Source organism: Zonotrichia leucophrys, chromosome 1 (assembly GCF_028769735.1).
Source record: "Zonotrichia leucophrys gambelii isolate GWCS_2022_RI chromosome 1, RI_Zleu_2.0, whole genome shotgun sequence".
NCBI classification, from domain to species: domain Eukaryota; kingdom Metazoa; phylum Chordata; class Aves; order Passeriformes; family Passerellidae; genus Zonotrichia; species Zonotrichia leucophrys.
Window position 1 is genome coordinate 22,660,524 of NC_088169.1, and position 288,358 is coordinate 22,948,881.

The window sequence follows — 288,358 nt, forward strand, 5'->3', positions numbered from 1 at the left end:
TGCAGAGTCTGTGTCTCAGAAAAAATGCAGTTGCAACCTAACTTCAGAGGTGTTTTGTGATTACAGTTAACTTCCTGGAGGAGAGCATATTTATCACAGACTGACTTGTCCCTCTAACACAGTACATTCAAAACAAAACTCAGACTGAAGTCAATCTGTTAATTACAGCAAAATAAAAACATTACAGAAGGAAGAAATTAATCAGGTAAAGATGTCTCAAAGTGATCATGCAATTACATTTTATAACTAATAGTGATAATAGATCAAAAAGAACAATTAATCTCTGGGTCATTTAGACACAACATTTGTAAATACATATCTGCACATTTTACAAAGGTGACCAACCTGTCTTCAGATATTTCTGAGTGTTATTCAGCATGAAATAGGTAAAAAAAAAAAAGCAAACAAACAAAAAGGAATAGAAGCTAGACTGTAGTTTCCTCTTTCTAAATGTTTTTTTAAAAAATAAAAGCTGTTATCTTGGATATCAGTCCTCAGATACTCTTTAAAAAAGCATTAGTTATGAAATCTGCACAACAGTTTGCAATCATGGAGATGTCCATCTGAGGCCCATGTAAGCTCAAGCCCACAGTGTTTTTATCACCCTTAAATTTGAATGAATTCAAAACATGAAAGGAAATGGATGCATTTTGTTGGCCATTTCTGTGCTTCCATTCATTAGACACCAGATACTGCTTTTGTAGGCAGAAGCATAACCATGAAGAAAAGAAATAGCTTTTACCCTATGTATGAACTCATCAACAATTTCTACTTGTAGGTTTTTCTATCTTTTCAGCCTATAATTTATCTTTATTGTCCTCTCACATCATTTCCTGCAGTGCTTTCCTGCTGGATGATTGTCAGAATCCCTTCTGGAAGGACATAACTCCAACTATGAGAAAACAGAGCAATTGTTCCTGCAGGCAATAAGAACCAGATGATGTCAGATTTCAGTCCTTCTATCTACCTCAGTCTTCAGGCTTTCTTCCAGCATTCTTGTGTCCTAACATATGCTATGTATTGTGTGCTAGGAACACAGTGTCACAAAGGCCTGCAGTCATTTAACCAGCTAGAAACTCTTCCAAGTGCTTTGCAGTGTGGGCACAAGTTAATGCCCAGGAAATTTCACAGGCCATGGGTTTTTCTCAAAAGGAGATTGAACCCTAACACTCTTCACTGTTAGGAAAGAAACCTTAGCCATAAGGATTGTTGATATACTTGTATTTATTATACAGAGATAATATGTGACAATTTAGAAAGAATAATGATAATCAAATTACTCTCTTTTAACATATTCTTATTATTATCATTATTGATATGATCTGTCAACAAATAAAAAATTAATAAGGATACAATGGAAGAGTAAAACCATTTCAACTGCTTTAGACAATGCAGGAAATAATGATGTGGACTTAGAAACAGAGAACTTCTAAAGGAGAGGATAAATATCCTTCAGAAATGTCATTCTCCTCTGCTACTCATCTTCACCTACCATCTTTACAAAGGTATCATGAGCAGAAAGATGATATCTAAAGTCTTCCCACAATAACACTTTGATGTCTTAGTCGGAGGAACACATGTGAGGATAGGAGCAGGTCATGCACTGCTTTCAAGATATGCTGTTTAATGCAAGATCAGGGGGCTAATTATTTTAGTATTATCTTCCATTATTCAGGCATGGCTAAGGCTCTGAACTCAGTATATAGATATTGCTAAGGGATAATACAAGGCAATTATGGCTGTAGCTTTCTGTCTCATAAACATAGCACAAAATCGTATTCAAGAGGGTGTTAATTATACAGAATTAAAGCCCATAATCACAGCAACAGGACTATCTAGAGCATGTGCTTTAAGTCTCAAGGGACCTGGTATAACCTTACATAATTCACAGGCAACTTGGAAGCACTTTAAGACAGCAATCTGCAAGTAATCCACCCTCCATGACTACCTAGGCCTTCAAAGTTCATGGAAAGAAAATTGGAGATGCCTGTTGTTTTAACAATATGCTATGGACCCACCTATACACAGATATCTTTCCACCCATGATTTTAGCAGGAGCTGTGACTTTCATCTGTATTTGAAGGTATCCTCTTGTCCTGGAAAAGAAAAAAAAAAGGAAGAAAGGGATTTAAGTATATTTTACATTCAAATGTAGGACATGGTTAAATGCCCTTTTTTTACATATCAGACCTACCCTGCAAAGTTTCTCAGCCAGCATTTTCCTTATGGCCTGCTGGTGCCAATACATTTTTCTATGCCAGTTCCAGTGGTTCATCTCATTCAGCATTGAATCATGGCATTGTTGCTGATACTGTTCTGTGTTTTTAACACATGTTATAGACCTTGTGTCTCAGCATAGCCAGTGAACTGGTAGGCCAAATGAGAACTCAATGGCTTGTCCTTGTTATGCAATTCAAAGTGCCTGAAAATCATTGACCTCAAAAGTGCAGGTACTCCTGCTAAGTTAGAAGTTCACAGGCACACAGTGGGATGCACAGCAACAGAAAATGTGGATGCTCTTTATCATTATCATATGAACATGTAAATATTCATGTTTGCCAAGTGACCTTAAAAGCTTCATGGATGCCCCAGGGGTGCTGGGAAGCTGAAGCTGTCTGTGGAGGCCAGAACTATTTTTGGGCCTGCATTGCATTGCACTGCCCAATGCTTGAGAGTGCTGACAAAAGCATTGGTTACACATATATTATTTTTAATGTTCCCACATATATTATTTTTAATGCAATTTCCCTACCACAAATGATGGGGTTTAGATCAACACTAAAAAACCAAACCAAACCAAAACAAATTGAACCAAACCAAATGAAATCAAACGTAAGTCAAAATAAACTAAACTAAACAAAAAAACAACAATAAAACCCAACCAGAAACAAAACAACCAAAACAACCAAAAGCCATTAAAAAATAACAGATAAATGTCTTGGACAGATTGCAGTGCAGATGCAATACTGTAATTCCAGTACTCAAGTTATTTAAATAACCTGTTTTTTCCATTGACAGAACTAGAGAAACTACCTTGGAATTGCTTCACTTTTGACAAAATATATTACTTTATGCAGACAGGGGTTTAATTAATTCTTGTTATTTTTGTTAGTTTTCCTTTAGTTCTAAGTTTCAGAATGCTATTTGTTCCATTCCATTTGAACAAAAGTGGAATGCCTCATCTTTTATTTTTACTTTCTCATACTTCCTTTCCCTCCGGGCCTTTTCATTAGATTCACACATAATTCAGGAAGTCATAATTTGGTTAATGCAATGCTTACACTATTTGATGAATAAACTTCAGACTGTAAATTTCATCTATCTGTAGTCATAACCTAAGGAACAATAAAAACTTGTCAGAGTGGTCACGTTCTGTTACAGGATACAGGCGAGTGTGATACACAGACTCCAAAGATTCATAGAAAATAGATTATTTGCATCTGGATACAAAATCTCATAATTCTTACTATATTGGTCTACATAATACCTACTTTCTACAGCAACATGTAGTTTCATGTAGAACTGTCCACAAGGATACCTTTATCCACTTTTAGGAAACTCCATCTGTGAGAATTTTGGATCTTTAAGCTGTAATTATGTTTTTCATTCCCACTGCCTCCATTTTTTTATATTATCTATTTAATTCTTGCAGGTAAGTAAAAGACTGTTTTCCTAAATCTCAAACAGCTCAAGAGATCAGTGCTAAAAGAATTTCTTCATCTGTATGATGCTGCATTGCAACTTGGAAATATCCATGAAAGAATAAGGTAAAGAATAGATGTCAGCTTCAGGCAGTTCTTGTTTTCCTACACCTAGCCACTCTTTTTGCTATGCTATTCTTGCTAAAGTAAAAATCATAGAAAGAAGAAACAAAAAGTTAATCATATCTTAATGGTAGATAAAACTTGGAAAGCTGTAGATAAGATAACTGGAAAGATGATGATTCTCTGGCATTGCTATGATCAGGCATTAAATGGCTTTTACTCTGCCCACTGAATATTTTGGGTTTTTTTAAATATAAATTACAATTTCTTTTTCTCTGGTAAATTGTCTGAATTGTGCACAAGCTATTTTGCTTATTCTATTTATAAACTGAGCCTTTTGTAATTTTTGATGATTCAGTTTTTTAATACCAGGTATAGATGCTAAATAAAGTTCCCTAGGAGAAATGAAACTACGGAGTTCATGTTTTATCATGCTTGGAATATTTACAGGAAGTCATGATTGTATTTAAAAAAATCACTTTTACTTGTAATTTTATTTTCAGGATATAAGAATCAATTAATATGCAAAGTTCTTTGTTGTATATGATGGGAGAAAGCTTATAAAGAGTATTTGCTTTGATTTTTTAGATACAAAAAAAGACATGAACAATAAATCCTAAGTCTTTTATTATCACATAATTTAAGTGCTTCTGACACAGATGTTTGTATTTATAATTGAAAATTTAATTTAGCTCCAGATTTCCCAAGAGAATGTACACAATATTCAGACACTTGGAAAAAGACAAGTTATGTTTTAAAGTAATTATAAAAGAGAACCATAAGCAATTAAAATATCCAAAACTTTGTTAAATTGTTTATGATTCTTTTAGACCTCTAATTGATTGCTGGCTCTCATTTAATGGTGCAACTTACTTACTAAGCAGAGGATTCCTTCTTTCATGTTGAATAAAGATTCTAAAATGATATAGCAAATATAATTTGACTACAATAGATTCAATTGCTCATATTGTACTTTTGCTTTATTTAATTTAGCATCTTAATCCTGTTAGAGAGTTCTAATCAATGCTGTTTCCTTTCGTATGGCATAGGCTTATTTCACTTTATGTTGAGGCCAGTAAAATCAACATTAAGCCTTCTGAATTGGAAACTACCTTTTCTAACTCTCATTTATATTCTTTCCATAAATATCTGGTCTTTTGTTCTTAAATTGGACCACAACAGAAGCAGTGTGCTCAGCAGGTCGAGGAAGGTGATTCTGCTTTCACGAGAGCCTGGCTGGAGCACTGCATCCAAGTCTGTGCTCCTCAGCACAGGAAAGATGTGGAGGTGAGCTCACAAGAGAGCCTTGAAAATTATTAGAGAATTGGAGAGCCTTTCCTCTGAAAAAAGGCTGAGCTGGGGTTGCTCAGCCTGGAGAAGAGAAGGCTCAGTGGACACCATGCTGCAGGCTTTTGATATTTACAGGGGACTTAAAAAAATTGGAAGAAGATTTTTTTTTTTTTTTACAGGGGCAAAGGTTTTAAACAGAAAGAGATGAGGGTTTTATGAGGTATAAGGAAGAGATTATTTTATGATGAGGATGATGATACACTGAATTAAGTTAAATAGAGAAACGGTGCCTACCCCATCCCTCAAAGTGTTCAAGGCCATGGGTCTTTGAGCAACATGGTTTAGTGAAAGACAGATATTTCTGCTCTTTGAAGGGGTGTTGGACTACAGGATCATTGAAGTCCCTTTCCAACTCAAACCATTCTATGATTTGATGATCTAGCTCATTACTTCCTTGGGATTGTGCACAAAAGGGCACAGAAACTCTTTTCACTTTCTCCTAATTAGTGAATTATAAACTAATATAAAGTTGATGTCATCTTTCACTTCTGTCTTGGTGACTTGCAGCAATCCTCAAAATGACATGTGTGTTTCAATCCTTATTAAATATCTTCCTGTGTGGCATACAACATTGTATGCCAATACTGAACAGCTGCAAAATGTCAAAGGACAATAATATACTTAAGTATAAAATTCACAATAGCTGCAAGTTACAAAGGCAAACTCTTACAAATAATTCTGTCATAAATTTTCAGTTAAAGGCAGATGAAGAGTTTAGTTATATTCATTATTCTTAACAATTTTCTCCAACTGCTGGACCAGGAACGTTATTATCTTTACCTCTATTTGACCTCCACATAGACCATTAAGGTACCTGTATAATTCATATTTCTTTTTCTAATAATTTAATAATTGTTATGCTAACATCACAGAAAGGAAAATTAAAGATGTTCTTTTGTTGATTTGTTGCTCTTGATTTTCATAATTCACAATCATTTACAATATAAGAACTTATGAACTCTCGTTCTTTTTAGATATTATTCACTCAACTTGCTTCAATTTTTTTTCCATTTCATGTATTTCTAAAGCAGTTGTTAATAAAACATGGACATAGCCCTGATGAAATGTAATCAGCATTAGCCACTTGGATTGAAGATCTACTTAACTTACTATACAGGAAAGCATATTTTTCCATTATGGTCTGAAGATACTCTGTTTCAGTTTTTTCTTTTGAAGGTAGGATTTCATAGCAAGACATTTTGAATATTCTCCCGCACTCAGATTCTCCTTGAATTTTGGTTTGAGCCCCATCGCCACAATGTCTCTTGGCAATATAGCCCATGGGCTGAAGAGCTGAGAAATAGTGTCCTCTGTGATTAGTGCTGAAACTAGTCAAAGGCTTTGAATATTAATATCAAGGTCATTAGGTATCATTGTAATCAAGTAAATCATCAGGAACTGAATAAAGCATTATTTTGAAATGTTTCCATAAGCTGTTTCTGTTCAATCACAGGTTATTATGTGCAGTAAGCCAAAGACATTGCATGGTTTATACAAATGATAAACTAAAGATATGTATTTCAATACAGAGTGAAATAAGTTGTAATCATTTTGAAGGAGGCGACTGGCCAGTGGCTGACCAGTGGATCACTTCTAATGAAAACCAGTAAATTGTCTAGGATAATCCAAGAGAGCAAAGGAAACATTTGTCATTTTATTACTATTCTCTTCTAATAGGGCCTTTTATTAAACTGAGAATCAGAGGAAGTAGATATTTGAAGAAAATGCTCTTTGATTGCTGATACTCAGTCAATGTGTAATTATGAAGGTTTTTATCTCAAAGATTCCTTCAACTCTTTCAAAGGTGCTTTCTAAGATTTTTCAGTTTAGGCTTTGAAAGATGAGGATTTTGAAAGTTCGCAGATCATACACTGATTGAAATAAATTGCAGAGTAGAGCTTCTATTACAGTTCTTCCAAAATATTATAATATACAAAATGAGAAAGAAAAACCAACAAACAACCATATATATATATAGAGAGAGAGAGAGTGAGAAGCAGACGGAGAGAGAAAATAGAGGTACTTTAGACCTAAGGAGGTTCTTGCAGGTCAAAACATTAGCCTGTTTTTCCAGGTATGTCTAGTGGTCTATTAATTGCTCACCCAAGTTTTGAATTGCTAATTAATTTTTTAATTACAGGCAATAAGAGTTAACTTTCAAGGTAAACTTATTAAGCCTGGATAAAATGAGGTCTTCCTGAGAAAAACCAGTGAATACATAAGAACATTCAGGAAGACCCTGAAGAATTGTAAAGAGTTTTAGCAGACCAGAGTTGAGAAAAATACATAAGAGTTGTGATATTTTTCAGCATATATAAAATAACTCTGTCACACACTTGCTGAAGTCAAGCAAGTCTTAGACATTTAAACCAGAAAATATCTTTAGTGCCCTCCCTTTCTGTGATAAATTTAAGATACTGCATTTTTTCATTCATAATACTGAAAATCTTCCTCATTTTCCTATTATGAACCCATGACTGGATCAATATATCTGCCAGGGCAAGAAATTTTAGGCGACACAAATTTCAGTAAATTTTATTTAACAGACATTAGTCTTTTTATGAGGGTGCTAATGAGTCAAACAACATTTTTTTAGTTGCCTGCAATTTTTGCATTACAGTTTCTGGAAGGAAAAAATGTAATTTTTTATTTGATGATACTTTAAATAAGGTTGGACCGGAAATGGAGAATAACTCCCACCTTTTGTTTGCCAAGGGCAGAATTTTAGCACTCTAAATGGCTGCTAGCAGTCATGCAGCTGATTTGGTAAAAAATGACAGTCTAATCACACACTTGACTGCATGCTGAACTTTTTTCTGACAGAACATTTGTCTCTGAACCAGGAACAAGGTGGCAAATGTACTACTGATGTCAGTGTCCTAAATACATTTTATATCTAATTTGTATCAAGGATACATTTCTGATTATGTCCTTAGTCCATCAACTGCAGTTGTACAATTGGTGCTTGTCCACCTTAATTAAATTTGGATTCTTTTAAATTTGATAAAATATCTTCTGATCTAACAACATTTAGTTCCAACCTGGGAGTAGTACTAGATACAACCCTTGCATGTGTGTATCACAATGCATAACCATGCATTCCCTAAAATATGTCTGCATGTACACATGGTGTATTGCTAATCAAACATTTTTTTAGGGAAGGAAAAAATTTTCAGTATAAAATTTCTCTTTGCTAGAATTTAATGGCAATATTCAGCATAATAACAAATTAATAAATGTCAGCATCCACAATATTAGATGCTTTTGGAGCCATAAACCCTCTGGTAAAATTCATAACCATTCTGATAATCTCTCCCTAATTTGAACCTTCAGAGTGCCCAATGACAACTGTCATGATTTAGGTATGCACTAACTGAAGCAGCGCCTTCCTTTCTTTAAAAAAATTTAAAATCTGCCTCATAATTTATTTCTTCCACTTCATGTATTTTAAAATTAGCAAAAGAGCACTTCCTGTAAAGTTTTTACACACATTGTTTTAGAAATTTCAACAATTCCCCATTTCTGAGAAGCCAACATCTACTCATGTCTTTTTTCCCTTTGTAAGACTATCAATTCCATCCTACATTCTCTTGGGACACAGAAATCCTACCTCAAAGCATGCATACAGGGTGGAACCCAATTGGCATGTCTATATTTTGTTCTTTTTTCCTATTCCAATATTATAGGTTGTTTTTCTTCTCCATCCCTCCCTCCCTCCCTTCCCCCCCCCCACCCTTCACCACCAACCCCCTTCACTACTGAGGATGCAGCTGTTGTAGTCAGTGCTCTGTATTGGCCTCTGAACTTTCCCAAGCAATCAAAGCTGATTTACACTCTGTCATGGTGCATAAATAGTCAGAGGTGCATTATTTTTTACTTAGTTAACAATGAATTTTACCTACTAATCATGTTTAGATATGGGTATCCTAAACCAGGGTGTGATATTTGCTCTGTTATTTCATTTTCATTATTCTTTTCCATATAAAGTAGGGCTTATTATGTATTATGAGCCAAGGTTGGCATGGTTGGACACTGGCCAAGCTCCAGGCACCCACAAAAGTCGCTCACTCAGCCTCCCCTGCCGCAGCTGGGCACAGGAGAGACAAAAATTTAATGAAGGCTTCATGAGCTAAGGACTGGGAGAAAACACTCCAAGGGCAAAACAGGCTCAGCTTAGAGGTACAAAGGGAATTTATTATTAACAAAATCAGAGGAGGTTAATGAGAAGTAAAATAAGCCCTTAAAACACCTTCTTCCCCCACCCCCAGCCTCTCTGTCCTTCCCACTGACAGTGCAGGGAGACAGGGTGTCGGGTTTTGGTCAGTTCATCACCAAGACTTTCTTCCCCTGTGAGACCGTGGGGTCCCTCCCATGGGAGACAATTCTCTGTGAACTTCTCCAGGGTGGGTCCACTCTCACGAGCAGCAGTCCTGCCACACCTGCTGCAATGTGAGTTCCCCCCACAGGCAAACAGTGCCCCAAAACTGCTGTGGTGTGGGTCACTCTTCCACAGGGTGCTGCCCTCCAAGGACAGGCTGCTCCAGCCTGGGACCAGGACTCCTGTCTCCCCCGGGTATCCCACTGGATCACAGCCTCCTCCAGGCACCCAACTGTTCTGGCATGGGCACCACCCCCATGGGCTGCAGGTGGATCTCTGCATCCCCTGCAGGGGCACAGCTGCTTCACCACAGCCTGCAGAGGAATCTCAGCTCACTTAGCTGTTCCTAAGATCGTCAAAAGGGAAAAAATTCTCTATAAGTTACCAACCAAGAGGAGGCAACAAAAAACCCAAATCCAGAATCCATTCCAGACTGAAGGGGGTTAGCACTTAAAAAGATTTAGGAATTACTGTGGGGGACAAGAGTGAAGTGCATTTTGGACTGAGTAAATCTTATTATGAAACGTTTAGGGGAAGGGATAAAGCCAGGGAAAAGGAGAGAACAAGGTGGATAAGGGAGCAACAAGTGTGGAAAAAGAGAGGGAAATGGGGATAAATTGGTTCTAGACAGTACAGTTGAGTGAGAAACCTGCATCTGGTTCAGTACACTTACTCTATCTCACTTTCTTATCAAATTCTAGCCTTACCTTTCTTCTGGGTGGCTGCCCTGTCCATTCTGAGTGTGTGTCAACACATGGGAAGCTTGACATAGAAAGTAAGAAGGAAGGTCTGAGCTCCAGTTGCTGGAGTAGGACCATGAAATACCCTTGCCTGGAAGAGGCAGGTATCAGGAGATAGAAGAGAGAGATACTGGGGGCTAGGTGTGAGATGAACTGTGTATCAAAGACCAACCCCTGGAGAAGTACATGTGTGTCTTAGAGTGGACTTCATTCCTGACCATTTGGAGAGGAAAAGTAAGACTGTAGCATTTATCCTGTTGCTGTTTGTACAGATGCCTGTAAAGATTCTGTTCTCTGCCTCTGTCAGCATTGTGGTCACCTGTGCTATATTGCAGTGTGTGTGTGTGTGTGTGTCAGGCTGGGCTCACCACTTTTGCTCTGTGGACCTGAGCACTACATCATGGAACTACAACATTTGGCCAAGGACCAGTGAACCTCCCCTTTCCCTCAGTCCCACTGTAGTTTGCAACCTCTAAGATTTTCAACAGCGTTGTGTGAATAATTATTATACATACAATATAAAACTTCCCTAGAAAAGTAAATTAAAACATAAATCGCTGTTTTGCCAGGCTAAATTCTTTCACAATGTTATTTAATATTTCAGTATTAATGTGTGTCATGGTTTGAGCCTGGCACAGAGCCAGTGCCCCCCATGAAAATGCCTCACCCTGGTGTCTGCTGTGAGATGTGACCAGGAATAAGCAAAACAGGCTCTAACTTAAACATAAAGAACACTTTATTACCTAAACTACAGGAAAATAGGGAAAGAAAAAAAAAAAATTGAAAACCTTACAAAAAAACTTTCCTCCTCCCCACTCCCTGACTTTCCCAATCCGATACATTCTCCAAAAAACACCAACTGCCCAGCCCTGGCACGACGCTTTAGTATACTCAAACTTCAGTTCATGAAGAGGAAAGGAGTCTTTCTCGTTCCATAGGCTTCTCGTGGAAACACACTGAAAACCTCGTGTGCTTCCCTGTCACTGCGGCACCGCCCGGAAAGTCCATTTGCCGCTTGTGACATCTTCCTTCCATGCTCAGTGCTCTCACCACCGAGACATGGCCAGAGCTGCTTTTAGGGTTGTCTTTCAAGGATGCCTTGTCTCACTCCAAAAAGGCACAGTCTCTGCTTTTGGGACATCTGTCCCCCCATATTTTTCCAACCCCCTGGGGCCGGGGGTCCTCACGAAGAACCTTCCTGGTTTTGAGGCACTGACTCCCCCTAAATGCAGTCTGTGTCACAGGAACAACTGAGTCCATAGCCACGAGAAAAGTCCAGCCAAAAGGCCACTCCAAATCATCTCTCCACATCCAATCATCTCCACATTCTTCGGGCCAGGTCTTTATCTTATCTCATCTCTTATCTCCCTTCTTATTCAGCTTCGAGGAGGATTAGCATTTTTGCAAGGCCCCAATCATGCAAGAAAGGGTTAAAAGTTTTCAGTCTCTGTCTGTCCTGGGACGAGATGATACTCCCACAGGTGCTGCTGCTGCGGCCGGCCGCTCTCCCTCCCGGAGGGGGGGGGGGGGCTGGCCGCCCGATGTCTCGATGTCTCTTGGGGCTCCGCACCCTTCCATCCTTGAAAGCCCCTCAACCCCCACCTCTGTCCAGGCCCCTGGCCTACCGCATGGCCGCCCCTCCCCCGCCCAGCAGCAGCGGGCTGGGCGGGGGAAGAGATCTGACCTCTTCGCCCGACGATGTCCCAAAGAGGAAGTGCCAGGGCAGTGCCTTGCTTTTAACCCCTGTGTATTCTCGGAGGTGTGTCCAAACCCCACCGGCTACACCAGGTGTCAGTATGAAACCCAAAACCTTCATTGGTTTGACCACAGCTCCCCAGAATTCCCACTCCTTCCTGGTCAAACCACGACAGTGTTAATTAAAGAGGAGGAAGAAATACTAAAAATCAGAAAATATTTTCAAATTACTGTCTTGTTTCAGTACTATTTTAGTCAACAGCAAAAATAGAGGTAATGTGTTACACTAACAGCATGGTTAGCAGTGGAGATTGGAAGAGGATAGGAAGGAGATACGAAAGTGAGAGTTAGCAAGGAAAACTCAAAACAGTAAGAGAGAGATAACAAAAAGAGAGATGTAAAACGTTAGAGTCTACAAAATTAACTATGATAGTGGAAAACACTACAGCAAACATATTCAAGAAGCTGCAGCAGAGTGTAAGACACCAAAAAAGCCCATGGAACTTTGGGTTTCAAATCAGGACAAACACAACAGCTGAAGCACCACAAAGAAAAGGGTGTTCCTCTCTGTCCTGAGGAAAACATCCAATGTACAGGATTGGGCAGCTCCACATACAAAATACTCCCAAGAAATTAAATTCAGAGGGTATAAACAAGAAATCTACAAAATTGACCACATATGATCTTTCTTTTATCAGTTATTCAGAACAGTATTTCTTCCATAACTGTACTGTCAAATATCTATTTCCCCTACACCTTTTTTATTCCCAAGACAGTGTTCTCATCACGTGTGAGGAAAGAAGAGGATTATTACAAAGTTAAAGAGTTTTGACTGCAAAATGTATGGTCTTGTTATTAGGTCACTCTAGATGTAAAAAGGTAGTTTTCCTTTCTCATCATATTTCTAAAGTACTGTAGTAAAAATATACCAGGTGTATTTTCTGTTATTATGATTGCTATATTCTACTATATGGACAAGGATTTTACAGTACACATAAGGGATAAAAATGATAGGAAGTGTCATAAGAAATTCCCTTAGATAATGTGTAGAGAATGTGGATGACCCATCCCTGGGAGTGTTCAAGGCCAGCTTGGATCAGGCTCTGGGTATTCTGGTCCCTGCCCATGGCAGGGGGTTTGAATTAGATGAATCTTTAGACTCTCTATAAATCTAAGACATTCTATGCTTCTGTGACAATAAAGAGGAAACAATAACATGGGGATTTGTGATGTTTGAAGGGAGTGTCAGTGGGATTATGCAAAGTTTAGGAGGAGGTATGTGTGGGAAGGGGATGGGGAGGAACAGAGGGACATGGGCTGTGTGTAGGAGGGTCTGGCTGTGTGCAGGCTCAGGCCAGCCATCAGGCTTGTCTGACCCAGCCCTGAGCCTCACCTCCCCAGGCTGGTCTGTCCTTCTTCAATCCTGCAGTACCTCTCTGTGCTCCTCCTCACTCGGTGCCCCTTGATGCTCTGTAGGGGTGAGAGGACAGCTGCTGGGCAAAGCGTGAGCGGATTTGAGGTCAGAGACCAGCATCAGTGAGGGTGCAGATACCCCACACAAGCGGCATCAGCAGCCCGCAGTGAGCACGGGGCGTGGGGGTCTCCACAGCACATCTGGAGCACACCCAGGCTGAGACACTGCCCGGTGCTGCTCTGGTGTGGTGGGGTGTCTGTACCACCTCAAAAACAGCTGGGGAGGGGGTGTCCATATGTGTCAGTCGCAGCAAAGTCCGTGCTAGATCTGCTGATGAGCAAGAGGTGCCAGATCTGGGTGTGAGCACCAGGCAGGCAGAGAATGAGCCACCTACAGAATCCCTCAGAAGAAAATCTGATGGTAGATGTTTCCTTATTATTAGTTGCATCTATTTTCACTACCTTTGAAAATTATCATTTGAAGGAGTAGGAGTAAAAAACTTAGTCTATGTAAAACATTTATTCTGGCACTTTAGGGAAATACATTCATCCCTTTGTTTTTCTTTATTACATGATTTATTAGGTTATATTCCAAATATTTTTAACACTAGTTGATTTCAAAAGCTTAAATACATTATTAATTTCAGTTTTTATTTCCTCAGGTAATTTTAGATATTTTAAAGTCAGTAACCATCTTAATTTATTCCCAAAGTCCCATCAGCTAGAATATTTTTCTGACATTATTTTATTCAAACACTAGCCTTTATGTAGGAATTGTTTAAATTTCTAGCCAAAACCAGACCAAACAAAAAAAATCCCCACAAAAACCAAACCAAAACAAACAAAAAAAACCAACAAAAAAACCCAAAGCAGGAGCCCAAGACCATTGAAGTTTATTCTAGAACAACTAGTAAAAATTTGCCCTATTTGCCAAGTTTTGGCAGCAATTACATCCTAATCTTGCATTGTTTGAGTAAATCCCTTGAATTTTTTGACTCGGCCTTTGCTCACATGAATCTATTCAACAGCTGAGGTACTGAGAATTATATTTTAGTAGATCATTAGAAATATCCTTATTTCAAATATCAATAAATAGAACTTTGATCTAATGACTTATTTCTTTGTGAAGTTTTCATATTTCAATAATGAAACATGTCCAAAGTCATATCTGTTTTCAGCCTGGCACAGATTCCAAAACCAGAACTCCACAGATGTAATTCCTTCTTATATTTCCTATTCTGACATTTGCTTCTACAAAGAACCACAATAGGAAACTAGAATATATATATATATATATATATATATATATATATATATATATTCTGAATCAAATATTTTTCTTACTGGATCAAAAGACTTGGGTGCTTTTTGTCCAGCTCTTATTTCTCCTCAGCCTATTCTTTCTGCAAAGGTTCACAGAGGTCTTGATTCCCACAACATGCTCACATGTAAATAACTGTGAGTATATTAGTAAAAATAAAGATCCTGTGCTTACCTACGATTTTCTTTGTCAATGTACTTGCTGTTTTGAGGAAAGAAATGGATGGCTTAGAATGCAAGATTTTGATCCAGACATGCATGAGATTTGAGATACAGGCAAGATTGCTATTGAATATTTTTTGACTAAAAAATAAGGTTCTGTCTTGTAGCTGGATTAAAAATCAAATTATTTATCTGTGCTTTCTGAATTTGTCTCAGAAATGAATCAAGATGAATGCATAGATATCCTGAATCTGGAACAGTAAAGAAAAACAAATTTATTTTAACACTCTTATGTCTGTGTCAATAAAACTGGTAAAGGCATCTGAAATAGTTTTGTAGTGAACTATGAGAACTGGGTTATTTAATTGCTGTCATTAGATTTCTAAAAAATTAGACAGCCACTCTAGACTTACTTAAAGACAACATCATGAACTAAAAATTTTTAAAGGAAAAAATCTCCAAGATTATGTGCACATTATATTTTATGATGAGAAGGATAGGTTCCTGAAAGTGGTAACTTCTTTCTACTGAGTATTTAGGCAGCCTACAATGATTAACATATATAAAGCATGTTTAGCCTCTCAGGTGAGGATTTCATTTTCAAAGGAAATTGTGGACATTTTAGCCTTTAGTATATTGTCCTAAACTCTTCATTTCAATTTCTGGGTTCTCTAGTGCTCACATTCTTTATTGACATGAGCTCTCTTGTGAATGGTTTTCTTATTCAAAACTGCTAAATTAAGCAACCAAAGCACAAAATTTTTATTGTTTTAAAAAAAACCCTTAGTATGAAATATATATACAATGTTATATTTAGCAGAATTTCCTACAGTAGAATTCTTTAAGTAGCATCTGTTCAGCCACCATATCAAGGAATAAATTGCTTCTCTCCTTCTCATTCTCGAAAATAACTTCAATAAAACTACTTCATTTCTTATGAACCTAGAGGTACGTAAAACTCATAATATATTTACATTTCATTCCATTCATGTAATTAAAATGTTAATAAAATCTCACTCAAAACAATCAGTCAGAGAAAGAAAGTGATTTAGTTTTCATGGAGCACTCTGTAAGCTGCTAATCTTCCATTTTAACAATAAAATAAAGAATATGCATTAGAAGCCTGAAATATAGATAGATTTATCTACCCACAGAAAACCAAAGCACCTCCTGATGTGCATTTTAATAAGCTTTCCTATATGGCCTTTTGTTTTCCTTCCTTCCTTTATTATAATATCACATTTTTGAGGTACAACCAAATATGATAATTAGTAACAATGCTATTGATAGCAGAAATACATAAAGAAAATAAATATTGAGCTGAATGAATTATGATTTTATGTGTTTTCTTTAACAAAAAGAAGAAGTGTGGAGAATTTACCAGACTGTTTTTCTTCTGGGCTTTTATTTTTTCTCCTGTCTGCTGACACTGGTGCTTGAGTAGTTAATCTCTGCTGCAATAAATCATAATTTAGTCTATTTATAAGAAAATGGTCTTTTGACCCTGCTTTTTAGTTGAACTTTATGATTCAATGTTCACTCATTTTCCATTGTAAAATTTGGGTACATAGAACAAAACAAATACTGTCTTTGTAAGCACATATAACTCTTTCTATGTAAATGTTATGCAGTGCTCCTGCTATTCTTAGCTTATTTTTCAGGGAAAATATGCTAAGAACCAACAAAGCGTGGACTGCTCTGAGAATGTGGACATGAAGACCTTCACATTTCTGACTCTCTAGATATAACTGAGATGGTACTTGAGAAAAAAAGTAGTTGATTTTTTTTTTCTGTATTGCCATTGTTTTCATGCTTATATTCTTGCATTGTACAATTTCTTTCTTCACCTTGAGAGTGGCAAAATAAAAACACAGCTTTTACAACAATTATTATCATCAAAAATTTCCAAACAAATTCGAAGAGAGAATTTTTTTCATAGGCTCACCAACAAAATTTGTAAGTTAGTCTTGTACAAGATTTGGGTTTTCTGTAAGTTTAGAAAGCAAAAAAACTTGATATATTCTAGAGCTTCTTGCAATTTACATGCTGGGTCCATGTCTATTTTTACTTTTTCTTAAGTTCTGCAAGAGTTCTTGTCACACCCAAAACAAATTATCCCTAAAGGCATGACAAAGGGTTGATTATTTGCTTTTCTACTTTTCCCTTTAAACATTTAAAGGAATTTTCTATGATCTGCTGTTCCTCATTTAGTACCTCTCCCTGTACAATAAAGTATTTAGTCCCCATCCAGTGGAAAATGGAAATGGGAATTCCCATTTTCCCGTGGAAGAAAAGGAGTCATCAAACCTCATCACATTCCATTTTCCTTACCAGTGACTGAAGACTGACATTCCTTGGCCAAGAATGACTGGACTTCATTTCACAGAATCTTGCAGGTTGTGAGTGACTGGTCACTAAGCACTGTCCTTGACTGCCACCCTTTAAAGATGAGAGATTTCCAGTGTCATTATCCATGGGACACTCTAGGTCCAATGAACTTTTACAGGCTTGTGTCTTGTGATATATGATTTGGAATTGTTTAAATACTCCTTATCTGGCAATAAATTAAGGCAGTTTCCCCCGGTCAAGTCTGTTTTGCCAGTGACAGTAACTGCTGAGTGATTTCCCCCCATCCTTACCTCACCCACCAGTCATTTGTTATATTTTCTCTCCCCTGTCCAGCTGAGGAGAGGAGTGATAGAGTGGCTTGGGTGGACACCTGGTGTCCAGCCAGGGTCAGCCCATCACAGATTACACATCCTTCAGCTTTAGCTTCTCTGTATTTGTCCTGAGGAAGCCTTCTGGATGTATGTGTTTCTTTCCTTCATCTTCTTACATCATCTAGAAGCTACCCTTAAATTTTGTTTATTTATGAACAGAAGGATAGGATAGGATTCCTCCATAGAAAAGTGATGAATTCTCTGCAGAACTAGGCACACAGCTATTTCTGTATAAGTACACAGAGTAAAACGTGGGAGGTTTTATTCTTATGTTTGGGAGGGGAAGGGGAGAGTTGAGTGGGACTGTTTGTCTGATTGTTTCCCCTCAGAACCAAACCCATACTGGTTTTTGTGGTTTTTTTTTAATAATATTAATTCATCATGTCTTCAAAACTGGTAATATCTCAATTTGTTTGAAGATTCAAAAAACAATATAGCCTAAAAAACAAACCTCAAATGTGTGAATCTTAAACCATTTAAATTTATTTTGAATCAATTTGTGCTTATGATACATTTTTTCTCTTATCCTTGATTATTACTGATAGATTTATTCAACTGGGCTTTGAAATTATTTGCCTAGAAAGATGTCATTTTGCTTTTTCTTTATGTGGTTTATCAGACACATGATTTATACTTCACTTGCTCTGATGATAGAAAGAAAGCTTTCGCATAACAGAAGTGATTGTACAGTGTTGCATTATTTTACTTGGGAAAAGGGATGTCATGACTGTTTATCAGCACACTCCCAGGAAACAGACTAACTTTTATGCCTCTCTTAAGGTTATCAATACTGTGGATGTGCAAGGATTTACAGTTGGCTTTAAATCTAAAAGTGCTTTATGTATCATAGCTAACCATCACTGTACCTATGGGAACAGGTTGATGATCTGGAGAAAATGGTTACCCATCTGAAAACATATTAATTAAGAAAAGGAAAGCCTTACAGTCAAAATTCACTAAGCTACAGTGTTCTGAAACTTATTTATTTTGTCTACTTTACATTTCCAAAACCTGTTCCTATTTAAAATCTAAAAAGAATAAACAAAACTTTGGATGACAATGGTTTTCAAACAGTATTAATGTGTTTTTCAGTCTTGCAGCTACCAGATTGTCCTGGGTAAGTTGGGCTGGAGCTGGGTGAAATAGGATATAAAATGATTGCAGGCTGGGAAATCACTGTCTGGAAAGAACCTGAATTCAAGAGACATTTTTATTCAGTAAAACAGCGGGATTCATTCTTGAGAATTTATGCTGTGCTGAACTGAAATGGCCTAAGAATTTTCCCAGTGGTTACCCTAATCTATGTTCCAGTAAATTCCACTCTCCAAGGGCTAATAAACTGCAGCCTCCTGGTATTACTTATTATAATAATTTAAAGTGTCAAGGTGTCTTGGTGTGAAGGACTCTATATCAAAAGATCATTAGTCTGCTTACATTCAGATAAAGAAGTATTGGTGTGCAATTCTCTTGACTAATAACTCAATATGTCTTCTGTGAAAAAGACTACATATTCTATGCAGGAAAGAAAAAGAAAAAACATGCCACCCTCAAAAAATTTAAAATTGACAAATGTTACTGCCATCAACTCCTTGACTCTTGTAAGCAAATTTTGTGGGCAGTTTTCCTAAAATATGTATGTAAAAACAATTAAATATGTGAACTATAACCTTCAATAACTGTATCCTGAAAGAACCTATTGTATGAATATCAATATGCTGCTCTTCCTTTACAATTTCAAAACAGGACAGATTCAGGCTTGAAATACAGTGAAGATTTTAAAAAATGACCCCCATTAACCATGGCAGGCATGCATTGTCATTGGTGCATTATCAGACTGTGCTGGAACCCCTACCAATGGTGAATTTAATATCACGAATAAATTTTTTTTTCTGACATATTCTCACTAAAGGAAGATTTAATTCAAAAAATTCTTTTTGCCTTTAATGTAGATCAGAAAATGACAGCAAACACAGGTAAATCACATATCAGCCAATAAAAAAATTACTGTAGTTATATCTCAGAACACAGTGCATGTTTCATTGTTAGAGTAAATGAAATGCCCGTTTGAAAATTTATACAGTAAACAGATACTTTAAAAAAATGTTTAACTTGCAATTATTCCACTGGTTTACAAGGGTCAAAAGATATGTGAAGAAAAAAGAAAAAATCTCATTATTTGTAAAAATGAGTTCCCTATCTCCAAACTATTATAAAAACATCTGTGTGTTATGGAGATGACTTTAAGGAAAAGAAAAGCAATGATAAAAACGAGGTCAGTGCACCCCATCAAAGTGATAATCTTCACATAATGACTGCAGCAACACATCATTATAATTTTAGGCATCGAGTGTTCAGAGTTCCCCATAGTCATTAGAAATTACAGTGTAATTGACTATTCCATATCTTTAGACAGATATTAGTCTGACTCTTCAATAAAATCTGCATAAATGATATTGCAAGAATATCCTAAGCCACATGTTGTGATTTTAAAAATTTAATCATAATTTATATAATAAAACATATGACCATTAATTATTCTTGTAAGAAATTATCAGTACAGGAAAATGGTGTATTGTTCAAACTACAAAAGAAGTAATTCTGTGTCTGGAAAGAATTACTCTCTGTGTTATTCAGGTGCTTGCTTTTCTGTTTTAAACATAAGCAATCAATGCGATTTGCCCTTTTTCAGAACCCCTTAAAGAACTCATTTTATAAGTGGCATCTGATAGAGGACAACATAAAAACCTATTACTTGCTACAGTTCACTTACAGATATTCTTCTGCCAAGCCATCATTTAAGAGTACAAAAAGAAACTATATGGAAGGTTTGTGTAAGACACTAGTGATAGTAGTCAGCTCCACTTGTGCATTTGAAAAGCTTCTTTCTAACAATTTTCCACTTAGCTCATTGATGCATTTATATTTTTACTGTTTCTGATACTAAGAATAAAATTTCATGTGAGATGGGCATGTGCATTAATATCCCTAATCCCACAGCCTCGCATCAGTGGTTGATACAAGGACATATTACACTGTGTCTGGGGTTGATTCAGAACAAGAGGGAGGTTTCAGTTCTGATTGCAGCTCAGAAACGTCATGGAGTGGTTGCTTTTCTCTTCCTTTTTACAAGATGGGTTCAACAGTTTTATGACTACTGCTTATGAATTTCGGGCCTGTATAATTATCTACAAGATTTGGCTTATGAGATAGTATAACTGAAAGGGAAATTAGACTTTGCAAATTATGAACATATATCATAAAACCTGGGTTTGTTCCAAAGCCTAATGTAACTTGTGGAAGATTTTCAGTTTATTACAATCAGCTTTGGATGAGGCCTTCTCCTGTACTAATCGTTGAACTAAAGAAAGCAGTGGAATTCAAAAACTTCAAAATCTCTTCTAAATTAAAATACTCTTTAGAAATATGGCCTGACATCTGTTGCCACAGACTAATTTCATTCTTCTTTCCCATTGCATGGGAAGATTTCTACCTCCTTTTCATCTCAAAAATATCAGCTTTGCTCTCTAAGAATTTGGTTGTACTTCCTGTATTTCTGTTTTCTTACACGGTAAGTTGGTGCCTCTCTGTCCACTATATACAGTGCTAGTTAGGATCCAAAATAAAGGAATCACCTCTACCTTGGTGGCACCATATGTGATGGATTGACCCTGGATGGATGTCAGGTGGTCACCAAAGCCACTATGTCACTCCCCTCCTCAGCTGGACAGGGGAGAGAAAATATAATGAAAGGCTCATGGGTCAAGATGAGGACAAGATAAGGACAGGAACTCGCTAGTTACTCTCATAGGCAAACCAGACTCAATTTGGGAAATCAGTTTAATTTAGTGTCCCTCAAATCAGAGTAGGGAAATTTAAAATAAAGCCAAATCTTAAAAACATCTTCCCCCGACCCATCCGTTACTGATGAATTCTCCAATTTCATCCCACCAGCAGTGCAGGGAGGCAGGAAATGGGGGCTGCAGTCAGTTTATCAAAAGTTGTCTTTGCTGCTCCTTCGTCTTCAGGGGAAGAACTGCTCACACTCTTTCCCTGCTCTGGTGTGGGAAAGCTCACATGAGGGAGTGGGAGGGATAATTATAATAATTATTATTATATCATAAACTCCAATCATTTCTCCAATGCCAGTCCTTCCCAGGGACTGCATTTTTCCACAAACTGTCCCAGCTTGTATCCCTTCCACAGGTTCACAAGTCCTTCCAGCAAACCTGCTCCAGCTCCTCTCTCCATAGATCCACCAGTTCTTCCAGGAGTCTGTTTCAGGGCAAAGTTGTACATGAAAATATAATTAAATAATTATATAATGTGGCATGGCGTGGTGTGGTGGTAATTGTTCAAATCCTGACTGGCACTACTATGTTAAACTACTAGGAGGTTTTGATGGCTCAGCTATCCAAATACTTGTGTAGAAGTCCAAATACTTGTCCATTGATCTAAAATCATTGCTTCTGATTGTTAAAAGCTATCTGCCTGCTTCTTTGAGAAAACTTCTACAATTCTGTGTTAATCTTTTGGGAAAACCATTGCCAGATATCATTCCATGAAGAATAAGTTTAAAGCTTTCTAGACAAAAGGCCTTTAAAATAACAATAGCAAAAGAAACCATGCTATATTCAGAAACATGTCCCTTGTGGTTAGCAGAATAAATCTGTGACACATCTAGATTTTGCAAAAGAAACTGTGAAGGCATGTTTTAAAATAGCATGTAGAAAATTACAGTAGTTTGAAAATAAGGTAGCAAGTTGTCTGGAGTCTCTACAGCTAGTGAGTATCAACTTTTTTTTCCAGGAAATAAATAATAAAAAGTAACTGTTAAACTGTTTTTCTTCCTTCCCTCTTGTGCTATATGATTCCCAAGGAGCATCCTGTTTATGTCAGAGAAAGTAAAGAGTACTAGGATCACTGGATAATAACCTCATTGAGATGACCAACATGAGGACATCAGTGTTCCTAAGTAGTCTATGGTAGTCAGGACCATGAAAAATTTACTTCAAAGAATTGGTAAGGGCAGAGTTTAATTCATGTATTGAATGAACAGCTCATCTCATTACTTCTTTTGCAATGTCAGTAGGGATGAGTTGCTTGCTCCTCAAGGTAATTTCTTCTTATAGTGAAGACTCTTCAGCCTCTGCTGTACCCCAGTCTCTTCACAGGCAGGCAACAGGCAGGAGGTTGTTCTGTAGCCAGAGCATCACTATCAGCTAGAAATCTTCCCTGGAGGCTGAAATCAACAAGTGGAAGACAAATAGTGGAACATTTTATTCCAAAGAAGGAGACAGCAGTGATTGATTCTAGTGGCATGACAAACCTTGAAATCTGTTGTTAATGACTACACCACAGTACTTTTTGAGGAATACTGTTAATCAAAGAGAGCTTATGAAGTTCTTTGCTTTCAAACAGTACAGGATAAAAAAAATGTCCTTCTTTCACTAGTGCTATTTGTTTTTTACCGTGTAATGCCTGCATGTTTACTTCTTAGTAATTTCCATGCTGAGCTATTGAAAGTATTTTTACTTTATTTGTGAATAAAAAGTTACTTACAAGTCTCTATTGATTAATGATCCTAATTTCCTCACAGACTTGCATTTTACAAAATTGAAAAAAGAAACTGCAACATGCAAGTCAAAATAGTGTGAAGTCCCATTTGATAGTATCATTAGAACATAACCTAAATTATATTTACTTATTCTGTAGCAAAAAAAAAGCTCAAAAAAGAAATACAGACTGCAGTAAAAAAAAGAAGGAAAAATGGATCTCACTAAATTTTTGGAGAGTAGGGATAAATACAGTTCACTCATTCAGCCCTGTCTTAATGTTCCTTTTTATAAGACACTCAAATACAATAGTTATGTTCACTCAAATAGAACTCACATAGACAGATCTGAACTTTTCTTGAAGGGGAAATGATTGATGATGTCTGCCACTACATGAAGGATGGGTAAGCCACTGTGAATGTTGTTTTATTGACAGTGCTTGAACCTTGACTGATCTCAGAGGAAAACAAGGGATATATAATGTCACTTCATCACAAAAGGAGCTTTCAAGACACTTCATAAGTGATTTGTAACAATGTGTTATCACATGAATTTTGGATGTTACTTAACTATTTTTTATTTATTGTATTCAAATGCAGATAACTTTAAAGAAGCATTAATTAACCTTTCATGTTGATTGCTTAGAAAACGAAACTCTTTTGAGAATAAACATGATATATGTTTTTTCACACTGAACTTTTGATGTGTGCTTTGCAACAGTGACCACTACCAGGATTCAATTGCTTATTATGTTGAAGTCCTTTGATACAATTCTGACAATATGACAAATGGATTGAAGTGAAAATAACTTTATCTTATTTTTAGATGAATATATACTTTACCAGTGGTACAAATGCTGCTGCAATCAAAAAAGAAACAAACAAACAAACAAAAACCAATTGTTTTTTAAGGTAACCATGCTGATTTTTGCAGTATTAATTTAGCTTCTAGTCTGGACCAAAAAGAACTGATAAGACAGTTTCTTTTTAGCAAAGATCTTGGCTGTACAAAATTAATTAGCATATTGTGGGACATCTGACAAAATCATACTTTAGTTCATGCCCTCCACCCAAGTTAAGTTTCATTTGAATCAAATCCTAAGCTGTTTCTATGTCTCATTCCAAGGTCTGATTATTTTTTTTTTTCGTGATTCATGCAGTGGACTCTAGCTGTCAAAGCTCATCTGTGCCCGAGCCAGCTGGCTGTGAACCAGAAGATGGTGTAGTTGACTGGCTGGTAGAGGAAGCAACCTTCCCAATGTTCTTGAGCTACATCATCTCACTCACCATCCAGACTCTCAACTGCATGTGCAAGGCCAGATAATGCTCCAAATGTAAAACAATACCTTGCACTTCTGAACCAGTAAACTTAACACAGAGACTTAAAAGTTCATCCAAAGAGCAAAAATTTATTTAGTCATATTATTTCTTTAAATTTTAATGGTTAGGATTTTTACTTTAGCCAGTCAGAATTACTTTGATGAGGAAATGTTTAGCATTTTGTCAAAAAGTAGTTTTTATTCCCTTATTTTGTAATTCTTTGCACCAATGTACATTGTTCCCCATTTATTTCAGGTATCTAAAAAGCAGACGTTTTTATTTAATAAGAATTTCGGCTTCAATTTTAAATGATGTGGTTTTAAGATTTTAGTCTTTTTATGCCACTAAAATGTAATCTGCAGACCAAAATGCTTCAATTTACTTTGCTTTACATTTGTTAAATCTGTACATCTAGATCCCCACATCACTCTTCCCCATCTAATCTGTGGCATAGTTTTGGCTCATGACAATGAGTTCAGTCCCAGAGGGTACCTAGAAGAGGTATTATTATAGACCAAATATTATTCTTTAATAGGTAGCATGGATGACAGGACCTTTTTTTTCCTTATCAGGAAGAATGGTGTGAGGCAGAATGAAGAGTGGTTTATGAAAACAGATGACTGGCTCATTTCTAGTAATGTAGATGTAACCTATAGGAGAAATTGGGACATTTAAAATTGGTTCATTTAAATAACATGTCACTAAACTTATTTTTACCATAACACAAGATAGTGACAGGTTCCACAGTGTGTGAGAATTATTTTGGTTTTTTTTCTTTGCTTTATGCTGTTTTTTTCTTATTTTTCCCCTCTTTGTCAGACCTATGCATTCAAACTGAGATTAGAAAATTGGTCTATTTTGTCTCTTTTTTCCTGGACTCTCATCTGTAATAAGGATTTTTGAACCACAATCAAATGTGATATCAACAAAAATAACACGTTCATGAAATGGAGGGAAATCCAATGTTCTCCATAGCTGAATTAGTACTTCAGTGTTTCTTGTTGTAAACACCTACTTTAGGCATAAAAGTGGTCATGATTTACCCACAGAATAACTGATACGTTAAATAACAATCTCCACATTGACAATCACTTTTCTGACTATAACCACAGTTTTAGCAGTCCATTCCAATGCTTCTTATGACAAAAAATTCACCTAGTAGATTGAGTTTAATAAGGCAAGAACATTCATTTTATTCTGAAAATATCACTTGCAGTGCCACCTGCATTCATAGTAAAGTGGTAACAGAATACTACCTTTGATACCCTTTCATTGTATTTCATAGTACATAAAATATCTCAGAGGCAGCAAAGATTCTGTCAGATTCTCAGACATCAGTATAGGTCACCAAAAAAAAAAAAAAACCCAGTTTATTAATACCCTTATGAAGAAGACACAGTTTTTACCTTTGTGCTTTCCTATCCCAGCCAAAGTCCCTGGATAGTGCTCATACCCAAGACTGAAGCAGGTGAGCAGCAACTCTGGGTGACCCAGAAAGCATCATAAGCAAAACATCAGGTGGCTAACTAACTTACAGAACTTTTAGTTTATGATACCTGTCCTGTTTATTATGTGACAAGGCATAAACCCTGACACAGACCATTTTCCCTGATATAAATGATCCTACAGTGACACAGTTTTGGCATCCTTAATATACTAACCCAGATTTAGAGCAAAGAGAATGGAAGAAGTGCAGCACCATATATAATTCGAGGCAGGGTGCATGGTGCTTGTGACAGTAGGATTGTTCCACAGAAAATTCCTATACCTGAGCAACAGCCAGAAGCACAGCTCCTCCACTGTGCCCTACATTCGGTGCAACCTATTTCTTCAGCTTGAATATGCACTGAAGGTTAGAAGAGTGCTGTTTAAAATTCATCATATTCTGAGAAGTTTTCCATGCTCTCAGCTTTCTAAAACACTGCAGGTTGCAAAGAAAATAATTCCATCTTATAAGTGGTTTTCTGCCTCATTTGATGCATGCAGAGTGTTAGAATGTTCACCTGAAAAACAGGTGCTTTTTAAAGTGGCTTGCTGTGAGTACTGATACATAGCATTGAAGGGTTACATTTTTGAAATGTCAACCCCAAATATGATAGAAGTTTATAGTGCTGATCTTAACTGAACATCTTGCAAGTCATGATTTATAAATTTGTCCTTTTTTGTCCCAAGTGCAAGAAAGGTTTTCAAATCCAAATTTTGAATTCAGGATTTATTAGCATGATTCAAAAGCGTAGAGTCAAAAATGCATTTTTCTGAATTAGAGAGCTAGATTTTAACTAGGAATTAAATTGAAAAAAAAAAGTCTAAATCAAATTCCTCTGTGGGTTTCAGCACAAGATTTTTTTTTTTTTTAACACAGGGAAAATATATTATTCAGACTTTTAGACCTGTCCATTTTGAGAACACAAATGAAAAAAAATCATCAGGAAGATATTGCAAAAATCTATGATATCCATTTCCCCTTTATCTGGCCTACTTCCAGGAATATTTGTCTTCATCTTTTCAGATATTTTACATGAGAACAATGTAGCACTGCAAACCCTGACAAGTTCTGAATCAGAGTGTTTAAGGGCTGTCTTTTATAAATTATATTTTAAAGACATTCACATCATAACCAGTTTTGCTGCTCAGAAACCTAAGAAAGTAAAATAACTCAAAAAGGATTAAAATTTCAAACTCTTCTTCTATATGGCATGGCCTTCTATTCTAATTAAATAATCAAGTTAAAGTAGTAAGAAGCTGCTATCTTAATTACGGCTTTCATTTTATCTTAATTCAGGAATACAAGGATGCTTTACTTCCGTTATTCTATCTGATACCTTGACAAAGCTCTGATGAAACTGTGTTTCTCTAAGCAGATTATACAGCAACTCAAATAGCACATTAGGAATTCATATTTTCTAAATGCATGTAGACAAACTCCCACATATACAGAAAAGCAGCATAAAGCCATGTCCTACTTAAATCTCCCTCTACTTTAATATATTTGAATAGGACTATATAATTATGCAGTTGTTAAATCTCAGTAATATCAAAATGAATTTACTAATATATATTTTCCCATTGTTGTAGTCAATGACTTAACTATTACCAGATAAATCAGTAGCCCTTCTCTATCCTATCTGAATACCAGCATTTTAAGAGGTTTTTTTCCCTGACTGTACGACTATATCTGGTATATAGTAATGCCTGCAACATTAAAAAAAAGATGCCTTTAAATGCTGCAAGATTTATTTGTTCTTATGATTTCCAGCCTATCTTGTCCTTTGATTTTGTCTCTCTACAAAGTATTCTGAATTCCTATGAGTAGAATTGTTAACATAGATGTATTGTATGTTAACATCTATGTATTTCAAATTTTAAGTCATAACGTCGCAGAATCATAGACTGGCTTACATAGGAAGGGACTTTCAAAAATAATCTAGTCCAAGCTCCATTCGATGGATAGGAACAACTTTGAACAGATTACATTGCTTAAGGCATTGTCCAACATGATTTTGGGCACTTCCAGGGATGAGGCATCCAAATCTTCTCTGGGTAACCTGTTTTAGTGTCTCCCAACAATCACTGTAAAAAATTTCATCCTTCCATCCAATATAATTTTTTTTTCCATTTTAACCAATTACTTTCTGTAGCTACAGGCCCTGGTAGAAATGCCCTCTTTATATTACTTATAACTTATATTTAAGTATTGAAAGTCTGCAGCCAGGTCTTCCTTCTGTTTTCCTGGATGAATAACCCCAGGTATCTGAGCCTGTCCATAGGAGAAGTGTTTAAGCCCTCTGATGATATTTTTGTCCTGCCTCTGGATTTTCTCCAACACATTAATGTCTTTCTTGTGCTGAGGATCCCAGAGCTGGACATAGTACTGCAGGCAGGGTCTCATAAGAGCAGCACAGAGAAGGAGAATCACCTCTCTTGACCTGGTGGCTACACCTTTTTTGATGCAGCATATGATTCCTAGGCTGCATGCACACATTGCAGGATCACTTCCAATTTTTTCATCCACAAGGATGGTGGACATCAAGTCCTTCTCCTCTGGACTGGTTCCAATCCATTCTTTCTCCAGTCTATACTGATCTTATAGATTGACATGGCCCAGGTGCAGGACCTTGCATTGGTCTTGTTGCTATTCATGAGATCCACACAGTCCCACCCCTCAAGCCTATTAAGGTCTGTCTTGATGGCATCCCTTCTTTCTAATATATCTACTGTACCATTCATCCGGGTTTTATCCAAAAACTTAATAAGAGCGCACTCAATCCCATTGGTCTGTGCCATCAGTGAAGATGTAAAATAGCTTTGGTGTCCATATGGACTCTTGAGGGACATCACTGATTCCTGGTTTTCACTGGAGCATTGAGTCATTCACTGTAACTCTTTGAATGTGACCATCCAGTCATTTCCTTATCCATCTAGCAGTATATCCATCAAACTCATAATCTCTCCAATTTAGCATCAAGAATGTGATGGGAGACCATGCCAAAGGCCTTAAAAAGTAACCAGGTAAATAACATGTTGATTTTTCCTTATCTACTGATGCAGTCACATCATAAGAAGGCCACCAGATTAGCCTGACAGCACAACTCCAGATTTGCCTTTGGTGAAGGTATGCCATATCTCTATGACGTAGAGATAGCTCTTCTCACTTCTCTGTCTTCCATATACTTCAATGTGACTTCCACAAGGGTCTGTACCAGAAAAGGAAGTTATTTGTGAGATTCTAGAGTTAGAGAAGTCTTGGTAGGAAAGGAGACAAATAAAGTAATGATAATTTGTTCTTAAGGTGTATGCTGATTAGAGACAACTCAGGCCATTTAACTAGTGTGTTGGTTTAAAACCCAGCTAGAAAATTAAACCCACTTAAGCCACTCCTTTTTCCACTCCCCATCTGTTCCAATGATGGAGGAACACTAGGAGATATTATAAGTTGAAATCACAATTTAATGAAAACTCCTAATAATCTCAACAATATTAATAAAAGAGTGTACAAAAGAGAATTTTACTCACTGTCCTAGATTGCAAGGCAATGTGTATTCTATTTGCCATTTGTTAGAGGCGTGGCAGTTATCTTCTGTTAATTGGGCAGTTTTCTTTACCTCTTCCACAAACCAATCCTCCCTCCAGCGAGACATCTGCTGTTAATGGGCCATTGAGCGTTGCTGCATGTCTGATAAAAAATACAGTATCCCATTGTTGGATGCTCTGCCCAGAGGGAGGAGCCAAGCATTGCTAACTGGATATAATCTGAGAAACTGGGACACCAGAACAGCTTTTCCACTGGATTCCCAGAGGAACAACTGCCTTTTCCAAAGGATCTTCAGAAGAAGACTGGAAGACTACACCCTTCTACAGAATCACTGCTTCAACAGAACCACATCTGCCACTCCAGGAGGACTGCAGCCACAATTCCAATTGGACTGCTACCAACACCCTGACCAACAGGGTATCAGGCTGTATTCTGACTCTGTCAGTGTTGTTTTGTATTACTGTTTGGTTTATTTTATTTTTTTATTTTCTTCCCCAATAAAGAGCTGTTATTCCTGCTCCCATATCTCTGCCTGAGAGCCCCCTTTAATTTCAAATGTATAACAAGTCAGAGGGAAGGGGTTTACAGTTTCCAGTTCAGGGGAGGCTCCTGCCTTCCTTAGCAGACACCTGTCTTTTCAAACTGAGACACCCACAAAAGGATATTCGCTACAAACAAACAAAACCACTTCTTAAAGACAGCATCCAGCGTGGATTCCCGACAAAGACAAAATGGCCACTGGCCCTCTACTATGGGCACATGGAATTCAGGAAAACTAAAACAATGCATCAGGAAGGCTCTCCTGGCTTAACTTCCTCCTCCCCCAGCCTGAAAACAACAGAAAGCAGGGACAAAACATAACCAGGAAAGCTAGTTCATCCAAATGAGGAGCTGTGCTGCCAAAATGGTGACTCTGTGTGGCCTGGGCCCCGCTGCAGGGGCTCTCTCCCCAGGGATTGGTGGTCCCAATCCCACACCCTCTCCAGAGCAAGCCCAGCAAATGCAAAAAAAAAAAAGGCAAACTTGTGGTTTCTGGCCTTGGCTTTTTAACCTCAAGTACCACTGGGGTAGGAGGTACTGAATACATAGTGCTAAAAGCTCCACCTCCTTGTCCCTGTACCCAGGGCAACTAGCAAAGAATAATGAATTTAATTTACTCATGTCATAGCAGCCAGAGAGACAATTAAGACAGAATTCCATTCCAATATCCACATATAGCATCCCTAAATATTGAAAGCAGACAATGTGTGGCCAAGTTTATGTCACAGAGAAAGGGTGGTTGCAATAGTAAGCCAAGAAAATTTCTTTAAATTTACTTTAGTCCCAACAAGAATACTGGTACCAATTGATTTGTATGAATAGCAATACAACCACTGAAAGCCGCCATGGATTTATTAGGAACTCTAACAAATCTTTTGAATAAAAGAAAAAAAGTAAATCTAGAATTTATCTGACAAAGCCCAGATGATTCTAGGCTGCTTACCAAGTCAATAAAGAGAACCAAGAACTTGGAGGGCAAAGTGTCCAGTTTTGTATGTCAAACTTCACAAAATATAAAGATGGTGCTAATTTGTTCTGCTTTACAGCAGATAGAATGATCATAGGTTTATAATATACAAACCTATGAGAATGATCACAGGTTTATAATATAGGGCTTATGAAAAGAAAATTAACTAATTATGTCTCTTTAGTTTACAGATGGACACAGAAGAAAAGAAAAAAATGAGATGACTATGTAAACATGCAAAAGTTAGTGTCATAAGCAAAGATAAGAGAACAAAAAACAAGAGGTTTACTTTAAAGTTGGGGAGATTTGTCTAATTTGAGAAAATCTTTGCAGAGAGAAGAGCAGTGGATTATTAAAATGGATTCCCCAAGGAAAGGTTCTCATAATTTATGAAGAGGCTGCATAAACTTCTGTCGTGTAACACATAGATATGTAAGTCATGTCCAGAAGCAGAAGTCCAAAGTGGGTGATTTTCTGATATGAGCCCTACTACTTCATGTTTCTGTTTCTCTATTACCTAATGATGAAGCCAAGTGTTCTGATAAAATGATGTATTAAATTAGATATATTCCAATCCATATTGAATTAGGCACGTATAGCTATAGAATGCTTTCGGTAGTGACACAGAGAGCTATTTATATTAAGCAAAATAAGCTACAGCCTGTGTCAAACTGAACTGAATATCCACTATCCAGCACTAATCTGATTTAGAAGTCTATTGCCTGCATTTTTGTCTCCCCCATCTCTCTTCATTCTATGAATTAAACCTTCAGTGTAAGAAAACATTTCTGATTAAATTTCTGTGAGAGAAATTTTGATTTAGACTGATCACTACTTCCTTTCTTAAAAATTTTACATTGGAAAGTTCCTAGCCATTTCTGTCCACAGGTTAGTATAATCAGATTCTGCTGTTTGAGTTTTCTAAGAATATTTTTGTTGTGCCCTTTTCTGAAGGAAAAAATTGCATATAAGAAGAAAAAAAAATATCCTGCTTATGACAAATGTCTATAAAATAATATTAATCTTTAAAAGTCTCTGAATTATTTAATAAATATGTCTCTACTCTTGAAATTATTAATGCATTCCTTAAGCCCTGTACTTTGTGTTCAGTAAGGCTAATCACACCTGTAATATTAAACTATGTAAAGTTTCCTTGAACTGAGATCTACTTGAACAGTTTTATGCCTAGAGGTAAAACACTGAAAGTTTCTTAATATTTTCTACTTACATGCCACTATTTCAATGAAGAGCTTGGATTTCTTACCACTGTGCCTTCCAGACATCTTTGAGTCTATTTGGACAACAAAAGGTAGACTCACTTGAAGACCACAGACATCTCACCTTTTTTTTTTTCTTTTCCCCTGGCATTTTCTTCCCTTTTATGAAATTTCCCACATAATTTAACAGATGGAGTGCCAATATTTAAGATCATAATATGATTATGACACTGTAAAGGTTTAAAAGGCAAATACTCATTCTTGAAAATGGTCAAAGGAAAAAATATAAATAAATAGTCTGCATGAGGTATGACATTTCCATGATCAAGGGCAATAAGTGTTAGACTTCTGCCCTGAATTAGCTGTAAAGAAGAAGATTTTTCATATGGCTTTCATATATTTTAATTAAAAAGAAAAAATGCATCAAGGTCTTTAAATCTGAAAAATCTGTTTCTGAATGTTTGACAAGTAACAACAATTATTTCTAATTTTAAGAAAAACCAAAATTTAACAGTGTTTTTGAGTAAAACTTATTATTATTTTATAGGCAAATGCCCGAATTTGCAGCTGCCATGAGAATATAAATTGAACAATAGCTGCAATATTCTCTTACATTAAAAACTGTTTACTTTGTCTGCTCTGATTGCTTCATATATATTCTACCACTTCCAAATTAGGGATGTTTGCTCCTCTTTTCCTGGGAATGTCTTTAGCATATTTTCAAAGTTTCCCTTTACAATATATATCTACTTGGAAGGTGGTAAGAACCTATAATTTTTTGTTCAAACGAAATTCTTCTACTTAAGTTGCACTATTAGGAGAAAAAACCCACACCTTGTACTTGCCACTGAGTTCTTTGATATTGGAATTATAAAGTGTAGAACCATAAGGTCTTGTAAAATTTAAGGTTGCATGGAGACTTTTACCTTTTCAGCAACAACCTATGAAAAGTTTTCTGATTTTTTTTAAAGCCAAAAGATATTAATAAACCTCAGAAAGTAAATAATATTACTTCCACTTTCTCTGTATGGAAAAAGTTTAGCCATTAATAAGTCATTCCTGAAAAGAGATCTTCAGAAGGGTGAAGTCTTTAGATTTTAACTAATATGAGTTTCCCTTGAAGGAAAAGAAGTAAAATAAGGTAGCTTTCTTTAATGATTAAAAATATTTTTGATCAATAGCAGTATCCAGGTAAGTTAATTACAAATTATATTTATTTACAATTTAATATATATATATACATATATATAGATATAGATACAATTTATTATAATTGCAATATATTATTATGTAAACATTTTAACAATTAAATGTGTAAATTAATTTATCTCTTCAAGTAACAAAGTAGGACAATTCAGAAACTGGTATTGCATTTCCATATAATTATTTTTAAGATGATATATTATTTTAGGAAACTTAGAATAACAATCACAAATTATTCAAGGTAGTCTAAAACATACATAGAACCAATTTAGTTTTCCTTTTTCAACACTAGTATAAATTATTTCGTACTTCAAAAAAACCCAAATAAATATATCTAATATTCATCATAATTTCTTAACAGGTATTCTGATTTTACCAGCAAAACAGGTAACTACAGGTAACATTACAGAGTTTGCACCTTGTAATTTCAGAAACCTTTTCTACTGCCATTCAAACTGAATTTTGACCATCAGAGGCTTGTCAGAGGGAGCTGGGGGGAGTGAGGAGAAAGTATTTAAATGACCTTACATTCAGCTGAGAACACAAATTCTTCAAGCTTTTATTCCAAACATTGCTACAGTTATCACCCACACAAACACAGCAAGACCATGGTGGAAGCAAGCCAGTGAATATGATATTCCCCACTCAAAGATAACACAGTGTTATTACCTTCAGAAACTTGTAAAGTAAAAGCCAGTCTCAAAATACCCACTGAAGAGAAATGTGCCATTTAGCCAAAATGGATGTGGCCAGGCTTTTCACCAACAAAGTCTCTCTGATCCCTTTCTTAAACAGAAAAGTCTTTCTAATAACCCTACCTGTAACTTTAAAAAATCATGGGCAGAAAAAGTTCAATTTGTCCCAAATTATTTCAGGATTCTCTTTTTTATAATAAAAACAAATCAGAAACTGCCATGGAAGTTCATTTCCAATACTGCAAATCTAGTGTTTTATTTTTGTTCCTAAAACGGATAGATATTCCTTCCTTATTTTATTGTTAGATTCCATGAATGCCTCAACTTTTCAACTGAAGAATTTTGTTTGGTTATAATTATACCCTTTTTCTGGTGTATTTCATTACCTTTTATTTTATTTTACATCTAGGAGGCACATATTTATGTCTGCTATGACCCTAAAGGCCATTTAGTTTTTAGGAGCTAGAGGTGGCACTGTCTCATCTGTCACTGGTGAGTATTTCAACTGTTGCTGAATTTTGCTCCTTCTGTTCCAGAAGCAAAGTAGCATATCCTTACCAAGCATCCTTGAAATAATGTGAGCACATTATTCAAAGCTTTTTTTTTTACAGATACTAAATGAATCATTTTGAATATTACCTAGCTGCATAATGAAAATGCTTAATTTTAATGGCTACCTATCTGTAGGTATCATAAAGTCTATAGTAAAACACACAGAGCCCATGACAGGTCTAAACTATCTCTAATTGCTACAAATGAACATGCTCTATTTTAGGGGATAGGAATTTTATTAAATACGGCTTAGATAAGCCTCAGCAAATTATTTATTGGGCAATAATCCTTAAAACGAATTTACTTCTGCTGTTGGTTGACCAGTCATAGCTATTTAACAAACCACTCATAATAAAATAAGCACAAGTATAAATGCTGCATAAACATCAACCAAGCCATTTTAAATTAACATAATCATCTGTTTCAAATACTTATTTTGATTCAGTGATTATAGCAATCCTTTTGTAAGAAAAGGAAGCCAGTCAGTGTTACTTGGTTTGGTTTTATTTTGTATATGTACTTGTAGGTTTGTGGGAAAAATACTGAGATAATAATAAGGTCATGCAATGAACTTTCAAATAAGAGATATTAATGGGTGCATATTTTTACCCAAAATATATATATGTTAAACCTAATTTTGGTTACTCTTCTGAAAAATATCTTGAAAGGAGGATGTTTTCTTGGCTTCCAAGATTTAGCTTTTTTCAACTTTCACATCATCACTGCAGACTGTGAATCCCCAGCAACTTCATTAATCTGATACAGAGCAGAATACTACTATATTAGCTATTTTCAGTTCCAGCCAATTAGAAAAATCACTGAATTTATGTCGCATGATAGAAAATGTCCAGATGATGAAATAATGTTTCTTAACACTTTTTGAAATCCTGAATTTTAACCATTTGGATGGATATTTTACAAAGATAAATTTGTTTCAAATTTAAATTTTCTTTTGGAATGTTATGCTAAAATTACTTTGTGGATCTGATGCTGATGTTAACAGCTTTCTTTATTTTGCCCTTGAATTTTGGAACAGGGATTTAGAATTTTTCAGTGGATTTTTCCCTTCAGAAATGCATGATGTTTTATCTTTTTGAGGTTTTGTCACCGTAAAATTCTCTAAAACTTAGTGCTTGCTCACATAATAATCTTTTGTGCTAAGAAAAATGAAGTAACTGACTTCCAGAAGAGAGCAAGGATAAACATATATAAGAAAGGTTGATCTTGACTTAAACATGGAATAAAATTCAGAATTTAGCTTCCCAATTGTTTCACAGTTCTTTGATTTTTTTTCAATCATCACTGTGAGAAGACTAATTGAGGAAAATAGGAAGCTAGTATTCACCAATTTTTGCAAGCAGGACAACTAAGAAATTGCAAAAGTGCATTTGATTTTAAAAAGAAGCAAGCAAACCACAAGAATCCACAAAACAACACCAGAAAATTCACAGACTACTAATTCAACAAATTCTGAATGAAGCTGAAGCTACATGTTTTTTTCCTGAAAGATTAGTTTATGTTTTTTAAAGGGACAAGGTGCTCTGACACAAACCAAAAACTTTTAAGAAGCACACTGACTACACTAGATTGGGTCATTCAGTCTTCTACAGTATATAGCAGATATTAATTTTGTAATCATAAGATGCCAAAAATATGTAAGCATATGTTTCCTCTGGTGCTTTAGTTTTCTTCAGACTTTCCACTATATATTTAATAAAGTTATCGGTCTACAGATACTGAGGAGAATTTAATGCATAAAATTGTAATACAAAGATGAGACAAAAAGTTTAGAGACATATCTTTCAAACCGAACAAAAACAAATAATAATAAACTCTTCATACATTTAGGTAAAAAGCAGAATGAGCATGGCAGTATGAAATGAGAAGGATAATCTAAGTACAATTCCGAAATAAAATTGAACAGTGTTGTCACAGGATACAAGCACTGTGACAAATGTGAAGAGGGAAAAGAAAAAAAAAATAGACTGACGATTACAGGTGAAGTAGAAGGAAAATAATGCCATGTGCTCAAAATATTAATATTAAATGGACATTATCCTGTCATGATTTTGAAAGTGAGAGCACTTGATTACTCAGGTTTCTGATAAAATGAATGAGTAGGAAACATTTTCTTGCAGAAACAATTATATATGTAAATGCACACAGGCATTTGCAGGATTTTACCTATCCAAGTGTTTTAAGAATTATATTGCTGTAACATGGCATATTTCTTTAAATTGACTGCTTTTCAAATGAAATTAACACAGAGGCATTAATCATGAACCTAGAGTTGAGGAAAATTTATTTGGAGGTGCACAAAACTCACTTGTTCATCTTGAAAATAGTAGCTTATTAACACGTAGAAACTTTGTATTCATGCATTCATTGTTTAGAGAAGATTCCAAGAGGTTTTGTGACTTGTGTTGTAAAGAGGTTCCTCAAGGATCACTTCAGAGTTGATCGTGTTTAATTATTTTGCCTAGCAAAATATCTAGGAGCACGTAGGTGGAATTTGCTAATGGCAAAATTGCAAGGAATCAAAAAGTAACATAATGTGGATAACTGGAAGGAAAGAAGAAATCTGCTTTGTGAGACTAAACAAATTTGGCTTCTGTGGCTTAATAAATGGAGGCTGAAAGAGATTCATTATCATCTGTGATGATAGGGAATCAGAAAACTTTGATGCAAGAAGGCATGAATTCAGATGGAGAGAGGTCAGAGCTCTCTCTTGTTATTGTTGGTTTATAAGATGTTGGAAATCTGAGACCAAAAATAGGAAATTATCAAAGATATTAACAGAGATTTTTCTTTCTGCTGAAATTATGCTACAACCCTCCCCTGAGGTGGAACAACTAAGGTTCTTGTTAATAAAAACCTTGAGGCAAATTACAGTGAAATGACTGGTGTAGAAGTATATAGATACATGGATATCTAGACATATAGATACATGTTGCAAAGTACAGCAGGTATACAGACATTTTGATAATTATCTACAGAAATATAGCAAAATAAAATTATAAAAATATACCTGAAGAAGGAGAAAGAAAGGATAAGCGTAGATACTGGAAAGATGTCACCATCCATGATATCTCATCAGTGATGAGACTCGATGGTTGCAATTTCAGTGTCCATTGGTCAGTGTCTTGATACTACGGGATAAAGCCCCTGTAACACAATGTTACTATGTGATTTAAATTCAAGTGGGAATGCCCAGACACCTCCCCTGGAGGAAGGTTTTACACTGCCTTATGCAATGCTGTGGATCATGCACAGTCTTCTGGTGGAAAGCCCCAGAAATGAGTCTGGGGTTGTTTTAAGGGTCTTTGATGGTTTGTGACTCCTTCTAAGACATGATGGCTATATGTTCTGCTTAGCTGAGCCAGTTAGGCCTTATAAGAAGGGATGATATCTTCAGACTTATGTAATATCCCTTTGGGAAGATGATAAAAACCACTATCCCACCTCACAGGATCTGCTTCTTATCAGCCTTTTCCCTTATCTGGCCCAAAAGACAGATTGTTGCTAACAAAGTTCAGTTTGTTGTGGTTATACTCTGGTGGTGGGTTCATATCCCCTGTTTTATGCAGATCAGAGTTTTGCCACCACACACCCAAAAACCCTCCTCCTCCCCTTCGCTGGTGGGGTGCAAACCTCAACTCAGCAAAATACCTCCTGCTTTTAAACCAGCAGATTATGTGAGTTGTTAACTGTAACATTTCAGTCTCACACACGCTATCACACTCAACACTCATGTCCTTTCCTGTTGTATTAAATAATGCATAGCCTTGCCATTATCCTTATGATTTATGGCATTGAAATTCAAAAGAGCTTCAAAGTGCCTTTAGTTCTGTATCAAATCATAGTTCATTATAGAATCACTATTTCTTCAGGTTGGAAAAGACCTTTAAGATCATCAAGTCCAACCATTAACACAGCCCAGCCAAGTCCAGCACTAAACAGACATTTTACCATTACAGATGTCCCTAAGTGTGACATCTATAGAGATTTTAAATTTTTCCAGGGATGATGTCTCAACCAGTAGTCTGGGAAGCCTGCTCCAATGTTTGACAACCCTTTCCATGATGAAAACTTCCTGATATCCAATCTAAACCTCAATGCCAGCAATGTGCACTCATTGGGTGCAGCTTGAGGCCATTTCCTCTCATCCTGTCAACTTGAGGCTTGTCAGAAGAGGCTGACCCTCACCTTGCTACAACAATTTCAGGCAGATGTAGACAGCAATAAATTTTCCCCTGGGCTTCCTTTTCTCCAGACTAAACAATCCCATCTCACTCCTTATAAGACTTGTGCTCCAGACCCTTCTCCAGCTTCCTTGCCCCCAGGAGCCCAGATGTGGCCACAGCACTCCAGATGTGGCCTCACCAGGGCTGAGCAGAGCGGGAGGTTCACCTCCCCTGACCAGCCAGCCATAATTTTTCCAATGAATCCCAGGATACTGCTTGTCCTTCTGGCCAAAAGGGCACACTGCTGGCCCATAATCAGCTTGTTGTCCACCAAGACTCCCACATCCTTCTCTGCAGAGCTGCTCTCTAGTAAATCAGCCTCCAACCTGTACTGCTACTTGGGATTACTTCTCCCCACCTGCTGTATGTCTTTCAGTGGTTTGTTTGCATGCATTTATTAAAAAAAATTTTAAAAAATATCCTTGCATAAGTATGGTTTGTGAATATACTACTAAGAAAATCCCTGCAAAGCTGTAGAATTAGAAATCTAAATCTTATGGTTAATTAATAATTAATTTATTTACATGTATTAGCTGAGGTCTCTCAGGATTTTATTTTGGAACATGCAGTACTTTTCACACTGAATAAAACTACCAAAACAGGCAAGAGAGGACCCTACCTCTAGAACTAGAACAGGTTTTTGTAACAAGCAAATCTGTTTCCTATTTATTTAATTCCACCATGAATTTAGAATCATCTATAAGGAGGTCAACAGAGTTTTTCTAATGTATGTTAGAGCACAAATAGAAAGTAGCTAGCTTTTCTAGCTGTTAGCACTATGTCTAGAGTGCAGAGCACTGAATTGTGTTTTGTTTCAGTCACATAGCTTGCCCATGAAGCATTCAGAAATCCAGGAGCAGGGCATGATCTCTGGCAGAACCATCTCTAGCACAAAAAGTGAGAAAACTCCCACCCATTTTTTTTAACCCCTTTTTCTTATTCTTAAGAGGCTAGACTTCTTGGTAGAGCATGTTCCCCCCTTCTGACTTGCTTTTAGGCTCAAGGAAAGAAAAAATTAATTTATTAAATTTATAATAACATTTCAAGTTAAAAGGGGAAATGTTGCAGTTATGCAAAACTACAATATATTTACCTAATTTAAAATAATAGTATGAAAAAGATATCATTAATTTGTTTTATGTTGACTTACTGTAATACTTATATGTATTTTATTTATGTTTACATTGATACTTACATATAACTTTGTTTTTAGTTTTTTCAAACCAAAGGTGATGGCATGAAAATATGTATCAAAAGAAAAAAACCAAAGTTTTAATTTTAAATTAGTATTATAATTCTTCACTTACTAATGACTATACAAGGTTTTATTCAGTTATTTACATGGAAGCTTCAGAAATCTTTTAATCTCTCTGCCCTGTTGATGCAAAGTTTCCAAAAATCTCATGCTCCTTCTTGGAATGCAAGATGGAAAGATGCTGCAGACATCTGAGCTGGCCACAGAATAGCCACATTCCTAGAACAGCCATCATGGTTGACCTGATCCATTAAGTATCCTTGAGAGACTGTGAAGAAGCTTATAATAATTATTCAGAATTACGGGTATATTGGATTAGGTCAGTAAAATCTAATGGACATTCACAAATATGATTAGTGAACAAGGGTTTCTAGATGCCTATGTTTATGCCTAAGTGCATATTCAGTCCTAAACAAAAGGTCATCAGGTCAGAAAAGTAAGGGCAGAAGTACATTTAGTTAATAAAGTTCTTCTCCTTTTGCCAGTAGAAGAAATTACTGGTTTTCATTGAATCAAGTAAAATCATGATTCGAAATTTTGTACAAAAATTACATGGGCATTAACTTCCTACTCAACATTAAAAAAACATCAAATTTCAGAGTGTAGGAAATCCAGTAGGAAAACAGTTCAAGTTCTTGTGGTGTGGAACTGGATAAATGAAAATTATTTAAAAGAAAATCTGACATTTCAATAGGTTAAAAATACAGAAGTGATCCTAAGATATTATAAATGTGAATAATTTATAGTAGCTATATTCTTTAAATGCTTCAAACAGTAATCAAAGATTGAGGGTGTATAAATATAGCAGAACTCTTGCTTGACTGAGTTTTGGTTGCTATCACCCATAGGGAATGTTTGATGAAACCATAAAGAAGCCACATAATTTGAGTTTTGTGATGTTTTATTAAATATGTGTAATTCAGAGTCCTTGTGTTAGCAAGCAACATTAAAAATGGCAACTGAAAAAAAAAAAATAAAACTTGGTTTGCCAGATCTGTGTATTTGCAGAAAACTGCAGTGAACCATTACCATAATGCAGATTTCTTGAAAACTCCTCACAGCAGAGAGTTAGTTTCTGAAAGATAATGGAATCATGTACAGGTTGATACCAAATGTGTGTTTCCATAATGTTTTAATTGAAGTTACTGCTGAAGTATGTGAGCTCTCCATTTTGTAATATTAAAAAAAAATACCATATTGTGCCTGTTTTGAATACTTTTCATAAGAAAAGATGATGTGTATTCTCAGTTAATTTCCACAGGGTATACAGAGTATGAAACACACTAATATGACCCTTTTGGTCAGTTTGAAAAATCTAATATTTTCTTGAGAGTGCGATAACCTCAAGTACATCTCTAAACCTTTTAAAGGTCTCTTGAATATAGGCATCAAGAAATTGAATTGATATTGCACGTTTAAAGTTGTGTGAAACAGAGGCAATTGGAAATGATTAAATTGTTTTGCTTCTAGATTGTAAGAGTAATTTTAGCTCTTTTTATGTATTGAAGCAACTGGAGATGATAACAAACAAAAATAGCAGTGGCTATCATTCACAGATTTGCACTGCCCAGCAAGACCTGATCAAAAGAGAAATTGTGATAGCTGTGAGTTCTCCTCCTAGCAAAAAAAAAAAAAATGGAGCTAGGAGCTTTTGGTAAATTAGGTGAAGAAGATATGCAGCAGAATTTCCAAGGTACCAAATATTCTGTAGAGATAAACTCAACAGCATGAATGAAGGGTGTCCACTTCTGATGATTGTTTATCTGGGGAAACAAGGTTCATGATTATGTTTTTTTTGCATGAGGCACTTTATCAGTTTACCCTATTAGATCAACCCTGCTAGATGCCAAATATTGCTAATCATTGTGAACCAAGAAGCAGCCATGTGCAGAGGGTAAGTTAAAATGGAAAATGACAGTGGATGTCTTCTGTGCGCACTATGCCATGCTAGCAGTGACATTAAACTGCTATGGCAGCAATTACCAAGTTTGAACTGTAAACTGCCATTAGCCAGAGATTGGTTTCCTTATCCTCCTATGTATACACCCTCTAGAGGAATAGCATCCTTAGGAGCCCTAGTAAGCACCTGTGTGAAAAAGAAAAAAATAAAGTTTTCAATATCTAGCTGACCTGAATTTCTGTTCATGAGCCTGACCCAGAGCACGTGTGTTTCATGGAGACCACCAGCTTCTCCTGCAACCAAGTGATTAAGGAATATAAGGTTCTTCTCTTTTCGCTCTTTCATACAGATAACTGCTTGATCTTCTCAAATATTGCCTTTCTCTGTTTCATGTACTATTTGGGAGAGAAAGGATAGTATTTTAAATGTTATATTTTAAAATCTTTTTGTTGGCAAGCAGCCAGATTTAAAGCCTCCTGGGTTTGCTTGGGGGCATAGTTGGAATGCTATCTCCATGTTCTCTTTTCTGGAGCCTTTAAAACTAGAATTGTTGACATAAGACATTAATTCAAAGAAAATCCTCTTTCTGTTTGGCTCATCAAGAATAAAACATATGGCATTAATAATAAAGTTCTGTAGAAACTCTGTTATTTGGTTTGTGAATCTGGTTATTGCCAGCAAAAATTAGGGAAAAATAAGTTTTGAATTTTTTAAAGAACAGTTTTCTTCTGAAACTTAGATAAAACATCTGATTTTTACTGAAGAAAGTCTAGTAGTTTATTTACTCTTACTTTGATAATTTTATATGATTTAGTATAGCTTGTTGGATAAAAGAAAATGTGCATGCTGTATCAGAGAGTGGCAAACTCTTTGAGCAAAACTTGGTAACGAACCAAATTCTTTATAATAACTTATAAAGCTCATCCCAAAATAGTTATAGAGAAGGAATTATTAACTGCTTATCTCACCTTTCAGTGAAAAAGAAGAAAAAATTGTGGGTCACTGCAGAAGGCTGAAAGCATGTGGCATTATTATCATGTACTCTACTAACTCCACGTAGCAGAAACATAAAAAGCTGCAGAATTTTCATCTTTTGGGGAGGGGGTGGGCAGGAAATTGAAGCTGGAGAGCAAATACCTGCAAAAAGCATGAAGACTGGGAATGAGGTTTCAGAATAGGAGTGAACTTTCAGAAGATGACTTGTATGCAGACTTCCCTTTAGTAGGATTACAGATAGCACAGAATAGGAAGGCAAAATCAATCTGATTCCCAAAGAAAGCCCTACATAAAAATTACTATTTGTTCCAAAAAGAAAAGAAAGAGGTTGCAGGGGAGGGGTGAAAAGGTGCTACTCCTATCAATATCTCAAAAATGGGCTTTTATTCTTGATTGTAACTCATGTTGATGTGAATAAAGAAAGCAAAAATCATCAGGGCAAAGATTTCAAGAAACAATCTACATCATTCAGCCTTCCTGTGCCTTGGAACATGGGCAGAATATTAAGAAGAAAAATGCTGTCATTAATAAGCTACAAGGAAGTACATGCATACAGAGTGCTTCTACATTCACTGTTCAAACAGGTGGATGGAAAGGCTTAAGTTGCAATAATAAGGATCAAAGAATCTGTCCGTAGATGTTGCTTAGGAAGCACAGTAATGAACAAAAGAGGAAGGAGAAGGGCATGGGAGGAGTGGTGGGGGTGATAGGGTTATTTTTTTAAGCTGTTACAGATTAATCAGTTATTTGAAAACATACCTGCTAATAACAGAGTGAAATGCCCAACTGGATCTGTGGTGTCCCTAAGCTAATTGTTATGAAAAATCATATGCATTTTGAGCCTGGAAGAATGCATATGATGAAATGGCATAAATCACACCACAGCAAGCCACCAAAGTCATCTGCTGTGAGCACATTTGGAGTTTATTAACTTGAACACGAGCTTCATTTGGTTCCTGTGACTGACTCTAGACACTAAGGAAAAATACTCTTAAGAAGTAAAAAACAAAAGTGCTTTTGGGCATAATTTGTTTGGAAGTACTTGGTTTGACAGTCTTAGGACCAGGAGCTATTTTATAGCCACATAAACACCTCAGCATGCCCTAAGAGGAAGAAAATGGAGCTGCCTTCTTTTTCTTCCTGATTATTCATATACCCAGGCAAATCATCACATTTTTAATAACATAGCTATCTGGAGAAAAATTTTGAAGATGTTTTTGAGATGAGTTCCCAGAAATAATTTTTTTTACTTTCTGAAGAAGTAAAACTATTGTTAAGCAACCCAAGCACTTTAGCTTTTGAAAGAAAAAATTATGCAACCTTAAATGTGTTCCCTATCTATATTACAGAAGGGATAGCCTTTTCCCCAGGGGAAACTCTTTTCATTTGCATGCAATTACTCTTATACTTGTTTATGTTGCATGTTTTAAATGTTCACTCTGAAATCTGTATCAGCAAGGAAATCATTCTGGATTCACTGAACAGACACTAGTAATCTCACACTGCTTGGAATATTGCCGTATCTGGCCAAAAATGTTGCAATTGGCAAGATATACATAACTTAATACCTTTTCAAGCAAAAAATTGCTATTGAATCTTCTGGCAGAGATTATAAGCCTCTTCTAATGGAAAATCTGATGCATTTCTTAAGTTTCTTCAATAGAGGCATTGATCTAGATTTAGGAGTTTGTAAGCACTATCATTTGCCCTGTTTTGGTATGCCACTTAATTTTCTTTGCATTCTTTTTCTTCAGTTCTCATAAGAGAAAATTCTCCTGAGAAAAGATGGCTTGGTATGGCTCTCTGCTGATGTCTGTACTTTTAGTAGCCTAAAAGGTGCTTTGACTGCATTAGCACAGCTAGTGACAGCTCAGGATCTTGGCTTGCTTTTTGCTGCTTTCAACAGAAGTCCAAGACTTTCTTCAAACTATCACTTTTCTTTTCTTATATTTCTTACAAGAATTTGATTTAATAAATTAGTTTATTTATCTATTTAAATATCTACTAAAACATTTAAATATCTACTACCTACATTCAGGACATGTCTAGTACTTTTGTGTTTGTACCATTGAGTACAGAGGGAGGCAAAAGAAGCATTTATTGTGAAAAGAAAAAAGTTTGGCTATTGAAGAAGATGTGTCTGTTTCACTCTTCTTTCATGAGCCCTGCTCAAATGAAGAGAAATAGATCCAAAAAGCCATTAATAATCATTCTGTGGACTTTACTGCATCCCAGCCAAGATGGCGAGGAAAGACATGCAGTGTAAGTAACTCAGAGTTGTTCAGATGTACTTGTTGAGCATTCATATATAGGAGAAATTAAAAGAGATACTGTGGTAGGGATTTAATGTTATTTTATGTAGTTGTTGGGGAATAAAACTCCCATGGGAAATATTTTACTTCTCTTCCTATTGGAGAAAAAAAACCACCCAGATTTTGTGGCTGCTATAAATGAAGTTTAGATAGACATTTTGTACTGAAAGGAGGGAGAACTGTATGAATAAAACAATGTTTTGCATGGACGTATTTTTAAGCTTCAATTTTTCAGATTAAGGAGGAATAGCAAGGAAAAATATTGTGGTCAGTAATGCTCATGTCATTCATTTAACACATTTAGGGAACAACCTTTACTTGAGAGCAAAGAAGAAGCAGCATATAGTAAAAATATATTGATTTCCTTTGGCCCTACTATATTGACATCTGGTATGCCTGCTTAAATAACCTCTTACATGTGTACATATTGTACCTATTACATATGTTGCACAGAAATTCAATAATGAAATTTTTGTGATCATTGTTTAGCATACATTATGATGAAATAAATTGTGCTTTAATGCATATTAATCTTATACTTCACATAATGAATTTCAAATATCTTAAGATATGAATATGTAACATTAATCTCATTCAAGTCTTAAAGTAGGAAGACTTGAATGAGATTTACCTGTCAGTTAGAGTTTCTATAGAGTTTCTATACTGGTTGTAGAACCAGCATGGGCTGGTTCTACAAAGAGTATAGAAAATCCTGCCTAGATACGATTGGGTTGTTTCTGGATTTTCTTTTCTACTAACAGTCTGCAAATAAGAAACATGACTCTATAGTAAAACAAGGTACTTTAAGAATGTCAGAGCATCCATTGCAGACTTTTAATTTATGGTCTATCAGTGGGTTGTAGGGAAACTTCAGACTTAAGCAGTATTTTAGTAATGAAACTATATTTCTTATGATTCTTTTTTATTTTCTCAGGACTATGCCAAGAGCTAGCAGAGGCTCTTTAAAGTCTCACTTTGTATCTGTTTAGATGAGAAACCTTATGGTCTCAATTGAAAGATGGAGGTAGTCCATTTTAATAAGGTTAGGCTATGTAAAAAGACAAAGTGCTGCAAATATAGAAGGAATTAGGAAAGAAAAAAGAATGCATATCAGAGATAGTTTCTGCTGTTTAAAATTGGAAAATATCTTTGTGAACATAACTGAAGTTTATACTATAATTTGTCTCTTTGCTACTGATAAGAACAGTGAAGTGATACTAAAAAAAGGGAACATCAAAATTTTTTTCCTTCACTTTTATTTCAAATATTTATTATGCAGTTCTTGGTAAGGTATAGCAGAAAGCACAATCTTCTTTCTTAATGCTGCTGTTATCAAATAAAAATTGTTTGTGATATATGTCATTATTCTTTTAGAATGAAAAGCAAATTAAACTATTGGGCATGTAAAAGTAACCTCTGAAAAAGAAATATAATTTTATCACAAGTTGTTTGAAAAGAGGAAGAATGAGTGGTGAATGGTTTCATCTAGACAGCCTGTCACTTAGACTAAAACAAAAAAGAAACCCCTGCTTCCCAAAACAACCAAACACAAATGGACACATCTTTTATTTTGCTATGCTTGAAATTGCTGTCCAAAAGGCAGTGCAGTGACTTCTGCTCTCAGCCGTGATCAGGGCATCAAAAAGTGTCATTGTGAGAAATTGGAAAAGCACACAAATTCCATCAATGACTGAGTGGACACACATAATACAGAACGTGCTTGTTACAGAAAAAAAGTTTGACACATTATTTGTAAGAAAAATGCAACCACCAGGCTGCCACCTGGTACCATGCTTTTTAGTTTTATCTTTTCTTTTCTTTTTTGTCATCTCTTCAGATGCTGTATAGCTTCTTGTCATCTAAATTTGAACAGCTCTAAACATTAAAAGGATTATATATATAGGTATCTATAAATATATATATAAAATATAGGCACACACAAGCTAACACACATGAAGAAGCGAGCTGTAAGTGTGCTGCTAAGACAACGGCTTGTGGGCTGTTCTAGTCTAACACTCTTGTTCATTTATTACTTGGAGAGTGCACTGTAGCAACTTTATTTACAAAGAATAATACATCAGGGACAGATAGTGGTACTGATAGTTGTTGCCAGATATTTAATTTACAGCATTAAGCCAAACCACAGTATAAGTTGTTCATGAATTCTAGGAAAATGGGTTTAGAACCACCTAAGAAAACCCAAGGGTTTTGAAATGGCATTTTTAAAGTACACATTATGCTAATATTTGTCTCTTATTTGTGTTGTACAACCAGAACATTTTTAGGTGTTACCTGATATCCTGTTACTTTTCATCATTCCTGTATTGAACATTCACTCCAAAATGATAAATATGCTTGCAGTACTGAACTTTTGTGATCATTACCTAAGTCAGATGTTATTTTTTTTAGACCGGATTGTAAAATACGTCTTTCTGAAGATTGAGAGTATAACAAAATGCTTGAAGCAATCAAATCCCTATTAGGAATAGTTTTCACTGCATTTCTACATCTTTTGACCTAACACTACTTTGTTCTGTAACCTCGACATAAGTATCTTTTTTACTAGTAGTACATCTGAGGTGTATCAGTACATTAAAACATGTACATCTCAGAAAAATGCTAGATGAAGGCACTTGTCACTCAATGGTGAAAGTTCTCCTGTAGATTAAAGCAGTACTTAAGGAGCATTGCTGGAACTCTCCAGTCATATACAATACAGCAGAAAGAATTACTAAGGTCTACTTTCTCTGCTGCCATTGCTCTAGTTACTAGTAAAAACAAAGTGATTATAGCATGATGAAAGTGTTCAAGAAATTTTTTTTAAGTTTTATAAAATTGCATGAAAATATGTTTTCCAATGAAAAAGGGAAGTCCTTAAAGAAAGCATTAGTGTGTTGTTAGCATGAATAATCTTTATCTGCCTTATTACAAAGAACTGTATTGCATGGAAATTGTAGAGGAGAATAACATAGCACACAAATGAGACAGATTTGGGCCTTCAGTCATATTTGCAGGACATCACAAGTATGACATATATGGTATGGGAAATTGATTAACATAATATTGTCATTATAGCCACTGTGCTCAGCTTCTAGATGGAAGATGAATTGGGCAGAGTTTGATGTTATTTGATATGTTTAGTGGAATGAGATTAATAGAAATACTTACCAAGGGAAGCACTATCCACTGAGTGTATTGTATCATATCCTTTACATTTTGATTCTGGATATCCTGCTTGTAATAAATTCAAATATCATCTTCATGGTCCTATTCAATTTATTCCTGCTTTCCATTGTTCTATGCACTTGGAAGGATCATGAAATTCCCTTGGTGGGCAACATGCAGTTTAACCTGTTAGATTTCTGATAGGGCAGAAGGATGCCCTTGGAGGGGCTTCTCCAAGGAATTTTCCTATGTTGTTAACACTGATCTTGCAGAAATGTTATTCTATCTGAAGAGAAGGACAGATTCTGACTGATTTGGCTAATATTTTATTTCCAAATTGATCCATTCAAGAGAATGTGATTACTAAAGATTCCTTTCAGAGTCAAATACCACTCATTGTAAATTACAGCATGGGAATTTGGCCTATGTCCTTAATATTTCTCCCATTTGATGGGAGGGAGGGCAAGACCATAAAAATGGCAAACCTGATCACACCAACAGTGATATTTCTTATGGGAAATACTTTCCACAGACAATAATATCTAAATGGTGAAACTAAGAATTCTGCTCTTTCCTACCCAAATGTTAGCATTTGATTCGGATATGATGTTTGCCATATTTTGATGTATAATGTCACTTACTATTCCTTAAAAAGATGCATAGTCTACCTTCAGGGCTATATTTCACTCACATCAGGTGTTATGTCTGGTGATTTCAAAAACAGTGAAACAAAAACTACCAGACAAAAAAACAGGAAAAAAAAAAAAAAACAAAACTAAGAAAAAAAAAGGATCTGCTGCTCTGTTGTTTGGTGTTGTTTTTAATTTTTTTTTTTAAATAATCATGCACTATTATTTTTTTTTCTGCAGTCAGATGTGTGAGAGAGCTATTTTTCCCATAGAAAAGCAGTGGAAGCTGAAACACACTGTGGGAGAAGGGAGTGCTAGCCATCACTCTTATCACTCAGTTGTTCTGTGACCTGAGGAACCCCCGTTCTGTACCTTTAATCTGCTGAATGAAAACCCTTTCACGGCAGATGACAGCTGTTGTGCGCTTCATGCTTGCACTTAAACAGCGAGAAATGCCACCCTTCCACTGCAGCTCCATGATCTGGTTATGGCCTTATTAAACAAAACACAACAAAGTGAAACAAACCAAAAAATGTTCCAAAAGCCTCGGAATGAACTGTCAGGAACTGATTATATTATAAAACAAAATTTTTCATGGAAACCAAATTCAACTGTACTGGGAACTTCCATCAGAAGATTAAGTGATCCCTGAAAAGATAAAATTGGAATTAATCTGGGGTGAGCTAGTCAGATGGTTAGGCAGTAGCTTATTACAGTTGTCAAATGACTAGAGATCAACATGTTGTGATGTCACCCTGGGAAATAGAGCAGAACATGCAGCTTTGGAAGTTTATTCCTTACAGTTTGTTCCTAAATTTGTTGATACTTGCTTTTAAATACTAGTTTTGAAATGGCATAATAGTTTCAGGACAGATGTAACTTTTCATTCCCCCCATATTTCATGTATGTAAATAAAATCCTGCATGTCAACTCAAATGGGAGTTCATTTTCCAGTAATACTCACTTATTCAAAACACAAGTTTCTGGAGACAATTACATTGAAACTCTGTAAAATTTGGGATATTCCCATTAGTAAGCAAAGAGACTTGAGTATTGAAGTTTCTGGACCCTTTTCAGGCATTATCTTTTTTTTTTCTTTACAGGTGTGTCAAATATCTGTCTAACAGATCTTAGTAGATCTAAACAGGAAAGCACAGACACCTGAGATAGAATAGGTCATCATCCTCCTTTTAAGTGTGCAACTGCCATTCTCAACCTTTTAATCTATGATTAGTCATCTAATTGTGCGTCCAAATTTAGTTGGTGCACTTTGCATGCATAATTAATTGATTTCCTGAAGATCTCTCCTAATTTTTAATTACTGCTGAAGCTAGCGTTAAATATGGAATGAGCCAGTCTGCACACCAATTTCCTTAGAAACGGGACGCAGACAGCTTGTGACAGGCATGAGTATTCGTGGAATACAGAAACTGGCTCCTGTCTAGGCTGGGATATGTTAACTTGACCACAGGTTCAAGTTAATTCACTTACTGTCTCACTGAGGCAAAGTCATTCAGTCTTAATTGGTAACAGAGGCATAGCTGAAATACTGGCATAGAAGAAAACTTATTACATTTAAAGGAACTCTTCTGAAGCTTTTGCCATTTACACCTGTAATTATATGAAAATGTAAAAGCATAATACTATGTGATAGAAATCCTTATCAAGCCTGATTTTGGTGCTGAAATCAGAAAATTTATGACAGTCTATCTGCCTGACTGTGGTGTGTATTTCCATACCTCATTAATTAGATTAAAATCTCTGCATGCAACAATTATCAGAGTAGCAATACCACTGAGACAAACAGGAGCTTTGTCCAAGTAAAGACTTAGGGATTTGGCCTACATCTTTTCTCTAATCCATGCTTCTTTGTGAATATGAAGATTTTTTCCTTAAGGTGTATATTCTAAACCTCCACAGTTCAGTTACCATACACTGAAAAATAGTACTAACACTAAACTAATGCTCTTGATGAAAAAACATTTCATTTTGCTAGCAAAAAGGTCACAAAATTATTGAAAATGTTCCCATTAGCAACACCATATTTCATCCCCCTTTCTTCATCATCTAGCAACAAATGGCTTTAGTAATAGCTTTTCTGCTGTGCTCCAATTTTCATCTAAAGTCTCCGTTTTGCTTCTTTAGAGCAAATCTTTCCGAACCAAAAATGGAGGTCCCAGATTTATTTTCCTTTTGTTCTTACTTGCCTTGTTAAGTTAAACTCTTAGTGAGTAAATTACCTGGAAGATGCTCCACTAGCCTTTTCCAAAGCAAAGGGGTCATGTTGGTCAAACAGGAAAAAACAGGCGACACATTTTACTTATACTTACTTGCATATTTACTATTTCTGTAACATTCAAAAGCACTTTAAAAAGTTGAACTGCATTAAACCTCTTGCATTGCAAAGGATGCATGTTCAAATTCCAAGGAAGAAAAATATGGAAAAGGAACAAGTAGTCCCATCCTCTACAGGAGAGGAGAGCTGTAGGTAAGGTTTAATACATGTGATTACCAAGTGATTTACGTATATTCTATATTTCCAAGACTGTACTGGGACTTTTCTGTTAGGCATTTTCTCACTATAATAAAACATCCATTTTATTTTATTGCCACTGTGTTGACAGATGTTTTCAGTAGGGTCATAAAGGGGCTAGAAAAATTTGTGTGCAACAGATCAATAAATGGACATGGAAAGGAGCAGCCTGCAGTGACCTATCTAGATTGTCAAATATAACAGATAGAAATTTTGGGTTGGTACAAAGCCAATGAAACACAGCAGGTGACCAAGGTCATATGTTTAAATGGGGCTTCCTCTTGCTACTGTCAGACATAAATGTTTGGCCACAGAGACTATCAGGCTGACTCAGTAAGACATTTCCTTATTTTATGTATAGCTTCTTCCTGTTAATATGCCCAACATCAATTCTTCTGTCTTAAGTAAGAAAATCGGATCTAGGTATTACATAAGGTATTAAAAGAATTTTCTTTGCTTCTTCTTTCATGAATGCACTACATATTTTTGTCACTTAAACTCATCAAATATTCATACTTTGATTTTTTTTAAAGAAACTGTGAAAATTTTTTAAACAGAAAGTTCAGTAATGACTGCAGGTTTTGCTTTGTTGTAGTTTTGGTTTTTATACCACATCAGGTCTTTGACTGAAAGAAAATCAGCATCTTTAAACTGAAAAATTACTCTGTTTTTTAGATGAATGCACCATCTTGATAAAGTTAATTTCTGTTCATAGAAATGTAGCCAGTAAATATTTCCTTCCACTCATCTCTTGCGCTGATGAACACTCCTTTCACTCAGTGCCTCATTGTACACCCTTCTGTCTTTAGAGAAAGTTATACCTGTAAACATTTAATTATGTTCTTGTAATAGAAGCCAAATTTTAAAAGAAACTGAAAGTTCCTTTGAGACACTTACGACTTCTTCAAACAATCAAATCTCTGTCCTCTCATGGAGCTTCAAAACTGCACCAACAAATATTAATACACTCTTCATTGATTCAACCTTTACTGAGGTGCACATTATTACACCTTCCTTTTAGATCTGTGTTTTCCTGATTACTTACTGTATTCAGCTACAATATTTATGCACTTGTTTATAATTTAGGAGAAAACATATGTAGGGTATTTTGTGTTCTTATAACTATATTGATGAAATTCATACCACATAGAAAAGCAGTATCTTGTACTGACAATCAGCAGTCTAGCACTACAGCCAAGAATATTTACTGGGTTATTAAGACCTGCAGTGCAATTCTAACTGACATAAGAGAAGACTGTTAATATATCTAGAGGATATAATAATAGTATCTTCATCTGCAGGGTGTGAAAGTTTTTCCACATGTATAATAGATACAGCTGTACTAATTTCATCATTGGCTTTGGATATTTGACTTCAACTGTGTACGAACAGGGACTTGTTCAGATGTTTTATGCAGCAGTGGGGTTTTGTGCTGCAGACAATAAAGTTTATCTTGCTGTCTTTTCTAACCTGCTCTCTTAAGTTCCAGACAAATTGTAGCATCATTTTTCACATGAAATATGTTCTACACCCAGTAGCATGGGGAATTTAGGTTGATGGGTTTATTTAGTTTTCAACTTGGTGCAGTTATGAGATTTGGGATGTCTCTATGATGACCAAAAAAGAGATACTGCACCACATTTTTGCATAGCTATCATTGCTCCAATTTTCATGTACTTAACCCTTGTTCTGAGTTTACAGAGAATCCTTTCGGACTGAGACCATGTCTGACTGTTGTTTCACCACGCAGTGTAAAAGTATGGAAATGTGATCTCTTTTAAGAGGCTTTTAGGGCTTTAGCAATATTTTTAGTTAAAAGTTTCTTTGTAGCGTCTTCTAATTTCTGTTTCTAGCACATAAATTCACTAGTGTAACATCATGAAATAGTTACTGAAGGAAAGTTTCAGAAATTAATTGCAAGATTTTCTTAACAGCTGCTGCTGGTAACACAACTCTGATTTTGCTAAATTAGGACAAAATTATATGTCCTGCTAATAATGCATCTCCAACCAGCTCTTTCCACATAGATTGGACCACCATTCATACCCTCTGGTTGTGACAGGGCAAGGAATAAGGAGACATTATTGGGTACATTCCATGTCTTACAGGGTTCTACAATGTATTTCAAAGATTTTTGAAGTCATAATCAGAAATCCTTCTAAAAGTTTCTGAAATTAGTTTGCTTATCCTCCTTGCTTAAACATACCATAAACAGTTTTCATGTCCTTAAGAAGAAATATTGTGTTGTACAACTGGGATGACAAGTTTTTGAATCCCTGAAATTTCATACTAGTTATAAAATATAATTCCAGAATGAAGAATAATAAGAATTATGCGGTAAATTAGTATTCAAAATAAAATTAAAAGCTGAAAGAAAAATACTGCTCTTGCTATAGTCACTCTTTGTGATCAATGGCAAACACATACCCACTGTTTGGAATTAAATTATTATAACTCTTAACCTCTTGTTTTTTCAAGACAATAAACATTAATAGGTTTTTTTGTCTGGTTGATTTTCTGCATTCAGTTCTTACCCTTACTCAGTAATAAAATTAATTGACACAGACACAATACTAAGATTCAGAATTGTTAGAAAATTTTATATTCAAAAATTGAAACAAAATTGGTGTAATTCTGAGTTGGTTTAAATGCCCTTACATAATCTTGCCTATCTATAATCGTATATAATTGCTTTTAAATACATGACAATATCTCACAAAAAACCTATTCAAAATATTATTTTTCTTTGAATTTCCTACCTTAATACAACTAAAATATTAGATATTTTCCTCATATGAGAAAGAACAATAAGAACAGTGACTGTGAGTGTCCATCATATTAATGATACATAAAATATGTAAACAAGTCTATGCATGTATGTGTATATGTATGCATATTTGTCCATATTGCTGCTTGTCCAACTCAGTAATAGACAGAACAAGTCCAAGTAATAGATAGAACACATTTACAGGGAGAATCTACTTGTTCTTAAGAGAGCATCCTAAGGACTTCATTTTTGAACTAGAAGCTTCTTATCATGACGTAATATAATTAGGTTCAGTTTTTTTCCAAATAATGTTTGCCATTACTTTTCACCCTATTCCATTCATTATTTCAAGCCAACCTGTGCTGAACCAACGTGACCAAGAGAGAATCATTTGCTCTAAAGAGCTAGCTTACAATGCAATGACTCACAAATTGAATATTATTTCAGGGGCATGACCTTAAACAAGTCATTTGACTTCAAAGAGATGTTTCTTTTTGAAGAACAGAAAAGATGTGTACTTAAGCTCATGTGTCATTGTGGTGGATTCGCACTGACTCAAGGCTGCTGGCAAATTTAGGTGAATATTTCTGAAATGGGAATCAGAAACATGCTATGAATTCTCTAGACCATTTGGCTAATTGAAAACTCAGCATTATCTTCTGATACAGCTGTAAAACAGAGAGAATGGAAATTGTCTTGTGTTTGCTTTTAATTTCTGCACATTCTAAACATTAGCAATGTCCTGTACACTCTGTGTAATTGGGAAATATTGCAGTAAATGAGATTCTTTCATCAGCCAAAAACATCTATATTTGTCAAACAACTTTTGAAAGCTTCTAAGTGTTATGAACAGAAGCATAAATATTTCAGAGGATTTTATTTTTAATATAGTGTGAATACTTCACACACACTCAGTTGTATATGCTGAATGATCCTGCAGAAAGAGTGCAACATTTTAACTTTGTAAAGAAATATAGTACATCACTCTGATAATGAGGAAGCAAAAAAAATGGAATTTTATCTTTTCACAGTGTTTTAGTGACATGTACTATGCTTTCATCTGAAATTCTAGGATTTTAAAAAGATTAAAATTCTCAATATCTACTTATTGAAAAGGTCATTCATATTTGCTTCAGGATTGAGAATTGATGATGAAATATATTTATTGGTTATCTCTAGACTCCAGGAGAATTAAGAAAAGGACAAAATCACAAAATTTCCCATGGGTATATCTGGGTGATGAAAGCCTGCAGTATCACAAATATATGTTGAATATAGTAAGTCATGAACATTTCTCTGTAATTTCCTTAACGTTAGGTATGATGGCCATTTAGCACACACAAAAAGTAAAGAAAGGGGAAAAAAAAAAAGAACCACTACAGTATGTTGCTACAGAAGAAGTCAGAGAAAAACAGTACTTTATAATTTTTAGTTATTCAATTTGTGACAGCAATTATCCACAGCAGTATCTACTGAATGGATCTGACCAATCTTCTTTTTCTTTTCCTCTGTCAATCCTCTATCTGAGCTTTTGGAAACTTCTGAGAAAGGAAGAGAATACAGCTGAAAATTAAAAGACTAAACTTTCTTTGCCTTAGAAATAATTATTCAATTACCTTGAACAGGTGAAATGAACGACCTATTGATCTGGGTACATATTTAGTTTCAGTATTACCAAATCCCTATCATAAATATGAGTTGATCATCATTGCTTTAAATTTTAATAAAATGAGTGATTCTCATATTGAAATTTTTTTCAAAGGGTTTGAAATATGCTGGTGGAAAGGAATTAATTATATCCAGAATGAATGATAGTGTATCGCAGATACCAATTTGTATATTCTTGTACTTTTTTAAATTTTGAGTGCACAGATCTATAATATTTTTGGCAGTCATAACAAAAGAACAAGTTACAACACATGAAATGTTAAAATCATTCTTGATTTAGGAGGAAGAAAGCCTTCTTTCTCAGTCCACATTCACAGGCCCACCAAAGCATGCACTGCTAAATGATCAAACATTCCAGTCATATTTAGGGAACAATTTGATGCATGCTAATGTCAAAGGGAATCTTTCCACTACTCTTTGCATTAGCTTGTTAGATCATAGAGTTTTTATGATAGGAATTGTCTTTTCATTTTTTAGGATAGGGATTGTCCTTTCATATAGACCACACAAAGCAAATAGGACCTCGATCTTGACTACTTAGTACAGTTATTTTTATCATAGAAAATAGTAGCAGATTTTCAATCCAATGTGGCCTATGTGAGGAAAAAGAAAATAAATAGCAGTCTCTTTAAAAATTTCCATTATTTCTTCCTCTTTTCAGTGCCAGGTAAAAACCCAATCTCTTTTTCATTAATTTGCCCTTGATACTGACTTTAATTGTGCCAATATCATTTTTACAGATAATTCTACATGATTTTGTCTGAAATATTCTTACTACTTTGCTAATATGATTCCTATTGGTTATTTTCTAACAAAGGTTTGAATGAAACATAGTACAAAGGCAGTTCAAATAAAAGTATTTTGCAATACTTCAGACTTTCAATTAATCCATAGGATTCCTATAGATTGGAGTCTGTTTACTGGCGAGTACCAAATGTTTACTCTCTTTTTTTTTCTTTTTCTTTTTTTCCCATACTCTGAGGAAGTATAACCTAACAAAAGAACATGCCTTTTGTCTGGGAGTCTGAATATTTTTAGGTCAATTGATTCACATATATTGCTTACTGTGTGTTATTAGGTTAGTCAGCTGCTGACAAATGTAGCACAGATTCTAAATAAGATTATTTTTATGTCACTATTTACAAATCTGAGTTTTCATCTGGGATTAGAGTGATTAGAAAGCACAAACCATTAAAAAAATCGTGAAGATGTGTCAGCTTGTGGCAAACCAGCAAATCTGTTATCATCTTCAGTTATTTTGTCTGTGTTTAGAACACAAAAGTTGCCTATGGCTGAAATTACTCAGTAGAGGCAAACAGTGGACACACATGGCATGTTCATACAATGCACAATGTTCAACGTGCAAATTAGATTTTGAGTGCTGGCTGGATCTGGCTGGCCTCTAGCACAGCCTTCGGGTTTGTGTCATCTGCACTGACAGACACAAATGCCCAAGGAGCTGCTCTGCCAGAAAGGAATACTCAGTGCCCACTGCTCAAGCCCCTTCCACCTCCAACACATCCTTTCAATGTCTGGCGTTGGCAAAATGTCAATGATTGCTTGCATTGGGATACTCCTGCCTGAAGACAAGATAACCTTCAATTCCCTTACATTGCTGGAGTGAAGCAAGCTGTATTTGTGAGGGGGAAAGCCTGGAATGATTCAAAGCATTTTTATGATAAGAATTTAATGTTCCTGCAGCAAATTGAGTCAAGTCCAAAGGGATCGATAAATGGGAGTTTTTTGGCTTATTCATTCACAGCCCGACGCATGCAGGTAAACTGCTGTAAACTTTTGTTAACAAAAAAACCCTGCCACTTATAAAAAGAATGCTACCCTTGGTTAACAGAAAAACAGTAAACTGAAAACTGAGGAGCAGATGTGCTACCCATTCTGTTGACCTTGCTATGATGTGGCAGCACCTCACAGAGTGGCAGGACCTGTAATAATCTCCTGAACAATCAGATCTTGTAAGACAGAACACTTAGAAATGACCTTCTGAATATACCTTAAGAGCTGCTAGAATTGCTCAAATGTATCAGCTCCCATCTGAAAACCTGATTCTTCCAAATCAAACTTGCAAGTAAACACACTTTTGAAAAAGAATTTTCTGTGACCTTATCAAGTCACACATCACTTCATGTAACTCAGATCTTCAACTTGATTATTTTATTAATTTTTTTATTATTCCTATAGAGGCCTAAAATCCCAGCTATGCTGGCTTCACTCTGCACATTAAATAGGACTAACAAAGTAGTCCACTGAGGGCTAGTTCCCTTAAACTATTTGATGATAATTCCAACTTCTAACACAGAGTATCTATACAGAATTACCATATTCACTGTGTTCTCCCAAACTGCAGAGGTCAACCCGTGTGTAAGCAACAGGAGTGACAGTGTCAATGCTAGATGTTGTTTTATATTTCAAGTGTAAGAAATTATTTATGTAAGTTATCATCTCTCTATATATCACTATCCAAAAGAGCAGGAGAAAAACCTTTTTAAAGTATTGAACCAAAAATTGCTCAAAATGTGGAGGAAAATTCATGCACACTCTGATAGCATTTGACACAGTGCAGCATTTCCTTCCTACCTTGCTAGCTTGACTGACTTAGTTGAAGTACAGAGAAAAACTTCAATTTTTTCCACCTTTGAAAAGTTCAGGGAATGAACTTTCAAAGGTGCAAAATATTTTGTAAGTTATGAAAAAAAATCATAGAAATCCACCACCTTCTCTGAGGTCTCTTGATTCCACTGAGTGATCAAGAGCTGCTAAGAGACAGCTGCTTTGTCCCTACAACAGGTATTGGGTGGCTGAGAACCAGAGGCTGTGAACGTGAGGCTCTCCCCGCTGTCCAGAGAGGGCTGCACCTACTCAGTCTTCTGGTCAGGCAGCCTGTAGCAGACTCTCCCTGTAATGCCACCTGTCCCTGCCCTTTCTTTAAACCTCATCCATGAGGTCTCAGTGAGATCCTCATCCATCCCCAGGCGCAGCCCCCTGAACTGCAGGAGGTCACTGACAGAGAGGGTGACACATCCTCCTTGTCCCCTTCCTGTCCTTCCTAAAGAGTATTCCTCCACACCAACAGCTCAGTCACAGGAACTATCCCACAGCGTTTCCATAATGCCAATAAGATTGAAGGTGTGGGCACATCTCTAACTCCCCTTTTTAATTCTCCATAGCTGCTTTTGTTTGCATAGAGGCATTTAAGGTGGGGTCCCAGTGAACCTGACTTACAGGCTGGAGTGGCTGGAATTTCTTTGTGCTGTTGGGTAAGACAAAGAAATCAGTCAACCTCCACTTTTCATTACTTGGCATGATTTTAACACAGCTTTACATCAAAGCAAGCAACAGACCCATAAAACTAATGTAACATATGGTTAAATAACTATGCCTAGTTACATTTATTACGTATAGGTATATTAGTCTTAAATATACTATATATATATATATATACACATAAACATACACATATATATACACACATATATACACACATATATATGTATATATATGTATATATATACACACATATATATATACACATATATTTAGATATATATATTTGGACACTGGCATCTTTGTACACCATCACAATACATACAAATATATATATATACACACACACACACATATATATGTATATATATACATATATATATATATATGTGTGTGTGTGTATACGTGTATTGTGATAATGTCCAAAGATATATACGTATATATATATATACATATGTATATATGTGAATATGTGTATTGTGATGGTGTCCAAAGATGCCAGTAAAAGCTAAGACCGGAGTGGAGATCAGAAAGAAATTATCTCTACCAGAGAGTTTATGTTCTAAATATCACACAAGAAGATGAAGGTTGAGAAGGATATGGCCTATAATTAAATGAACATGAAGATGACTGACACAGTTTTATTTCTTAATTGTGTTTGTTGTAACTTCTTTTCTCTAGATAACTCATCCTGAGGAATTATCTTACATAATTGCTGGAAATAATTAGCAGGAAAAAAATCCACAGCAGATGCTGCTTTGAAAGTTTTTGATAGATCCTGTTCAGGTCAGTGGAATATTTTGCCATTGAGTACTGTGATAGCACTAATGGAAGTCCACCTGAGCTCCAACTGATGATAATATTACCAGCAGACACACTGATAAATTAAAATGGGCACACCAGCGGCAGCAACCACTCCAGAAAAATCCTTAAAGCGAATTTCCTTTAATGGCTGGGAAGACAAATGGCTCACATTTTATCATTGGATTCCTCCTCTTTCAGAAAATTGCCAATAAACTTCCTGCTCTTTGCTCAAGATTTGGCAGTGTCTTGGATAAAACAAATTTAACCTTTTTACTAACTTCTATATGTTTGTTGATTTATGTCAGTTATTTGTCCAAATTCTTCTTACTCAGTCATAAACAATCTCATATCTTTTCATATCTGAAATTAAGATAATTTATTTTTTTTATTTGCTCACAAACTGAAGCAGTGTTTCTGAGGAAGTTGGACTTCTATAATATTGTTATTCAGAAGAGTTAGCCTGTACTGTAAGTACCTAAATTCATCGGGTACTTCCCATTTAGAGGTAGGACTTTCTCTCTGGTCCTTTCAGACTGACTCTGCATGAACAGCTTGCACCTGACTCTTCCTAAACTCAGCCCGAACACCAGAGCATTAGCTGTGGGCACACAAAGAAATGTTACCAAATTTCTGTGGCTTAATGACCCACATCCCAGTGGCTAAGCTTGTGTGTTCTGTTAGTACTCTGATTTTATTTTTCTTAGCAAACAGTACCAACAGACACAGTCTGAGACATTATTCCCCCACTTCAACTCTTTTTTGCTCTTTTTCTGCTGCAGAAGACCATCCTTTGCAGTCAGTGTGGCAGAATAAATATTCCTTTTCTCCTATAGATCAGTTTAACCTCTCCGCTGCTCATTTAGTCCACTCTGTTGCCTTATCACAAGTGGTTAACGCATATGCAAACTTTTCTTCTGCTAATTTAATTTCAGGGAATTATGGCCTCTGTCAGAGGTATGGCACTAAAGCTGGAGTTAGCTTCACTAGTGCTTGTCTATAAATGCCTTTAGCTCTTTCAATTACAAAGTAAAACACTGAAAATCTGCGTGAAGGAAATTGCCCCACATTTGGGATGGGCTAACAATGTTCTGATGAATAGGTGGCTCAGCTGACAGGCAGAAATTGAGAGCATTCTCACAGCTTGGGGTCCTCACACAGATCTGGTAAGTGGCTTGCTACTTGAAGCATTTAAAAGAATATTTATGTGTAGCCATATCTTCTTATAAAAACACTGTCAGAGACATTAATGCTTCCAGAATTGGCTGGTTACTATGTAGTAGCTCTTTTTGCTGAAGTATTCAGTGAGAGAAGTTTTGAGACTTGGATTTAATGCCTTCATCAGTCTGTGGACTTTCAAATATATATTCTTAATAGACTGCAGTACAATAGATGCTAGTTTGGGTGGAAAGCACTCTCCACATTCCAGCAGAAAATCTACCCTAGGTAACAAAAAACCCCAGTATAATTTTGCCTAGGAAAAGCATGAATAATACAACGCAGTGAGAAAAGCATTTGGAAATAGATATCACTACCTACTATTGGGATTGTGTTTTATGTAATTATCTTCAAATAGGAAAATCGTTCCAACACAACTGATCTTCTAATTGTCTCTTGTTGTAGTCCAAAGTCGAGATTTTCTAACAGCTTCTAAGAATGTTTTTTTTTCAGAAAACTTACTTGCTGTTTGAAGCTTGCAGCTCTAGTGTTCTTTTGAAGTCCACAGGTCTATGAGCAATGTCTTACAGACCACAAGTTGTCAAAGGAATTACCTGCAGAGCTATTATGTTTGGTTTTGAACATCCAGATCCTTAATATTGTGGCTGTAGATTAAAAGTTGTTGAAGAGAGCTGACTTGTGAATGAATGTGAGCTGTGACATATGCCTTAGGTATTTAGACACTGCATTTTATTTCTCTCTGCTTTAATTTAATTATATTTCTGCTCTCCTTCCTGCGCTATTCAAGTACAGTTAAAGATCCACATGTATACTGGTAAATTGGTATCTTATATGGCATTAGGCATATGGTTTTCTGTAATTCTTTAAATTATGCTATAAATAATTCTTTCTAATATTAATCAGTCTGCATTGCACTTTAAAACTTAAAAGGTTGCACTCCGCTTGTAAGAACTTACTCCAAGGTATTTTATGCCCATTTCTTATCTAAAAGACAACAGAAGCAGGGATGGATTATTAGCCTCTGGTTAGCATAATTTTTTGTATCAATGAATGTTACCGAACACATTTGTCAAGACCAAATCAAGATTTCCATGGGTATGTAGAGCAAACTTCACTTTTGTGTTTATGTAAATGGTACATGAAATTGTCCCAAAAGTATCAATCTGAATCAAAATCTGACAATACAAACCCCTAAAAATGGGATGATTGTATAGCACAAGGAATAATTAGACCTACTACTGAATGTTTTTGTCTGTTTGTCTGGGGTATAAGCTTTTTAAATGCTATTAATCGTATTGACTACCATAGCACTCAAGGAGCGTGATTACACCCCACCTGTACTATGCCTAATTCAGAAGATACATGGGTTCATCCTGCACAGGTACAGACCTAAATGGCAATAGGGATCTAGAGTGTGGGTGTGCAGAGGGATTTTCTTGACTCACTACAGCTAAAAATATCACCTCAGGCCTGTGCTGTGTTGATTAGATGCTCTGGTTTCTCCAAAAATTGCATGGGTACAGCAAGGTTTCAACTGTTCAGAACACACTGCAAAGAAATTCACTGGGTATCCTGTTTGCATATATCCAAACATGCAAAATGAAAATAACCATTAGATTCATCCCACAATTAAATTATCTTTTTCTGAATGGTATTTTGAACAATAAAGATACTACACTATAGAACTACTGGTATTGTGGTGCTGTTAGATATTGATCAGAAGTTTGACTCCTCAATTAGATCTGGCTTCAGATGAAAGCATGAACCTTATTTTGAGTGATCATCAATGGAAAGAGCGGGTTTGCAACAACAGGAGTCTGTTTCCAGTTCAGAAAAGCACATTGTTAGCTTAGGGACAACCTCCACAAAACAAATATTAGCTTTATTTTAATAAATTATTCATAATAATAAATAATAATTAAAAAAATATTATTCCCTTTTTCTTCTGGGAAAAAACCAGCAATGGTTAAGCATGTAAGATCTTATTAAGGATCTCAATGAAAAAGTTAAATAATTGCAGGAAAAGTTTGAAAATGTTATCTCCAGTGAAAAATATCAGTGACAACCAATTTTCTACAGATGTTAGGGAACATTCTTGTGAATCAATCTCTTTACAGAATAACTGTCTTAAAACTAAGAACATAGATCACACTTTAAGATGAGAGTTGCTTTTTTGTAACTCAAGAAAAAAAAATTTAAATCACAGTAACCAGGAGCATGAGTTCTCAGCTCACATAAAGGCCAAGTTCAAATGTACTCCTTTTAAAAACAAAAGTGAGTGTTTGGAGCAAAATACAAGGATGACTCATAGTCTAGAAAGCCTGCTTTGTAGTAAGAGACTAACAAAACAGAACCTAATTATCTCAACAATAAGGAGGTTAGAAGGCTGGCTAATCATGATCTGTAAAGTATGTAAGGTGAAAGAAGAAGAAGGTATGGAGCCAAAGTGAAATTCAGTTTTTTAAGACTACAAGCCAGGAATGGGACTTTGAGAGTAAGAGTAATTAAGTACTGATTAAATTTACTCAGATATGTAGAATCTGCACAATGAGAAATATTTACCCTTGAAAAAACCCCAAACCACCTTGTTCACTTTGGTTCAACAGTGAGTAAGAGTAAAAGGCTTCATAAAAAACAAAGCAATAGCAAAAAAAACCCCATAAAATTCCCCCAAAACCAAAAAGAAATCAAACTAACCCAAAAACCAAACTGTTAAAGCACTTGGGCCAAATGACACAAAATATCCCAATAGATAATTTTAATGGTATTTTTAAGCTTTATCTTTACACAAAGTGGACCAGAGTCCATCAACTGCTTCCCCTCCTCTAGAATTGAAATATTGTGTCTGTTAAAATCAATGTCTATACCTGCCCCATGTAGTTTGAGGTTGCATCACAGAAACTTTTTAGAACAAATTCCCGTATTTTGTTCTCTAAAACACATGAAATATATGATCTTAATGTGCTATTTTCTATGTCTGTGATATTTTGGGTTTGAACCTTTGTCAGAAGGAGAAAGTGACACAAAAATTTTGCAGTGAAAAACTGCAAGGAGAAAGCAATTTGAACGTAACTAAAAAGGCATGTATAATGACAAATACCATACCTTTGGGAAACTCTAGTGAATATTAGTTCTCTCAGTACACTACTCTGAAATTATCTCTGAAATTGGCCATGCAGGTGGGACTCTACAGTGTATTTTTTATTTACCTGGTATGTAGCAGAGCCAGTAGTGCAGTAAGCATTTAATTTTACTATAAATGAAAGATTTTGAATTTGAAAATATAGATGGGACTTTTCCGTGTTACAATTTTGTCACTCTGTGTAATTTTCTGTGAAAATAGTTATCAATCAAGTTTCTCTTTCATGAGCAAACCATAAGAGGATAAGCCACATTAGGAAACAAATTTCTTTCTTGAAATTTATTAAGCACCATTTTGGGGCTACTCAACTAGGAGACATTTATTATTTTTCCCAAATCTTAATTTTCTTGGTGTTCGTTTCAAACTAATCTCTGGATTTTTCTTGTTTACTTGGTGGACACGGTGAACTCATTCTATTTGCTTTCAATTTGTTTTATGTCCTGCAGTTTGGCATTCATTTCTTTTGCAGTTCTTATTTGCTTGGGGTCTCACAAAGGACTATGTCTGCTTCATGCTATCACCCTTGTACCCAGGAAGTGAACTCACCCAGTGACCTGAGTATGGGGCTCATTCTGGTCCACTGAAGATAAGCCTTTTGCACCATGAGGCTAGTGAAACATAACATTACAACTGCATAAAGTGTATTAAGACCATTCTGGCTCATCCTTGCACAAAAATAAATTGACACAGTGCAAACTGGAGTAAGAAGACCAAGCAGGAAATAGAGGGGGTAAGGAGTCAATTTCTGTTCATGCAATTGTAGAAACTTCTTGCCCTGCATTAGGTTAGTATTTTCACACACAGAACCAGCAGCTTTGAAAGAGACCTTCAGGATCATCTTCACAGAACCACAGAACATTCTGAGCTGCAAGGGACCCATAAGGATCATCAAACCCTATTGTCAGGTGAATGGCCTGTGCAGGGATTGAGACCTCAAACCTGGCATTATTATCACTCATCTCTAACCAACCAAGCCAATTGCAGGGCTATCCAGGCCCACCATGAACTAGCACCACCACTACACTGCCTAAACCACATCCCCAAGTGCCACATCTCAACACCTCTTAAATACCTCTGGAGACGGCGACTCCACCCTGGGCAACTTTCCCAATGACCAGCTAGTCTTTCAGTGATTTTTTCCCCCTAATATCTAATCTGAACCTCCCCTGGTACAACTTAAGACCATTCTTCTTGTCCTTTCACTTGAGATATGGCAGAAGAGACCAACTCTCGCTCCACTACAATCTTGTTTCAGGTAGAGAGCAATGAAGGTCTCCCCTGCCCTTCTTCTTCTCCAGACTAAATAACCCTACTCCCTCAGTCACTCCTCATAGAACATGTTTTCTAGACCCTTAACCAGCTTCGTTGTCCTTCTGTGGACACACTCCACCACCTCAATGACCTCTTTGAAGTGAGCAACCCAAAACTGAACACAGGATTCAAGGTGTGAACTGATCAGTTCTCAGTATGAGGGATAATCAATTCCCTAGTACTCCTGGCTGTATTCTGAGCAATTCTCAATACACTCTTCCCCAAGGCAGTAGCTGTGCATGGAGCTGTCATAACCAAAGGCTAGGACCCAGCACTTTACCTTATTGAACCTCATACAGCTGATCTTGGCCCATCCATCCATCTTGTCCAGATGCCTCTGCAGAGCCTTCTTACCCTTAAGCAGATCAACATTCCCACCTAACTTGGTGTCACCTACAAACTTACTGAGGATGCATACGATCCCATTATACAAATAATTGATAAAGATATTAAACATGTGTGGCCAAAATTATGAGCCCTGGGGAACACCACTAGTGACGAGCTGCCAGCCATATTTAGTTCCATTTAGTTAATTTTTAATATGAATTGTTTGGAATGAGTAAAAAAACCAAAGAAACAAAATTGAGATGCCCCCCTACACCTCCCTTTCCCTCCCCTCCTCTCTCCTCTCTATTTGGCAGCTAAGCCCCACACAGCCATTCCCTCATTCCCCACTCAGGATGGGGAGAGAGAATCATAAAGATGAAAGGGAGAAACTCGTGACTTGAGGTAAAGACAGTTTAATAGGTAAAGGGAAAGCTGCACATGCAAGCAAAGCAAAACAAGCAATTCACTCACCACTTCCCATGGGCAGGCAGGTGTTCAGTCAGCAAAGCCAGGCTTCATCACGCATAGTGGTGACTTTGGAAGACAAACACTCTTAATGTCCTCCCCTTCCTTTTTCTTTCCCCCCAATTTATTTGCTGAGCATGATGCCATACAATGTGGGAAATCCCTCTGGTGAGTTGGGATCAGCACATTGCTCTGTCCTCTCTCAACTCCTTGTGTACCCCCAGCCTGCTCCCTGGCAGGGTGGGATAAGGAGCAGAGAAGACCTTGATGCTGTGCAAGTGCTGCTCAGCAATAACTAAAACATCCCTGTGCTATCAACATTTTTTCCAGCACAAAACTAAATCATAGCCCTGTACTATGAACAAATTAACTCTTTCCCCGACAAAACCAGCAAAACAAGTAAAGCTGGGTTAATACTGGAATACAATGTGACCTTGTAGGAAGTGATGGTGTTGTATAGCAAGTGGAATTCTCCTCTCTGAATGAGTGCTCCTGGACTCCTGCTTGGAGTTAAAAATTGCTGCAGATGAGCCACAGATTCCAATTGTACATTTAGCTTTTGAAAGTTGCAAGAGGAGAAAAGTACATTCTGCTGTTCTGACCAAATGCCTTTTACTTATATACTTTGATCACAAATTTGTGCACAATCTATGGAAAGTTTAGTTTTATTGCCATGCTTTACAATATTTAAGTCATAGTAGCAAATATTAATTGCAAACATTACAGATGATCCTTTGGTAACCTGTAACAAATTGCCTCCTCATAGTACAACACAGGTGGAAGATCATTATTCAGATTAACTAGCACACACTTTAATATCCTCCAAATTAATCTTATAAAATGCGTGACATATTCATCAAAATAAAGACTGTCCTGCAAAATTTGGGACAGATGGCAGTGCAAGATGACATCTTTTCTAAATGTGTCAAAATATTCACTCATTCAAGAAATATGATTGGTTGCACATTGTGGGTACATTATTAAAATAACAAAAGCAGTAAAATTCACTTGCATGAACACCTGCTGCTAGAGTGACTTAATATAAGTAAGTCAAAACATAAAATTAAGTAATGTAAATATAATTACTTCACTGACAAATAAGTTAACAGTGGCTATTGCAATTCTTAAAACGTTTTAAGTGAGTGAATTACACCTGTATTTAGATTTACAACATTTAAAACCAAAACATACATTCCTAAGTGACACTTAAGGAAGTATCCTTCATTCCATATAGCAAAATATAAGAACAGACACACAACAGGCTTACTAGTTGTCTGCTAGATCAGATGGTATATATTCCTTTACCACTTGAAACAGCAGAGTATAGAAGTGATTGATAAGCCAAATATCACAGACAATTTAGATTTGAGAATTCAATGCACTATCTGTTCTCTACTGAGGATCTGACATGGGGGCAGAAACAAAGATTCTAGAAAAGAAGAGCTGCAGATTTTTTTTCTTCAGAATAGAAAAATCTCAAAAACCCTGCTTATGAAATCTAATACAACTCTTGTGGAAGGAAATCTCATAAAGGTATGAATATGATTTTGTTTCAAATGATGGCAAGATATTCAAGACCTCCTTATTTTGTTCTCTGCTCTGTCCTCAGTGAAATCAAGCAATGCTCACCTGTTCTTAATGTGAGGTCTTGCACTCTGGATGGTGCAAGTGCTGTTATTAAACTGGTTAAGTGAACATGCTGTAGAGTGAAACAAGGTGTACCTGTGGAGGCCTAAGAACATTTGCTACACCACCCTGCACCATCCTGGGAAAATATGGCAGAAATGAACCAGAGACCCTGTGTTGTAGCATGTGGCAACAACCACAGGGCCCCCACCTGACCATCACTTAGCTTAGTGCCTAGCTAACTAAAATATGAACATCAAATAACTGGTCTTATGAAAAAAAAAAAAAAAAAGGGAAATCTGTTTAAAATGATTGGGCACAGGGCAAATGACTGCTTTGCTGTTTTGTTTTTGGTTTTTTTTTTTTTGTTTTTTGTTTTTTGTTTTTTTTTTTTCTGGGGGCATGGGGAACAGGAACAAAATGCTTCATTGCTTGGTGTACAATTATACTGTCAGCTCCACGAAAACGCAGGTGGGTGAGTATGGTAACAACAGGCTGGCACTGTAGAAACTGCCACTGTAAAGGGTTAACAAAGACTGCACTTGCTGTACATGACCACGGAGCAGGGAGATCGGCAGTGTGAATTGTGTGATCCCCCCGAACACACACACACACACACACACAGGGATGGGGACACCTTCCCCGCTCGGTGTGCGCGGTGCCCACCTGTGCAGCCCGCGGTGCCCGGCGCGGCTCCGCGCGGGGATGCGCCGCTCCTCCGCGGGGGGCTGTGGATGGAGATGCGGTTTCTGTAGCGCTGGGCTGGCTGCGGGGAGCCATTGGCTGGCGGCTTTGTGAATTTCATTCAGTTTGGTCCAATAGCGGGAGGAGAGCGCCTGGTACAGCCTGGACCTCTCCCCCCCTCCTCTCTGCCCCCCCCATCTCCCTCTCTCTCCCAGCTCGCCTTGCCTTGCAGATCAGTCTCTCCGCGGCTCGGTCTTTCTGCATAGGCAATCACAGCTCCTACTTGCAGACTCAACTCTCCCTCTCGCACTGATTGCAATGAATTTTCTGCCTGAATGTAGGTCGCTTACAACCGAGAACACGAGTTTCCTTCAAATCCACTGTTGTTGTCTTTCTTCTTGTTATTTTTAATTTTTCCCCCCTTTCGTGGTCGTTGCATTCCTTTGGAGAAGCCAATCGCTTTGGATTCCAAAAAGGGGAGCAGGAACCGTATGTGAATAATCCTGGCTGCATGATAGCCCGAGAGGATTTCCTGAAAGATTCTGGCTGTGTAAAAAAGACCCCTATGCTTCTTCAGCTATCCCAGTGTTAAGGTAGGAGTACCGGATTTGCAGTTTTGAGTGTTCATTTTTTTTTTCCTATGTTTTTTTCTGTTCCCCCCCCCTTTTTTTTTTTTTTCTCGGCGAGGGTGGGGGAAGAGAGGGAGAGGTGTTGCAGTTGGTACTCTGGCAAAGGGCGAGCAGTTTGCTGCAGTCGTCTGTGCTTTTACTTTTCCCATCATGATAAAGCGATACTTTCTTTTTGACATTTCCACCATCATACGCGATCTTCTTGTCACATATGCATATTTATGCAAATTTATTTCTTTTTTACCCACTTCGGTCTCGTCCCTTATATCTCCCTTGCACCATAATTTGTTTGGAGGCATTTTGCTGCAATCAGCTATTTGGAAAGGCTCTGAGGTTCTGTGTGAGATGTTTACAAAGTAGCTTTGCTTTACAGGGAAATAAACAGAAGAGTGTGGAGGAGAGGAGGGAAAAATATCTGCAGTACAGGCAGAGAAAGAAAGAGCGAAGCCACAGTTTCTTGCAAGCGCGAAGAGGGGCAGGAGCGGTACCTCATGCTCTGTGCCTGTGGTTTTCAGGAAACACAAAACCAACACGTAGGGTTTTGGCTAACCACTTTCCTTGCCACCACCACAGCCAGGAAAAAGCAAAAAGGGACAGGGACGGGGACGCGCGGGGGGGACAAGGGAGGCGGCTGCTCAGAGGAAATCTTGGATCTTCTGGGATTAAGCGGTTCACCCGCTTTCGCTTAAGCTATTCCGTGGTGGGTTGCCTTTCTTCCCCCTTCCCCCCATTCCCCCCCCCCCCCCCCCCCCCGATTTCTTTTCTCCTTCTCCTCTCTTCCCTCTCTTCTTTTTCTTTCTTTATTTCCCTTCCGGGCACGGGTAAAATGCCCGCTTTTGTGATGGGCATGGGCTTCCGCACGTGATGGAGCGGGGACTGGCACTGGGGAGAGCCAGCGTGCGCGGACCGGTGGCGGGGGGGCGGGGGGGAAAGAAAAGGAGAAAAAAAAGAGACAAGCACCGCCACCGCTCACCCCCCCTACACGCACACTCCTCCCCAGCTCGGCAGTAAATCGGCTTCTCCGCAAAGCTGGGGCGGGGGCGGGCGAGGCGGGGGCTGGCGGCGCGAGGCGCCTCCGCGGCCGCCGCGCTTTGCCCCTTCCCCGCGGGAGAGGCCGCCGGCAGCCCCGCACCGCCCCGGGCAGCGGGGGCGGCCCCGCCGCAGCCGCCCTGACGGACGGGGCCCGAGCGGCCGCCGCTCCGCCCGCCCGCCCCCGCACGCATCTCGCGGGCGCGCAGGGTCGGGGCGGGCAGGGCGCGTCCCGCGCAGCCGCTGCGGAAGGGTGCGGGACGCGGGCAGCGGGCGCGGATCGAGGCGGGTGTCCCGCCGTCGTGCCCGGAGCGGGGCTAAGAATAGATGGCGTCGCGGCCGGGAAACTTGGCCGGTTCGGGCGCGCGGCGTGGGCGGGGGGCAGAGAAGTTTGCGGGGGCCGTGGCGGCAGAGGCGGGGCGCGGCCGCCAGGTGGCGGTGCGGGCCCTTGCAGCCGCGCGCCCGCCGCCCCCCGCGCCGCAGCGCCGCGCGCCCCGCCGCGGGGCCGTCCCGCGCGCGCCGGGCCCGGGCCTGGGGGCGCTCCTGGGGCCGGGGCGGGCCCGGAACCCCCTGAGGGAGGCACCGCCCGCGCCCGGCCCGCAGCCCGCAGCGACCGGCGGCACCTGAGCCGCGGGTCGGGGTGCCCGTGCCCCGTGTCCGTCTGCAGCCGCCGGGGGCTGCTGCCCGCCGTGGGGATGGCCGAAACGCACGGCCGAGTTCGGATGTTTGGTACTGGGGGAGAAAGCAACGCCGCCACCAAAACCCAAAATATACCCCCCAAAACCACCCTTGAAAACATCCCTTTAGCCTGATGTTTGATCAGTTGTGAAAGCAAGCACTGATAAAATCCCAGTTTGGTTTTAAATTAATAACGTTAAGGACATACATGCATGTGTTTAGGAGATTAGAATTCAGAGCTTAATTGGAGGAATTTACAGTTACACCAAAATGGAAATCCCTGCTGTTCTTCTCTTCCTAAAACATAAATACATCTGCTAATGCAGATCTCGTGTATTAAAGGGTAATATTTTTTCCCCATATCATGTGGAAAAAAATTTGTATTAGATATATAAATCCTCAGCACTAAAGAAATAAACTATTTGTCACCTTAAGGAGCAATTATTTCAACTAATTTCAATTCCTAGCTAAGAACACTGCTTTGCATTGTAAAAGTGAACCGGTTTAATACATCAAATGAACTCTGCATTTTGTTTTCATTTTACTTACTTTATATCCTATCTATTAATATCTGTGTAGGCTTCTGTATAGGTAGCCTTTATATGGATATGCATTAAGGCAGGAAATTCCAAGTATTTTTTGCTTATATTGCTGAGTAGAGGATTGCATGCATTGTCTTATGAATCATATTCCAATGAATCATTAAGGTTTGAGAACCATTAAAATATGTCACGCAGTTTCTGGTTACTCAAAACAGCAATGCCTATGGTGGCATGTAATTTTCTCAGAATAATAGAAAAAGAAATTTAATTTTGACATGATATTTATAATCATGAAATTATTAGTCTTTTGTATATAAATACTGCTATTATTACCCCTTCTCTCTTTTCTATTCATATGCCAGTGTATTGTATAGATCCAATTTTTTTTGGTGGGTGGTGTGCAAGTGCAACCTATTAAGCTGTACCAAATACTAAAACTGAAATTCACTTTGACATCCGAAACATCTTGGTCTTATATTCAATGAAAAATTAAAAAAACCAAATTCAAATTAGCTCTGAATTAGCTTGTTCCTCTTGAGATGCAAGCTAATTCAGAGCTAATTTGAATTTTTTTTTTTTTTTAATTTTTCATTGAATGTAATAGCCCTCAGTTTTGATCTCTACTGGAATACATTCATATAGATAAGAAAATACATTCTCCTTCTGCATTTCTGGAGGGAGTGATTACTCACCCACTATTGTTTTAAAATGCGGCGCTGTATCAATGTAGACTGTAAATTCAAAAATTCCCAATGTTTTTTTTCTTGATCAGCAAAGCAGAGTGATCAGTGTCATTTCTTTTAAAGTCATCACAATGCGAGCAAACAAAAGCAAGCCTCATAGCAGGAATGGAACAGGCCAACTGGATTAAATTAGGACAAGTGATAAAACTGGGAGGTTTACTGGAGATGCTGTGCTAGCCTGTATCTTTTGTAATCTTCCAAATACTTTATCTTTAGCTAATCCCATGTTCTTGGGCGGATCATTCACCTGAAAATGTTTACATTTGATAAAAATGTCAATCCTAATAGCATCCTTCAGCTGAAGACCTGCCATGCAGAGATGAAGGCAAGAGGCAGAAAGAAAACCTATTTAACTGAAGCTTTGTATTAAAAATATTATATAGAAACAAGGATCTGTTTGGCCTTTTTTTTTATTTTTTAAGAAAAGATTGATTCAAGCAGCACTCACTGATTGCTACATAGAGGTTTGCACGTTTGTTTTTGACAGGTTCTCAATACAGCCTCCTCTTGGCCTTTCAAGCACGCACACTGTTATTTGATGGCTGAATCACATAGTGTAAAGAACAGCTCCACCTGGGTAGGACAGGAATAAGCACCGTGCTATAACCAGCATATAATTTAGTCATTCTGTTGCTTGAAGACTTGTCATCAGGATTCAAGATCTCTTCTGCATGAGTAAATTGGTTAGTTTTGTGCACAGAATTACAAGGCTGGGAGTCTTTACAGTAATAAAAATCTAATAAAACGTAAACAAAAGCTCCAAAAATCAATGTAGATATCTCATGTCCAGCTGCAGCTATCCTCTGTCACAGTTCAACTCAGGTACTCTCAATAAATGTTTGTAAAGCATTTATGCTGTGAGCCATTTTGATCCTCACATCTGACAGGGTTATGTACTCGAATGTGTCACCTTTTAATAGTTCTCCACTTCTCATTGTATTTGTTTTACTAGTCCCCAGATTGGATTTGAAGGAAAAATAAAAAAGCACCAATAAAAAACCCCCAAACGCCAATGAGAAAAAGCACTTTTCTGTCTAGTGAAGGAAGAGCAAGTAACAAGTTTTATTGGGAATACTCTTGGAGAAATTTTAGCAATGAGATAAGACCTGATGGTAATAAACTTTTCTCAACTTGGATATAAGGGTAGAGAATAGAAAACTGAAAGATATAATTTACAGAGTGTCGGCAGTGGTTGAATTTAAAAAGTTGAAGGCTATTCTGGAAACATTTCCAGCAGCTCATCCCTCTTTAAGCTCATCCCCCCATGTAAACAAATGGGAATGAATTTTGACATTAAAAATAAGCTGTATATGAAACAGGGTTACTTTGTGGCTTGCATGCATAGCTGATACGAGAGTTTGAATAGAAGCAGCCCCTGTGGAACACTGGCTTATCCTGTGAGATCTGCAGTGGGGCTTTACCAGTGTCACAGCTAATTCAAACCGAATGCATTACCACATGCTGGAACAATCCCTTGCTAGGAATGCTCAGATTTGTACTGTAATAATCTAAAAATAAATTGTAGTCACTGATGTCACAATGTATGATTCTTTCAGCTGTCTTCTGCGCTGAGCCCACACACCACTCATTGTCATAGGATGTATTTCAGTAAGTGTGTACCACTGGCGAGCTTCAGTGGAGGGTTAAGATTTTCCATGCTTCTTGTCTATCTTCTGTTATTTATGTGCTAACTAAGATTTGCAAATTGATGGGGAGGCTGAGGTACTCTTACTGACTCTGCAGTTACTGTTACAATTTCATATATAGTATGAATATAAGTAGAAATTTGTATTTACTTGTGTATGAATTTATTTTGAAATTAATTAGAAATACTTTTGAGATTTAGTTACACAGATCATTAAGACTAAGCCCCTTCAATGTTTCACCATAAAAGATGACACATGAAATAATGCTGTCATGATTTGATGGTAGCAAACTTCCATCTAGCAGTATTTTTCAGATTTGCATCTGTTGAATGCAGCGTTCAAAACGAGATAGACCACTGCTTCTCTGTTCAGACAGTTCAGGGGGAAGACTTTTCCTTTGTCCTCCAGCTGGAGGTAGTCATTGCCAATTAGGAGAGGTCTAGGACAGCCAGGAATGAAAGAGGACAATCATGAATAGGATTTCTGACCCAAAGTGTTAATTGAAGTGGTCTAATGGCTTGATTATTTTGAAAATTGCTGTTACTGTAGTGTCTGTGTGGGCTGCAGTCCCAGTACAGGCCCAGAAGGAAGAGATTTTCAAGCTCTGTAGTAGGGTTGCTGTCAGGTTAATGGTCTTTCCAGGACTGACCGGTGATATTAGTCAGTGCCATCATGTGGTGATCTCGTGATATTGTTGTCAGACATAGCTGGGTTAGTGATCAAGCTTCTTGAAGTGTTAACATCACTTTGGACCCTTAGGGAGAAGATATGCAGTTCAATGCCAACAAGTCTTTCAAAAATCTGTTTAGAGAAATAGCATGGAGAGGGCTCAAATAAATTAGTTATATTTTCTGTAACTGGGTTTCTTCTACAGTTTTAAACTCTGGTAGAAAGTAAATGAACAGACTTCAGTAAATCTCCCGCTTGGTACATACTTTTGCTCCAAAACAAATTTTGCAGAAATTACCTCCAAATATCTATTTGTTCTATTCCAATAAACAATTACTACATTATGCATCACATTTTGACTTCTGATATAGAAAAGCCTTACTTCGTATCCATCCAAATGTTATAAAACCAGAACAAAGCTGATAGCCTCTTTTGGAATACATGTATTTTGAAGCAAAACAGATTTCTGTTGTTTATTCATATATCTTTGTTTTGTACTGATTTTTATGGTACTGATTTTAGACTTATGTTTTGCATAAATCTTATGCTTGGAAGTAGCCATGCCAGTTTTTCTCCTCTTAAATAAAGTTTTTTGCAGACAATACAAAGAACTCTGCAGTTAAAAAGAACAGGGGTTTACTCAACATTTATCAGTAGTTTAATTATACAACTAAGAATTCTTTCTCTGAAAATAAACGTTTTCTTCCCTCCAGCCTTTCTCTTTATTTCTTTACTTACTTTACTCCAACATATATATAATTTATCACTTATATACTACTCATCCATGAAATACCTCTTCTTAGTACTTGTTCATATACAGAACAAATTACCTTGAAATTGTATAACAAATATGTTTATTCTTTGATATATGATTCTACCTTTTCTGATCTATTGTGTCTTCCAGACATATCTTTTCAAATAAACAAAATTAATATATTCTTTTTGCAGAACACCATATAAGACATATGCTCTCTTATGTACAGTACATTTTTACTCATTTTCTTACTGGACATAGCATAAACCATTAACATTAAAAGACCTGTGCCGCAGGACCAAGATAAATGGACCATTGACAGATTAGTGTCATGCAATGAGGTCTGTTGGATTCAGTGTAAAGTTACCTGTTAAGTTCAAGAGGCTTTTGGTCAGATTTGAAAGAAAGTAGTAATTGAATAAAATGGTATGGAGTATTTCCATAGAGCTGGCAATATCATATATAATGCTTAAAATTTTTCTCACAACTTTCCATGAACTTCTGCTAATGAAGTTGCCTTCAAACCTTAGTTTGAAAAATAAAAGAAAGCATAGGCTATGAAAAATAATGCGTCTTCCCTTCCTTGAAGAGCTTGTTATAAGCATGGATGATTATGCACATTAAAAGAGTATGCTAGATGATACAGGACCATGTTTTCTCAACTCATGTTTTATTGGTGACTGTGTTTATAAAGACAAATGGTTATACAGACTTGGTTCCATCTGTGATTTCTTTCTGAAGTTTCTTGTATTTGCTTGTCAAAGGAACTGGGCGTGTGTTAGATGGAGTATTCACATCCAGTCTGTTCACCTTTCAATTCAGTTATCTCATTAGTTGTGGTGGTGCTCAAGTTCTTGCCAACTCTCCAAACTAGCATTTTAACACTGGCAAATAATTCTCCTGGATTATTGTTGCAATGTTTTTGGATCATAGATTTCAGTATCATTTTATAGGTGATTTGTGACAAAAAAGGGGGCAAAAATCCTCTCCTGGATATGTAAGAAGAGGTGAGGCCCATGTAAATCTTTGGTACATCTGCCATTGCAAAAAATCTCTGACATTTTTTAATTGGTAGAAATGTATCTCGGTTTCATGGGATGTCTTAGGCAAATAATGGAAAATTATAGCAACGACTAGAGGAAGTAGCTAGTGAGTTGGTGCTGTGTGAAATGTACTCTTCACCCAAGCTTTAGTGCAGAAGGTCCAATGCAGCTCTTCAGGGAAGCATTCATCAATCAGTGTTTCTTCTCAGTCAGACACGTGGTCACTGATTGGTATTCTATAGTTTCCCAATCCAAATATATCTCTACCAATAATGTAATTTGTATTATGTCTGCCTCCTGCATTTTATATGATCTACATGAAAGCAAATATAAGTTCTCGGTACACAATGGCATGAGGGGAAGTAGAACTTCCTGCAAATTATACACAGCTGGACAGATGAGCTGTGGTGCCTGAGGCTGTGAATTTGTATTAACACAGCCAGCAGTAGGTCTGCTTCCTGAATTAGAAATGTTCAGTGTGTGTAGTTTTCAAATGTGCAGGTGGTGAATTTGGGGACAGATGATGTAGATCCAGTGGTTTTTACAGATTAAATAATAGCAGTTGGCATAACTGGAAATTAGTCATGGAGCTGGATAAGAGCTAGCATGTTAATTTCATGCTCATTGTGATAATATTTCATTTAGTTCAGGTACAAAAGTTGCAATGCAGGTGGACTTACTGCTTAAATCTAAAGAGTCCAACACTTATTAAGAAAATACATTGCTTTGTTTAATCCTACATTTATTATGTCTTTCTTTTTGTCAAGATCTTGTAGTTAAGTGTGAATTACAGTTTTTGAAGACAAATGCTTCTTGTTTCTATTGGTTTGATGTCATCTTTACATAGAGATGTTTTGAATACCTCACATTAGGAATATAGAATGCAGGCCACCTGGCACTTATTTAAAAAAAACAAAAAGTCAATTAGAAGAGCCAGTAAGCTTTTTATACTGTTGTACTGTGAAAGGCATGCTACACTGATTTATCTGCCCTGATCTGGTACAGGGGTGTGATGTTACTGAAACACAGGGGATTAATGGTGTAGTTAGCATGTGCCATTACTCTTACACAAAGTTGTTATGGTCATAGAGAGGCATTGAAGCAGAGCAAAGGTTCCTCTCTAGAAGAGTTAGCTGACCATCTCTTATGCTGTAGAGTAGCAAATACATATTTATCCTTGTAACTTTCAATCTGTATTTTCTTTTTCCTGTTAGCTTTGGAAATAAGATGTGCTAGTGAATTTTCCTCTTGTCCAAATCTGTCTTGTCTATAAAAGTTGTAGCTTGAGAAAACTGAAATTAGAGCATGTAGTTAGAATATTTTATTTTCTCTTTCTTCTTTTTCTGCAAGTTTTAGTTGTTTTTGTTTGTTTTTCTTTTTCTGTAACTTTTTAATTTGCTTTCCCAGAGCCTGTGAAATGTTTTCCACTCATGACATAATAAAGGTGTAATACTGGTCAATATGATGACCAATACAGTGGAAACTCCATTAAATCTTGGGTGTTTTGCATTAGCAGTTCTCTTATGCTGAGTTTGAGTGTCTTTTTGTGAAGGATTTCTTGTTCTGGCAATGAAAATTACATTAGCTATGTAGAAGCCACATTAGCAATGCTGTAGAAAGGACAGGAAATGGGAGCAGTTGTTACAGTGCCAGTGTGTTGAATTCTCTTAGCTACTAAATACATAAGATTGGAAAGCTAAATAAGCTTTGCATTTTGTATATAAGGAAATGATCACTGGATAATAACACTTCACAGAAGCATCCTTCTGTGGTAGATTTCATTTTCTGTTTGCCCCTGGAGAATGGTCATTTGGTGAGGCTTAATACTTCATTGCTTCCTGAAACCAGTTAGAGCTAGTTTATTCAAGGGGAAACAAAATGTGTATATAGGAGAAGATATTGTTTGGAGCCTGAGACATCAATAAAGATGATGGAGAAATGGGAGTTCCATTTTGGGAGACAATTAATGGGTTTCTTAACAGCAGTGATAGCACTTGTAACACCACTTCTAGCTCTTAAGGCCTGAAAGCTAAGCATTAAGCATATTCATGTCTAAGATGAGGAGATTGCATATTCCAGTTCTTACTTTCTCTGTGAAAGATGAGGATGCTTCCTAAATGACCTAACCCCTCCCTCTCTTACTCATCATCCCCAGCATGTTGGGGTTTTTTTCCTTCTCTTGCCTATTTCTGCCTCAAGAGGCTCATCCTAGTCAGTCTGTTAACAAGCAGAGTTGCAGACAGATGACCGGTTTTAAAGGAAGGTTAACATGATCAACTTCCACAGAAAAAGAACATGATGGCACACAGGGGTAGTAGACACACAAGAGCATAGAATGTATAGTAGTAGGAGGAGTGGCAGTTCACATACTGTGTTCTGGAGAAATTAAACCAGCAGGATATAAATCAAGTTGGATTTACAACAGGAGCTGATGCTTCAGAACATGAGGGTTTGATTTAATTTGAGGGGGTACAATGTACCTTGACCTTACTGGTAAAGGTAAAAGTACAAGTATTAATATCATCATCCCTCTGTAGAAAACCAAATTGTACACTTTGAAATTGAGTCTGTTTTTTTCTGAATAATATTTTAATATTTTTTGTCCTAATAAAGTATTTATATAAAGTAGGTATTGGTATAATCACTGAATATATTTTTAGTTAGGAATGTTTGCTTGTATGGTTTTTTTGTTTAAGCTGTTTGTCCAAAGAATCATGAAAAGTCATCTTTTTTGCTTCATGTCAAATACTTGGATTTTTGGAGTGTTGGATTGTTTTTTGAGGTTTTTTGCGGGAGGTTGGGGTGGGTTTGTTCGTTTTTAGGGGTTTTTTTTTGTTGCTGTTGGTTTGGTTTTGTTTTTTTTTTTTTTTTTGGTTGGTTGGTTGGTTGGTTGGTGTTTTTTTTTTTTTTTTTGTCGTTTAGTTTTGCAGCAAAGTGCATGAAGAACGTGAAGAAATTTACCTGGGATTATATAAAGGCAGGCTTAACAAACTGTGGGTTTTAATGGTTCTGTCACTGGTACATGGGGGTGAAGGAAAGAACATTAGAGTAAAATGTGCCTTCGTCCTACTCATGTACATCACTTAAAGATATTAATGTAATAGTTCAAAAAGACCATGCAGGTGCTGCTTTACCATTATTTTACATCTAGTTATATTCCATAGTTACAAAACTTTTTTTCTGTTCACATTTTAAAATAGAATTTATATACTTTCCTTAGCTCAAAATTTGCTAAGAAATAAAGCAGACAGAAGAAAGCAATTTTTCTTCAGAGGTTGAAGAGTGCTAGCCTTTCATGTTCTTAACAAGCAACCTTCCCCTATTTATATAAATGGACATATTGCATACAACAGCAATTTTTCTTTGCTTGCTGTGAACTGTATAGTTAAAAGATTGCAAGCATGACTAAGATCTCATTAACACTGTTTTTGCATTGGTTTATACTGTTGCCTTCAATGACACTGTGCCTAATATCTGAGTGTCTGGAAGTATTTGGTGTTTAAAAAAGGATAGTCCGGTTCCAGGATTTCCCCCTCTTTTTGCAGCTAATATCCCATCATTTAATGTATTGATTTGGAAGAGGACTCTTTTCAGCTAAGAAGGACTTGTTCTTTGTGGAGTAAATTGTTTACCAGCCAGTTATATGTGTTTGCCTTAGCGAATCTGAGTGAAATGGTCCATCACAAATTCATGTAACTGCATTAACCTTCTTGACATTGTGACTCTGAAAAGCTAAGATGAGGATAGAGGTGAATGACAGGAAGTGGTGGAAATGAACATGATGCACATTTTACTGAATAGGCTTAGAAGTTAAGTGGTTTTTAGAGATAAATTTATCTTTTAAATTTATTTGTCCCATTTAGATGATTCTTGTTAAACAGGAAGAGTATGTTTTATCAGAGTTTTAGTTCTTAATCCACACTAATTTTTAGTATGTACTCAGATTTTATATTTAGACAGGCAGAAGTTCCAGGTACAGATGGGAGAAAATAGATTGAAAAAACTTAATCACAACATTTTTTATTACTTTACACCAATTTCTTTTTTCGCTCTGACATGTACTAGGACTGATTATTTATAGTACAAACTTTCTATGAATAAATAAGCACTGAATTTTCTATAAGAAGATATCTCAGACTAGAAATAGTTTTCTAGAGAAGATTAATAAAAATATGCCTGAGGAATTCAACTTTCTAGAACAATATATCGCCTTTATTTGCAAAACCAAAGAAAATATTCCACCAAAAAAAAATGGATGAAGAATATAGATTTTGCTAGATTGTTACATGTTGTCTAGTCTTTCAAATATCTTGAGAATAGTTTGGGGAAGGGAGAAAAGAAACAAAGGAATGAAGTTTTGATATATTTTTGTTTCTTTTTTCTTTCTTTGTTTAGATTTTATTTGGGTAATGTACTGCATAAGGAAAAATGGATTTCAGATATCTAGATTGATAACCTGCAATACTGCTCAATCTTACTTCAGAAATACATAAAATGGCCACTTTAGGGAAGGAGAGGAGAAGGTGAAGACTTGCATGTAGCCCAAATACAGAATCAGAATATAGCTCCAGCACTCAGACTGGGAAACGCTTCTGGGTTCTCTGACCTGCATCTTACGGAAGTCGTGCTAAGAATCACTCTTGCTTATGCATCCTGATTTTGAAAGGAGTAAGTTCATGGAATGCCATGATACGGCATGTACAGAACAACCAGGGGATCAGGCACAGCCAGCATGGGTTTAAGAAATGTAAGTCCTGACAAATGTGGTCTTCTTTGATGACCAAGTTACCTGCCTAGTGGATGAAGGAAATGCTGTTGTCTGCCTGGATTTCAGTAAAGCCTTTGACACCGTCTCCCCCAACATTCTCCCAGAGAAACTGGCAGCCCATGTCTTGGCCAGGTGCACTTTTGGCTGGATTTTAAAATGGCCGAATGACTGGGTCCAGAGAGTGGTGGTGGATGGAGTTACACTGAGCTGTCAGCTGGCCACACGGGGTGTTCCCGAGGGCTCAGTGTTGGGACCAGCCCCATTTCATATCTTTATCAATGATCAAGTGCATTCTCAGAATTTTGCAGAGGACAGCAGGTTGTGTGGGGGTTTTGATCTGCTGGAGGCTATGTAGGAAGGCTCTGCAAAAGGATCTGGACAGCAGGACCATGTATGGGGCAAGGCCAACTGCGTGAGGTGCAGTAAGATGAAGTTCTGCATCCTGCGCTTCAGTCACAACAACCCCATGTAGGGTTTCAGCCCGGAAAAATAGTAAAGAATTTTCATTCTAGATTTTCATATGTATTGTTACACAAAGGGTGTTTGTTTTGATTGAAGTATGGTAATTTTATGTTCAAGTGTTGGGTGTCTATGCACTGCATATGTAGACTTACTGTAAAGTAAGTCTACAAAACAAAAGGTAAGGAAAGCTGAAGCTGGAGGGTGGACAAAAGAGGGACCACTCTGACTGTAGTGATGGTTTTTCCCACAAGTACCTACCATACAACACTATTGGGATTTGCAGTTGCAGGGCTGTCATAATAACAACACAAGGCCTAAAGTATGAGAACATGAAGGGAAAAAGAAAAATGATGTTATGGAGGGCTCAGGAAAACACTGCTTCAGTGGCTTAGATGATAGCTTGCAGGACTGTGAATTGCAGACCCTTGACATTACTGAGGTTGAGATACTAATTTACTCAAGGCAAAACATGATTTAACAGCATTCATGAATGAAAAATTTGTATTGGATCACTTAAACTTAACATCAGAGATATAAAAATTAGGATCACGTAGGCATAACTTAGGCTTTTGCCTGGATACTCTCTTTTTCTCAAAAAGGAAGACTATAGAGAATTCTAAGGGTATTTTTGTTTGTCTTTACCTTGCTTTTGGTAAAGAAATAGTGTACCAGTAAATACATTTTTGAACTATATAGTGATGTTTTACAACAAAATCCCTTAATTTACTTTATGTTCTACTGTATTCATCAAAATGGAGCAAGTGCTTTTTTGTATGCTGTTTGTAAGTACTAGGTGACTTTGTATCCCTTTATAACTTCTATTATTTCATAATGGATCCTTTGGAAGGAAGGATGTCCTCTCTTCCTAAGACTACATCATTTATCAAACAGTAATTGCCATGGTACATTTAGATGTACTATGACTTTGTAAATCATCACAAGAATTGCCTGATATCCACATTACCCAATGCCTCAAGGTATTCCAAAATACAAAATCTAGCCACAGGCATTAACAACACACACAGTGATTGCTGTCATATTTTGGTGCTGTTCCCAGAAATGCCACATTCAGAAGGTTGTACTTTGAGAAATGATGCTGCATAATCAGATGGCTAAATTCATTAGAAGCTGAGGTACCACAACAGGGAGTACAATGTTATCTTTGATGATTTTGGCTTTTGTGGTGGCAAACAGCAATATCCAAAGAATTTCTTGATCTGCTTACCAACTGATACAGTCTTTCAAGCTATTCCCAAAAACTGGCTTTTTTTTTTTTTTTTTTTTTTTTTTTTATTGCATTTTTTAGCTTAGCTTCAGTTTTCTTTCTCAAGAAAGCATTGAAAAAATGTAGAAGTTCCTCAATAGTCCAGGTAACTACTCTGGACAATGAGATCAGTTGTTCAGTGGCTGGATGTCAGGCTTATTATTTTTAGGATTTGGCTGATACAAACTGAAGAAGCTGAGAAAATGTGACTGTTAATTCTGGACTGTTCTGCTGTAAGAAATAGGGAAAAACCCACAACCACCACCTCCCTCCTCCCCTCCACCCCAAAGAAAGAACCAACAAAACCCCTTCTTTTACCTTATGCCTAACTCATTAAGGGTTGATGAAAAATCCTTATAGGATTGCTACTCAGTTTCCCAGTGTGAACTGTATATGTTCAGTAAGGCCATGTTTAAAGTTTTTTGTCAAGTGTCTACTGAATATATTGCACAAACTAGAACTAGAGGGGAATGCATTTCAGTTTTAGTTCACATGTTTGAGATAATCAATTCATGCTCATATGTGCTGAGCTTTATGACAAAAATTTCATGCTTTTTTTCTACATCTGGTTCAATGAAGACAACTTTGGTGCGGCACCAACAACCTCTGGATTTCAGCGATTTTCCTACTAGTAGATGAGCATTTTTCTCTCAAAGATATCTTTATCAGATCAGTGAGGACTCTATCTGTCTGCAGAGCTCTTTCCTTCTTGCTAGCATGTACTACTAGTTTAGCTCAGATGCCACTGCTAACCATAGCTTTTAAATCTCTTGGAAATGGTGTGGATTTTGGTTTTCACTATGAAAAAATATGGCTAAAGTTATTTGTTACTCATCCTTCAATCTAGATACTTTCAGATGCTGACCAGATTAAGTGTCTAGTAGGATTATCAAAAGTATATGCATAAGATTTTTCTACAGTTTTTAAGGAAAGCCCTTTCTTGAGTCCCTGTGGGTTGGTTCATCCTGCATACCAGAAATTTGTTTTCAAATGAAGATAGTCATGTGCAAATTAGATATTTTAGCTGCTTGATGCAATTTATGGGATTAATTAAGAATTTTGGGATGCAATTGACCTTTTTTAAGGTTTTCTTCAGAATGAGATTAGGCACTTGTGATTAATGAATAAAAGAATTTGATTGGGTGAAACTGGATCTTGGTCAGTTTACATTGTTTCAAAGACTGTAAGCTGTTGCCTTTCCTGTTCTGAGGCCTATCTCAGACACCCATTTTATTGGTGAAGAGAAGGTCCCTTACAGTTTATTCCTTTATTGTTATTTCTGTTTATGTAAAGTTACAGGTCGTGTTTTAAGATAGAGGACTTCTCTTTTCCTGGCTTACAGTTCTTGGCATTTGAATACCTGTGTCATTCTCAAACACATTTTCCTTACAAAGCTGTGGGATTGTTGGATGTCTGTTATGCTTGAGTGCCATTGATAGTCTAGAATCTAGCCTTAATTTTAGGTTATTACTGCACCTATCAGAGGCCTGAATCATTAGACTGTATTCCTTTCTGAACTTTTGCATGCCAGCACATTTGTAAGGTTTTCGTGGGTTATTGGTATCAAGAAATTTCATTCTTCTATCTAACACTGTCATTCAGTGGTTTTAGTTATACATAAAAAATATCAACTACTCTGGTTTGATGTATGCAAATTGTTATGTATGAAAGAAATATAGTATTTTATATGCTGATTACCTCCAAGTACATTCTGTGTGAGACATCCTTTTGAAGAAATGTGTGGAGGAGTTTTACAGGATTTTCAATTATTCTGAATGTAAAAAGGGTGAAAAAATACAAGGGGTATAGCATCTATTTGAAATAATTATAATAGATCTGTTTTACTGTGGTTGAGTTTAAGGACTCAGACTGTCATCTCTTATTCCTTTGGATGTTTTGATAAGCAGAAAACAGTGGAGATGTGGCTGATTTTTTTGGGAGTGGTGAAATGCAATGTAGAATACTTACAATTTACAGGACAAATCTCACAATATAATCACTGGAAGCTTCATATTGTTTCAGAAGGAAAATTTCCACGTGTTGTCTGCTTTAATGTATTTAACACAAAACATAAAATTTAAACTTCCAAAAGCAGCAACAAAACCAGCAGCTCTCATTTCTAGCTAACACTGAATATTTGAAATCCTCCACTCTTTTTGGAATTACGAATTCCAGTATGAAAATCTGGAAGCAGGAGGCTAGCTTCATTATTTGCAATAATAGCTGAGCACATGATGTAATTCTAATGGCAAATAATTCTGTTTTAATATATTACTGAAGTATGCCAGTGACAGGAATAGCTAATATAGTGGTTGCTGCAGCACAGGTCTCTCCATTCAGCAGCAACTTTTAATATTTCTCTCATGAAAAAAGCTAAAGGATCAGAAATATATGGATTTTTTTTTTTAATTGAAACTCATGTTAAAAATTTTTTTTAAATGAAAAATTTTCAGGTGCTAGTGAAAATATAATTTGTGCATGTGTATGGTAATGTATTCTTCAACTCACTTCAATAATTTCAATGTTTGGTGCTTTTTAATGTCTAACTAAAGACTGCATGTGTTCACTTGATAATCTTGATGGCATTAATGTAGACCTTTTTTAAAATGAGTGATTTAAAAAAAAATGAAACGAATGCATACTCAAATTCTTTTAAAAATTAAAGACAGATCATCTGTAATGGTTCTTTTACTGTGAACAACTCTCACTTGAATGCTCTCCAGGGGAGGTTTTTTTTGAGGGCATACATTGCAGGTGGATTCTTGAGTGAAATACTAGCGTTTTTTCATGCACCAGTAATCAGATAGTGATAATCTCTGTTCACAGTTGGAAATGCTTACATGGCAAGAATCTGATTTCAAAAGGTTATGAGCTGTGTTTTCTACAAAGATATTTTTTTCTTGATATCTTAAGTTCATTTCCAACTCCTGAGAATATTATTAAAAAAAATAAACAATGCAAAGTTAAAAACTTCTGTAAGTGTTAAGAGCTATTAAAAGCAACAAGCATTTCCTCTGATATCCTCTTGTTTTCTGAGGAAATATAAAAATTGAATTTTAAACTAAAATCAGATGATGTCTACAACACAACAGGTATTTATCACTTAGCTATCTATGAGTCTCAATTGCATTTTAGACATGTGAATAAAGGAAAAAGAGTAAGAAAGAACTGTAAACTGGAATGCTTTTAAGTGTGTGCAATTCAAATTAAATATTACTGAAAGATTTACTTTATTTGTAGAAACTTGAAATTGTTACTTACATTCAGAATACCTTTGTTAGCATATTTCCAATCTGTGGTTGGAAAATTTTTTATAGATTAGGGAATTACTTGCTGAAAAATAACATTCACAGCATTCAGAGTTTGCAGTATTAGAAAAAGCCAAGGATTTTATTGCTGCATGTGTTTGTTACCAAAGGGGTCTTTTGAGCTATTTTTCAAAACTTTTGGTGATCAGGCCACTTAGGTGCCTGGTGTGAGCTTGCACTTTGTCATTATCCTTCCAACTTCTAATTTCCGCACATGTGTGTTTCAGGAGTCCGTGTGTACTCAGATGGATATTTCTACAAATATTTTAAAGCACTGTGCAACATCTCCAAGTTGCTGGATCAGTACACATCCTCACAGTGGCATGGCAGTGCTGTTCAGCCCTCCAGAGGCTGGTACTTGCTCAGGCAGAAAGTCCTCTGAGACCTGAACCGTGGTCTTTGCAGAGCACTACAACAACGTACCAGTTTGGTCAGAGTTCAGTTTGGTCAGAGTTAGCTTTGTTTCATTGTGAGACTCAGGGTATATCAGCACTTCCTAGAGCTTTTTGAGGTAAAATTTGTCTCTTGGTTTGCAAAGTGACAGCATTTTTGTTTGTGGAAGAGACTTTTAAAATATGTTTCTCTTTAATGCTCTGCTTGAGACCTTGTGATAGTTATTGCTGTCAAAACCATGATCTTATGTGTGATTTATAATTTTCCAGTAGCAGCTACCAGCTATTGTCAGAATTTCCTCCCAAAATTATGCGTCCAATAGACTGCAGTCAAGTATGAGACAGCAAGTATGAGACTTGGATACGTGGACTGACTTCTTCAGTTTACTGATCTCATGAGAACTTTTATTGACTTCAAAGGGCTCTGGATCAATCTCTTAGTTTTTACTCAAAGCAACTGTAGTCTTTCTTCAATTTTTAGCAGTGAAATAGTAAAAGGCCAACATATTCATAACTCATTCACTCATGAATATCTTTATTCTTCCAAGTAACAGCAGGGTAGAGAAAAGCAATTGACTTCTCAACCAGACAAATGGAAAGAGTAGAGATATTGTACTCATGACAGTCATAAATTTGGGGTTGTTATGACCTGTAATCAACAGCATATGATGTAACCTATTGCTATTGCAGGCAGGAGATCTAAAGATGACTGACAGCCTAGAGCAAGTAAGATCTAGCTGAAAACAGAATGTTCTAAATACAGAATAATGACTCTATATATAGCCCTACAGTGAGAGAAATCTTTTCATTTCTCCTTCTGATGGGAGACAAGAGAGGATTTATTTGACTTTTGGGAAACTTTAGAATCTTCAGCAGATATTCTGAGACACTGGAAATATTTTGGGCAACTTACTCAGTTCATGTAATGGAGTTTAAATAAATTTACCAACATGCTGATTTCCTGCTTTGGGGAAATGTGAGGGTTCTTAGTATTATTGTGTTTGTTATTTGCTTGTTCAAGTAATTATTCTACACTGTCCACTGCTAATTTTACATGATTCTAAATACAATAGATTCAGTTAGAACATGGAGTGGTTGATTAGCTGAGGATTGAGATAATCCATTGTCATGCGTTAATGCTTCCCTTGTGGGTATTCCAGTGACCTCTCATAACTCTTAACCTTTATCTAACATTTGGTACGTGGTTCATTCAGCACAATAAAACTATAATGAATGATTAGGTTGTAATTAATGTATTTAACTTCTTTCATTTGACTGAATTCTTAGTAGAAGCATTAAACAAGCTGCATTTGTTTCACAAATGTCTTTTGAATGCCTTAATCAAAAGTATTTAGGGCCACAGTCTCACCTTTTATATATGTTTAGACTTTGGTTTTCTGTTGATTTTTTTTTCCTGTGGTCTTCACAAACTATTTGAAATTACCGGAAAAGGAAAAAAAGCAAAACTCTTACAATACCAGATACATTTACCACTCCTTCCGTAAAACACCTTAAGTCAAAGTTTCAAGACTCAATATGGTGCATTGCTGCTTGAGCTACAGGACTTCACAGCATTCAGCTGACAGTAAAGTAATCTGGTAGTGAAGAGGGAGGTTGTACTGCAGGCACCATGCCCCAGTTGTAGAGGGAGCTTAGTTTAGTTTTCTGTCCTGAAAAATCCATTTCAACCTGTGTCACTGCCTCATGCTTCTAGAGATCAGGAATTGGGTTGATCATGAGGTTCCTCTCAAGACAGGATCCTTCTCTTGTAGGCTTCTCATGCACTCCCAACATACTAGTAGTGCTGGTAGTGGCTGCCACCATTGCTGTTCTGTCACATTTTATCCCTAAAAAAGAAAACACATTTTAAAATAGTTGCTTTTTTTTTAATATACATTGCTTTTGGCAAACTGCCAAAACTTCCCTGAGAAGGGAAAACTGATAGTTTCAAGTGCAGCCTGGATAACCAGAACTGAATTTAATTAGCAGAAGAAAGATTTCCAGTGAAAGACTTTCCTCCTCATTGGATTTGAGGGAAGACGAATTGGAACCTTAGATGTAAGTTCTCTGCAATTTTTTCTTGTTGCTCTTTATTACCAAAGTAAACTCTGTCTGTATTTAGACTGTGAACCTGGGGCAGGATATGAAACAATTGGGGCAGACTCAGCTGAAGACCCAGGTTGAGCCATGATCTGGAACAGCTCAGTAGTTACTTTCACACTTCTCTTTCTGTTTACCCCTACTTAGAGTTATTTTATCTGTTGAAAAGGAACCCCACATACACAAAAAGGGAGATAATTGTATTTTTATTAGGAGGCCTTGTGATGTTGACAACTGTGGGAATGAAGGTGATAGAACAATTATGTTGCATGCCCAGAGGGGCTTTCGTAAACACCATGTGCAATTTTTGTGGGTCTCATATGTGTTGCTTGCTCACAAGATTGTGGTTGCCAAATAGAAACTTAAGTATTTTTTCTCTTCTTGTCAGAGAGGCTAGAAGAAGTGTAAGGGTGCCTACATCCCATTTCAAATAATTTTGGTTTTTGTGGAAGAAGATGGAGTTGTTTCTTTTCTGTTGTTCAGACTCTGTGGCTTTCCATTGATAGGCAGGTGATTCTGTATGATCAGGAAGGACTAAAAATTTCTTCCCCTGTCTCTTGAGGACAGGACAGCACCTGGGGCTATAGAACTATAGCAATCCTTGTTCTACCTGACTTGAATCAGGTTTTTGCTCAGTTTTCACAAAAGATATTCACTTGAGATGTCAGAGATTATAGTTCAGGCTGTTCTTTAGTTGCTAATATTAAATGACGCTGCTCTGTAAGGAGCAATAATGATTTGAGTAATTGATGAAGTGAATCACTGGCATGAATTAGACATAACCAAACACTGAACATCTGCTATAACCTTTGCAACTGGAGCCTAGCTTGAGTCAGTCATGTTGGTGGCCTATTCCATCTTGAAAAACGTATTTGTATTTATGGAAGAACAGAATAACTGACTGAGGTTTGAAGGGACCTTTGGAGATCATTTTTTGAAATCCTACGTTCAAGCAGAGACACCTACAGCTGATTGTCCAGGACTGTGTCCAGACAATGTTTGAATATCTCCAAGGAGGGGGGTCCTACAAGCTCTCAGAATTACCTGTGCCAGTGTTTGATCACCCTCATAACTGAAAAGCATTGTCTGCTATTCAGAGGAAAATTCCTGTGTTTGTTTGTGCTCCTTGCTTCTGGTCCTGTGTCTGAGCACCATTCAACACCTGAAATTTTGAACTGAGAATAGATGAGGTTTATAGAGAAATCTGTTTAATCAATATTTGAATTCTTCTAATCACACTTATTGTTTTAAAACAATCATCTTATCAGACTGCTGTTGTACTTCGGGTTTGTTTCTCTCTGCTCCCCAGCTTCATCACAAGTTGCTTCTTGTGAAAATACTGTTCATTATTTTTCTAAATATAATAGATCAATCATTTATCACCAATCATTTTGAGACTAGTAAGGAGGTTGTAAAAACACATTTATTGCAGCTTAAATTGTGTGGGTTTTAGTCCATAGGTCAGTGTAGAATGTGGTTGTGTCTGCCTCCAGCTTGTGATCATAATCTCTATAAAGATAAATACTGCTTAGAATAAACAAATTAAGTACCTTCTGGAAGGAGAAGGGACAGTAACAGGGAAGGAGATATAATATCAAAGTAAACAAAAGGTAAAGGTCTAAATTATCTAAAACTGTAGTCCAGCTATGACATTTCTATGCAATCATTGTGGTTTGGACATTTATTTTTGCCTGGTGATTTAATGCAAATTGCAGAATGATTGAACCTCTTTTTTCTTTCTTTATATAATGCTTTCTACTAGGAAGATAGCAATTCTTACTTTATTTCATTTGTGATTGCTAACTTTTAAGACATATTCTTATGTTAAAAATTCAGGTAGGTAATCTCAAAGTTTAGCAAGGTTTGTAAAGGGAGTTACCATCACTCATTTTAATAAAAAAATATACTTAGATAAAATGTTGAACTTCTGGATGCAGAAGACCATTTCCTAAGGGAGCTGAAACCAAAGTAGTGAACTTTACACTGACAGCTAGCAACAAATGTTGGAAGCATTACCTCCTAAGGAAGTATATATATACCCTCTTTCTATCTCTAACAACAGATTTACCTACCAGTTAATCAATCTGAGAGGCAGTACCTCTGTGGCAGGCATAAGTGTTGAGAAGGTGGCTCAATCGTGTAAAAAAAAAAGTGAAGATAGGTTATAATAAAAAATGAAAGCTTTCTCTAGGGAAGAGGAATAGAGACAAGAGTAAGACTCAGGTCTTTGTGGAGTCTGTAATTTTGAGTACTTGGAGTTAAGGAATTTAATGCTTAGATGTATTCCAAAAGTGATAGTCTGGGCAGAGAAACAAGAAATAGAGGAATGTTATAAAAATTGGTGGTAACTAGTTTCCTTTCTTAAGAGATTGTTTGAGTTTATTCTGTTGCAGTATTTGGTGTGGATTTATCTTTATGTGTTTTTTCAATCCACATAGTTGTCATGATGGTGACTGGGGAAAGATATTATGGGCTTAGAAGATGCAGATTTTGGTGATTATGTTATGGATGGAATGATGACTGCTGGAAGAAGGATATGCTCCTCATTTGTGTGTCATCATGAGTGCCATCACTGCTGGGATTTTTTGCCATGTGAACGTTTCATTCACATTGCTAACATTGTGTCATGGCATCACAGGGTGCAGAAATGTCAGAGGCTCTGCATGGGGAGCAGCAGGGCAGGGTCTGTCAGCCAGGACCTGTTCCCCCCTGGTCAGGAGCAGGACAGCCAAGGGCACTGGGGCAGCTTCAGCCCTGGGCATCAGGACCCTCTCTGGTGGGTCGAGGCCAGGCTGGGCCGTCGGCCAACTTAGTGAGCCTGGCTCAGTGAGGCCGCGTCTGGGAAGGGCTGTGGAGAGCTGTGTCTGGATCCATGGGACCATGGTAGGGCCAGGCAGGGCTGTGGGGAGCTGTGCTCAGCTCAGCAAGGACACAGGGCCATGGCAGAGCTGGGCTGTGGGGAGCTGTGCCTGGCTTAGCAGGACATGGCAGGGCCAGGCAGGGCTGTGGGGAGCTGTGCCCAGCTCAGTGGGGCCATGGCAGGACAAGGCAGGGCTGTGGGAAGCTGTGCCCGGCTCAGTGAAGCCATGGCATGGCTGGGCTGTGAGGAGCTGTGCCCAGCTCAGTGGGGCCATGGCAGGGCAGGGCAGGGCTGTGGGGAGCTGTGCCTGGCTCAGTGTGGCTGTGTCTGGGCAGGGCTGTGGGGAGCTGTGCCCAGCTCAGTGGGGCCATGGCAGGGCAGGGCAGGGCTGTGGGGAGCTGTGCCTGGCTCAGTGTGGCTGTGTCTGGGCAGGGCTGTGGGGAGCTGTGCCCAGCTCAGTGGGGCCATGGCAGGGCAGGGCAGGGCTGTGGGGAGCTGTGCCTGGCTCAGTGTGGCTGTGTCTGGGCAGGGCTGTGGGGAGCTGGTGACCGGCCCTGCTTCAGCATCTCCAGGCTGGAGCTGATGGGGGTCCAGGGTCCTGGGCAGGTCAGGACCCGTGATGTCTTCAGGGACATTCTGTGTTGAAATGCTTTCTGAAAATGTTTATTCTGGAGAGGCAGTATAGATGGGTCACGTTCTGGGAAATGTCTTAGTGACATTTTAGGTTCATTCAGAAGAACTGGTAAACAACATAGAGGTGAAAATGAGTAAGAGCTCAGTCTTCAAGAGAAGAAAATCTCAGAACCTCTGTTACTGTCATTCAGGCCCTCGTGCTTTGTATCCTTGGCATTGTCCACTTACATCAACACTGAGCTGGAATAGCCTCCCAATCCATGTTTTGTCCACCTGAAAGAAGTTTCAATGGGCTAGGAATGGAAATTTATGCAGCTAGATAGGTAATTCCCTAAGGGCAGACAGATTGTGATGCACTTCTTTCACCTTGATATCTGGGATTGCAATTTCTGTTACCTTACGCTGAATTTTTATGGAGTGCATGAAAACCAGCTCAATGACTTAACCAGCAATGATAGTATCTGACACATCATTTATGGAAAGATTGAAATGTTTCCACTTCTGAGAGAGTTTTCACGTACGAGTTTTTTATTTAATGAATTTTTAGTTATTCCAGTCTTTCTGGCTGTGAAAATTTTAGGAAAATATTTTCCTGAATCACTAGGGTCTTAAAAAAATCCTAAGGGTGAAAGGTGTATTGACCAGTTTGCTTGTACATAAGAGAGGCATATATAATGTTATCAAAGGTAATTGCTTTACTAGTTATAACTTTGAAGTGACAGAGATAATTAACATTACCTCCAGCAGAGCAAGAGCCTTGCTGTAATAGCTGTTTAAGTGCCTTTTCATACATTTCTTGCTGTTAGTCAGAAGCAGAAATACTATTAAAAGGCCTAAGGAGACTTAACTATTTACTTGAAGTGAGAACCAAAAGAAGATCTGAACTCCATGCCACTGGGTGGATTTTTCTGTCTCCTATTCATCTTATTCCCTATCTGCAATCTCTGAATGCTGTACCTTGACAAGTTTGAGGGCTATTATGTGGAGCTCTTGCTGTTCCTTCTGAACTTTAGTTTCAATATGTCTCAGCATGGTCTTGAAGCTCTCTTTGGATTTTGTTTCTTTGACTTGAGTTTTGTCGTTAGTCTTTTTTTTTTTTTCTTTTTTAGTTCAGATTGATTTTCCCCTCTGCTTTCTGCTGTCTTTCTCCTTTAGCTGTATCTCGTCCTCCTTTTCCTCCTCCTCCTTAATCTAAAGCTTGGCCTTTCTCTTGTCCGTGGCTTGAGATTCAACCTTTCCTTTTGACACAGGCTGGCACTCTCCCCTTCTCTTTGACCTTAGACTTAACATTTCTTATGTCCCCTGTGCCTTGTTCTACATGCTTTTTAGGCATTGTTACTTTCTTAGAGTTCCCCTAAGGGGATTTATCGTTCCATTTGCCATTCAGAATTTTTTAACACGGCAAATTACTCTCTTCTGCATTTTCAGCATTTCTCTGGTCTGTGTTGCTGTTTTGGGCCTAGGCTTCATGAGTCTAATTCTTCCTGACTTCTCATAGCAGTTTGCAAATTCTTCAGAAGATTTGTTTTGTTTTGATTCAAAGTGAGTCTAAAGTCTTTGTTTGCAGTCTGCTTGTTGTATTTTGGGTTTGTTTTGGTTTTAGGGGTTTTTTTGGCTTTTTTTTTTAGCCTTGGTTTGTTTTCTTTTTTGTCTTCAGCATTTTTATTTTTTTCTTGCAACTTTTCAGGTTTTGACCTGTAGTATTAATTTTTGGCTTTGTTTGGAACCTCATTGCACCAATATTGTCATCCTTTCATCCTTTGTTTTGTAATGAAATATGTATTATATTCTATTCAAATATTTGTCTTAATTTATTCTCCTCATGAAGGAGGAATTTTTAATCTTTTTTGTCTACTATATCACGTATGATATCTTGTTTTTTCGTAGGTGGTTCAGGATGTTTCTGATGTAGCTAACATGAGAAATTAATCTCTTTTGCCAGTTGTATTAACAAAAATTCATATCCAAATAATTCTGAAGACAAGATGATTTCTCAATAAATGTTAGTACTTTGTGGGAAAAAATAAGCATCATTGCAAATTCACATCGCTTGTTCTGACCTGCCGTCATGCCTTACACACAGCTTCATTTCTCCTCTCCATCTGCATCCTGTGGAGGTGGCCTCAGCCTTTCCATTTCTGTTACTGCTCCTTTGCTGCTGCCATGGTATCTTTGGTAGCAGCCCATTTTCTCTGAAGAGCAGTCTCTGTTTGTTGTTTGTGTTAGGCTGTTCTGCCTACTTCCTCTCTTCATCTTTGGTCTCTGCTAGACTTTTTCCTGCCCTTAGACCTTGCCAAGATTCATACAACCCTAATCTTTCTTTTTCTTTTTCTTGTAGTTTCTTTCTGAAGCCACCCACCTGTTTTGTTGGATATTTCACTTATTTGTGGCTGAAGTTCGAGTCCCTCACCTCTGGCTTCAGAGGAGTGTCAATCTTTTCTCTCTGCTTTTCTCTGGCTATTGCTACCACAAGAGTATCCTCAGGGGACAGGCAGAAATCAAGACTATAGGTACAGAAGGGTTCAGAAGTTCAATTATTTAAAACAGAAATAGGTGAGCAGAGAATCATGAGGTATGTATGTCAGAGGTAGGAAGAAGAAACAAATTTCACATCTCTTTCTGATCTGCTCGAAGACAAGGACTGTAACTCAGAATATGTACATTGAGAAAGAGTGTGTGGACGAGAGGCTTCCTATCTTCTGGTGTGGTGCTTTTGATTAAAGTTGCAAAATGGGTTTGCAAAATGCGAGGATTTTTCTGGATGAATTTCCTCCCTTTAGGCAAAGAGAGAGTTACTGCCTATTCAGCAAAGTAAAACTACATTTCACTGCCTTTGCATTGTTTGGTACTTAATTATATTTAGTTAGAGTAAAGAAATTAAGATACCACCACTCATTTCTTGGATAAATCAAAATCAACATTAGCTCAGCTGGTAGAGCTGAAGAGTGGGCTGTTCGTTTTCTAACTTGAAGCCCACACTCTTTGACTCATGAAGATTATAAGTCTACAATTCAGGATGCCTTTTTTCTCCCCACTAAAATACAATGGAAGCCTATGGTGAGATTTAGTTATTTTGCTTTCACTTACTTTAATCAGGGCAAAAATTATTTCATCTGCATATCTCTGATATACCTCGAGCTGGTCTGTGTCTGTTCCCTGCTGTGAGATCTACCTCTATCTAGCTTTCCTCTTGTGAACAGCACTGTCCTCCCAAATTGTCCAGGCAATAAAGAGTTGAAATAGCAACATCTGCTTACTTGATATTCTGACTTCTGCACTATTGATTCTGAGGGGATATCACAGAACTGCCTGCATGCATTTACCCATGCTCTCAGGCACATGGTGCGATTCTTGGGGAATACTGCTTGGGACGAGGAGTTGGATTTGATGATCCTGATGGGTCCCTTCCAACTCAGCATATTCTATCACCCATTGTTTAATCACTGATTTTCTTTTTAATAGATAAAAATACTCAAAAAATTATTTGCTGTGAAATATATCACTAGATACAATTTTTTTCAATTTAACAGTGAGAAGACCTTATTGTGAAAATTTTCAAAAGAAAGAACTTGTTATGAAACTGAATTGAAAGTGAAAAGGGTATAAACACTGTAAAAGTTACAGGTTTAAAGATGTGTTTAAAGATTCTAAAATTGAATTCAAAAGGGTACATTTTCTTAAAGGGACTTCATGAAACTATCTGCTCAAACAGAAGTTAATTAAAATAGTCCAATAGTTGTGTTGAACAAATTTGAGCATCAAATACTAAAAAAATATTTTTAGCTCATACTTAGGTATTGTCAGGATCTGGCAGAGGATTTAGGAATAGCTGGAGAAAGTGGGTCATCATGTTCAAAACAAAACTTTTTTTTTTTTTTTTTTTTTGTAAGACAGAGATTTTTCTTTCTCAGGTAGACTAAGATGACTGTACATAGTGACAGAATGCCAGTATTACTGGGTTCTTGTTGTATCACCTATAAAATCATAGACAGTTGTGGTAGTTCTGAGAAATTACTCAAATAAGTAAGCTTAAACTGGGTAGCATTAAAACTAGGGCCATTATAGCACCATTAGGTTTAAGTTAGAAATGTGTCTGTGGAAGGGTAAGCAAATCTGGTATAGATTTCAGAAAAAAATATGCTTAGGGGGACTGCCAGGATCCCATAATATTTCTATTAAAATTTTGTAATTATGAGGAAATCAGTTTTCACAGATATGAAGACAACATAACTCTTTAAAAAAGAAAAAGAGTCTGTAGACAATGCCTATACCTTGTCTAAGTGCTAGTCTTAGTGCTAGTCTTTTAATGTGTGCCTAATGCTTCCTGATAAAAACGAAGTGCAGCATTTGCTGTTGCTTTTTTTAAAGCAGTTGACTCTTAGAGAGATAAAGTCTAAACATGAGCTTTTAAAGGGACATTGTGATTTACTAAAATGCATAAAATTTAAATTATAATCCTAATAACCTACAATCAAATTCAGTTTGCCAAGGACAACTAGAAGACAGTGTAAGATAATGTAAAGGTGAAAAGGATAGACACATAGGTAAGGAGTTAAACTTGGAAAACCTAGTTCACAAATAGTATCTTCTTCATTAATGCTTTAAAGCTGGAGACAATTTTGGTACCATGGAGAGACAATAAATGCATACCCTGTAATTACCAATAAAGCTGACTTCTTTCCTCCTCTATTCTTCTCTCTTTTCTCCTCTCTTTCTCTAGCAGTAATTAAGCTATAAAGGATGCTGAAATAAAGAAATGCAGGTTTTAAATAACTGAGAAGGGAAGCTGTGTTAGCCTTAGTGGATTTTCACTGCCATTGACATCCATTCCTTAAATCCTTCCTTATTTCTTATATCCTAAGTTTAATCACATACTACTGTTAGTGAATTGGAATGGCTGTCGGTCTGCGTGAGCAGTGAAATCTCCAGTAAAAGTGCCACTGTCATATGGAGAGATTTAAGGCATTACCATAGCTTGGAATAAAGATTGTCCTAAACTTCAACATCTGATTCCTCAATGGGTGTGTATGAAAAGCCGCAGTGTTGCCAGCCTTCCCCTGCAGCAAGTGTCCAGATGGACACTTTGACAGTTTAGCTAGGGTGTTTCACACATTCCTTATTCATATTTCAGAATTTCTTCTTTTCAGATGTGTGTTCACATAGCCGTCCACTGGTACTTATTTCCAACTTACAAAGATAATCACTGTGTTTACGCAGAATTGAGGCCTCTGTTTGCAGCTGTTGTAATAAATTGCACTTACAGGGAGTGGTTTGGTTGTAGAGAGTCAAACCATTCATGAGGAAGTATTCATTGTGTTTAAAATTGCAGAATTTACAATCTGTGTGCTGATCAACTTAATGAAAAAAGAATAAATGGTAAGAAGTGCCAATGCCTTTAAGAGCAATACAGAGAAACACAGAGTGCATGTTTCCCCTGTAAAATGTGTGCAGGGGATGAGTAAATCCCATAAAGTCTGCTGGCTTTGGAGGGAAGACAAGTATTTAAGGTATTAAAGTCTTGAAAATACTAAAATTACCTGAAATACGTTTCTTAACACTATTAAGAAGGGTTTTAAATCAAAGTGTCTCAAGATACTCTTGACAGAACAGACTGTTGGTAAATACTGGAATTTAATCTAAAAAGTAAACCTAACATGGATAGATTATTCAGAAATAGTCTATCCATTGAAATGTCATTTGAAGTATAAACTAAAGTTTTCAATTACACATAGGAAAGAATAAAAAATAGTAAAATGACATTTAAAATGTGATTATTTTTATTTAAATGAAATTGAATATAATTTTATGTGTTTGGCTATTGAAATTTTATATTTGGCTATGCATAATATATATTTTGAGAAATATTTAAAACCAAAGTGTTTTGTTATGATTTCTTCTGTATCTTGGATTTCATAGTATTTACTTGCCTTAGCAGGTTCTCAAAATGTATGCTTTTGTGGTATACAGGTTTAAAGACAATTCTGTCTTTTTAGCAGTGTTCAGTCTGCAAAGAGAAAAAAATATTGCTAATAATTTTTATTACAGAAATCAATACAGTCTGGTTATTGTATTTATTGTGTGGTTATTAATATTGTGATTTCTCATTTTGTAATCTTGAAAAATAGCATTACAGGTGATTTACTAAGCAACCACTTTTTTACCATTTTTGACTCATGTATTTGCATTTTTTTTCTTCATTTACTGAAGAGCACTATGTATTTTTTTCCTAACAGGAAAATTTTCTGCTGTAACTAAAATGACATCATGCTGCCTCCAGTGGGGGAATGCTGAAGCCTTCTCAAAAATACAACACAGTGGTAAGTACTAAAAGTATGTTCATAACATGTGGGATCTCAGCACCTCAGGACTGAGGTGCCGAGTCACCGAGACCACCCTTGGGGGGCTCGGGAGTCCTGGAATGTTGCCAGAAGTGTCTGGTGGCTGGACTTTGATCCTACACAGGAGACGACACTTGTATGAGGATAGGAGGATTTCACCGGAGTGAATGGTGAAGGGATAAGTTAATTAGAGAGTGAAACACAGGGTTTAGGATTTCTGTACAGGGGGGTTTAGAGAAGTAAGATGGAGGAATTGGGGCGTGTCCTGTCCTTCTTCTTCTTCTTCTTCTCCTCCATCTTCTGTGGTGATGGTGGCACTTTAGGATTGGTTATTACTAAAAGTGCATTGGTCAATAAGGGTAAAAGCTATTGGGGAAAAATGATAAATATTGTATACGTAACTTTGAGTATAAAGATAGGTGACCGCCCCGGAGGGCAGGGGAGTGTGCTCATGGCTGGCTGCTGAGCAGACCTCTGTCGGGCCGAGAGAAAATCTTTTAGATAAGCAATTAATAAACACCAAGACCGAGAAAAGATTTGAAGCCTCTTCTCGTCCTTTGAAGCGCGGGCTGCCCCAAGGCCACCCCGGGCCTTTCCAGGCTATCCAAACAACCGGGATTCGGACAATAACAATTCCTTTTTTCATAAGAATATGTAAAAGAAAGATAGCAAGTCTCTGTTGCTGTTGTTCTTAAATGTGTTTGAAATATCTTTGCCATATATCCATTTAAAATGTTTGTTTACCCTGTGTTCATCCAATGAGACATGGAATACAGTACATCCTAAGCATTAGCGCTGTTTATATGCTTACTTATGTTAGGCATGAATTGTTGTCATTTTTCAGCTCTATAAGTACTGAATGATACCAATCAGTTTGTAATTAAAAGACATGAGATTAAGCCTGGCTGTTGTGATGCTGCTACTCAGTAAGGTTTGGGGGTTCCAGGCCACACTGTACCAGACAGAGCTGTCTGTCTTCAGTTTGCAAGACAGGGTTGGAATCCAGAGTTCTTATGGGGCTGTACTGAAAGGAGGCTTGGTTGCTGTTTCATACTTACCATAAAGATCTATTTTTTCCTCTCAGTTGTTGGCAAAATATGAGAGAACATATTTCAATGTATAGCATGTACACAGCACATATATGTATGTGTATATCTATGCACACAGATATATAAACATTCTTATTATATCAATATAAAATATGTGATAAGGGTTTAATTTAGAAATCTATGCATAGAATATGTTCTATTTATAAAACACCTTAATCTAATTACCATTGTTTCATACTGTGCCTGACAGATTGATTAATGAGAAGGGAATGAGATGTACAAGTGACCAGAAAAGTTTCTCTGGTGCAAATTCTTCCTTTTCACTTTATATTATCCATGAACTTTGAAGCAGATGTAACTTTTTCTGTAATCATTGCACCAGCTGTAGTACAATGACGTTTCCATTTCACATTGACACTGGGAGAGAAGGAATAATTCAAGGAGAAGGAATAATAAAATATCTGATGTGATAATAAAGTTGTGAATAAGCAATAATTCAAAGTGTGACAGGTTAGTTATGAAAATTGAAGGTACCATTATGTGAAGTGTAAAATCCAGATAAAGAAAATAACAGCTTTGAAAATTTCTGTGATTATTGCATCACTGAACCATGTTTATTCCAATTTGTATCAATTTACATGTAATTGAATAAAAAGTACTTTATGAACAGGAACCTGTTTAATAGTTTAGCATCCACACTGATTGTGGTATTAGCTGAACTCTTAAGAGTTATATAGTGACTAGTACAATATGCATGAGTGGCATACATAGAATTCAATTACTGACTCTACTTCAGAGAACTCATGACATTTTTTTCAGGAACGAGGCAAGCAACTGATATAAAGAATACAAGGCTTATATAAAACTGAAGTCAAAGTTTAAATAATGACTTTATTTCTTTGGAACTAACAAATTGTGGCACATTTGCCTTGTCTGGCATTAGAATAAGCCACAGCCATGTTCCAAGAAAAGAAATTCTCATCTCCAGATCTATCACAATACACTGGGATAGACCACAGAAGCTGGGGAGAGGATTTTGAAGGGGAAACTGAGGGATGGAGGGATTTTAGTTTTTTCTGTTTCCTCAGCATTTTGTTTGCTCTTCATAATGCACAGCAGGAAAGTCAGAGAGGAGGAGAAGAAAAGGAAGCAAACAACATTAAAGCAGAAAAAGGAGATGGAGCCTATTGATGTCTGGCTTTTAACTCACACTGCAAGTTAGTGAACATCAGAAGCCAACTGTGCCTTTTGAAAATTTTCTTGCTCATCTAAGGTGATAATTGGACTATACAAAAAAAAAAAAAAAAAACAAAGGAAAACGAGATTAGAAAATGAAGTTATAAATCAGCATAAAATTTATTTCTGCTTCTCTGCTTGCTAATTTTCTGAAGTAGCCACAAATATTTGTATTCAACTACTAGCCCTGAGGTACTCCAAAATACACAACAGAAATACAGAAATATTTGTTAATTTTTTATTTGTCTAGAAAAGATTTTAGCATTGAGATTTTTTTTTAGCATTGAGATTTTTTTCAGGAGAAAAATGGAAATGGATCTGAAGGCCTTCAGGATAATTCATAATCCAAGCCAAACTAACCTCGAAGTTGTATTTTCAGCAAAAAGTAGGGATCCATTTGGATAAACAGAAGAACAAAAAAATTCCAGAAGATAACTAGGGATGATAGCTTGGATAGATTCTAACTATAACTTTGGCTATATTGGACTCTTATATTTGAGAGAAATACAGAAAGAAATCCCTACACCTTGAACTCTTTAACTGCTTACTTGTTGTCTTTCTCATCCATAATTCCAGATAAAATTCTTCAACATGACAGACCCATTATCTTTCTCAAGAACAGAAACCATCAATTTATGTTTAGAGTATGCAATGTGTGTTTCCTGGAAATGCATATACAATGTAGTATTAAAAACTGAAGCAAATGAGTGGCCCATGCTTTGTCCTCAGATTTTGATTGTGCATCAGAAATATAAGTGAGTTTAAATGGTGGGTTTTCTTTCTAGGATCCCAACCTGACAGCTGAATGTGCAGATGGAGCCCTGTGGTAGTCTGTGAAGTGCTGTGTCATTCCTTTGATGTAGCCACATACTGTCAGATTCTTGATCATGTTCTCAGACTCTGATCAAACCTTCTGTCTTGTATCATTTATGGTAACAAATGTGAAGGAAAAATAAACCCTTTGTATTAGAAGGCAGGAATAAACCGTTCCAGTTTAAGTCTTGGGAATTTTAGGAAACAGATCAACTCTTTATTCTCTGAGGAAAATCAGAGCACAATACAATTCTCATTCTTAGAGCTGTCAGAGCTCCTCAGCTTACTTTTCAGCTCTTGGGATTCAGATAAGAATTTTTGCCTTCCTCTTGTCAGGGTTTATGGCTGTACATGAAAGTACTCTCAGCTGAGCAGTCCAACCTCTGGTTAAGCAGCATCTTCAACTCCTCCAGTTTTCTTTTTAGGCTCTCACTGATTTTATACTCTTAGGTGGAAGAAAAATCCTCCCCTGCATTTCCTCTGTCCTGGTGAAATATCTGCACAATTTTAGCATGGAAACCCATCAGTTATGTCAGTTCCTAAGACCGAGTTATGATACTTAGGCTCTGCTAATTTTATAGTGTGCATTCTTCCTACCAAGTCTCTCTTAATTTTGAAACATAGAAAGGAAGGAAAAAAAAAGAACTCAGTTTAAAATTCTTCCCTTTTACAAAGATAGAAGGTGTGTTTTCCATACTGAAACACAAGTGATAAGCAAGAGCGACTGATGAAGTTACCAGTTGAACCCAGATTGATGGTCTGGTTATGTCAGTTAATTGAGGCTGATGCTCAACATTTCAGTAAGTTTCCAAATTGGAAACTGTACTTTCTTAAAAAAAATCCAGTAGTGTAAATTGAATTTAACACCTACTGTCTGGAAATTTAACCAGACTTTAATGAGAGTTTGTCTAGATTTTGTTGTAGGATGTTCCACAGCTCTCTATGCACCTAAAAATTTGTTTCCAAGGAGAGTATCTGAAATCCTAAATCCGGTGTAGGTAACTGTTTCTCAGTTGATCTAGGAAAAATAAATTAAGTTGCATCATCCGCTTTGCTATGAGATGTTACTGGTAAATCTAATGTTAACAAATCCATTACATCACTGGTGTTAGGGTGTGTGTTTTCCATTAAAGGTAGAGGCCTGCTGTGAATAGTGGAATCAAAATCAAATCAAAAATATTGGATTCTCTAATTAATATAAATAATCCTTGTTTCCATTTGAATTCAAAATGATGTATCCATTATTTCTTATTCCAATATTTGGTTATGCATTTCAGTATGACTGACCTAAAGTATCTAAAAGTAGGTAAACTCTAATGATCTCCACCAATATGAGAATTTCTTAAGAAACCAAGTGAGAAATGGAAATAGGAAGCATTTTTCAAATATAACTAAAATAATAAATAGCAAACACCAAAACTTTCCAGGTCATTAAATTTATTTTCAGGTGGCAATGTATTGGAATAATTTTCAAGCTTCTACCTAAGTTCATTAGCTTTTTTAAAAAGCCTTAGGAGGATAGTTAAACAATTTTCTAAAAATACAAGTCATGATTATCTTAAATCTTTAAGACCAAGGCACTGTTCTTATCTAAGTAATGCTTCCAGAAATATAATTGTTTTTGTAGAAAATTAATTTGAACATAACATTACACAAAGTATTGTACAATAGTAATAGAGAATGGTTAAAGTAGTATAATTTCAGCATTATACAGACTTCATGGATGATGACAGTTCACTGAATCATCACATCATGAGCAATAAGTAAACGTGAAATAAAAAATAATCACACTGTTTTTCACGGACAGCTCATTTAAAGTTTAGTCATGTTCAATTCAAAGAACCAGAGTGCAAATATTACTATCTCAGTGTTTAAACGTGAAAATGCTTTATCACTGTGACTAATATAATTTAAATCTACTGTACTGAACAACAGGTAATGACGTTATATCTATTATATCTTTTTCTACAGGGAACTCTAAACTCTTAAAAGAAGTTCATGATAACCCAGTGTTGTTGGGTTTTGGGTTTTTTTTCCTCCTAAGAATAGTAAAGCTTTTGAGAGAATGATTCCAGTGCAAATGAATTACAGGCAAGCAGTTTTCCTCTTGCTGTCAAGGTTCAAAACACACTGTATCTTCATTTTTAACCACAGCTTGTTTTGTTTGGACAACTCAGTAGTTGATGGGAAAGAAAGACCATCTGTATCTGTTAATAAATATCCCTTTACCTGTTCTTCAGCAGTTAATCTCACTCAGTTTTCATATAAAAGGAATGGCTCTGTGTAACAGCAACATCTTTTGTCTTCCTGGTATCTCTATGACTTAATTTGAGCCCTTCATCCTCCAGTTTCTTTTAGAAACAACTGACAGAAGATGGTTTCTGGGATCATAACATGGGACAGCGATATCATACAATGCTTTTTATACACGTTGTAGTCTAGGTTTTGAAACCAAGGGCTACATTGATGACTGGTGAAAACCAGTAAGGAGTGATGTCTCTCAAAGATCCATACTGGGACAATGCTATTAAATATCTTCATCAGTAACATAGACAGTAGGATTAAACACACCCTTGGCAAGTCTGTGGATGAGTGGTGCAACTGATTCACTTGAAGGAAGAAATGCCATCCAGGGGTGCCTCAACTGGCCAGAGGAGTGGGTCCATGAAAACTTAATCAAGTTCAGCAAGACCAGTATAAGGTCCTGCACCTGTGTCATGGCAATATCCATTACCATTAGGGGCTGGATGGTGAATGGATCAAAAGCAGCCTTGCAAAGAAGGATTTGGAGGTACTGGTGGATGAGAAGTTGTTAATAAGTGAACAATGTGTGCTTGCAGCCCAGAAATCCAACTGTATCCTGGGCTGAATCAAAATAGGTGGCCAACATGTTTGATGGAAGTGATTCTGCCCCTTTATTCTGTTCTGGTAAAGCTCCACCTTGAAATGCTACATCCAGCTCTGAAGTCCTCAACACAAGAAAGACACAAACATGTAAGAGTGGGTCCAAAGGAAGGCCACAGAGGTGATCAGGGGACTGGAGCACCTTACCTGTGAAGACAGACTGGGACCATTGGAGTGGTTCAGCCTGGAGAAGGCTCTTATGAGACCTTATTGCAGCCTTTCAGTATATAGAAAAGGAGAGATAAGAAATGTGGAGTCTTTTATCAGGGCCTGTAGTGACTGGGAGCAAAGGGAAATGTCTTTAAACTAAAAGAGCATAGATAGAGGGGCTGTAAGGAAGAAGTTATTTATTGTAAAGGGTGGGGAGATGTAGGAACAAGTTACCCAGAAAAGTTGTGGATGCCCCATTCTCTGCTCAAAGCCAGGTGCTGAAGGCCAGGTTGGGTGGTTTTCAGCAACTTGATCTAGTGTGTGGCATTCCTGCTCATAGCAGGGAGGTTGGAACCAGATGGTCTTAAAGGTCCCTTGCAACCAAAACCGATTTATAATTTTATTATATTTCTGTTATTTCTGTATAATATCATACAGTGCTTGTCTATGCATGTTTATAAAACATGCAAGTGTATTAAGGTAAATGACTGAGTATATATAGAACAGATTGATTTTAACACTCATATAGCACTAAAGGTAGCCCTGTATGCACCTCAGCATCAGAACTAGAATTTGCAGATAAAGCAGAAAACCAGTAATGATGGAATCACATTCTGGGTGGGGTTTTGTGTTTTGGTTTTTTGGATTTTTTTTCTTTTTTTTTTTTTTTGGTTTGGTTTAGGTTTTTTTTCTGATTTTTAGAGAAATTATATTACAGTGAAGCTCTTCTGGGTAGTGCCCTTAGCATAGCTATTTGCAGCTGATTCCATGATTGTGTGCCATTGCCATAGTTTGAGATTGTTTATCAAACAGCACATGAGAAGAATTAAGGTTTTTGGTTCTTTCAGACAGATTTGGGTTTTTAAAAATAGGCTTTTAGTACAGTTTTAGGAAAAAAAACCCAAACTTCCAGCACCACTCCAGAGGGCCTGGATATCCCATGCATTCTATGTCATATCTGCTAAAATACTGAATTATTTCCATTCTGTGCTAAATGCGAGTAATCCACCACAATTATGCTAATCACTGCCCTGAAAACAAATTGATACAGCTGTTGAGTGACTAGGGAAGATGATGGCATATTTCTTTCTTGTTTGAAAGAAAAAAATAAAATGTTTTTACCAGCAGGAAGCCAAACTGCTTGTAGAAATTACTTAGAATTGAAAATCACTATTTGATTCTGAAGGTAAATATGTTTGTTTGTATATATGAATATAAAATACATTTAGCTTTAATTGCATGCCAATTTAGACCCAGATAGCTGGTATTGTACAGAATTTTTGGAGTGTTATTTTGCTTTTATTTTCTATTGATGTTGTGGAAAATATATATGTGTATATATATACACATACACATAGTGTTTTCTATTGTATCTTAAGTATGGAAGCTGAAATTATCTAAACCACTCTTTCTAAACCAGGTTTATTATCAACACCCTCCACACATTTCCTTTCATATATACTGCTTTGCATTCAAGTTTTCTTTTCCAAGAAAAAAGCCAGAGAAAGGGAACACAACACAAATATGGTAATATTGTTATCCACAACTTAGAAAAACTTCAGAATATCTGAGTGTAGGTGAAACTACTCAGGTTAAATAAAATCAGATTCTGTCACCTTTCATTATAGGTTCTATTTTTTATGAAGTTGTATGAAGTAGTACTCTACTCTTTTTCACCTGGTTGCAGCTGTATTAATGGCCATTCTGCTCTCACAGCATGAACATGAATTTAAAGCTCACACAAGTATTTACAGAATATTAGAAAAAACAGCCTGAATTTTTATGTTTAAATAGGACTTAGGGAAATTACAGAAAAAAAACTGGTGCCTACTTATAATCTTAAAAAGCTGTATTTTTTCTTTGTGTAAGAAATCAATAACCTGCGACCAAATATCTATTAAAATTGTGATTTGTCTCTTCGGGGTGTAAACAAAGCTCTTTTATCTGGAACTAAATTACACCTTTAATTCTAATGTAGTTTGTAGTCAGTGGAGTTAATTATACTGAAAAACTGTGTTGCTTCTATAATTTGAGGCTTTTTGCTTGGCTTTTAAGGTACGTAGGTGATATTTCATATTCTGTATTGTACCATTGTGACTGCTGTTACTGGTAGACATGTGTCATTAATTTGATTCACAAAGATGAGATGCAAATGCTTGAAAACTGTGAATAATGAGGTACAGTCTATTCTTACTTAAACATCACCAAAACAAGCTGCGGGTATCCCTCCTCGAGCAGAAGGGTTGGACCAGATGAACTCCAGAGGTCCCTTACAACTTCAACCAATCTATGAACCTGTGATCTTCATTTAAGAGCAATTAAGTTTTTCTTTCCATAGATTTAAAATAACAGTATGACCCTTTCTCTTTCATTATATTAAAGTATCAAAAATTATGGAAAATAATACAAACAGTTATGCTACAAGTATAAATAATGATGCTGCGTCACTTGAGAAGTTAGGTGATGAATAATTAGAGACTTAGCATTTCTATTGTGAATACAGTTCTATTTAAAAGAAGAAAGTTAAAAGAAATATACTATATTTCACCAAATGAAAGAGAAGTAAATACTTTAAAGACTACTGAAATAGCTTTTATTTAATAATTTATTACAAAGTATTAGTGAAATACAACTCATTGAGTGGCATGGTGTGAGGCTACAATGCAAAGTTCAAACAATGGCAAAACTAGAATCTGTTTTCATTAGAAGTCATCAAAACTAAAATGTATAAACAGTGAGGTAATAAGCTACATAAGGGTACAAGAAATTCACATCTGATATATCCAGTATCAAATGTATATTAATTTGAGATCAGAATTCATTAAAGCATATTTATCTGAAAACCAAAGCTTTTATGATAGTGCAGTCAGTAATCAATCTGAGTTTATTAATTAACAAAGCAGGAGTTTCAATAGAGGAGTTTGAAAAAGAAAATGGATGTATTACAATTTCACCAATGAAAATTGAGGCTGCAACACAGCAGTCACAGCAATTACACTAACAGGTCATTCTCTTGGCAGCTTAATAGTCTTTTGGAATATGGATTTTCAATGCTTTTAAATATTAGTTTAATATGAGTGCAACTTTCTCCTTTTTAAAATTTAAATATTATCACAGTATGCTATGAGGATAACTTTAATAAAAAGGAGTTAAAGAGTTATCAAAACTTGTGTTGATTTTTATTTAAAAACAAATTGAAACTCATTTGGCACAGAGTTCCTTTTCTGTGAAAAAATATATCACGGGGAACTTAATTCCTTAGCTGAAGAATTTTTCCCTATATCTGTTTATGGTTTATTATTTGAAATCTATATGCTGGAGATCATCAAAATGTGAAAAAAATTAAATATCTCAGTTTCTTTTTTGTTTGAAACACGAAATATGTCATCAATATTGCCAGAATGTGGCAATAACACTTACCAGTTTGTATTATTTGCAGTGTAGCTCCCATGTCCAGAAATACAACCATCTTTGTGCAAGACTTTAGGAAAGATAATTGTTGCAAATATGCTGAAATTCATGCCCAGAGAAATAATCAATCAGACCTCCTGAATGGTTATCTTTAATACCTATAGAAGACTGTATTAAATTCCAAAAATGTGCTTAGCACCTTGCCAAGGTGATAGTTGTATCATCCTTTTGAGGAGCAGAAGCTATCTAAATAAAGGCAAAAAGGAGATTTTAATTTCTTGTTCTGAGAATCAATAAGAATACTGCTGGAAAAACATATGTGCACTTTCCCACCATTTAAAAATAATTTTATACAGCTGCAAGCAACACCTATAGAAGATGGATCTTTTTCTCTCATGCCAAAGAAGGCATTATGGAAGGAATTATTTTGAAGAATAAAGTATAAATCAGATCACACAGGAATTACTGACATATCTCCAATATGAGGTAGAATAATCTTCTCCTCTCTCAAAGGGATTTAATTGTCTGCCCTGACCTCCATCTGTTCTATTAATTGACTGCATTAGTTTTTGGTAGATATTTTTGGTTGGTATTATGTTTTATTAGTGAGATTTCTTGAGATGATATAATAGAAGCACACAGGAAGCTGTAACTCCTGCCATGTGACAAGGTATATTTTTTCTCAATCCTGACCTAAATCAGTTGACTGAGGGCAGGAAAAAATAGATCAGTCCTTCCTAGTCAACCTGGCAGCTGCAAATTGTCTTCTGTTTGTTTTGCTTTGGTTTGTTTTTTGTTTGGTGTTTTTTTTTGTTTGTTTGCTTTTTCTTTTTTTTTCAATGTCATCCCATATAGATATGATACAAGAAAGAAAAGAGAAAGAAAAACCCACCCAAAACCAAATAAGGTAAAAAAAAAAAAAAACAAAACAGAAACCCTTTACAAAATAAATGAAATAAATTTCTTCTACACATAAAAATAAATTTTTATTGATTGACTTGATGGGCATATTACTTTTCCTTTATACAAAAGGAAGCTAAAAACAAATGACCAGGAAGAAGAAAGGAGTCATAGGAAAGAACTATAATTTGGAGAAAAGAGAAAGATTTGAGAATTAGAAGAGAACTGAGAGGGCTATATGCAAAACAGGAAAAGTATAGAAGGTACCTTTTTTAAGAGGACATTTTCAATCAGGGAAGAACAAGAGTAAGATGGGTCTTCAAAAAGTACCATGGCATAATGTTTTGTCATGGAATCGTATTGTTAAAAAATATTTCTCCTCATATTTTAAAATGCCCATGTAGTTTTGCATTCTTTTGAACACAGGTAGAGTGTGCTAAACAATATGATAGTAATAATAAAAATAATAGTATTGTATGGGTCTTGTTAGAAAGTCATTCATAAATGTTACTCATTGCAACAAAAAAATCAGGAGGAACAATTTTTTTAAAAAATAAATAATCCAAATATTTTTAACATAATACTAGTTTTCCACAAGCTTATCACTTCCATGTTGGTCAAGGTTTGTATTTCGTGAAGATGGCAAAACTAGATAAACTTATTCTCAGAGATATGATTTTACACCAGGGAAGATCCACTGCAACAGTTTTTAAAATAACTTAAAGGTGGCTATAACAATAGGTGGGAATAACAATATTAATGGCAAAAATAATAAAAACAGATGCAGAAAATAAAATTATTTGAATGGCAGGTGAGAAAATATCTGCATTTTAGTCTTAACTTTTTATACGGAATTTCCTATCAATGGATGCCACATTATCTTTGATAAACTATCAGTGCAATTAATGATAGAACAAGACAAAAACTTGTTAAGAAGAAACTTATAGCAGAATATGCTCTTCCTGATTTTAGTCATGAGGACTTTGTTCATGTATGAAACAAACAGGAAGGTTATGAGCCTTTTAAGTCTGTGGTTATAAAGATAATTCTGTGTATATTGGTAAGAAGTGAAAGAAAGAATCATCTTGTTACAGCTCAGTTAGGACAGTTAGCTGTCTAATCTAGACTAATCACTTGGGCTTTTTCAGCATAATCTTCAGGATGCTTTCATAGTGGTTGACTTCAAGTAATATTTGATGTCAAACACCTGTGCTACAGTAGGGAGAACTGCTGCCTGAAGTGTGTGCTTCTGGGATAGACAGACAATCTGGCTTTTTCACATACAGTTTGGGAAATGAACATGAGCTTTAGTATTTGTTTCCAAGGTAGAGAAGGTACCTGTTCATTGTCCTAAGCAAAGATGGAAACATTCCATTAATTGGAGTGAAGGGATGAACAGAAGGAGAAATGGTAACTTCTGTGTTTTTCGTTAGTTTCCATTTCCTACTCAGTTACAACTCTACACATTACGAAGCAAATATGATATATTACCTTAGATTTCTGAAAACCCTTTGATGCAAGAAAATATAATTAACTACATGTGAGATGGCTTTGAAATTTCCCATGTAGTAGAGTGATAAGGATTGTCATGCAGATAATTTTGGGATTTTTTTTTTCTAAGAGAAAACATCATACATTTTTCTGACATTTCTCTTGGAATTGTTAAAAGACCATGAAAGATGGTTTGATTTTTTTATCATTTGGGAGTGTGGGATTTTAAATGGAGGACCTTTTTCACTGAACAGAAAACTACCAGAAAAAGATTTGATATCTTTTCCAAGCTTACCTTTCTTGCTTTTTTGGCATGTTAATCAGTGGTGAGAAAAGATAACTCTGGTGTTGTCCATGAAGTTACATCTTAGTCAATAAAATGGTCCGGGTGCTGTTCTCTGCCCCTGAGGCCACATAACACAGTGAAAATCTTTCTTACTAAAAAAAAAAAAATAAAAATAGCTGTCTGTTGAAGAATAACTCTGGCCTACTCCCTGTTTGTGCCTGTGCACTGGCTGGTAGGTATGAATACTGGGGAAGGACAGTGTTGGAGTCCATGCTCTAGCCCTATCTACTTTCCTGCTTAGACCCTGAATTCCAGTGCTTACTGCATTGGCCTGAAAACAGCTGAAGATAAGACTTCTGTATGATAATATTATGCTTAGCTTTTAGAAGTCCATAGTATGTGATATAATTCACAGCTCCCAGTACTTATGTTGGCTAGAAAGTTAAGAATTTCTTCCTTCATTATTGAATTCAGTGTAGACAGGACAGTCCTACACTGAGGACTTGCCACAGTTTCCTCTAGGCAAGCTTTTAAACTGTGTTTGCAGGGAAGAGGGAAAGGCAGCAGGCAGCACGCAGCACAGGAATGGTTTCATTGAAGTTGTTTAAAATCATAGAATAATATAATATTTTTCATTGGAAAAGTCTTCTAAGAGTCAGCATTGCCACACTGACCACTAAACCGTGTCCCCAAGTGCCACATCCACATGCCTTTCAAATATCTCCAGGGATGGTGATTTCATCACTTCTGTGGGCAGCCTGTTCCAGTGCTTAGCAATCCTCTTGGTGAAAAAAAAATTCCTAATATTTAATCTAAATTTCCCCTGCTCCAACTTGAGGCTATTTCCTCTTGTATTATTCCTTGTTATTTGGAAGAAGAGTCTGCACTCTGCCTTGCTAGAGCGTCCTTTCAGTATTTGTAGAGAGCAATAAGGACCACACCTAAGCTTCCTTTTCTCCAGGCAAAATAACCCCAGGTCCCTCAGCCACTCTTCCTACGACTTGTGTTCCAGCCCTTTCACCAGCTTCATTTATCTGACAACATGGATCTAGTGAGGGATTCTGGTGATCCCATTTTTCACAATATTTTGTGGAGACATTTTGCTGAGACATGTTCTCTCACCTCTTAAATATAAGGGGTTCAAGACAACATTTAGCAGATGAAAGCCCTCTAAGTTAGGAAGAGAGCCATACAGGAAGAGAAGCTGGGGGACATTCCTCCTTATGATGGTGAAGTTGTCCACTTTCAAACAAATAAAGAAAACCAAAGGGGAGTATTTACCTGATAAATGAATTTGATGATGTTAAAGCCTATTAAAGTTAATTTCCACTCACAATTTTTATTTTATGAAATAATTATCCTACAAACTATATAAGGCTTGCTTGAAATTGAGAATACTTGTCCAAGAAAATTTTTATTTTATGGGAATCCAATGTTAGAGACTTCTCATAGTCAAAGGGTAAGAAACTCAGAGTGAAGTTTTTTGGTCCAGAGAGAATGCTTCACAGAGTCCTCATAGCTATCCCAGCCTTATTTGAAAGCTAATGTTTGTAACTTGGAAGAGGGAACAAAGGGTTTAGATTTCTTCAGGTTAATGAGGGTGGCCACTCAACTTCCCCATTGCCAGAATGAATGCATAATTGTGACATTATCATATGAATGAAGGTTGTATCACCACCTGGTAACTGAACCAGGTAATGCAATGAAAATGTCCTGCCTGTGCCTCCTGTGTAATTAAGTCCTAAGAATTTTTATAATAAAGCAGCAATTTTTTTTGGCCATATAATATATTAATGGGCTGTGTGTGTGTGTGTATTTACATGTGTTCATATGCCCAGCTAGTTTAAATTGCTTTTTTCCCACCCTCTTTCTGGTTATTGTAACATTTTTAATGTATCCTCTTCTGAGACTAGAATGCCTAGAGGGAGATATCAAATTCTAATCATTAAATAGCCTCAAGAGATCAAATTGCATATCAATCAGTCCCTTAGACAATTTCTCAGTTGGTTCAGATGAGAGTTGTAGTTTCTTTCATCCTTGACAAAGGCATGCACTTCAGTTCAGTGGAGAAGACAAGAAAGGACTGAGACCTGTGAGTTTCTTTGTATAATATTTAGACAAAACCTGTTAGATTTCATTAAGAATTTTTCTTTTCAGTCATTTGATCTTTCTTACAGAAGAGGAGTTAAGACTCATTCCATGTTACAAATGCTTTGTTTTTGAGATCTTGAAGTGGTAGTGAGTAATGAACTTTGATGTTTTTGAGGGTTTATTCAATTTATTAAGGCCTACTCTGTAAGCCTCATGTATCAAATACTGATTTTTTGTGTGCATATATTAATTTTTTTCTATATCCATAAATCAGTGGTTTGCACCAGGCATTAGAGATTTTACAGGAACTTTTGCTTTAAAGAAACTCAGGACTGAACATTCTGTTTCAGATCATAATATTTTTATTTTTGTAATAAGACATCTAAATTTAGGCAAAGAAAGGTGCATAAAAGAGACTAAGAGAGACCCAGAGTGTGCTACATTTCTTGTACAAGGTTATATCAGAACTAAAAGCTGGAAATTATGCCATCAGTTGTGCTAGACTGTACTGATGCTATTTTTGTACATTTCCCTAGAATATGTACTAGAAACGTAGCATTTTCTTTAGACTTCACAGCTGCAATTAGACCACAATTGAATAGTTACTGTCATGGGAAACTTAAATTCAGATCACAATTTGAACTGAATGGAACACACCTGTAATTTTGGGATTATTACTTATTTCAGGCTTATGTTTGTAAGGAGTTTATGTTTTTCCCTTCTAATATTGAAACCTTATGTTTATTTTCAATCATCATCAATTTATCCTAAGAAGCAGCAAGTATCATAAAAATTGTCTAACCACTGAAATTCTTCTGTACTTACATGTAATAGTAGTTGAAATTACCATTCAAAAGGTCAGCGAGATAAGTGCAACTGTCTTAACTGAGAATTCCTAGTTTATCTTGGGTCCTTTTGGCCATACAGTTTTTTTATCATTTTAAATACAGAAAAAAATAAGGAAAACCATATCTGTGATTGTTCAACAAACATCTCCTATAATTAGATTGAAACAGCTGTTTTTTAAGAATGCTGAGGTTAATTTCTTTTTTTTTTTTTTTTTTTTTTTACTTGGAAAGTAGTGATGATCATGTGTTTTCTTTTTCTCTGCTTGCTTTTCAATTTGTTTTTATTACTAGGAGAATTGCTGTTTTCAAAAACAGTGTAGGGACCACACAGCTTCTTCCTATAATCCCACTGTTCTTTTTGATAGTGTATGATATTTAGATATTCCGAATAAGAGTGAGAAACAATGATATGAAAGAAATGTGTGCCCATTTTCTGAAAAGCAAATGGTGATTATAGTTTCTAACCTGAGGGATTTACTGACACTGTTGTCCAAGCCTATCTGAGCCTACTTCTCTCACTTGGAGAAATTAATGGAAGGGTAAATGCAACATGTTTTTTAAACAAAACCCAAACGTTTTTAATTCAATGTTTGTATGTAATTTGTATTGCTCTTCAGGCTTTATTTCCATATTATTTTTTTTTTTTAACTCTACCTTTGTCTTCCATGACTTCTAATCATACAACTAAGACCAACTTCAAGGTCAGTCGTGATGTTTGTATAGCTGGCATTTATTTTCAATTTACCCAAGAGTACATCATAATTCTTAAATTTGTATCACTTTCTTTTCAGTTTAAACTTTAAATCTTAAAGAAATTTTTGACTGTGAATTCATAAGTTATAATTCCCAACTAAATAATTCTGTGAGACATTATTCAGACATTCATCCCTAGATTATAATGGTAAGTTAGTCTCATGACCCAGAGGGCCAGTTAAAGGAAAGAGGAAGAAATAAAGTGAGAGGAGGTGCAGTCTGTATGCCTCTAATGTAAATTAGGCTTTTTGCGTGTTTTTCACCCCTGCACAGCCAGCCCTTCTCCAGGAAGTGTGTTGGGGTGACAGGGACTGAGCACAAGTCTCAGACAGCGCTGCCCCACCCCTCCTCTCGTCACCTTTCCTGTAGCAATGCTCAGCATGTTTGAGATAAAACACGCTTAGATCAGGTTCTCTACAGTCAGGATTATTAAAAGTCTAGATTTTGGGGGTTTTACTTTGTTTTGAGGGAGGTTTGTGCATTTGTGTGTATTCTTAAGAATAATTTAATAATAAATATCTTATTTGAATTGGGAAAATGCTTACAAAAATACAACAAAATAAATATATACATGCTATATAAAAAAGAATTTCTTGTAAAACTTTGCTGCATGTTAATTTGAAGCCAGACATCACTGTAATTACACTTCTGAGATTCAAAAATATCTTAGGATTGGCCAGTTTTCATAAATAAACTTTCTACCAATTTTCTAGGTAATCCAGTCTAGAAGGTGGACATTATTTAATGATTGGTGTTCCTTTGTGTTGTTCACTATTATTTTGTCTGATATTTCTGAATAACTTTATGTAGGATAAGAAAAAATGAAGCTTAGCTAATTTCAATGTATCAAGAAAGTTCTAGAAGCTCAGAAAAAATCCCTAAAGAAGTTATAAGTGTTTTGGGTTGTTAGTTTATTTGAAAGATAGTAGATAAACCCAGTATGCATTTACTGATATTTGGGAAAACTGTTGTTTTATTATTGAATGAACATTTAAATACAGTGACTATTCAGAGGTTGTAGTGCTGATTATGAGGTAGAGGTGTATTTAAAGCTGCTTTGGGAAGAGTTTTACAGAAGAAAATTGTGTCATTAGTTTTCTGCAAATATTTCAAATTGTATGGACATATTGCTAAAAATTAATAGCAATATGTCCATACAATTTTAAAAAAATTCTATGCCTTGGATAGTTTTTATTTACAGTATCATACAACAACATTACTTTATTATAGAGATTTATATATGTTACAATATGATAATATTCTAATTGGTTTTGTTTAAAAACAGTCAACCAAACACACACACAGACATATGACAAAGCAACAAAAAAACCCCAAAAAAGCAAGCCATACATATCCACTTAATAACTTTCAAAATTACTTATTTCAAGGGGACAAAGGGAATGGAAAGAAGAAAAAACAGTTCATGTTCTTGGTAAATGAAATATTTTTTGAGTCTCCATATTCTGTAAAATACATTAAATACTTAGCAAAATGTCAATATGAGGAGAATCTGAAATTTTATTGATTACATAATTTGTCCGTTTTTTTTCTACTGACTAGCTGGTTGCTCTTATATTTCAGCTAATCAAGAGCACTGTATGCTTTCAGATGTCTGTCTAATGAAAGGGATGTGAGTCTTTAACCCTGACTCTCTATTGAGGTCTGAGCTATGTACATGCCCAAGAACTCCCTTGGGAATATGAGCAGAAGGGAGGGCCAGAGAATAGATGTGGTCAGTGACTGCAAGCTGAGGTGTACTGTTCTGCATTAGTTGTATTAGATAAAGCCTGGGAAACCCTGGGATATCTGCAGAGTCTTCAGTTTCCTGTATTGATATAATTTATATTTCTGCTTAGTTTTCTTGTAACTGAATAAGAGGATCAAAAAATAAACTTGAAGTCACTTCAGTTTTTTATTCTACACTGGAGCAAAGATGACTTCTAAGCCATGTCTTCTATTTCCCTAGCAGCTACAAAATGAGTGCAGAGCTACTGACAATGTTCTCAGGTTGAAAAAGTGGTAACTGCATTCCTGGAAACCTTCAGTTTAGCCCTGAAGGTGTGATTCATAGACTATTTAAACATCTCTAAGAGTGTCTTGGGGCACAGATTTATAAACAAGAACAAGTGGTATTTCCAGACACACATCCATGTTAACTTCAATCTGCATTTTCTTCAAAGGCCATAAATGTCTCATTAGACTCAAGTTACACTCCTCTGCCAATAACAAAATCCTTGTATGTGATTGTATCTGATTTCAGATCTTCCTTGACTTCTCTGTGTGGTGTGCTACCAGAAGTTGTCATTTTGAACTGAAAATTCTTATTTGGATTGACTATTTTCGATTGTTTGAATGAGTGATACTTCCAACTAAGAATTTTTTGCAGGCAGCTTGTATGCATTTTTCTAATATTTAAAGCAGTAAATAAAAATATGGAAAAAGTACAACACTATAAGTGATAATAAATAAAGACATGACAAGTACATGTATTCCTGTAGACTCAGTATGTGAAGGCATATTAAATAGCTGACTGTATACATATAATTCAACATCATACCAGTTTTGATATATCTAAAAACCTTTCTAGAATGTTTAGTTTTCTATTTAAGATTAATCCCTAATTGAAATCTGTGACTCTCTATTTACATCTTCCAACATTTTCAGTCATGTATCTAATATCATATCATAGTCATCACAGTTCACAATTTAATAGGCAGCATGACTTCTTCCTTACCTCTCAATATTATTATTGAAAATTATTTTCTGTGTCTTTGTGTATGAGTGTGTATACATTACACATGTGAAACTAACCTTAGGAAAATTGTCATTTCTCTAGTAATGTCGATAAACTGAAATGTGTGATATTTTCTGCCTAATTGGGATATTTTCTGCCTAATTTTCTTACCTAAACAAGATATTTTTGCTTTCCTTGCCTCAGTCAGAGTTCTTTGCTTCAGTATAATAGCAAAATCAGTTGTCTCCAGGATGGCCAGCTCCCAGAGCTGGAAGCTGGGGAAGTATGGAGAGCTGAGTGAAGCCCCGTTAATCCAGGAGGAAATGGTTAGTGATCTGCTACTTATAGCAAATTAGACACACATAAGTCTATGGGCTCAGATGGGATACACCTGAGGAAGCTGGTGAAAGAGCTTTAAACTGCTTTAAACCACTTACCAGCAGTCCTGCTTAACTGGAGAATGCCACGTTGGTGGAAAATTAGCAAATGTAATGCCCATGCACAAGAAGGGTCAGAAGGATGACCCAGGGAAACACAGGCCTGTCAGCCTGTCCTTGATGCTGGGGAAGGTCATGGAACAGATCATCCTGAGTGCCATCACATGCTGTGTGCAGGACAGCCAGGGAATCAGGCCCGGATGATACTCACAAATGGGTTTACCAAAGGCAGATCCTGTTTGACTAACTTGATCTCTTTCTGTCATAAAGTAACTTGGCTGGTGGATAAGCGAAAGGCTGTGAATTTTGTTTATCCAGACTTCAGTAAAGCACTGGATACTGTCTCCCACAGCATTCTCCTGGGGAAACCGGCTATTCATGGCTTGGATGGGTGCAGTGTTCACTGGGTGAAAAACTGGCAGGATAGTCAGGCCCAGAGAGTGGTGCTGAATGGAGTTAAATCCAGTCGGCAGCTGGTCAGCAGTGGTGTTCCCTATAGCTCAGTACTGGGGCCAGTTTAATGTCTCTATTGATGATTTGGAGGAAGGGATCACATGCATCCTCAGTAAGTTCACAGATCATACTAAATTGGATGGGAGTATTGATCTGCTGGAGTGTAGGAAGGCTCTGCAAAAGGAACTTGACTGGCTGGATTGACTGAGATCAGTTCTCTGAGGATTGATAAGGCCAAGGGTCAGGTCCTGCAGTTGGGTTGCAATGCTCCAGGCTTGGGGAGCAGTGTCCTGAGAGCTGGTCAGCTGAAGAGGACTTGGGGGTGCTGATTGAGAGCTGGCTGGATGTGAGCCAGCATGTATCCAGGTGGCCAAGAAAGCCATACTATTTAGTACATCACATTTTTTTACAATTGCATATTCTCTCTGATGTATCAGCTGAGGATTTCCTTCATGTTGTCAGTTTTGGTTCTCTCCCTGCTGGTAATATGTTCACTCTTGTTTATTTGTCATTCCCATTTTCTTTTCTTGCTTTTTTTCCTCTTTTTTGCTTGCTGTTTGCCCAAAAAATTTTTTTCTCTATCCATCTTTTGTCATTTGGATCACTGTGTTTCCTTCCACCTTGTCTATTTTCTTAGTGCTGCATTCCACATTTCTTAGAATGTCATTACAAACTTCTGCAGTGTGGGTGTCAAGGGAATAAGATCTGTTGCTCCTCTCAAAGCACAGATATAACTGGAAAATCTGATTTGTGCTGCATGATCAGTAAAGTGTGCCAAAATCAGGATGGGACAGAGCAAGAGGAATGCTACTCAACATCAACCACCTGCTGCCGATTTCCATTGTTAAAGATGGTAGCAAAAATCAGAAGGGAAAGTGTTGCTTGAGGAGGAATTTTGACAGACCCATTGCTGGCTGACCACTCTGAGTGCCAGGAGCAGCTGAAGTGGGGCTGTCCATGGGAGAGGATGACCCAGGAGCCGTGGGCACTGCACAGCTGGCAGGGCAAGACTCTGAACTTGTACGGCTCCCTGTTGAGGGTGGGCTGAGGACAGGGACATGTCGCAGACATTTTTTCACAGAAATCCTTTCTTTGGGATTTGTGCATCTTCTGGGAAGCTGAGGCCCCAGAAGAAGAATGTAAACAATTGTTATCGGCTGCTGTGAAATGCAGCAGGTGCCCCTGTGATTGGTTCAGGTTCCAGGTTCCGTGTTTACCATTAAGGGCCAATCACAGGAGCAGCTCGGGGACAGATTCCCTGGACACAGAACTTTGTTTTTCATTCTTTTCTATTCTATTCTTAGCTTAGCAGCTCTCTGCAACTTCTCTTCATATTCTTTTTAGTATAGTAATAATGTATTATATATCATATAGCAATAAATCCAGCCTTCTGATCATCAAACAAGATTCTCATCCTTCTCTCACCATGGAGACCTCCTCAGGTCGCTGTAATAGGGACAGGACTCTGCCACCACCCAAGAATTGTAAGGCCAGGGTGAGGAGTCAGGTCCAAGGTCTACCTGGAGACCCAGTGAGGCCAAGATCCAGTCTGGGCATGGGGTTGGGTGTAGGGCTTCCTGCATCATAAGTCAGGGACTGATGGCCCTGGTGGTGCCCCTGGAGACATGGAAATTAGAGCTGTTAATGATTTGTCCTTCAGAAATGGTGCTGAAATTGCAAGTCCTAGAGAAAATGTCAGTAGAAATTTTAGTCCATCACACGTAATATGTATCTGGTAATTTTCTGGCCTCTGGTGTTCTGGTGTTTCAACAGTTTTGTGGTAGGAGTGGCAAAATGAAATTTCAGGAGTTTTGAGAGAATAAATTGTCATTCATATTATTTTCCATGTCTGAGTCCTGACTGAAAACAGGACCTGCTTGTCCCCTTAAATATAATTTTGATATATACGTGTGTGTTCATCCTACCAAAAATAAGGTATCAGTGTCATTTTCTTATAACAAGGAATTTTTGCTTGTGGAATTTTCTTACCTGTGGAATTGTTGTCTGTGCTTCTGAGTTGAGTAATGGGTAAAAAGGATGTTCCTAATTTATTTGGGCAGGTAGAATGTTGATGTGTGTTTATTTGTACACTTGTAATGGTTAGCATGTACATGCAGGTGACTTGCATTTCATTAAACATTTTCAGAATTGTTGTATTAATTGCCTTCTATTTAAAAATAAAAGTAAGAGAGTGCAAGCAGGTAATGTTACATAATTGTAACACTATGTAGGCCAAAAGCTGACTTAAGAGATTGTAGCATGCTTTTTTTTCTTTTAGCTTTCCGTTGTTCTATCAGATATAGGAAAAAAATGAAAATAATAAATTTGTATCTCATTTTGACTGTTCTCACACTTGATTTGAACTAATCATTTATTTCATTCATTAGAATTTCTGAATTAGATGGAGGTAAATTAGGTTGTCATACAGAAAAGAAGTCATGTCTGTGAAAAATATTCTCTAGTTGTCAACTCATAGCAAAAAGAGATTATCCAATACAGGAAACAAAAGTAATGAATGGTTCCTGTGGGAGTGCAAAGAGGCTTAAAACGAAGATTCTGTTTATTTAGGGCAGAAAATATCCTCAAGCTAGCACTTGAATGTCATACTCTTCCTGAAATTAGAAGTGTTTGGTCTGTGGTTTGGTTTGGAAGCATATAGAGAAGAAGAAAAATTTGTTTTGTGGAATAATCTTATGGCTTCAAGTTTAGCTCTCTTAACTTACATATCTTTGGAAACACATAAACACATAGCTATGATATCTGAAGTTCATAAAACATTTGTGGGCCTTGTCATGGAAGTGGTGTGTGAATGTACTTTTATAGTTTTTTTTTTCTTTTTTTCTTTTTTTTTTTTTTTTTTTTTTTAAGGTTTATGCCAACATAAATTTGTCTGTTGATTTGAATTGTTTGTTTTTTCTTGGCCGCAGGCTGACTGAGTGGGCTGGACTTCACTGAGAGGAGCCATTTCACTGGGGCAGTGGAATAACTGTGGATCTCTCGCCACTCCACTTGTCGGGAAGTGCTGTGTGTTGCCAGGATTAATTCAACACTGAAGTCTGGGATGGGCCTTAGGGGCAAACACTCCCTTGGTTCTTCTGACATTGGGATTTGTCTACAGCCAGTCAGCTGAGGCACCTACTACACATCAACTTTTGTTTTTTTGTTGTCTGAACAAAGATACATTTTCCCTCCCTTCATCTCCTTTTGACTACTTTTTTTATTAGTTTTCATTTTCCTTGACTGAATAATTTCTCCTGGCTGTGGAAAAAAGAGCCCTGCTGATGTTGATTTAAATAATGTCGAAACCAATGGGACTCCTATGGCTGCCTTTGATCTTCACACCAGTGTGTGTCATGTTGAATTCTAACTTCCTCCTGTGGATAACTGCACTGGCTATAAGATTTACTCTCATTGATGGCCAAGCACAATACCCAGTTGTTACAACGAATTATGGCAAAATACGTGGGTTAAGAACACCTTTGCCTAATGAGATCCTTGGTCCAGTGGAGCAGTACTTGGGTGTTCCTTATGCTTCCCCTCCAACGGGAGAAAGGCGGTTCCAGCCCCCGGAGCCGCCGTCGTCCTGGACGGGTGTCCGCAACGCCACGCAGTTTGCTGCTGTGTGCCCGCAGTACCTGGATGAGAGGTCACTGCTCAACGACATGCTGCCAGTGTGGTTTACAGCCAATCTGGATACTGTGGTGACATATGTTCAAGATCAAAATGAAGACTGTCTGTATTTGAATATCTATGTGCCCACAGAGGATGGTAAGTACCCTGAGACCCGCACTGCGGTGTGCTCACCGGTTCAACATATGAGGAGTGTCCGGGTCTTCAGAGCATCTTACTGAGTTTCATCCATGCTTTATCTATGGAAATGGATAATGCCTCTGAATATGAATTATTAATAATACTTTGTAGATTGAATATGCTTGCATAGATTCTCTCTTACTTTTCAGTGCAACACCAACCTGCAGTTTGATTGTGAGTAGTGGCCAGGGTATGTCAGCCAGACTTAAACTTACATCTAAAAGACAGCTGAGAATCATTCAAGATGAGGAAAGGGAAAATACACTTCAACCTGAAGTAATATAGTCATTTTTCCATGTATGAATGGTACAAACATACTGTTACATGCTAATTTTTAAAGAAGAATTTACCTATTTTTTTTCTTTATTTTATTACAAAATTTCTGGGCCTACTGTTAACTCTGCTTGATTTTAATAGATAATAGCAAATAGCAAAAATTACAGGAATTCCATCAGCAGGAGCTTTTTTAGGATTTTTGTCTGTGAAACTTTTCAGTCCAGCTTATTTTTCTTCATTTGCTAAATTTAAAATGAAGTCAAGGTGATTTATTATGCAGATTTGAAGAGATGGCTTTAATCTTTCATCTGTTTTGTGCAATACTTTCTCAAGAGAGCTACTTTAAGCCACTTTCTATAGACAAAAAGGATGAACACAATTGATAATACAGACCTCTTTGAACATTTACATGATCTCAATCTTAAAAATCGTAGCTGTATGGCATGATGAATATATCTTTGGTTGTTTTGAATAGTATTACTTCCTACAGGCAAGAAAACCTGTTTTCATCAGGCCCCGAACAAGCTAAGTCTATTATTTCATAAGGAAATAAAAATAGTACTAGCGCTTATATTTAATATTCCACTAAAAGCTAGTGCTTTCTGCTAATTAGAATGCAGTTACGGATGTAAAACATGAAAGATTTCTCCCAGATATGCAAATCCCCTTCACTTTTTCTGAGGGCTTGATTTACACAACCAAGGCATTGTTATTTCTCAGTAACCATACTCTAAATATGCAAATTTTCCACTTTGATTGTTATAATCCTTCTGCCTTGATTGGCTTCTTTACTCAGAATTTCCAAGCTGTCTGCCAGCAATAAACATACCACCTTCTTTTCCTGTTCTCATCAGCTGAAGCAAAAACTTGAAAGCTAAAAAATAAAAGAGTAAGGTTTGGGAATACTGGGAGCTTTGCAAACGTAAATACTACCAAGGTGCTTAGAGGAAAAGTGCTGTGAAAGGAAATCTGTGTTTATGAGGCTCTGTGTGCAAGAGTGTGTGTGCATGGGTGTGTGTGTGTGCCCCTGTGTGTAGACAAAGGAGCAGGTCTTTACAACTCAATTCTTTCCCTCTTCCAGTCTCATTGGACTCCTTCTTACTCCTTGGATCATGAAATAGATATTTTTTTCCCCAAATTTGTTTATGTTCTGGATTTTAGCCTTCATCTTTTAATTAGTCACTGGGGTAAGCTTGCCCTGAGAAAGTATTCTGGGTTAGTATTTTATTTGTTCTCACTGAAGGAACATCAGTTCTACTTGCTCGGTCTTATTTTAGAATCCAGTTTTAATAAATAATACATTCTTTCAATCTAATAATGGGGTGTTTCATTTATTAATTAGAGGATAAAGGAGATTAGACATGGGAAAATATATGTGAACATCTAGGAAAAGAATATTTAATATCAAATGAAAAGTAGTAAAATATTATGAGCTGGATGAGCAACCTAGAACAGTCATCTTGCTATAATACATAATGACATTTGCTGTTAGATTTAAAGTAGAAAGGACTGAGAACCTTAATTTCACATTCTGTAGACCTTTTTGTCCACTCACTTTTGCAAAAAGCCTGGTTTGCTCTTTCTGGTTTTATATTTTCTTTAAATAGCATGTAAATGGTACAAAGTTGCTTTTATATCTCCAGTTGAAAATACAAACATATGCATAAAAATGTAGCTGAATAATGAGATGACAAGGTTTGTGTTAGTGATGAGCTGAAGGTAAGTTTGCTCCTCTACAATATAAATAACATTTTTAAAATATTCCATTGGGAAACAAGAACATTAAAAATGAATTAATTAAGTACACAATGTTTTAATTGTATGCTGTTTATCTTATCACTAATTAATAAATCTCAGAGGCTTTTTAGTGAGGAATATATGTGATCTTCTGACCATAAAGATTCTTCACGGGAACTGACCTACAAATCAGATGCTCTGAGTTAGTGTGTCTCCAAATCACTCTAAACAGTCTTAAATAGTAGCGCATACAATCTGATTAAAGATGTTATGCTTCATTATATGAGTCCTAGTTGGCAAAAATAATCTATGTTGTTATGGAAACAGACCATGAAATTAGTTTTTGAAGCAAGATTTCAAAGTGAGTGACTTTGAATTAAATTCACATTTTCAATTCTTTCTTCAGTATAGATTGATTTAAAAGAGCTTTGAAACTGTTTTCTAGAAGAAAAGGTGGCTGGAATCATCCAAACCTAATAAATACTCTGATTATGAAACTTACTCTGAATAATTTTTTTTCTCCTTTTTTTTTAACTTTGGAGAAAAGAATAGAGCAACAGCTAATGAATTAACTGCAGTCATTTGCAGTGCTTACTTCAAAGCAATTCTGGTGAATAACTAAACAAAAGCTCAGGTTTGGAGATTTTTTTCATTGTTTTGTTTTATTGCAGTTCTTTTTCAGTATATAGCATTACCTGTTTCTTATTATTTTTGTGGTTTTGTGAAAGAGAACCAAATTTTGACCATGTACTTTCAATAAAGTGTTGACTAATAAATGCACAAATAAATGACTAATAAATATATCCTTCCATCTGATTTCAGAATTGCTTCACTAGAATCCTTCCATGATAAACTAATGGGAATAAGAGCAGAATACAGTCACTTTAACTAGACAGATAAGTTTAGTTAGCTGTATTAAAAGATTTTGAAATGTTACTGCTATTGTCTGAAGAAGTACCAGGAAATTAAATAACATATAAATCTATAGTTCCTTAAAATAGTTTGAGCTTCTAGGTTAAGAAACTAAAATAATGTCTTACATATTCTGCTGTGTCTGTATTAATCCTAGCCTTTCTTTAGACTCAGAAGATGCTGGATTTCAAATGTCAGATAGCACGAGAATCCCAACAGAATTCCCTATGTTAACATGTCCTTACAAAGCAAAAACTATCATCCTTTTTATGGGCTTTTTTTTCATTTTAGGTGAAAATATTATTTATCATACAAGTCAATATACATACTTAGAAGAATAATTCTGCAATTCTGTCTTGTAGATTTTTATTCTTTTACTGTTTATCACTAGACAAGTGTTTTTTGGTGTCCCTTTCCTTACAGTAATACTTCTATTTCATGGTACCTAAGGTAGCTGGACATTTTCACTGTTTTCTTTTGCCTTTGGAAGGGAAAAAAAGTTGCAACTACTGTGATCCATTCAGATATTTTATTTTTTGTTCATAAGTATAAATAATATTGCAGTTATTTTAAAGACACACATGCAAGCAATAAAAATAAAATCTAAGATTATTTTATTTTATATGTCAAACCTATAGTAATAATAAATTACTCAGAACTGAAGCAAATAAAATATTTATAGTGAAACTATCATTTTATCATTTTGCTTTCTAAACATTTGGCTTGATCTGCAGTATTATTTTTGTGGGTGTTTATTGTCTAGGCTGCTTTTGCAGTTACTATGAACTGTAATTTTCCACAAGAATACTTGAATGTCAGTTTTGAGGAGGTCATCTAGGGAGATGATATTGAGGACAGTGTGTTTATTATATCTTCAGTCTGAATATGGGTTTATCTACAGTGGAAATGCTAGATTGAAGAGGACACAGACTGTTAATCGGCTGTGCTTAATCCCTGGCCTTTATCATTTGAATCTGTGGATTCTGAAGGAGATTGCTAACTCCTATCATAACCGGGGTAAAAAAGTGTAACAAAAAAAAAAAAAAAACAAACAGAAAAGATCCTTAATTTGTATTTCTTTCATTATAAACTTCAAAATTTTATTAATAACAAAGCAGAATTTAAAAACAACTCAATACAGTAAAGCAAAAAAGAACAAAACCCAACAAGAACAAATAATTTTATTTCTGTCTAAAACCTGCTATGTTCAGATCAAAAAAGAAAATAATAAAGGTTACTTTTTGTTGTCTTTGCTTGATCAATAGGAAACATATATACTTTTTACTTGTTTTGGCATATGGATAGAGTGAACATTTTACACAGGGGTGGGGCTTTTTATCCACTATGTATCTGTTGCAGATTAACTAATGAAGAATTTAGCATCTTCTTATTTCTTGCTTGTGAGCTCTTGTTTCATTTACTTCAGAATAAATACAGCTGAAGTGGCAACAAAAGGTGGGAGGCCATGACACTTATTAAGGCTGAATGGATAGGTGATAATTTTTCTTTAGATTATTGGAACTGGGGTTTGCCCAGGATTTAACTGTGGAATTCCAGTAAGAAAAAAGTCTTGTACAAAAGCAAAGAGATCAGCTATGCTCCTTCTCTGGTAGAGATTGACTAAATATACCTGCAGCTCTTGACTCTGTGTCTATTTGACTGAGAAATAACAAAATGAAAAATTTGAGCAAAGCTGATTGAGAAGATGAGCCTCAGACTGTCCCTTTTGCATATTATGAAATGAATAATTGCTGCTTAATATATAATTGAGTGCTTACAGTTTTCTTCTTGCAATTGCTGTCGAGTACAATGTCTTTAATGTGGAAAAAGCGTTTTTATCCAAATTATCCTAATAAAATGTAATTGATAAAAATTGGGTTTTTTTTCCTTTTTTCTTTGAGGCAAAGTAAAAGACAGTGTAAAGATTAGGCTCTTCATTTTGATGGCATAGAATAAAAAGTAAGCTAATCAATGGCCTCTTTGTTACCATGAGAAATAAGGGATCAAATGTAAAAATAGGGTCATACATAAAAATAGTGTCACAGTGAGCAAAATAGTTGCAATATGTTCAACATAATTTTTGTTGAATTATTAGAAGGTGATGCTAATAATAGTAACTTGTAATTTCCAAATAAACTCAGTTTTCTAGACAATAGATTTTCCTAAACTTTATGTAGTTTTAGGTTTCAGTGTATGTATATCAGACACTTTTCAGGTAATCTTAAAATTTTAATTGTCCTATTATCTCTTCACTACTTTTGTAAATATAAGTAACTACTTAAGAAATCAAAGCAAGAATTTATGTACGTAGCTTTAAGGAATTAAGAATCCAATATCTCTTGTATATATGTTTACAGTTTCTATTGTTTCTCAAAATCTTTACTACATATTTTTTAAAGTCAATTATAATTTCTGTAATTGGCATAGGAACATATAGTTTTACTTATGTTTTCTGACATATTTTTAAAAGCAAATTAAATAAATTTATTTACTTCTAAAAATATTTTAAATTTGTTTTAAATCATACTTAGGACTTGTATAGAAAATAATATTTAAACAGTTTCATATTGCAAATAATGTTCTTCTGAAAAAAAAAAAAACAGAAGGAAATAAAACTTTGTTTTCAGTTTCAGTATTGTCGTAGGTTTTGTTGGTGACTGGTTTATTTTTAACTCCCACTCATTCAGTCAATTTTTTTTCTACTCTGGAAAACTAAAATTAATTATTACAATTTCATTATGTAAATCCATGCCAGCTTATAAAAACACGTATAAAATTTACATAAAATAAGACATATCCTTTTGTAAAATTATTGTATTTCTTTCCAGGGTGAGAAAGATTGATAATAGATAATAATTACAATACAAAATGGCAATGTTGTAATTATTGTATATAATACCAGTTGAACATAAATATATACTTTTTAGGATCAGAGAGAAAATTGCTCTCCATTGTGAAAGATAAACTCCCTGTTGTGTCAGACTGCCTCAAGCCAATTCTTTCACTGTTAGGGTCCAATATATCCCCTCCTCCTAATCCAGAAATATTGTGGCATCTGTGAGAAAGGAGGAGGCATATGTCTGGCTGTTCTCTGCCTACCAGGATAAAGCTGTGGGTAATCCAGTCCCTCATTTCACATTCTTGCTTTTGACAGTCGCAAATACCTTCTGACACCAAGGAAGAGGACTCTAATCTAGATGAAATAAAGTTCTTAAATCCTTAGAGATAAATTCAGATTTAGTTGCTAATTTCAAAATGCTGTCCTTTCCCCCTGGAGCTGCCCATTCCACAGGCACTTTACAGGATTGCACCCAAATGGCCTTCTCAGGAACTGATATGCACTGAAGCCTAGCAAGAAGACTCAGCATTCAATATGACTTTAGTTAATCCCAACAGGATTTTTGGCACCATTTCCTAGAGTCTCATCATTACCTCATCTTGAAAAACCTGCTAGAATGAGGAGGGGGGGGGTGAATGTTCTTTAAAACATGATGAATCAACGTTTCTTGTGGAAAGGCAAATTAATGTTATCCTTTTAGTTAAAGAACAGTGCCTTTGGAATTGTAGAGGCTGTGCCATTTGGCTCAGTGACACAGAAGAAAAAGTCTTTAGTCATGAAGCATATCAGAATTAACTTCATTTTGTCCACTGACTCCCACTTGTCTATTTGGGGCGCTTTTTGTTTTGGTTTGGATTTTTTTCCTGTGCGTTTGCTTGGGGTTTCTTCTCTGTTTTGTTTGGGGGTTTTGTTTTGTTTTTAAATGCAGCTTTACTCTTCACTCCTGAAAAATGTGTCTTTGCAAGCTGCTGCTGTTCTCTGTGTGCCTCCTTGCTTGCTGTCAAAACACAAATCAATGTGATACCTGCTAACACTGAGGCAGTGCCCCTGTCCTAGGGCAGTGCAGTGGGCCCTTGGCAAGGTTCTGGGTGGTGAATAATGCAGAATATGTGCAGTCAGATCTGATCAGCGTCTTGGCCACATCATTTGTATCAGCTTTGATTTCCTGTAAAGGCTTTGTGGCCTCACTGCTCTTCCTTCAGGTATTTTTTGCATTGGTCTGAAAGTTTTGAAAGATATTTGTATCTTTTTATTCAAATTTGGTTCAGTTTCCTTTAATTTTCACATTAATTGCAGGTTCAAACAGAGCTGACACATGCTGAATAGCTCAGCTAAATCACAGGGCTCATAAATCATTCACATCTGTGAAAATATTTCAAGGAATTGTACCCACATCAATGTGATAATCATAGGCAGTTTGTCAGCTGGGAAAATTTACAATTCTCTTCTGCAAATGTTTAGGTATCTGCAAAATAAATTAACACAAGTTTGAAATAAAGCAAATACTCATTTTTTTTCTCCTCAAGATTCCTGAAAAAATTGTCGATAAATGAAACAAAGACAAGATTTCTCCTGAATATAGCTTTTTGCACAGTACTTTGGTTTGCCATTGTTTTTAGAGGGAAAGAATATTTCTGGCCTTTTTTCAGTGCTTCTTGCTTAACAGTCCAGATAAAATTCTCAGAATGGCATGTAATCAATTACGTATGCTTACATTTTAGGATAGTATTAGCTGAATGTATTAGTTGTAATCCAAATAGAACAAAGGAAAAAAAGGAAAAAAAGAAAGTTAATGATAGCAAATTTTATTTGTGTTCGTGATATTATCATCTGAACAAATATGGATGAATTTATGTTCTTGGGGTTTAAGGCTTTTTTAGTCCGGACCTTGCTCTTGGTACCAAAGAGACAAACAATAAGAAATAATTATTATGAAAGCGTGAAAATGAGCTAATGCTTATAGCTATCTGGTACTGATGTGTTAAAATCCATTATAATAGAAGGGAATTTTTTCTTTTACAGTTCTTGCTGTAGGCAAACTTTTAGTGAAGAATAAATTTAGTTGCAATGCTAAGCCAAGTTCCTACACTATATATATAGGGAATTTTAATTATGAATAGATTTCTGGTGCCTCATTCCAAAATGCTTATAATTGCTGGGTTGATGTTAAATAGATTTTTTCATTGACAGGGTGTGACATGTTTAATCTAATGAGGGGAAATTGCTTTGTGCAGATTCAAATGACTATTCAATTAGTCACTGGTAATGTTTACAAGCCATCATAGCTGGAAATCATGGATACATTGTCTGTTTTATTAAATATGCAGTAGGGCAAATAAAAACCCAATCCAAATATATACACTTCATCCTCTTTCAAATAAATTGGTATCAAATTATCTTTTATGTAGTATTTTTAGGGTGGCCAGGAAATTTAAAAAATCATTCTGCATTTGTAATACTGCCCCTATGGTAGTGCTTTTGCTGGCTCTTCATGCTTCATTCAGACACCAGAGGGAGCACAAGTTTCCAGCAAACTAATTTTTTTCTGTCCCTGGGAATCACAGAGAGACACAAATCATGCTGGTGATTGCAGTAGTAAAGCATACAAACAGGTGCTGGTTTTTACTGTTTAAACAGGCAGGTAGGGATCTGATTCCACCTTTCCCAAGCTGAAAGTTAATAAAGTTGACAGAGTTGATTCTGGTGTTGTGGACTGTTGAATTTATACAAGGGATAGGACTTTTCCGAGCAAAACATGCACTCACACTGACAAATTTTGCAAAACTAATTTTTTTTTAAATTGTAAAATAATAAATATTTGGGTAATAAGTATACTGGAAATGCACCAGTTTTTAAGTTGAAAAATACTTGCAAGGCATTCAATGGCAGAGCAGATTCCAAAGTAGAGAATTTGATGTGTTTGGTTGTGATGAGTTAGTACAAACATTCCTGCTTAAAAAAGTACTGATTTAGTCCTTCCATTTCAAATCCAAAATATAAAGAAAGAAGATTTTTTAAATGAATGTCATTTTCTTACTATCTTCTGTTTTATAGTTATACAGCTCAATCATGTGAAGTGCCAAATGTGTTTTGCCTTCTTCTCTTTCACTGAGACAAAAATGTTAAGAATGTTGAAGTTTCATTCTAACTTAAAGCATCTTTCAAGTTTTTGCTATCACTTTGTTGGAATCAGCAATATAACTAAGCTGAGCTATGTCATACAAGGTGCCAAATTACACAAATGCTGGAGGGCTTCCCCTCCAAAATACTTTGCTTTCAGATTCATAATCTATCTGATTCAAACAGACTATTTTTTTTTTTATGGTGTTAAGGATTTCAGGTGCTTTTCTCCTCTACCAAACCCTAAATCTTGTTCTGCCTTCAGGGATTAGGTTCAAATAGGCTGAGTTGCAACTGATGTCTAGGGTGGGTCCTTGGGAGTTGGATCAAATCAGATTTTTACTGTGATGATGCATAAAGCCATCCCTATGGGTTAATTGCTATGCCTTGTCACTAGCAATTGCCTGAAAGTAGAGCTAAGTCAAAGAAAGTGACACAGACATTGCACAAAAGAAGCAGCTCCATACAACAATATCTCGGTAGGAATGCTTCTGTGAAAGCAAATTGAAGAAATACCTGAATACAAATAAATGCACTAATGGGAACTTAAAGAGTGGGATAAGTTTCTAAAAGTTATATTGTACAGTATATTCTTATTTTAATTCTCACAGAGTTATCCGTATTGACTTTAGTGTTATTCCCAGAAGTAAACTGTAGTAGATGGATTAAATAGGTAAATTTTTCTTCTTAACTGTGTCCATTTTCAAAATAAACTGCTGAGAGGTGTTCACGATTTATTTCTTCTTTATCCAATTTCACTAATCCTTGTAACCACTTCTTTTTACCTGCTTTGGCCACTGTCATTTTATAAATGAATCCCTTTGCTCACTGTGCAAAGTAGTTCTATAAAGTAAGTGCAAACTCAGTTTCTATTTCCAAAAATGGTGTTATTTGGATATTCTTCCCTATCTATTTTTAAATCATAAAGCCACACACAAGAAGCAGCAGTAGGTGAGAAAACAGCAGCTATGATTCTTAGATAATTTTAGGAAGGGTAGCTATGTATATATGAGATATCCAGTGGATATAAAAGATCAAGCAAAGAGAGAAAGCCTGATTCTCCTTCATGTATTAGTTCTTCTGTACCTGACTCCTTCAGTGGGCTGCTCAGCTGGGCTTGCCAAGCTGCATTTGGCCTATAGGATAGTACATGGAGATCCTAATACACCCTGCTGTAGTAAGTTGGGGTTTGCTTTAATTTCCTCACTGTTGTTGGCTGTTGTTTTCATTTTTCACTTTTAGCTTAACATTTCTTCCTTGAATTTTTAGTTGTCATCATGAACTGTTCACCCCACACCCCATGTATAAATATGCCCAGAAAGTGTTTTGGATATTGCGAGAATAAAGGGGAAGGATGATGTTCAGATACTGACTTTTGAGGGTTTTTTAAGTGTCTGTTGTTTAAGTGCAATGTACACTTTTGTATAAAAGTGCCTGAGCATCTAAGAAGGCTGTGAAAGATTTCCATCATGTAACACTTATCCTGCCTTACTTCAAGCAATAATTTTCTGGGTTTAGCACCTTTGAAAGTGTGGCCTGTAATGATTAAGTTAATTTTCTGTTTTTCTTCAGAAAATGAAGAATTTATAACTAATTTATAAGTAATTATAAGTTTAGAAAGTATATGCATGTATCACATTTTTAAAAAATATGATTAAATTAATAGCCTCTTCCATTTTTGAGTGCTCCTTTTGGATTTGTTCCTTCATAATACTGTATCAAACTTCTAAATGCAGGTTACTTTACCATGCTTGTTTTGCATATTTAATACATTAAATCAAAATGTCTTATTGTTGGGATAATTAACTTGATTCTTTCAAATTCTAATATATAGCTTTTGGATTTGACTGTCTATATTCATGTACTTTTTCTTCTTGTGATCTTTTTTCCTATTTTGTCTCAGCACAAATAATAATGTAGACATGATTAGTTCCTAAAACCAGTTATAAAACACTTATTTCTGCATTATAAGTGGACCTAGTTTAAGCATTTTTTCCTTCATGTTGTACTAAGCAAAAGTGTTGCTTTAGCACAAGTAACCTAATTTTTTTGGTGACTTTTCTGTTTTGTGTTTCTTTTGTAAGCCTAAATTGGAACTCCAAACACCTATTACTTTACCTAGAAATTTCTCAATTTCTTGTATGGATTTATTACAAGGCTTTTTTTGTTTAATAGAGAAGAGATTTGAAGTAAAATTGCTTGCTGTTTGTTTTTTTTTTTTTTAATAAATTACCAAAACCACTGTATTGCTTATATACACTGGCACTGAGGCATTCTGAGGTCTAATGGAGAGAGACATAAGACTGATCATCTCTTGCCTTTGTGCCTTGGTATTATTCCACTTAGAAAATGAGTATCACAGGGTTTTTTCTGATTAGGATTAGAAACTACTGCAAAAAGGAAATTCCTCTGGGTGACAAAAGGCTCAAGTTACTTCCCATATACTTATAACCTAAAAGACTGTATTTCTTTTTTTTCTGTGTGTGCATAGCTTTTTTTAGGATCTGTCTTACTCCCCTTGGTGATCCATTTACTGGCAGAACTTTGCATGTCATTGCAATGTATTGTAACCTCCAAGCAAAACTCTGAAAGGTCTAAAGGGCAATAGATTTGGGAGCCATTGTACCTCGATGAATTTAAGTAATTGGGTAAAGATATTTAAAGCTAAGGCATCTAGAAATTGCTTTGGGTTATGTAGTGATAGAAGATTGAAGCCTTGCTATCAAAGTTTATATTTAATTCTTTACTCTCAATATTCACAGAGTAGTCAGAAATCAGAAAGCAAATAGAATTTTTTCAAGAGTTAAAAAGAAGGGGAAATAAGAAATAAGAAAGTAAAGAAATAAGACTTATGCCAGAAGAAGATCTCAAGGCATTGAAATACTGAAAGGTGGAGAAAACTTTGTGCCTGGGTAAGGCATATAAGCTCTCAGTGTAATCTGTTTAAACTCAGAAGAGATCAGCTAAATTTTTGACGAATGAAAAAATGTTGTTACTAATACATGATGCAGAGTTAATAGGTTTCTCATAAAGTTTACTGAAAGCAAGAAGTCAGAAGTGGATTTTGGAAGAAAATATGCTCTTTGCAGATGCAACAAATGGCTTGGAATGTTTCTGTGAGTCCTTTAATTTTCTTCATCATCTCTCAACTAATAAAGAAATTACTTTTGAGTACAGTATTAAGTGTTTGCTCTAACAAATGTGCCAGATGGCTATGATCTAGCTGGCATCAACCTTATAGACCATTCTGAAATGAAAATGTTGCATGACCTATAAGTCCCCTCCTGAGAAGTTACCTAATGGGATATGTATTTTACACTGGGTCCAGAATACTGAGAGCAGCAGATGCATTCTTTATGTACAGAACTTGTTTAGTGTCATTTTTAATCATCTAAGACCCTGACCCATATTGACTTTTTTTAATTTCTTGTGGCTGCAAAATCATCCTTGAGGGAGCAGCCAACTATCTTTGCTTTCAGAATTTAATTCTTCAAAGGCATTGTATTTTGTATGCAGCACACTTACTTTGTGTTGAACTAGAATACATTGGGTTTGTACATAACCCAGGAGGTGGTTATTAAAAATATCTCACCTTTCTCCACTTCTCATTACCTTAATAAAGCATTTGGTTGTGTGTTCCCTAGCTTTATTCCTCTGATCAGTTAACTGTAACCTTATCTGTGACCTTGCCATGATTCCACAGTTTAAATAGTTCCATGGAGTACGTCTCCCCTTGCTACTGGCAAGTGTATTTCTCCATCTTCTCCACAAATTAGAAGGACTGAAAAAATTTCAAACGGAAATTTTGGGTATTGCAGTATTAGAGATAGATCCATGAATTCACTATGCACTTTCTTAGTCTATTATAAATGCCCTGGCTTTTAACCTAGGTGAAAAAACATTAATGGAGGATGCTTAACCTAATGGATTTTATCCAAGTTAGTAGTGAATCTAAGGCACACACACTATGAACAGCCAGTTTATCTAATGTGTTGTAATGGTAATGATTCACACCCTGAGAATTTAAGCATGTGTCAGCTTTAGTAATCAAGATGACATATGAATATGTAATTGGTAATTTTATCTTAGCCATATCCATAGGCAATATGAACTACAGGTGAAACAGAATAAAACAGTGAGGGCTAGCACCCCTGTATGTTCATGACCATAGAACAACATATTGGTCATGTGGAGTATCACCCCCATGTGACATATTGATAGAAAAATGAAAATATTTTCTGGGATTATTTTTAATCAATAATATGATTCTAGTCATTTGGAAGTTACTAGCTGTGATTTGCTATGTTCGTGGAAATTTTAGACCTCCATTTATTAACAGTACTTATTTAGCAACACTAAGCATGACATACTCCTGCAGGCTTAATGCTGCTCAAATATAGCCTATGATAGTTCCTGAAGTTTATGAACAGATAGTTTTAAGAGCCTTACATATTGTTTTCCAAAAATATATTGGCTTGCCTGTAGCCCAGAAATTATATACACCCTTGGGAATTTTTCTTGAACAGTTAAAATGCACTAACCTCTTTACTTGATAATTGCTTTGAAAATTACATTCATATTTGATTGACATTTCCTGCAAAATTGCCTGCATACTGATAATTTGCATTACACCTCAGTACTCCCTACTGCACAATAGGGTAGCATAGATAAGCTCTCAGGTAAGAGAGATAAGGACAAACTCCACATTTTTGCTGAACAGTTACATTTCTTAGATAAAATCACTGACTGAAAAAATGAGAAGAGAAAAATAAAATGCTGCTTTATTCTCTTGCAAGGGTTGTCAGTGCTTCACCGTGGAGGAAAGCATTTTAAGGAAGCTGGTAGACTTCACAAGTCTCCACCTAGAGGAAATCTTCTGCTGAGCACAGCAGCCCCCATGGGAGGAGTTTTAAGCCCTGTTAGATATATTAGCACTGTATTTGTTTTCTCAAGGCCAGCAGACAGTAAGTGGAGTCTTGCACAGTCTGCTGTCAGAACATCCAATAAAGGAATATCTGATGGCAGCCAAGTCACGCGGTGTGCCCAATACTCAGGCTTAATGATGGAGAAAGCTGCTTTGGGGAGCAATCCAAAGCTCTAGCAATGTGGGGAAATGCTAACAGTTAGCAAATGGTCACGGCAATACATTTCTCTAGTTTGGACCTCACTGAGCAGGACTGATTTGCTAGACAAGGTTGCTGAAGGAGGAAGTGACAGTGACAGCAAAAAAAGCAATTTTCACCATCACAGGGAAGCCTGGCCTGAATTCCTACCAGAACAAAGAGTACACAGAGAGCATCATTAATCCTCTCTGGTGAGACTGGACCGTAGCAAAGTAGATCTAAGCTGCTAAAGAAAGCCTACATTTTCCCAGAAATAACAGTACAGATACTACTGGACAAGTGGATAAAAACAGTTGTGATAGGATACAGACATTTCATTATGACCTTTCCCACTTTTTTTTCCTAAGTCGCACAGCATCTTCACTATTTCTTAGCTATGCTCCCTTTACTATATCTATCTACTTTTTTTCTCTGCAAATAAGGTAATTTTCTGAATGAATCCTCAGCTTTTTATTTTCCCCTTTTTGGACTTACTTTCACAGGTCTGAGTAGGCATATTTGACAATTTTTATTTCATCTTTTAATGTAGGCCAAAAGAAGTCCTTTGTTTAGCTATAAGTATATTCATTTTATCAAGAAAAGTCATAATCTATGCTATGATGAGATTGAGACATTTTCTTAGGGTTTTATGTGCACAGTAGTTAGTTTTGAATCTAGCTGTATGATAAGACACTATTGCCTTGTAAAGAATTTTGTCATTTAAACCTTACAGAAGGTTTAAATAGACTGTAATCAGTAAAAATCTGTTTTTGTCTTAGGTCAAATTTATTTGTTTCATGAACAGCTGAAATGGGGTTTTACATAAGGAAACAGTCAATATCTACGATATCCTGAGTGTATAAACACACCCACATGCCTACACACACATGCACGCACACATATATTTGTATATACATACAAATAAATAATAGCTCTTTGTCAAGTTTCTTCTTATCTAGTGCATTCTTTAGTAATCTGAGATTAAAATTTTTAAAGGAAGTTGCAACCTGATCCATTATTAGAGTAGAAATTCCATCTGAGAGAAGATGATAACTCTTTTGATTCATGAAATCCAAGTAGTTCACAGAATCAGGGAATGTTTGAGATTGGAAAAGAACCTCTGAAAATCTTCTAGTCTAATGCTGCTGCTAAAGGAGGCTCACCTAGAGCAGGTTGCACAGGATTGTGTCCAGGTGGGTTTTGAGTATCTCCAGAGAAGGAGACACCACAGCCTCTGGGAGTCCTGTTCCAGTGCTCTGTCACCCTTACAGTGATAAATAGATTCAAGGGAGTCTATTTCCATTTGCATTCAAATGTATTAATTTTGCAGTTATTAATGGCCATTTATTGCCAAGGTGGTTAGAAACTTCTCATGTTCTGCAATTTTTAAGCATCTTTCGTATTCCCTCATGAATTTTTCATTCTCATTCTTTTCCTGTTGTGGTATTATGCAGGATATACTACAGTAGTTTGCCTTCACTGATATCTCATATGAACTTTATTATAGAAGCATTAGTAGCTCCTGGAGTTTTGAGAATGTTTATCTTACATATTTGCTATCACACATTATTTTCCTCAATTATTTCATCTCTTTTCCAGAATTTCTGATTGAACTATTTGAAAATAATACTGCTGGATTTTCTTGAACAAAGTGGATGCCTACTCTTGCACATCAGTAGCCACCTATTCATCCTTTTCTTTACTAAAAATCTAGAATGAATGTTCGTGTTTAAAAAAAGAAAAAAAAAAGACTTATCGAGGTTTTTCATTATCCCTTTTGATTGCCTACTTACCTGTTGAACAATTACAGCACTGCATTTACTGGAGGTTTCAGTATCAGCCTGTGCCCTTGAGATTCCACTGGACTGCTAAAGAACACATGCATTTGTAAAATAGGTATCTTAGTTAACATTAATAAACTTAGTAATTATTTGTTTATTTCTTTCTTTTACCTCTATTTCTTCAAACACAGGCATGTAAGTAACTGGAAATAACTGCTGAGAAATAAACTGCAAGTGTCTTTTCACTGCTGTGAATTTCTTCACTATAAGAAAGAAACTCCACTCCTTGATCTGACTTAGTAAAATCAAACTTATGTTCTTTTTCTGTACATAAATACCCATCCTGTAGATAAATAGATTATTTTTGTCTTTAGAGTTGTCAGCTCAGCATATTCATGAACAATAAATAGGTTTAAAACTTTTAAATTAGCAGACTAACATACTCAAAGCCTGCAGCTCACCATTCAAGTTGGATGACAGTTTTAGCCATTTTTTATGAAGGCCTTTCTATAATTCTATTTTATTCTTGTCTTTTTTTAAAGAACTCTTATATGTGTATATATATATATATATATATATATATATATACTACTCCTCTCAATTATTTTCTTTTTAAACTACACAGCATATAATGTTGGTAATAATCTTTTTTGTTGACAACAGTATGTCTAAGTTTAACTTCAGAATCAGCAGGATAAATTTCAGTAGAAAGTCCTTGTATTAAGAATGTACTTTGCTAATAATTAGTGTACTGCAATAATTAATATATTAGTTGCCATGTGACTTGGCAGATTTATGTTCCAGTTTTATATACTTGGAATCTATTGCATTTTAAAGCATTTTCTTTCTTTTTCTATTGAACAAGAGCAGTGCATCCAAAAAAGAAGTCAGGCTGTATGGCAGTGTAATTTCTGTATTGCCAACAGCTGTTATGTGGACCACAAAGGCTAAATTCTATGAGCAAAACTCTATTGCCATTGTGTATAAAAAGAAAAAAAATAGAAGAAAATAATGAAACGGTTTCCATAATACAAGATAGAACTTGCTTTTAACTTAGTTCTGTGGAATCACCATATCTTAATTTGTATATATTAACAGATTAAACTAATGAGAAGAGAAATGTGTCTTCTCTGTGCCCCTGCACTGGCCCTCTCAGATATTTAATAATATGAGAGCTCTTGCATAAATAATAATTATTTGGGTACCAAAAAACCAAAACACCTTGATTCTTAGACATTTATATATTTGTTCTTCTACTCAATCTCTCTGACTCCTCGCTTTTCACAATGTTTCCAGATCTTTCCATGTCCTGCATGACGATTCAAGGCAGCAAGAGGTGGTTTAATTTTGGGTGGTCCTGACTTAAACACTGGCTGGGCTAGACTGGTTAACATGGTCATGCTGGTAGGGCTGCCAATTGTTGCAGTGGAGAATGTAGAGCTCCTTAGTCAATACTTGCTTTCCTCAGAGGAAACATTAGTTGCTTGATGAAAGAGGTGTTATTTGTAAAGAATAACACATGTAATCTAGTATAAAAGAGCACCAGGAAATCGTCAATTATGCATGTAACACAAGGTGGTATTGATTACCACTAATAACTGAGAGCAGCAGAAATCTCATGGATTAAATTTACTCTCTGTCTGTGCTTTAAGAACACAAAAATCACATGAATAACAGATTAGATACAGAATGGAGCTGAAAGGACTTTTATTTTCTCATTTATGAGTTTAATTAAAGCAGCAAAATCAATGCTTTTGCACAGAAAAGAATTTTAATTATGAAATTACAGTAAGAAAATACTTCTTGACTTCCTGTATGAAACATTTACTGTGATCTAAAGATAAATTCTTGTTAAGCATTGAACTTTGCTTATTACTACCTGTTTTGGTAAAAGATATGGTACAACTAGTGTTTTATTATTATTATTATGTTGGTTTTCACCAAACTGAACACAACAGTAATTCCAATTATACAGTTATCTGTCAGAATTTATTTTTAAAGAGATTCTTTTTTTAGCGAGTATCCAGTATGAAAACAAACTAGGAAAAAACAAACAAACCATTGTAGGGATACCTGCTTCCTTCAAGGCTCAGTATGTTAACTTTGTATAAATATTCAACTCTCATGTTACAGGTATTTTCACAGAATTGAATGCTAGTCAGAGCTGGATGAAGCAGGACACTGTGGATGTATAAGAGCCTATATTGAATGTGTGTCCTTCATGGATGTGTGGCAGCCTTCCCCACTCTTTAATTGTATCTAACTCAGAATTCAGTTCAGTCAAAGAAAGAAGAGCGACAATTTCTCCCAGGCTGAGCCTGGGAATCTAAGATGAAAGAATTCAAACAATTATTATCTCTTTTTTGTAACCATTGTTTGTAGATATGGTTCTCCAGAGTGTGCTATTCATAGTCACCAATAATGTGAGATGTTTCTACTTTGAGACAATCAAGTGCCACCTTAGCAAGTCACATTATAAAAGGACCTGCTACTCTCATTAAGTGCTTTTGCCTTCTGATCCACCTGAAGACTGGGGTCTTTCTTTCCATCCCTGACTCAACAGCATCATCTAACCAGCAGTACAATTTGGCTTTTTTGCTGTTACCCAAGAATATATATCCAAAAGTCTCAACATTAGAAACAGCAGCCTACATGAAGCCAGCACATGACATCCATCCTAGATACTGAGCCGGCTGTGGTGGGAAGCCTCAGGGCAGCAGAGGCGGGCGTAGCTCAGAGCAGGAGCCAGGGATGTGCACCCCATGGATGAGCCTTTCCCCATGGAGCTCCCTGCAGGAGCATTGCCCCAGAACTGCTCCGTGCCAGTGGTGTGGGAGGGGGCAATGACAGCGAGACATTGTGGGGCCACTGTGGCTGTCACTGAGGAATAGCAAATGGCATTTGGGACTTCACAGACCTGAGCCTGTCTGAAAGTAATACTGACAGATACATATAAAATAATGCAGATAGATAAATAATGAGTGTGTTTACTCTGAGCAATAAAAATGGAAAGGTATAGGTGAGGAGGATTCAATTACTGTGGCTTATACTTTGATGGTGCATTTTCAGTGATTTTCATCTACTTTAGCTGAGTTTTCTAAAACAAACTATATAGGCATATTTTTGTGTGTATTTTACATTTTTGCATATATTTTATATTCCATATATATTTGTATATGTGTATATATAGATATATACTAATCTTTGAAGAGCTTTCAAGTCAAAGGCTATCTAAAATTTTTAGAGTTTATCAATTTTTATTTGGAATTCTAAGTTATAGTGCCAGTTTAGGCTTATGAATTGCACTTCTGTAGGAATCAATTTTAGTAACAATGCAGCTTGCTTTTGCAAGGCAAAGAGAACAATAGTCTTTAACTTTTTTTCTTGTCCATCATGATTAGGGAAAAAAAAATAATAGTTCATTCAATAATGAAATAAGTAAAATAATAGCTTAATTTTTTGTACATAATAATTACTGACTGTGTTGGAGATTCATTAGAAACAGACCTTTTGGTGTACAGATATTAATTTAAACTAATTCTACCTTTAACATCAGTTGTACCTGATAAAGAAAGCATGCATTGATTCATTCAATTGTGAAAAATTATTACATTTCTAATAACTAGGTAATAACAATTATAATAATAGTAATAATGCAATACTACTACTATTTCTACTACTAATGATGTAATAGTATAAAGAATTTTTCTACTCCATAGATTTTTTTTTACCTTGAGTTACCTATTTGACAGTACCAAATTACTAGTAGATCCTCAAAACAGACACCATTAAAACAAAAAGGATCTGTTTGTTAAATAATTAAACTTCCTTCATTTTTTTAAAGAGGCTCCATCTAGACTACATGTTGTTGTCACTTATCAGACCTAATTAGATTAAGAAGGAAGAATGTGATAGAATTTTTCTACATCTTGTCATCAAAAAGTCTTTTTAGTTCTAGCCTAGGGATATCTGTATGCTGCTGCTTCACACACGGCAGACAACCTCTTAGGGACTCATGGAAGCCATTTCTCTTTTCCCCATATTTGAAACTTCTGTGTTCTTCTCAAAGCTAATTTGCATTTTAGTATTATGGGTTTTTTTTCCAATTTCTGTCTAGTCATTCCTTTACCACTTTTTAATGTAATCTATAGGGTTGGTTTTCTTTTAAGAGTCGGTTGTTTTTCTGCCATGTCTGGACAGCAGACATGGCAGAAACTGTTTACAAGGGAATTTTAGATACCCATATTAGAACTAAACTAACTGAACTACTTAGTGAGGCTTCATACGTCCTTCCTGGCACTTATGGCACTTATGGCATAAATTACTTCCTGAGAGGGGCTTCTCTCTAGTGCCCATTGAGGCCTTTTTTTTTTTTTTGTGTTTTGAAAGTCAGGATTTTTGTATATTACTCAGGCTAAGTTCTTTGCTTCCTAATTCTCTGTTATATTTCTAGCATTGCACAATAAATATTTACATTTGTGAGTAATTGCATTAATTTCAGTATTTTTAATAATTAATAATTACTATTCCTAGTAATTTAGCATGTAGTATATGGGAAAAGAGCAGAAATCTCACTTTGAGTTCAGTAAGCGTTTAAACCATCTTCACAAACAATGAGACATTGACATGTGCAAAGAAACCCTATGAAATGATTAAGGATTGTGAAACCTGATTCCTGGAGTTAGAGCTACCTCTAGTAGTCACTTTTCATAAAATAATTTTGTACAGGTTTCCAGTTCATTTGAATGCACTCATGCATGGTTTTATGTACTCATGCATGGTTTTCTGACTTGCTCTTCTGACTCTTCCTGATGCCTTTGCTCATAGGAACATGAACATTCCATATAAACTATGGAAATATTCCCTTATGACCACTTATCTGAAGCTTGCTCAAATGATTGCCTTTTTTTTTCCTCTAGTGTTTTTGACATGTTATTGGTTTCCTGTCCAATTCCTGCCCTCCAGGCAATACAACTACTTTGTAAGATATCAGATGTGGCCAGGTTTTCAATCATGTATGCTATGTATAGAATTTGATTAAGTTGCCCAGGATTTTCAAAAGCAAACTTGACAGCAACTTTTGGTCCCATAGCCATTACACTCTTTCTAGAACGAATTCCCAAAGGAACAGGATAGAAACTGGGGAATTTTAGTGGTGTCCAAGGCAACTAGGGAAAAAAGGGATGTAGTAATGTAGTAAAAAAGAACATGCATCTTCTTCTTTGTACACCCCTAATAACCTAGATCTTACTGGAGGTTTCATGAAAACAAATTTTTATTTTATTTTTTTTTTTTTTTAATTTCCTGAACTGTTAATTAGGCTCTTCTTAATCTAACATGCTGTCTGCTTTCTGCATATTCTCTTCCAGTCATGGATGACAACACTGGAAAGGGATTTTAATGCTGGAACTTTTAAAGGCTAATATTATTTGTTTATTTCTTATTATTTATTTAAAGGCTTGCCATTGATTTTTGGACCAAGTTTTGCTGTTAAAGAAGCTTCTTCAGAATTCAGTCCCTAGCATATAACATCTGTATATTTATAGGTATCCCACTTATTTGAATGGGCTATCAGAAGCAATGAGTTACCACAAGTTAGTTTCTTCATGTAAAAATTCAATATTTTTCTTTCAAATTGCAGGTGGACTTGAGATAATAGTTCTCCATTAAACTCATGCTTTCCTTTGTATCATTTCCAGGTTTACATTTGCAGCATGTGTATAGACAATGCAACAAGCATATATATGTGGTCTGTCATTGTAGCAACAGTTTTAGGATACATATGACAGTCACCCTAAAAGGTCTTACAGCAAAGCTCACATTATATTTCTTTGTACTGAGAGTTAAGCAAGGATTAAATAACCTGTTTGCCTCTCTGCTACCTTTTGGCCCTTTTAGGATCCAGAAGCAAACATTTATGTGCACATACAATCAAATCCATTTCAGAAAAGAGCAGATACGAAATATAATGAGGATTGAAAAGGCAAGTTGTTAATGTTTTAATTTTTTCCTTTTCTAGTTCATTTTTCCTAAGCTGCCAGAGGCCTACATTTTCCCCAATACTGCCCTGTTTCAGCAAATGGATCAACAAAATATTCATCATTTCACTCCATCTACACAAAATAATAATGGTATTTTGTGTGGAAACAAGACATATTGTTTCATAAAGCTATTGAATGTAATCTCTGCCTGTGTTAAAGTCAGTGGCTACTTTTGCTGCTTATAGGAAGATGAATTTCTATAAGTGCAATAAACAGTAATATTGTCATGTTTTAAATAGGGGTTAAGACTTCAGTGTAAAAGCAGTGAAAATAATGACAATGTAGTGATTTAAGATAAATCATGGTGAAAAGTGTATATTTACAGCATTCAAGATAGTAAATCATGTCACACAAAAAATATGTAGTGGGTTCAAAACTACATGAGACTGGAACTTTTAAAGACATTATTAGATTCTACATGGACCTGCTCAACGATTTGGGTACCTCAGTTTCAATTAAATTTGACTATGACGTTAGTTTGAAAATACATGAATGTGACTATAAACAAATATCTGTAGAACTGGGTATCAGTAAAAGAAAAAAAAAACAAAGCATACTTATCTGCTTGCAAATCATTTTTTCATCCCAGGGTGCATCACTTTGCCAAAGACTTCTCTTGTGTGTGACAAAACTGCTGAAGTTTTCATTCTGCTGAAACACTCCACTTATTCCTTAATAGCAGAAGCCTGATTATTTTAACTTAGCTTGTCATGTTGTGAATCCTTGCTCCTTGGGTGCAGGAAGAACATAGTGCTTGTTGCTAAGGTGGTAGAAAATTACAGAATAAATTGTCTTATTGATTATAAGGAAATGTAGTTGGCTTGTTTAGCATAAGCCTTAGAGCAAGTTTATCCATTAACCTAAACTTTTCCCTTAAAGGCTTTACATAATCTGCAAAGGAAGCTGTTTCAGTTTACTTAATGTTTATGGGATTCTGACCTGATTCAGAGTTGCTTAGGAACATTCTTGCTTTAGAAAAACTGCCTTTGCCGGATTCAATGATATGAATATTTATTTATAGCTAGATTGTGCCTTAGGCAAAACCTGGAGTGAAAGCTGATTCATAATTAGCATTGTCCCAGAAGGAGCCCTGGAAGTTACAGTGCCTTAGGAACAACCTTCAAGCTCAGTCACCTTTTTCTTCACTTCCTGCTTCAGGGATTCAATTGTTTTAGCACAGCAGCATTAAAAATTGAATGCTGCTTAAACACAGCATCTAAAGATTATATTCTCCATGTGAACCTACCTGTATTAATACAATCACTCTGCCTACACCACTGTATTTACATTGGTTTTGTTTTTGTTCTCCTTTAGAATGGGTCATTTCAGATTGTAATGCTTTATTCTTATTCCACTTGCAGTAAAACTGCCACTAGTTTGACCTGATTTCAGAGAGGCCATATGTCTGATACATATATAGACTTTTCTGAAGTATTGGGATCAAGATTCCATTCCAGAAATGTCTTTCTCTTTATTCTGTCAGTTATAGTTAATCAGTTTGTGTTGTGATCTGATTCCAAGCTCTTAATTAGTATTATTTTACTATAGGGTAATTTGATTTGTCTTGTCATTAAAGGTGAAGGACTAGGTAGGATATGAAAATAAGCAAGATTAAATGCTTCTTTTGCATATTTGAGTCACATATTTTTTGAGAAACAGTTGTATTGAGTGACTTCATTGGCATCTGCTGCTTTATCAATTGTCGTTCCTGCTTCCTGATGGCATAATACCACTCTGCTTTCTAACTTCACTCTAAGAGATTAAATTAGTGTTTATCTCTCTCCAGTAAATTCTTAATCCTTCCTTCTCTGCCAGTCACTTCTCACCTGCTTAAGTATTTCAGAGGAGAGGATGAATCCTCTTCATGCTGCAGCTGTGCCAGCAAAGAAAGTCTCTGCTTCCCCCACTCCAGTACAGCAATTTCTGCCTCTGCTTGTGAAGCTAGTCAAATGATTGTCTCCTAACCTATTTCAGTCAGAGTGCTTTAGCTTTATCAGTTTAAAGAGTCGCTCTTTGTTAACTTGACACATTTTTGTCTGAGATGAGCTCTGAAGAAATCACATGTGCAGTTGAATTAGCTTCTAGCAAGAAGACAGTTATAAGCTGATGACAGAAAGGGTGGGATTTAGTCAAGAAATGGTAAATGCTTTCATGACTATAACTGCCAGTGGAGTTATAGTCTATGACAGAAAGGATGGGATTTAGTCAAGAAATGGTAAATGTTTTCATGACTACAACCACCAATGGAGAATGCATCTTCACATCTAAATTGAAGATCAACCTTAAAAATTATTCCATTTACATACAGTTCTTCGACAGAAATTTTTATTATCTGTTTTTATGCATGTGTGTTTGAGCAAGCTCTGTGTGCAAGATGGACAGCAGAGTGGAAAATCACCAGGACTCTGCATCCTCTGTATATTCTTATCCCAAAGATAGACAGAATGGAAGAAACATTAAAACAACATAAAAACAACAGTGAAAATGCAAAGTTTTCACTAGACATAATTTTGGACATAATTTTTGCTCAAATCTTATAGGAGAAAAAGCAGCAAAGTAGCATATGACATCATACTCTCCTTGCCAGTTTTTTTGCATCCTATGCTCATGGCTATTTCTCCATCTAAACATAAATATTATGGAGTGTAGGATTAATTGAAAAAATAGTGCTGTGAGTATGCTGTTTATCTTTCCGATCTATAAGCATTTAGAGAAAAGAGTGCTTTCCAAGGGATAGTGTAAAAAAAGAAGTAGGAAATAACAAACTTACTGTGGTCTATGACAAGGAAAATCTTCAACCATGCATTTAAATATCTATCATATTTTCAAAATTACAATACTAGTAAAAATTTCCCATATCTATATTCTGATACTTCTGCTCAAGCTTTAGGGACTAGCATTAAGGCTAGACTAAGAAAAGAAAGGAAGGAATAAGGTGAGACAAAAAAATTAGACTTGTTTGGCTTTAGTCTTAAATCATTAGGCACATTATTACAGTTGGTATGCAATATTTGTCTCTAATCACACTTGCTTCTGCTGTTCCAGCTGTTTGAATACTCTACTGGGCACGAACCACACTTTGGCTGCTGCATGTGCATTGGAAACACTGGCAATGACACTGTTCTGATACCTTCAGCAGCCTGGTTCTGCATAGAAATTGCTCCTAAAACCTAAGCTGAAGCCTGGTTTTGGAGAGCACAAGAGCACAGCATTCATGCAACGTAGGAAAAGCTTACCCTTAAGTCCTGCCTTAAAGTTCTACTTACCACATTGCACTAAAAAAAAAAAGGCAAAATAAGGCGCCCTTTCCCCTCCACAAAAGCACAACCCCCAGACTGAACACATGGATGTATTTTATATTTAAAGAGGAAATATGCTTATAGTGAGAGTGATCCATCTGGTATTTCTCCCCTGATTTACTTGCTCCTAAGTTTACTATATAATATATTCATGTGGGTGGCTTTTCACATCATCATCAGACCAAGCCTTCCTGCATGTTTTGCACATTTGCCTTTCTTATATTTAGGATGCTTTTTAGCTCTGTTTTCCTTCCTGCATTTTCTTAAGCCAAGAAAGTTTGTATTCATGACCAACCATAAATACCACAGAAACAGAATAATTCTGATTAACTCAAGCAAACCTCTCTTGGCCACGGTGATCATGTGGACAGGCTGAAAAGGTGCTGACTGAATGCGATGTGTGCATTGCATTGCGACGGGTTACATCACGAGTCCTAACATGATGTAACCCCACGCAGCATGATGTAAGCGTCGTGATACATTGGAGATTTAAAGAAACATCAGCATTCTCCCTCTGCTCATTTCCAGGAATGTACTGTCACTCATGGCCTAGTAGTTAATAACCAATCCCTCTTGTGAGTCTGTGAATCCACATCTTATTCTTATTCTTATTCTTATTCTTATTCTTATTCTTATTCTTATTCTTATTCTTATTCTTATTCTTATTCTTATTCTTATTCTTATTCTTATTCTTAATTCTAAATCTTATCCTTAGTTATAATAATAATTTCCTTTCTAATCATGCAGCCTCAATCCTTAAAAGAGATGTTATTTTAATTCTATATACATACATAGGTCCAGTTGCTCTCTGTCAGTTATCATAGATTTCTGGTGAAAATTTAAAAGAAAAGTAGTCAAGCTGTGTTTAAAAATGTTTCACAGGTCTTAAGGGTAAAAATTATTTATTCCAATTTTAAAATTGTGTAGCCAAACTGTAGGTTGAAACACCTTTAATTTGTAATGCCAGTTGTATGTGGGCAGCTGTGCCTGGCTCATGTCTTTTTAAAAAAAAATGTTTCTCTTAAAACTTGATGCATTTTTTGCAACATCACTGCAGCTCTGAATCAGTTCAGCCTGTCTTCTGTGTGGATGTTAAGGTGCTTTGTCTTGTGACAGTGGCCTCCTATTACCATTGCTGCTTTCAGGACAGACTTTTGTATGTTCCTTTTATTAGTGTCCATTCTGAAACTAAGTTAGCAGGCACATATACTGCAAATTTTAATTAACTTTAGAAACTGAAATGGAATTCTTTTATATACTTGTGTACATGTAATTGTGTGATTGGCTTTGATGCTTTGAGAAAATCTATTTTAAGAAAAATATGAAGCAGATGTAATTTTTTTAGTGTGAAGAGAATCCCACATTTTATCCCCTAATAAAATGATATTCCTTTTATGATCATAAAGATAAAACACAGTATGATCAAATAATATAGAAAACTTTAAAGGTTGAATAAAATCAACAAAAACAAACCAACCCTTTTTGGAAACTTAATTCTGGTATTCTCTGACCCTTTTGTGAGAACTAGGGACAGTAACTAGTCCTTCTTTGATCCTAATAACAATTTAGCATTTCACTGCTACCTCATCTTAAATAATTATGTTCTTATAAAAATCAGTTTTCTCCACAGCACCATTAAACACTGAGGCTGAAAGTGTTTTAGGACAACACAAAATATTTTTATTGTGTTCCTTTCTTGCAAGCTGTCAAGAAAGCAAGACATACATCAGAGTAAGGAATCCTGATGGTGCAAGAGACTTCTGTGTGAACTGAACTTCACTGTGATTTCTTGCCAGAGAGTGAGGTGATTGATCTATGCCATGAAACACACAATTCACCATCTCTGCCCCATAACTTCTATTGTGAACACAAATCAGTCCCACTTATCTCAGTTAAATTACACATAACTGTGTATTTTGCCTTTTTTTGAGTTGTTGGTGCCAGCTATATGGCGCAACATACTAAATGCTAATAATAGTACCAAATGCTAATAAATATTTGGTATTTTATTGCAATATGTCTTTGCCACTTTTTTAAAGTATTTATTGGTTCTGAGTTGTTAAAGATTAATAGATTGTAAATATATTCAATTCTTTAAAGGAATTCAACACTGTTTTCACAGAAAATTTGGCTTACTTCATACATGAGCTCTGTAAAGGAACAATTCAACATTCTTATAGTTCTTGTTATTTTCTCTGATCTCTGGGTGTAATTGAGGGTTCTAACAAATCTCTTCACATACAAAATAATTTTTGTCTTCCAGAAATATAGAGCACTGATGGAAAACTTTCTGCTAGATGCTGTGTAAAAAAGAATCTGGATGTAACTGTATCATTCCTGATAAAACCTGCTATACCTGGTTATTATACATTGATGGACAATATTTCTGTATTTTCAGAATAATTTCCTGCTTTGCTTTAATATTCTGGGTGTTGCATTTGGCAATTTTTTTTTAAGATTCTCATGGCTATGTCTAGAGCAATGCCTAAACTTTTTGCTCTGGAAGTTATGGATAATCTGGAATCTAAAAGTCGCTTATCTGGCTCCACTTATTGCTTCCACTGTACATGACTATTAGTTTTTAAACATACTACGTAACAAGTATGTCCAGCTCTGTGCTGTTTATTTTTTATTCAGAAAGAAAAAAGGAGAAATAAGTATACCTTGTTAGAAATTGTCTCAAACTGGGGCAACCATTGCTTATCTCCACGGACTGCAGAGTGAATAGCTCATATTTCACAGGCATGTAGATGTTTGTGTGACTTAAGTTAAAAGACATAGCTCCTTAAGTTTAATAAACAGAGCTCCCTAATTTCCCTAAATTTATAAATTAATAAATGTAAATTAATCCCTAAATTTATAAATTATCTTTTAAAATATTAATATTCTTTCTAGCCTTAGCTCGTGTTGTTTCTGTGCCTAGCAAATTGTACAATATGATAATTCATCTGCTTTTCCAGATCATTAATAGAATATTAAACAACCTCAGATTAATATATGGAATATTTCACTAGACCATTAATCTTTTGCTAGTTTGAAAATTGACCTCTGGTTACAATATAAGATACCCTGTGTATCTTGTTTTTAATCAATGACATTACCTCTTTCTCTGTAAATAGTTATGTTCTCAATATCTCATGGAAAATGTTTTTTGAAAGTTCCTTTGTGAAAACCTAAATAAATTTTATCAACTTTTTTTTTTAAAATCAAGATTTCTAGCAGATAAAAGAGTTATGCTTTTTCTTTAAAGAGAGCTATGGATTATTTTCTGTGTGTGCATGTATATAAATGCTCTATGATGCTTCTAATAACTGATGCTTCTAACTTAGGCTACAGTAACTTTTTTTCTTGATTTAAATATCTATATTGTATATTCTTACTAATCTCTTATAGTAATTTATTTTATTAGATACTGAAGCACTTCACTAGCAAATCAACATTTTTATTCTCAACCCCTTTTTGGGAATAACATACTGGTTTATAATTAATGCATCTAGGGATGTAGGTGGTAGTAGTTATTCTTTCAACAGTTCAGTTTATCAAAATATTACTTGTTTAAATCTCTTTTAGACATCTTTAATTTTTGACTGAAAGAAATGCATAATGCCTTGTTGCTTCTTGTAAAACTAGACCTAGAGAAAAAAAACAGAATAGAACGAGGTGATATTAACAAGAATTAAGTCACAGAAATTGCAATAGCATTCAATTATTACTGAATGCTGAAAGATGGAGAATACCTGAAGAGAGCAAGAGATTGAATTAATTTTGATATTCTAGAACGTTGTCATGGTAGACCCCAGCCAGCTCACTCACATGATCACTCATTCCTCCTGCAGTGGGATGAAGGATTGTATCAAAGGGTAAAAGTGAGAAAATTAGTGGGTTGAGATAAGGAGTTTAATAGATAAAGAAAAAGCTGTGAACACTTGCAAAGCAAAACAAGGGATTCATTCACTGCTTCCCATGTGCAGGCAGTTGTTCAGCCATCCCTTGGAAAGCCGGGATCTATCACATGTAGCAACAACTTTGGAAGACAAATGTCACCACTGAACATGCCCCTGCCTTCCTCCTTCGTGCCCTGGTTTATATGCTGAGCATGAAGCCATGTGGTGGGGGATGTCCCTTGGGTCAGTTGGGGTCTTCTGTCCCCTCACTGTGTCCCCTGCCCGCTCCTTGAGCATCCCTGGCCCTCATGATGGTGGAGTAGGGTGAGGTGAGAGGCAGAAAAGATCTTGACCTTGCAAGCTCTGCTCAGCAATAGCTCAAACATCCCTGTGTTACCAGCACTGTTTCCAGAACAAATCCAAAACATAACCCATGCGAGCTACGGGAAAGAAAATTATCTCTACCCCAACCAAAACAAGCAGAGGTAGTAAAATACATGTTGTGAGTAGTTAAGCAGTATCCTAGGATAAAGTTAATGGACAAATTAAAACATAATGACACAAAAAAATGAGAGAGAAGAAGAATCAAAGTCGTGTAAGGAAAATATAAGAACATCACTTTAGAAGGCTTAACCGCTGTAAAGAGAAAGAATGGTGTCAGAGGATGCAAAAACTTGCAAAGGAAAGAAGGAAGAGTTGGAAGAAAATAACTTGTCAGAGGATGTTGGTTTCTTGGTGTGAAAATCTGAAAGCTACTCTTGAGAGAGGGAACATTATCAATTACTTTAATGATCTTGTTTATACCCTACTGCTGATATTAATGAATTTGAAATCTATTTTCAAAGGCAAGGGTCTGAATCACAAATTAAGAGTTGTTACTGGAATTGCTGCTTTTTACAGAAATCTGTAATAAGCTTCCAAGAGAAATTTATGTAGAGACCTGTGAAATGAGATACTAAAATGAAATGTGGTAAAGTCAATATGGGACAGAGAAGGGCAGTGCTCTTTGATCATGAGGGAAATTATATCACTGGAGTTAAAATATGGATGACAGCAGGGGTTTATTTTGAAATGCTAAAATGTAGAATGTTGTTTGCACAGAAGTCTATATGCAATTTTGTAGAATGTCCCATAATACATTTGTTGCAAGAATTATTAAACTTGTTCCAAACCGAATGTGTCATAGATTTTAGAAAACAAGCAAAATAAAACCACAGCCCTCAGTAATGGTGAACATGCTTGGTTTTATGCAGCCAAGGTTTTGATTTGCTTTCTGGGCTGCAAGCCCACACTGACGTCTCATGTTCAATTTTTTCAACCCCCAGTATTCCAAAATCTTTCTCTTCAGGGCTGCTTCTCAGTCCATTCTTTGCCAGTCTCTACTGATGCTGGGATGTCCAGACTCAGGTGCAGGACCTTGCACTTGGCCTTGTTGAATTTCATGAGGATCACACTGGCTGGCTGTTCACGCCTGCCAAGGTCCCTTTGACTGGCAGCCCTTCTCTTCCGTGTGCCAACTATACCACACAGCTTGGTGCTGTCCACAGACTTATTGATGGTGCACTCAATCCTCCTGTGTCGTTGATAGAGATATTCCATACTATTGGTACTAATACAGAACCGTGAGGGACATCACTGGTTACTGGTTTCCACTTGGACTATTAGCTCTTGACTATTTTTTCAGCAGCCATGGAGTCAATTCTTAATCCATCTCAATAGCCCTTCCATCAAATGTTTATCACCCAAATTTATCAGCAAGATTGTTGTATGGAACCATACAAAAGAGCTTTCAGAAGCAGAGATAAATGACATCCATAGCTTTTCCCTTATCCCATAAAAATCATGGAAAGAGACCGGATTAGTCAGGCATAATGTGCTGATGATTTTCTTTTCCTTTCTGCACTTTCTATGGCAAATTTTATCAGGGTTTACTGGTAAGAAGTAGGAAATTACCCACAGTGGTTCCTGAATATCAAAACACAGTGCAAAGGACATTCTCAGATTTTTCCTCTGTTGCTAAAGGATCTAGGCATGAAAGCCTAAAAAGAGTGTGAGAACTTGGCAAATGTCACACAGACACACACATACAACCACATACACTTACAGTGGAACTAATGGAATTTGCCTTTTGGCAGCTGTCCAGCTGAGGAACAGCTACTACAAAAATCACCTTTCACCTGGTGGTTTTGTTCCTTTCAAATTTTGCCTCAGGAGAAAAGCAGTTGGCAGAGACTGAGTGTTCCTTAGCGGGGAGGGGAGGGGAGAGTTTAAAGGCACAGGTATGTTCATTTGCCACACCAATGTGGTTTTTGTCAGGAGGCTTTGACCTTGGACAGGAGGTTTGGCTGGTGCCAGGTGGAAACTGACAGATTTGATCGCAGCAATCTGTTTTTACTGTGTTTTTACATCTGATGCCTTCTTCTTGTTGCCATAAGTTGTAGGAAAGTTGGCTGTGGTGCCAGTTCTGGTTTGTTCGTGTAAGTGTATTTCAACCCTGGTATGACTGACAGTCTAACAACAGCATACAGGCAGGTATAATTTGGACTGATGTTGTGCCAATTTTACCTTCAGAAAACCTCGCTAAATCCTTTTGTCAGTGACCTTCAACAGAGTGCCAATTATAGTTAATTTCCTCAAAGAGATGGTAGGTGTTTTAAATTGTAAATTGCACTGATTGAGAAAGGAAATATTCAGCTCTCTTCTACAGCTGAATACAAATACAGAACAATAATTTTTTTTGGTAGGACTTGAAGGTGCATATGACAACAAATAACATAAGCAAATCTACAATAATATTGCTTAAACAAATCAAAAGAAGGAAAACTTGACCTGTTCCTTTTCTCAAGGACTACTTATATTTAGTCAAAGATGGCTGGAATTAAATTTCTCAGAAGTAGTGGCATTCCTAAGCTGTATTATTTCACATCCAATTCCATGTAGTTCCTATATAATTTTTACAAAATGCAAAATTTAACTTGCCTTTCTTCAGATGAAATAGTAAATCATATTATACAATATTGGTATTATATCATTTCATTGTATTGTATTGTATCAATTGGCACATGCTATATAGTATTTACATCAAAAAGGGCTTTTTATTACTTGCTTTTAATTTCCTTCATCTGTCAGATAATTATAATTGACAAGCCACTGTTATTCCTTTCTAAATTTTGAATAAAGCATGAGCCCCAGCTCTGAAAGTACAAAATGTGAATTATTCCTGGAACATTGCAAAATGGAAAGCCAAAATGAGATACTGGAGTTCTCATCCAGTTTGTTTAATAGACAAAAGATTTTTCCACCAGCACAGATATATAATCCACAAATTATTCCAAACCAACTGATATTTTCAAATAATGGATTTTAGATGGATCAGATACTAGTGAGCTCAGTGCTGTGTTTCTGAATTATGAGTTTAAATCATGATTCTGACCACCAGTTTTGAGGTTAGCTTAATACAATTAATAATTATATAGCATGCATGAATCAAAATGGTCTGTGTTCTTCTTTAATATTATAGATAAAATATCACAGCTTCATAATATACCCAAAACTAATGCCTGAAAGCAGTTAAACTGTAAATAATACAGAATGCTGCAGGTTTTGTAGGTGCTTTTCCCCTCCTCATTACTCTTCTCTAAAATCTTTATGTGAAAACAAAAAAATCTTACCAAGCTGATGGCAAAAAGGTGTTGTCAGTTGTTTGGGATAAAGACACTAATTTCTGTTTTGAAAAGTCATGTACATTTTCAGTACTGAGTAATAATGAATAAAATATTTATGTGAACTTAATAGTCAATGTTCTATCTTTTTTTACACAGCTGCTATTCAATTCTAGGGAAAATCTTTTATGTGCCCATAGTATTTTGGGAAGTATTAGATTAATTAAATATTCATATTTCACATTGTAAAACTCTTCATCATATACAACTTAGATGTGATTTTCCCAGAAATAGCTACAGTATATTTTATTCCATCTTTTAAAATTACACTCTTTTTATTAGCAACTTAATTATTTGGTAGTCTAATTGTTTAGTTGATTCGGTATTAATCCCAGTAAGATTTCATGCATTATTGTGTGTAGATGAAGATGTCATTAAAATGTAGTAGGGAAAAAAACTGAAAACATGGCTATATCCTAAAACCAAACCAACCGCCCAAAAAAATCCCCAAAACCCAAAAAATCTTTTATCTCCACTGGATGTCTCATATGGACCTTCTATTTACCTGTAACTAAAACTCCCAAGATTTCCAAATAAAAACTAAGGGGTCAAAGATTCAGTAAACATCAAAATATGGTGCCAAACTATTATCTATCACAATGGAATAAAATTACAGTTTCACAGGATCCATTGGCATAACACAATTACTCTCTGAATTCTCCAAAGGAAACCACAAATTGAACTAGTCTTCAAAATGAAGAATTAAATGGCTGCATCAAATAATTAGATGTTTTCTTAAGAGTTGATTATTCAGTTCACAGCTTCCAGTGGTGCCTACAAATGCCCAAAGGGAGAATTTGCACAAACAACTTCACCAAATAGAGCGTGTGCTTGCAGTGTTCAGTTTTCTGCAAAGAGGGCAAATTCACAGTCATTGTAAATGGCACACAGGTACTTCTCTAAAGTTTATTTGAAAGTAATCACCCTTTTGTTATAGGTAGTATTAAGCCAACATTAGTGAATTCTTTGCAAATTCTTTGCAAATTCTACTTGTCTACACTAAGTAGAATGTAGGAGCATCTAGGCTTGGGAATTTTGACTAATAATAAATGTTGAATTATCTTCTAATTTAGAAGTTGTATACATTATTGACAACTTAATTGTAGTGTACTCATCATGCCAACAACCTTTTTCCACTCTGCAGCTAATTGCACTCAGCTCTTGTCTTGCTCTCACTGACTTGAAAGTACAGTATTGATATATTCTGAACAAATTTTGCAATGGGATTTATAAATGGCCTTGCTCCTCTGGCTTCTTGTGCACCAGCAGAGCACAGGGAACTGAGCAGTCCCTGACTTAGGCCAAGCATTACTCAGTAGCAACTAAAACATCACTGTGTTATCAACATAACTCTCATACTAAATTCAAAATACCACACCGTACCAGTTACTATGAAGAAAATTAATTCCATCCCAGCTGAATCTAGGACACAGCTTTACTACGTTCACACTTTCACAAGTGCATCACTTCAGCAGAGAAATGTCATCTCTTTGAGGTCACTGCTATGCTTTCATACTGACAGTGTTTCAGCTGATGCTTGCACAGAAAAATATGTGCTTCTTTTGGAATTAGTATAACTATATGATATTTTAATGGTTTTAATTAGTCTTTCATTATTGAATCAGTAAGCATTGCAGGCTTAGTCCAGTTTTCCATCAAATAAAGCAGATTCAGTTACACTGGAAGTGCAAGAAACGCTCCTCATATCTGTTGGAGGTCACTGAAAGGATAGACTTCACAATGCCCTCTTTCTTTTTAACCAATATGGATTGTTTTGTCAAAGTAATGCAGTATATTTAGAAGATGGTAAGTTCTAGTTATGGTGTAACTTGCATGACAAAAATACTTATAAAAACTATTAGTGAATGGATCTGCCTCATTTCTATTTTATGACTCCTCTAAAATAATAATAATTTTACTAATACTTATATGAATGAAAACAATATGTTTAATGTTAATTCAATAGATTTAAAAATTATTATTCTTGGTAATTTTTATTCAGAACAATTTTAGGAAATACAAAGTGTGCCAGAATGAATTGACAGGGGTTAAAATATAAAATCTAGTCATTTTATAAATTCTTTTCCAGAAAGAATAAATACAATCTAAGTAAATGCAAATATTTTTGGAAAAAGAAATAACATTTAGGTGTGTTTCTTCCAAGAACTATACAATGTGTATGCTATAAGTTTCAGTGTTTATATTCATCATAGATATATTTTTAACAGTCTTCTTAAAATACATTGCTTGCTTTCCAAAAATGTATAAGTATAGTGAAAAAACCTTTTTATGTAACTGAAACCTATAGACAACATAGAGTACAGAGCTGAGGTAATATAACAATCCCATATTTTTTATGCAACCTCTTTTTCAACCTCAGAGTTTTTCTTTTTCAACAGTTTTTTTTATTTATCCTCTAAAACTATTTGAAAAAGCTTGTGAAACTACATTTTCTTTTTGATTTAATCCTCCCTAATGCATGGAACACACAAAACTGTGGGGATTTCAGCTGATCTTCCTTACAGTCCATCCAATTATGGATATCAAACAAAATTGTCCTTTAATGCCCTTTTCTTAAAAAGGAACATTTCCTGGATATTCAACAACATTTATGTGTTTTTTCAGGAATCTCAATATTTTTTGTGTTGCAGCTGGAGTGATTAAGAGCATGAATTCAATTGTATTGCATGTTCCTTAGTTAAATGTTGCTGCTTTACAGAGCTAGCACTTGCAACCCAAATTGTTTTGTTTATTTGTTATTAATGGCATTAGAATAATGGCTACTTTAATAGTGTGTCTTCTGCTATTCAGTGATAATACAGGAATTAAAACAAAACTAAACACATTTCATTCAGGCAAATTGAAGGAAATTTCTGAGCTTTCATTGAATTTCACATTGAAAACGACATAGAACAATAGGTCTAAGTCTTCATATTATTCAGGAAAGAGGTGGCATCTAATTTATGGCTATGGACTGCACTGAAATAATCAAATATGGGTGTTTACTGGAGTTATGCACATTACTGATGTATTATAACTTAATTTAGACATGATTATGGGAAAGGAGTGCCAGAAGATAAAAGTGGTTTCTTTCTGGAAGCTGATTAGCTGTATAGAGATTTTTCATGTGCATTTGTGTGTACATATTTTTCTTACATGCATACACCCTCATACAGTTACACACACATGTTGAAATTATTCAGTAAAGAGTTAAGAATAATGGTTATTTAAATCTAGGAAATATGAATATATTTTTCTTTCTTTGATTAAATGAACAGACTTCCAAACAGCAAGTATGCAAATATATTGCCTGCCTTTATGGTCTTTCCTTAACATTGGGCATCCACAGTCATTTCTATGTCACTTTAACAAGCTGAAATTCTAGACAATCATTTTCCTCCACTCTGTTTGAAGTGTCAAATGCCTCATTTGAGCTTTCTTCAGCTGCCAAATAAGAACTTCTTGTTACAACTATAAAGGCAGCTGGAGGGCCTTGGCCACAGGGATGAGCCAGGTGCAGTGTTATGGCAGCCAAACTGCACCAGTGATGGAACCCTTTTTTTGGACATGAAATGTGTCAAGTCTTGCACACTCAAAGCAAAGTTTTCCAACCAGTCTTGTCATAAATGCTGAAAGGAAATTTTGTTTGACTAATGCTCTCTTCAGACTGTAATGAACTGTTGACTTGACCTGACTGTAAAACTATTATAGTTTTCATGGGATAGGAAAACAAGAGCTTTAGAGTTCTATTAAAATGGCTTCATAAATAAGACATATCACTGAGATAATGTCTATTAAAACCTGTATTAATTTGGTTTGAGCTGGAAATTTCTAGAAGGTTAAGCATGTGCTATGTGAAACTGAGAGGTCATACAACTGATAACGTGCTGTGTGATTTCTGAAAACTGAGCCCTTTTCCAAATTTAAATGGGGTCAAAAGGTATGTGACAGATGGAGCAATTGCAAATAAAATGCAAAGAAATGGCATCAGCTTAAGCAGTTGTGGATGATTTTTTGCTGCCATTAGAGGCTTCAGAGTGAATATCTAATATGCAAGCGTGGTAAACGGCATGCATGGGACCTGCCTCTATTACATATATGTGATTCATATTGTCTGAATAGAGGAAGATGCAGCATAAATTGTACAGTACAACTGGGACAACTTACAAAACCAGAAAATTTGCTTTTGAATGAGATTTTTGTTCATTATGCAAAGGAAATGTGAGCCAGAGGACATGCTTACAGCAGGGTGACTTCTTAATTTCTGATTTGTGCATGGCATTGGAAAATATCTGGGAATACAAGGTGACTGTACATGCATAGATAAATGAAATCAACTACTTTTCAATAGTTTATTAACACATTGATCATTGTTTCAAAATCAAAACCTTTTAGAGATGTTTTCTGACTTAATGTTTACAACTGCCTTGCTTAGAGTGCTTCTTAGAGGGAGCAAAAAATAGCCCCCATGAAAGCCTTCTTTGTTATGACCACATTGGCTGAAGCTGTTTTCAAAACCACATATATATATATATATATATATATATATATAAAAGAAGCAGTTTCTGACAGACAAAAATCCTTTGCAAAAGAGGTTTGACAAAGTTCAGTAATACATTGCACCATGCTCTTTTTGCTCAGCAGTGAATGGAATTGTAGGACAAATGGACAGTGGTCACCTGGCCTTTAAAATATGCATTGCAAGGTCACATCTTTTTCTAGTAATTGCCATTAACAATAAGATATTTTTCTAAAATACAGTGAACTTACATGCAAATGTATTCTTCAGTAGAGCTATGCTATCTACAGCATATTTAACATATGTAGTTAAGTAGTTCCTAGCCTTGACCGTTTGGGAAAAAAATTCCATCCTAATTATATTTTGAAATATTTTTCTTCTACTTTTCAGTATTATGAAAAGTGAAACACAAATTTTACAAACCAAGAACTCTGGTCAAACACCAGGTTAGTCAATAGAGATATTCAGGGAATTCAGTCTTTAATGCACTAGATCATTACTACTGCTTCTGGATCCTGGGTTGTTGTTGAAATTTACCATCTGTGTTTAATGTGGGATGAATGAGTAAACAGTTCTTAGACTGCAGAAGGGGCAAATCCTATAATACAGTGATTATGTTTGCATGATGTATAGGAACTGAAGGTTAAAATTGCTGCTCCTGTGATTTGGGATAAGGAGAATACAAGATATGGGGAAAAAATTGGCCCAACCCTGAACACTCACAAAAGAAGCCCCAAAGCAGAGGGAAGTGTTGATCTGTGGGACAATCAGCTGTTGCAGGCAGGCATTTTTTTCTGAGCAATGGGAGTTTCTGAGTTATAATACCTTTCAGTCCCTGAGATTAATGCAACCTTAAACTAACCTTAGAGTCATAGTGACTTTTTTATCTTATGACAGGGATTGCCATCATTTTCAGAAGTTTAAGGACAAATGAATTGACATTTTTAATTTAAAAAAAAAAAAAAACCACAACATGGCTGGAAAATTCAAATTTTTGCTCTCTGTGTGAGGTAGTCTGAGAACAGATGTCATTGTTGGAATTATTTCAGTAGCTCCAAAAGAACCTAAAATACTTAGGAGCATTGCTTAGAAAAATCACGTGAACTTTTCAAAAATATAGGCTTCCAGCAACATACTAGTACATGCTAACAGTATCACCCACATGGCTTGTATCAGAAATAGTGTGGCCAGCAGGACCAGGACAGTGAAGGTCCCCCTGTACTCGGCACTGGTGAGGCTGCACCTCAAATCCTGTGCTCATTTCTGGGTCCCTCACTGCAAGGAGGACATTGAGGCACTGGGATGCTCTGTTATTGCAGGACAGCAGGGTGGTGAAGCATCTGGCCACAAGTCTGAGGAGAAATGAGGGAGCTGGAGTTGTTTAATTTGGAGAATATGAAGCTCAGGGGAAATTTTATCACTCTCTGTAACTACCTGAAAGGAGTTTGTAGCCAACTGGGGGTTAGTTTCTTTTTCCAAGTAACTAGGCATAGGGTGAGAGGAAATGGCCTCAAGTTTCACTAGCAGGGGTTTAAACTGGATATTGGGAAAAACTTCTTCATGGAAAGGATGGCCAGGCATTAGAACAGTCTGTCCAGGGAAGTTGTTGAGTCACCATCCCTGGAGGTATTTAAAAGATGGTACTTAGGGCCACAGTTGGACTTGATCTTTTTCAGCCTTAACAATTGCATGATTTTATGGCTGGTATGCATAGTATGAAAAAAGTCCAATGCGATAGGAGCACAGAAACTTGGTTTGAGAACTCATTGATGTAATTCATCTTACCAGATCTCAAAATGAATATAAAATCCTCTCAAACCCAAGAACTTAGTTACAAAAGTGTATTTCAATTGCCAATAGGAAAATGATTGTTTCACAGCATGTAAAAGAAACAGCATTCCCATTCACATTGTAAATAAATACATACTAAGTAACAGTAATTTCTTCTGGAAATAGATTACAACATGATATTTTACGTCTTTGAAGTACATAAAAATGGAATAAGGGGTGTTTCAATTATTACAGATAACCTTATGTCACATAGCTTGTTAGGTGATACATCTAAAAGCATGATGTGAGCACATTTTCCAAATTCTCATTACACTTGTGATGTTTTTATGAGAAGTACACTGAACCATTCTCTTTAATGTGTTTGCCACACTGTGAAGCACATTAAAGAGAAAATCCTGGCAATATGTCATTGATATGTGTATCGAAGATTTTGGGGTGAGATTATACCCAAACTAAAGTGTTCTGGGACACAACTACTTCTTTCACTCAAAAATACTTGAAATAGAGATTACAGTCCTTATAACTGTATACACAGCTTTTTTCTACAGGTTCTGCGTATATGAGATCACACTGGTTTTGATATTTTTTAGTTCATACAAATAAAAAATATGTGGTAGTTGATTTTATATTTGCCATATGATGATCATATTTTTTATCAAACAATTAAAAGACCACGTCCCTGGGGAAAGTAGTATTGAAATTTGTTATGTATGTTCAAACTTGTTTCTATATGTATTCATTGCCTATAAATAACTATTTCACTTAAATATTTTACATGAATCAAAAATAGTTTAAGGGGAAGTTTGAGTACTTAGTTTATTTAAATACAAAATTAACTTTATTTGTGTATCACCTGAGAAAGTATTGCACTGTCATTGGGCTATAAGTAATTTGAAACAATACTGAATAAAAGGACCATACACAGATGGAGGATGAGATTATGAGCTTGTATCTATTTTGAAAGTAAATAGGGATTGGAAAACATCTATATTTCATTGACAGAGATATTTTACTTAGTTAATTATGTACTGGATATATATATAATGAATCCACAGGTGTATTGGATAAACAATATTTTTTGTACAACAGCATTGAAGATGGAAACTTTATGAGGAGATAGAGTATCAGTCCATGCTTTTCACATTTTTACTCACTAATCATCATCACTGCATACATAGTGACAGTGTTTCCAGAAAAATGCCTATAGAAAATGTGTATCTGGAAGACAAATAAACTAGTACACTAATACCAAAAGTGTATATATTAAAAAAGTCTTAAACGTTTTAGTAATGATAATTATATTCTGTCTTAAAATGATGGACTAAGATTTAATTGAAGTCTTGGATTATGAGGAATATAAATATAGTTAACAGTGAAGTTTAAATAGGAAAGTAAAAGAAGTAAATAATATTTATTTAAATATGATATATCTGTTACAAATTTAAACTTCATACATAAACAAGTTAAAGTATGCTGTTCTTTTTCATCATGTATTGAAAAGACACTTCAAAATAAAGAAAATTCAAGAAAATAATGATTAGCATGCTTAGACCATTTTGTTTCTTAACTAGCTATGTTAATTTCTAAGCTTAATTATAGCTTGATTTTCCTATTCATGTTTCACTCCTTATCAAGTGACCATTTACATTACAGAGGGCTACTTGCTATGGGAATAAGCACAGTGTTATAGAATGCTTGGATAGCTTGGTGTATTTTTATTTTTTTGGTCAGAAAACAGAACTATTGCCCAAAGATGGGGATGGTGAAAACTATGTTCATTTCCTCTTGCTCCCATAAGTACAGGCTGTGACCCGTATGAGCATAAATGTTTGTGTGTGTGTGCCTGTGTGTGTGGGCATGTGTATACCTCAAAAGTATTTTAAGAAGGCATGTTGAATATAAATTAAAACATATTCTTCCCTAAATCTTCTAATAAAGAAATGCGAGTTCTTTATCATGGTAAGTAAATGTTTTCAGTCAATTTCTAGGTTTTTCTAAAGAGCATGAGATGAGGTATATTTTCAACAAAGGCTGGTTTTGGACCAATTTCATGAGTAGACATTGACTCAACTCTGTTTCACTTTTGTTTACAGCCTTCTTTTAAACATCTTTTTTGCTCATATGGAAAACAAGATTAATTTCTGAGGAGGCCTTTATGTTTTGTCTTGGTTAAATCAAGTTGTGTAAAACTCAAACAATCATTTTATTTGCATTATTTCCATCCAAAATTCAACTTGTGGCTATTTCTTAATAAATTGTAATGACGATGAATAAAATGTTAAGTTATTGAAGAAAGTAACTCAAGGCATTATTTCCTCAAGGTTACAGAACAGAATAAATAAAATTGCATTTCTTATGTAAAACATAATTTTGTAATTTTTAACATACTTTTTTGGTTTATATTATTCTTTTTTAATAGCACATTAATTTGATTTTTTTTGAAGAAATCACTTTTAACTAAAGTACTGCATTGTCACAGAATATGATACATTTTTTCAAATATTTTCAATTTGTTCTTCTTGACATTTTATGTTTATGTGCAGTTTGCATCTTTTTTGTTTTTCAATTTCAAATGTAACAGATTTTGACATTTTTGTTACATTTTTTGTACTAGTGGTTTTTTTCTTTTTGAGAACCTGCTGGTTTTGAATTCTCTTTTTTCCCTTTATTCTCCTCCTCAATATGAACCCAGGAGCCAACACAAAGAAAAGCGCAGATGATATAACCAGTAATGATCGTGGTGAAGATGAAGGTATTTTTTGTTTTTTCAAAGCCTGACCCTGATGCATGAACATAAACTTTTCAATTTTTGTTATAATAAGAATGATTATTGTTATGATTATTGCTGTTATTTCAACATGATTTTTAGTCCCTTATTTGCAGAAGCTCACATCAGTGTGCTTCTTTATTTTCTTCTTTAGAATTTGCTTTGTTTTTCTTTTTAAAATCTAAATTAGCATATAGATGACTGCAGTTCCTCCGTGACATAGGTGTAAAATTTATTCCTAAATATGTGTGAAGTGAGTAACATAAATGTTATTTGAAACCACATATTTTTCCCCTCTATTCTTTCTTTAGGCTGAGAAAATGGAATTTAAAAACATGCATGTGCTCTTTTCCCTCCTACACATTTTATATATTCACTTGTTTGAAATTCATGAAAAAACTCACATATATCCTTCCTTTCACTTCCACTGTTTCCCCAGTGCACATGCTGTACATTGATACAGTTGAATTGTGCTTTGTCTTTGCTATTTCTATTTACTTATTTATATTTTTTTCTCACAGGATGTGGTTTATTTCAGGACACAAAAATAAAGGAAGCTGTTGATGTTGCTTTATTGTGTTTTTCCTGTAATCAGCTAGCCTCTGAGACGCATTCATTCAGACTCTGACCACATTCCCACTGAAATCAGTAACAATCATTTTCATTGACTTCTTTCAAAGTTGCACTGGGTTTCCTGAAAGGAAATGCTAAAAGTTCACAGTGAAATACCCCAAAAAAGTTTTAGATGGAAACGAATTTTTTTCTTGCCTTGACGCAACAAATCTATTTAGGATGCACCAAAATAGAAAGAAGTCATGAAATCTTCCTCTATTCTCACCTTTCCTTTTTATTAAAGTTACATTGTCAGCTTACATGTATTTACCAAATAAAGAAAAAAACATTTTCACATTAAATGAGAAGAAAAAAATCCTGGATAATTTGTTGGTCTGGCTTCAAAGCAACATCTTTACTAATCCTCTCAGGCTTGGCCAATCCAAAGTGTTATTCCATGTCTTTTTTCCTGGTTTTTTTTTCCCCATCTGACATAATTTCAAATTCCTTGGAAACATATGTCCTCTCTATTTCCCTTAAAATTATACACACTGCAGTGAGGGTACTATCACCTCTTTTCCTGGGAGTTCAGGCTATTGTAGCTACTCTGTCTGTAAATAAAATACCATAATAAAACCCTCAGGTCTTTGATTCACTCTGATTGCCCTCTACTCCACTACCTTCACTGCTGAATTACACTTTTTCTTACAACAGAGAAATACTGTGCAGAGTACTCTAGAATTACTCTGTTGCTTTCTGATTATCAGTTTCCTATTTCTGTGCAACACAGGCTTTTTTCAAACTATGGTATTATAATTTCTATACCAAATTCTGAAGTTGATTTTAAAGTTAAGGACAAATAACAGACAAAATCAAAGTTGCTTTAAAGATAAATACTAGATTATGAACACATAATTATTCAACCTTTTTAAAAATTTATAAAATGTTAGGATTTCATGATTAACAAAGGTATTCATTTTAGATCTAAGCATCTAAGCATAAAGCATTAAGCTAATTTCCTTTATGTTGAAAATAATAATGTTCACATTGAAGAGGAAACCTTCTATTGACTTCATCAGTGAAAGATTCAACCCTGAGGTAGAATAAAGTAATAAGAAAAGATTAAATGCAAACAAATCATGCCATGAGATTTTAGGGAGAGAAGGGAAAGGTAATTCAGCAACACGAATAATTATGTTAAATAATTGCTGCTTTCAGGTTCTTTGAGATCTTAGCTGTGCCTTCAGAGAAGAAGCAATTTTATATACTTTGCTGGAAATGCTGACAATAAAAAAAAAAAATAGATCTACTAGACTGCACCTCATTGCTTTAAATGATCTATTTAATTGCTGTACTACTCTTATAGTCACAACAATTAAAAAGATCTTATTACAAAAACTTTTGTTCTGCTGCTCAAGTACGACACATAAAATACAACATGTAAGGATATATCTTTTCATGGAAAGGAGGCAGAATCAATGACAAGCCTTAAACTCCGACAAGTGGACAGATGTACATTGCAGCCTGGACATTCCTGAACTCAGCTGGAAATTTGTCGTATTTAAGGTGTACGCAGGAGTAAAGCAAAAGTGGGACACAAGAATATGATAGTCAAAATTTACGTTTAAATATGCTCTAATTAATTCCACATATATAAAACACTGACTATCTGGTACCTCATTGGCAATCACATTTTTTGTCTCAGTATTTCCTAATCTGCCTGAGGGGAGGGAGGATGTTTGGAAGCTTTTCAAATGTAGATCCCTCACCTGTAGGTATTTAGCTCATCTTTTCCTTTGTCCACCTTCCTTCTCCACTCTTCAACATATGCATAGCCAAAAGATTTTTTGCAAAACCTGGTTGAATAATCAGAGGCTCTGCTTTTCCTTGTATGTTGTGCTGTATACTTGCAAGAAGTGCTCTGATTCCATGCAGATAGACTGAATTATTTATAGAAGATTTGTACATGGTAGCTTTCTGAATAGCCTTCTACCTCATTGAGGAGCTTAACCTCTCTTCACACTGTTTTGTAGTGAACATAAATTTCAGATTTAGGTATTCTGAATTATCACTGGCATCAAGAGCTGAACTTTTTAGATTAACCTTCTCCCAAATATACCCCAATCACTGATAAGCACATCTTTATAACTCACTATTACATATGTAATATCAATTTCATTTAACTTTCTTTTAGAATTTTTTAAAGTTTTGTCAATTTCATTGAACTTTCTTTTTAAAGACCCAGCTGTTTATTTTTTTTAAAGTAGCCAGCAATTTTCTACCTATACAAAAGGTCATCCATTAACTCAAGGTTGTTCTTTGAGGCTTAGCTGCTACTAGACCAGGAAAAGTGCAACATAAAATACATAATTTGATTTAAATACAAAAAATGTGTGCCATAAATTTACATAAATCCTCTCTGTTAACTACAAGGCTGTTTAAAAGAAAGAACAGTCTGCTATGTTTTCTTCTACCAGAACAGTTAGAGTTTTTGCATTATCTCTTACTGAACTATTGGGAGTGCAATTTCAATAATTATGTCCCACAAGAAATGGGAAAGTATGGATCATTACTATAATTATATTATTAGATGCACAGATATTTCTAAATTGGTATATTTTTGAAACTGAGTATTCTAAAGAAACCAAGATTATTTCATAATTTGGTTTTTTAGGCTTTAAGACATTTCCATTAAAACTAAATTTCCTGTAATACTGAATGCATTAGAAGTGAGACCATTTTAGAGGAAATAGTATTTGAAATTTCAAATTATAAATATTAGGCTTGTAGGATGGTCCTGAAATGTGTAAGCTAGTGAGTGTAGGGGTGATGACATTGAAAACATAAGTAATTAAGACTATTGTAAGCACTATTAAAAATTGTTAATGCCATTTTCCTTATGTTTTTATTGCTTTATTGTGTTTTCCTTACTTGAATTTTTTCAGACATTCATGATCAGAACAGCAAGAAACCTGTTATGGTCTACATCCATGGTGGATCTTACATGGAGGGTACTGGAAATATGATTGATGGCAGCATTCTCGCAAGTTATGGAAATGTCATTGTTATCACTATCAATTACAGGCTGGGGGTTTTAGGTAAGTGACTCTTTTCTTCACAGAAATATTTTCACAGAAATATTTGATTGCTGAATTTTTCCACTGATCAATCATAGATATTTGGCTCAGTTTTGATTTTAAAAGACAACAATCTCAATGATGGATTTTGAATTCTGTCCATTTTTTAATGGAAACTAAGCTAAACTACATTATTTTTGTCAACAGCCTTCACCTTAAAAAGAAATGGACTAGAAATGTATAATGTTTTGATAACTGGTATATTTTTCTTAAATAATTTCTATTCCATGTTTAAAACAAAAAGAAGAAGAAAGTCAATCAAGAATGAGTCCTCACGTTTTTAAAACAGTTGGCAATGGCAAGAAGAAGGAAAGTGTTACTATATATCTGTATTTACTAATTTTATGTGCCAACTGGTTTTTAGAGATACATACAAAAATAAAGGCCATATACACTGATGGAATTTGTGTTGTGGGTAATAAGCAATCAAGGGGTTTTAAGGAGTACAGTGACATTATCTTCAAAAAGATAAGAAACTCCATAATCATGGTGCATAGCATGTACAAAACTTTTGTTCAAAATAAGGTTTATTTATTTTTTGAGGTTCCGCTTTTCCATAGAAAAAAATAAAATCTAAAAAATGGCAGAAAATGGCAGACATTAGAAATATTTGTTATCTTAGTGAAAAAGCTTATAGTTTATATAGAACAGAATACAAAATGCTCAAAAGCTCGTATTTCTGGCATTTTAGATACACAGGCTAAAATACAGTAATTTTGTTTGTGTGTCTTTTTACAAGGACTTTTGATCTTGTTTTTCCTAGTAGCAAAGCTGATCTATTTTCATAGTAGGTACTGATTTGGAACACAGAAGTCTTCTCTTGCTGAGCTATCTGTTCATGCTGTTCATGTTTTTCAACAACTTAATAATTCATCGGAGTACTGAGATTTCTTTTTGTCTCTGATTTTGGTTATTCATTAAATAGAAAAGACTATTTTTTTCTATGATTGAAAGAGATTTAAATTTAAAGCCAGAAATATAAAAAGATATCTTGGTATATTTATGCATGCAGTATTGGTACTCAGAAACACCCAAACAAACAAACAAAAAACAAACAAAAAACCAACCAACCAAACAAACAAACAAAAGGACAAAAAAGGAAGAACTGAAGACACAAGAAAACAAATTGCGGTTTTGGTTTTTGTCAAACAACATATATAGCCAGAATCTTGGTAGGTTTTCATCTGTAAAAAAGATTATTTAATGCATCTCTTTAAAAAGTTTTCTCTTGGTTTCTTACAACTAACATTGTTGAAGGATACAGATGAGTGTAAACGACTATAAGTGGTTTAAAATGTTTCATTGCCTCTCTGTATTTTATAAATCTAAAGGGAAAAGTGCAATATTTTCATTGGTGAACTCCTATTTTATGTATTTAAATTAAAAACAAAAAAAAAGAAGAAGAAAGAGTCAGAATGCTATTTTTTTTAATTGTGCAATTCAGGCAGAAAGGCACAAAACAGGGACATTTATAGGAGAAAGAGAAAAGTAACAGTGGCCAGGATTTTAAATGGATTAGGAAAAATACATATGTGTATTGACATTAAATATTGCTTCTCAACAGTGGGAAATGTAACTTTCAAGACACTGTGGAATTTATTCTTTATTACAAAAGTCTATGTTTGAATTAGAAAAGCAGAAGATATTCAGAAAATGTGTATACACTTCAGAATCAGAGGAGATCTGTTTTATGAACATATTTGCATTTTTTTCCTCCTGGGTAAAATGTAAATGTGATCATTGAGAGCTCATTGGGCTCTCCCTGGACATTGGAAGATATTAGGTGAATTACATGTCTTTTTTACTTGTTTCATGAGTTTAAAAAGAAAACACAAATGTCTTCAGAAAAACAGCCATGTGTAAAACAAACATGACTATTCATAAGAGTGTAAAAAGTAGTGTCATTTTATCACATATGGTTTCAATACTAACAAAATTTGTATCCCTTTCTTCTAGTCTGGGTTACTGGAGGTCCTATTTCTGTAAATCTGGTGTGTTTCAATGGTGTTTGATTTGTAAGTGCATACACAAAGTCACATACAAACCTGTTGTTAATGACAGAGATGTGTAATTCTATCACTATTATCTCACCCTGTAATGAAGGAATAGACATCTAATTGATCACAGTGCTGAATTGCTGGAGATGCTAAATTCCTCTGGAAAATTCTTTTGAATGGACATGAATACTGGATCTTATACTGTCCATAAATGTTAGTACTGTTCTTGAGGCACATTAAATTATTTTTCTTTCGGTCTGTAGTGTGTCATTAATAGCAGTGGATAGAAAAAGTATTAGGGCCACACAGATAACCACTGGATGATCTTACTCAGACAGATGATAGCACTAAGAAAAGGTTTGGGTTCAAAAGAACCTTCCAAGACCATCCAGTCCAACCCTGAAGCCATGGGGAGGGATATTGGTTACATCAGGTAGCTCAAAGCTCAATCCAACCTGAGCTTGAACATTTCCAACAATGAAGCATCCATAACTTCTCTAGGCAACCTGTTCCAGTGTCTCCCCACCCTCATAATAATTTTTTTTTCCCCCTGTCCTGCCACTGTAGGCCTGCTTAAACATTTCTCCATCTTTCTTGTGAACACCCTTCATATATTTCAAGGCTCCAATAAGATCTCCTAGAAGCATTTTCTTCTCCAGATTGAACAGTCTCAGTTAAGCTTTTCTGACCATTTCTGTGGCCCTCCTCTGGACCTTCCTTAACAGATCTGTGGCTTTCTTGTTCTGGGGTCCCCAGAAGTGGATGCAGCACTCCAGGTGGGGTCCTACAAGACCAGAGTAGAGGGGCAGGATCACGTCCATCACTGCTGGCCACACTGTTTTTGATGCAGCCCAGGATGTGGTTATTTTTCTGCACTGCAAGTGCATATTGCTGTCTCTTGTCCAGTTATTTTCATCCACCATTATCCCTAAGTCATCTCATTCATCTGTCTGTAAAATGCTGGAGTTTCTTCCACTTGCACTTGGCTTTCTTGATCTCAAGGTTCCCACTGGTCCAATTTTCAAGCCTTTCAAACTCCTTCTGCATGGCATCCCTTCTCTCTAGTAAATCAAGTACAATACTCATCTTTGTGAAGTCCACACGCTTCCTGATGGTGCACTTAATCCCAGTATGTCCTTAATGAAGGTATTAAATGGTATTGGTCCCAGTGTGAACCCTAAGGGACACCACTGGTTATTACTTTGCACTTGGATATTTAGTTGTTGACTGCAACTTTTGAGTACATGGCCATTCAGCCAGTTCATTATCCATCCAACAGTCTATCCAAAAAATTAATATTTCTTTAATTTATTGTCAAGAATGTTATAGGGGATTTTAAAAAATTTCTTAAAAGCATCCAGGCAGATAACATCCAGTCAATAACATTGATTGCTCTTTGCTTGCTACTGATGGAGTCACATTATTGTATATGGCCTGTCATTATTGTAGCTAAGCCAGACACAACTTGCCCTTGGTGAAGCCATGATGCTGTCTGTATTCGTGTTTTTGTCTTGCATATGCTTCAGTATAGCTTCCATAGGGATCTGTTCTGTGATCTTACTGGGCATGGAGGGGAAGCTGACTGGTCAGTACTTCCCAGGATCCCCCTAAGTATCCTTCTTAAAACAGATGTGATATCCCCTCAGTCATTGGGGCCTTCCTCAGATTCTCTGGTTTTTCCAATATGGTGGAAATTGGCTTAGTGTCTGCATCTTTTATTTCCCTCAAGAGTTTTTATTGGATCCAATGGACTTCTGTATGCTCAGGTTCCTCAGGTGATCTGAAAACTGATCTACTACAATGGTGGAGACTTCATTCCCCCAGTCTCTGCCTGAAAATTTGAGGATTTGACAGAAAGGAGGAAGAGAGATTGCCAGTGAAAACTGAGGAGCAAAAAAAAATGTTTTAGTAGCTCAAACTTCTCCATGGCATTTTTCCATAGTTCTCTTTTATTATTTATTGTGGGAAATACATCTTCCTTTTCTGAGCAACATATCTGTAAAAGCCCTTCTAGCCAGTCTTCATATTCCTTGCCTAATTCAGCTCCGGCTGCACCTTAGTTTTTCTAATCCCATCCCTACATATCTGGACAGCATCTTTATCTTCTTCTTAGGATATATGTCCCTGTTTCCACTTCCCCAAAGTATGGCTACAATCAAGAAATTAAAAATTCTGGTCTAAAGTAAATGAAAAGACAGACGTCTGAGTCAGAAAAGACACTTTTTTAATGTAGATGTAACACCATGACATTCAGAGCTATAAAACATTTTTAACTGAATCATAGAGACAAATATTTTCATGTCTATCTTTTCTCCTTGCATATGGGTAAAATATAAGTCTTTAGATTGTGCACTGAACAATATGCATCTGTAACTCCAAAAATACCTCCTGTCTTAGAGGACTGCAGAGATGCTCTGGGAATAATTTCCTCACCTCTCTCTCTCTAAGTAAACATGCCAAAATAGCAGACAGATTAGCCCAAGGCTTTCCAACATTTCAATTCTCTCTCACTCCTTTGAGTTCTAGAATTTCCTCTAATTTATAGATCCCCAACAATGCATGCAGGAATAATATGAGTTGTTATTTAGATGGCCATATTTTCCCTTTATGTATAAACATGCATTTATCAAAATGCATTTCATGGATAGGATACTTTTGGGACAATAAAAAAAAATTATATTTGCCTTCTACTTATTGTAGTGTGCACTGTTTGAGGGGTGCCGTGGTGCTGATTTTAATCATTTGTGTTCTTCAAGGCTTGTGAGGATGCTGCCTCTGCCCTGCTAGGCAGTTTCTGTTTTTACTCATACCTCACCACAGTGATGACTGAAGATGCTACTGGAGCTACAGGAAGCTGCTAAGTTGTCCCAGTGTGAGGCAGTGTTCCTGTGTACTGAAAAATTCAATACTGTAAAACACAGAAGTACTAAATCCCATGGTGGTCCCCAACCCTCACTACATGCTTTGAGCATTGTTGTAACTTTTTATTATACATGTAAGGTTTTCAAAAACTGAGTTGAATTTTCAAAATTCCAAAGCTATTTGGAGAGTTATCTATCAAAAATAATAGAAATTTATGAGAGTGGGAGGAAAAATAGATATCCTAATTAAAAGTGTGCTGTAGTGTTACCAGATATTGAATGGTTTGAATAAGCTGGCTCACTCAATCTAGATACTGCTCAATTCCTCTTTATTGTCTACATTCTTCGTCTTTTTGGATATGCTTTTAGAAGTAGCAACATCTTTCCAACACAGCTATAAGCACTCTTTTAGTGCCTTTTCCAGGATTATGTTGGCAGGAAAAATACAAAAGAGGGATTTATGTTTAGTGTTGTTTTACAGAGACATGACCTGAATCATCCATCTCATGGTGATATTTCAATCTGTGGAATCTCTGTTTAGATTGTATAACAGCAGAAAGTACACCTGACAACTCACTCTCCCTAAAAAAAAAAAAATAAAAAAATCCAAAACCAAAACAAACCTCAAAACAATAAAATCAAAGTCCTATAGCACTACTTTATACAGTTAAATTCAATCACAGTGTTACACATTTTCAAGAAAAAAAATCTTAAACAATTGTCTAAAAAGTTGCCATATTCAAAGAGGAATGTTCTTGTGTGACAAAACCAGAGATGATTTCCAGAAATATGTATCAGTCATTTGGAAGCCAGAATCTTACTACAGAAAAACAAGAAATGCAAAAGCTGAGATAAATTCTAGAAACATGAATGAGATATTTTGGAAGGCAGAGCTAACTGAAATATCTACTGCAATAAAGTGAGACACACTAAGAGTTCAGAACTGTAAAATTGAATTAGCATTTCCAAGACCCCTTGCAATTTTCTTCCTCTTAGAATTTTAAATCATGCAGATAAGAATAGACTATCTCTCATCTATCTGCCTTTTTGGCAATGAGCACCCATTTTAAATACTCTGTCTGAAAAGTCTGGACCTCCTTTTAGCTGAAATTAGAACCACATGCAATTATAATCTCTATAAGTAATCATATTAGACAGTGAAATATAAATCAAGTTTGCAAGGAAGCTCCATACATCTTCAAGTTAGTGAGAACCTGAGCTTGTTCTATTTCACTGGATTCCTGTTGTGCAAGTTACAATGCTGAGAAAGTGTACGTTTTAAATGACCTGCTTAGGATTTTACTGATTGTTATAGGTCCATTCCAGCTGAGCTGCATGGTGTTCTATTCTATTCTATTCTATTCTATTCTATTCTATTCTATTCTATTCTATTCTATTCCATTCCATTCCATTCCATTCCATTCCATTCCATTCCATCCTATCCTATCCTATCCTATCCTATCCTATCCTATCCTATCCTATCCTATCCTATCCTATCCTATCCTATCCTATTTGATTACTCCCATTCAGCAGTAATCAAATAAAGCAAGCAGTATGGGACCCCATGGGCCAGATTCTTGTGTACTCTACAAGATATTGAACTTTACCTTGAATAGTGTAATTGCTGCACAGAATAACTCTGTATTTTAAATTTTGATATACAGATATCTGTTCCCCTTGTGCCTCTGGACAGCCCTCTCTACCTCCAGTGTGTTTGATTCCATTAGTACAGGAAACTTGAGGTGGTCTCCTGGTAGAAAAGGCCAGAGGTAATAAAACCAGGAGCTGGAGTGTGCTAAGTAAATCAATTTCATGCTTAAACAGAAAGGAGGCTTATTTAGACTCATTAAGGTTACTGTGACTGTTTTTGTTGTTGAAGCCAATACAAACTTCTCTGCATTGCCTCACTCACATCTCTAAGCTTCATGCAGATTTCCTGGCCAGTTTGGTCTCTCATGTTTCTTCTCAGCTGGCTAACAGTTTGTTAGCTAATGTCAGTTTTCAAAGCTGATTTTCTAGTTCAGTGTAATTCCTAATTTCCCAGAATGACACCTGTTAATCTCACTGCTATTAACATATTTTTGTAAACATTGCAAAGATGATCATTAATTCTTTTATTTTTTCTTTTGGTAAAACTTACATTTTTCCTATATTTTAATTATATTATTACAGTCACAGAAATTGTGTTTGTGCAAATGCACCTCATGAGCTCTATCTACATACTATTTGATTTAGACTCTTCCATTTCAAATATCAGAAACAACAAATGATAAGTAACAGTGTCATCAGAAGCTATGTGTAGACTCATAGAGCTTCTAAAATTAGGTATGTTGTTTGTTGAAATGTAATTGCCAAAAATGAAATTTAGCAAGAAACTTTTGACAGAGAGTTCCTTTTACCTAAAAGTAACAGAATCCAATTTCTCCAGGCTTGATGGATTGACTCAGTTGACTATGACAATAGATCACGGTCTTATAAAATAATTTTTATCGTAGTCTAGATAGTATAACAGATCAAAAACCTACAAGACAGTGTAAAAGGACCCTTTGAGCCTGATCTGTGAGCCAGTTCCTAACCCAATGCATGATGTGTTTACCCAGCAGTGTGCAGGACATGTTATCCAGAAAGATACTGTGAGAGACATGCTTTTAATACTATTATGAAGATTCTGGCTGACTAAAAGAAATGCATGTTAAATCTATCATTTTGTAGGAGATGATATTTTATACAGAAATTAGAAGGGGAAAAAAAAAGAAAAAGAAAAAAACCTGTAATTTAATCTAACCACCCCTTGGAAATGAGCTTGTTAACACATTCAGAATGGCAATAGTGTGTGTGTGAGGTAAATGTCTTTACATTGTTCACAAGGTGACAGGGGAGCATTTTGCAGTGGTTAAAAGAGTTAAAAGATGCAGGATTTCACCAGCTCTTGGAAGGACAGCAAAATAGCCACATTTTTCCCTGAATTATTTTATACCTTCCACATAATTCCTTGCAATTAGAGCCTCGCAGACACTGAAGGATTAAAACACCTTTACTGCTTTACAAAACCTGTTCACACAGTATATGAATATACTGCATAGAGAGCTAAAACATACTTCCAGTGTGATTTTGGAGTTTGCATTTTAGAACAGATGGATTTTTTTTTTTACTTTAATATCTCCAAAAGCCTCTGTAAAATATATGAAAATATTGAATGAATAAAGCTTTGTGGTGATGGATGTTAAGTGCATTCTTCAATAGATATCTGCAGGTAGAGGTTAGCAGCTGAGAAAGGCTATCCATTTTCATCTCTTCACTTCTGCTTTCTAATTGAAAATTATGGTTTCCATTTAGGAAATCAAAATAATGTGTCCTTTTGGCTTTCATTGGTGTCAAGTCTCCTGTGATAGCTCTTGTTCATTTGAAGCTCACATTGATTAGGAGAAAGCATAACAGTACTGGATGCAATAAAATTACTGTTGAAAAAGTGAGAAGGACAAAATGATTTAAGAATTGTCCATTTTTCTGCTCCCCATTTTCACATCATCTGTGGATTGCATTATGTATGTTTCCTAAAACCCGCCACTTTGGGATCTGGGAAAAGGTAAAATAAATAAATAATTATACTTCTGAAGAATTTTAGAGACAAGAATAAAACCAGGAGGTACCTAAGTTTTGTCACTCATACAATCATAATTTGCATAAAGTCAGATCTTAGCCATGTAAAGAAACAAAACCAATTTCTGTAAATATAATGAATAAGTTTGAGTCTTCATTTCTGCTAGAAATGTAAATCAATGTTTAATACTTACTCAGCTGTGTGACTCCTTTTGAAACAATTTCAGTATGATTTTTTATATTTCACTTCTGTTCCATGTAAAACAAGTTGTTGGATTGTAAATATTTGTGCTCCTTGAAAATATTTCCACATTTTATAAGCAAGTGGGTATCTAACTGCATTATGTCTCTGTTATAATCTCATCTCTAATGACTAGTTGTGTTTCTATCAGAAGATATTTCAGTCAAATAAGAAGGTAACAAGTAATACATTGATTTACAGAGATTGTCTAGCCCACAGACAAGTTATCACATTGATACTAAATAGTCATAAGAAAAATTTCATGCCTTTATACTTTCAGTGGGATTGCCTTAGTCCCCTGTAAGACATAATCAGTGAACATTTTCTTCTGTTGAGAATCTTTCAGGGAGAAATACTGTCATTAAAACTTTATATTGTTGATACAGATGACTTAGCTGCTGTAAACTTCTAAGAGATTTGACTGTAAAACTCCTTAACTTCTGTCTAGTTTTCCTTTTACCAGAAAATATTGAGAGAATTCCTGTTTCTTGGACATAGTACCAACAAACCAAACCAGCAACCAAAGAAATGCCACACTTTCTGCCTGCTGTTTTTATGTTACTGTGGGAAGTAGGAGAATTCAAACACACATTCTGCCCTAGATTGTTAATTGTTTTAAATCAAGGACTTGGATTAGTCCTTGATAAAAATACAAGGAATTCAATTCTGAATATCCTTGAATAAAGGGTAGCTTACAGATGTTATACTCCCAAAATAGAAGAGAGAAAAAGCTATGACTCATAAGGTCCTAATTTCATCTTTACTTTTCCCTTGCTCTCGGGAGAAATTACATTGCTGCAATTGATGACTTCTCAAAGAAGAAAAAGATTTCTCTTTTCTGCTAATGTGCATTACAGAGTGATAAAAAAAAAAAATCAGTTTTTTTCATAGCAATGGAGTGACTGGAGAATAATTGTTTTTTTCTATACAACCACAACCAGGAGCTCATGGCACTTTCTATCTCCTTATGTATATGCACATGGTCTCTGCAATGCTAGACTCAAGATTGTTTCTTTCTGAAATGGTCTTAATTTTCAAATGCTGTGAATCTGTTCTTAAAGAAAGAATATTTCAATCACTTCCACACACTTCAGTCTTGGTGTGTGGAAGTTTCTGCTGTTTTTCAGAATGTCAGAATTTAAATTATTTGGTTATTTTGTGGAGAAAGAAAAAGGGAGTCTTGGTGAAAAACCTTTTCTCTTATGCATTGGAGCCCTAACACCAGCTTTGGTGCCATCCTCTGGATGGATCCAAGGATTTTCACATTCTTTTTAAATCACAGGGCCCAGAACTGCACTCAAGGTGAGGCTGAATGAGGAGGGATAACTGGTTTGGGCAGCTGGTGATGCCCTCCAGGATGGGGTTTGTCCTCTTGGCTGCCCGGGCACCCTGCTGACTCCTGCTTGGCCTGCTGCTGACCAGCATCCCCAGATCCCTCTCTGCAGGGCTGCTCTCCAGCTGCTCCTCTCCCAGTGTATACATCTGGTTTTTTCCTGTGATTTTAGTCAATGCTCAATTGAAATGCAAGTTAGTTTTACTGAGACCTTTATAGCACCTTCTGAAGCCAGCTAGTCATGCCTGCGGCTGATAAGAGAGAATAAAATCGAGCTAGACTTCTACTTTTCAATAAGTTTCAGTAAGTTTGCAGTAAGCTTTATCTCTTAGGCATTTTAAAAATCTAAAAAAAAAAAAGAAGCTATTTAATAATTTATCTTCATAAACAATGTTTTTTATTAAAAATACTTTGCCACTCTTTATTACCTTTACAGTGGATATGTGCATGGACAACACTTGCAAGAAAATATTCCAGAGATTTACTTCAAATATAGTCTTCTGAAAGAGAAACTTTATGGGGAAGATAAAAATCCATTGTGCATAGTGCTAAAATAACACAAACTGAACTACTATTTCTTCTTCAAAACTGCATGCAATATATTGAATAACCTGTGGGACAAATTTTTCTGACATTCATGATTAAATCCTCTTGCTGTTTAAATCAGTAGGACTTTTGTCTTTCAATTTAAGGTATCCAGTTTTCATCTTCAGATTGTCTTCCTTAAAATGCAATATCTTCTCTTATTGCAGAGAAAGTCTTCTTTTCATTTTAATAACTTGAATCTGAAATAATTCACAAAGATCATAAGAAGAAGCAAATCACTCCAACAAAGAAGCATCTCAGTCTGGTAATCAGCTAGCTGTATAGCTGAATCATCGAGGACAAATTGCTTGCATTTTGGTATCTGCCAAAAGATGATACCTAAAAGAAGACTATATTAAAATTCTCCTATCTGGAAACACTTTCTATGTCATCTCAATGAAGAAAAATTTCATTTAGAAACATAAAAAGACCAGTCACCACAGAAGTTCTAAATTGGTGACATCTTACCCATTCCACATTTTAGTTTTTTCTCCAAAGGCAGTACTCAGAATGTATGACTTTGATATACCCTGCCTCAGTGAAATGAAACTGATGTCTTAGAAAAATAATATATAGAGAGGTACTACTTTAGAAATTCTAGTGAATCACCTATGCATTTTTCTATTTATAAGAAGAAGTAAATAAAAGATGAGGTCAGAAAAATCCTGTAACAGATTCATACAATGCCCTGGGTTGTAAGGCACCTTAAAGTCATTTAATTTCAACCCCCATGCCACAGGCAGAGACACCTTCCACTAGACCAGGTCCTCAGAGCCAGACCCAACCTGGCCTTGAGCACTGCCAGGGAAGGGGCATTCATGGCTTCTCACCAGTAAAGAATTTTTTTCAAATGTCTGATCTAAACATATTCTCAGTTTGAAACCATTCCCACCTATCCTGTCACTTCATGCTCTTGTAACAGTCCCTATGTATCTTTCTGGTGGGACACAATTAGGTCACTCCAAAGCCTTCCCTTTCCCAGGATGAATAATCCCAATTCTCCTGATAGGAGCGGTGTTCCATACCTCTAATCGATTTAGCAGCCCTCCTCTGGATTCTATCTAAAATGTCAATGTCCTTCCTGTGCTGGGGATTCCAGGGAAGTCTCACCAGACACCAGAGTGTAGGGACAAAACCACCTCCCTCAGCTTGCTGGTTGTTTGATGCATCCCAGGATATTATTGGCTCTCTAAAAGGCAAGCACACATTTTAGGGTCGTGTCCAGTCTCTCACCCACCAGCAGCCCCAAGTCTTCTTGCCAAGGCTGAGAAAATAAGAGCTAGTGATGTTGTCAAATACAGTTTGACACAGTTACAATTTAATATATTTTACTTAGGAAAGAACTGATCATCTTCACTTTTCTGGTAAAATGAAACATGATTATTGTTGCTTATAGGAAAAGCAAAACTGCATAAAAAAAATTCTGAGTCTCACTAATCACTACCACATAGCATTGGTTATAGTGTACTGAAAAGTACAATAACAAAAATTAGAGTCAGCATGTGTCTGAGAAAATTGTGATTTTCTGACTTTCCTTGTTTTTAATTTGTAAGGACACCTGCAGCATGATCTTGAGCACTACCACTATTCAAAAAAACTACATCCAAATCAGTGTGCTGTAAGTTTATATTCTAGATAATTGTTTTCCATTTTTCCTGATGTATTTTTCTTGACACCTCCCTGAAATAGAATAATCAATACAAATCAATCAACATCACTTATGACATCCTACATGTGGCAAATCTGACTGGCAGATGTTAAACAAATTTGGTTATATTGCCCATAAACAACTACCTATACTGTAGCAAATGAGACGTTTTACAGAATTTACAAAACATTCCAAAACATTGGTTTAAGAACTGTAGGCAGTTTGTCCATGCAACTTGAATCCTGAATATATAGACTCTTTTAAAGTGTGAGAAGTTGCACATTTCTCTCATGACTGGGCATGCAAGACAAAAGTTTGGAATATTTATAAAATATATGGGAGATGTACTGGAAGTGCTGTCAGAACTTCAGTTTTGAAAAAACATCAAGGAAGCAGTGCTTATAGATAAAAATTACTTTTTTAGTCTTCTTGAATACATTGTGAACTACAGTTTAGAGGGAAACAGATAATTTTGACCATTACACACCCCAAAAGTTATCACATATTTACATCTATTGTTTTATAGTGGTTGTGAGATGGAATATTATTAAATGTCTTTAAGTAGAATTCACTGTACAAGACAAGAAAGTGTTTAAAGAGGTTTATTTAAGCAGAACTGTCAACTTTGTGTATCACTCAGGGGATTAGGAATCAGACTACATCATTTTAGATAAAGCTGTTCATTTACTGAGCTTCCTCACAGAGAAATGTGTATACTCATGTTGAAAATGAGCAGAAGTAGTGAAGTAGTGAGAGGTGATAACTTCACAGACATTCATAATATCAATGGTGAATTCAAGAATACAAGTATCATTCTGTAATAAGTAATTACTATTTGAAAACAGCTGCTGCAGAAACCTTCTACATGATCAACACAAAAGGTACGGACAGAGTCAATTCCCTTTAAAAAAAAGGATTTCAGGATGTTGTCATGATTTCATCAAGCCCCTCTCAGCTTCTCACTCACTCCTGTACCTGTAAGATCAGAGAGAAAACAGGAAGGATAAAAGCCAGATAAGTCATGTGTTGAGATGAAGACATTTTAGCTGTGAAAGCAAAAGCCACACACACAAACAAAGCAAAACAAAGAATTAATTTGGTGTTTCCCATGGGCAGGCTGATGTTCAGCCATCTCCAGGAGAGCAGGCATGCTACAGTTATTTGGGAAGACAAACACCATCATTCCAAATGTCCTCCCCTTCCTCCTCCTTCCATCCAGTTTATATGCTGAGTGTGAATTTCATAAGGTCTAGAATGTTCCTGTGTTCAGCTGGGGTCGTCTGACCCGTCTGTGTCTCCTCCCAGTCTCCCTGGCAGCCCCAGCTTTCTCCCCAGGGTGGCAGCAGGAAAAGCAGAAAAGGCCTTGGCTCTGTGTAACTATCACTCAGCAATTACAAAAACATCTCTAGTAACCTTTGTTCAGCACAAATCCAAAACACAGCTCCAATTCAACTCTATCCCTGTCAAAATTGACACATATACAACGGGTTTTTTTTTTAATTGAAGTATCCATAGGTGATCTTTTATACCATGTGGGGTTATTTGATTTAACAGGAAATTAGTTTAAGAAGTTTCCAATTTTGGCCAAGTGAAGAAAGCATACTCTTAATAGAAATGGAAATATTTTAATCTTTCTCTAATTTCCTCCCATCTTGTTCAGTCCCTAAATAGAAAACTATGTATTTGCTTAAACCGAAGCAGTTTGTTTTCAAATTGCAATGTATAAAATGGGTGCTTATCTGAAACTGAAATTTCTTTTTACAGAGATAGTAAGAAATAGATAAATGTTTCCCCTTTTAAATAATAAGCCTTTATTACTTGAAACAATAATTCATTTTTTAAATTAAGAAAATACAATTTTAGGAGATTTTGCAGGTGTGAGTTATGCCACTTCTCAATTAACATCCTCTGATATATATATATATATATAAAGCAAATCACTTTAAAAAAATATGGATGAGTTGAAAAAAAACACCCAACTTTTTTATATCTCTTGTAATCCTAAATTGTAACATTTTTTAAATTTTTATCTTTCAGAATAAGATAATGTTGCTAAACAGAATGTATGGTTAGCAGATACAGTGATTAAAATACTGGCCTTTAAAATACTGTGATCCTAATAGCCGAGATAAGAGAGAAGAAGGGAAGAACTATTGAGTAGAATGTTAATTTCTTCCTATGCTGCTTTTACACTTTTTTTTAATATTTTACACAGTTCCCTAATTTTTTCTACAGTGGAAATAAGGTCAAACATTTCTAAGAGCAGCTGTTACAAGAAATTTCTTCTTGCATGGACGTTTCCCTTGGGCAGTGGCTCTTTTCTGTCCTGTAAAATAGGAGATTTTTTCATTAAAGTAGCACTTTTAATATTGAAGCCTCTAAGACTAGTGCAAAGATAACAATTTTTTATTCTGTAAGACCAGGAAATTGCTGAATGCCAACAAGTATTCTCTATTTGGAATCATCCAAACTTATGAGTACTTAAGGAACATATTTAACACAATTCACTGTTTAGCTCAGGGAGCAAAAAGCCCCACTGGTATGGTTCCTCCATCCTGAAGTAGAAGTCTGGTGTAAAGCCATAACTCCTGATTCTCAGTTCTGCCAAGAACAGTAATTTCAAATAGTAATTGCTCTTTTTTCCCATATTCTTTTTATTGTTGTCATATTCAGCTTTAATTAGAAGTTACAGCTCAGTCATGACTTTATGTGGAAATTTCAGATCATATGAAGTGTTTACTGACTTTGAAACCCCTGCAAAATCTTTGACCCCTGAATTTTTTCTTCTCCCATTTCCCTTTTAGTGACAGATTAGGGCACAGGATGGGGAACTGGGATAACTTGCCTTGAACTATGCAATGAGTAAACCAGAGGTAAAATTCCTTCTTTTAACCCATTCTGGCAAACATGCAACTCTGGACTGGGAGAAAGCATTTCACAGATCTGAAAGCAGTTTCTGCAGATCATAGCCGTAGACTCCATCAAGCTCATCCATTTTACCTATGGCTGCATTAGAACTGGCATATGCAAGAGAGCAGGAATGGTGTTATGCAGCCTGAAGTTTAGAAATAACATAAAAGGAGTAGATCAGAGTCCCATTCTTAGATGCTTCCAATATAATAAATATAAATTTCTGAAAATGAACATGATAGCACCAGAAACTGTGCAAGCCATGTTCTCTGGTCATCAGCTTCTTTGATCATCTGCTTCTCATATCACTTTTTCTGAAAGATACTGATGTAACTTTGTCATATTTCTCATAATGTCTTCTTCTGGTACCAGGTAGGTTGGGCATATCCCTGAAAAGATGCTTAGTCAAATGCAATCAAAATGATCATGAATATAAAGCTTGTAAAAAATGAAAAGATATCCTTGAAACAGTTTGATTTTTTTTTTTATTGTGGACCTGACTATGCTTTAATTTATTTCACTGCATGTATTTATTCTGTGTAGTGTTTTCAAAGTAATACTCAGACCATGTTAAATAATGGATATACTAGTTGCAGTGCAAAACAGAAGAGAAATTTTTAAAAGTCCAATATTTTCATCCATGAGCTCCTTTTGGTGTATTCTATCTCCTATGCCACATAAAGCAGTAATCTTTGACCCACTGATGCAGGGACATGAAATGTCATATTTCCCGAAGTTGATTGCTTTCCTGTATTCCTCCTATTTATACCGTGTGTCTTTGTTCTTCCTGGTAACCCAGGAATCCCATTCAAATCCTCTTAGTCAGAGGTGCCTTTTGGGTATGTATGAGCATCAGACGTGTCCCACATACTGCTGAGGGATGAAAGGGCTGAAGGTTACCCCCGACACGGCTTCAAGGTCTGATTGCACATTGTGCCACAGTCATTTTCTGTGGATCCTGCACATGGACTGGCTGGACTGTTATGTTCAAAGGGATGATTGGCTTCTAAAAATAGGAGAATTACCAATAAAATAGGAAAGAGCAAAACTGAATGCCAGGAGCAGGCAAAATATTCAGATGCCAGGTAAAGAAAAGGCAGACACAGCCAAGTTTGAACTAGATAATCACTATGTGGAATTGAGGCAGAATTAGGTGATAAGAGTTAAGATGAAAGAACCTTTAATTGTTAGAGTATTTATTAGATATTTAATCATTTTTTAGTTATTTTTGAATATCGTGCCCTTTAAGTTACCATGCAAATATCCTCCTATTGTTGGGTGGGGTTTTTTTGGGGGGTTTTTTTTTTGTGTTTTTGGGGTTTTTTTAATTAATTATTTAAAGCTTCAGTGCTTTTATATGACAGAGGCTGATCAACAAGAATATCTGAATGAAAGCTGTAAGTGTACACTGAAGGGAAGGCTTCCATTCTGTGACAGAGGTATTGTGCATGTGGCTATCACTCAGGTGACACCCAGCTTGCCCAGTAAAAGTGTTTCATGTGTTTAGAAAATAGTCTGATCTGGAAAGCATGGTCTGTGCCAAGAACAAGGAACCCATTAAAAAATATATAGTATTTACTTTCAAAACAGCTTTCTAAAAGGAAAGAATAAATGAATTAATAACAACACATTAGGCATGCATAGATTTTCTTCTAAATTAACTTATCTAAAATCATGCCTAGTGGTTAGCTATGTTTAAGGGATTTCCTTTTTTTTGATAGTTTAATCACATTGTTATAAATGGTACTTATCTTTTTCGTTAAATCATCTCTTTTGAAATCCCCTAAACAGTTTTCAGATAAGAATATTCAAACTTAATTCGTGATAGTGTAAATCTAGGTTTTGTGTACAAAACAAGTTTTTGTGTACAAAGCAAGTTCTAAGCTTTGCATGAATGTGAAAAATGAAATTTTTATGTACACTTCTTAGCAGTAATATTTTTTCTTAAGTGATTTTAATCCTTATCTACCGAATGTTTTGGGCTCAAATTTTACGTCTTTATTTCTTGGCCTACCTTCTGTACACAGATAGGTATGAAAATTTTAACAAATACCATTATCAGTATTATGAAATAGACTGAAATATCATACATTTATTTCCTCATAGAAAAGAAAATCTTGGAAAAGACCTTGAAAAACAATAGAAGAAAAACAATTTCATGTTTCTAAAGAGTAGTTCCTGGTGCAGGGAGAATCACTATCTTCCTCACTGGTAACAAGAGTAGACTTATTGATGAAAACCAGTTCTATATACTTCATGGTGTATTAAAGATCAGTACATTAACATATTTTAATAATTTTAAAATGCATTTTAAGCACATTCTGAATAGTTCTGCAATTTTTTGCAATGAAATACCTTTTCTTCTGAATTTTTGATGTTTTTTGGGTTTTTTTCCCATGTAAATGTTAACAAAAGTTGAAGGATCAAACTCTGCACATCAAGTTTTTGATGAAGAAGTAGGGATTTCAGCAGTTCCTTTAGAAGACAGAAACTTTTTTATGGTCACGGAACAGACAAACAAAAGCTATCGCAGCTGTGTTTATACCAAGCCCTGACTATTCAAAGTAGTGGTTTGTTAAACTTGAATAAGAACTTGATACATGCTTGTTTGTTCATTAATGTCTTTGTGATCAAATTGAAGAGAATGGCATTTAAATACATTGAAGAAATGCCCTTTTCAAAATCTATATATATTTAATTCACATGTTGAATTGATATGTTAGGTTCTTGTCTAATGTTTATTGATCCTTACTTACTTAGTGCAGGTTATATCCTAAAATCTAATCTGAGCCTTCAAACACAACAGAAAAAACTACACTAAATAGTTACCAGTGAGAACACTGCTGTATAAACAAAAAGAGAAAAGTTGGTTATTTGAGTCTTCTTCAGTGCTGTGAATACTGACTGTGTCTATTAGAATATTATAACTTTAAAAAAAAGGTGTAATGTGACATGTTTCTTATAATTTTGCTTCATGTAGAAGAAGACATAATTTATCCCTTTTCCTTGCCCTGAAGAATGTGGTCTGTTGTGTATCCAAGATGCTTTATTCACATGGGTAACCCCATGAGCTAATCTCTGTGGTAGACAAGAAGAGTGAAGGATTGGACATAACCCACTGAGAGGAACTAACTGCAGAAGTGTAATCTAACAGAATCCAAGGAGAAGTGCATGTTAAGGATACTGAATGGCACCTTTTTCTTTAAAATAAAGGAGACAGTGGGTGGGAATGAACTGTGGCTGAGGTCTTGGGTGTCCCAGTTGAAATCAGGAACAGGACTACATGCAAGAGGTTGCTAACAGGACAGAGGACATGTGAGTTATGGAGGGTTCCTGTGCCCTTAAATGGCTGCTGCATAAATAGAAAAACTCTGAAACACATTTTTTTTAATATTTACTTTCTCTGTGGATATATCTAATGTTCCACTAGAAAGTCTTTCTATTCTTTATGTCTCCCAAAGGGCTGAAATATGAACAACAGTAGTCCCATAAAATTAGAGCAGTTGGTCTTTCCATGAACATGAGTCATGATTCATTTTGAAATCCCCTTTATGGCTTTCAGCAACTTTATAGCCAGGGGCTGACAAGAAAACAGGAAGGGTGTGAAGTAAGCAGAAGCCTTTTCTCAGCAGGCTCTCTAAGCAGCAAGCATTTAGTGAGGAAAAGAGACTCCTTCAGGGAGTGCTCCCCAGCAGGAGCCTAGTTCAGGTGAAGTTCCCTCTTGGAGAGCCTTCAAATCCCACTGACTCTGCTAGGAAAACAAGAAAAACTATGTTCCTTACAGAAATACTTGAGTTATAACATAAATTGAGTTAATTCACTTAAAGAGAAATCAAGCACCTTTCTTTCAAAAAATTCTTTGAAAGAAAACTTAATATATTATTTCTTTGAGACTCTTTTGGTTCTTTTGATTGGGTTTTTTAGTGAGTTTGTTTTGGTTTGGTTTTGTTTGTTTGTTTGATTTTTTTTTTTTTTGTGAGAGCTGTGGAGAAGGATTATAGGATATAAAACTGCAGTGAAATATAATGAAAACATTTTTATAGGCTTGTATATTTCTCTTGCAGCTAGGCTGGGCACGAACCACAAAAGAATGGAGACAACAGAAAATACAGTGAAATAATTGCAGAAAAATATTTAAAATTAATACCTGGAAGCAAAAGTCCTGTCCAAACATTAATGACTTGATCAAAAATACTTTGAACTTCTGAGATGGTATTATATTATTTTATTTCTTTTAAATAATAAAAAATGTCAACAGCTCTGTAACAAGTTAAGAGGAAAAGAACAGTGCAACACAGAAGTTGGAACTGACTGTTGGGCTTTGTGGGGCCCAAGAAATGTTTGGTATTGTAGACACAAAATATACATAAGGAAAATTGTTCCTTTTTTCTCTTCAAGGGTGTTTACAAGTCAACTGTGTCAAAGAAAGTGACTAGATAATCTACACAAAAAGATACAAAACTTTTCTTTTCAAAATGATTGGCTCAATAACCAAATAAATTATTTTGACACTTGATTCTGTAAGGTGCTGAGCAGCTGGCTCTGATTCAACAAAGTGTCTCCTGTCTGCTTCAGTCTCATTAAGACCTCTGTCCATTAAAAATGTGCTGGGAAATCATTGTTAGAAAAAAAGGGAAAAAAGAACCCCAAACCTAAACAACTTCTAAACCCACAGATGCAATCGTAGAATATTAGTTTATCCAGAGAACCATTTTAGTGTTTTGTAAAGATTTACTTTTAAACCTGCAAGAAGTTGCTGCAAATTTGAGTGTAACCAACTTTTCAATTCACTTTTTTTTAATGTAGGTAGGAAAATATTTTTGCTCTTGCAGGCTCCTTTTTATTATTTGTTGTTATCAGAAATGGGCCTGATCTTATCTGATATTTTTGAAAGATAATTCTATTAAAAAGTTTTACAGCATCTATGTATTATCATTGTTTTATTGAACAATGTAAACATGAAACACCAAAACTTTATTGATGTATTCTTTGATTCTCTGATTTAGAATATTTGTCTGGTTCAAGTCTATCTAGACTCATGATAGGAAAGGGTCAAAAAGGAAGTGCTAAGTCTCTAAAGGTTATGTAGCACTAAATAAAGTAATATTTTAATATATTCAGTGCTTTTCAGAAAACATAAAAAATTCAGAAGAAAAGGAAGTTCGTGGCAAAAAATTGCAGAACTATTCAGAGAGATTATAGGAAAAACAGAAGCTGAAGAACATACTGAGTAAGCAAAACACTGAATAATAACTAACCACCTCCACCCCGAGCAAGCCTAAACTCACAGCCTTTCTTACTGCAAAAAAGACAGGTTGTGAGAAAGAACAGAAGGAAAGAATCACCACAAAACCCAAGACTAATTGGAGGTTGAGGGGATGGGGGGAATGCCACCTCCTTACCTACCTGCTGCACTGAGATACAAGACAGGCAGGTTTTGGATAAAGATCTGAGAACCCAAATCTCTTGGGAGACCTCAGAAGCCAGACAATGTCAGACCTATAACTAGCTCCTTTTTACCTGGTCCTTGTGGTGGATGATAGTGTGATAGTTGCAGTACTTACTTCAGAAGAGTGAAACTGGGGTCATCACCTGTGCTCCACATTGTGGAAAAGGTAACCAGCAATTCTCTGCTCATGTGTGTTTCTTATCTTTTCTATCCTAAATTTCAGCCTACTCTTCCTTTTCTCATATTCTCAGCCACATGTTTTCTTAGCTTGATGAAATGAAACAGTGGAGAGTGCAAGAGTTTATTGTGTCTTGGTGGATAGGACACTTCTGGAAACATGGTGTCACCTTTGCATTGTCTGAAACCACTGCTTTTTTTACTTCATTTCCTTCTACCTTGGACTGAGATAAATAACATTCCTTGGCATTTCCTATACTGGGTGATTAAGGCTTGTATCTGACATGGGTACACTGGATCACCTTTCAGAATCTAGGAAAATTGCCCAAGATGTTAAATTAAAGAAAGAAGATTACACTTCCAGTCCTTGGATGTCGGGTTTTCGGCTGTTTGAAGGGCCTGGAAAGGCCCGGAGTGGCCTTGGGGCAGCCCGCGTATCGAAGGACGAGAAGAGGCTTCAGTTCTTCTTTCGGTTTTTATGTTTATTAATTGTTTATCTAAAAGATGTTCTTTCAGCCCGACAGAGATCTGCTCAGCAGTCAGCCATGAGCACACTGTGCTGCCCTCCAGGCAGCCACCTATCTTTATACCCATGGTTACGTGTACAATATTTATCATTTTTCCCCAATACCATTTATTCTTATTACTCGGTGCACTTTCAGTAATAACCAATCCAAAAGTGCCACCATCACCAAAGAAGATGGAGGAGAAGAAGAAGAAGAAGAAGGACAGGACACACCCCAATTCCTCCATCTTACTTCTCTAAACCCCCCTGTACATAAATCCTAAACCCTGTGTCTCACCCTCTAATTAACTAATCTTTTCGCCATTCACCCCGGTGAAGTCCTCCTGTCCTCAGGACTGAGGTCCTGAGATCCCATACTTGGAAATTATTTTCAAGCAGAATGAATAGAAATTGGTTGTTAAATAATTTGTTAAATATTTGTTAAATAATAGAGGTAACAAACTACCCCCCCAAAGTTTAAATAAGAAAGCATGATAATGAAATTGAAAATAAATTCTCAGAGTTTTTTAATTCTAACAAAATATCTGGTAATTTATACTACATGTGATTCTCAAAATGACTAATTTTCAAACCTTTTCTTAAATATTCCTCTTTAAAAATATTTTTTACTCAAATATATAATGATGCTAACTACAAGCTTGAATTGCTGACACTGGAATACTTGCTACATGAGGCAAACATGTCACCTCTTGAGGACTTGGGAGGTGAAGTTTGGTTGGGAGCTCATCTTATTAAGCAGACTGGGAACTGACACAACTTGGATATCTAGCTATATGTGGTGTATTCTCTCCTCATAGCAGAGGTGGGTAAAATTGATCTGATTAATTTTAATGAATGAATTGAGAAGTGGGCAAAGTCTTAGAGCTGCCGTCTTCTCTGAGCTTACTGCAAATAAAGTCTTGGTGGCTCAGAGGGAGATAGATACCTGGGGAGAGCAGTGGATGTTGTCTATCTTGACATCTGAAGGGCTTTTGACACTGTCTCCCATAACCTCCTCATAAGGTAGGGCAAGAAGCATGAGTTGGATGAGTGGACAGTGAGGTGGACTGGGGACTGCTCCAGGTGAACCTGCTTCATCACAGGGGGTTGGCCTTGATGATCTCCAGAGACACCTTCGTATCCTCTCCATTCTGTGATTCTGTGATGTAAAGGATATGTTTTTGGCAAATCCTTCCTTGTATTCACAAATAATATTCCACTTAAATATTGGGACATTCTTTAAAATCACTTTTTTTTTTTTTACTGTTTTTGCCATGAAAAATTATTTGAAGTTGTTGTAGTATCCTGGAAAGTCAGGTTCACAAAACGTTCTCCTGAGTCTAATCTAGTCCCTCTTTACAACATTTGTGGTGTTTTGGAGTTACTTTCAGGGACTTTTGTGCATGCTTTTTAATAACTGAAACTTTAGAGGTAATAGTGTTCTACAAGTTTATTCTTTTTCAGTCCTGTCATTTCAATGTGAATTAATGTTAACTATGTAATTATTTTGCTTTAGTACAGTCAAATACACTCTATAAAACTGTTTGTTGTTTCATTTTGGTTTTTATTTTAATGAGACTTTTAAGAATATGTATCTTATATGAAATCAGCAGTAGAAGGTGAGGTATGCATAGCATCATTAAATTTCTAGTGAAAGATATATGCTATTACTGTCAGTTGTGGAAAGATATTTTACACATCTAAGAACCAATGACTTTATGAAACAATGTCTTCTATACTTCTACCACTAGTAAAAATGTCTTTTTAGCATAACTCTACCATCTTTAGGAAGCAAGAGGGAAAAAAAAGGAAAAATTAAGCAAACAAAAACCACAAAACCAGTCTTCAAAGCTTCTAGGAGCTGGTGATCTAAAAAGTGATTTTTCATGGTCATATTATAGCTTAAGAAAAAAAACACGTTTGAAGCTTGTCTGTCGTGAATTCAAAACATTACCTCAGTTCTAGTGAATTTTTGTTTCCTGAAGGGTTTTAAAAAGTTAATAAAGTGAAAATAGTATCACTTTAAAAATAAATTAAAATTAATTAAAAAACATACCCTGACCTTTTTAGTTAGAAGGAATTGAAAACGGTATAAATTATATCAACTGACTTTTAAGAATTCATACAGAGACTTATTAAGAAATTCATAATGATAGTAGATAAAATTGATTACATTAAAACAGTAATCAGAATGTTTCTTAAAAAAGAGAGTATTTTTATCATGCTGAATGGAATTAAAAGATAAAAACAAGCTTGTTAAAATCTATTTAAAAAAGAGTAAAGAAATCCCACTTTCTAGAAAGCACTGTGACTTTCAAGCGATGGCATCCAACAACTTGACTCAGCATTCAAGTAATGGTAGAACTGTTTGAACTAGGAAAATCTTACTCCAGGCAACTCCAAAAGACTTGAAATGTTTAGGGTATTACAATTTGAGTGTACTGGAATTCAAGGCACAGCCTTGTCGTGTAGCAGCCAAGACAGGGGTGAGTAAGGATTGCAGGTGACTCAGGGAGTTTCTTGGCATACAGGAAGGAGCTATTCCTTGCTACTGTTAAAATAATATTTCAGACTGATTGTCTCTTATTCTGGAGGTATAGACTTTTTTTTTTGTTTGTTTCTGGTGGTTTTTTTCACCCTTTAACAGACATGCTTTGGTGGGTTATCAAATAGGAAAACTTGGAGAAAATGTTTAATACGCTTCATGGAACATTTGTTTTGTCTGTGATGTGAACTGAGCTATGTCACTACTTGGCACTGTAGTATAGGTACAGATACAATTTTTTTTTTTTTCTTATGAGGTGATCTTATAACTGAGATAATTCCTTTTGCATTCTTGATACAGTGCATTTTTTTCAAAGTTAAACTGTTGACTTCCTTGAATAAAAATAAGCTAGACGTACAGACTTTCTTACTTTTGGATCTCTGAGAAGAAGGATATAGGCTGACAAATGTAGTATCAAAACACATTTACTTCGGATGCCATCTCTGGAATTAATTAGTTTTTATTATCAGAGTAAGTGGTTTCTGTTTCTGGGAAACAATTTATCATTTTCAAACAGAAAACAAACCAAATGAGCAAAATATGCAAGTATATTTTAAGAAAACTTCGTAAGTTATATTAAAGTTGTCCTTTAATACTTGCTAATCCTGTAATCACTAGTTTAATGGGGTTCCCAAGAAATTGGAATCTTGTTTTACAAGTCATCCAATATCCTTAATGAGCCTGCTCAACTTTGTATTCTTCCCTGACTTAATTGAATTAATAGTTTTTGCAAGAAGTTTGGATACATTGGAAATAAAAATGACCTTATCTCATGAAACACTAAATAGAAGTGTCATAGAGACACACTCAGTGATGTCACTTACAATGCAAGCCATGATGAATAAAAAGAATCACAATTCCCAGAGGGGGCAAATGCACAATATTTAGTGGGAACACTGCACACCAATTCTGAAACATGGAGAAGACCTGACAGCACTAACAGCTTTGACAGCAGAGGATGAGGCTCCAGTGTATGACATCTGACCTTAAAAAAATAAAAGTCCATCTCACTAGTTATTAAATGCAAAGAATAAAAAGGACTTGTCAGAATGGGGTGACTGAGTCAGTGTTTCCTTCAGCATGACCAAATCTGGGGCAGAATATGACACAAATATGTATATATACTAGGTTTTAGTTTTTTGTCCTTCCAAAGGTGGCAATTTATATTATTACATGTCAAATAAAAAATATACCAGAGAAACAGTATATTCAAAAATATGATAAAATGTCATATACTTTGAGAACAACAAAAGAAAATGAGGTTATTTTTTGCATGACCACACAAACAGCTATGTCTTATTCACCTAATAGTCTTGTAGGAAGTTGGATTTATAGCAATTAAACCAATAAACAAGAGACCTCTTTATATGGCAGAGTATCTCCATTGTCATTGAAAGTTCCTGAAGAGATATCTAAAGGCAAGAAGAAAAAATAATAAATTTATGTATCTAAGACATCATTTTCCTGTTCTGTCATGAATATGTAGCAATTTTTAGTTTGTCACTGAGATGTTACATGCATGACTTTAATAAATAAAGTGCATGTAGATAATCTGTAATATTACTGGAGTGAACATATTCATGCGGTTATTTCTAATAATTCCTAAGATAATATCAACTTAAAAAACCAATTTAAGTAAAATAAAAGGAAATATGATCACTTTGTTGCAAATAAATTCAGTTCTGAGCCTTTTTCTAAATGCAAAGATGCTATTTAGACAGCAAAAGTACTCATATATTAAAGAGTTGTATTCTAATTAATGTTTTATTTCCACATTGTATTGTAATAAATTTCAAAAGTTCTCATAATTGGCCTCCACTGATAGTATTTGGGGTGATGGTTTTGTTTTCTTTTTGATTTTATATAGGATTATTTTTAAGGGATAATTTTGAGACTTGTGTTGATTGGCCTACTTAGGCTTCAAATTTTTTTTATTATAGAGTGCATCAGCCACAGTGATGTGCACAAATCTGTCTGTTTCACAACAAAAAATGTGCATCAGTGGATTTTAAGTACTTTAATTCCTAGATAGAAATACAATCCAATGGATTAGACATCTGAAATGTTCAGAACATTTTCTGTTTATTCCATTCTCTTGCTCTGGTGAGTCTCCTTTATTGCTTCCTGCCTCTTGCATTCCTGTTTGTTCAGCTTAGTGTCAGTAGGAAAACAAATTCTATAAGAAGGATTTTTTTTCTAGCATGCTCTTTGCCCTAGTGTTTGGGACACTCTTCAGTAGCGTAGGAAAAGGCATTTCAGTTCCTATGTGGTTGAGCAGAACAGAGAATCAGAGAAAGAGAGCTTATCTTTTATTTTCTGACACCCATCTCAGCTTCCATTGATGACTATAGAAGTTCATGCAATGGATAACAGACAATGGAAATAGAAGAATGGAATTCAGTTTATTCAGCAGAGGTACTGGGTCCATTATGTATTCCATGGCTTCACTCAGAAAGACAATTTAATGAAATGACTGGCATTTTCTTGGAAATATCAGGAAAATACAGAAATCTGATATTTATAATACATTCAATTGATATGCTAGAGATGTCCTTCTCTATCTGCCTGGCTTTTGTTTAGTGGTTGATGGGTTTTTTTGTAAGATTATTTTGAGCTCTACTTTATGTGAATATAGAGGTCCCATTATCTTGTTTCACAATCCACATATTATTTATGTTGCTTTGAAAAGATCCCTGACTCAACTATTTCCACCAACTCTACCCCAGTTGACCCCTTTTTTTTGTTTGCATTAGTACTCCACTACTTTGGCAATTGTATACTGGGCTTGTCTTTGGATTTTGCCTTATCATGTTGCAAAAGGAACAACATTCTCTGCCAAAGTAAAATAAAACAGCTAGGCTGATGTAGGTGAAATACTGCCTATTTACATCAGCAGAAAATTTGGACAAATTTTCAGCCATTTGTGTTACAAATTTTATTGAGGAATGCAAGTTATTGACTCCCTCACTTTATCAGATGATGAACTAAAGCCCCAGTACAGTCAGTAATTATAATAGCCACTAATTTACTGACACGGGGTGTTGGTCTGAGGCTTTGAATCCATGAAGAATACCTGCTGGCAATGTTCAGCAAAATGGTGATTTCTAGCAGAGGGATTTCCCACCAGGGCAGTTTGTCAGTGCAGCTGTTCATCATTAGGTACAGTCAGCGACTCTGCAGCCTCCATCTTTTACATAAAATGAAATGTTGCATGATTCTCCCCTCAGAAATGTTGCTAAACATCCAGAAAGTCTTTGTGCCATCTGTAAGTTCTTTATGAATATGTGAACATGAATCACGAGGAATTTCTATTTTATTTTTAAAAGTCATGGAACTTTTCTATACAAAATCAAATGAAATATACCCATTGAAACAAGACAGCATTTAAACTTTAAATTGCCCTTAGAGTGGAATGCGTATTCATTTCTAAGAAAATGTTGCTTCTCCTTCATTAAAATAAAATATTAAGCACTATGAAGAAGAAATCTTCATTTTACACACTCATTTTCACACCTATTTTCCATTTTTATTGCAATGAACTGTTGAAGATTTAAGTGTGGCTTTCAAATATGACTTATGAGTATTTATTAGTCATCTCAGCATTTGAAAAATATACCAACTCAAAACAGTTTTGAGTAATTTACTGCTGTGAAAATTGAGAAAAAAATGACACAATATAGTAAAATGATCAAATAAACTTCTTGGAAACTGAAAATGGTTCTTTGGGCTGTGACATGAAAAAAATGGCAAGACTAAAGTAACATCTAAAACGGATATATAGATATTACTTTCTCCCCACCACCCTCTAGAATATTTTACATAAAGAGATCTTCCACTGATTGTTCTAATACATAAAATGCTTTCATAACCATATCAAAATATTCTAAGTCAAATAAATGGCATGATTTTGTATAAACATTGTGGGTAAAATCCTGACCTGACAGAAAACAACAAGAGAATGTTACTGTGTACTAAATAAAACCTACTTAAAATCTACTGAAGTTAGATGTATCTACTGAAATGGTGCTATTGCTACTATTAATACTAGTACTATTTACACTGTAGCATTTTGGTGCTAGATACATAGATTTCCATGATAGCAGAAAATTGAATTTGCTAACTTAAAGATGCAAGATTCATGCAAAATGCATTCTAGCTATTGGCAGGAAAGCATATTGGTATTTCTCACAAACACTAAGCATCATTAAATTCTCCTGATCTTCAGAGATGTAAGTTCTGTAAATGCTACTATTTTTATATTTTTGTGAGATTTGAAAGTGCAGATCTTTTTGTGTGTATAAACTTTATAAAGTTTGCTGTATGAGTTCCTCTAATAATTTAGTCAGACGTTCATCTTTTAGATTATCTATTTTCCAAGATCAAAATTCTAATTTACTTTTGTGCTTTGTATCCTTCTGTATAAGACTTTGACTCACAATATTCTTAGGCAAGAGAGGCAATGTCATTTTTTATAGTTACTACAGAACTGATTGAGAATCTTTTGAAAAAATGGAGGGACTTATTTTTTTTCTCTAAGCAGGAATTTTTTTGTTGGTTTTGGTTTTGGTTTTGGAGGGTAGGTTTGTTTCTTTGTGGGGTCTTTTTTATTTGTGTTTCAGGGTTTTTTGTTGTTTTTGGTTTTAATCTGTTTTTATTAGTTGGTTTGGGGTTTTTTCTGAGTTTGTGTATATGTTTGGGTTTTTTTCCTTTGGGATTTGGGTGGGGATTTTGGAGGAGGGGTGGTGGTGTTGCTTTTTTGGGGGTCATGGTGTTTTTTTTTCTGTAATCCTAGTGCGTAGTCTTAATATATGCTAAGGAATGTGGCTAGGCTTTGATGGTGTCAGATATTTGTGATCCCTTTAGACAGCACTTGCCTGTAGGATTAATAGCATTTTATTCCTGTGGGACTTACAGAAATGATACCTGACCCTGCTAGAAAATGCACAGCCACCCAGCATTAGATTTCTGTCTCCTAAAATCTTATTTTAGACAGGCAGTCACAGGCTTATGAAAGGATGATAGCATAGGCACATGGTGAAAGGAGTAATGGATGATAATTTATTTCAAGAGAAGTCATTCTTAGGAGGGTATTCTGATGGAAAGAGTTAAGAAATAGACAAAGGGTGATAGCTGAAGGGAATGTGCTAAAGGAAGGACAGGCAACAAAAATGAAAATGGGGCAAAAAATTTACAAAAATACATGAAAATGGCATTTAAAAACTTGAAATTTACATCCCCAAATTTGATTTCTACATACCTGCTTCTACTAATCTGATTTCTTTATTGTCTTTGCTCTCCTAGAATAAGACTAAGGCCAAGGACAAAGTCATTAAATGTCTTTATATCTGTGGAGAGCTTTAGTAGATTGCTGCAAAATAATGTCAGTGGGAGGAGGGTCTCTAGGCAGTGCAGGCTTTGGTTTGGTTGCTTGTGCTCTGGCCAGTTTTAGCTAGTGCTTCTCTTCAGTCTTTTCTCTGTGTGCAGTGTCTTGTTGGTAGGCCTACCAATCGTTATCATTCCAGAACTTGAGGTGAGGCTGCCTCAGTGCCAATCAGAGCAGGACAATCCCCTCCCTTGCCCAGCTGGCCGTGCTGTCCCTGATGCCCCCAGGACAGGGCTGGCTCCCCTGGCTGCCAGGGCACTGCTAATTCATGATTAGCTCTCTGTTGATCAGGACCCTCAAGTCCCTTTCTGCAGCATTGCTCTCCAGCCTCTCTTTTCCCAGTCTGTACATCCAGGGTTGCCCCGTACCAAGTGCACAGTCTGACACTTCCCTTGTAAAACTTATGGTTGGTGATTGCCCAGCTCTCTAATTTGTAATGGACTCTCTGCAGGGCCTCCCTGCCTGCCTTTGAGGGAGTCAACACCTCCTCCCAGCATTGTACTGCCTGTGAACTCAGTATCCCTTCAAGTCTGGCACCCAGGTCATGAAGATGAAGAGCACAGGGCTGAGGATGGAGCCCTGTGGAACCCTGCTAGTGACAGGTCACCAGTCTGTCACCCCATTCTCTGTAACACTTTGTGCCTGACCTGTGGCCAGTTGCTCATCCATCTCGTGATGGGAAAGATACAAGTTCTTTGTTCTCATAGCAGTAAGATATGTACAGATATGTACTTTTTTTTTTCAATTATGAATGATTTAATAAATTTAAGTTTTTCTCATGTAATTTTTCTTCTCTTTTTAAAAGAGAAGCGATTCCTCTAAAAGTTACAAGTAATTCATTTTTATAAGATATCAAGTACACAGTTAAAGATGCTGAAAGACTTTGCTATTTCTCTTATTTGCATACACCTTTTCAGAAAAAGATATAATAATTAATAATCTATAGGAGGCTTCTAAGAGTCTCCTGTGGAAAAAGAGTTTTAGATAGATATGAGAATACAATAATAGCACTTTCAACATAAGTTTTTTAAAAGTCTTGCCAATGTTACATTCATTTAATCTTTGGTATAATCTAGGTTTGTGTAACAATTTCACTCTGAGAGCACAATACTACAGTGAATCAGAGGGCATTGTTAATGCTTTGTTTTCTGTGGAAGTCAGTTAAATATAGAAATAATCTGGCCATGAGTATTTGTGAGGGATTAGGCAGCAAATAAAGTGGGAATTGAAATAAGCATTTTTACCGGAGAAAATAAGTAAAGCAAGAACAAAATGACTTTTAAGCTTAAAGACCTCTAATAGTGGATATGGAATAGACTCCAAATGTCCTTATTGTTAAGTGTGAATATTACCATTCTCTAGTGTCAGTTAAGACTTGAATGAGAAATGTTGCTGATAATGACCTGGGTACACAGTATAAATAATTTTCTAGCATTGAGCATAGCAGATTTACCAGCAATCTCAGAAAATAATCTATTTCCTTCAGTAAAATTTATTTCCAGGTTTCAAATGCATGAAATAATTTTTTGGACAAATTTGTACTCCTGTCTTCAAGAGTGAGACAAGTTGTATTGATATAAGAGTAAATCTAAAGTGAAGGCAAAAAACTCTACAACTGTAAAGGAATACAGCTTTTCAGCTTTATATATATATATATATATATATATATATATGTAAAGTGAAGGCAAAAAACTCTACAACTGTAAAGGAATACAGCTTTTCAGCTTTATATATATATATATGCATATCTATCTATCTATCTATCTATATATATATATATTTTAAAACTTCCAATCCTTCTCTTATATTGTCCAGTATAGGCGTTTGTGAGAGCTCTGAAGATCCTGTATAAAACCCATTGTATAAATTCTATGTTTATAACTGCAGATGCTCATACAGCACTCATGTATTTTCACTCTACCATCAGCTTCAGAAATGTTAAGAATCTAGTAGCAATCCCTTGCTGTTAACTGCAGCACAGAAAAACTAAGAGAGGCTAATAACCCTTATGACATCTAAGAAAATGGGCAGAGTTGTCATTAGGCAGTCTCCATTGACTGACTACAAGAAAAAGCCAGATGATAAGATTCAGCAATGTTCTTAACATTAGTAAAGCTAGATGAAGAGGAATCCTATTCTTAAAATCTTACCTGAAGTTTCTAAGTTTGGTTAAACTCTATAATACCTTAATACTTTTGTTCAAGTTTAGGTAGACACATCATTTTTATCACTCTGAGCCTTTTGAGGCCTACTGTGGAGAAGAGAATTCAGCTCTGTGTCCTCATTGCCTGCTGCTCTGTGTGTGTTCAGAGTGTGTGCATAAGAAAAGTCATAAGCAGAAACGGATGGTAAAAATCTGAAAAAAAGACAGCCAATGAAGACATAGTGTTTCCAATCTGTTTGTCACTTTCTACAACAGAAATGCTGGAAATAAAACATAAATTACTTCCCCAAATAACTGGGAACACATCAAAACTATATTCAGAGTTTTAACTGACTCACATTTTTCAATATTCAGGGCAAGAAATTACTTTTCCAGTCTTAATGGGGCTTTGAACTGACATTGACATTTTGATGCATGATGTTTAGTTTTTTTGATTCCTGTGTCTTCCGTTGAGAGCTGAAGAGATATTTAAAATTTTTGGTGCTCTACATAATGCCATAGAACAATCTGATAAAGCTCTAATTTCGTCTTTTAATGGAATATTCCTGTGCTAATAATATGATAATTCTTTATCAATAGATAATTCTATGTAGTCCCCTAGCACAGTTCATATTACCAAAACTTATGGTCCTTAAATTTTTTTATTCTCAATTCTAAATGAAACTCTCATTTGTTTTAAGGAAGTTTATCCTGAATGAAAACTACTGCATCTGTTATTTTGTTTATTTTATCCAAATCTTATTGAGTCAATGGGCATCTTTGTAGGGACTTGCATGGACGTGGAATTTATGCCACTGAAAAGCACCCTTTCAGTGAAGCTTGAGAGAATGGGGCTCACTTCCAAAGGTTTACAGACTTAGGCCTGATCTTAGATTTATTCACAAAAGGATAAAAGGATCCCAAGTTCAGTTTTGTCATGTTGCGGAGTTATGTCTCATTGCTTTTTCTGTAATAGAGGGATGATTACAGTTCCTCTCACAAAATGCTCAACTTATCTGTCTGAAGTCAAGGGACAACATTTAAAGTAGGTAAGTATTTATATTAATGGCTAACTGCTATTTTTGAAATCCCTATTGAGGTACAGCCTAATCCTTTAAGAAGCAAGATCTCTTTCAGTTCTCAATATAAAGCTATTCACTGAGAGGGTTTCCTGGATCATTTTAGTAATCCTCAGAAAGTAGCCTTCATGGGAATAACTGGGAAGGGGGGAGAGGGAGACAGAGAGACATGGGAAAAAACATACATGGAAGGCCACTAAAAGCTGTCCAGTGACAGTGTCTATTGCCTCAAAGTCCAGTTTATAGTATCCTATCTCTTCTTGACTTCTACAACCTTTTGAGATTAAAAGCAAATTAAATCATGATGATTAAAATTATACATTTTGTAATTTAGGTGATGTTTTAATACTACTGTGGATGAGAGGAAGTTATTCCATGTTCTCCCCTTTACCCATAACTCAGATCTGGAATATAAATAATTTATTGTTGTTTATCACTCATGAGGAGTAGTTTTGCAAGAATTTTTCCCTGGAATTTTGAGGGATATAGTCCTCATCTATAATGGAATCTGTACAAAACCCTCATTATGTTGTTAATGATACTTTTGTTTGATGTATTTATACTTATTTCTCTTGTTAAAATTTGTTTCCGAATTGTTGATTTTATAGTGACCTTCCCATTGGCTCCTCTCTGTTTAGGGCTGATCGTCGCAACTTAGTAATATCACAAATATCTTTATGTAAAATATAAAATACATTTTATGGAAGAGATAATGACTATATATGTATATATAACATATATTACTGTATTCTGCATTGGTATATTATGATTGAAGTATTTCTTTGAAATTTTCATTTAATACTAATATTACTTTTTATGAACTTTCAAGTTTGGGTCATTTTCTCAGAAATAATTCTCATTCTTTAATTCCTGTGATCTCATTTACCTACCTATGAAACTTTTTAGACTGGCAAAGTTTACTCTGGAAGGAATGTTGTGCTGTGCTGCTTCTCCTGAGTTCTGAAAGATTTGGTCACTGCCAGACACAGATTTGGTTACTGCGGACACTGAAAATGCTGGTTAAAAATTAATTATTTTTTCTCTTTTCTTCATTCCATAACATGTCTCTACATCCCTTGGTTCTTTGAAAGAGTTGAAATATAGTTTAACATACAGATTTGGACCATATTATTTTTTTAGTGATTTACATTTGTGGTCTATCTGTCTTCATAATGGTGCCTTGTTTTAATTAAATTATTATTTTTATGGTTTAAGTTCGGTTTCTCAAAAAATCTACTAGAAAAGGGTAAATTTCTGTGTGAAATAGTTTTGTTTGCCTCAGTGGCTGGAGGAACATATAAATATGAACATCCATAGCATATCAATTATATATTTATTAATTCTGGTATATTCATGGCTCAGTAGCAACAGAGAATGTGTTACAGTGTTTCTATTAATAAAAATTACTGATTTGAAAGGAATATGGAATTCTATTCCCCTCCTCCAATCACCCTGAAATGTGTTAAAAACCTAGTCAATGGATTTTTTCTCTTTTTTTCTCAGAATATGATAAATATTTTATAAAAATTGAGTCATCATTAGAAGAAAGTAATCCTCAAGTACACTGGTGGTAACCCAGCATCCCTGTAGAGGGCACCAGGAAAACTGGGTTAGCTGTAGTATGCATTCAGAGGAAATCATAGGCAAATATCCACTTTGTTATGAAACCTAAAATTTTCCTTCTAGATGGAATTACTGGGTTTTTTGTTGCTGTAATGAAAAGGCAATATCTTTCGAAGATTTTGAGAGAAGCACAGCTTCTTATACAACTGTTGATTTAATGGCATAACACAAGGTAGCTGAACTGCCATCCTAAACAAGGACGAGATGAATGAATAAACTGTTCTGTTTTGTTGTATAGCTGATTGGAAGTTGCCATATGAAAATCACTGTTTTATTATAGACCAAAAGCAGTGCCCATTCACAGCATTGTGATCATCTGTCTCTGTTTCTGGAAGTGAAACTGAATATATTCCAGGGCTGGCCCCTGGTATAATCAATTGTATAAGGGAAGGGAAGGGAAATTTGGTCAGGAAAAAAATAGCTTAAAATGAAATGGTTGCATGTTAATAGAAAGATGGAAGGGAAAGAAGAATTCTTGCTTGTAAGAAAAGAAGGTTTCGTCTATGTAAAAAATTGAAATGCTTAATGAGGGGTCAAATCTGATGAGGGATTTCTTATGCTATAACTTTGCTTGATGCTGCCAATCTAATTCTCACTCTAAGGATATTCTCCAGCAACTGATGCTGGTGAGTTCATAGTTAGCTATACCATTCAGGAGTTGTACACAGGGCTTTATGTGTACTTTTTAATGTTTCTGCAGCAATTTCAAATTAATCATCTCTTGGTCACAGACTAGAATATAAACTTCACTTTCCTTCTTTATTGAAAGATAATCTGTGTGTGTTGAAAATGTGATAGTATAGTCATAATATTTTCAAAGTTGCCTTTTAGTAGGCAGTGGTTGTTTTTTATGGAATAAATACTTCCTCACATAGATTTTGTGCTACTAGATCTGTTCTTAGAAGGATTATACCAACATCATGTGCTCACCTTCAGATTAAAGTATCAACAATACTTGTTCTTTTGAAAAAGCCTTCCATGTTTCTATCTCATTTGAATTTGTCTCAGTTTAGCTTACTGCCTTTTTGTTGTTGTTTTTGAGACTTTTTCTTGCCAAATAAGTGAGTTTTTGTGATCATAAATGTATTTTTACATTGAAATTAAGTTCTATCTCAATCTTTTTGCAAAAACCTCTGCAGACTTGTATTCCAAAATCTAAAGAATGCAACTTCATTATATGTGTATGCCTTAAATGTAGTAGATGCCTGTAGATACCCTTAAGATTGAAGAGATATCTAAAGATCTAACTCAGCTCTCTACACTGACGGTATTTGAAACTAAGAGTGACAAATCTTACTTTTTTCTGTTCTCCTAAAATCCTGAATTTTTTTGGCTCATTCTTCATCCACACTGTTAATCTCCTAAAATAAAAACCTCAGAATAGATTACAGTGTTCCTCATAGGTCTGAAGTCATCTCTCTTTTCTTACAAACTACTTCCTCCTTAAATATCCAAAGATAGCACTGGTTTAACACATTGGAATCTTCTCTTCAGTTGCTCTAAAAAATTCCACAGCCCCTTGGGACTTTTCTAGTCATTGATTTGTAGGTTACTGCCCATTGCTGCTCTCACATTCACATACTTTCCAAAACTATGGCTTCCATTCCATGCTCCTGTGTAAATCTATGCTTTGCTCTGGATAAAGAATTTTTTATCAAGGAAAAACAGCAGAATACTAAGTGTATTTGTAGCTTGCTGCCTAGGTGTTTCATCCCCTTTAGATCATCTGTAAGATTTATCATCTGTGATTTTCTATTTACTTTCATTAATGAAAATATTTGCTTTGCAACATGCTGAATTAGAACTGGAAGCCATATTCTTCTTTATTCCATTATTAATTCTAAAAGAGGCTTTCTGTGTCTTGGGTTTTCAGTTTCTCTCCTTGAGTTTCTTCATTTGCAAAACAAGAGTAATCTTATTTTCTTACTTTCAGAGGCAGGGCACCAATAAATTACCATGACATGAAAGAAAATCAAAATGAAGCAAAACCAAACAAATGAAAAATAAACAAAGAAAAAACCCAACCAGAAAAACAAAAATCCAAACTATTGGGAAGAGATAAGAGGTGAAAAGAAGGCAGGACAGAGTGAGATAAATGTAATCCTATCACAGAAATTGCTCTGTAGACCTACAGACAGCAAAGGCTAGTTTGACTAGAGAGCATTTATACACAGCTCTAAGTCTCTGCCACACCTTTTTCATCAGTTCCTTTTCCAGAAGAGCAAAGCAGTAGGAATTCATGCTCTTGTACTTACTGCAGCCTTAGTTATCTGAGGAATAACAGAAGGACCACTGACATAGACTTCTGGTAATTTAAGACAAAATCCCTTTATGTTATTCTGTCAAAAAAAAAAAAAAAATCTGTCAGGTTTTTTTTTTTAACCCAATTTCACACAATCTATTTCACTTGATATGAAGTTAGTCTTAGGTTCTAAAATTTGGTGTAAACAGGGTTTTTTTTACATCCAAATTATGAAATTAGAAAGTTGTGAGCCTGGAAGTACAAGGCAACTTGACACTCAGATTTCTATCCCTCTGTGTAGCTCAAAAATTCTATTAAAAAGAATGGATGTGACCTCAAGTTTAGGACCCTAGAAGCAATAACAATGGTGCACTAACAAGAAAGTAAAAATTCTCAGATCAGCCTTTGAAAATGAAGAGCCTTGTATCCATCTATTTTCTCATTGTAATGAAGACTGTATATATTGAGATTTATGCTTTTTAGGGGGTATTTTGACTATTTGTGTGGGTTTGTGTGTTTGTGAATGTGTATGTTAAATATTTCAGAACAAGAAAACATTAATAATATGCTGAACTTCTGTCCAGGAGGTTGGGTATTTTCCTGATTTCTAGTCCACATTCTAAGATGCTATATTTGGTATCAAACTAAACACAAAAAATACATCTGCACTGATGTTATGTTCCTAAAGCTCTTTCTCAGGAGGATATTGATGCGATTAAAAATCTTGGATAAAAATAGAGGGAAAAAAATTAAAAACTGTGAATGGGCTGAATGACCCACTTAGAAACATATTTGGTGACCTGCCATGAAATAGTTAGAGGATGAAAAAGGCACCGTAAAAAATTCTGCATCCTGTTGGGAGCCCTGATATCTTCAGTAAGAATATCAGTACAAAGACTTGTTGTCACAAACAGACAAATAGTGCTTGTGAGTCATTCCTTTGATTCCAAAGCAGCACGCAAGCAAAATTGTCTCTGTTCATAGTGCAATAAATTCAGCAAATGGTGACAAACAACTCACCAGCTTACATAAAAAAACAGGCTAGCCAGGGCAAATTAAAAGTTTCATTAATTGTTAGGTAAAATACCAATTGCCACAAACTGTTTTACTTCTAATAATGTATTCTGTATATATTTGCACTGCCAAAGCAAAGCCCTCTGTATATTACAAACTGTGCAGAGCTAAAACGAGCTTTCTAAAAACAGTCTGAAAATTATTTATAAAGAACATATTCTATAGCAAGCAGTGCTGGAAATCTTTTAATAAACTTTTCTGGAAAGTTTAATTTAGATGTATGTAGTCATGTTGGGATGTTTATTTGGTAGCACTGCCTGTTGGTTACTTGTGTTTGATGAGATGTTGAACCCAAACACTATCTCTGTGGTCCTTGAGGATGCCTGATTTCATATTTTAGCATCTATTCTACAAAAGTAGTGTTTAATAGTAAGGTAGTCGATGGAGAAAGGTAGGCAGCTCTGGAGACCATAGGAAAGACTGACTTTTCCTTAGTCAAGTTTTTCCTAATTAAGACAAAGCAACCATCCTACAGGAGGAAGACACTGCTGGAAGCCTTCCCCTTAGGAGCTGGTAAGGCTTGCATTCAGGAGCAGGCAATGTGAAAAACAGGTATTTCTCATCTTATCTTGATAGCGTTCATACAAGATGTAGAAATCTATTTTACAAACTTACTCCTCCCCAAAAAAGATATTTCAATTGAGGATAGAATTTATCTTTCTGGTGAACTAGAGTGACTTCTGGTGAACTAGACAGGTTAGAAAAATCAAGGGGCCATAAAACAGAGGCAAAAGGAAGCTGTGTGCAAGAATAATTTAAAACTTCAAGAGAAGGGAAAATAATTAAAACTGAGTAAATAATTTTATTTCATTTATGTTTCATTTGCATTATTATTTAAATTCCCATGGGAAAAAAGACAACAAACCAAAACTGCGAGACAGCCCAGAAAGTAGATTCTTCAACTTTCTCCCATTTATTAATTTGTTTTTGTTATATTTACTTTTCTAGCAACAAATATCACTTAGTGGGTTGAAATGTTTGACAAAAGACAGATTTGTATTTTTCAGTTTGTACTTAACACTAAATACACACACATGTGTGTGTGCTTGTGTGTTTATATGTGTAAAAAAATCCTTTGGAGACCAATATGTAGATAAATATAGGGGAAAATGTACAGTTCAAATTAAAAAGAAGAGAGGGAATTAAAATTTCTCTGTAATACCCAAAAGTTATGAAGTTCTGAGAACATATGTGAAAAAATGTGTTAATCTATTAATTTTCCCTTTATGATGGCCATTTTAAACCAGAACAGATTTGGAGAAACAGTATTTCTTTAAAATTATAAATTTTAAATTGGAAAATACAGCTAGAGATAATTGTGTGTGTTGCATGAATGCAAGATGCATGGATGCAAGATGCTTTGAGTCATATTTATGTCCAAATAAAACCAGACCAGTAAGTAAAGCTAGAAATGTTGATTGCCATAGTTCATTGTCTTCTTTTTACCAAAAGTCTTGCGAATGGACACAATAATCCATTTTAAAAAGAGCAGGTGAAATGCATTGAATGTAAAAGACAGACCATAACATCCTGCTGGAGTTGTAGGTATCTTCAGTAAGAATGGTTTGGTTTTTTTTTGTCACAAGCAATGGTAACAAAAAAGAGCAAAGAAGGTTAAAGAAAATACTAGAAAAAAGAATTATTTTCATCTGTGATTGCTTTGTTTGTTCATGTGTATTAGTTATATAAAATAGCCTTCTGATTTGTATCTAGGCAACATGAAATTGCTCCATTTTAATAGTAAGGTATGAATGTAAATAATAATTTTAATAGTCACATACTGTAGAAGAAATAAATTACTGGTTTACCCTTCTGTAAAAGATAAAGAGAAGCAAAAATTGCATTTTTTGAATAAAGATTCAACAATAACTAGATTTAATAAAACCTTTCAACAAAGTACACGCTTAAATATGAATAAGTGCTTTCAATTTGTGTCTAATGATGTAACTTGAAGAGACTTTTGTACACAGTCACCCTCACTTTTGCTTTTCTTCACTGGGAGAAATAATTTAATTCCTATCAATGCTTTACCTAGACAGATGAGAAACAGTGACTTCTGGGAATCCGAATATGAAAATGAATTCCCAATGCTTCCATCCCCCACAGTTTATTTAACACTTCACAGCATTTTTCTGTATTTCTTGTCAGTATTCTTTAGAAGCAGGATAGAATGAAATGGAACAAAAAATGTTGTGTCTGGTCATTCCTAAATATTCTTCCTTCTGCAGAACATTAATCTAGGTTCAGATAACATCCAGCAGAAGTGCTTTTGATGTGGTTAATGCTTTTTTTTCATTAACTCTCAGAGGACTGAGAGTCTTAATTTGAGGATTATGTTCTTGGATACATGATAATAGAGAGAAATATGAAGTATGAAGATGTAGAAACCAGCCCGAAGAGCTCAGCCAAAACTGCAGAATGTGAATTCCTAGCCCTCAGAACTGTTTTCTAAAGAAGTGATTATTTCTATTACATTCACTTGTTGAAAATAGTAAATAGAAAATTATTGGTTTTATAACACTATTTTGAAACACTCAAAACATGAATACTTAGCAGTGTCTAAAGTTTTTTTTCTCCACAATAACATCTGTTTCATAACCAGAAGAATTCAGGAGGAAGACAACAAAGTCAGCATTTATATTTCATAAAATAAGTTTCATGTGTGCAAATCCAGAAGCAATTTGGGCTTTTCAGTATATTTAATACATCTTTTAGAACTGTCTCTCTTAGTCTTTTGCTATGTTAAACAATTTGAAAGCATCCAAATCGTTCTAGGAAATAAATATTTTTGGCTTTATAAACAAATTAAATCAAAGCTTTTCAGGCATCTCAGATACATCTGCTATGAAGAATCATTTCAGAAGATCTGTCTTTTTCTCACTGGAGTAACCAAAGTAAAGTCTGGATACAGTCATATTACCAGTTTATAAAATGCATCCACATTTTCTTTTGCTGCACATTGATTTCTTTCTTCAACACTTATGCCTTCTACTGATGGTCGGTAATTAGCATATTCTTACAACAACTTTGCTAGAATTTGAGCCCTGAGACCTCTTAGCTTTGCTTATTTTGTAGAGAATCTCAGTTGCCTTCAAACACATTGAGGATCATTTGGAGCAGAAATTAGCAGAGGCTCAATTTTTAGTAGTGATATATTGAGCGCAGGTGAACCAAGAGTGTTTGCTGCTCTAATGCATGTCAGCTAATGCCAGGAGATCTGGACTGATTCCACAGGAATAAGATTCATCTGGGAGATTTTGATAGCATGTTTCAGTTTCCTAGCAGAAGGGGTAGCACAAATTACCAAAGCATGGGAGCTGCTGTCACCGCCTCCCCCAGCCCTGACAGATAACAGCGGTTTGTGCAGCCGTCCCTCTGACCTGCTCTGCTTCCCAAGCGGGTTCTCTGCAATTTCCATCCTTCCTGTACTTTCTTTAGAGCAGTAACTGATCACCTCCTTCCCTGCTCTTTCCACACCACCCTGCAGGATTGGAAGGTGAGTCTGACACCCTTCTGCAGGTGCCTCCCTTGCACCACTGGTGGCACATATCGGGAGGAGCTGAGGTCATGCCCTTAATTCCTGTTAAACTCTTCTTGTCTTGTGAAGAGTGATTGCTTCGTGGCTGATTAGAGTAAGACTGTGACTCGGTGCTTTAATTTGGCTTCTAGAAAAGGCAGTGGTTTTTTGGTTTTTCTTTCTTTTTCTCTCTTCTATCTATAACAGAAGATTTTCTGGAGACTAATCTTCCTTTACAAAAGTTCACCCCTGTGAGTAGGGTCTCCCTACAATTCATATCTCTGTTTGAGATGCCAAATTATTGATAATGTGAATATTTTATAGCAACTGATTTAGGACTGAATTAGTTTGCTTTTGAAATGTGTCATTTTGAGTACGACAACAATAAGCACTGGGGAGACAAGGTGGAGGGTACCCCCAAAAATCCTATCTGACACTTGGGAATTGTTACTTCATCATTTCCAGTGGTCTCCCAGAAATCACCAAAACTTAATCCATCCTGGAGAAAAAATTAAGAGCTAGAGCACAATTTGAAGATACTTAGAAATCCCAAAAACTCTTCTAAAGACAATTCTAGCTTAGCCTCTCTATTCAAGTATTCTTTATTCAAGTTTTCTCACATGGTCTGCAAATCACTACATGCATGTGTAAACAAAAACAGTGTAATAACTGAAACCATCACTATTAGCTGAACAAAGTGTATCCTGAGGTTCATAAAAAAACCCCAAACCAATAAAAAAGATAATAGTAATTCATTACTGTTAACCTTTACATTGATTTAGTTCTATAAAGCATACATTATTAATCAGAGAAACACAGAAGAAAGCACCAAAACCCAAACCCAAGAATAAATATATTAGTGAGGAAAATCCCACATTAGCTGAAACATTAAATTAAACAAATCTAATCAACATTTCCTTTTCTAAATTATAAATGTAATAATTGAAAATCTAATTCCTCCCTAAGGGCCATAAGTAATTCCATTAGGAAGCTGTTATATACCACTTAAGGAAGTTTATGTGATGCCTATGAAATGGTAGCTATAGTACCACAAACTCAGCTATCAACAAATGACTCATTAAAATGTCTAAAATTTAAATGTTGGTTCTTTCATCTTATTTTAAAGAATAACTTTTACTCCCTTGTTTTACAACTTTTAAAATCAAATTACATCCCCAATGACATGAAAAATAACATACAAGGAGAATTGGAGCTCTGGAATTTGTTTTGTCTTTCTGCTTAGGGAAAGGCCATGAAACAGTACTGGGAAAAGTAGCTACTAATGCCATAGGTGTAAGAGTTGTAAATATATGTGGAATAATACAAAGAACATGTAAAAAAAAGGCAAAACCCAAATGGCATCACTTTAGAAGTGGAGATTGTGCCATAGGTGTAGAATACTGTACTGGGAGAGGTAGGAATTAAGATTCTTAAGGTGGGAAGTAAGGATTGCATTAAGTTTCTTCAGAGCAGCCCATATGATGCTGTGGTTTGTGTCTCTTACTAATGTAGTGCTGATAACTGATATTGTGGTTGTTGCTGAACTGTGCTTACACAGGTCCAAGGTTTTTTATTTTTTCCATGCTGACAATAAGTTGGAGGCTGGCAAGAGTTTGGGAGGGTGAGCAATGAGCAGGACAGTGGACCCACATTGACCAAGCAGATGTCCCACGGTGTATCATCACACAGAGGACACAATGCCAGAGGAAGAAGTGGGGTGGGTCTGACTTCCAAGGAGCTGTTGTTCAGGGACTGGCAAGGCTTCACTCTGCTTTTGGGAGGTGTCAGATATTGTCCTTTCCTTTAGTTATTCTTTTCCTGTTCCTTTCACTTATTGTGCTTTGTCTTAATCTACAATTTTTCTTGTGCTTGTTTTTTGTATTTCCTCATCTGAGAAGAAAGTGTGTAACTGCATTAGTGCTTCATAGGTAGTCATGGCATATATTTCTTTTTCAATGCCTTTGGATTTGACTGTCTAGATCAGTGATTATGAAATATTTTCAAGTCGTAGGCTGATGGCACCAGATATTTATTAGTCTCTGCTTTAACACACACACACGTTTTGGGGTTTTTTTTGGCAATAACATTCCCAGAGCTGTTAATTTGCTGCTAATCAAGCTGTTAACAATGTATTTAACAGTAATACTGAACCTGCTGTTTTATTGATTGTATATTATGCAATGGCAGGTTAACTTGTGAATATTCAGTTAAATGGTAGATAAGAAGACAGTAGATCGTTGAATGTGCTCTGAAATGTTTGATGCTGTCATCATCATTTACCATATTTTTTTAAAAAATCTACATTCTTAATGATTGGCAAAATCTTCTTCAGTGACACTTCCTATAGGGTTATGTGCTTCTCATCATGAATAATAACAATAGAATTGAATAATGTGAATATCTTAAATTTCTAATATTTTAGATAATATTCATTGGCCTAACCTCGTTGCACAATAGCTTCAGAGCATTTTACAATGAACAAGGCAAATTTAAGAGCAGTTTAAGTTTAATGTACTAATTTCAATTAGATTCCTTAAAAACATTTCATTGTAGAATATCATAATGGCTTGACTGAAGGAAACTGTTGATCTCCCTGGTGTTCCAATAAATTTATGTTAAGAAGCTTTTCACAGTTTAGAAATATGCATAAAAGTAGGTTTTAAATCTTGCTAAAATGTATCCTGTTGTCTTTTCTTATTCTTTTAGTGCTAAGTGTTCTTATGCACATTTATTATCCAGAACATTTTCAAAAGACTTTTATATATTTCAGAGTTTTCCTGAATTGTAAAAAAGCAGATTTTAGGTTTCAGTACTGAATCAATATAGGAACAAATAATAGTCTCACCTCACCATCACTGACCTATTCTTTTGTACTGCATGTAGTAATGAGATTATCTTTCTAAACAAACAGATTTATGCTTTACCTTCCCAATAGAAGTAATTGAAAAGAATCCATCAAGGCAGAATCAGAAGAGACTGTTTTCTTAAGCCCAAGCTAGAAAATTGAATTAAAATGACCCCTGTACTTTAGCATAATCTATACCCTCATATAAAAACTGTAAGCTGAGTTATCTTCACTGCTTGTTTCTCCTAATTTACCATAATCTGAGTTAAAATTTAAATGAGTGTTATTTGCAGCTGGATATGGTAAATAGCCATGGAATGCAGAAATTCCCTTTTATGACCACTGCCTCAGAATCACACACTATCCTACTTCTTAAGTTTCTGAGTATTAAAACATTTGATTTGGCAGAGAACCTGCAAGTTTCAAACCAATTTGCAGCTGGAGGAAAGGCATTGTTGTTTTGTTTTCAGGATGAAGATGTCTCTGTGTAACATTATTTCTGCACAGACCCATACATAGCCAGTCGACAGTCCACTCATTTCTTTTTTGGCTCTAGGTAAAAATTTCAGGTGCAGCTGTGATGCTTACTCAGCTTTGCATATGCCAGTCATGTTGCAGGAGTTTGGGTTTTTTTCTGCTAAACCTGTGCCAAGGACACCATCTCTCTATCTTGCATCCCACCAGCTTTTCAGTAATGTTGACATCATACTGTTAATAAACATAGAGTCAAAAACCCCAAAAAATATATAGTTATATTGATTCCAACCAAGATATCATCCAGCCAAACATCCTCCCTCCTAACACTATTGGGGATGTTTGGGAATGGTAAGGGAAGGGCAAGTGTAGGACAAATTTATATGACAATTCCCTCTAATGCTTCTCTATTCTCCAAATATTTATATTTCAGGGTCTTCCTGAACAAGCTGTAGTCTCTATGTTCTCAATAATCCCCAGTGAATTTTACTTGGCATTTGAACTGGTCCAGTTTTACCGTGGTAAATATGATAGGTACAGACAAAATCTATTAGAAAATATGAAGGCTCTGCTGTATGCTTGCCATTTGCTCTTTCCTTTGAAAAGGCCCTACCCTGGTATTTCACAAATGTAAACAAAAAAGACATGATTGTATTCTGAAGCACAGTCTCCATTACGTTATTTATATTGCTTATGTCATAGTTCTGATCAGTTGCTGTACAAATCAATCTTTGTATGTCACCTTACAAACAAATTGCAGCAGCCTATTGGACAGCAGTCATGAAAAGGCATGAAGACAAAATAAATTTAAACTCAGAAAATGCAGCAGAGGCTTAAAAAAGAGGACTTAAATAGATCAAAATGCACTAACTTGTTGATTTTTTTCAGATTTCCCAGTGATTAATTTCTTGTTGTGACATCTTGGCTGTTTAATGTTTCTTACTAAGTTCGGAATTTTTTTTGTCTGAGGGCTGTTCCTCAGAAATGAAACATTTTGTTTTTAAGAAAACCTGTGAAGGGCAGAAGTTGAAGCAAAAGTACATCATTTACAAAGAAAAGTATGTTTCATTTCAAGATATACTTTCAGAATTGATTGTAGTACCTAGTAAAATTAATGATAGAATCAAGTTTAATTTTTCATTATATTTTCCCTTCTTAAATAGAAAAGAAATCAAATACAATTGATTGAATTTCTGATTTTATTTAAATCTGAGAGTCAGTGAAGTTTACCAGTAGCAAAATGTATTTGTAAGTTTTGATGCTATTTTGAGCCAGTAATATAATACCAGATTTCACCAAGGCAACCTCATTCCACTGGGAAACAGTCCCCCAACTTGGGGCTTGGAAAGGAGGGAGAGAGAGAGGGGAAAAGGCACAAACCAGCAGAGTAATATTCACAGTTGAAATTCAGGCTTTCAGACAGCTATGAAATTGATTTTGTATGTATTAGGCCCATGGGGCCAAAACATGAAGATAAAGAATGGACTTTTCCTGCAGTGATGTAGTATTGGATATTGCCATGTGCAAAATGTCAAAGGGAAGTTGTGTAATTTATTTTTTTAAATAATTTAAAAAGAATGACAAAGTAGGTCATATAAATTTGAAAATGAAAATTACTGCCAGATTGCAGTTATCTTGGTCATTTTATTTATCTCGAAGGGTGAAATCATAGTTCTCAGATAACAATTTGCAATCTTTAACATAATGGTGTGGGGGTTTTCTCCATTGCCTTTTTTTCTTCCTAAATCTATGTATGTTAAATTGAAGTGCTGTGATTGGGAAAATATGATTTTTATCCTGACCATGGTTACATTATTGTTTTAATTCAGATCAAGAGTGTATTTCCACAGAAAACCTCAGTACTGTCACCACTCCTTGCACTTTGTTTCACATTGCAGAGAGTTTCTTACAGCTTGGGCTCTTCCAGGTGAGCTTCAGCTGGAAGATGTCCTGCCCCTTATGTCCATAAGAAGTCATTCATTCAGCCCATGGACCAGGCAATAGCTTGGTCATGGTAAAATAAAGGACATGAACTATGTACAGTGGAGAGGCAGTCCACCCATTTCTTTAGGCTGACTCTTGAAGGTCTGCCAGCCATACTGGGGATGTGTAGGCATGGCCTCCAACCACTAGACAAGGCTGGAGCTGAGCAAAATTAAACTCTTTGGGTGGATTTTATGGATATTTTTTCTTCTACTTGTCCCAGTGGGTCTCTGCATAACATTTTAGTAGTAATGGGGAAATATCACCTCTAGTATGTTGGGGCTTGGTATCACAGTAAGATTTTTGTAGCATATGGGGAAACCAACCATAAAGATAAAGCTAGGGATTTCTTTTTATCTAAGTGTGATCTAAGTGTGTAGCTTTGTGTATTCACTGTGTTATCAAAACAGTGCAAGTGACAGCATTTGGCTTTTGAGTAGCATTTTTAAAGGTTTTAGAAAAGGAAAATTCCCAGCAATTTCCATTTGCAATCTTTTTCTCCTTGACGATTTCTATCTAGTAGTCTAAAACGAAAGAATTTTACTTGAATGCTTTCCTTCACAGAGTCAGAGAAAAATAACAGTTATTTCAGGAACTTCAGTTTAAAGAAGCATTTTTTTTTTCTCTTCACTGAAGCAATATAGAAAAAATGCCAAAAAACCCTTAGTGTTGTGTATATCTGGACAAATAGTTACTATTTGCCTGAATTTCTTCAAATAGCTTTGAAAAAATATTTTGATCTGGTACTCAGAGCACGAAAGAAAATATATCCTTGGCAAGAAAAGACAGATTTATGAATTCAGTTTGTGTAATGTGAAGCTGACTCTTTGCCATGGTGATTAGTTTTTAAATTAAGAAAATTTGTTCTTGCAATTAATGAGAATCAGCAGACAACTGTGGAAACAGAAAAAAAAAATACATCATCTTTTGAACATTAGATATTCATTGACTGCAGCTTTACCAAGTTCACCTTTTAGAACATTTGGTAAGAATTCAAAATTAAGAAGTTCAAACAGCTTTAGTTTGATGCTGCTAGTAGAACTAAAACTGGTTTAGGCTCTGAATATTAATTACCATCCTGCTTTAAAGGTTACAACACTTCCTTTATCCAATGGATGTCATAGTTCTGATTGAATAAAGCCTTAATTATAGAGTATTATAGAATATTGCAGTGAGCTACAGCAACAAAGGCAGCAAGTGGATTATTCTTTCTTTGACAGGCTTATAAAGATAATAAAGGCATGTGAAAAAAAAGAAAAACACATCTGTTAAAAAAATAAATTGAGACAATTATGGATTAAGAGTGTTTATTTTTTCTCCATTTGCACAGAAGAGAAAAAAGGTTACTGCCATTCTTACGACTGTGCTTTCTATTAGTAGAGGCTTTTTAAATGAAAAAGCTTTATCATGTTACTTAGCAATATGGATATGATTTGAATTCTGCTTCCTCCATTATGTGAACACCTTCCTTCATGTGTATTTTCATTTTTCCTATAAACAAAAAAATTATTACAGCCGATGCAAAGAGATCTGTTCCCCTTTACCAAAGCCTGGGAAATGTACTGCAAAGTATTTTTTCCCCTAGGGACCTAGGACTCACCTTCCAGTCAGGAGCATGGAGGCTCACATGGTTTATGATAACAGACTCTTTCATTTCCAACTGCACCAGATCATAAATCTTCTGTGTCCTGGGTCCCCCTTCTAGCAAATATTTCTCAACTGATAATTAGCTGGAAAAAACTTGCCAAGTGATTTCCTTGTTTTGTCTTTGACAGCTGTCACTGGTGCCTAAATCAGTAATGTCCATCTGAAAACTTCCATATGCTGTAAGGTATTTCTAATAGACTTCTGACTTTGCAGTTGTCTAACAGGAAAAGTTGTCTAACAGAAAAGGGCGTTAAAGAGAGGACTGTGAGTGCACAACTCAATGTGGTAATTTGGACATAGCACAGGTCTTAACTGTGAATGATAGACAGCAGGGATAACTGCAATGTTTCACCTTAGCTGGTTTCAAAAAACCAAAATTAATCTCAATCCTAATCTTATGGTCATTTTGTTTGCAGTTGCAAGACAAGCAGCAAACATGCCATGTATTTTTTCTAGAATCTGATAACCGCAGCACAGGAACAAAAAACAGCAGCACGAGTTTTCCTGCAATTTCCAAAGAGAAAGACGAGACCTGATTTGTTCAGATAAAGTCTTCCCACCAAAGGCTATGTTGTCATGGATTTACTTGCTTTCTTCCTAATAAATATCCTCTGTGAAATTGAAATGTAATTTTTTTTTCTCCTAGGCTTTTTCATGTTCTTTTTTTCTATTTACTTCAGCCTTCTTTTTGCTCTTTCGGAGTACATTTATCCATATCACAAGTACAGAAATTTTAAAGAGCTATGTAGTTTAGGACAATTTTGGTAAGAAGTATTTAAAATAATGTGTTAGAGAGTTTTGTTCTCAGTCATAGACTGGCTATTTCACATCTTTGCCCAAAAACAATTTCCTAAGTTTTTGCACCCGACTCGCATCTAGTTATAAAATATTTAAATTGTCTTTCTGTAATGTTGCATTGTTACAGAAACATTTCAATAAGAAAATAGTGATTCCTCATAAATGGGATCTCTGAAGCAGGAAAAAAAAAATCAAGCTAAACAGCACACAGAATTTCTCTGCTTGCTCAGGAGACATTTAACTAGGACTGTGACCTTTAAAAAGAAGAAGAAAAAAAAAAGCACAGAAGATGAAAAGATGGGAAGATGTGTTGTGAATATGTAGATACCCTGTAGCTAACTCTGTATCTGGTGAACTAAAATTATGGGGTTTTGCCTTATAGGTTTTTTAAGTACTGGGGACCAAGCTGCAAAAGGCAATTATGGATTGCTTGACCAAATCCAAGCTTTACGTTGGATTGAAGAAAATATTGGATCTTTTGGAGGAGACCCGAAGAGAGTTACTATTTTTGGATCTGGGGCAGGAGCTTCCTGTGTCAGTCTCCTGACACTCTCCCACTATTCAGAAGGTAACAATCCTCCAGACAAAGTACTTTTTTTTCTTTTTTATTTTTTTTAATGTTAAAATGTAGTGAAAGTGCCAAACAAGGTAGGCTGAATTAGAATTACATGAGGTACGTAATTTTTGTAAAATACCTAATAGATAGAATTCTGGATTTGTATTAGTCAACATAAATATGTTTATAAGAAAACTAAATGCTATTACAGCATTAACCTCATGCAACAAATGCCATGGGCAATATACTTTTTCTAGCTTTATCAACAGCTTCCACTGGCTCTTCTGTCAAAGAATTTGCCCTAATTAAAATGGAAAAGAGCAATAACCTTTTTGATTTTTTGTACACTCTTGGCTGCACTTCCAGCATGTATTTAGATGCTTTCCTTACGTAGTAACAATATAATGAAGCCTTATTAAAAACTGTGTTTAACTCCCCACAAGTACTATGTGATCCCACACAGTGTTCTTCAGGTTTTGGTAAGGAAGCTGTGGATTTCCACCCTCAGCACCTCACCCTCCAAAAAACCCAAACCCAAATTCCAAGAATGTACAGCACCAGTACTGAACTATAAATATTCCTGGTGATAAGACCAAATCTACAAAGAGTGGATAAAAGACAACACCAAAATATCTATTGTATTTATTAATCCATGTAATTTCTGTCACAATAAAACAGACAGAAATTTGTAACAGATAAGCCATAGCCAGAAGTTATAGCAGGGAGGCTGGAAAACACACCTAGTTTTGAAATACATGATTATGCTTGACAATTCATTCTATTCATACAAATAAAATTCCAGAGAATAACTGTTCAGCAAGCCATGCCAAAATCAAGCAGATGGAACCATGAAAGACTTAACTGATTAAATAATTGAAATTTTTTATTGTGTGCATTCAGATATCATCCTCAAAAGTATATCAGCAAAAACCCCACATGCTTTTCTAACTTTTCTGTCTTTTGCATTTTGAGAACATGATGGTAGAAACCATGTGCAGAAGACACCCAAGTATTTCAGTTTAAATATAAAATGGGCCATTTTAGTGGTTTTACCAGAAAAAAACCCTCACAGGTGGGGCGGATTCACCAGTATGCTCCCCTTGCCTTTCAGTGCTTTAAGCAAAGAAACTCTTCATGCTGGTTTTCCATCTTTCTTTTCTTCATACTCCAGTGTGTATATTAGTAAAACAACCAGAAAAAACAATTGAATATCATCTTGCTCCTTGGCAAAACAATTTAAATGTTACAATTTTAATTCAACATATAAGCAGGGTTACACACACACGCACATACACACACACAGACACACACAATTCAACATATAAGCAATGCTAACATACACACAATAATAATTTAAAAATTAAATGGTCAATTAAAAAATTCAAAATAGAAGATTCAAACATATGAAATTGCTTTTAATAGAGTAGATTTTTTCAAGTTAGTATGATGCATGACTTTTGTGAAGGAAATGAGAATGTGTAATTTTCATTTGACCTTTAAGCTACTGAAAGGCGCATTTATGAGTGTCATTTACATGGCAAAGAGCATTTGATTGCCTTTAGCTGCCAGTCCTTCAAAGAAATTTTCACAGGACTCCCAATGTGGTAAAGCCAGAGGACTTCCATCAGATACAAGAAAACTGCAGTACAGGAATGAGCTTTGTTCTTGAAACAGTAACCTGAAACCTTCATGCTTTTTGTGTGTGTAATCAAGAACATGGCAGATTTTAATTAGTAGCCTATTCTACATAGCATAAAAAGGGACCAGTGAGTAGGATCTATGGAAATTTATTCAAAATTTCATTGTCTGCATCCTTAGGGATTCTATAAACAAAACTTTGTTTCCTTAGTAATATTATTTTTTAATATATATATATATATTTTAATATCTAATTGGATCTGTATTTAAATGATTTGCACCTGCAGGTTTGTTCCAAAAGGCAATCATACAGAGTGGAACAGCCCTGTCCAGCTGGGCAGTGAACTATCAGCCTGCCAAGTACACTCGGATATTGGCAGATAAAGTGGGCTGCGACATGCTGGATACCACTGATTTGGTTGAATGTCTGCGGAATAAGAATTACAAAGAACTCATTCAACAGACTATCACTCCAGCCACGTACCACATTGCCTTTGGGCCTGTGATAGATGGAGACGTGATTCCAGATGACCCTCAGATTCTAATGGAGCAAGGGGAATTCCTTAACTATGATATAATGCTGGGTGTGAATCAAGGGGAAGGTTTGAAATTTGTGGATGGCATTGTAGACAATGAAGACGGTGTTTCTCCCAATGATTTTGACTTTTCTGTCTCCAATTTTGTGGACAATCTCTATGGCTATCCAGAAGGGAAGGACACACTGCGAGAGACCATTAAATTCATGTACACTGACTGGGCAGACAAAGAAAATCCCGAAACAAGACGGAAGACCCTGGTTGCTCTATTTACAGACCACCAGTGGGTTGCTCCAGCTGTTGCCACGGCTGACCTGCATGCCCAGTATGGATCTCCAACATATTTCTATGCATTTTATCACCATTGCCAAAGTGAAATGAAACCCAGCTGGGCTGATTCAGCTCATGGTGATGAAGTCCCTTATGTGTTTGGGATTCCTATGATTGGTCCCACAGAACTGTTCAACTGCAACTTTTCCAAGAATGATGTCATGCTTAGTGCAGTGGTTATGACATACTGGACTAACTTTGCCAAAACTGGGTAAGTGTGACCCCTAGCATTCATTTTGTTGATAGCATACTTCTAAAATAGTCAGTATCTCATTCCAGTGGCCTCAAAATCTGATTTTGAAGTAGTTGTATAGAAATATTTGTGCTAAGGCAGGAGGTAAATGAGGCTTATTCATATTTAATAGATTTTTAATTAGTGTGTTCCCTCAAAGTATTTTCTTTCAGTAGCTCAATGAGAATAATAACACACTGTATTTTTGGTTCAAAAAATAGGACAATTACTAAGACAAAAAGCATGTCTCAGAGAAAAGGTGGTTCACTAAGATACTGAAAAATCAGAGGCAACATGTCTGCTACTTGAAGAAGGAACTGTCAGGCAGATAGCACTTATCTGCTACAAAAGAAAGGAAGTTCTTGTTTTTCAGTGACCTTCACAGGGATGAGGATTCAGGGAGGAATTAGAACAGAAAGGCAGACACTGGAAATTTTTTTTTTCCCTCTGAGGGCTATAATGGCAATAATAAGTACTTGACTGGAATGAAGAAGAGACTCAGATATAAATTTTGCTTTGAGAAAGTTAAAAAATTAAATTAATTCTGCTTACAAAACAAAATAAAGACATCAATATTTTGATGAAATAGAGTTGTAAACACCGAGGAAATAACACTCAAAGCAGCTTAATCTGTGAGCAATATTAATAAATTCTCTTCCTATAACATTCCTTTTAACAGTATTGCAGTGCTTTACTTCAGCGGCAAGGGCTCTTTTTGTTAACCTTGAGTCTTCAGTACTGAATTAAAACAAAGATACTTGTGGCACAAAGGGGCTGTAAATCTTTCCAGAGAATGTTTAATGGCAGGATTGGGCTCTGGAAACTGCAGCTTTACTGCACTGCAGTGAACAGTGTGCAGCTATATAAGAAAAACTCAGATGCCTATTGTGAAACACTCAGAGGCTTTAGCTCCCTTGTAGCCTTCCATGAATCTAAATGGTGGTTGAGAGAGAGATTTTGCAGTCTTAACCAGAACCTCAAGCATAAATTGAGTAAAAACCAATCAAATGATTCAGGTCAGTGCACAAGGAAAAAAAAATTCTTTTATTGTACTGCGTATCAGATAAGCAGGTAAAAAAGCATGCAGAAACCCTGGAGTTCAGCAACAAAAATGAATCAACTGTGTAATATTTAGAAGTATTTGGCAACAAGAAGTTTCAGTACTGGGATGGGCAAAGTTTGTGTTGAAATCTTGGTTTATGGACAGACAATGCTGCATGATGGCCGTACCACATGCGCAGAGATGATGATACCATCAGTTTGTCTTTATTTTGGTAGATGAAGTGCTATGTATACATAGAGGACTTCTGATCCTTACAAATATACTCATTGGAATTACTATGGTTATGAAAGATTTCCATGGTCTCGCTATTTTTTCCAATTACTTTATTACTATTCCCTGTATATTAAGAAGTTGTATTTAAGCAGTTTTGAGGCTGACAGGAGCTTCTCACAGTCCCAGCTGCCACCATTACTCATAATTTCAAGCACTTTCCAGCTGTTGCTGCTTGAAAACTAATTTCAGCAGGCTATACCCAGTTCTCTGGTTATAAAGCCATCGTCATACTATACCTAAAGGCAAAAACAGGTGCATTGGGAGAGCCATTAGTAATTTCTGAAACTTCCCCATAGCTGATGAGATAGGAATGGGGTATATATCCTATTACAGGCTCACTCCCTTACAGGCAGTCTGAAAGATGTATCATTAGAAATGGCCTCTAGCTGTAAAATTTCAGTTTTCAAAGGAAAGGAAAAAAGCAACACAATGCATATTACCTTGATGGGGTCTTTTCTTTGTTTGGTTGAGCAATGATTAATCGTTCTGCATCGTACAGGAGAATACTTGGAGGCAGATAATATTTTAAGATTACATTTGTTCTGCACCTCTGGTTCCTCAAACAGAAAGGCAAAGGTGGTAGCATCTCAAGCCTAGAGCAATGGATCTCTGGGGTAGCTGTTCTCCACTCTGCTCATTCACTTGCAATCTGGAATCTCTGTACCCACCCAGGTCCTTCAACTCTCAAGTTCAGAACTGCATTGCTGAGGGCTCTGCTTTGATTTTTTTCCCCACCCTATTTTTAATTGATAATTTCCCATCCTTATTATGATAGTACTTGTCTTGCTTTGTATTTGTACCCATGGCAACGCATAAAATTCTTTTAGGGGAAAGATTTTATTATTTCTCATTTCCCTGTAGGTAAGCTTTGAACAGTAGAACTGCAGATATATTTATTTATTTTTAATGTGTTTGAGACTTTTCCAATCTCTATGACTCTCCCACAGAGGCTGCATTCAGGTACATATTGTAAAATTAGGGCTCAGGTGGTGCATCATTCAGATGGACTTTTAATGACAGGCCATCCATTGCTAAAAAGCACACGCTGTTTAATGGGCCGACTGCCAAGGCTGGTTTGGTAGGGCAGGTCAATCTTGTAAAATCAGTAGGTGAAAGACACAGCAGAGGGCACAGTACTTTTATTGTGTTTAACTTGTAAGTTGGTTACTGAAGCTAGCAAACAGGAGGTGACAATTAAAGTGTTTAATGGCAAATAGCTTGTGCTTCAAATGAATGCCTGGAAGCTGTATTTTGCTAATCCTTCACCTATGACTTCTTTTTTTTTTTAATGATGGTGATTATTATTTAGAGTTTTTCATTTGGCCTTTTCAAAACTGTTTCCAACATGCCCTAGAAATAGGAAAACAATTTATTGAAGAGTAAGTTTGAGATACTGCATTTGGGATACAAAAATGACATGAAAATGCATGTCAGCTTTGAATTCCTCAATGCACAGAAATATATGTGAGAGCTTCATTATGACGTGCACTTGCAGCTTCAGTCTGCTGCCAGTAGCACCATCCTAACTGTAATGGTAATTTCATAGGCCAAGTTCTGTTTGTTAGGACCATGTTACCTCCTTTGCAGACACATCAGTGGGGAAGAGTAAACAATGTGAGGGGTTGTGGGCCAATCCCTCATAGATACTCAGCCAGCTATGCTCTTGTGAGGGATTTGAAGTTTCACACAGTAGATACAAAGCCATATTCTCATTAGAGACATCTATTAGGTTTCTAAAAATTGCCCTGGTTTTCAGGAATTTTAGTTCTCTACTTTTTATCCCCATCATCCAGCTCTGTGTTGGTATTGGGAAAGATAAAGGTCTGGAGGATATATCCTTGTTTTCTTTGTATTTCAGGAAAATACTCCAGAATTATTTAGATATCGTTGAATCTGAAGCACAAACACGAGTTATTAGGAATATCTGTATTTTGTATGCAGTTTGGTTCTCTAATAGAAAACCTGATTAAACTTGCAGTTATTAAAGTGTAGTTTCAAATAAATTCTCAGTCAACTCTTTTATGAGGCTGTTGCATTTCTTTTTGATGTTTTCATCTGAAGAAATAACTATCTCCAATGGCAAATCTGTGTTAGTCAAACCACAGTGTAGTTATGGTTTGTGTTCCTTACCTCTTATAAGGAGTCCTTAGCTGTTGGTCCTTAGCTGACAGGGAGCATGGCAACAGTGGGAACTGGGGATAATTGAGGAGAGGAGGTAAGGGAAAACATGCCTGTATAACAGCCCTTCAAACAGGAATGTCTGTGGCATTATTAGTATTGTGACAGCATGAAAAGAATCAACAGAAGAATGAAGAAAGGCCTGTTTTTCTCCCTCTTCCATTTTTTTTTTAAATCATAGAGAGAAAAGAGTACTACTGAAAGAAAATAAAACATCTAGGGGCATTTCAGAGTGTTGGAGACAAAGATGATGTAACTGTGAAGACATTTTGCTTTCTAGTGAAGATAAAGAACAAAAACTTTAAAACATTTCAAGTACATTAATGTAATAGTTCCTGAGTGATAGTCAATGCTGTGGCAGAAGTAGTTGGAACACAAATGGTGTTTCACCATCTTATAAGGAATTTGGGATATGAGAAAACATAATTCACTATCCTTCCCATGAAAATATAATCAGATATGAAATACCACATTCCTTCATTTATCCTCCAGGTCAGCTACTAATCTACCTTAGGAACAGGAGTGTGTGTTGCTCCTCAGTCAACATCCATTGCAGGAATATTTACTTTATATCACCTGAGAAAAAAGTTGATGTTTTGATTTTACATCTCGTGCCCATGAGGTTGGAATTGAATGACAATATACAAAAACATATTAAGTTGTGCAAAATTAGTGCAGACTGAAAATGGGAGGAAAAAAGTGGCAGGTGAAATGAGATTATTCTGCACATTAACAAAAATATACCTTAGAGAAGATATGGTCTTCTGTCATATGGAAAAAAATCAGGCATATCATGATGGGGACATTTTTTGGTGGATAAGATGTTTGAATTCTAAAAGTGGAAAAAATAAGTAATGAAATAGCAAAATAAATAACAATAATGATCAATCTTGTTATAGTAGTTGGATGAAGAAAAGAAAAAGCCTCCCTACCAACTGACAAATGGGGAAACAAGAAATCTCCTCCCTATGAGAGCCAATACTGTAAAAAGTTCAGAACTGGAAATATATTGTTCAGATTATACTGTTATAATGTTGATTGCATGTTATCATCATGATTGCAGTGGATTCCTTTAAAGGAAGGTTTTCTGGCAGTCTTGTTATGAAATAACACACTTGAGACTCAAGAACATCTAGAAACACAAAGGAATTGGGAGTCTTAAAAGCCAAGGGAAAATTTGAAATTAAAGTAACAGATCAAGAATTTTGTTGAACAGATGATTTGATAGGAGAAATGATTGTCTGTACATCTATGTTTTATGCCAACCAATAAAACAGGAAAATGGTTTATAGTAGGATAAGCTGCCCAACTACCCCAGGAAAAAACAAGTTATAAGTTGTAACTTCATGAATTTTCGGCAGCATACATAGCAGGATGGCCAAGGAAAGTAAAAGTTCTCTTGTTTATATCTTCTGATATAAACATATATATTTTTATATAAATATATTTATATATAAATATATTTTTATATAAAAATATATATTATTTTTGGCAAATAATCATTAGTCTATAAAACCAAGATCCAAGGCCATTATTAGATCCCTTGTTTAGGACTGGACTTTGCTATTCCTGTTTCTTGTAAAAAAACCCGACATAATTTAGATATCCACTTTCCAAATTCAGACAGACTATTCAAATCACTTTATTCATTTTTTAAGTGATCAGCCCTAGATTTGATGTCAATGGCTGAGCTCTGATATCCTCAGCAAAGAAATTACTTGTCTTTAGGGATGGTTGATTTTTTCCTGGTTCTTGTTTCAAGGGACAACTTCATGCCCACACAGAGCCATGTAAACAAATATGCAAATACAAGCCCAGATTCATGTAATGTTATTTTCTCTCTTGTGTTTGGAGGAGGCGGCAGCATAATTGGCTGCTCCCAATAAATATAGTTAAAAATGACAGATGGAAGTAGAGGATGGCAGAGAGGAAAAAGGAGGCTGATATTTACTTGTTTTTCAGGCTTTTTGTAGGGAAAGGGAATCACAGGATGCAGAATGGTTGGGAGGGACCACAGTGAGAATGCTAATTTTAAAAAATGTTATTTACTAAAATAATCATGAGCTATGAGGATAATAATAATAATTTTTATAAGACCACTAAAAATTTTAAAAGTACATGTCCAGCTTGGCTGCTTTTTAAAGTGAGTTCTCAGCTTCTTCATCTTCTATTCTGTGTATCAACTGCAACTTGTTTACAAGAGCTAACTTAAGGAATCAATTCTCTCTAGAACCATTCCCAGAGTCTTTTGGGATGTGAATCAGAACAGCAAGGGGGATGACACAAGATTGTGTACCAGAACCCTTGCAGTATTTTGAGTATCTGAGAAAAAAATGTTTCGCGTCCAGATAACCTTGTTGATCCTTAATGTGCATTAGAATTTATATTATGAACCCCAAAGCTTTTCAAAGTAGATCTATTGAATTGGGCCAATATCTTTGTGTTTAGATTTTCCAGATCTTTCAGTCTGTTCTTTGATAACAAAATAAATAGCTTTATTTCCTTCTTCCATGCATGTTAGAATCCCTCAAAGCAGCAGCATACATCTGTGTCTGTACTGCTTGGAAGGGAATAATCCTTTTTTTATTTGAACTGGGATGAACAATTACCAATAAATTATCTTTTTTTTCTGAACAAGGAAGGAAGGAAGGAAGGAAGGAAGGGTAACATTTTAGAACCCCTAGTTTGTATTTTTTAAATGTTATTGAAATGAGAAGGATGAGATATATTTCAATACTAAAATAAAGTCAGCACACTAAGCCACCTCAAAAAACCCCAAACACTATAACCACAAGCATAAGTAAGCCAAAATACCAAAATATATAGAAAAATAATTATTCTTTTCTCAAAAAAAAAGTAAGATACCTTCTTTCCAGTAAAAAAAGAATGCAGGAATCATAAGATTATTAAAGTCAAATTACTTGTCACATTTAAGAACTAAGAAATAGCTCTTTATGTACAGCAAAGGAATGCTAAACTAGGCTCTTAGATTCATGGGCATTTGAAATGGAGAAAGAAAAAATGTGCTTTAAAATCTGTAAGGATATAATTTGGTATTCCCAGAATATACATAACTGTATATTGGAAGAAAGGGAAAATATTAGAATTCTTTTCACAGGAAATAAGCGAATGCATATAAATAAGTAACAAGAGAATGTAAAGTTCTGAGTAATGCACAGGAAATAAATAATCTACTCTCAGTATAATATAACACAAAGCCACAGAAAGTTATCATTGCTAGAAAAGATGCTTGAAATTAATGTGCAACATACTATTAAACTTAGTATTGTAAAAGTAATTTTAACTTCCAATTTTTTTCTTGCTATTTATTTAAATTTATAATAATAAGGATATGTATACATTAACTACATCTAAATGCTCTTTGTGGCATTGGTTTGTCTTTATTCTGAACCTGTAAGAAAAAAAAAATAGTTTACCAGTTTTGTAATTATCTCTGACTTGTGAACTACACTTATCTTACTGCTACTGAAGTACTTTAAAACTGGTTATCTCGGCTAAAATATGTCTCATATCAGTTAAGGCCCATTGTCCTTTGACTTTGTAGCAATGATCACATGGAACCTTCAAATAGTCCTCTGCTAGTGGGAATGATGAAAAGATTTGCGACACAAAGGTAGTTCAAGGGTGTTTTTTCACCCAAGCAAGTATTTAAATGGAGGAGGACTAATAGCTCAATTAAAAAAACCAAGCAGAAGTGGTTCCCAGGTACATGTATTAGCCCTGCTACTTCAGGTTTTGAAGAGGTTTTTCTCCTTTGTAATATGTGCACAAGTATAATTCTGTGTGTTCAGAGGGACTTCCAATATTGCCATGGGGCTTAGATGCCCATGTTTACTACTTACAGCAGTGGAAGAAGTGGTACCTTAAATTAAAAAGTTAGTGTCAAACCTGGAGAAGGGTTGAACCTACACATTTACTATGGAAAGAGGTAGTTGGTACTTCTCTAAGATGGTATGTCTCTAAGATGCACTCCTTGGAGAATGGTATTGAATCACTTCAGATGACCTTTTGCTAACTGAAACACTATGATTTCTGCATTTTCATGTCAAAAAACTATTGTAGTATCTGAGATGCTCTGTACAGTAAGTAATTTTCTTTTGATTACTTATTAACAGCTGTTCTTCAGTTAGGGAATATTTTAATCTTCTGCTTTTAGGTTACTGTAAATATTGGATAAACTATTAACTGTAAGATTGAGAGGGTTTCGTGTTTGTTTGCTTTTGTTTTGTTGTAGAATTTTGTAGAAATGTTAATGACTGTAATATTGTCTGTTTTAATTTTTTTTTAGAGATCCAAACCAGCCTGTTCCACAGGACACAAAGTTCATCCACACAAAACCCAACCGCTTTGAAGAAGTAGCCTGGTCCAAATACAATCCTAAAGACCAACTTTATTTACACATTGGCCTGAAACCCCGAGTTCGTGATCACTATCGAGCAACCAAAGTTGCTTTCTGGTTGGAGCTGGTACCACACCTTCACAACCTGAATGAAATATTTCAGTATGTTTCCACCACAACTAAAGTCCCCCCTCCTGACATGACCTCATTTCCGTATGTGACCCGGCGTTCTCCTGGGAAATTATGGCCAGCCACCAAACGCCCAGCAATGACACCTGCCAACAATCCCAAACACTCGAAAGACACCCATAAAACAGCTCCAGAGGATACCACAGTTCTGATAGAAAACAAGAGGGATTACTCCACAGAGCTGAGCGTCACCATTGCTGTGGGGGCCTCCTTGCTGTTCCTCAATATTTTAGCTTTTGCTGCGTTATATTACAAGAAGGACAAGCGGCGTCATGAGACTCACAGGCGCCCCAGCCCCCAGAGGAACACCACCAATGACATAGCACACATACAAAATGAGGAGATCATGTCCTTGCAGATGAAGCAGCTAGAACATGACCACGAGTGTGAATCGCTGCAGGCCCACGACACACTGAGACTCACCTGTCCTCCTGACTACACGCTCACTTTGAGAAGGTCCCCAGATGACATCCCGCTAATGACACCCAACACCATAACCATGATTCCAAATACATTAACAGGAATGCAGCCTTTGCATACTTTCAACACTTTCAGTGGAGGACAAAACAGTACAAATTTGCCCCATGGACATTCGACCACTAGGGTATAGCTCAGCCCTTCCCCATCTACCCTCACAAGCCACTTGGAAGAAAGAAAAAAGAAAAAAAAAAAGAAAAAAAAAGAAGAGGAAAAAGTTATATACCATCCATTGAACACCTTGTCAAAATGTAAAGTAAAAATAAGTAAAAGAGAAGGACAGTCATTATTTTCTTACTGATCCTTCCCACAGAAACTCACTGATGTTAAAGATCAACTACAAACCCTGTGAAATGTGAAAAGTGTACATTGCTGTTACAATACTGCTTTAAGATCTCAGCCACTTTGATTGAAAGTTGGGGCCAGAAGAAGTAATTTAAAATGGTGTTGTAAGCGTAACAAGCAAAGCAGAGTCTTCTGGAAGACAGAGCCAGTGACTGTACAGGTGTTTTGTTTTGGTTTTTTTAAAATAAATAAAATTATAAAAAAGATTCTTTATGTGCCATACCATGGCCGTTGATAAAACAAAGACATCACCATGGGCTTTTACCCAGCATATGAAGCTGTAATTCAGATGGGGAAAATAGAATTTTATTATTAAAAACAAAAATGAAAAAAAAAAAAGGAGGAGGACTGACTATGCAGTAAAATACGTATAGTTCTGTGCAAAGAGATGACTTGCCAGCCTGAACTATATTTAAAGAAACTTTGTAAAAATGTACATAGCTGTGAGTTTAAAAACAAACAAAAAAAGAAGCAGCTTTTATTGATGTTTTCAGTTTGAAAAGAGCTTTTAGAAAGATTGTGCATTCGATTGTGACCTATGTGTATATACATTAGTCATATGACCTCTGTTTCCTCCAAGACCAAAGGAGGAATTTCTTCTTAATTACTAGTGGTTAACAAAAACCATGAGTTTTTTCTAACATGTTTCATTTATATGAGGCCATGGTGTCATGCAGAGGATACAGTTGTCTGTGTGACCTGCGTATTTTCTCTTACAGGTTGCACTAGTGCATGTTAAAGTATTCATAGGAGATTGTTGTTCTTTTCTGAAACATTTTTTCTATAATTTAATTTTGTGTTAGCCTTTGTTAAATTCCAACACAGCAATGGATTGGAAAACAAAGAGAAAAAATACAAAAGAAAAGAATTAAAGAATTACTATTTTAAGCTTGTTGAACTCAACCAAGAAACATCCAATAATATATATTTGGAGTCCAGTTTGTAGCTCTTGGTTATTGTGATACATTAAGAAGAGTTTTGTGCCCTGACAAAAGCAATGAAAGCCTGTGTTTTGGTCAGCCTTCTTCAAGGAAAACTAGCTCTAAACTCACCAGCAGTTGCAGTAGAATCTCAGCTGAGAAAGCACCTCCTCAGCATTGCTGAACAAAATAAAACCACAATTTGAAAGTTGGGAAATGCAGGGTTGGTTGGCTGGCTGTACTTCAAACTGTTCAGAGTGATGAGTGTGTAAAGAACTTATCAGCCCAGTATCTTGAGAGTGTACCTGTCAGAAAATTCTTATTTGCTGATTCATTGCACTCAGTCCCACAGTCAGTGAGCGTTATGGAGAGAGAAGCAGAGAAATCCTCAGCTGTTCTGCATTTGAATAAAACTGAAAATCCCAGAGAGCATCACTCTCAGGAAAGTCAAATTATTAGCTGGTTGTTCCCTTCTGCTTTTCCTTCACTAGAAAAACAGGGGCCAAGCAGAGCTATCAAAGTAACTTTGCAGTTTGATTCAAACAACTGATTTGAATGTGAAAACCCAGAATATAGTTTTTGCAGATGAAGATTGCTTTATATTTTGTCTTTGAAAGGTACTCCATCATTGAGAGATAGTAACCAAAGATCTTTGAACAAATTGGTCTGCACTTGAACCTGACTATCCCAGATGTATTTTCTATTTTAATTCACAACTAAACTGCATTGATATCATATGTCCCATAATGATTAACACAAGATGCCTTGTATCTCTTCTTGTTTTCTACACCTATTTTTCCTAATAAAATACCTTGAAATAGTCACCCCTACAAAAAAAAAAGCAAAGACAAGGTGATTCACTGAGGTCTATTCATCTGCACAACTCTTTGTTGTAGCAGGCAGTAAAGCAAATTCTGAAGGAAAGAAATACAAAGTTAATGACATGATAAAAATGCAACTTGTGGCTGATATAATCTTTTATCTGCAGTAAATGCGCTATAAATCTGACCTGGGAGCTCAGGTTGGAATGTGATGAAGCAGCAACCCCAAAGTACAACTAGTAGGAAATGGAAAATTGTTTTGTTTTTTTTTCACTGATCCATCACATAATATATTAATGCTGACTCTATACCAGGCCATTTCCACCAGCTATGTAATGCCTCAGCTGAGATGCAGCAGTTTATAACTCTTAAAAAAAGGTTTGAAAAAAAAGAGTAAAAAAAAAAAAAAAGTAAAAAAAAAAGGTAATGATGCTTGGCATCATAATCAGTTGGGTATGTTTGTAATGTGAATTAAAGTATTTGTTTAGTACTTCCAATTGTCTTCTGCTAGCAATATGTACAGTACTGTGTCAGGCTTGTGACATTTGGGTAAAAAAAGTTCCTGTAAGTGAATGATTTTAGCTTTTAAAAGTAATTACAATCAAGTTGATTTAATAATTTGATACATCTGGACTGATGTATGATTTATAGAGGGAACAGATTTATAGGGTATTCATAGAATTCTATAATAATGATATCAAAATATACTTTGAAACTGTAAAAGAAAAACAAAAGTACTTTCCCAGGCTTATATTCTTGTCCTTAAGAGGCACACAGGGTTCAATGGTTTCTTCTGTTATTGTTTTGCAATTTTTTGGTTTTTTTTGCCTTAAGTAATGATAGAAGATATATATGGCTGGACACATATGTATAAACTTTTCAGCAGCATTTTTAATAATAAAATATCACGGTATTTTCTAATGCTTTGTGCAAATAACTACGTGTTCATCCTTTTGTGTAGAAAGTCTTTCAGAGGTGTGTTTTCTGCCCCATCTCCATTTCATTATCTACTGTAAACAATGCCTTGATACTCAGTATAAAAATATTAAAGTAACAGAGGTTGCACTTTTAAGTTAGCATTGAGTTTTCATGGCTTTTGTAGTTCTATAAGCCTGCCAGTAAAAGGAAAGCAACTCAGACGATGAAGATTTAAAAAAATAAACTCCATATATTTATTACCTGTATACACTGCAATTCCCATTGAAGCATTGGTTTAATTGTTTTGTTAGTATTTTCTGAGGCACTGAAAGAAAAGCTTGGGTAAGCAGTTTCCCCATATTAGTGTATAGCTTAGTAGCTGAAAAATGCAAAAAATATTTTCCAAGTTAGGGATCTAATAATGCAGATAAATCTAATATGTCAAGCTCCACAAGTCAATATACTTCATTTTTATATTTTAAATTTAGATACAAAATGAGTTTTACTGGAAAAAAAATATGTAAAACTAGCAACATATGTTACACATATGCATTTAAGGTATTTACATATATTGCAAGGATGTTAATATCATTCTCCTTTCAAAGGCTGAGAAAGTAAATAATTTGTTCTTTTATGATATCAGTTTCTGTTTATCAACCAGATTTCCTTTCACTGGAAAGGTATGTAAACACTTTAGTATTTTGAACTGGGTATTGTTTTCTTTCTGTAACTATTCTGCTGAATAGAGGTACTAACAATAATATTTGATGAATTTTGAGCATATTAGTGAAAAGTATTTGCAAAAATCAAAGTCTTAATTATTCATATCAAAATTTTGATATGAAAAATCAAGCTTCTGAGATAGAAACATGCACATACTGACATAATCAAGCAGCTTGAATTTTGAATATTGAATTTGTATATAAAGCTTTTGCAAGTAAACTGCAGATTTAGCGTTTTTCAGCAAATATGTTAAATTACAGGTACACTTCAAATTTCCACATCTTGCTCTGAGATAATTCATACATACAAAGAGGGGTTACAATTGTGTCATTTCTGTGAATTGTTCCCCTTAAATTTCTGGGTGAACTCAATAAATTTGCTTATTTTCAGCTAATCAGTTTCACATTTTGAAAAGAGAACATCTTCAGAACTTTGTTCATGCTAACTTAATATTGTGTTATTTTATTCCTTTATTGCCTGAAATATAAATATGAAGATTAGTATGTTCCTATTTTGGCTTTGCTAAGAGTATTACAATTTAATGGTATTTAATATCACATAAAAATCATATGAAATAATACCATGACAATTACGTGCTTGTCTCAGATTTGTGATTTTACATTTGTATTATTTAGTTATTGTCAACTGTTTCTCATATTTTCATCTACAGTTGTTTGGAATCATAAACCTCATCAGCTTGAATGTCTCCAGAGGCCATTAACAGCTGGTGAAAACTGGGTTTTTTATCCCACTAGAAATTATGATATTGTAAATTTAATATCATAATATTATAAATGCTTCTCAACCCATCAAATTAGCCTGAAAAGTAAGATATTAAATTAAAAACAAAGAAGGGTTTTGGAAATGTCTAAACATCTTTTTTGAGCTGTAGCATAATAAATATTTTACTTCTGGATGAAGATTTGATTCAAGCCATTTTGTTTGGTGTACCACAGTGGGTACTCAGCTCCTCACTGTGTCTTCTAAAAGTTATGTTTTAAGGAAATTATGCTTTCTTAGTCTTTTGTAGCCTACCCAAATGATTTCATCCCATTTTTAATGATGTAATGAAATTCAGATCACTCAGGGATGATTTAGACACAATCCAATCACAAAGTCCAAATCAGAGAAGGAGTTTTGTCATAAATCAAGTAAACTGCATCTCTCCTAAGACACACTAGTAATTAAAGCCAATATGCAGTAATATCCCAAAAATTCAAATGTAAAATAAACACCTAATAAATAAGGTACATTCCATTGTTATCAGGGGAAAGTTTGCAAATATTTTTGCAATATCTTCATTTTCCACCTCTTCTCTACATAAAATAGCAAAACCTTTTCAGACAGTACTGTCTGAAATATTCACATACATAAATGAGGAATGAAATAGATGACCTCTTTGTTTTCTCTTCCTCTAGTTTTATCAGGCCTTTTATCAGGGCTTCTAGGTTATCTGGGTGATTCACAGTAGTCCCATTTCAAGGGCTCCAAGTTTAAATAGAAGGGAAAAGCTAGACAAAGGACTGACATATATTGGCTTTGACTTAGACTACACAGCACAGTTGTATTTCTCTCCAAGAGCCAAAGATGGCACAAAAACAGAAGAGAGCTTTATATGTTTTATTTTTAAAATAATGCATTTATAGAGACCATTTTTTTCAAGATTTTAGTGTCTGATATCTTGCTTTTTGCTGTACCTGACTCAAAGCCCTCACTCATTTCATGTCTTGTCATATCTTTTGTCTCTTTTTACATCAGATACTTTCCGAGAGATGCAGATATGTTTTCATGTGTGGTTTTTTTCTGTCACAACTTTGTTTTCAGACTTGTTCCATTCTGTGCTATATGACTGTGAGAGAGAATTTTCATCTGGCATTTTCCTTGCTGCTTTTAGTGTTTAAGAAGTTCTATTGAAGGGGTATTTACATGACAATATTCGTCATCCTTGAAATGCATCGATCTCTGTGACTGCATTTTGCGCCAGCCTAACAGCTTTGCTTTGACACAGTGTATGTCTTAGTGGGAAGTGCCAGCTTGCAGCCAGCTCTCCTGTTACCCTGCAGCTTTTATTATTGTTATTATTCACTGTTGGCGTTTGTTTCTTTTCTACCTTGTTCTTTAATCAAAGTTAAATTAAGTAAGTATGTCATTCTATTCCACAGCAAGATTTCTCAAACCCTATGTTGTTCGTAATTCTTGTTTAGATACACATAATTACATTGTTCCACCAAAACATAAAAACCTTTCTAAGCTATTATGTTTCCTGATTCCACCATCAGAGCAAACTGACAGGGGGCTGGCACAGTCAGCCTTGTACAACAAGAATTCATGATATACTGCCTTCCACTTGGTGGTGACTTCTTTCACATACAAAGGAAAATAAATACAATTAACATTTTCATGCATCAAAATTCCATTACACCATGTCAAAGGTGAGCACGACCCAAGGTAGAATTCAGAGAAAATGCACTATTTTCCTGCACTGGTGGTTATTTTTTATAGGCAACAACTTGCAGGTTGAGCTGCATGAGTGCTTTGTGCACTTTGGTCAATGGATGTCTCACTTCAGAAACTAGACTGAAATTTGAAGATTTCAGGAAATCAAGATGATATTGCAAAAGTATCTTTAATGGGGTTTCTGCTTTCAAAATGCCTACCAGCAACAGCAAAGAAACTGCAGGAAGAGTGTTAAAATAAATAAGAGTAAAACGCAGATTGTTTCTAAATGAATTTGACAGGAAGAAATATGATACTACATGATATGAAATGGCCTTAAAGTAATGTGATGGATTTCTTCTGTGTGAAGGGACAACAGAAAAAAATGAAAATTATCTCAATGGATACATTTTTACAGGGACTAATCAAATTAAATCATTGCAGAAAATTAGACTATAATGGAATTTTGAACAGAGATTTTGTGTCATAATGGAATACCATATGGAATTAGATATGCAGAACATAATCTACAGTGCTTATCTGGGTATTGTGAAATATAAAATTAGATCCCAAGATGCCCTACTTTAACCAGAAGACGGTGCTGCCATTGTAGATAACACAGCAAAGTGAAATGTGCACATTTCACAGGGAATGATATAAGATAAAGTGCCAAACTCAAAAAGCAGGGAAGAATGACAGTACAAGGTGCAGGTCCTGCCTGGATAACCACCCTGCATGTACGCCCAACAGAGGGGTTATGTTTCAAATCTGCTTTTTCCTTCATTTTCCTAAGTGGGAGTCCATGGAGAAAATGTCCCTGGAATATACTCTCTTCCACTAACCACTGTCCCTTGAGCCCTCAAAAATCTCCAAAAACTGATATGTTAGAGGTCCCTCTAAGCCGGAACTGGAACTGAGAAAGAAGAAATATGAACGGTTTACTTATTATTCGCCTTTTTTTTTTTTTCTCTTCTTGGTGAAGGACTATCAGAAAGAATTAGGAGATGAAGAGTGATGTGCAGCTAACTTACCCCAGTACTCAGGGAAGGGCCAGCCAAGCACCTTACTCATTTTTCAGTTGACTGGGGAAAAAGCAATGGAGGTACTCAAGGAGCAGTGGTCTGTGAGGGAGTTGCTGGAGATGGGCAACAATCAGCAGCTGAGTTGATTCATGAGGCTTGAAAATCTTTTTCACCCATTATAATGGGTTCATTAAAAAATATCTATGCCGCTCTCCAGACTGTAAATTCTGCACCATTAATACAGCAGAAAATCAGTAAGGATGTGATTAAAAATTAATCAAATAAAAATTTAATTATCAGAACTAAGGCTCCAGTATGTGTGAAAGAAGCAATACCCAGCACTGTGTTAATCCTCTCATCTGACTGCAGATCTTTCACTATGTCTCCAAATCAGACACAACAGAGATTTCTGGTAGAGGCATGAGAATAAATCATCATGTGCACATGCACAAAGGTAGAAAGTAGAATTCAATTTGCAACAGCTCCATAAATTGCTGCTTCAATAAATAGTGAGTTTGAAGTTGCTTACCTTTTGTTGCTGAGTTTTTAGAATGTGAGGTAAGGTGTACCAAGGACACATGTAACAGCTGCTAAGAGCTCTCAGACCTGCAGCACACAGCAAAAGAAAAATGAAGACATAAGTTGTTGGAAATTTGGACAGCTGAGATGAGGTTTCTGTTAGGAACTTTGTCCTCCAGCTCCTGCTGCCTGCCCTCCATCCGGATCTTACGTGGAATGAAGGGTTTTCTTGTGAATAACTGTTTCTTCTTCTAGGAGGCTGCCGAGTAACTAGGGACTAACATAGATTGAAAACAAACATTATTACCCCTCAGGGTGGTGGTGACTGCACTGACCTCTGTAGAGCAGGTTTACAAACTTCCTTGGCACACAGCAATTAATGGGTGACCAGTCAGAAACAGAGAAGTCTATTCAATACGTACCATGTGAGAAAAAACACCAACAACAAAACAGAAATGAAAATAATTCCTGTTAGTAAGATCACTGTGATATAGAAGCACTTGAGCAATTTCCAAAAATTCTTGTGAATCTGGCATATAACAAATAATTTGAAGAGCACAGGTAATGCTGGAGGAATAGGTAAACACTTTTTACTATTGCAACGACATGTGCATTTGTACTAAACCAACTATAATTCTCCATTTTGAATTCAAAATCTGATCTCAGCTTTGTTTGTCACCGGGAATTATTTGGTTTTATGATTTTTTGGATAGAGAGAGTTGTGGAGTTTATGCACTCTGAACTTGTAGAATCCTACTGTAATCTTGCTTTCCTCAAAAACAGTAATTTACAATGGGAAAATTAATACTTTTCAGTTATCTCAATGATTGCCTGAAAGAGACTGTGTGTTTGAGCATGCAGCTTTTTACAATTGTCCAAATCTGCAATTCTGACTCTAAGTGATTAGAAATTTAGCAGTTGTTCTCAGATCAGTTTCTGCATTGCCACCTTGAAATGTTAAGTATAATAACAATATAATTTTGTAGGATACATAATTTGGGGAAAGGTTTTTGGTAGATATACCATCTCAATTGTTTTAATAAGCAATATGATGATTGATGTGAAAATATATAACATTTATAGGAACTTCTGCTAACATTTGAGTCCAGAAGTCTGCATATTTAGATATTTGGGATGTATTTCTACATCCATCTATATATGAAGATCTATTTATTACATATATATATGCTTATTATATGTTTCCTGACTGCCAGTTTTCAGTGTCAGATTATAAAAGCTATTAGCAATTACTTGCAATTCATAGAAAACTAAAAAAGAAAAAAATAATGTTTTAAAAGGATTTTGTATCTGGTCCTCTTAAAATCTTTTCTTTTCCATAGATTTACATAAGCTTTTGCTCTGAAGATCCACACACAAATACAACTGAGGGATAGATGAGAAGATAACTTGTGTATTTAAACTCACTTGGTGAAAATAACTTCCCACCTGCAAAAATTCTGTCGCAGAATGTAGACCTCAGTTGTTCTTCAGAAAAAAAGAAAAATTCCTATTCATCTGTAAAAAATGAGGTTACAGGAATGTGAGTAAAAACAAGTTATGCAGAATGGACAAAGGCGAATCAAGAGGACGGCAGGAGCTTCAGAAGAATTGTGGCTGTTGATTAACCAAGGACACATGAGGAGGAGACAGGAATGGTTTGAGGCTGGACCAACTGAACTCGAAAAAATGTATATACCAGAAACCAGGAAAATGACCAGAAAATCCATAATACTGAGAATAAAGGTTCAGAAAAGAGTGCACGTGACAAAGACACAACGCTAGACTGCCAAGCTGTGTTTACATTACTGGTTTTGTTTGGTTCAGGAATGTACTGTTAAAGGAAATATGCCAATCCCCATTTATTAAATTTCCTCACAAACGGAGCTTTGTTGTGCATTGCAAGCAGTCTTGGAACAGGTGAGATGGATTCCTTTTGCAGGCACATACTGGAAGAGGTGATCTAGAAATGCCGCCCATGCCTCCAAGCAAACCACTGGCATTTGTGGATGCAAACCATTCTGCAACACTTCCCCACAGCCCTGGCATCAGCCCCTGTCCCTGTCCTATTTAACAGACTAGCAATTTAGCAATATGGCCTCTGGCATACAAATGGCAGTCTTTTCCCACTGCAGCAAGGCTAATTGATCCTGTTGTCCAAGTTCAGTTTATAGTGCAATGCTTCTGATTTCAATCCCAAAATGCATACTTAACTGCCAAGTTCTAAAACCATTTGCAAAACACTTGCTCATTTTTAAAATTCTGCTCACAATTATGAAAAAGGGAATGTCCCTCTCTTGACTTTGTAGATTATATTGATGAAAGGATATTTCTTTTTAAAATAAAGCAAGCACACACTTAATACAAAAAAAAAAAATTCTGCTACTAGTGGTTTAAGGACTCTGCAATGCAATGGAAATTTAGTTTTGTCCACATAAAAAACTGAAATTATTTCAAAAATGTTTTTGTGGGAAAATATGTACCCCTGGTATTATGGTATATGTTCCTAACACTGACCTAAAATGCCAAACACTTGAAGATGTTCGGAGTGAACATATCCAACAACATTAAAAAACAAATAAAGAACCCAAAACAAACAAAAGAACTTCACAATTTTAAAGGGGTTTTATCTTTTGAATGCTCCATTTGACTTTAATCCTTTTGCACTGTAAAATCTAGGCACTGAATAACATAATTCATTTGGAAATGCTATTAGAATCACTTTGGCAATTAATTTCATTACAAAATATGGGGGAATTAATCAGGAATTTCAGTGTGATTTCATGGTTTTTCCCTTCTTATACTTTCTAAATAAATATTACAGTCCTAGGCAGTAGATTTGTCACACCACTGTGCAAAAAAGACAGACAGGTATGTTTCTGGTCTATTTTTTGTACCCGACAAAGTAAGGATTAGGTGTCAAAGCTAGGCTTTTTATTATTTAATCTTGGCTATTACAGTAAAAAGCCCCTGTATTAACTAGGAAAGGGACACAACATCCTTTTCATACTTCCATGATAGTTCTCTTATCACATCGAGAGAACTCATATCTCATCATGTACTGCATTGCCTAAATTTTGAAGTTTTCTCAATTTAAAGGCATGTAAGAACATATCTCTTTCTTTTCACAAGTTAAATAGCAAAAGATTCTTTGAACAAAAAGCCAAAACAAACAAAAAAACCCAACCCAAAATGTCTACACATTTATGGGGGACAAATCCATAGAAGGCACCCTAATCTCAGAGAAAATGAAATTTTCACCTAAAACTGAGTCTGATCCACATCACATGTGGCAGCCAGCAATATAAAGACAGGTTTTCAATGGACTTCAGGAGTACAAATTAACAGAATCATTTTCAAATTAGATTCTTCTTGCTGATTAAGATAGAGATTAATATTGATTAAAATAAAAGTTTGAATATGCTATTTTTAGGATACTGAAAAATAATTTTTAAGCTAATGAATAATTTACTGAATAATTAAACTTTTAAAGGATCTGAGAATTTCCTGTACTTTTGAAACTTCAGAAGAAATAATTTCTAGAAAATCACTCATCAGTTTAAAGAATCAAACTAACACTGGATACATACAGTTACCATGTCTTACAGTCTTAGTAAAATTGCATTAATTAAAACTGAATTACACTGATACTTGGTAAAAAAAAAAAAAAACAACAACAAAAACCCGTAGTAATATAGCTTCATTGAGTTTTTAATTCAGTTGTGAATGAGGAAGGCAAAGCATCAAATTATCTTGATTAAGAGAAATGTCTTATGTTTTATTTTAGCAAATCTGTCTCTCCATGCAAGATTTTATGAATACAAGGGGTGAAAATGTGATTTACATAAAGTAAATTTAAATCAAGCAACAGAATTAAATAGATGTACCCTACTAGCACCAAGCATAAATTAAAGAATAATGGGATAGAGAATGGAGAGTGTCAGGGCAGTTCTATCACTCTGGAGTTATTCAGCTGTTTAGCAGAAAAAGAAGAACAGAAAAATACGAAACGATAGTAATTCTTAGGGAGAAGAGACACCTATGGAGGAGAGAGGAGAAAGAGGTATGACACTGGGCTCTGAGAAAGAGAAGCAGAAAAGGTGAAGGACTGTGGTCTAAAGTTCGTAAATTCAGAGATAGAGATGATGTAGGAACTCAGAGGGCAAGATTGACTTGATGTTCAAGTAAAGAATTAATTTTCAGTAATGGAAATCAAGTGATTAATGAACGTCTGATATTTTTTTCAGATAACTGTAAACAATTAAAATTATGTATTTGCAGAAGGTGAAAAAAATCACAATAATGGCCAGCTCTGATAGGAACAGGAAGCTGAATCTTTAAAGGCTAGAGGCTCTAAGATATATAAGTTCATGCAGAGCAGGACAAGAACTGCACTGTCTGGCTATTTTTAAGTAAATTTATATCCACAGTGGTTTTCCCTGGCACCAAGCATAAAGTGTGATCAGTAATGCACAGACTTCATCTAGAAGACCACTCTGAGTGTGCATGGTCTTCAGCAGAACAAGGTAGTAGTCCATTACACCAAGAGTAATTGAAATGGCTATGAGAATTTTTGGGAGAGAAATCAAAAATAGAAGCTAAAGTCATGGACTGCCTGTATCAATTATTTCAGAAGCAGCATTCTGTGAGCTCAGTGTTTGTGCTGAGACTTTACAATGGAAAAAAAAATAACCTCCAGTTGGGACAGGGAGCAAAGATAGAAAATAACTATGACATAAAATCTCAGAATAGGTGAAAGCAAGGTTTACATTTACGGGGTAAATAGTCATGCATCACAAAACAGAATAATGAAATAGCATATGAGACATGATGATGGAGATAACTATTAGAAAATAGTAGATCCAAAAAGAAGAGAAAAGTAGAAATAAATAGAACAGCAGTAGATAAACCATGAGGCTGAAAAAAGTTCCTTCATTCTTTCTCTTACATTTAGGTACAAATGTTGTACAAATGTTACATAGAGGTGTATAACCTCTGTATAATAAAACTATATGAGATGTATGTACTAATTGTAATATTAATGGTCAGCAGAGGCTGGTGAAGAGAAAATATTATGAGAAGGTGCAAATGTAATAATATTGTGCAAAAATGTATACACATACACACTGTTTTGGTTATTTCTTCTTGTTTCTTCTGGTAACTCATGGGCTTTAGTGGCATATGGGTGAGGTTGATGACTCCACAAGTGCACACTTTTCTACTGAAAATGTGAGTGACTGTAACCAGAAGATGTAAAAGGAAATTCTGTTTTCCCTAGAAAATAAGATAGTGTGTTCTACTCAGAGTTATTCTTCTAAACATTCAGAATACTTTATTGAGTTATCATCATAGTCTCGTTCTTTCTCTAAGTTGTAGAATACTAAAATATCTTCTATGTTACTACTCAAAGCCAGCTATTCCTGCACATACCTTCTGAATAATTAAATCAGCATTTCTTTATTTTTTTCACCCATTATGCTATGCTATATATCTAGTATTTATTTGCTCTCCCTTTCTTCCTTTTCCTCTGTGCATACACATACAGGTATGCATTTTAAGCTAGCCTTGGGTTAGCTGGAGCATGGATGTAAACCAAAGGACACATCCAGGGACAGTCTGGACATCACATACATGACTTGGAGAGTTCTGGCTTGTTCATTTTCTTGCCATCACTACTGAAGATGCCTATTAAATGGGTCCTAAGTTGCTCCTTGGCCCAGTGCCACATGTCACATGCCTTTGTTGGTCTGTCAAAGGTTGTCTTGGCCACAGTGTGTAGTTGAGAAAATTCTTCCATGTCCACTCTAAGAGGATAAAAGCCATAATTCTTTAAACTGAACTACTTTTTAAAATACTTTTTGTTAAGATCCCCTTCTTTTTATATTACATTCAAATGTGTGCTTCATAATTATATATAATTTGCTTGGAAATACTGCAAGAATTCACATCAAAATTAACTCTTGAAGGAAATTAAGTGTTGCGGGGAACATTTTCCTTTGTTTACCCAGTCCCTATGATGTTTCCTCATATGAGCTCAAATGAGCAAATAACTTTAAGACATAAAGCCTGGAAGTGCTATGTTCTTATTCGTAACTTTGAGAAGAACATTGTGTTCTTCTGCAAAGCTCTAATTTCCCCAGTTCTTTAATCAAAAATGTGCTTATTGGTGTAAATATCTTCCCTCTAAAACCAATAGCAATATTTCCACTGAATTCCACAGTGTGAATCAAAAATTATCCTCATGCTTTCTTAAAAAAAAAAAAAGATAAATGCGTAGCAGTTGCTTTTTCATTTGTTAATGGAGGGGTTTTTTTGTGTTTTTTCTTCTCTGTTAGAAGCTAAAAAAAAATTGCTGGTGTTGGACTCGTAATACATTCCAACCTTATCTTACTCCTAGTAAGAAATTTACATTTATCATTAATTTGGAGGATTTAGTTGCATCTGTCTAAAATACACTTGTCAGTCAAGTTTTTAATAAAATGAGCAAGAAAATTTGTTAAGAATAATAAGAATTCACTAGAAGTGGTACTCATATATGAAGTCTCTAAATTAAGTCATGTAATAGCTGGAGTCATAATTTGTCACTGAAAATTGGGAACAACGTTGATTATTACAAAATAACACCAGTTTGGAAAGCATTTTACTAGATAAAGTTCTATAGAAATATCACATTCAGAAAAGGAAAATAAGCCTCAGGTAAAATCTTATTTTTCAAAGAGTTCTTTAGACTTCTTAATACTTCTTCCCTGACACAAAAGAATAATATATTCAAGTGTTAACGAAACTTCTATTTGGGTTTTTGTTGGTTTTTTTTTTTTGGTAATTTTTCAAAGATTTCATGTTTCTGTAAGAAAGATTTCTTATTTATACAAGAAATATATTTGATGGGTACATTTTCATAATCCTCACTTTTTCTAATTTGTAGTAAAATAGGGTGACTAAAATGTCAAGGAAGTTATAAAAACACAAGATTAGATAAAATGCAAATTGAATGTAATTTTAAATTTCAATATAAGTCTGCTTCTGTCAGTGTGTACATTTTGCACTTACGTTCTTTCCACATATAAATAACATAAATTTTGTAAGAATTTCCTATGATGGAAGAGGGAATGATTAAATGATTGAACTTTTATTACACTAGAAAATTTCCATTGAATTGTATTCCTATTGAAATTTTCAGTATATTTTTTCCAGAAATAAACAAATAAAACTTGGTTATCCTTGAAAGATATAACATCAGCGTGACCTTGATTTTTTTATACTTTTTGAAATCAGAGCTCTACTTTTTTTAAACAACATGAGACAGTAGAAAGGCAAAACATCAAGAAGAACAAAATAAGTAAACTGGAGATTTGCTCAATTTACCCAGTGGATCATATGTAAATTATGCTCATTTGGCCCAAAGAATTAATCAACATTAACAAACCAGTAAAATTATGTACCAAGGAAACAGAATCACACTCATGATATTAAAAAACCTACATTGTACTGTGACTTATATACAAGTGCATTCTTAACAGCTTCAATACAACTCAAAAAAGAATTTAAAAAAATATATAACGCAGTTGGTGTATCTCATCAAATTGTAGTTAAAAAGTTAATTTATAAATGGAAAAAAAGAAGAAAAATCACATATGACATGGTATTAATCTGAGGGTTAAATGTTTGTTTTCTACACAGTGAGTAAGACAATTTTAAAAAAAATATTTTGAACCGTAATAAATCACAGTCAATGAAACAAGAACTTGTTTCTTACATGCTAGTGAAATATCTAAAAAAAAAGTTGCCTTCATTAACTAAAGAATATTTTCATTTTTGCCTATTACATGACAGAAGAGGTTGAAAGGTGGGTTTGGTTTGATATGAACATTTATGCCACAATAGCAGTTAATACAGACGTAGAACAGAAGTAACACCCAATCTGTGAAAGGGCACTGAGACTTTTCTAGTTGTGATATTGAAAAAGAAGAAATCACTCCATTGAATCAAATGGAGCTTTGGCAATTTATGGCAGATGAAGATTTTTCACAGTGATTCTTCCTTTCATGTATTTATGAGATATAATTTTTCTTTTTTTTTTTTTTTTCAATCTACTTACTATTAATGAAGAATAGAATTGCTTATATTTTGTGCTTGGAAACAATAGAAGCAAATAATTGAAAATTCCCAACTTCCTATAGTACTGCAATTCTAAGAGCAGTTTTTCCTTCTATTTCAGCTGTGAGAGACAATTTTAGCAAGGAATGTGTAGCTCATTGTTCTGTATTAGTCTATGAAACAACATGAATGACAACATGCGTGGCTTTTTACAAAGATCTGGTTTTTTTCTTCCACTTTCATGGTGCAAAGTCTGTCTAGTCAGATATATAAGAACTTTGCCACATGTTACTTCTCTTCAATTAGCATCCGATTTGGGGTATTTTGCATTGTTACATGGCAATTCTGCTATATTGTACCTGGCACCATGCATGATATTGTAATGGAGGTTTTTTATCTGGTAAGGTTATGTTTCTCTTTTTTCTTTGTTTTTTATTTTTTTCTTAAGAGGGCTGTTTTACAAGCCGTGGTTTCAGTGCTATTTCAGCAACTTTTCAGTGAATTTTCACCCTTCAGAATCATTTTGTTTCAGGAATAAAACACATCATCTCTTCTCCAAGCACTCCAAGCCCTACAATTGCCTTGGTATTTGGCTACAAATTAGGCTTCCAGCAAAATATAAAACCACAGCAGGAAACAAACAAATATCATGGGTTTTATCATATCAAACAATAGATATCTGCTAAATAACCATCCATTCTCCAAGCAACCTGTGTCGAGGGTAGGAGATAAATATTTGCATCTGAATGGAAGTTATTGCTCTGTTTGTTCTCCAGTCCTTCTCTCCAAGTTTCAGGTCTTACAGTCCTGCCCCAGAGCAGAGCCTTTCCTAATAAAATACTCATACTCTTCTTTGTAGGGACACATATATTCTACTTGACTCTTTGCTACAGATTGCTCCTGCAGACTTCACAGAATCACAGGGTCATAGAAAGGGTGAAGTTAATTTGGCTTGGTTAACCTGGCACCTCCATTCTTTAAAGCAAGAACAAAAGTTTCATGTTAGTATTTCCCCTTTTCTATCCTATTAAGAAGATTTTCCTTTGGAAACATATTGGAATTAATTTCTTTTTGGGACCTACAAGATGTTTTAAAATATCATGTCTCCTGGATTTATTAAACTTTTGTAAAGGAGAAAGAAGAAACCCTACCCTGCTTGCCTTCAGGGTCATATGCTTTGTAGTAGAGTACAGAGAAGCATAGGCAGGAAAAGCAGGTAGAAAAATTTGTTTGTTTCTGTAGAAATCTCTTTCAGTTTTCTTCACACAGACTTTTCCTTCATCTTCCCCAGAAGAAGGGATATCAAGCTACTTTACTGGTAGGTGCTAAATAATGACATTTTTACACTGTACTTTGAGACAGACACCACCTGATAGCTGACTGAAAAAAAAAAAACAACCCAAACAAACAAAAAAACCCAAAAAACCAAAATAAACAAAAACCAAAATTCAAACACTAAAAAAGTGATAAGAATGAAAAACCCATCAATTTCAATGTATTTGTATTCATCACTTTTCTCAGTCATGTGCTACAGATATTTCAGGATTCGCTCCATTACCTGTAAAGGATCTCTCTCTTTCCTCTCCAAAGCTTGTTTTAGAGTCTCTGAAGGAAACTGATGACCATTTTTCTCTCAAAGAGTTTTTTAATCACCTGAACAAATAAATTCAACACTATGTTACCATGATGCTAATTTTTACTAAGGCCAGGTTTATTGGCAGATAGAATTTGGGAAAGCAGTACCTTGACCTATAGTTCTCAAATTTTGTTCTATGCTTTTTCCTTAAGAATTTACAGTATTTTCTTATAACACTTCTTATGTTACTACTAGAGTCTCCTATAAGTCAGAGATCTATTAGCTGTAATTTCTAGCATGGAACTGAGTTTTCTTGGACTATTAAAACTTGCATTTTAAGATAAGGCAAATGAAGGAAAGCCATGCCATCTAACCTAGTTATTAAACTGCATAATTTTTAATCCCCAAAGAGCCCATTGTCCTTATTAAAAGACTTAGATAAAGTTATGATAATTGTGAAAGAAACAAATAAAAGGATTTCTGTATCTACTGCATGCTATTCATTTTCTCCCCCTCAAATAATTCAAATTAGCCATACCAACTACAAGTTTTGGTCTCACATGCTGTGTTACATTCTGAAATTTGCTAAATTGGTGCAATGCCCTGACAATAATAGCTGGGCAGATCGGTTGTGATGGTAAAATAAGACAGGAACAAGAGATTCATGCTTTTAATTGGTGAATGCTATTCATCCTGTGACCCATAATTCCGCATATTTGAACAAGTCACAAAAGTCTTCACAACCTAATGTCATCATTTACCCGTGGATGAGAAGCAGTCATTTTAGATAATGTGAAACTTATTTTCTCTTTCATCTCCATGTCTCTCACCTCCTTCACTCTCTCTAAAGGGAATCTTAAACCACCTTTTTTATATCAGACTTACATACCTGCAAGTGATGTTGATTTACTTTGCTGAAAATAATGCCTGAATAATATCAAGCAGATCTTTAATCTTCAACACGTCAGTATTGTTGAAAACTTAAATTGTGTAAAAAGCAAGTGCCACTTTTGGAGTATACTGATTTTCCAGGTCTAGCACTGAAACATTTGATGAATTTTAGAAACATTATAGACTCATCTATGCATTTATCTCAGAAATCCTTTCTTTTCATGATATTATTGTTCTCTGATATATTGTGCAACATTAAAACAAGTAGATTCCATGATTCGAAAATGCAGTCTGTATCTTTGTTTTACAGAAATACAAGACACTCCATATAATCTGAATTAAAGGTTTGAATTTAAATAGACTGGACATGGACCTTGCTTCTATGGAACTATGTAGCAACAGGCCCAGAATTTTAATATACATTCAGAGATTATCCTTCAGCTATCCAGCCATACAAAATACTATTGAAAATCATGAATAAATTAAAAAAATTAGAAGGGTTATCCTCTCTTGCTTTCTATTGTATTCTTCACATCAAAATAAATGAAGAAAGGAATTGAAATGTTTCAACAATTGTAGAAATTAAAAATATTCAGGTTGTTTCTCCTTCTGTTTTTTATATTAAAAATGTTGTTAGGCAAAGGAAACACAAAAATAGAGAACATTCTCAGTGATACTGTCAAACTTGTAATTTCTGTTCGTGTCTTATGTATGAGGAAAAAAAATTTTAAAAAGAAAGAAGCCTCATAAATTGTAAGGAGAAAAGTTCTATTTTTTTATTAAACACATAATTTATAATGACTGTTCAATTGTGAAACATTGAAGCATAAAATCAAAAATAATTGTAATAAATACCCTAGGGAATCCATCCTGCAGTATTCCTCATACTGTATTTACTAACATATTGTCAAATTGAATATCATGTGGTTTGATCAATGAAACTTCACTCTCATTCCCTTGGGAATTCAAAGATTAACAACAGATCCTATCAGTAGGATGTCTTGCTTTGTCATTTCCCTTGCACATAATTACATTTACCATTTTACTCGTCACTGCAGTTTCTCATAATTTGGTCTTACATGGTGATGAATACCTCTCTGGAGATGTCTGTGTTAAAATATTAATGTGCTCCTGTAAAAGTAATCCCGACTTCTGTTGGGTTTCTGCTGTGGAATTGTGCTAGTTTGCATTGCAAGCTGCTAACATTGTGTAATATAAACTCCACTATTGCTGCTCAGGGTAAAGAAAACAGAAAATAGTTCACTGAAAGAAGTAAAGTACCTTCTGCTGAACTAAGATACAAATCACTCAAGTTTTTGCTTTCCATGAAAAAATATCTTTGGGACTGCAAAAAATTGAAATTTTTAAAAGTGTTCTGAATTAAATGGATAAACACCTGAATCCTCATTGTATCCCTCATCTCATTCCAGACTGAATGATTTTTTTCCCACGTGTTGTGATGGAAAGAGAAGAAGTTTAAAAAAATCAGTTTCAATGTACAGGATTTTATAGTTTTTTGGTTTTTTTTTTTTTTGCTATTTTGGAATCAATATGTAGCAATTGTGAAAATAAAGTATTTCTGATTAAAAAACTCTAACAAATATAAAAAAAAATGCTATCTTGTAATTTACGCTATTTCTCCTTTAGAAAGAGAATTCAATCGGGCTTTATTACTATCTCTAGATAAATAGAAATTTTTAAAATATATTTCTTCAGCAGAAGAACCAAAACCCATTAAATGCTCATTCAGCATAGTTTTAGTGATATGTAGCATACTTACAACACCACAATACTGTATGTTTTAGCTGCTTTTTCCTCCTTGTTAAATACATATTTTCATAGTAAATTTCCTAACACAGCAGCTTGTTTTTAATTTAATAATAAACCATGTTATGAGTCATTCTTGTTTCTAATCTTTATGTAAAAACATATTGCTGGGAAATAAGAAGTTGAAAACACACAACTTCTTCTAATGTATTAACACTTTTAAATCTAATTAGCAGACATTAAGTTTTTATATATTTATTTTGGGATCAGTCTCCAAAATATGTCCAAAATCAGACTCACTTTGTCCTGATTCATACATGGCACTTTTTTTTTTTCACGATGATCAAGCATTTAATGAGCTTTTTATGGAAAGGACTGCCAATCTTTCCAACATGTTTCCATTCCAACAAGCCCTTCCCACTCCATTTGGCTAGTCACACTTGCAGGAACATTAATTTCTGTGTAATATTGTTTATCCCCCTGCAAGTGATAGAATGAGTTCATCATCTGAGAGTCACAGTTCCATGTTTTCAATAAAACTTCCAAGCAACATGCATAAATGTGCTGTGTGGCTGAGATGAGCTTTCAGATATACTGTAGGCAAGGATGTTTTAAAGCACTTATTTTTATAAATTCAGGGAATAGGGCCTTGGAAAGGAGGGACCTGTGATTTTTTGAATGTATTTTTGCCAAAATGAACCTATTTGAAAACATACTTTTGTGGCAAAATCTTTTTTTTTTCTTTTCTTACACTGACTTCTTCTCTTTCATGTTCTCATTTCCACAAATATGTTCCTCTTAATTTATATTTTTTTTCACACAGAAACCAGACTAGGCTTCTAGATTTTTTTGTGACTATTGTGGATCATAAACCTCTAGTTGTAAAAAGGACAAGGTGAAAAAAAAAAAAAAAGAAATAAAGCTTTCATGAGGGAAGAAAAGTGAATTTCAGAGGAGAATATGGAAACAGCATCAGCTGGGCTGGCTGAACATGATAGGAATGTCTTAAGTCAAACATGGTGAAAATCATCACTAGAGCAGAATGTGCTTCCTCCATATCCCAGTAAAGAGCCCTTGAAAGCTGAGTTATGTGCATCTCTGGAGCAGGCAAACAGCTGTACCTCCTTTTCACTTACTAAAAGGGATTTCAGCAAAAAGACAGTGCATTTTCCAACCACGTGGCATGTCATTCTGGAAATGTGAAGGTTTCCAGTGTATCTTGTCTTACATACTCCAGCCACCTGGGCACAGAGGCATATCAAGTATCAAGAAGCATTTAGCAGAAATATTCAGGAAATAGAATCCAATAATGCATTTCTACAATCTGCTATGCAAGGCTCATTTTGACAGTGTTGTATGTTCTGCAAACATTCTCTGAGAACAAGAGGCAAAAGGGAGGGAAATTCTCCTTAGAATTCAGAAACTTAGATGTGGATGCTTGTAATATCAGGCTTCACAGTACAGTGTAGAATGCATGTCCTGGGCTATTGTTGAGGACGTAGTCAGCTGAATTTACAGAACCTGCATATTCATCCTAAATAAGCCCTCTGGTCACCTGAGGGGCTTTTTAAGCCTTCACTGATAGTATTGTGTATGCCTTTGAATATAACATTTACAGAGCCATTCTACCTGTAAATTTATGCTCCAAAAGCCTGGCTCTGAGTCTCATCCCTGATATCTACCATGATATGGAGCCACATATGAGAACACCCCCAGTCTTTCCAATCTCTTATAATAAATTGCAAGTCATAGTGCTATCTCAGCAACGTACCTTAAAATTGGTGAGATCTTATATTTTAGAGTAACTCGGGGGCAATAAATTTATGTATTGTTAGTTCATTGTTATTTGATTTCTTTTTTATTGTCTATTGTTTTTAATTCCCAACTGAAATGTTTATTTATTCTTGTTTGATACCTGTGTCCCATTGCTTCTCCTTTAATTCTGTTTCTCCACCTAATTAACATTTCACATTTATTAATTTCTTTCCTGGCCTTGTGCAATTTAATTTTATAAGCACTTCAAAAATCAGAGTGAGAACTTTGAGCAGATTGCTTAATTATGTGAGTAGGTAATTTGTCATTATGTAGAAATTCATACATAGTAAGTGGTCTTTAACTTTTAAAAATTTCATATGAAGATTACAGTATGAAAGATTTTTTTTCTTATTGGTTATTAGTCTTACACTGTTCTGAAATTAGTTATAAGAAGGAGTTAAAAATGTATTTTATGCTTGTTTTTATTAAAGATTTTCTAAAACCAGTGTATGCCACAGGTCCCTTAACACTTTATCTCTTCATCTGATATACTCTGAAATCAGAGCTATTTATCAGAGTCTTAGCTTGAAAAGAGACAATATCCATAAGGATGTTCTAAGTCAGTTCATAAACTTGGCAGTATCTTTTTTATATCCTTTGGGAAATGCCTTGCCAAATGTCTAACCTAAATCTGGATAACAGACAACAGACAGTCTTTTGTCTTCTTTTAGTTTTTACTTCGTAGTGGACTGATTATAATTTTGCAGGGAGATTGTGGTAAGATCCTAGACATCCAGATACCCACTCTCTGTTCTTACATCTTTCAAAGGGGTAATGTATGAGTGCAGTTAGCAAGCAAAAAGTGGCAGAGGTGACTTTAAGTCATAAAAAGTCTCTACTCCTGTAAATTAACCCATTCAGTCCAGTGAACAGTTACAAGCCCTGATGTTTTCCTAGACAAGAACAGGGGGAGTGAGAGAGTTCTAAGCTAGAAAAGAATACTTCAACTAGAGTCCATTGTTAAAGGTATTTAAATTAGAAAGCTATGCAGACTTCTGCAGTCTGAAAATCAGACTGTGGATGCCTGTAAGTACATCTCATTGTAATCCATGGGAATATTTAAATAAAAATCATTGAAATGTCTGTTCAATGCCTCTGACTCACAAAAGTGCTGTTGAGAATCCAGCTGGAGTACAAGTCACTGTGTCTCCAGTTATCTATCCTCTCTCTCCTGGGTTCTTCCATCTTGTTTGTTGCATCGACTGGACTGATCCATTTTATCTGAAAAGACCCTGAATGAGCACAACTAACAGCCTGGGGTTTTAGTTAAGAAAAAAGTCTATGCATGCTAAAAACATCTTTGGAAGTCAGTAGTGATAAGAACAGGAATCTCTAAGGGAAGAGACTACAGTGAAAGAAGTACAAACACTCACCTCAAATCAAGTTATCTCCACTAAGGAAACAAATCTGTATATCCCAATTTGATAATGTAATTTAGAATGAAGAGTTTATAATACATTCTTCTGTAAACTATTTATTTTCAAAATATAAAAACTGGAGGGATTGAAACAATTCATCAACATATTCAGTAAAAACAAATAATTGAGGGTTTCGTACTGACATGGTCAAAGTTAAATATTTATCTTTTTAACATATTTTTTTGTTTGAAACTTTTTAAATTACTAAGAAATAATGGCTTTCTTTCCCCTTATACAATGAGAATTGTGTTCAGGGAATATGCAGTGCTTTGTTTAATCTTTGATATTTCTCTGAAAATTAGCACAGATATGTTTCTGATTATCCCACTTTTTCCTCTTTTATTCCTAATTAAAAAATTCAGTGGCACAACCAAAGAATCAGTTTCTTGTACAGCCCTACTTAGGATTCTAAGTCCCATTGAGTTTCAATGGGTCTTTGTGTTTGATACTGTCCCACTGAAGTCAATGGGTGCAGGATGAATCCCTTTATCCCTCATACACTTTGCAAATGCATGAGTCACACTCCATGCAGCCAGGGAAGTGAGGCCATCAGCCAGAATCCTCAGGACTGAAGCCAACACTGCTTTGTTGATCTGCTCCTAGGAAGAGCCATTGAAGAATGCAAATTAGTCCTTGCCCTTTGCCTAAATGAAAAGCACTACTTAATATTTCTAGATGCCTCAATTCCAGACAAACCACCCAAAAATGCTGCTACATTCTAATTTCCCAGACTATGTTTTATAATAACTGCAAAACCACTTCAGTAAAAGTACTGCTTTGTTTTTGCTAGCATTTTTGGCAGCTAAAAAACAATCTAATTTTTTATATATCACAGCTTTGATTTATATAAATTTAAAAAAAGCTTTGATTGGTTCCCCATCAGTTTAGACATCATATTTAATAATTCTTGATAAATAAAACACGTATACAAAAAGCCCCAACCACCCTAACTAATTAAAATAAAACCAAAAAATCTGTGAATGTATTAGGCTTAAAATTTATGATAGTACTTGACAAAACCTAGTTATACTGACAGGTGTTATTACTGTGCTTATGAAAGCATTACTGAAAACAAGTGGAATCATATTACTGCTCATCTCTTTCAAGATACTTTCTTCCTCTCAATATAAAGTCAAAATATGTAGAGGACATTTGAAAACCAAAAACCTTGCCTTTAAAAATTATATTGCTGCCGATAGTGCTACTATATATGTATTTACCAATTAGAAAACCCTAGTAGTAGAAATTATGAGATCAAACTTGTGTAATGAAAATTAATAATTAAAGAAGTACATGGTCTTATTGTACAAGGTTTGATTTTCCAGAGAACAAGGCAGGAACATTTCCCCATAATGAGCATCTCCATTGCCATGGAGCATTTTCCTTGACTCTGTTGGATCAAAAATGAGCTGTTTAGTTACAGAGGAGCATTGTATTCAGTGTTTAGAATTATTCCAGCTCTGAACTGGATTAACTGGTCCACAGATTCTTTGGGCAGACCACCAGAGTGCAGATGACAATGTGTATAATGGAACTTTCTGAAATTATTTCCAGTCCAGATATATTCTCTTGTCCCTTCACACTTATGAACAACAAAAGGGAGGGCTTCAAGCCTGCTGGCAAGTTAGCAAGTTCCTTGCAATAGTCATGAGTGCCAAATAATGATGAGGTTACATTGACATCTTGCTCCTGCATTTAGAACTGCCTGCTCCTCAAAGCTAATTATTTATTTCTTCCAGCTTTATAAAGCTGCTGAATTGCAAACTCCTCTAATCAAATACTTCATCAATTCCTTTAAGCCAATTAAAGATATAAAATTAAATGACAAGTAAATAAAGAGATTGAGGAAGTTAATTCTTTCCTACATTTTCAATTCAATTTAATAATTTGTATAGCTGCACATATTAGAACACATGCTCAGCATTTTACAGGAAGACAAGAGGCTGGTGCCATGAGGACTTTACCTTCTAAATGCCAGTTTTCTGCTCTTTCTTCATAGAATAAGGGGAGTAGAATTCAATTAATTCTGACTTGCAAATTGGCAAAGACAGCCCTTCATTCTTTCCCATATCTCATCTTCTCAGACCACTGACTCCCCAGGGGACTGAGAGAAGGATCACCGTGCCTGACACCAGGGAGACAGCTAAAGACCCTGCATGACAACCATCCCTTGGGGTAGGTACATTAATATTGTCAGTGCTTCTTTAAATTAATTTCCCCATGTTACAGGAAAACTTCTTTTTGAATAAGAAATATGTAGAAAAACAGTTTAAACGATGCTTTTGACAGTGTGGTTACCACTTGAGAGATTGTGAGTGAAACGAGCCATGCACAGGCTCTGAAACAGTCAACGCCATTTCATCATGAACCCTTGTGGCAGGCTGGGGGATTCTTTGTGGTATGGGGATATTTTGACATGTGGGGTAGTGCCAAAATTACAGATTCTATATGGTAGTGTAAAAGCCAGCTGGGAAAAAATATAGAGCAACATTTATCATTGAATAAAAGACCACACCAGTGTTAAATAGTAACTTTTACATAGAGTTCTATCTTGCTAGCGATTTGGCTTCAGTGAATGATAGGAATAAAGGAAAAATTTTCAATTTCTCTTATTCACCCTTCTAGGATTCCTGCAAATGTAATTAAGATATCTAAAATAATGCATCAAGAAGGTTAGAAAATGAATCAACTGAGGAAGAGCAACATTTACTAAATTGTAACACAATTTTCTGGTTGGCAAATTGCTCTTGGAGAAGATTCTATTAAATCTAACAGAAGATGTCTGATAGAAAGAAGCAATAATGGAAAGCATCCCCAGCCAGTGTGATTTCTTTAGCCCTTCTTGGCATTATAGTAATAAATAACTTGGTTCAGATAGAGGAGAGTTTGGTACATTGTCTTGTTTGCACTACAAAATCCTAGGCAAAGATATTTTTTCTACTGCTCCTTCATTAGGATTTCCTGACAAGAGAGGAAAAAAATCTTGGACTAGAAACTGAGTTATGTTAACACTTAAATTGTTAGCTTGCCACAACACACATTGTCAAGGGTGCACTATTTTTTCTAAACACTTAAATTCCTTGTTCACTCTAGTCCAGCATAATTTTAGAACTGTAAGTAAAACCACATCAGTCAGGCTTATTCAGGCAGATATTAGACAGAACTCATCTGAGAAAAGAAACCCCAACAAAAAAAAACAGAAGAAAGGAACTGGAACTTAAATGATTGGCATTCATTTTTTGATTTCCAGCTGTATCAGAGTCTGCAAAAATACACCATTAAATGCTGAAGTCTGTGTTGGAAGTAAAATTATTTGTACAAAATATAAACACTGATAGACCAATGCAGTAGAAAAGTATTTTCTAAATCTTCCATTGAAATGTGGATTTGGAGTTTTGTTGTTTGGGGATATTTTTGTTTTATTTATTTGTTTGGTTTTATGACTTCTGTTTTATGTCCAGAGAACAAGTACAAACATACAATATACTTATATAAAAAATCACATCTCTCTGTCTTTCTAATGAAATGCCTATTTTAAAACTGAAATAAAGGTATTGTAACCCAGCTAGGGCTAATGAATAAAAAGTGTACACACAGGAGGAAAGAGAACAGGCAGAGAATTCTAGTGCCTTCACTATCAAAATTCTAAGATACAAGTTGAGCTTGCAAATTCTATATATGTCTAATCAGTAAATACCATGCACGAGGAAGTTTTTTCATAGTAACAGCTTGATGAACCTTCCTTCTTTATATATAGAGAGAACAATGGAGGATGGTCTCAATTTCTTTACAGTATGCACAAACTGATCTGATTTGAAAACATGTTGTGTTATGAGAGTCCTTGTTGTTCTGATTCCCCAGATTGGGATCCTTTGTAGTCATCCTAGCTGCATTACAGAAATTCCATGCAAACCCAGAAACCAGACAGTAAAGCATACATAGAGACCAGGAGTCTGAAAGTGGTGGTGGAATTCACCTGGACTTATAGACCTTGTCCACAGTATTTCTGTAAAACTTTGAAAGAAACTCAAGCACATCGTGTATCCCAAGTGGCCCTATTCAAAAAGGAAATACTAAAGACACTGGAAAGGAAAGAAAGAAAAGACAAATCATTTGAAATAACACAAGAAGTTTCCAGAATTTTAATCAAACTTAACACACTTGCTTAACAGGTTTGAAACATGTCTAGATATAAACAGAAGAAATAGAAAAGAAAAAATCCAAAATAACAACAAATTAACTTTGAAAAGAAATCTTAATGGATAAAAACACTTGTTGTATGTAATTTAGCAAACTTCTATCAAAAAAAGGCAAAGCATTATGTACCTAAAATCAGTAAACAGTGGGAATAAATACATTAGAGAAAAATGAAACTTTAAGACAAACATTGTAGCATGAGTGTGGTCCCCTCTCTGAGCTGAAAAGAAAGAATATAGCATGTTTTCCTAATCTGATCTCAATCTGTGTTAGGAAACATGGACAAAAATCTGTAAAAACACTTCATATAAAGCTGGATTTTCAGACAGCCCATAGGTGTGTATGTCTCCCATTTGAAGTATTTTCAGTGGAGCAATAATGGCTGATAAGTAGCCAACTGGCATAAAGAAACCACTCTCAGTTTATTGAAAGCTGGAAGACAACCAAAGTTCCGTGTACTGTTTTACTAATCTAAAGGAAATACTTGAGTCTCTATTAATAGTCAAAAGTTTCAATTCCTTTCTCTACCTGGAGGATCACAGGTTAAACACATCTACAAAAATATTTTCCTTCCTTCCTTCCTTCCTTCCTTCCTTCCTTCCTTCCTTCCTTCCTTCCTCCTCTTCCGCCACTTCCGCCACTTCCGCCACTTCCCTTCCGCCACTTCCGCCACTTCCGCCACTTCCTTCCTTCCTTCCACCACTTCCGCCACTTCCGCCACTTCCACCACTTCCGCCCTTCCTTGCGCCACTTCCGCCCTTCCTTGCGCCCCTTCCTTCCTTCCTTCCTTCCTTCCTTCCGCCACTTCCTTCCGCCACTTCCTTCCGCCACTTCCTTCCGCCACTTCCTTCCGCCACTTCCTTCCTTCCTTCCTTCCTTCCGCCACTTCCTTCCTTCCGCCACTTCCTTCCTTCCTTCCTTCCTTCCTTCCGCCACTTCCTTCCTTCCTTCCTTCCTTCCTTCCTTCCTTCCGCCACTTCCTTCCGCCACTTCCTTCCGCCACTTCCTTCCGCCACTTCCTTCCTTCCGCCACTTCCTTCCTTCCGCCACTTCCTTCCACCACTTCCTTCCTTCCGCCACTTCCTTCCTTCCGCCACTTCCTTCCGCCACTTCCTTCCACCACTTCCTTCCTTTTTTCACTGTAACACAAGTATATTTACAAACACTAATATTCTAATTCATTATGCTAAATAAAAGGTGTATTAGATGCCCAGCTCTGACACCAAGCGTCCCAAACAAATTCATGCTGACACTGTATTGAGCTTGTATTGAGCTTTTACTTCCATACCAGACTGGTTTTAGAGAAACTAAATTTCATAGCAAAGCAGAGTCCCCCAACACCTAAACAGCTTGTGGTCAGCTTGGCACTCAAGATTAGTGTTTGGTTCTCTGAGATTTTGCATCGCACATGTTCCTATTGTGCATGCAGTTAAAGGGCTGGGCATCACTTCAGGGGCATCTGAGCACAGCTTTGAGGATATAAGTAAAGCACAATCCTTCATAAAGGTGAACGAATTGGTCCCTGTTCATAAAATATAACAATATCACAGAAAGTGATTCATATTAATCAAAAGGGCAACAGAACCCTTTATGAGTAAAAAACACTCTTCTAAGTATAAAGCTGTTATTTAACGCACACAACCAGCATAAGGCTGTTTAATTGTGAGACCAATATGTTGCTTGAGGTTACTTTTTACAGCTTTGAACCAAAAAATTAATAGGAAAAGAAAATACTGTATCTGATTATTATCCACATGCCTGCAAGTAAATCACAGTATCTCCTAATGAGCGCTTTATTTATATTGTAGTGATAGAGAAAAAAAAAAAAAAAAGTTGTCATAAATATTTGAGAAATTCTCTGAGACAGTAATCAATCCATGTTATTTTAAACAAATTCAAAGGACATCCTCTTTTCTAGAAGTACTTAAGCAATTTGTGGTGGTATGTGATTGGGCCCTTCTCAGTGTTGCATCTCTGATGAACGGAATGGGTGAATTAGAGCTCCGAGGGGAAAGGCACATAATAAGCTCCTGTGAAACAACCTGAGAAGAACTGAATAAATTGTAGTTTTAGTTATGTTAATGAGACTTTGAGGGGACAGGTGCAGATAGAATCCCAGAGGTCCTACAACAATGCAGGTTTGCCGGTGCTATTTGAAAAAACCCTTCATAACTCTCAAAGGCACAGGATCATTTTCTTTGGATCAACAGACTGTCAAGACCTCATATCATCTTTTTCAGAGTAACATTTGCCTCCTGACAACAAGGCCCATGACTTTATCTGGGACAGAAAGAACTAAAACAAAACAAATAAAAGAAAGAATCAACTAACAACTAACATAATTGTCTTGAATATGAAAATTTTAATCCATTTGTGTGGCAAAGCAAAATATTCTGCCACGGAAGCCTATTGTCCATTAGCCTGCCTGTGTAAGTGAAGCTCATAAGTTGTGCCAAGGGTAGCCATGAAATACAAACCAGATAATTCAAGTAACTTTGAAGGAAGATATTGAGTTTTTTAAGTTATTTCTGGTGTCTCAGAAATCTTTAAAACAAATAGGTAAGAAATTTCAGAAGTGAAAGTTGAAAGCTATGTTTAAGGCTTTACAGGTGTCTAGCTCAGCTTGATGAAACTACTTACACCTGTGTAACAGGTCTTGAAATAAAACTTCAGAATAGTTATGGATAACAGCTTAATTATAAAAATTTATACAGCTTATCTTAAAATTGATTTGAAAGAAGATTTGCTCAATTTAAGATTAATTTGGGGACAATTTCTTCATGAAATTATTTAGGATTCAAGATCACAAACAAGAGCAAATTAATTAAATTATGAAAAGCAGCATAAATATAGAAAATAAATGTCAAGAAGTAGAAAAATGTAAAATCGAAAAATTGATAATCTTTGTGCAGACAATGGAAAAAGAATTGGATTACATGAACCAAGAATGCAATGGTATTCTAAAAAAAAAATAATCCTAAAAAACGCTTGTCTTGAACTTGGATGAGGAAGAGTTTCCCAGAATTGATACAGAAGCTATCCAACCAGAAAGCTACATCTCAGATTTCACATTATCTTCATGACTTCACCCTCCTATTCTTTCCTGTGGCTTTTCTATCCTATTACCTTTGCCAAATCTGGCCCCTGTGTCTAACTCTGTTTTTCTAACTAGATACATTAGTGACCCTTTGTGTCCCTCACTCCTAGTCTTAATTTCTATATTAATGTCCTGGCCTCTTCAGAGACCTTCATCTCTTAATGACTGATACAAAAAGAGTTCCTGTAGTCCTAGAATAGACTATGTTCAATGAGACAGAGCCTCAGGGTGTTTTCTGTTGCAGTTCACTGAGTCTCTGCTGATACATTTTTGGAAGTTTATAATCTAGCCAGATATTTCTGCTTTCATTTGCAACAGACTTTCCATGCCTTCTTGCTGAGTTTCAGGCAAATACATTGAGAAAATGGAAAAACTTCATAATGTAACGCCCTTTATCTGTGTTGCTACTGGTGCTGGAAATCAAGATCTGGAGTCAGATAGCACCATGCACCCTGGGTATCATAGGCTGAAGAGAAATTATAGTCACTTCTTGACTTTTGTGAGAAGTAAAACCTTGCCTCAACATGTTACCTGTCATCTTCTGGTGGGGTATTTTCTAGAGGGCATTATTACTCTGTCAAAATGTTCATACTGGTCGAGTTAAAGGACTTTATAGAAATGCAGCAGGTTTAACTAAATTATTCTGGAACTATGGAAGAGAAAATGCTGTCATAAGAAAACATATTAACTTTCTTTTAAATCAAAGGCTAGTAATTCGTCCTCAAGACAAGCATGGACAACAGAGAGAGAGCAAATAAGACGTCTCAGACCAAGCATAAAAAATATATTTTTAAGATTAAACAGAACAAGGAATAGAGGGAGGAGGCACAGACGTCTGCTACAAGCAAGAAAAGAGTAGAGCCAGTTCCTCCAAATACTTTAAAGATACCAGCCCCAGTTCTTCACCTTGTTTAGATATATCACATAATCACTACCTGTTTCACCCCTTGGATGTGTTCCCTGGGATTTTAGAACAAGAATGTGCATTCACTTTAGTATGTCTTTTTAGTACATCATGCTCCATACACAAGAGCTGTCCTTGAGCTAATGTCCATGTAAATCTTGAAAAGATTTGGATGCAAAAAATCTCTTCCTTGAAATGGAAATCAGATAGATTCAATATGGTATCAGTGTGGATGATGTCTTCCAGGATAACAGAGGAATAGTATGAGAAAAACAGATGATCACTACACCTATTTGTGTTGGCTATTTATGATTGCATGCCAAGATGTGCAGAAGATATTTAGAAATTGCTTAGAAGAAAACCTACTGCTGCTGAGAATCTATCACAGGAGATGATCACAGGCTTCATGGACTTGCTATGATGATGTTTCCACTAATGATTGAGCACACTGAGAGGTTAAAGCACAAAGTGAAATAGCTTTAATTACAGCCCGGAGTGGGGAGTGGAATCTGGAAAGAGCAGATGGAGGTACTTGAGGAACAAGCATAGATAAAGAAGAATAATTGACTTTAGACTCAAACAAGACACATTTAGACCCAAAAGCCCTCACATACCCTGCATTGTGGTGGGGTAGTGTCAAGGCATGGTATCACCAAGTTCAGAAAGTTGCCCTTGATGTAATTCTGCTGCTTTTTCTCTATTGCAGTTAGGTGGTACTAGATGGTAGAGTTCTCATATTCAGTGAAATGCACAGGATAGTATGTGATTTTCTTAGGAACCGTTTTATATCCTTGAATTTTCATGCACTTGTTTATTTCTCATTAGCCCTTTTATACTCTCACTACTATTTTGGAATTTTAGTGACTTATTTTCATGGTACATTCTTGTTATTTTTTGAGTGGGTGCTTAGAAAATAGATGTTCCATGTGACTTCTTCCATCTGTACATGTTTTTTTCTAAAAAAACAACAGATTGCTTTGATGGTGATATTCAGGGGAAAAGAAATCATTCTGCTAATCACATTATTTTTGTTGCATGTTCTCCACTATGATTTTCTTCTAACTGTTCAAAGACATACAAACAACTTCTGACAAACAACTCTTTCATCTCTAGTCCTTCATATTTTTGTGTTTCAAAAATTATATAGAATCTCATTGGTTTAAAAAAAAATCTTTATCATAACCTTTTTGAGTTTTTCCCTTCAAATAATGCCACATGCCCATTTACAGATGAAAGCTATTTACAACTTTTTAGTGAGCAAAGCATTAGAAAAAAAAAAGAGTTAAAATATTCTAAAATAATCTGAATAATCAACTTAATTGGTTTTCAATGATCCATGAAATAGATGAATTATTCAGTCTTCACAGCAAATCTAACCTCTTCAGATTCAGATAAGATAAATGCTCTCCAGAAGTACAGGATCTAATCTTGAATAAGTACATTCTATTTCAAACGCATGGGGATCATGGAATTATTGTTGAATTTCCATTGCATGGTAAGATGTGTCACGAATGTAAATGTTGAAAAATACTGAAAAACCCCCAACTTTTTTCCTCTCTTATTGCAGATCCAGAAGCTGATAACTAAATTTTTTATTATTTTGAGGATTTTGAAAATCAACTGTGTAAAACTGGGAAGAGTACTTTCAATCTGTATTATCTAAAACAAAGGTCAATTTCACAGAAGCTTAGGGAAGAAAGTGAAAAATATTTTCATTTTACTGCTTAGCTATGTAGTGAGAAGGACCTTGTGAATAAAGGGACAATGTATGGCCACATTTATACCACTGCATTTTGATATTACATTATGGAGTTTTAAACTCCAATTCCAGCACGGCAACAATATTAGAGGCTTCCTATCTACAAAACAGACCAGTTCTATGGAAAGAGATCCAGATAGCTCAAAAAATGAACCTCTGTTTTGTGTAGAGAAAATGTTTATTTTATGGGATTGGTTTTGAGTTTTGTGAGGTTTGCACAACTTTTACACATTAAGTGAAACCACATGAATAAATAACAAATATAACCTTATATAGGAGGTTGGGAGACCAGTGACAGAAGAAATGCCTCTCTTCCTTGTGGAGTTTGTTTCATGGAAGTTCATGCTTAGCAGAGGAAGAGAAGGACACCTTTGGATAAAAATCTCTTGGCTGTAGAATTCACAAAAGAAATACCTGCATTGCCCATAATTCTCAGTAAGTGAGAATTTCAGAAAAATCTTCCTATTCTTCAGTCTCTAACCACTAGACAGAACACAAGATATGAGTCTTCTCCACTTGTACTTTTGAAACTAAAACAACTGAGTTGGTACGTTTCAGCCTTGTGATGGCAAGGAAAATTCCAGTCTAATCTGTTCTCACCCTTGTGTGAACCAGTCTAAATTCAGTGACCCTTAAAGCAAAACCCCAAGAATTGTACTTGTAAAAAAAGTAATGGAAGCATTTATTGATTATTATAAACTGGCTTATATCTATCTTCACATATAAATGTCTCACAAAAACTTTTATATTCATTGTTGGAAAGTTTCACTGTATTTCAGACAAATACTGTAGGGGGATAGAACACAAATAAATAAAGATAGTATAGAAAATAAAGATAGTATAAAAAATAATCTTACCCCCTAAAGAGTTGCAGCTGAGCCAGTTATTAGAGATTGGGAGCAGGCCTGATTTTTACAGGCCACGCCTGTAGCCAATAAAGAAGAGTGTTATAAAAGAGTGGATTGGTTGGCTGAGGGGAACTGGAGTTAGTTGGCTGCTGAGAGAAGAAGGAAGAGTCAGTGTTTAGAGGAACTGCCTACAAGACGCCTCAAACTTCTAGCAATATGGAATCCTTGCACTATAATGGCAACAAACTACAGTGAAACTGTATCTCTGAAGAAAGGCTTTTAAAAAGCAGTTTCCCTTATCTTAGATGTTCACATTACAGTAGATAAATCTTTGGGCCTTTCACCAAAAGTGATTTTACTACATCTAAAAAGCCATCTCAAGCAAAACAGTAACACCAGGTATGTTTATGTTTGGTTCTACCATTGCAAAGTCTTACCCCTTCAGGTAAATGGTCAGAATTGTAGAGTGTTGTTTTAAGATAGTGAAATATTGATGGGGCTGGTTGAGAAAAACATAAACTGGACCCCTTACTTATCTTGCACTTGGCTCAGGCAAGGCCTAACAATGGAATGATGTCTGAAGAGAAGCTGAGGTATCACAGCCTGATGTTCCAGTGAGGCACATAAGAACCAGCCAACAGCCCTGCTCCCTTCACCCTGAAAAACAAGCCATGTTATAAATATGCTTCATTAAGGAGGTGAGGATGCGTAAAAAGGCCCACTGATGAAGGATAGAGAGCCTTTACTGCCTTCTTAGTACTAGAAGGACCAAACTGTTTATTTGACCACGTTTGTTAACTATAAGTTTTGACTGAGACTTTCATTAAGCCCCAGTAGCATACTAAATTATACAGCCCTTGGGATAAAAATGAAGGAGAACATGGGACCTATAATACATGTATGAACAAAATTACCAAGCCCCACCAGCATGTGATTGTTCCCTCTCCTTGAACCCAATATTTATAGCAAAAGAGGAGCTTCAGAAAAAGTTGGAGGAGAACACCTCTGTCCTCTGTGAGCAGTCAGTAGACTGTCTCTTCTCTTTCCCTTGGAGGGTTCCCTTTAGGTGAGCTCTGAACATCCAGCTGGGTTAGAACATGTTGGAACCTGAAATGCACGGAATCCTCAGAACTTTGGGCCTGTACACCAAGACTTAGAACTAAACACAGGATTTAACCTGAAACCTCAGAAAAGGCTTCTAAACTAGCACTGAAGTGCTAGAAGCGAATATGTGGATTTCTGGTTTAGAGCCATGTTATGCTAAGCAGAAAGAAGTTTAGAGTTTTAATGAGTAGTACTGTAAGTTTATGTGTCATATAATGATTAGCTAATAAAGCTTACACTGTAGCATAGGTCCATAAGACAAAATATTAAAGGATTAGGTCAAAAGCATAAATATTCTTGTTGGCAGTGTTTTATTAGTTAACAAATCCTTAAAAAGTCTTGTAACTAAGGGTCTTGGGACCTTCTGACCATGTGGTGAAGATGTGAGCCAAACTCACCCTTCCTGCCTATGCAGATGATAAGGAAAATAAATCATATCATCCAAAGCAACTCAGAAGTCCCATCTCTAACTCATTCAAAATTCTTTCAAAATTCCCACAGGAACATACTTGGGAATATTAATTTATTTATATACACATATCTATCTATCTTGTTACTAGATTACTCTAATTATGCTTTCTCTCCCAGCACATACCAATACATACTAATACTCTGCAGTTAGTGCATTTATCATGGGCAAACCTCAACCTGGTTTTCTGTTGTTTCAATTAAGTCTACTGTATTGAATACAAACATGATGCCCACAGTAATGGGTTGGTTTGAACTCAACCAGACTTAGAGTGCTTAATTGGCTATAATCAAAACTCAGCCTCAGCCACACCCAGCCTTTCTTATCTTAGAAAATCAGCTGGAATCCAAGGGGGGGTTATTTTCTGCTAAATACCTTTACACTTAACACAAAACTGCTGTAATTAGTGCTTTGCTTTCTTCAGTTGTTTTTTTTAAATGTATTTTTGAATGCCGTATATTTGTCAGTATCTTGAAAAATACTCATATCCAATCTTAAAACTAAAAAATGAAATCAATCTGTTAGCACTTTTATCTTGTCTCTCTACCAAATGCCAAATTGTTTCCTACCTGATATGACACCATCCTCAGCCTGTGTACCTTTAAATGTCTCAAATAATTAGTTATCTTTTTGCTACCTTCAGAGACAAGTTCAATACCTGGCGTATTTGTTCTGTCCTTTTTGCCATCTCCCATATGCCCTTTTGCTCATCCATAGTGCCATTTAACAGTATTGCAATTGAAATATGGATATTTTCCAATATTGTATTCACACAAGGTCCTTTTGAGGGAAAATGACTTAATTTAATATGTATGACAATGCCATTCCTAGCTGCATTAAAGAAATAGCAGTCCTGCTCCAGACTTGCCAGAATAAGTCTGATAACATAGCACTGAAATCTGGATACTTCTGCTACTTTGCAACAGTCCAGTCTCTGATCAAGAATCTCAGAGAGCCAGCAATTGTTAATGAAAATTCTGTGTAATTATTATTTCTGCAAAGAAGATACTTCTATCTTGAAAGAAAGTTAAATGTGTAAGAACAGTCTTCATTAGCCTTCCAGGCTTTGGTACTCAAAAAGTTAATTACATCTGAGGTCTTATACTGTTCTTTATGCACTACCTCTCCTCTCCTCTGAGGCTGACAGGCTAAAAGCACAAACCAGACTGGAAAGTCACAGCACAGATGGCGCTGAAGACTGAAGGCTGTACTGGAACCACAACCAACTACACATATAGTTTGGGGACTATATAAAAACTAGGACAATTTGTCTTGAAAATTGCAGCAAAAGATGTGTTCTCCTGTGTTAATTTTGTAAGAATTGCCAGTATCATTTACAGATGGCCAGACATGATTAATCAGATGGAACAACTTTGAATTTGTCTGTAAGTATTTAGGTCCTTATAGGTCCTGTAGAGACAATGGCCAGAAATTCAGGAAGCATAGGCTATGAATACTTTTTTTTTAGCATAAAACTAAGAAAAAAATAAAAAAGAATTGAAATGGATTCTGAGACCTCTGGGTTGGGCAGAGAAAGATATCATTGCTTTGAAACTTGGATATCTAATTTTGCTCATATAAAGAGAAAAATTAAAATATGTAGCATGTATTTAGGGTTTTGTTTCTGAGTTTCAAAAGTAAAGTAAATTTTGGAGGCTGGTTTGTACAGTTTTTTCCAGCAAGGGAATGGAAGGAGGCAAATTTTTTCTCAGCATGCTACATGCCAATGCAGTTAGGAACAGGTAGAGATTTAAGGTTACGAGAGATGGTAAGGTAAAGATTATGACATGAGGGAAAGGCAGTGGATGGTGTCTGTCCAGACATCAGGAAACAGTCTGACAACTGTCTGCCATGGCATTATTATGGAGTAACTGTCTGCTCATGCTTAGGTGTGTGAACCCCTTGCGGCACGAAAACGTGTCTGTCTGGCCGAGCCCAGAGAGTGGTGGTGAATGGAGCTGAATCCAATAAGCAGCCAGTGGAACACTGGTACTGCTCCACAGGGCTCAGTACTGGGGCTGGTCCTGTTTAACACCTTTATTCATGATTTAAATGAGTAAGCTCAAATCATTGAAAAAGAATCTAACAGCAAGATCCCAATAAGTTTTCAGGTGACACCAACTTTGCTGAGAGTGTTGATCTACAAGGCTCTTCAGAGGGATCTGGACAGGCTGGATCAACTGCATGAAGTTCAGGGCGAAGTTCTGGGTCCTTCACATAGGTCGCACCAACCCCAGGCAGCACTACAGGCTTGGGGAAGAGTGGTTTGAGAGCTGCTCAGCTGAAAGGGACTTGGGGGTGCTTATTGACTGCTGTCTGAACCCTCCCAGGTAGCCAAGAAGGCCAATGGCATCTTGGCCTGCGTCAAGAATAATCTGGCCAGCAGGATTATGGAAGTGATTATCCCCCTGAACTCAGCACCAGTGAGGTCTCACTGAAATGCATGTTCAGTTTTGCACCCTCACTACAAGGACATTAAGGTACTGGAGCGTGTCCTGAGAAGGGCAACAGAGCTGGTGAAGGGTCCAGAAATCATGTCTTATGAGGAGGGATTGAGTGAGCTGGGGCTGTCCAGTGTGGAAAAGAGGAGGCTCTGAGGGGGCCTCATGCTCTCTACGACTATCTGAAAGGAGGTAGTTATAGAGAGTTGGTCTCTTCTGCCATGTCTTAAGTGACAGAATGAGAGTAAATGGTCTGAAGATGCACCAGGGAAGGTTTAGATTAGATATTAGAAAAAAAAATCACTGAAGAAATGGTCAGGCGTTTCAATAAATTGCCCTGGGAGGTGGTGGAGTCGCTGGAAGTGATTGAGAGATGTCTGGATGCAGCACATGGGGATATCGTTTAGGGGTCATTATGGTGGTGCTGAATTGATGGTTGGACTAGTTGATCCTGAAGGTCTCCTGCAAAATTGATAAGCTTGTGTTTTTGTGTCCTAATATTTCATCAATCATAATTTAAATTGAGATTCTGTTAAATATACCAATTTAATTTAATAAAATACAATAAATTCTTAAATAAGTGTTGATACATTTAAGCAGGCTCTTTCTTTCTCACATAAACCTAAAGCATGAATCAAAATGAATCCATTTAAATTCTTTGTTTAGCATATAGCAGAATCTTCATCTAAATGGGATTCTCAATTCCTATAGCTATCTAAAAAAGCTTTTGGCAGATTTATGTTTCAAATACAGATTAATTGGGGTGGAATTTACTAATTTAATCAAAGCAATCATTATTTTAACTTTAGGTATAGCTGTTTGAAATATTGCAAAGATGAAACTGAATAGGTTCATGAGACTTATTGAAAAATAGCCTTTCATGCAGGTTATTTTTTTATAATTTTTAAAATTATAAAAAAATTCACCTACTTTAAAAAATTTTCTTTAGGAACTACTAATTAACTCTCATACTTGATTGTAGCTGAATTGAACACACCTTATGCATTTAAGTAGGACTTGCACAAAAGAATAGAAAGTAGTTGGTCAATCTTAAAATTATTACAATTTTAGTCACCATATTCTCAATTAATACATCAGATGAATTTCAATTTTAAAGCCCTGACATAAATCAGAAAGGTTTTTAATGATTCCTAATGTTTATTTTTAAAATATAGATGAGACTTTTGTAAGCTAGAGAGAACATAAAATACTTTACATTTCATCAGTGGTAAAGGAGGACAGTCAAAAAAGACATACATATTTCTTGTTACTGCCTTAATGGATTGTCTCACTTTCATTTGTATGTAGAAAAATTAATTGGTTACCAAATATAAAGTAGAATTATGCATGTCTATTATGCCTAAATATTCATGACAGAATTAAAAGTTGTGTGCTCATGTAAGTACTTTTATTTGTTTGGCTCAATTTTGCTCTTTGGCGTGGTGAGAAAACTAAATTAAAACAGATTTACAATTGCCTCTCTAAGCCTGTAATTTTATGTTTAAAAATCTGAGTATTAACTAATTTGATTTATTTTTAATTGTAAATTGAGATATTAGAATGGCTAAACATCAATGCTGTAAATAATTTTTGGTGCATAGAGCCTCTATTCAAAGAACATGGTGAAATTGAATAAAATATGCTTTACAAATAAATTAATTGCTCTGCACTGAAAGAGGTCACTTACAATAACAGGAGCCAGCAGTAGCTGCACATTGGCACTAACAAGTTAAATCATTCAGACATAATGATGGGATTGTATCCTTCAGAGGGAAAATGGAGGCACCACAATAGGCCATTGAAAAACCCTATTGAGCAAACAACATTGATTGAAAGCATGAACAGGATGTTGACACTGTTAAAAAAGAGACAAATGTCATACTGTAATACAGAAAATGCTACAGTTTCCTTATTATTTCAGTAATTCATCCATACATTAAATACTGCAAGTAATATTTTAAAGTGGTATTGCAGAACAAGGCAAAATTTAGATAACAAATCAAATTTTCATTGGTGAGGAGGATGGAGGAAAGAATTTTATGCAGTGAAATGATGGAAGGGTTTAGATTATTTGATTTGGAGAGGGAGGATGGAGATAAAATGTGATAGTATAACATTAGAGTAAGGCTAATAGAACTGCAGGATCAATTGTGTCAAATCTCTTTATCTGATGCTAACTTAATAATACTTTGTTAGTTTTCAATAGTGGTTCACAGAACATTTACAGCACTGAACGGTGAAAAATAAAATCTGTGTTTGACATTCTGTGAAAAAAGAATGTATCAATGTACATGAAAAAGAATGAGAATTAACATTTATCTTGACTGGATTCTTGTCAGCACAGACAGTTACACAGAAAGAAGGGATGATCGACATAATTTCTATTTCTATTATTTTGTAAGAAATGCATACTAGTAAATTGATACAACCAAGAAGCCTCATGACAAATTCCTCTTCTCATGTCAGCTAATGTAAAATCAGGTAAAGATTTTAGAAAATCCCCTCCCTCTTAAATTAAAGATCACCCACACTGCTAACTGACCTTGGTTCTTCTGTTATTTATGAAAGATTTTCCATAAAAATAAGAGCACTTGAAAGTGTTGTATCACAAGAAATAAAAACAATTTATTGAATATTTTTCTTCTTCCAATATTTACTAAAGGAATCTTCATGGAGTACGACATCTAGTAGATTTGCTTCATTGATGATGAATGCAAGAGTGAACTCCAGATTATCCAATTTGAAATACCTCAATGTTGTGGGCTGGTGAGCACATGTATTTCTTTTTGATATATTCCATGTGTTTCATGTTTTGAAATAGCAGTAATTTTTGTTTAATATAATTCCATCTATGAAAAATGTAATGAAATTGGCTTCATTTCTTAAACCAGGAGAGTAATGTAATATGGTATAAATTGATAGTAGCCTGTTTCTTCTCCACTAGGTGTCTGAATGAATAGATATGCTACGTAGTGTCCACTATACAGGAAAGCACATGCATTTAGGTATTTAGTTGTAATTTCATACTGATGGATTTTGTACACTGTTACCTGTGTGTGCCATAAGGGTGTGTGGGAGGACACTGGCTGTTCCTTTGAGCATATCCAGTCAAAGATTTTCTTAATGGGCAAGGGCATTTTCAGTGGAAAAAGGAATGGAGAAAACGATAAGCAAGAAGCACAACCATACAGAAGAACAAAACTGGCCAAGAGATGGAAAGAGAGTTGGGCATGAGAACAAATCTAGTTAGATGCATTATTGTTAAGATATGTAGAGTGTGGATTTGTTTATTTTTTCAGTATTATCTTACTAAGAACCTTGTCAGTTTCGGAGAATCTGGTGAACAAGGGGAGCAAACACAAAGAAACATAAAACCTGACTATGATACTTGGGACCTCCACAAATGTCTGTGCCTGTAAGCAGAGAGTGCATGCATGTGTGTCTGCATGTGTGAACTGCTGTCTCTAACAGCAAAGAAGAGGGGATGGGAGGTGGCTGGCTGTGCTTGTGGCTGATGTAAGCCCTGTCCCCTCTCCACAGCGGAGGCTGAAGCTCTTCTCTGTCAGTCTGTGCGACCAGCCGTGTCAGTGTCCTTGGTAAATCTGGGTCTGGGTCTGTGTGTGTCCATAATTGAGTCCCTGTTGCTACCTGTATCAGCTTTGATACTGTTGAAACTGCAGAGGAAGTGGCAGCCATGTCTCCAGCCTGGGCAGAGATATTGGGTCCCTGGGCACCAGTTGGGGCTCCAGCAGCTGGGCCAGAGCTGGAAAATCCTGAGCTGCTGAAGAAGGATATGTGACTTTAGAACTTACCTTTAGAAGAACACGAGCTGTGCTCTTCCATCCTACCTCAGCAGATACCATCGAGGAAAAGCTTCAGAAAATTAGTATTTCTTAACTTTTATCAAAGTAAAATTGTTTTCTTTGTGCTTTTACATTTTAGACTTCTACTGTACTGCTATGAGATATATGCTTATTCTATATTCATGAATTGTCATCTTCATTTGGTTTGGTTTCAACTGTGGGGAATTTAGTACCTGCAGAATAGATGGCTGGTGACTTGTTTTCTAGTTGAACACTTTTTCTATGCACTTCATTAGATTTTGTAGTTGTTTTCCCCTATTTTCACCAGCTGATATACAAAGTCAAAGGAGTGGCTCTGCATTGGAAGTGACCATTAAGTGTGCTTTATGTTTGCAGGGTGCCCTCTAAAGAAATTTGCAGACATCAAAATACATGCTGCACCAAATTTAATAACATTTTTTAGTAGTTTGAAATTAGTCTTTTTAGTAGATTGCAATTTAGAAAGAGTATGGTTTACTCTTCACTGAACAGAGAGTTACCAAAGCTGTATACTTCTATTTGTTTATTTAGTAATTTGTTATTCCATCGCTCATGTGAAGATTTCATTCCAAAGGACTTTTTCCTTTGTGAGAGATAAAGATGCCTGCATATAAGTGCACCAAATAACTACCTGGCTTTATTTCAGAGGCGACATTTCATCTCTTACCCTCAGGTGTTATTTCCATTTCTGTGTCAAGAACATCTCATCCTGACATTTTGAGGACTAAATTTATTTCTGAAACTGCGCCAGCAAAGCTCGCCTGATTGTGTCCTATTCAGGACAATACATTCCTTATAGAAGATGCTAAAAAAAAAGGAAAAGTGAACTTTAGGTTGCCTGTGAAGGAAAAAGGCTATTTATGAAGGAAAGAGTTTCCTATGAGGGGAAAAATTGCTGAGGTAGTTCATCATGAACTGACTGCAGAGCAAGAACATCTTTTTCCATCTAGATAAATATCTGGTTTTCTCCAGTCAGACCAGGCATCTGGACATAATAGCCAACTGCAAATGAAAACAATGTGCCACAGTTTATCCCTTTGCCATAAGACTGCTTTTAGAAGCATTTTGGGAGGCATTTTTCTACCTGGAATTCTAATTCTTAATGTGATTTCTTAGTCTGGAACACCAGCCTGAGTCTTCTTTTTGCAGAATCAAACCAAAACAGTCACTGATTTCTTCTAAAGTCACATCCTTTCCTTTTAAGAGAAATGGGATTGTCATCCGTCTGTTAACTTTGCTTTGTAGCAACATTGATTTATCCTATTGGAATCATATTACATTCTGTTGGCCAAACTGCTATGCTCCAAAAGAAGGAGATGGATGGGACCACAAAGCTGTGGACTGCTGATCATTTGGCTCTTACACTCATAGTTTTCTCATGAAAGAGAAGAAGAATCATAGAAATATAGGAGTAAATATTACTTGGCCATCCATTTAATATCACATTCCAGTCACTATTTATTTTTCTAATTTTGCTCTAAACTCCTTTAGAAACCATGAAATGTCTGCTTTCCTTTAGCATCTTCATAAACAATTCTTATATATATTCAGCTAATTAGACCCCTTCTTTGAAAAGAAAACTGTCCATGAAAACAGCTCTAGGCACTAATTACACTATGAGTAGATCTTCAATTATTATTCCTTAAATGCAAATATATTTTACTGGAAATTTCCAATTCATTCACTGCAGCAAGACAATAAAAAGAAGCTCTTTTGTAGAATGTGGGAAAAGGAAAAAAAAAAAAGACCAATGTAAATGGCCAATGTGAATGTGTCTCCAGTTGAAACCAGACTGAAATTATACCTACATTATCCAGGTTACATCCCAGGAGATCCTGCTCTGACTTGTTTCGTCTTTTGCCTTTGTTTAAAATTTTAAATTATCTAAGAAGAACCAGATTTTGCAAATGTTTTACGTTAAATGAATCAATATAACCTGAAAATATAGGATGTCATATTTTCAGAAGCTGATTGGGTAATTAGAATTTTGTCATTTTATGCTAAAGCATAAAGTTTAACAATATATTTCACCAAGGGGATTTACTATTCTGCACAGACAGATATGTCTTTGAAGAAGATGAGGGCAAAGATTCCCTGAAGGAAATTTATGAGCCACTGAGTATCTTTTAAAGAGACAGTATAAACCATATAATAGAGGTCAACAACAAAAGACGTAAATCCTGAGTTTATCTAAAAAAGAATTCTCTGGCTCTCCATGTTAGGATTTATTCCCAGGTTGGTCCTCAATTCAAGAGTACAGGAACTCCTACTAATATAGGACACCAACCTAAGTACTGTCCCCTGCTGATGTCTCATCCAATTTGAAAGATTTAATATAAATTTGTCTTCTTAACTGGTTCTGTGCATAAAAAAAAAACTTCCTGCATGGAAATGAATAAATTATTTCCTGTCGTCAGTCCCTTGGAGGAAAAAGAACAAAAGGAAAAAAGCCAAAGAGTTAATCAATCCATTCCAAAGGGGATAAACTTGTCTATCACTTATGTTTGAGGTTATAAGAACAGACAAAAAGTTACACAAGTATTCAGACCTTGGTTCGTTGTTTTGTCTGTCAAGAATTTATATTTATTTTAGAACTCACTGTATGAGATATTCAAAACTTTCTACAGGAGACAGCCAATTATTTTTATATGTAGACTGCATTTAACCCTACACAGTCTGAACTGTGTTCTCCTTTATTTGAATTGCTGTGCTCTGAGCTATTTATTTAGGTTTAACAACATTGAGAAAGCTTTCAGAACTGTGAGAAAATAGAAATATCAAGAGGTGATCTAAAACACTTTGTAAAGACAATACAAAAATGTTAGGATTTGGTAAAGATGTTCAGAGTGTCACAAAGTCTGGTTATATAAATGAAAATAATTTTCCTTTGTTTGAGTTTGGTGGCCCATGTAAGATAGATTGTACAATAAAATGAAAGGCTAAACTTCATTTTACTCAATCTCCTAAAACAACAGTAATTTCTCAAGGTGCTAAGTTAACATAAAATATCAGCTGAAAAACTGTGTATGACATTGAACTCTAAGTATGAGAATATGTGAGAGGATTGATATTTCTTTTATGAAAGTGAAATGAGTATTAATAAATTTCTTCCTTCTTCTAGTGGACCACACACATTACACATTAGTGGTGCCAAGGGTTTTTTCCTATTCATAAACTCAGCTATATTCAGTTTCTCTTTACATTTGTAAAGATCATTATTCAGCCACAGTCTTAACCATACATTAAAGCATACAAATAATCCATTGAAGCATTCTTCTCAGACACTCTGTTTTCATTCTGAAATGTGTTTTCTCTACATACTTTTGATATGCCCTCTCTAGAGGGCACAACCTGTCAGTGTCACACTGCTGCTAGATTTCACTCATTAACTCTACCAAATACTTCAGAACAATTTGGTAGGAAGCACTGTATTGCATTGAGAGCACTGCATTCCCATGGATCTGATAGGGATTCCAGTCCAACTTCTGTTCTTTCCTTGCACAAAACTGCTTTTCATAACTCTCAAGCAGAATCACTCCTTCCTACTAGAAGTGGTTTCAGTACTTGCTGCTGACAAACTCTGTGCTTGCCACTGCAATGACTGTAGGAATGTAACGAGCTCCTGGCATTGTATGGTGCCACCAGGCACTCTCTTAAGGGAGTTACATCAAGTTGCTCAAGAAGACAACGTTATTATCTCAGAGATTTTGTTTGCCTGTAAAAAAAAAATCTAATCAGTCTCATGGAGGAAAGAAATCTACTTTGCAATGAAAAATCAGCTAAATGAATGAACAGAGAGATATCCTAGTGTATGTGTCACAATCTTATAATAATAGAGTCATTCTTGAAAGAGTTGTTGTGAGTCCTTCATGGGTGCTGGCAGCTGCCAGCAGTGAGTATCATAAATAATAATAAATATTAAAATAAATCTTAAAGAAATTAAACATAAAAATAAATAAGTTAAAATAAATATTAAAATTAAAAATAAAAATAATAAAGTGGAAGACCTGCTGAAGGGTCTCCCTTATGCTGTTGTGTGTCCCTGAACAAGTCAGACAAAGCAGCCTTCAAAGCACCAGGACTGCTCAGTGAGGGATTCCCCTCATGGGACACTGACAGGCTCTTGGGAACAGGGGCTCAGCTTTCCTGGGACACCAATAGACAAATCAAACATAATGCTTGAGGAGATCTCCCACACTAAAGGTTAAGGAAATGCCCCTTTTTCACATGACAAAAAAATATTATTTAGTATTAATAAATAAATCCTTAACCAATCTGCTCTGAACAGACCATCTTACCTTCAAATTGTGCATATCTAGAAATTGTCAGTGCTCTGTACATTTCTAATACTGAAATATACCTAATGAATTAAAAATTACTCAAATTCAGCATTGGTCTTCTCTTCTTATCTCAAAAAAAAAGTCAATTTAATGTAAACATGTTTACCGTTGCAAATATACTAGAAAATTATTGTTTTTCCTCTAGTGCACATGAATTTTGCAAAGGGATATGGCCAAATTTAATTTGTAAAAAAATAATTTGAAAGTAATTCCTCACAAAAAATGGGGCCAAGACACTTTTGATCAGAGGAAGTAAAATGATTAAACCATGAAAACATCAAGAAGCATCAGTAGTCAAAGTGTTTTTGAAAAAAATATAAAAGTGTGATTTTTACACAGCTCTAGAGATGCATGAAGAAAAAGTAGAAAGAAAGAGAGCTTTGATATATTTAATACTTTACTTGCTGTCATTCCTTTATAAACTTGTCCTTTCTCTTTTTATATTTTGTTACAGCTGTCTTTCAGACATCTGATTTTTTTCTGACTCCTAACTATTCCACAGAAATCTTCCTCTGAGCCCTGAAATCCACTAAAGGTCAAGCTTGTTGTCTTCTAATTCACACAGAGGATGACAGAAATACTGCTAAAACTCCATCTTTTGAAGACCAGGTCTGAAGTAAATAGATGTGAAAAAGATATTCTTCCTCAGCAGGAGAATGAAAAAAATATGCTTAAAATATTGGAAAGCTGATTCAATCTCTTACATCAGAGAATGAATCTCATTATAACCCGACATTATTTTGAGGGGTGTCTCATAAGGGAAAGCTTATGTCACATAAGCACATATACAATGCAGCAAAATGGTAAACAGTCAGGATCAGAATCACTAATTAGGTAAGATATACATGTATTTCTTTAGAGCAAAGAGACATAGGAAACTGGAATTAAATTATTATCAGATGATTCCCTTTGTATTAGATAGTTCCCTCTGATTTCAGGTGTGGCAGATTGAGGCCATCCACCTGCTATTCAGGAAAGCATCCAAACTGAAAAAAAAGGAGTTATGGTTGGCTCCTTCTGTATTTCAGCAGCCAAGACCATTTTATCACTGCTAGAGTAGGATTTACATGAGGGCTGACTCTTTTAACTGAGTTCTCAGTGGCCATTCCAAAGAGCTCCTGAAAAAGCACAAAGGCATTCTCCTCTTGTCTATTATCTGATAAGGAAGGAATCACTATCAAGACAGGAGCATTTTATTTTAGGTATCACGTTCTACCTCTTTGTAGTTACTAAAAAGAATCTTAACACAAAGCTTTTAATGTATTGAAAAGAGAGGAAACAAGAATTCATGCATATTTTAAAACTTAAGAAACACTTCAAATTTTAGTGTCTATGTTAAAAACTTTGTTTGATATCTGTAGATCATATTATTAGAACAAGAAGTAAAGACAGAAAAACACAGAAAATTAACACTTACTACTCACACCATATTTGGATCTAAATTGAAATGTAATTTGGAGACTTTTCTAGTTTGGTAGTGCTTAATTTGGGGATTATTACAACATTATCCTTAACATTTTGCAATAAAACCAATAATGTACACTCAGCTTTGAAGAAAGCTTTTGTCAGGAACTCTCAAAACAGATACACACTGTTCTGCATCTGCTATCACATATATCTCTGTCTATAGTTTTATAGTTGTTTGGGAGAGAAAATATATGTTGGCTTATCCCTTTCATTTTTATCTTTCACTCATCTTTTACTTTTTATTTTTTTTCTAATCAAATTCAGTGATTATTTAAAAATTAATTGAATGACTAGTGAGGGGAGACTAACTTTCTAGTGTCACTCTTTGTGAAACATAGCTGCTATGCTGGCTGAAATAAGATAGCCATAGACAGTTATTTCACACCATACTGTACTAGGCAGTGTTCTCTACATAATCAGAATGTAATTAGCTTGAAGCACGAAGCTTGAGCACTGCTGATGGCATGGCTTTGTTATATGAATTTATTTTGTTTATTTTTTATTGCATCTTCCTTGTAATTCAATTAAAGTTGATGGACACATCTATGAATACAAATCAGTCAATTACTGTGGTGGTGCTGGGCAACTGAGTCAAAGAAAAATTATAACTTTTCCACTTAGCACTAAAATATTTATAGGAACTAAAATAATGACAGTGATTAGCAGTCCAAGACACTCAAAAAAGTCTTGTTTGATTTCTGAAGGTCTTTTTAAGCTTGTTTTCTTTATTCCTTGCTAATACTGTATCCAGAAGCCTGCGGTTTCTCTTTCTTAAATTCACTTGGATCTGCCCCTGAGACCAAAGACGTATTAAGAAATGAAACAGCATACAGTGCTTCTCTTTCTGTTTTTATCTGGGCAGGCCTGACCGCTTTAGAAAATTTAGGCTGAGAACAGCTTCCTTTCTTTCCAGGTGTGTCTCTCAGGTAAAGTTTTGTTTCTACCCATCATACTTGCTCTTACCCTTGGAACAATATCTTTTTTATCTGAACTAACTTCTGTTGTTGCTTATGCTCTTAAATCTCATACCTTCACTGTATAGGCGCAGATGTGAAATGGCTGCTTCCAAAGTATTTATTCTTCCCAATGTATTTTGGTGAAAAAAAACCAAATGAGCAGTGAGATTCTACCATTAAAAGTAGCATTCAGGCTGAATTTCCCAAACTGATCCTTATCAGGTCAGAATAAAGTTTAAGCTTTTCCTCCCTTCCTGAGCTATTTATGTTATTTTGAAAGATGCAAATGCATCCATATTTTATTCAGAATCAGTTTTCTTTTCAAATGCTTGAGTACTATTTCCCCCTCCCCACAAAATTGTTTGGATTTTCTTTTGAATATCCTTTTATCTCTTACTTCATGTCTCACATGGAAAATCTTTTGATCTGTTTTCAAGGTCATTCTAGGACAATAGCACTGCTCAGAGAGAAGCATGAGTTTTTAAGGAGCTCATTCAGTTTTCTGTAATGGCACCTATGAATATAATGCACATATATCAAATGCATTTGCATATAAAATATATACCCATGTGTAAAGTTAATATATACCCATGTGTATATACCAGAATACAGATATACATGTTCATGAATATAAATACCAAATTATATGGTTTTTATTTTAGACAAATTTTAAAACAAAACCAAATTACTTTTAATAGGTTTTTGTATGCTCCTAGAGATAGAAGCAAGCATGCATATATGCATGAATAGAAGATAAACCCTGTCTTGAAAACACTGCATGTTATCCAAAATACAGTAACATCTACCTATGTTTTCTTCTTCCACTTGAGATTTAGATAACTGTTTCTTAGAGTACAATTATTTTTCCTCTGTTTCAAAGAATGCAGCTCATTAGCCTAATGCTATGTGGAAACCCACTCCAACCCTCCATTTACTCTGGCTGATAGAAGCTGAAGCAGAATTTGAACAGTTTACTACATAGTCCAGGTATGATATTTGGGTAATTTCACATTTATTGAAGAAGTTATTAAAAGAAAATATGTGACACAGGCTATAAATTCCTGAACCAAAAGAATATATCATGGACAGTTGATATTTGAGATATGTTCTGAAATCGATTCTAATAACAGAAGTCTTTATCCTTTACACATCAGTAAACAGGAAAAGGTCAGCTATGGCTTGGAGTAGCACTTCAAACATATTCAGCTCCAAATTCTTCTTGTTTATCTTCTTAATCCAAATTCCTTTGTGAAATTACAAATAATAGTTCTTCTAGCTAAAATAGCAATAATAATAATATCCGTCTGTTCTGCTGTTTAATACAAGAATATTCCTGCCACTTTCCTAAAAAAGTTAAACTTCTCAGCGAAAAGTTAATATTTTTCTGTGTGTATTTTGTGTAGTTTACAAAGTACCACCAAATGCAAGATGTATAATGGCTTAGACATTGCTATTTAGAGAATACACTCATGAAAAAGCAGCCAGAGAAGTGGTCTTTGAATGACTTGTGGCCATCCATGAGGAGCTGGAAGTTCAACATTGGCTAGTGCAACGTGCTGCACCCTGGTCAGGGACATTTACTGTCCTGATTTCAGCTGGGATAGAATTAATTTTCTTCTTAGTAGCCATTACAGTGCTGTGGTTTTTGTACTTAGAAACTGATATTTTGGCTATTCCTAGACAATGATTGTCCTAAATCAAGGACTTTTGAGTTTGCCATGCTCTGCCAGTGAGGAGTGGCACACAAAGGTGGGAGGGACCATGGTCAGTACAGTTGACATGAACTGGCCAAAGGGATATTCAATATCACAGAATGTCGTGCTCAGCATATAAAGTGGGAGAGTGAGGGGCTGACTGCTGCTTGGGAATGAGCTGGGATTTGGTTTGTTGGTGAGCAGCAGCTATTATGCATCACTTGTTCCTCTTGGGTTCTGTTACTACCTTTGCCTGCAATTATTATTCTTATAAACACTAATATTAGCATATGTGTTATTTTGTTAGTGTTCTGATTCTTTTTTCATTTATGTTTCCAAACAAATTCATAGGACGATCAAGTGTGAGAAGATCAGATCCTAGTTTTTAATCATCTAAAGATGAATTTTACCCATATACTTCCACTTCCATGTAGAAGATGTTTCACCAGTAAGGTGTGAGCAAACTGAATATCTATTCTGCAGTCATGGAAGATCTCTTACACTTAGGAGCCTTTGGAAATTCTTAGACCCTAAACAAGTCTTTTAAAACTAGAATTTGTCATCAGAGGCAGTTCAGAAATTCCTTTAGCTGCACTTCTTCCATTCAAAAAAATGTTGAGCAAGAAAAATGCAAAATGCATGGAATATTATTTAAAAAATGTCAGTCATAAAAGGAAAAAAAACTTATGTGAAGAAATTGACAATGAAAAATGAAGAAATGTCATTAAATTTCTCTCTTAATTTTTTATCTGAATGTTGTATCATGGTACATTAGAAATTTCCAAAATAAAGAAATATTTTTTTCCCTGCAGCACTGCAATCTGAATGGAATGGATTAAGGTTTGTGTGTGGTAAAGTTATTAAATGTAGCATTTAATTTTTGTACCTTATAGGATTAGTTAAAAAATTTCAACAATGTAAAACTCACAAGAAAGACTTGTACAAGATATCCATTCGTCTCTTATAAAGAGAAGAGTTCCACAGCCTTTTACCACAGAGCCTTAACAAGTCCAATACAGAGATAAATTCTGTTAGATTCCCATTATCTACTAGCTATATACCTATTAAATATAGTGAAGATAAAGCACTTGTGTAGATCAGTGCTCTTCAAATATGGTTTAAAGATTTACAAGATATAACATGCCTAGACGCCTTTGGATGTTCACCATATAATCCATTATCTCCCAGAATGCACACCTGAACTCAAAGTCAGAATATGTTGTAATGTTCTTAGTAACAACAGTACACTGCATGATCAAAAGGCATTGGCATTAAAAGCTGTGTCTGAGATGACCTTCAGAGTTGGAAGGAATTAGGGAAGAGACAATGTCCACATTTTAGAAGGGTGTGTTCACTGATTCAACAACAAATACAGAACTACACATACGCCGAATTTCATTTACTACTGATCTAATTATTATGACGCAGCTTTTGTTCTGTGTGGACACCTGGCTGCCTCTCCTTCACCAAGACACTGTTGAATATGTAATATATACTGGCTGGAACCTCCCTGGGAAACTGCCCTCAAGGATAAAGGAGCAGAACAGAGCTGGCAGGTTATTTTAAGTACATTTTTTGAAGACCTTGGGAACTCTTTGATTACCTTTGATGTAAGAAAGGCAGGAGACCAGCATGGTTGGTCCCCTGAACAAACGAAAGTATAAGAAGGAAATGCACAGGCAAGGGAACCAGAGATATGCATTCTAGGAAAAATACTGAGACTGTGCAATTATGTAGGGATGGGATGAGCAAAGCTAAGAATCAGTTTGAGTGGAATTTAGCAGAAAATGTGAAAATTTATAGGATGGGTTTATGCAAATATATTTCTTAGTAAAGGAAGATGTATTTTTCATAATAATTAAGAAAAGAGAATTAGTGAAAATAAACATAGGGAAGTTTTTTTCCCTGGCAATCTGTCTTCTCTTAAGTGCTTTATCCTCAAGGCAGCGACTGGGGAAACAAACACCTTTTCATTGAGGACGATCAGATTTGAGGCTACCTGAGGAACCTGGACATACAAAAGACCTTGTGACCCAATAAGATGCAATATTTAAAGCAGTCAGTTCCTCTAAACTGATGAACAAATTATTTAGCCACTTTACTGATTAACCTTTCTGCATTCTTTCAGTGGCAGAAGTTCACTTCTGGTACTTTCAGAAGTCTCCATATAATAGCATGTATTTTAATTCTCTGGCATTTAGTTTTCTAGCAATTTCAGTGAATACCTCTTTAAAAGACCAAGGGTAATAATTCTGAATAAAATGAAAAGTTACAATTCACCACTGTCCGTATTGTTTGCCCATTATCCTTCCTTGTAATAATAGGGGTTAAACAAGGTCATCTTTCATCTCCCTCTAATGGCAAAAGTCCTTTTGAAGGAGATCTGTATGTAAATTGGCAATAATTTTGACAAAAGAACCCAAGCACTAATATATTATGTATAGTGAACCTAAAAGAACACAAGTGAATATATATTTTAAAGTTTATTAGATAAGTATAAACATCCCGGTTTATAACAATTTTAGAGCACCAGTAATATTGGCACTCTAAAATTCTCCTCCAGGACAGATTTCCTCAGCTCCCATGTTTTTAGCATATTTTTGATCTCTTCAGAAGCTAACCTTAACATATAGATCACATCACTGCTCTCTAAGAGTTCCTATTTGAGAATTTGTCATCACATCATCCGGTCACGCTGCCGTGACTTGGGAGTCAGTTCTGGAAACCCATTGCTGCAAATGAGATCAGTGAAATAAGTGAGAAAAAGCATGTACGTATGATCCTGCCAGTAATTTGTTAGAGAAACACGTTCTCTCGCTGTGACTTCAAATATCAATGTTTGCTGTGATGATTTACCTAACTGCATATTTTATTCTAGTTATACTAGACCACTTGCTGGCACCTCTACATTAACTGAGTCTTTGATGTCTATTTTAAGTTATTAAGATTTGTTTGCAGAAAACAAGTCATGTTCTTGACAGTTGCTTCCCCTTTCTTTCCTTAATATAGGATCGTCTGTATTTATGAATGCACTCGGGAGCACTTATTCACTTTAAGTACAGAAAGCCATAGCATAAATATATTTGTAGATTAACTAGAGTAGCTTCTGCTACTATTTCTTCTCTGTTCAGAATGATGTAATACAGAGCAGGCAGGACAGGCAGAATGTAGAATTTAGACATTTTTCTGGATTAAAATAGTACTTGTTTTTATTTTGTCTTTCAGTTCTTAGAAAATTTGCTTGCTGGCTATTTTGCTGTTACCAGTTAATTATAATTTAATTTCAGATAAATATTTATACACACACACACAGACACACACACACATAGATATATATTTATATATTAGGAGAATAAGCCCTTTTATTTAATCTATCACATACACATCTATATAGATATATAGTTATAATGCTGAAAAATATTTTAATTTCAAGAAATAATTGTAGAAATAAACTTTCAGTGCACACAAAATGCACACTTCACCATGGACAAAACTGGACAAATAGCACACCTTTTTAAAATTCCTATTGTGGTTTATAATATCATCAGATTTACATCTGTGATTTTTAAATTAACCATAGAATTTTAAAGCCTTATTAATGAATAGTAGCCTATTTCACTGCTACTACTGCATGATCAGTGGGTGCTGTATGTCCTAACCAAAATGTGATTCTTTTATTTGCAAAAATGGGGGGCAGGGGGCGAGGTGTTTGTGAGAATAAGATGGGAGAGTTGTTTAAAACAAATACAGAAAGTGAAGTATAGAAATTTAATTTAGAGGAAATGTATCCACACTTAACATTGCACCACTCTTCCCTAAATATTTATTCACATAAACCCTAAGTAATTCCAGCTAAAAATACTTCAGAGAATTCTTAACAGATGACACAAACAGAAAAAAAATTCCTGGTTTTAAATATTTTTTGAAGAGTGAAAAAGAGAAAATATTATGAAAAAGTATTCTGGGTAAATTTTATGTATAAATAGCAAAAGACATGCATTTGTGCACTCCTTTATTTTAGTAGGTTTCAAAAACAAATTCATCTCTGGACATAAGGTCCAATTAAAATGTCACAGAGTCATGGGGTGAAGCTTACCCTAAAGCACTTTCCTGACAAAGAAGACCTTGACTACATCTGACCAGCTCTAACTGACTAGATTAATGTAGATGATCTGGAAAACAAAGACACATCAGAAAAATTGTGCAGTACATAACCTCACACTTTGGTAATAAATTTGAGAAAGAAAATGGGAAGATGACAAAAAAGCAGTTGACAACTGCACTTTGGCTTTAGATACAGAGAAAGTCAAAGAGATTGTCCAGAGGCTACTTGACTGTAGAAGTCTTTTCAGGCTTAGGCATAAGTCTAATATGGAAAGTAAAAAGTATTTCTAAAAGCCAGTCCTTTGTGGGTGGCAGAAGCATGTCCCTGTATGTTGACAGTGCAGCTAGCAGAGTCTGTAGAGGAGATATAAAGAAAAGATGCCGGATCCTCAGCTGGGCCAGGCACATCCAGGGGTGGGAATGAGCTCCCTGTTGCCCAGGGCCCCTGTGGTGGGAAAGGGGAAGAGGCCTTCAGTGGTCTGTGTGGTGAGGAGTAGAAATTCTTATCTGTGGATATAGATCTCTATCAAAGAGAAATGGCCTAGTGAGAAAGACAAGATCAGGGAATAATGACAGAAGGGGAAAGCAAATACTATGAGAAAATGCTTTCAATTTTTATTTGAGATCCATCATTTTTGAATGCAAGTACCTGCAGTTCAAAATAATGTTTCTTACTTGAATATCTTTTCGCTCCATGATACCACTTCATCTGAACCATTAACATCTTGATAACACTTACTGTGTTCCTAGTTTTACCCCAGAGAAATTGCATTGGCTCCAGACAGTTTCCTCTGATCTATGTAAGGATGATGTAAATGAAACTCTGATTTCCACTGTAACAGAATGAGGACAATCATGTTGTAGGATTTTGGCATAGTCCATTCAGTTGCAGCTTCAGGAAATTAATGTCTTAAAAACACCCTCTTTTTTCCAACTTTTTATGTTTAGTTTAACATTTCCAGCTACATTAACCTTGCTATATGTGAATAAATTATTTATAAATTCCTTATTTCTAAAATAATTTATATTAAGCATAATTTGTATCCTCCACAACTTGAATTTTCTTATAAATTTACTTTTCCAAATTCTTGATCCTGCTAGAAAAGCCTATTTTTATTAGTGGGACTGTTCTTTTGGTTTTGACATAAAGAATGGCATTTGGCCTACTTGATTGACAGAATTCAGTAAATGGATGACTAATTTGAAGCTCTTTATACTAGTGATAGCTGGATTGCATGATGGAATAAGTAGTTCGCCTCCTTTCCAGTTCTTATATAGTTTACAGTCACTAGACATGAGTAAGAATAAATTCACCACTTTCATAAATAGGAGTTTTAAAGGCACAAAAAATAATCCTGGGGTTTGGTTTGGGTTTGGGTTTTTTTTGCTTTGTTTTTGTTTGGTTTTTATTTTGGGTATCTTTTTGTTGTTGTTTTATTTGGTGGGGGGTTTTTTGTTTTGTGTGTGTGTGTGTTTCGTTTATTTTGTTTTGTTTATAAAACTCTTTTTTAAATATTGTAACTATTTTAAAATCTTCTTTATAACATTGATTTACCCTTTATATCCAGAAAATGTATTGGTTAAAAGAGCAACTACAGTTATGAACACCACTTGTGATAGTGTACTCAACATGTCAAAGTTAAAGATACATTTTCTGCTTATGAATGAGTAACCTTTTAAGATAACCAAAAAACGACAGAATTTTCTGCCCTATATGTCTTGAGGCTTCATTTGAATCTTACAAATTACTCTGACTCTGACCTTTTCATGCAAGATAAGTCAAATGTGGTGACATTATCAAAATCTGTATTTTATTATTTTTATATTCATAATTTCTTAACACTGTAAAGAATATTTTGTCATCTTTTTTCTTCAATTGCAATAAAATTTCATTTTATTTGACTTTTCAAACAATTATTAAGACTCTTGTCTTCACAGACAAGTCATGTCTGTGAAGAAAATTGGTTTTAAATATTTTTTCAACAGTTTTATATTTCTACTTCACTATACAAACACATTTCCCAAGTAACAGATGTTAGTGTGGATTTTTTTATCTGAATTTCACATATTGAATGATAGAGAAAGTGCAAATCTTATGAATTTAATATCTTCCCACATAAATATGTTATTAGATGTGCATTTAGAAAATGGAAGTTGAATTTTTGTAATTTCCAGACAGATAACATTTTTAGGTGCCCTGATTTGTTAGAAAAAAGAACATTCAAGTTATGGAAGAATATGAAGCAATTCCTAGAGTGACAAGAGTGACTTCAGGCATCTGAAAGCCTGAAAAACTTGGAACAGAAATATTTCAACTTGAGTACATATCACAGCAATTTTGAAGAGATTTACAAGATCATATAGGAAATATATATTGTTAAAATATGTTGGCTGTCATGCTATGTTTTTTTTCTTTGCTCTTGCTTGAACATCTACATGCTCTGTCCAATGTGAATGAAGGTTACAAACTAATTGTTCTTCATATATGTCAAATAATGGAGTGAAAAAGAGTCAAAAAGAATCCTCTTAACGGAATTATAAATTGATATCTTTTTATCAGTATTTTACTTGTCTGGTCTAGTCAGTTCTCCCCATTGCCTTGTATGCAAAAATAAACAGCAAGAAGGAAAAGGGATGAATTGATTTTTTTGTCTAATATCAAGATTAGACAGTTTGTATGTCATAATCTAATTTCATTTTAAATGTTGACCATGAAATTTTGTATGAAAGAAAAGAAATGAAAAGTCTTTGGAATACTTTGGAATGAAGTAAAAAAAGAACATAAATACTACTGCAATCATTATAACATTGATCTCCTTATTTTTGCTCTTTCTCTTGTTTGTTCAAATTCTAGTTTTACAAGATATTTTTCATAGATAACAAAATGTATAAGGTTTTTTCCTACATCCATGAGAGATTTTTTGGCAAATGTAATTTCAGTTACATAAGAAAGTTTTTTTAAAAATTCAAAGAAATACAGCTAAAAAATAATGAATGAAGAAAACTTTTAAGCTAAAAATTCAATTAATGCAAACATACCAGGCTTTGACCTCTAGTTAAAGGCAATAGTAAATATGATGAATAAAAATTTGAATATTTTGATATCTACATTTTTAATATATACTTTAAGGCAGTATACTTGGTAGCTCTTCTTTTTGATAAAAATCTATCTTTTAGAAAAGCTACACTGTGCCTTGCACACATAATAGGAGTGTGCATAAAGGAAATCTAAGTCTCAAAGATTCAGTTTTCATAGAATCATGGATTAGTTAAGATTGGAAAAGACCTCTGAGATTATCAAGGCTGAGCATCAACCAGGTACCAGCAGCATGTTCACTAAAACATGTCCTCAGGTGTCTTACCCCTATGCTTTCTGAATATTTCCAAGGCTCATTACTCCCCTACTTTCCTGGGCAGTCTGTTCAAATATTTTACAACCTTTTCCATGAAATATAAAAAAATCCTAATATCTAATCTGAACTGCCTCTGGTCTGCAACTCGAGGCCATTTCCTCTCAAATTGTCACATTTTCACTGGGGAAAGGACTGACACCTATCTCACTACAGCCTCCTTTCAGAAAGTGTGATGAGGTCTTCTGCACAATAAACAACTCCGTCTCCCTCAGTTGTTACAGACCCTTTACTAGTTCCATTGCTCTTCTCTGGACATGCTCCAGCACCTCAATGTCTTTGAGCTCATTACTACTACTTTGTTGTAGTAAGGAGCTCAAAACTGAACACAGGACTCGAGGTGTGACCTCACCAGTGCCAAGCACAGACGGATGAAAACTGCCCTAGTCCTGCTGGCCAAAATATTCTTGATAGAAGCCAAGATGCCATTGGCCCTCTTGGCCACATGCTAGCTCATGTTCAGCTTGCTATTGATCAGCCCCTCCAGGTCCTTTTCCATGGGAGCTTTCCACCCACTCTGCCCCAGCCTGTAGCACTGCCTGGGGTTGTCACTTGTGCATGACCATGACACAGACTCAGACGGGGAGGGAATCTTAAGCCTTTATTCAAAGAAACAAGCTGGTTTTATACCCTTCTTCAAGGCACAGCATTTCCTTACATGGTTATTCTCACTATGAGACCCATCCCATGTTGCCACGTTAGTGACACACTTTCTAAATGTGCTTCTATGGAGTGATCATGTGCTGTTCACCTGTCTGTCAGCTTCTGCCAGGCTCCTCTCTGTAGGGCTCTGCCATGTGGCACCTCCTCCCCCGAGGTCAGGTGGAGACAGCCTCTGTGTGCCCCCCTGTGCTCCTTTGTGCCACTTTGTGCTCCTCTGTGCCACCATGTGCTCCTCTGTGCTGCCATCCTGAGCTTCTTTGTGCCACCCTGTGCTCCTTTGTGCCACTCTGTGCTCCTTTGTGCTGCCACGGTGTGCTGGGGGCACATGGCATGGCCTGCACCTCAACACCATCCCATCTCTTCCCACAGTCACCCAAGTGTGGGACCTGACATTTTGCCTTATTGAACCTCATACTGATGGCAAATCTTGAAAACACTGAAAGGTTTAGGTTTTGGAATGGGTTGAGTTTTTTTCTTTTGAGTATAGGGGATTTTTCTTAATTCGGGGATTTTTTTGGGTTGGGTTTGTTTAGTTTTTTTCATGTAGAGGAATTGTTTTGATTTCATGGACTTGCTATAATCTGCTTAACATATTCCCACCAATTGTTTGCTTATTAATCTTGTTATAGGAAACTTCTATTCTAACAATGAATCATAAAATTTATCTTTCATCCTTGCACATGACTATTTCCAAACTAAGTATTTATGTTAGAGAACGTGAGAGATTAAAATTTTCTCTTTAGATTTTTGATGAAATAAAGTACAATGGAACAGTTTTTCATGCTACCATCACCCAAACTTCAGCGCTTTCAAACATTTTTCTTACAGAATTCTGTTAGTGACAAAGATAATATTATCATCTAAATTTGCCTTTGGAAGCAGTCTGATGCTGGATCAAGACTCATGATAATGTGTGGTCAGCTGAGCCCATAAGATCAGGGTGATGTATTGTGAGGAATCAATTTAATTTTGATTTTTGTCACAATATTCCACCACATGTGCAGCCCTTCCACCAGAGGTATGTGGTGGAAGGGCTGCACACGTGCCACATGCAGTACACAGGTAGGAGAAGATGCAGGAACGCCCTGTCTCTAGGGACGCTTCACCTGACGGACATTTCACATCCCACATGGAATAGGCAGTGAATAGGAGACCACTGAGGACACTGTGCCCTCTAGAAAGGTTCTTCAATTGGGTAGCAAAAAGGTCTCCACCAATGAGCTGCAGTCGAACGTTTGGCTGGCCAATAGTCCTCTGACAGTAAGCACATTTTAGGAAGAGTTGAAGGCTATACAAGTAACTTTGTCACAAGCTGCTGGGCTTTTGCCCTCACTGGAAGATTTTTGCTTGCCCTCGCTTACTCACTTGCTCATCCTTTTGCTGGATGATACTGGACACTTGGCTGGACACCTGCTGACCACTTCCTAGCCTGTGTCCTGCCCTACCACTTCATCTCTCTTGCCTGTTCCAGTCTTTACCCGTTCTGCCTCCCTGTGTTCCTGCCCAACCTCCTAACTGCTTCATGAACCTGCCTGCCTTGCTCCTGCCTAGGCCACCTGCTTCCAAACCTGCTTCTCTGATCCCCCTCACCACTGTGACCTCCTCTGTGACCTTGCCCCGGGTTCTTCACCTCCTGGCCGGTGCCCAGTCACCCACCTGGTGTGTTCCTGCCCCTCGCCACAGGAGCTGTGCCTGTGCAGCC

The 288,358-nt window shown here is 35.7% G+C and overlaps 1 protein-coding gene across 2 annotated transcripts; it reads left to right on the forward strand.

Annotated features, from left to right (window-relative positions):
* The first annotated feature begins 69,097 nt into the window (after positions 1–69,097).
* Positions 69,098–228,647, forward strand: NLGN4X (neuroligin 4 X-linked). Of its 2 annotated transcripts, XM_064708857.1 has the most exons (8): positions 69,098–69,495; positions 98,656–98,739; positions 121,244–122,084; positions 163,842–163,901; positions 167,414–167,566; positions 216,647–216,832; positions 218,746–219,535; positions 227,380–228,647. In XM_064708857.1, the coding sequence occupies exons 3-8, from the start codon at positions 121,613–121,615 to the stop codon at positions 228,227–228,229; spliced, it is 2,511 nt and encodes an 836-aa protein (XP_064564927.1). In that variant the 5' UTR covers positions 69,098–69,495; positions 98,656–98,739; positions 121,244–121,612; the 3' UTR covers positions 228,230–228,647. The 2 variants fall into 2 exon arrangements, with proteins under 2 accessions (XP_064564927.1, XP_064564937.1); XM_064708867.1 differs by lacking the exon at positions 163,842–163,901 and having other exon boundaries at positions 69,105–69,495.
* The last annotated feature ends 59,711 nt before the right edge of the window (positions 228,648–288,358 follow it).

Bases quoted from the DNA above. Each gene is read 5' to 3' on its own strand.
- NLGN4X (XM_064708857.1), top strand. From the start codon at position 121,613: ATGTCGAAACCAATGGGACTCCTATGGCTGCCTTTGATCTTCACACCA. The intron at 163,902-167,413 runs GTATTTTTTGTT...GAATTTTTTCAG, and splicing joins TGATCGTGGTGAAGATGAAG to ACATTCATGATCAGAACAGC. The intron at 167,567-216,646 runs GTAAGTGACTCT...TTTGCCTTATAG, and splicing joins TTACAGGCTGGGGGTTTTAG to GTTTTTTAAGTACTGGGGAC.